This window comes from Gigantopelta aegis, chromosome 1, assembly GCF_016097555.1.
Source record: "Gigantopelta aegis isolate Gae_Host chromosome 1, Gae_host_genome, whole genome shotgun sequence".
In the NCBI taxonomy this organism is placed as follows: Eukaryota; Metazoa; Mollusca; class Gastropoda; order Neomphalida; family Peltospiridae; genus Gigantopelta; species Gigantopelta aegis.
The window spans coordinates 37,996,738-38,246,737 of record NC_054699.1 but is presented as its reverse complement, the minus strand read 5'-3'; the positions used below and the strand labels follow the sequence as shown (position 1 = coordinate 38,246,737).

At 38.8% G+C, this 250,000-nt stretch overlaps 6 protein-coding genes across 11 annotated transcripts in view; 3 read left to right on the top strand and 3 right to left on the bottom strand.

The window, feature by feature from the left end:
* LOC121374762 (transmembrane protein 164-like) overlaps window positions 1-12,226 on the bottom strand; it is a 64,372-nt gene extending 52,146 nt beyond the window's left edge. The window contains exon 1 of the mRNA XM_041501874.1: window positions 11,919-12,226. The gene's annotated coding sequence lies outside the window, so the exon portion shown is untranslated. The remainder of the gene's footprint in view (window positions 1-11,918) is intronic.
* Window positions 12,227-12,387: 161 nt separating this feature from the next.
* LOC121374772 (methylosome subunit pICln-like) lies at window positions 12,388-29,665 on the top strand. Its single transcript, XM_041501884.1, has 6 exons — window positions 12,388-12,585; window positions 15,427-15,563; window positions 18,565-18,657; window positions 23,959-24,045; window positions 26,322-26,444; window positions 27,484-29,665. The coding sequence occupies exons 1-6, from the start codon at window positions 12,467-12,469 to the stop codon at window positions 27,552-27,554; spliced, it is 630 nt and encodes a 209-aa protein (XP_041357818.1). The 5' UTR covers window positions 12,388-12,466; the 3' UTR covers window positions 27,555-29,665.
* Window positions 29,666-35,589: 5,924 nt separating this feature from the next.
* On the bottom strand, window positions 35,590-169,930 carry LOC121374746 (histone demethylase UTY-like). 2 transcript variants are annotated; one of them, XM_041501857.1, is made up of 30 exons: window positions 169,755-169,930; window positions 165,421-165,487; window positions 164,422-164,563; window positions 163,434-163,483; window positions 159,776-159,834; window positions 88,172-88,292; window positions 79,151-79,205; window positions 75,125-75,253; window positions 70,922-71,048; window positions 68,108-68,206; window positions 65,301-65,473; window positions 64,066-64,150; window positions 63,438-63,528; window positions 62,599-62,748; window positions 58,741-58,860; window positions 57,222-57,326; window positions 55,618-55,729; window positions 53,680-54,582; window positions 52,294-52,400; window positions 51,499-51,598; window positions 49,029-49,099; window positions 48,311-48,442; window positions 47,651-47,730; window positions 45,104-45,309; window positions 44,331-44,445; window positions 43,586-43,730; window positions 41,398-41,582; window positions 40,524-40,650; window positions 39,577-39,744; window positions 35,590-38,906 (listed from the first exon to the last, which is right to left on the bottom strand). In XM_041501857.1, exons 1-30 carry the CDS (start codon window positions 169,820-169,822, stop codon window positions 38,877-38,879), a joined length of 4,122 nt encoding a protein of 1,373 aa, XP_041357791.1. In that variant the 5' UTR covers window positions 169,823-169,930; the 3' UTR covers window positions 35,590-38,876. The 2 variants fall into 2 exon arrangements, with proteins under 2 accessions (XP_041357791.1, XP_041357798.1); XM_041501864.1 differs by lacking the exons at window positions 159,776-159,834; window positions 163,434-163,483; window positions 164,422-164,563; window positions 165,421-165,487; window positions 169,755-169,930 and adding an exon at window positions 111,261-111,349.
* Window positions 169,931-185,679: 15,749 nt separating this feature from the next.
* On the top strand, window positions 185,680-207,176 carry LOC121374730 (FUN14 domain-containing protein 1A-like). Of its 2 annotated transcripts, none has more exons than XM_041501841.1 (5): window positions 185,680-185,698; window positions 191,815-191,921; window positions 192,651-192,726; window positions 196,194-196,304; window positions 205,277-207,176. In XM_041501841.1, exons 2-5 carry the CDS (start codon window positions 191,824-191,826, stop codon window positions 205,364-205,366), a joined length of 375 nt encoding a protein of 124 aa, XP_041357775.1. In that variant the 5' UTR covers window positions 185,680-185,698; window positions 191,815-191,823; the 3' UTR covers window positions 205,367-207,176. The 2 variants fall into 2 exon arrangements, with proteins under 2 accessions (XP_041357775.1, XP_041357781.1); XM_041501847.1 differs by lacking the exon at window positions 185,680-185,698 and adding an exon at window positions 191,406-191,424.
* A 4,194-nt stretch (window positions 207,177-211,370) lies between these two features.
* On the top strand, window positions 211,371-223,543 carry LOC121374704 (FUN14 domain-containing protein 1-like). 4 transcript variants are annotated; one of them, XM_041501813.1, is made up of 6 exons: window positions 211,389-211,403; window positions 212,757-212,788; window positions 213,868-214,019; window positions 217,866-217,941; window positions 221,649-221,768; window positions 222,301-223,543. In XM_041501813.1, exons 3-6 carry the CDS (start codon window positions 213,877-213,879, stop codon window positions 222,376-222,378), a joined length of 417 nt encoding a protein of 138 aa, XP_041357747.1. In that variant the 5' UTR covers window positions 211,389-211,403; window positions 212,757-212,788; window positions 213,868-213,876; the 3' UTR covers window positions 222,379-223,543. The 4 variants fall into 4 exon arrangements, with proteins under 4 accessions (XP_041357754.1, XP_041357747.1, XP_041357765.1 ...); XM_041501820.1 differs by lacking the exon at window positions 212,757-212,788 and having other exon boundaries at window positions 211,371-211,403; XM_041501831.1 differs by lacking the exons at window positions 211,389-211,403; window positions 212,757-212,788 and adding an exon at window positions 211,467-211,485.
* A 2,655-nt stretch (window positions 223,544-226,198) lies between these two features.
* On the bottom strand, window positions 226,199-231,184 carry LOC121367994. Its single transcript, XM_041492488.1, has 3 exons — window positions 230,454-231,184; window positions 228,268-228,482; window positions 226,199-226,897 (listed from the first exon to the last, which is right to left on the bottom strand). Exons 1-2 carry the CDS (start codon window positions 230,578-230,580, stop codon window positions 228,271-228,273), a joined length of 339 nt encoding a protein of 112 aa, XP_041348422.1. The 5' UTR covers window positions 230,581-231,184; the 3' UTR covers window positions 226,199-226,897; window positions 228,268-228,270.
* Window positions 231,185-250,000: the final 18,816 nt, after the last annotated feature.

The following is a 250,000-nucleotide window of genomic DNA, read 5'->3' as shown; positions in this document are numbered from 1 at the left end:
CTACGTGTGCCTCAATTGCAAGGGCTGTACTTGACATACATATACTGTAGGTCTACATTTAAGAATAAAACAAAATTTACACAAAAATATTTAAAATATTCAGGAGCAGTTTTCCCTGACCGTCATTCTACCACGTGGTAGGCCTACCGACTGACAAATATTAAAAACTCTAATTACACAAACCTAGCAAAATAAACTCATAAAATGCTGCAGAAAATACAACTGATATAAACATTGGGGAAAACCCCCAAAGCCATCAGGGTTTCAGCCAGAGGGTAAAATGGGTATGGCGCCATACCCAAATGTTTTGTCCGATTTTTTTCTTTAAAAATTAACCTTTTGACAAAATTAATTACTCTTATAATTATTGCATGACTTTTTTTAACCCTAACCCTAAACTTAACCCATTTTCTTTCTGGGAGAGGCTACCCATACCCCGATGACTGTGGTTGCATTCACTTCCATATATAACGCCATACCCAGAAATGTCTTTCTAGCAGAAACACGGTCTATGTACAGGTAAACTCGTTAAATTAAAAGATTATTACATGATATTATTTTTATAATCATGCATGTCATACACAATTTATTATAGTTTAATTTTGTAAATCCTGTAAAAGGTATGTGAATTAAAGCAGGATGAATTATTTATGTGTTGTAACGTAAGACGTACTACAGGCCGTAATGTAATATTGATTACCAGGTATATGGAGATCTATACAATAATAATTAAATGTCCGCTACATTCATTACAATATAACGTCATCCCATTGGTCCAGATTGACGTAGCAACGGGAGTTTGTTCCAATCTCAATGAACGAAAAAATTACGTTGTCAGGGAATGTCATATCTGATGATGTCATTTCATATATGGGCAAGTTGTCTTATTGAGTGCTATTATATATGGACCAAACATAATTCAAAATAAAGTATGACCGTTTAGTGTTATTATTAGCAAGTATAATTCAAATTTAATTATATAAGTATTGTCTGTTATTTATTTTACGTTCATTTGGGTATGAAAAAAAATTCATCTGCAAACTTATGTGAAAACGGCTTTGCCGATTCAGTTTGCACATGATTTTTTTTATTTATTGGTGAAGCTAAAATACAGAGAATAATAAATAAATAAAAATCTTATTCATATTTACTTTTTCTTAGCCAAACATAATATAATAAAATTAAGGCTTAAATGTATTATTTTATATGTATAAACTTTGAGTACTTAAACAGGTGTTTTAACAGTCACAAGCCAGGCTGTTTAAATTTATTTAAATATATGTGATGTCCGACTTGCACTCACACACAAGCATTATTTAAATCAACAGCTATCAATATGAAATGTTAACGTGCTGTAAATCATCACAAAATCTATCAACAGAGATTAATGCTAGTCCATATACATCGACTTTAGTTTAATATTCACATTGTATTTCCTCTGGTTGGGTTAACTTGTGATATTATATATATATGCATCTTATTTCATATAAACAAGCATTTTGAGAGTACTGCTAAAGCAATACACATCCCCTACCGGGGCCCCGACACTTTTTTGTATCTCCTAAATTCAAAGGCAATAACTCTGAAGTAAAGTGGTAAATCACCACGAAACTTCAACTTGATCTGTAAAGCTATATACAAATGATAAAGCCATATATACAAAATTTCATCTTGATATCTCCAGGCATTGCAAAAATCAGGAAAACAAATTTTCACATCTCCTAAGTTCAAGGCCATCACTCCCGTTAAAAATGGGTTAATCGCCATTTAAAGTTAAACTTGATCGGTAACAGTATGTGATAAACCTATACACAGCTCAATATTTAAAGGTCTTCTGAAAAAAAAGTCCGGATTTTTTTTTCCACATGTCCTAAGTTTAAGGGCCATAACTGCGTCAAAAATGGGCAAATTGCTATGAAAGTCACACTTGAGCTGTAACAGTATGTGATAAACCTATACACAAAATTTCGACTCAATATCTAAAAGGTCTTCGGTAAAAAAAAAGTCTCCTAAGTTCAAGGGACATAACTCCATCAAAAATAGGTAAATTGTCATGAAAGTCAAACTTGATCTGTAGATGGTGGAACTATACACAAAATTTCAGCTCAATATCTCAAAGCCTTCTGCAAAAAACCATCCGAAAAACATGTGGAACAGACAGACTGACGGAGATGAAACCTATATATAGTCCCCTCCGGTTGGACTGGTAGGCAATCTAATTAAAATTAGCTCCACTATTACATGTGGACCTAAAAGCAGCCAGTTGGAGCTCATGTCCACCAATCAAGACCTTACTTGCAGAATCATGTTTCGTGTAAATTACGAATGCCTTAAAACATGTTTTATTTTATAAAATAAATAATTTGTAATGTAAAAGTGAAGACTCATTTATTATTATTATTTTTTTAATAAATAAATAATTTGTAATGTAAAATTGAAGACTGGTAACCCATTCCGTACGTACTGGTATGGTTCGCTGTACTGCGGCCACTAAAATAGACTCGCCCGATATTTTTAGAATTTGTATACTCCCAAATAATGTTATAAAAGGTGAAGTGGGATTGGTCAATATTTAAATGATTATTTACAGATGAAATATTACCTGGACATTGGAGTCTATGCAGAGTTGATTAAAATTAGTTCTACTGATCTAAAAAAAAGCATTCCGAATGCCGCATTCGTAATTCACATGAAACATGTCGTATACCCTCAGGATAATTCGGAATGTTTTCAAATTATTTTCAAATCACTGGCATGATTCTGCAAGTATGGTTTTGATTGGGGGACATGAGCTCCAACTGGCTGCTGTTAGATCCACATGTAATAGTGGAGCTAATTTTAATTAGATTGGACTGGTAGGGGACTAATAATATGTATTAACATGGAACATTTTGATTTCAAAATCTCAATTAGCGATAGTTCTAGTCAATTAAAATAGACTAGCACCTAGCTACTGTTTACTGTTTTAAAATTGTGTAGCGATCTTACAATACTGAACAAAATGTTCCCTGAAGATGCAATTATTAGATGGTTTACAACACTGAAGGCAAATAGAAGCGTGAGAGAAAACACCCACCAAAAAACCTGTTGCACAGAAGAATTATGAAAAAGGTTTAGTACATAAAAAATATTCATCTAGTTTATTGTTTATATTTTCTCAAATAACAAAATGAATAAGACAAAATTATAATTCTCAAATCAGTAAATTAACGTACATATTTAATATTTGGTTACTTACATGTAAAAGATTAATATTTAAAGCAGTCTTCGTCATGAGTACAATATGAAGGAAAGCTGAAAATGACTATCTTGAAATGACACTAAACAAGCCAACACATGAAGGTTAATCACATAAAATTTACTGCATCGCAATCGATTTGCCAAACTCCTAAAAGTGTAAAGGGGAATAGTGCATGTAGTGATTATCACTTGCCTTTCCTAAAGAACACTGTAAGGAAAGGGTATTTTCAACATGCACCCTCCACCCACTCCACTACATGTATACATTATCTAATCAGCAACTATATTGTGTTTTAAGTTAGAAACCAGGCTGTTTAAATTTAAATTTAAATATATGTGACATCAGATTTGCACACACACATACACACACACACACGCACACACATACACACACTATTCAAATCAACAGCTATCAATGACATGTCAACATGCTGTAAATCATCACAACATCCACTAACAGTGACAATAACATGATATAACATGTACCAGTAATGGTGACAATAACATGATACCCTCACATGTACCACTAACAGTGCCAATAACATGATATCCTAACATGTACCAGTAATGGTAACAATAACATGATATACTCAAATGTACATCTAACAGTGACAATAACATGATATCCTAACATGCACCATTAACAGTGACAATAACATGATATCCTAACATGTACGGTTATATGGCGTCAGACATATGGTTAAGGACCACACAGATTTTGAGAGGAAACCCACTGTCACCACTACCTGGGCTACTCTTTCCGATTAGCAGAAAGGGATCTTTTATTTGCACTTCCCACAGGCAGGATAGCACAAACCATGGCTTTTGTTGAACCAGTTATGGATCACTGGTCGGTGCAAGTGGTTTACACCTACCCATTGAGCCTTAGGGAGCACTCACTCAGGGTTTGAAGTCGGTATCTGGATTAAAAATCCCATGTCTCGACTGGGATCCGAACCCAGTACCTACCAGCCTGTAGACCGATGACATAACCATGACGCCACCGAGGCCGGTGTACCACTAACAGTGACAATCACATGATATCCTAAGGGGCTGTCCATAATTTATAATTTTCAACATTTTCACAAGTGTACAAAGAGTACACCTTTGACCCCCCCTCCCCTCCAAAGTGTACATCCCCCAAATGAAAAATGTTGATCGACATTTTTCATTTCCAAAAAAAGTGTACATTGGCCCCTTAACCCCTCCCCTCCCCTACAGCCCCTAACATGTACCACTAACAGTGCCAATAACATGATATCCTGACATGTACCACTAACAGTGCCAATAACATGATATCCTAACGTACCACGAACTGTCACAAAAAAATTATATCCTGATATGTACCACTAACAGTGACAAAAACATGATATCCTGACATGTACCACTAACAGTGACAATAACATGATATCCTGACATGTGCCATTAATGGTGACAATAACATGATATCCTGACATGTACCATTAATGGTGACAATAACATGATGTCAGAATGCAACCACAGTCAACAAGGAGTAGGGAGGGGGCCTCCCCCAGAAGGAAAATGGGTTAATTTTAGGGTTAGGGTTTAGAATATCATACAGTAATGATAGTAACTTAAAAAAATAAAATCTGCAAAAACATAAATTTGGGTATTAATGGCGTCATACCCATTTTACCTTCTGGCAGAAACACTGAGCAGTATCAAACAACTGATCTCACTGTACGTACCTGACTGTGTAAGTTGTACGATGGATGATACTGGGCACATTTACCTGAGGTTTACAACTAGTTATAGTGTACACATACTGTATTAATCTGCTATCAGAGGTTTACAACTAGTTATAGTATACACATACTGTATTAATCTGCTATCAGAGGTTTACAACTAGTTATAGTACACACATACTGTATGAATCTGCTATCGGAGGTTTACAACTAGTTATAGTACACACATACTGTATGAATCTGCTATCGGAGGTTTACAACTAGTTATAGTACACACATACTGTATGAATCTGCTATCGGAGGTTTACAACTAGTTATAGTACACACATACTGTATGAATCTGCTATCGGAGGTTTACAACTAGTTATAGTACACACATATTGTATGAATCTGCTATCGGAGGTTTACAACTAGTTATAGTACACACATACTGTATGAATCTGCTATCGGAGGTTTACAACTAGTTATAGTGTACATACTGTATGAATCTGCTATCAGAGGTTCACAACTAGTTATAGTATACACATACTGTATGAATCTGCTATCGGAGGTTTACAACTAGTTATAGTACACACATACTGTATGAATCTGCTATCGGAGGTTTACAACTAGTTATAGTACACACATACTGTATGAATCTGCTATCGGAGGTTTACAACTAGTTATAGTACACACATATTGTATGAATCTGCTATCGGAGGTTTACAACTAGTTATAGTACACACATACTGTATGAATCTGCTATCGGAGGTTTACAACTAGTTATAGTGTACATACTGTATGAATCTGCTATCAGAGGTTCACAACTAGTTATAGTATACACATACTGTATGAATCTGCTATCAGAGGTTTACAACTAGTTATAGTATACACATACTGTATGAATCTGCTATCAGAGGTTTACAACTAGTTATAGTACACATACTGTATGAATCTGCTATCAGAGGTTTACAACTAGTTATAGTAAACATACTGTATGAATCTGCTATGAGAGGTTTACAACTAGTTATAGTACACACATACTGTATGAATCTGCTATGAGAGGTTCACAACTAGTTATAGTACACACATACTGTATGAATCTGCTATGAGAGGTTTACAACTAGTTATAGTATACACATACTGTATGAATGGTTTACAAATAGTTATAGTACACACATACTGTATAAATCTGCTATCAGAGGTTTACAACTAGTTATAGTACACACATACTGTATGAATCTGCTATGAGAGGTTTACAAATAGTTATAGTACACACATACTGTATGAATCTGCTATGAGAGGTTTACAACTAGTTATAGTATACACATACTGTATGAATCTGCTATGAGAGGTTTACAACTAGTTATAGTACACACATACTGTATGAATCTGCTATGAGAGGTTTACAAATAGTTATAGTACACACATACTGTATTAATCTGCTATCAGAGGTTTACAACTAGTTATAGTACACACATACTGTATGAATCTGCTATGAGAGGTTTACAACTAGTTATAGTATACACATACTGTATGAATCTGCTATGAGAGGTTTACAACTAGTTATAGTATACACATACTGTATGAATCTGCTATGAGAGGTTTACAACTAGTTATAGTACACACATACTGTATGAATCTGCTATGAGAGGTTTACAAATAGTTATAGTACACACATACTGTATTAATCTGCTATCAGAGGTTTACAACTAGTTATAGTATACATACTGTATGAATCTGCTATCAGAGGTATACAACTAGTTATAGTACACACGTACTGTATAAATCTGCTATCAGAGGTTTACAACTAGTTATAGTACACACATACTGTATGAATCTGCTATGAGAGGTTTACAACTAGTTATAGTACACACATACTGTATGAATCTGCTATCGGCCTATAGTCAGAGTGAAAGTCAATCACTCGACATATGTGCCAAAACACTACAGTTTTTGATTGAGTAACGGGATCTATGTCACAAACAGTATATAATACGGGTGAATCGGGATTTTGGGAGGTGTCCTATACATCCATATCACTGCCAGTAACTGTTTTAGTACAATAAAACCACAAATTATAAGCCACTGGATGCATCTGCATTATAAAAAACAAAACCTGTGCACGTTATTTAAGCTCTATAAACCTAATACTAGGGATAAGGCCGGAATTTTTTTTTACTTGTTTCCTATTACATGCTGGAAAAATATAGGGTAGGTAGGTAGGAAAAACATTTTATTTTGGAAAATAATTTTATTTATGGACATTACACAAAATAACCTCTGCATGTATAGAAATGCATTATGCAAACCAACAATACCATTCATCACAGTGTTTTCCCTAGAAATGAAGTAAGGCATGGTAAAGTGACGTTTTGGGGACATATTTTATGTGCAGTTTTAAATATAAGGTTGTTTTTTTCCCCCATTATACAATTTTCAAAAGGACAAAAACCGTATGGCCATTTTATTTTCTATATCTATTTCATAACTTAATTAAAAAAAGGAAATACGTAGTACTATCCACATAGGTGTGTTTAAAACCTTCTTTTTACATGGGCAACTTATAAATTTATAAAAGGCAAGGCATTTTGATTTTGAGGGCAACATGGTGCTAACCTATCTGTGGGAGAGTACATACAAAAGACCCCTTGCTGTTTAATAATAGGCAGGTTTACTCTCATACTAACACTTAACTTCTGTTCTGGTCCAGGACAGACTTGGTTTAACCTTAACTGGATAGAAACCAGTAAATAAGTTATAACAATTTCTTTTAATGAAAACTGACAAGAAGGGTTCTATATTTATTTGTCCAACAATAACATTTAAAAAATTTTTTATAAATATTATCTTTCCTAGTGTATCAAAGAAATGGTAGACTTACCAATTTTATAATTTGCAATGTTAGTTTTATTCTGTATGCATCCAGTATTAAAGTACACACTTGGTTGGAAGCAATCAATTGGTCCAATGAATAGAAATTGATTTTTATCTTTAATATCATCGGCTATTGGACTTCAAACACATGGTCATTCTGACACTGTTTTTAGAGGAAACCCGTGAAGTTCCCAGTGACCACTTACAAAAAATAACGAAATGCATCGAGATCTTACTGACATATTTAATCATTTGATTTGGCAGTAAATTCCATCAGTATCGGTAAACATACCTCCCCTAGTTTATCAGAAGGTCACTAAATTTCTACAAGGCCAGTTTGTCGCTGGAGTAAATCATTAAATATAGTTATTATTATTATTATTATTATTAATCGGAACACCTTGCTACGCTAGATGTAGAGTAAATTGGAAAAGATCGCATATATTCGTGAAAACAATTTTCCGACTCTTCACCCGATATCTCACGAAAGTTACCGAACTTCAGTTTGAAGGGAAATAACCCCATCAATCAATTGTTAGAAGAAAACATTTCGTGGCTAACAGGTCGCCAATAAAACTAAATTTGCGACAGTAAAACCACCGATATACGTCCGCAAATCGGGAAAAAAACCCACAGTAGGGTTATCCCCTAAATGACACCAAATTAGTACTTGTGATAGTTTTGGAATGTTTTCGTGGATATCGTTGTTATATTAAAAGAACATTTTTGGATATACAAAAAAAGTTTTAGGGTCGGCAGATTCAAATTAGGGTCGGTCGGGTAACCGGAAACAAACAATATTTTATGATATGCCTAACTAGCGATAACTCATTAAAAATAAAATAAAGTAGTGGTTAATTTTGCAGTCGTGTTTAACACATTTTATGAATAAGGGATTAAGTAGGAGAAAACAACTCTTAGGCTATGGGGTTTGTGGGGGTTATTTTTCACAAATCTGCACATCCTGGTACATTTGCCACTACTTTTAATTAATAACTGTTAATTAATATTCTTTTCCCCAACTCATGAAAAATATTAAAAACACCACCTGCAATATTATTGACAAAGATTTTTTTTTTTTTTTTTTTCATACACTTATATAATTATACTGTACAATAATTTTTAAAACACAGGAAACATGTTTTTAGACTGATTTTAAAATTCTTAATATCAATAAATTTTACCTACTTCGTGTTTATAATAAATACACATGAAAGCAGGTGAATGATTTATTTTGAAATTATGATATAATTATTGATAATTCTAATAATTTTAATTGCACCCATAACAATAAATATGCTGATACTTGGTTAACCATTGAAAATGGAACTGAACTTAGAATTCATTAAAAACAATGAGTGAACGACAATCTGACAACTTCCTAAGCATACTTAAGCAAAATACCAAGTGCACCGAATCACAGGACGCGTCAATACACCAGACACGGCTGTACATGTATATTATGATTCAAACTGGCACTCACCAAATTTACTAACTGTAAATTTTATGTAGGCCTAAATAATATTTTGTTGGAAAAATAACTGATTATGCAAGCTTTTAAATTTAAGTTGATAAATTTGCTATATCGTACCGTCATACAATTTCAATCGACATATGTTTTCGATACTTTTTTTGTAACTGCATGTATCTCGAGATTATGCGAGATATTACGTCACTATCAGCCTAAACATAAACAACAAAGTGTCTTTTACCTCACAATATTAAAAATGCTTCAAGTCAAGCTGCCAACTTTATGTTTTAATTATAATAACATAAATAGTGTGCATGTTATCAGTTTTTCGTAATGCAATATTTTGGTACTAATGAAATGCCTCACATAGCGAAATCCAGGTATCACAAATCCCTGCAAAGTTATCGTCTGCAACACTGACATCTGACCTGCCAAAGTTCGACGATATACCACGTGATCATTACACTGAACAATAAAATTTATGGAAGGCTGGTTGGGTTACCTCTTATGTCATTCACAGCAAGGATCTTTTTGGTAATTTCTGGTGGGGGCATGTTTACATGTGCATTTACAGGCATCGAAATAAGTCGAGAACGGTCGTTCAGGTTACCGGGAGGTTACCACATGTAAGAAAAGTTGAGAACGGTGTTTCGTTCTCGACAAAAATTTCAACGTAACGGTAGTTTCGTTTCTGAACGTATACCAGGCTATGCATTCCGGACTTCCGCATTTCATTTTCTCGTAAGGAATTGCATCGATGTTCGCACGCACTTGCATTCCGCGTTTAAGCAGCGTCCACTAGATGGATTTACTTCCGCGTTTCGTTTTCTCATACGAAATTGCACCAATGTTCGTGCACACTTGTGCAATTGCAAGCAATTATAGTCATTCCGTGTTTAAGCAGTGCCCACTACATAAATTTACTTCCGGAGTTCGTTTCTCGTACCAATGTTTGCGCGCACCGATACAATTTTAGAACGTCCACGTTTTAGCCTTAAAGTAGTAGTAGGAACAGAAAATCAATTCTAACTTTCATGTAGTTGTGGTAACCTATAGGTTACCAGGCTATATTTTGTGGTAACCTGTAAATGGGTTACCAAACACAATGCTTATTTCGATGCCTGATTTACATTTACTACAAATAAAGGTGGTTTGGTGGAATTAGATTTTTTTTAAATATATAGTTAGCCTATGATGAAAACATAATGTAAATCTGTTTTAAGTGAACACTGTCTATTGGTCTGAAGATTATTCAATATTTTTTTACAAGCAGGGCGCAATACTGTGAGTGAAACACTCGCCTGTGCGAGTGAAATTCTGTTATGGCGATTTAAATTTGCAAAACACTAGCCTTTTGGCGAGTATATTATTTTTTCAGAATGAAGCTGTCACTGGAACATTTATTTCACTAATCAGTCAGACGACACATATACTAATGATCGAAACTGTAAACATACACTTCCACATTTTGCCCTGTTTGCGGATATCACACTCGGAGCTCTCCGGCCGACTTGCCGATCGAGGTGTTCGGAAAGCCTTGTGACACATCGGGGTTTTCCGATTGTAAATGAGTTTTCACAAAGCATTGGACCAATTGCTTCGCAGCCAATTTGTTTGCACCTAAAGTTAAGCTAAATGTTACATGGCGGGAATATGCTAAATAAATTTTTAAAAAACGTTTGAGAAAGTTGTTGGTAACGATAGCATATCGTGAACAAAAATAAATAAATAAATAAAATACGTCCTAGTTTCGGTAACTGTAGCCGTCGGTATACTTGTCGGAATCGCGTAACCCAATTAAAAAACGGTTTACAAAGGAAAGTAAAACAAAATAGGATGAGGTTGGTGTTTAAAGTTCTTTAATTATGTTATTATAATTATCCATACTAATAAATGTACTTCATATGTTGCCTGGCGAGTAACAATCTCTAGTTGGCTAGTATTTTTTTTCATTCACTAGCCAGTTGGCGAGTAAATATAAAGTGCAGCTTTGCGCCCTGACAAGTTACAAACATTATATGATTTTATTTTCAAAAGAAGATTTTGATGTAAATTATTGCATGGAGTATAGACCCTTCACTGCCATAAAAAGGACAAAAATAGACAGCCAATGAAACTATCGAAAACATATGACGTTTGTGAAAATATAGTGGAAACAACTGTACGACTTAGCAGCTAGTGTTTTTGGAGGAAAATTTGGTGTTCATGGGAAATTATCACTGTTTTTCACAATAAACTAATGTGACTTGAGAAAGGTAAAGTAGTATTGTATGTACGAAGTATTGTTTTTATTATATTTTAATTTTTTGCTTATCGTATGGAAAACATATGACGCAAGGATATATTGTCCTCTAGCCCAAAACTAACCTGGTTATTGCTATAGACCGGTATGCTGCTTGTTGTCCTGCAATATATCTGATGGGTTTTTTTTTTAACAATGTTTAAAAAGAAAACAATTAAGTCCACAAACTTCAACAGTGTTCAAAAGGAAGGGGGAGGGTTCTGGGGAATTGGAGGTCTATGGCTCCATCAATCATTATCCACAAACCAGTTCAAGCCTATAGCCCTATCATGCCTATGGCCTGGTTAGATTATTAAATTATGTGAAAAACAATACACCTAAAGAACGCTAACATCAAACATACCTTCATACGAATATTCGTCTCTGAATCATTCGATGTCTTTTGTCCATATCGTTCGTTCAGCTGAACCCTCTTTCTATATTTAGCACTTTTACTTCACTGACACTGACAGTCTCGTCTGCGCGAGGCAAACCAGTAGAGCTTTAACATGTAAACAAACCGGAATCAATGTGGCAGACGCCTCAGAAACACTTGCATCAAATGTGCATATAAATAAAACTCGAAATTATTACAATCAGCATTCTGGTATTGACAAAAAGAAGGAATAAACCATTAAAATAATTTAACAGATTTGCAGAACCACAAAGCAAAATGTCACACAGTTACTTCCGGTTTATAGCGACGGCGAATCTGTTGGAACCAAAAATAAAAATATATCGCATCATTTGATTGGATAATAGAAAAACACTTACTTCCGGCTGTTTCGGAATAAATATTACTTGAAACATCATTGGTTAGAATTATTAAATTACCAAAACGTGGTTCGTGCGAATTGTTGTGAATTCTTTTTAGCTTCTGTTTGTACATCAAATAGAAAGACAGTGAAAACCATGATTGTTTTGACAAGTTTTTCACCTCCTACAGAAGGAGTCAGATTCAAAGAAGAAAACACTGTTGCCAACATTGATGGCAATTCAATAGGAAATGGTTCATTGTTTATAGCAGAAAGGCAAACACTATTTTAATTTTTTTTATGTTCACATGCATTGTAGTTATTAAAGTAGCTTGAGTCACCCCATCCCTTCCCTTATTGGAAAGAGTTCAACCTGTACCCCTCTATATCAAAGGCTCTAAAGACTAACCCTAACCCTAACCCTGTACGTAACGCTTCCCTAACCATTGAAAGGGGGGGGGGGGGGGGGGGGGGGGGGGGGGGTACAGGTCGAACTCATGCCAACACCAACAAGATACCCCAAGACTCCATAAATATTTTTTAAAATGAATAAAAATGTAGGCCTACTATTTTATCAAATACTTAGTGGAAAATGAAGTAAAGGATTAAGGAATTAATTTTAAGCCTTAAAGGGACATTCCTGAGTTTGCTGCAATTTTTTAAGATGTTATTGACTAACAGACTTTTTAACAATTGTAATTACATATCAAATATATTTTTCTGCATAATATATTAGTGGCTGTATATTAAACGTGTTTCTAATCGTTCTAATATTGTACTAGGTTAAATTTCATTTTATTTCCTAAAATATATTTTTTGGTACGTATGAAATTATTTGAATACAAAATCCAGTTTGGGCTTCTTACAAATATTAAGATGACCAGAAACACATTGAATATACAGACAATGATATTCTAAACAAGAAAATATATTTAATATATAAGTTTAATCGTAGAAATATTTTATTAGTCGGAAACATCTTACAATGTAGCAAACTCAGGAATGTCTCTTTAATGACAACTGATTGCTAATCGACTATTTACCCCCAAGACACCGCAATCTGTGTGTGTGTCTGTATATATACATTTTAATGCTAGGGGAGGGGTATATGGGGTATCGTGTATGTTTTTCGGGTATCGTGTGTATCTTGTGGTAAATAGGCGGTATCTTGCGATGTCTTGGGGTAAATAGTCGATTATCTCCCTTAGCAATCAGCGGTCATTAATTCTTTTACTTCATTTTCCACTAACTATTTTATAAAATAGTACATTTTAATTCATTGTTTAAAATATTTATGGAGTCTTTGGGGTGTTTTGGTGTGTCTTGGTTGTGTTTTGGGGTGTCGATCTTGGGGTGTCTTGGGGTAAATAGTCAGACGAGGATAAGGCTAGAGGAAACTCTATGTAATACTTAGGCTATCGTCAGCAACTAAATGGTTGCAAGCTACTGTCTGAAATACACATATTTTCTGAAATCTGATGTCACAGAACTTTAGTTTGATTATTCTGAGTCCAGTTTTGACATAAAACTTACATGTTGTTAACCAATACCATTACTACCAATGCTACACAAAGAAAGCCGACACCCTTTGAGAAACAAACCTGTGCTGTACGTTCTTGTGGTGACGTAGAGCAAAGTGTTTCTTCATGTAGTTAGCGTAGTATTTTATTTATTACAAACCAACTGCAAACAATCTGCAATGCAGATGCAAGCAGATGTCGGGACCTATTACATGTTATTTTTTCTACGAATTGGGTCAGCATGTGATCTACTATAGTACTGTCGGAAATAGAATAAAAATGATTTTCGTCGATTATTTCTTACATATTAAACAGACAAGTAAATATTTTGTAAATATCTATTTAATAATAGTCTACTTAATTTAGCATTTACTTGTTTTGGCTCTCATTGATGTGCAAGGTGGTGTTTACTCTTGAAATTAAAAGAAAGATGTTGGTAAACAGGTGATTTGTGCACTTTATTGGAACAGACTATAAAAAATTGTGGTCAACATGCATTGTCAAGTTCATTACTGTTACAATATGTGAAGGACTGTTTCTGATGATGGTTTATCCCTATCCCTCTCCAAAACAAAATATTTGTAGACATTTATAAGTAACTTTTGAGCAAACCTGTCAAGAACCATTCTAAGTTTGTGATCTATTATACTGGTATTAAAGGTGCTATCTCAAAGTTGCATAATGACAGCTATTGCAAATCATGTTTTTATTAAATTTTGCTTTAACATTTAAAGACTACACCTTTAATAACTATATGCCCATAAATGATTATAGGAAATAATTTTATTTACTATAGAAGAAAATACATTTTTATTGGAGAATTTTTATCACAAACAGATGCTCACATATAATTTCTAATATAGCACCGTTAAGTGGTTGCAAGATTGTGTAAATTTCAAATGCACTTATATTGAATTTATATTCACTAAATATGCTGGTCATAATTAATAATTTATGATGCAATTCAAAATAATCAGTTAACTTGCAGTTTTAGATTAAAAGTTTGTTTAAGGATAAATAAAATTGACATACATCATCAAAATGTGTTATAGTCTGTTCCAATAAAGGTAACAAATCTCCTTTTCACTGACATTTTTATTTCAATTTCAAGAGTAAACACCACCTTGTACATCAATGAGAGCCCAAACAAGTAAATGCTAAATTAGGTAGAGTATCATTAAATAGGTATTTACAAACTATTTACATGTCAGTTTAATATAAAAGAAATAATTTACAAAAATCATTTTTATTCTATTTCCGACACTACTTTAGTTAGATACTGAATGATTGTTATGACATGAGTCATATCTTACTACACTGGTGTGTAATAAATATTGTCACTGCTTTACTAAATGGTGGGAAACATTTTGATAGTTGCTCAGTACGGTAAATCGATATTAACATAATACTGATACTGGATGGTATATACGGTATACCGCCCAGCTCAACATGCCTCAGTTATATTACATATATGTCACTGCTGTACATTATCACATGGTATAATAGTAACAATGTATATTTACACACACATGTACATGAATACATACATATTTGTAACAAGTGTGTGATCCATTGTTATTGTATTTGTGTTTTTCAGTCATTTATCGTGGCTAGGTGAGGGAGGCCAGGGTTTCTCACTAGAATACCCGGCTATTAGTCTACACGCTTTGTCACGTGACCCAAACACGTTTCCAAGCCCGTGTCTGTACTTGATGATCGATGCAAAACTCATAGGTAATTATACATGCATGTATGTATGCACATATATAGAGAGTTTGTCTTCAGGAGTGGTTAGGCCTTAAAAAAATGTGTATAAATGTTATAACAAAAATTCAGGTTTCATCCTTGATAAAAATAAGGTACATGTAGGTTGGTAAGAATTTGTTTAATTTATAAAATGTTTTTTTTAAACCAATCAAAAGGAGAAACCATAATCGGCCGAGGTGTTCTGAATCTAGTTTGCTGATTGCAAAAAATCTGGGATCATGATTTTAATTTTGTTTTAGAAAAATACATAAAAATACATAAAATTAGGTTAGGTCAGGAAACTGGAAACACTCATATATAATTTTTTAGGCCTTATGACAGTATAATCTGAGAGGTTCAATGTGTAACACCCCTTCTGTCAGTTTTTAAAAATCTAGAATTCATTATGAAAGGGCATTCTACATAATTTGAGCCAGTGCACAGCAACTGGTATATCAAAGCCATGGTACGTACGGTCCTGTCTGTGGGATGGTGCATATAAAAGATCTCTTGCTGCTAATCCAAAAGAGTAACCCATGAAGTGGCAACAGCAGGTGTTGAATGCGTCGTTAAACTTAAATAAAACATTATTTCTTTCCTTCTACATAATTTGGGGTGGGAAGTAGTACAATGGTAAAGCGCTCTCTTAATATGCAGTTGGTTTGGAATCTATCCCTGTCGGTGGGCCCATTGAGCTATTTGTCATTCCAGCTAGTGCACCACAACTGGTATATCAAAGGCAGTGGTATATGCTATCCTGTCTGTGGAATGGTGCATATAAAAGATCCCTTGCTTTTAATGGAAAAATGTAGCGGGTTTTCTCTCTAAGACTATATGTCAAAATTACCGAATGTTTGGCATCCAAACCGCCGATGATTAATAAATCAGTGTGCTCTAGTGGTGTCGTTAAACAAAAACAAACAAACTGAACTACATGTACATATTTTTGTCTGTGGCTTTGACAGCTACATGTAGCTCTACCACTTGCCACAATTCATTTATATGTAGTAATGCAGGGATTTATCTAGTTGTTGTGTGAGTCCATTCCTGAAAGAAAGTGGCACCGAAAATTTGAAATTTCCATGCAAAAAAAACTCCCAATATATATATATATATATATATATATAATTATTTATTACACCCCATGTGATATAGTGATTTCCCCAGAGATTAGGCAAGGCATTGTAGACCAAACACTTTTGGGGCATTTTCACCATTTTTGGGGCACTTGTTTTTCATTAAAAATACACAAAAATTAATTGAAATTTAATGTAATTTATGTGCTTACTTTAATAAATGAATGGCAAAAGATATTAAATGCATATTTTATTAATTAATAATAAGTTTTTTGGTGTTTTATAAAGGCAATTTTAGAATTAATCAGAAAAAGGCTTGTTTAATTTCAGGGCAGCATGGTGCTGATAAAGGCAAGATGGTGCTAGACTATTGAGGCATGGTGCTGCACCATGCTAAAACAAGCTAGGGAAAACACTAAATGTTAGCAGCATAATTGAACAAAATATATATTTTAGTAATTTTGTTAGGCCTTGAATGTGTTTATAATATTTTTTTGTGTAAACGTCATTGGCAGATGTAAGGCGTACAAATGTAGTAACCACAACATTTTGCTAAATGATGTCATTTGGTAAGCGATGTCATTTTCCTGGTCTTTAGTCTGTGAATTCTCATGTCTTATTTAGTTATTTTGGGAGTCATTCTGTGCAATTTTTGTTTATTAATGTACAGTGTGTTAAATAAAATACTATACTCGTTCCCGTGCAAGACTGTTTATATTACAACTTGTGTGTTTTTAATTGTGCACCACTCGCTTTGACTCGTGATGTCGATTGAAAACACACATTGTTGTAATATAAACGGTCTCACACGGGAACTCGTTCAGTATTCTCTATGTCTGTTATAATAAATTAATTTAACAGTGAACTGAAAACATCTCCAAAGTATGATTTACTGGCACTAATTTCCCCAACCCCATCAAACATGGGACCCTGGCAAATTATCATGGATAAATTCCTCGGATTGATATTTTGGTTGGGAAATAACTGCCATTGATTTATGCAGGTTTTGAAGTTTAGTAATTAATTTTGTAAATGTTTCTACTCACCCAGAGATAACCCTGACTTTGGTTTGAAAAATATGCTGCATGGAAAGGTCTGGGTGAGCATTGATTTCAATTTACTATTAAAGTTCAAGCATGCTGTCCTGGGCACACACCTTAGCTATCAGGGACTGGCGTCGTGGTTAGCCATCGGTCTACAGGCTGGTAGGTACTGGGTTCGGATCCCAGTCGAGGCATGGGATTTTTAATCCAGATACCGACTCCAAACCCTGAGTGAGTGCTCCGCAAGGCTCAATGGGTAGGTGTAAACCACTTGCACCGACCAGTGATCCATAACTGGTTCAACAAAGGCCATGGTTTGTGCTATCCTGCCTGTGGGAAGCGCAAATAAAAGATCCCTTGCTGCCTGTCATAAAAGAGTAGCCTATGTGGCAACAGCGGGTTTCCTCTCCAAATCTGTGTGGTCCTTAACCATATGTCTGACGCCATATAACCGTAAATAAAATGTGTTGAGTGCGTCGTTAAATAAAACATTTCTTTCTTTCAGCTATCAGGGCTTCTGTCCAGGACAGTGGGTAACTTGTTAATTGTTACCCATTGAGTCATTAAAACTTGCTATGGGTGGGAGCCAGTTCTGGACTGCAAACCCAGTACCCACCAGCCTTATGTCCGATAGCTTAACCACAACGCCACCGAGGCCAGTTCTGGGTGAGCAGAAAATTTCACCAAATAATCTGTTAAATTTAAAATATTGCAAAAACCCAGTTATTTTCTAACTAAATATCCATTATTACATGAAGTTCTCTCACCTAGCTGAGCTAGTCCCGGGTGGTGGCAGCCCTAAGTCTAGCTAATCTGAATATCAAGGGCTATAGCTAATCACTGACTACAATCTTCCATTATTTGTTTCAGAACAAGAAGACAAAGTCAGCAATTCGTCAGACTCTGACGAGGATGAGAATCCAGTCTGCGAAGTGCGCTTCATCCCGAGCAATTCAGATGTTTGTATGTACCAGTCTTACCAATATATCTGGTAGATAGATAAGTGTTATCAATATACCTTGTAGATAGACAAGTCTTACCAATATATCTGGTAGATGGACAAATGTTATCAATATACTTTGTACATAGACAAGTGTTATAAATTTACCATTATACTCTGTAGAGAAGATATCAGACAAGTGTTATAAATATACTTGTATCTAGGTAGACATGTGTTACCAATATACTTTGTAGATAGACAAGTGTTGCCAATATACTTTGTAGATAGACAAGTGTTGCCAATATACCCTGTAGATAGACAAGTGTTACCAGTATACCCTGTAGATAGACAAGTGTTGCCAATATACCCTGTAGATAGACAAGTGTTGCCAATATACCTTGTAGATAGACAAGTGTTACCATTATACCCTGTATATAGACAAGTGTTACCAGTATACTTTGTAGATAGACAAGTGTTACCAGTATACCTTGTAGATAGACAAGTGTTACCAGTATACCCTGTAGATAGACAAGTGTTACCAGTATACCCTGTAGATAGACAAGTGTTACCAGTATACCCTGTAGATAGACAAGTGTTGCCAATATACTTTGTAGATAGACAAGTGTTGCCAATATACCCTGTAGATAGACAAGTGTTACCATTATACCCTGTCGATAGACAAGTGTTACCATTATACCCTGTCGATAGACAAGTGTTACCAGCATACCTTGTAGATAGACAAGTGTTATAAATTTACCAATATACTTTGTACATAGACAATTGTTATAAATTTACCATTATACTCTGTAGAGAAGATATCAAGACAAGTGTTACAAATATACTTGTATCTAGGTAGACATGTGTTACCAATATACTTTGTAGATAGACAAGTGTTTCCAATATACTTTGTAGATAGACAAGTGTTTCCAATATACTTTGTAGATAGACATGTGTTTCCAATATAACTTGTAGATAGACAAGTGTTATACATTTACCAATATACCTTGTAGAGAAGATATTAAGTCAAGTGTTACGAAAATACTTGTAGATAGACAAGTGTTACCAATATACCTGGCAGATAGACAAGTGTTTACCAATATACCTTGTAGATAAACACGTCTTACCAATATACCTTGTAGATAGACAAGTGTTGCCAATATACCCTGTAGATAGACAAGTGTTGCCAATATACCCTGTAGATAGACAAGTGTTACCAATATACCTGGCAGATAGACAAGTGTTACTATATACCTGGCAGATAGACAAGTGTTACCAATATACCTTGTAGATAGACAAGTGTTGCCAATATACCTTGTAGATAGACAAGTGTTGCCAATATACCTGGCAGATAGACAAGTGTTGCCAATATACCTGGCAGATAGACAAGTGTTGCCAATATACCTGGCAGATAGACAAATGTTGCCAATATACCTTGTAGATAGACAAGTGTTGCCAATATACCTGGCAGATAGACAAGTGTTGCCAATATACCTTGTAGATAGACAAGTGTTGCCAATATACCTGGCAGATAGACAAGTGTTGCCAATATACCTTGTAGATAGACAAGTGTTGCCAGTATACCTTGTAGATAGACAAGTGTTGCCAGTAGACCTTGTAGATAGACAAGTGTTACCAGTAGACCTTGTAGATGACAAGTGTTACCAGTAGACCTTGTAGATGACAAGTGTTACCAGTAGACCTTGTAGATAGACAAGTGTTACCAGTATACCTTGTAGATAGACAAGTGTTACCAGGAGACCTTGCAGATAGACAAGTGTTACCAGCAGACCTTGCAGATAGACAAGTGTTACCAGCAGACCTTGCAGATAGACAAGTGTTACCAGTAGACCTTGCAGATAGACAAGTGTTACCAGTAGACCTTGTAGATAGACAAGTGTTACCAGTAGACCTTGTAGATAGACAAGTGTTACCAGTAGATCTTGTAGATAGACAAGTGTTACCAGTAGCCCTTGTAGATGACAAGTGTTACCAGTAGCCCTTGTAGATGACAAGTGTTACCAGTAGACCTTGTAGATGACAAGTGTTACCAGTAGACCTTGTAGATAGACAAGTGTTACCAGTAGACCTTGTAGATAGACAAGTGTTACCAGTAGACCTTGTAGATAGACAAGTGTTACCAGTAGACCTTGCAGATAGACAAGTGTTACCAGTAGCCCTTGTAGATGACAAGTGTTACCAGTAGCCCTTGTAGATGACAAGTGTTACCAGTAGACCTTGTAGATAGACAAGTGTTACCAGTAGACCTTGTAGATAGACAAGTGTTACCAGTAGACCTTGTAGATAGACAAGTGTTACCAGTAGACCTTGTAGATAGACAAGTGTTACCAGTAGCCCTTGCAGATAGACAAGTGTTACCAGTAGCCCTTGTAGATGACAAGTGTTACCAGTAGACCTTGTAGATAGACAGGTGTTACCAGTAGACCTTGTAGATAGACAAGTGTTACCAGTAGACCTTGTAGATAGACAAGTGTTACCAGTAGCCCTTGTAGATGACAAGTGTTACCAGTAGACCTTGCAGATAGACAAGTGTTACCAGTAGACCTTGCAGATAGACAAGTGTTACCAGTAGACCTTGTAGATGACAAGTGTTACCAGTATACCCTGTAGATAGACAAGTGTTACCAGTATACCCTGTAGATAGACAAGTGTTGCCAATATACTTTGTAGATAGACAAGTGTTGCCAATATACCCTGTAGATAGACAAGTGTTACCATTATACCCTGTCGATAGACAAGTGTTACCATTATACCCTGTCGATAGACAAGTGTTACCAGCATACCTTGTAGATAGACAAGTGTTATAAATTTACCAATATACTTTGTACATAGACAATTGTTATAAATTTACCATTATACTCTGTAGAGAAGATATCAAGACAAGTGTTACAAATATACTTGTATCTAGGTAGACATGTGTTACCAATATACTTTGTAGATAGACAAGTGTTTCCAATATACTTTGTAGATAGACAAGTGTTTCCAATATACTTTGTAGATAGACATGTGTTTCCAATATAACTTGTAGATAGACAAGTGTTATACATTTACCAATATACCTTGTAGAGAAGATATTAAGTCAAGTGTTACGAAAATACTTGTAGATAGACAAGTGTTACCAATATACCTGGCAGATAGACAAGTGTTTACCAATATACCTTGTAGATAAACACGTCTTACCAATATACCTTGTAGATAGACAAGTGTTGCCAATATACCCTGTAGATAGACAAGTGTTGCCAATATACCCTGTAGATAGACAAGTGTTACCAATATACCTGGCAGATAGACAAGTGTTACTATATACCTGGCAGATAGACAAGTGTTACCAATATACCTTGTAGATAGACAAGTGTTGCCAATATACCTTGTAGATAGACAAGTGTTGCCAATATACCTGGCAGATAGACAAGTGTTGCCAATATACCTGGCAGATAGACAAGTGTTGCCAATATACCTGGCAGATAGACAAATGTTGCCAATATACCTTGTAGATAGACAAGTGTTGCCAATATACCTGGCAGATAGACAAGTGTTGCCAATATACCTTGTAGATAGACAAGTGTTGCCAATATACCTGGCAGATAGACAAGTGTTGCCAATATACCTTGTAGATAGACAAGTGTTGCCAGTATACCTTGTAGATAGACAAGTGTTGCCAGTAGACCTTGTAGATAGACAAGTGTTACCAGTAGACCTTGTAGATGACAAGTGTTACCAGTAGACCTTGTAGATGACAAGTGTTACCAGTAGACCTTGTAGATAGACAAGTGTTACCAGTATACCTTGTAGATAGACAAGTGTTACCAGGAGACCTTGCAGATAGACAAGTGTTACCAGCAGACCTTGCAGATAGACAAGTGTTACCAGCAGACCTTGCAGATAGACAAGTGTTACCAGTAGACCTTGCAGATAGACAAGTGTTACCAGTAGACCTTGTAGATAGACAAGTGTTACCAGTAGACCTTGTAGATAGACAAGTGTTACCAGTAGATCTTGTAGATAGACAAGTGTTACCAGTAGCCCTTGTAGATGACAAGTGTTACCAGTAGCCCTTGTAGATGACAAGTGTTACCAGTAGACCTTGTAGATGACAAGTGTTACCAGTAGACCTTGTAGATAGACAAGTGTTACCAGTAGACCTTGTAGATAGACAAGTGTTACCAGTAGACCTTGTAGATAGACAAGTGTTACCAGTAGACCTTGCAGATAGACAAGTGTTACCAGTAGCCCTTGTAGATGACAAGTGTTACCAGTAGCCCTTGTAGATGACAAGTGTTACCAGTAGACCTTGTAGATAGACAAGTGTTACCAGTAGACCTTGTAGATAGACAAGTGTTACCAGTAGACCTTGTAGATAGACAAGTGTTACCAGTAGACCTTGTAGATAGACAAGTGTTACCAGTAGCCCTTGCAGATAGACAAGTGTTACCAGTAGCCCTTGTAGATGACAAGTGTTACCAGTAGACCTTGTAGATAGACAGGTGTTACCAGTAGACCTTGTAGATAGACAAGTGTTACCAGTAGACCTTGTAGATAGACAAGTGTTACCAGTAGCCCTTGTAGATGACAAGTGTTACCAGTAGACCTTGCAGATAGACAAGTGTTACCAGTAGACCTTGCAGATAGACAAGTGTTACCAGTAGACCTTGTAGATGACAAGTGTTACCAGTAGACCTTGTAGATGACAAGTGTTACCAGTAGCCCTTGTAGATGACAAGTGTTACCAGTAGCCCTTGCAGATAGACAAGTGTTGCCAGTAGACCTGGCAGATAGACAAGTGTTGCCAGTAGACCTTGCAGATAGACAAGTGTTGCCAGTAGACCTTGCAGATAGACAAGTGTTGCCAGTAGACCTTGTAGATAGACAAGTGTTACCAGTAGACCTTGTAGATAGACAAGTGTTACCAGTAGACCTTGTAGATAGACAAGGGGTGGGATGAAGCCCAGTGGTAAATGCTCGCTCGATGCACGGTCGGTCTGGGATCGATCCCCATCCGATAGCTAATGATAAATAAATCAATGTGCTTTATTGGTGTCTGTAAAAAAAAACCTTCAACTGTGAGCATTTATTCTCATTTCTTGTGATTGGTTCTTTTGCAGTGGGAGATATATTACATGTATTTTGATTGGTTGTTTTGCAGTGGGAGATATATTACATGTATTTTAATTGGTTGTTTTGCAGTGGGAGATATATTACATGTATTTTGATTGGTTGTTTTGCAGTGGGAGAGATGTTACATGTATTTTGATTGGTTGTTTTGTTTGGGAGAGATGTTACATGTATTTTGATTGGTTGTTTTGCAGTGGGAGAGATGTTTCAGTCTATGAACGAGTGCCAGGCTCTTCACCCGGACCAGGAAGACGTGGACTCGGATTCTGGAGGGGATGGAGGTAACTCTTGACACGCCACTGCTGTCATGTGTAGCTTCATGTAGCTTGTGAGGTGGGATGTTGCCCATTGATGCACAGTCTGTTTAGGATCAATCTCCATCGGTTGGCCGCTGGGCCATTTCTCCTGTTTATGCATGTCTTAATAACTTGTGTATGCTGCTTCTCTTTCTTTAATAACCACATGGTTTAACAAAACAGAGTTAATAAAAGTCAGCACAATAAAAATAAAAAAGCATGTGTAATATAACGTGTAATGACGTAATTTTGGTAAGCGACGTCACAACATGATGTTGCTTCCCCAGTCCTAGCTCAGACTGTGCTTGTGAAATATGACATCATTTCGTCATCTCCTTCTAGTTTTGATAGGGTCCTTGTTATTCATTACGAAAATTAGCAATAATAATATGGATAATAAATTAATTATTACACTCGTGTGTGAGTCATACTGATTTTACGAAACTCGTTTCAGGATTCATGTATTACCCCCACTCTCAGTCGGGCAAACCGGCGTCATGGTTAGGCCATTGGTCTACAAGCTGATAGGTACTGGGTTCAGATCCCAGTCGAGGCATGCGATTTTTAATCCAGATACCGACTCCAAACCCTGATTGAGTGCTCTGCATGGCTCAGTGGGTAGGTGTAAACCACTTGCACCGACCAGTGATCCATAACTGGTTCAACAAAGGCCATGGTTTATGCTATCCTGCCTGTGGGAAGTGCAAATAAAAGATCCCTTGCTGCTAATCGGAAAGAGTAGCTCATGTAGTGGCGACAGCGGGTTTCCAAATCTCCAAATCTGTGTGGTCCTTAAACATATGTCTGACGCCATATAACCGTAAATAAAATGTGTGGAGTGCATCGTTAAATAAAACATTTCTTTCTTTCTTGCTTTCTTTTGGTCGGGCAATACAAGAATCCTGACCCACGTTTCGTGATTTCAGTAAGACACACAAGCTTATACAATAATCTCTTATAAGTTTCACAGCCAATAGACACCAAATGTTCACACAATGATCTTAAAGCCACAGATGCTTTACACTGGATACATGTGTCAGCCTTGGTTAGATCGAGGGTTAAACTTACACGTAATGCTAATTATTGATTAACCTTCTGACTACTTCAGGCGTGATATCTCGCATGTAGTCATACAAGTCAAAATACTGTACACTGCATGCAGTGCATTGACTAATTCATATTTTCCGCTATTTTGATTATGTGACTGGCCGGAAGTTATAAAACAACACAAGAGATAGCTTTGATTGAGACTCAAAATGGCTACTTTACTTTTTTTCTTCTTTTTTTTTGTTGTGAGAATACCTCAAACTTTTGAGTAGAAAAAGTGGTTTTTGGCGATTATTTTCAACGTTTTTAAAAAAACAAATTCTTTTTTGTTATAACATGGATCATGGATCTGTCAAACCTAAAATCATACAAAAAACTCCAGTGAGCAGGTTTGACTGCCCTGAATAGATTGAGGTTTTTTTAATATCGTCCTGTCTATTGAAAAGTGTATGTAAAAGATCTCTTGCTGTTTTACCATCAGGAATAGCCCTTGTTGTGGCAGCTGTTTTCCTCTCTATTTTTCAACTAGAGGGGGGCGGGACGTAGTCCAGTGATAAAGTGCGCGCTTGATGTGCGGTCAATTTGGGATCGATCCCTATCGGTGGGGCCCATTGGGCAATTTTTCGTTCCAGCCATTGCACCACGACTGGTATTTCAAAGGCCATGGTATAATGTGTTATACTCTGTGTGGGATCCATTTCTACTATAATGGAAAAATGTAGCAGGTTTCCTCTTTAAGACTGTATGTCAAACTTACCAAATGCTCGACATTCCATAGGTGATGATTAATAAATCAATATGCTCTAGTGGTATCGTGAAACAAAACAGACCTCTTCAACCAGATATCGAATAACAATGTTAGACACCAAGTAGCTATAGTTAAAAACAGACCTCTTCAACGAGACATCGAATAACAATGTTAGACACCAAGTAGCTATAGTTAAAAACAGACCTCTTCAACGAGATATCGAATAACAATGTTAGACACCAAGTAGCTATAGTTAAAAACAGACCTCTTCAACGAGATATCGAATAACAATGTTAGACACCAAGTAGCTATAGTTAAAAACAGACCTCTTCAACGAGATATCGAATAACAATGTTAGACACCAAGTAGCTATAGTTAAAAATGTGCAGACTTGTTAAATAGTCCACTTGTTTGTTTTAACTTGTGTTGTGTACTGACTGACTGTGTTGTGTTTTGTCTTGTTCAGATAATTTCTACCAGGGTGAGGATGGGTTTGAGAACCTGACGCCGGAGGGTCGCGCCACATTACAGCACCTCGAGAGCGTCATCAGAATCGGGGACAGCCGGTCACCTCCAACTCGACCAAACGGTATTATAGCTGTCATGAATTACACTCACTGACACGTGTGACTCTTTTGCTTTTATAATTCCAGTCAGTGCATCACAACCAGACAAAGGCCATGGTATGTGCTTTCCTGTCTGTGGGTCTTAGTAAGCACAGCTGCCAACTTTCACTGGAGTTATCTATCTTAATCATGTGAATGCTAGAACATAGTAGAATAACCATCAAACACGTTCAGTGTATGTTTTGGACTTGTATATCAAAGGCCGTGATATGTGCTGTCCTGTCTGTGGGAAAGTGCATGTAAGAGACCCTTTGTAGCCAATATAAAATATAGCAGGTTTCCTCCAAGACTTGATGTTGATCAACTTACTAAATGTTTGACATCCAGTTACTGATGATAAAAAAATCTATTTAATGGTGTCTTTAAAACCAAAACTGAACTTTCACCTTTAAATTATAAATGTTGGCAGATCCAGTGAGTTTATGGCCGTCTTGACGTGTATAGATATTACACATAGATAAACAAAAGGGTACGTACCTCGGACTACTGGATCAATGGCATTGATGTTAATTCTCAAATCAGCTTTGCTTTTCCAAATATAGTGTCTGCGTGATTTAACTTTATCTCTGATTTGGCAAGAATCATAAGAGACACTGAAATTAACTGAGGGGTGGGATGTAGCCAAGTGGTAAAGCATTCGTTTGATGCACGGTTGGTCTGGGATCGATCCCTGTCGTTGGGCTCATTGGGCTGTTTCTTGCTCCAGCCAGTGCACCACGACTGGTATATCAGAGGCCGTGGTATGTGTTATCCTGTCTATGGGATGGTGCATATAAAAGATCCCTTGCTGTTCATTAAAAAGAGTAGCCCATGAAGTGACGACAGCGGGTTTCCTCTCTCAATATCTGTGTGGTCCTTAACCATATGTCCGACACCATATAATCGTACATAAAATGTGTTGAGTGCGTCGTTAAATAAAACATTTCCTGAAATTAATTGACGTATAATTAATTAAATGAAGTGTTCATGTTACTTTGATTTGTCCTCACTTGCATTTTTCAGAAAACCACGTGAATGGGGAAGAAATAATGGACACTGAACAGTTTGAAGATGCCGATATGGATCAGAGATAAGCTGGATTCTGGGTCGTTTCACTAAAATAAAGGCATACAGACAGACAGACAGACAGACAGACAGACATTTATGCTGCCTTGTGTTGTTCAGAGTCGGATGACAATATAATGTGCTGCTGGACTTTACCTTTTTAATCGCTGAATCCAACACGAACATTTGTTGATAACAACAGTACTATGTTTGAAAGAGTTTTCTTACACACCCATGCGATAACTTTTTAAAGACATACGACTGGCTGCTTCTAGGTGATGACCAGGTCACCAGTGCCATACCAACCAATGATTAAAAAAAGAATAATCGAATCAATCACTCGGTGACGTACAGGATAACCTGAAATTGACTTCTCTGTTATGCACAAGTTAACTATAAGTGCAAGGGTCATAAATAGGTTTTCATTGGAAAAGGCATTTAAATTTATTTTAAAACTTTTTCAGGATATGTAAGCAACAGAATACAACATTCGTGTCCATTAGATGCCATTTATCTTGCCACTTGTTTGTTAAAACATATCCAACTCGCTTTTGCTTATTAGATATGTTTTAAAGCACAGCTGGTATCTAACGGCCACTCATGTAATATTCTCTGTATATCACTTGTTTTAGTTCACAAACCACTGTGTGTCGAAGACATGGACTGACTTCAAAAGGTGATACTGTAAATCGGGAAATGTTAGCGAGTGTGAAACGTTAGCGAATTTTAGCGAGGCCATACAAGATACTAATATTTTGTGACGCTAAATTTAAAGAGATTTACAAGAGATCGTCCCAAAAAGGTTTATGTGACTGAATTGTCTGATTTACTAAACACACAACAATGTGTCAAAATAGATCAAAAATATTATTTATCCTGATCCTACAGCTTGAGCGTTTTCTTTTTTCAATTTCTGATATGCAGGGCACAATATGTCACGAGAACCATTGTTCTGTTCGCGTGTTGGTTACGCGACTTTAAAATTACAAGAACCACCAGTTGGTTATGTGGTGAACAATTACATTCTAAAATTAAAAGTACCATATATTGGTAATGAAAGTGAAAATCAGTTTGTTTTTAAATCCATTTGAACCACCAATGTAACAGAACCGTAGTTCACGTGTTTTAGGATTAGATAGGCCCAACTCATCCGTTGTATGAGAACTATATTCACGTACCCGAACAAACGGTTACCTAAGTAAAACTCACGTGAACTGACTTCCGGTTACCTAAGATTTTGAAATGTTGTCCCCAGATATGACAACTTCAGTAAAGTTTGATATCGCTAATATGTCACTTGGATTTCGCTAAATTTTAAGATCGCTCATATTTTATGATTTACAGCATACTGTTTATCAAAGAAAAGAAAGAAAAGTTTTGTAATTGCAGTGACTTAGTATTCTGCTGGTTTTTAAGTCTAACATCTCCTCTGAAAGGACCTGTTCAGGTAACATATATTTTTTTAATATCGCATTTCTGGAATCACCACACAATTTTTAAAGATTAAACAGTAGTTATTAATCAACCTTTAATGGACTAGAAATGTCACTAAATACTTTTTTTTAAAGTCTGCTCATGTATTTTAACTTAAAATTTGATGGGAAGAAAATAAGGGAGTACATGGTTAACCTCCTGATACTGTGGATGAGGCTTCTGGTAGTAGACCATTAATCTTTTTGTGTTCTTTGTTTCTTTCTGTCGGTATATAACGTAAGTTTCATATGTGAATGGATAAACATTAGTAGTATTTTACTGGTTTTGGACTGGTCAGTGTTGTCTAAAATTATGAACAAATTTCCAGTGTTTACTATCATTGTTCTCAATCATTGCTTCTCACTGATCATAATTGTTTTGTCAATGAAATACAATTCATATCACTATGTTGTTGATGAAACAGTTCAATTTATTATCATGTTAGTGGACACAACCAGCTATCAATCCATCAAGATATAGATGTATGTGTATAGGAGGGGTGCTTCAGGAGGTTGTTCCCCCTCCCTCCCGTGCTCCTAGTACAGTCCTGAGTTTACAACCATTGTAAAAACATTTCCAACCAATAGAGCCTTTTTGGTGACGTAACATACAAATTAAATACATTTTCTTATTTAAATTATCAGTGTCTGTATTTACAAAGTGTTTGTAGTTGTCCTAATGCTTGTAGTAGCCCAAAGCTGATTTTACTTCCCAATAATTTTGCAGGTATGAAAAAATATATCTCACAAATTAAAATAAAAACTAAGTGCAAACACAATTGATATACAGACACTGGTATTCCTAACAAGAACATGTATTTAGTATGAAATAGTAGTCACTAACAAGACTCTGGTATCGCATAGCAGGTTTTGGGTCACCCGATGTTGTGAAAGGATTGTATTGTAGTGGTCTGTATTATCAAAACTCACAAGATTCTTGCAAGCAGAACAATTTTTCATCAGATGTTTCGAATAAATTTGTTTTTGTACAAAGTGTCGGGGTTTTTTTTTAAAGTATAGCTTTGTACTTCAAGTTCTGCTGACAATAAACACAATTGATTTCACACAATGAGGATTTCAGCCCACTGTGGGATCCCAGGAAATGAGGAAGCAGACCGGCTAGCCAAGCTAGGGGCAAAACAAATTCCACAGAGGTAGCTTCTCCGAAAAGAAACCCCTGATCAGGTCGGCCAGTAAGCCTAGGACTGTAAAGGATGATTATCACCTCAGCCGAGTGGATCAAGTAACACTGTTAAGACTCTGTACAGGCCACCGCAGACTAAATGCTCACATGTTCAAAATGTTCAAGCTAGCACCTTAACCAACTTGCAGCTGTGGAAGGAATGTTTTAACGACATACTCAACACATTTTAATTAGTTATATGGCCATATGTTTAAAGAGACATTCCTGAGTTTGCTGCAATTTTTAAGATGTTATCGACTAACACTTATTAACGATCGTTAATTACATATCAAATATATTTTTCTGCATAAAATGTTAGTGGCTGCATATTAAACGTGTTTCTGATCGTTCTAATAATTGTACTAGGTTAAATGTAATTTTATTTCCTAAAATATAATTTTTTCGTACGTACGAAATTATTTGAAGACAAAATCCAGTATCGGTTTCTTAGAAATATTAAGATGACCAGAAACACATTGAATATACAGACGCTGCTATTCTAAACAAGAAAATATATTAAACAAGAAAATATATTTAATATGTATGTTTAATTGTAGAAATATTTTATTAGTCGGAAACATCTTACAATGCAGCAAACTCGGGAATGTCCCTTTAAGCACCACACAGATATTGAGAGAGGAAACTTGCTGTTGCCACTTAATGGACTACTACAGGATAGCACATACCACGGCTTATGTTACACCAGTTGTGTAGCACTGGCTGGAACGAAAAATAGCCCAATGAGTCCACCAATGGGGATCGATCCATGTGGACTCCAAAACGAAACAGTGGAGAATATTGTACAGCAGTACCCAACCTATTGAGGTTTGAGACGATCTGAGAGGCCTTTTGAAACAACCATACAAATCAAACTATGGTGACACACACACAAGAACTGGAAAAGACCGCTCATTTCATTTTACACACTGGACTACTGGTGTAGCTTGTGAAAGAAAAAAACCACCACCACCACCATATAATGGCACGAGTTTCCATTGTCCTGTCGTCTTCTATACAAGCAATCTTCAGACGAACTGGGTTTGATCTCAATGTTGCTCGCTAATTGGTTTTTTTTTCTCCAGTTTTAATCTCGGCAGGCCCAAACTGAAACAATACACAGCCAATCTGATTAAAATTAGCTCTACTGGTCTACCAGTAGATCTAACAGCATTGTGTGGATTCCCATGTCCAGGTGACATTCCATCCATAAATAACAATTTAAATATCAACCAATTACACTTCGCCTTTTATAGTGTTACTCTGGAGCATACAAATTCTTAAAATATCTGGCAAAGACTGCAATAAGCGAACTTGTTGGTCAATTTCAACATTGAAAAAACAGGGGGAAAAGTGCAGTAATAAATTCTGGATTGTATACTGGTATAAACAGATTTTATGGCTGTACCATCAGGGTCTTTTTTTTGGTCTTGAAACAAATTTTATATAAATTATATTGAAATTAGTTTCCAGCGTACTTCGTAAATTCAACCAAATCATTTCGTATACCATGGACATAATCGTGAATGTTTTCAAATTCTTTTCAGATCACTGGCATGATTTTGCAAGTAAGGTTTTGATTGGTCGAATGAAAGGTCAACTGGACATGAGCTCCAATGGGCTGCTGTTGGATCCACATGTAATAGTGGAGCCAATTTTAATTAGATTGAAGGCCAGCTGGCGGGAAAACACTGAACGTATCAACAAGTTTTTAAATGAAATACAGTGGCATGATTGGACATCCATGTATAGTGGACTGGCCTCGGTGGCATCGTGGTTATGCCATCGGTCTACAGGCTGGTAGGTACTGGGTTCGGATTCCAGTCGAGGCATGGGATTTTTAATCCAGATACAGACTCCAAACCCGGAGTGCTCTGCAAGGCTCAATGGGTAGGTGTAAACCACTTGCACCCATAACTAGTTCAACAAAGGCCATGGTTTGTGCTATCCTGCCTGTGGGAAGCGCAAATAAAAGAAACCTTGCTGCCTGTCGTACAAGAGTAGCCTATGTGGCGACAGGGTTTCCTCTAAAAAAAAAGTGTCAGAATGACCGTATGTTTGACGTCCAATAGCCAATGATAAGATAAAAAATCAATGTGCTCTAGTGGCGTCATTAAATAAAACAAACTTTACTTTACTTTCCATGAATAGTGCTGGAATAAAGATAAAAAATTATCAGTGTCGGGTACTTTGGTCCGGGTTTAGTTTAACTGTAGTCATGCGTTACCATGGTGATGTATGGACCATCCAAACAGCAGTCTCCTTGATCACATCAAACCACAATACAACTTCTGATGTTTATTGTTTTTTTTACCAAAAATAAAACGGTTTTCTGAGAAAGATAAATTTATTGAACACAATAAATAAGACATAAGACGATGATGACTGAGTACAGTGATAGACAAGAGAATGAAACATGATATTTCAAACAGATCGAAACCTACATGTTCTGTTTGAGAAATCTACATGCTGTTTATGAGAAATCTACATGCTGTTTGTCAGAAATCTACATGTTGTTTATGAGAAATTTACATGCTGTTTATGAGAAAATCTACCAACATATGTACACTGTCTGTCACAATACAGCCAGACACATATGGGAGGGTTTCAAATAATTATACAGCATCTGCAAGCCAAACGAAAACCACACACCCATGGTCCCCATTAACATACGCTAAACCTGTCAGCATGAAACATGGTTCTATCCCAGTTGACTGACAGACCAATAAGAAACAAGATGAGAACTTGTGTCGAATCCGACCCACAAATATAAAGCTGTCTTAGATTGGTCAGGTTGGGAAGTTTGGTAAAAAAAATATCTGGATGGGTACTGAAGGGCTTCTATTTCTTCTTTTTTTTGGTACAATTTTATGCATGGTGGGAGATCAGGTGTGGGGGAGGGTTCTTTCAACAGGCTGCAGGACAGGTGGGCACCCATCAAATAAATTCTTATTTCTTGAATGCAAAAATATTTTCTTCATAACAAGTGTTTCCCTTTTTTCCCCACCATAGTCTTTTTTATTATTATTATTTTGTTAATGCTAGTTAGTAGGTAATAAAAAAAATATGCCTCCCACAACTTGTAAAACGTTCTGGAATAGTCCTTGTAAAATTAAACAGAAATAGGCATTTATACAGACCCACATACATGGTCTGTTTACCTATCCTCTTCAAGTAGTCATCTATATTGGCATATGGCTTGTTTGCCCGAGCCGTGTTCAGGAATCCGAGTGAACGCGATGACTTGTGAGACTGGTTTTTTGTGCCCAACGTTTAATGAATATGACAGGACAGACAATGATGGAAACCAGTCGAAACATTCGAGAACACGCGCCCTCCTGAACACGCCACGGCTCCCTTCACTTCTCAAATAAATATTGTTTATATCAAATTTAAACAAAACAAAGTACCGATAACAGAACGCACATTAGCTAGCCGAGAGATCTGTTCACAAACTATCAATAAGATAACAAGGTACTCGTATATACAAACGGATGCTAGGGATCTAAACCATGCCGACAAACGCAGATTTCAATTACAGGTACAACAAAACTATGTACAAACTAGGTAACACATTACCGTACGGCCATATACAAAATAATCAACTAATTATTCAAGAACATACATGTATGCATGTCAGCAAGTTTTTGTAAAATAAAAAGTGTAAATTTGTTAAATATATATATAATTATTTATATGTAAGCAACACAAGAAAATGTTGCTATAAAAAAAGTGAACAATATGATTTCGATGTTACAAGACTTGCAAGTATGTGTTATTATGATGACAAGTTGATGTTTCTTTCCTGGTACAAAAAACATGTTATAAAAATGATTTATTCAGTCACATCTTATAATGCTTTCCTTCAATATTATTTTGGTCACAAATCCCGTAAGCTTGGATTCAAGCACGCTGTGCTGGGCATAAACCTCAGCTATCTGTCCAGGACAGTGAGTCAGTTGTTAGTGACAGAAGAGCTAGGGTGTTAAAACTCGCACTGGGTGGAAGCAGTACCGGGCTGCGAACCCAGTACCTACTAGAGCTGCAACGATTCACTCATGTATTCGGTGCACCGAATACAGGCTATCCACGATACGTATTCGTTACCCAAAGAACTGAATATATTTGTGTTTTTTAAATAACTTTATTATTATTATTAATTATATAACTTTAGAAAGACCACAGTTTGCAAGCTGTATGTACACACAGAAGTATTTTAAGCAGTCTGTTTTGTTTTTTCGTCTGGTTAATTTTCTTTTTATTATAATTTAGTTTTTATAACTGACATTTAATTTTTTAATTTTCAACCTCTAACACTCCAAAGTTTAATGTTAAACACATCCTACTATTTAAATACTATTTTTTACTTTTGTTCACCGGTGTCTTGCTTCATTCAGCAAGTCAGTAGTACAGTATTGGTAAATTCACTGTAATTATTGGTATTCGTGAATATTTATTCATATTCGAGAACCCATATTCGTGATACGTATCGTATTCGCCACTTGGTGTATTCGTTGCAGCTCTAGTACCTACCAGCCTTATGTCCAATGGCTTAACAACACCACCACCAAGGCCGGTGTTGTACTGCAATAACAGTTGCCAGACCTCAGCTTTAAGGGGAGGTAACACTGGCTCTCCATCACTCCACTAACACTACAAGAGAATAATGCTTAGCTCCCCTTAGCATGTGAATTAAAAAAAACCCAAAGTACTACAAATGGATTAAATATTAATGCTCAATAAGATAATATATTAAAATGGTTATCCTTAATCTACGGTAGGGGAGCAAGTAACCACTCCCCTCAATTTTTGTCATGGGGAAATCTGAGCTACTTATTCTCTAAAAACTAAGATTTTGATTTTAATGGACAAAAAAATTATAATCAGGAACTCTTTGAATGGTGCTGGTGAACTGCAGTTTTCGGTAACATGGAGTGTTATATCGTCTCGGGTATAAAATTGGTAACTTTTTTATAAAGTAAACTCATTACAAAGAGTCAATAAGGTAACGGAGCTACAAGTACCCTGTATTGTTGATATACTGATAAAAGTGTGAAATATGTTTGTTCCAAGCTCAAGGGATTTCCCTTGATTTAACTGCATCCAGAGCACAGTGTTTACAACTGTGTGAATAATGCTCCTCAACAGGACCGCACAAACCTTAGTCCGGTGGGCCCATTGGTCTATTTCTCGTTCCAGCCATAGCACCACGACTGGCATATCAAAGCCTGTGGTATGTGATATCCTGTCTATGGGATGGTGCATATAAAAGATCGCTTGCTACCAATGGAAAATGTAACAGGTTTCCTCTCTAAGACTATACGTCAAAACTTACCAAATGTCTTACATCCAATAGCTAATGATTACTATATCAATGTGCTCTAGTGGTGTCGTTGAACAAAACAAAGTAACCTTTTTCAATAATTTATGATAAACACAGGTTTTCTTTCACATCGTACACAAATCTAAACTAAGTGTCATGGTCGCCTTTGGTGAGTTGACTTGACATATTTTGCAGATCAGACTTTTTCATGAGTAAATGTTAATACATTTGTTGTTGTGTGAACATATTATACAAGAAAAATAATTAACTGTTTATCTGCCTATTATGTAGTGTCGAAAAAGTCTTGTTCCTTTGTTCATTTTTTTCTATTTTCTAAATGTTCTATTGTACACCTGTCAATGAAAATGTTAAATCTGTCTGAGCAAACAAATTCTCCCCAAGTCTGTTTTAAGATGCACAAGGGGACTAACACTAAGTAACATTAAATACGACTAAATCCAACAAATATTCGCATCTTCCTTATCGTTACCGCACTACACCGAATCTCATTTACAGGTGTATTTTCAGTCACTCAGTCTGACTAGGCTATTAGTAGTTTGAATACATGGTGTGTCATCAATGTTCTAACTAAACCGCTCTAGGTAACGCGGTTGGACTTCAACAAGTACATGAAAACCCTGAGATGGTATAATTCTTTTTCTTCTATGCTCTATTATGGATAAATTCTGCAAAAAATAGAATATAAATGTATCACATCAATAAATATCGCTGCCGCCCATTAGCTGAAATTATGATAGGAGCAACCTGCCAGTCAGTCGACCAACTGTTGACAAATTAAAATGTGTGAGAGAACAGAGAATACAAAAATTCTCAGCTGATGAGATATCCTGCTAACAGATTTTCGGAGCTATCTTAGCGCTACGACATCATAAAACTGCGGTAAGCTATGGACATCACTACAACAGATGCCATAGTCCAAGACTGTTTTACGATATTGTAAAACTACAGGGAACATTTTGTTCAGTATCACTCCGCAATTCGCTACGCAAGTATCAGAGATCGTTACACAATTTTAAAACATTAAACAATAGTTTCTAACCAATTTTTAACTGACCAGAAATATCGCTAATCAAGATTTTGAAAATAAAATGTTCTCTGTGCTAAGTTAGCTTTGAAAATCTGGGCATTGGCTCTTCACCACAAGGCTCCCGTTTCAAAACAAGACAGCACATACCACATCTTTTGATGTACATTTATGTATGTATCACGGAGCATTGGTATGGTTTTGAAAACTTGTGTGCCCCGATATTTGTATACGTTCAGATACTTAAAACAAGTGTAGTCGAAGTTACAAGCCTGTGTTTCTCTTACACGTACGAACGTGTTAACTGTCGTAACATTTACAATGACTGAACACCTCCGTTTAAGATAAACAGGCTTTGTAAAGTCGGCTCATTGTTTTGGGACATCTCAATTTGTCAGACAGTTCTCTATAACCAGCCATCAAATAAATTAGATGCTTTCAAAATGAATGAAGGATATGGCAGTGTAATTGCATAGATATTACAGGTGGACCCAAAAAAACAAACCCAATAACATTTCCATAACACCATTTCTCGTGATGACCTTCTTGAATGAGGCGGGTCGACTAATCAGGGACTAGTTTTACAAAAAGCCGTCAGACTAATTTTGCATGTAAACGTAAATCTCCATATAAGTACTAACAGTACAAATAAAAAAAATTCAGATATATAAAAAGCATTTTGTTTGGTCTTTACTGTGATCTGTCATTCGTATTGACATTCTTTTACATCAAATAAATTTCAATTTCACCTCAACAGTTATTCTTGTCAGGTGTTGGTTGCACAACATTAAATTCATGCAAACCACCATTTGGTTACATAATGAACCTTTGCTCAATTCAAGATGGAGGTAACTGATTCAGCAATTCACTGGATACACAAATATAATTCAATTAACCAAACAATTGGTTACTAGGCAAAAATCATGGAGCAGACTTCCATTTATCTAAATGTTTTAAATATAAACATTTTTCTTGTTTTGAAACCATTAATTAACAAGAAAGTAGTTTGGAAATGTGTTATAGAATTTGTTTTTGGTCCACCTATTGTTGTAAACGATTCTTTCTTTCTTGCAAAATCCGGCATCCTGTCTATTCCACTGCATCAACTTGCCAACTTCGGATTTTAGCAGCAATTTATCCTAAAACTTGTACAGTTCGTTATGATGTGACTGTCTGTGATAAACTGCACTTTCTAAAACATGTCTTTAATACCAACTTACTGCTTGTTCAGCAAGCTTCTTGATAACTCTTAAATCTTTATATCAACATCAGAGCTAAACTGAAGTTTTTACAGCAGACCTCACCTAGAGACAAATTATTTAAGTAAAAAAACAAAACAAAAATGTTTTTCCCCAATAACATATCTATCATTACAAGAAATTATTTCACCATATCAAAATAAAAGTTGCCGATTGTTTTTAAAATGAGCAATTGGCAGATTAGTCGATGTTACAGCTAGTCCTGCTCAATGAATCCTGTTTCAACTGCAACCCATAACACATGCATTCAGTTCTTGCTCTAATGTCAGCTCATCTTTAACTGCAGAACGGGGGCCTAATTCACAAAGCCGCTTAGGCTTGCTTGAGCAACATTACATCGTGTTTGCAAGTTATTTTGCATTTAATTGCGAAATGGCAGTTGCGAGAGTTTAGTGAATTAAGCCCCAGGTCTTACTAATTTCCTGTCTGAACAGCAAATAAACTTGTAAACCTGTACAAAACATCTGTCTGTCATTACTACATATACTCTAGCAGGTCTTACTAATTTCCTGTTTGAACTGCAAATAAACTGGTACGTTTACCTGTACAAATCATCTGTCTGTCATATATATACATTTACTCCAGAAGGTCTTACTAATCTCCTGTGTGAACAGCAAACAACCGACCAGTCTGTACAATTTTTAACTTGTCTTCAAAGTCTTCCTGTAACCTGCTGTTTCTATGAGCAGGTAATACATTTTCCACCATTCACAGACGAACGTCAGACACAACAAGCACAACAACATCATTTTGTTTCTTTCTACACGTAACATACGCCAAGGAACATGAAATGAGATCAACATTCAGATTTAATGTGGGTCGTCAGACGACCACCAATGAAACGTCGATTGTCATGGACAACGACCAATGAAACAATGTCCATTTTCACACCACGCCCACAAGGTTCGAGATATTATTACGGCAAGCAACACTGGCCTGCCATTACGCCACATTACTCAGATGACACATTACTCAGTTGACGAAAAGCCACGAACAGCAAATGCAAACGTCTTCCACTGTGATATATAACATGACACGAACTGTCAGTATTGTGAAGAGCTAACCACATGGCTTATCCCATAGTGATGGGTGCTGGATGTGGCTGAAAATGAAACAAATATATATAAACATTCAATTTATATATATATATATATATATATATATATATAGAGATAGAGATAGAGATAGAGATAGAGATAGAGATAGAGATAGAGATAGAGATAGAGATAGAGAGAGAGAGAGAGAGCAGAGGGTGTTTCGGTATCGTCAATATCATATATTAGGAATAATAATACATTATTTGTATTCCTAATATATAATATTCATGATACCAAAACACACAAGGGTCATAATCTCTTTATCATATAATCGCTTAAAGACCATACAAATAATTAAAGTGAAAATCTACTCCGACCATGCCTAGGGGCAACTCTTTTCATTTTAAAATTTAAACAATGTTTTTTGGGGAAGGGATGGTTTTTTTGTGGTAGGATGGTTATTTGTTTTAAAAATTGTATGATGGACTTTAATTTTGCGGCGTGGACATCAGTTTTATTGCATCAGGGACATCAGTTGTATGTAGTCAGAGACACATGCTTAAGTACCACACAAATAATTAAAGAAAAAAACATGCTCTGACCATGCCAGGGGCAAATCTTTTCATATAAAACTAAAATATTAACAAATTTATTTTTTGGGTGGGTGTGATTGTTTGTTTTGTATGATGAATATTCATTTGCAAACTGGTGTAGTTTGATTGGGTGACGCCTCACCGAGTGGAGCTGGAGTTTGTCGTAGAGTTCGAGCAGGTCCTCCATAGTGTACTGCTGCAGGACGATGATCCCCGCCAGACTCGGGCTCATCTTCAACGCACAGTCCTGACAGTGCACAATGAACTTCTTTTCCCGCTCCATCACAAACAGAATGTTGAACACTTCAACCTGAACAAAACACAAATAACATCCATCACTAACAGAATGTTGAACACTTCAACCTGAACAAAACAAAAACAACATCCATCACAAACAGAATGTTGAACACTTCAACCTGAACAAAACAAAAACAACATCCATCACAAACAGAATGTTGAACACTTCAACCTGAACAAAACACAATGACGTAATAATATCAGAAACATTTTCTTTCATTTGTCCTAATTTCAAACAAGTGTCAATTGCATTGCTTAAATAATGATCGTAAAGACTGCTTCAATATGTATGTTTCTTTTATTTAACAACACCACTAGAGCACATTGATTAATTAATAATCGACTATTGTATGTCAAACATTTGGTAAATCTGACAGTCGTAAGAGGAAATGTTTTATTTAACGACACACTCAACACATTTTATTTACGGTTATATGGCATCAGACATATGGTTAAGGACCACACAGATTTTGAGAGGAAACCCGCTGTCGCCACTACATGGGCTACTCTTTCCGATTAGCAGCAAGGGATCTTTTATTTGCGCTTCCCACAGGCAGGATAGCACAAACCATGGCCTTTGTTGAACCAGTTACGGATCACTGGTCGGAGCAAGTGGTTTACACCTACCCATTGAGCCTTGCGGAGCATTCACTCAGGGTTTGGAGTTGGTATCTGGATTAAAAATCACATGCCTCGACTGGGATCCGAACCCAGTACCTACCAGCCTGTAGACCGATGGCCATTTGAATAAAACAGTGTTGAATTAGTTTTAAGAAACTGTTCATTCCATACCTCACAGTCATCACAATAGTGGGCGGGTTCGTCTCTTCCTCGGCCGTGCCACTTCATTTCAATCGACAATTCCTCCAGGAAGTCCATCGTCATTTGAAGATTGTGAATACATCGCATCAAGAAAAACCTGAAAATATCACATTTGAAGATAGTGAATACATTGCATCAAGAAAAACCTGAAAATATTACATTTGAAGATTGTGAATAAATTGCATCAAGAAAAACCTGAAAATATTACAACATTTGAAGACTGAATACACTGCATGAAGAAAAACCTGAAAATATTACAACATTTGAAACTTGTGAATACATTGTATCAAGGAAAACCTGAAAATAGCATCATTAATAATGGTGTATACATTGCATCAAGAAAAAACCCAGAAAACATTTCTGCCTGCTAATGTAACTAAAATGTATACATGTCCAACAGAAAACAAAAGATTCAAAGACAATTTCTGGTATTAAACACTACAGCACACAAACAACACTGACTGCATCATAGAGAACCAGGATCTCAATGAATTATTTCACCTGATGGTTCTGTCAGTATCAACTGAGGAGTGTTCTGGAGGCCAAGAGCGCTTTGCAGCCATCCATTAGACTGGGTTTTTTGCACCCAAACATTAAATAAATATATGATGGCAACCAGTCAACTATCTGTCAGTAAACATGCCACTGCGATAAGTTTACTATTTCTAGTATCCATTTAATACAATCAAATTCCATTAAAAGAGTGATTAAAACTATATTTTACAAATTAAAGAAGTATTTAAGCTTGTAAATGTATGTAGTTACAGATGTGTACAGATGCATCGATGTATAGTGGCACCCCTAGTATCTCTTACTGTTTAACCACCCGTCACATGGAACTCACTTGAGCGCCTCAAACAGCTTTGGCTCTGGAATACTAAGATTGCGCGCCAGGTTCCAGGAGAGATGCTTGAGCGGCACAATCGACTTGTAACTCTGGAGTTTGTTCCACTCGTAGCGGTCAGACGCCAACTGGAACTGCTTGAACGTCATCGGGCCGACGTTCCACGCTATGTTGTTACACCAACCCTGTCAAACAGAGATCTTAAAATGTCAAACTCTATAATTAAATACACTAATTCATGTTGCTACACCAACGCTGTCAAGCAGATCTTAAAATTAACTCTTATAACTAAATATACTAACTCATTAAAATGTATGATTCAACACATCTAAGAGTTGCACAAATGTTTTCCACCATTGTTGCAACACCACTGAAAAACTGTTTGCTACTGAAGCTACAAAATCATCAGCCATAAATACTGTAAAGCCCGTTGCCACCATTGTCGCAACACCACTGAAAAACTGTTTGCCACTGAAGCTACAAAATCATCAGCCATAAATACTGTAAAGCCCGTTGCCACCATTACAGCAACACCACTGAAAAACTGTTTACCACTGAAGCTACAAAATCATCAGCCATAAATACTGTAAAGCCCGTTGCCACCATTGTCGCAACACCACTGAAAAACTGTTTGCCACTGAAGCTACAAAATCATCAGCCATAAATACTGTAAAGCCCGTTGCCACCATTGTCGCAACACCACTGAAAAACTGTTTGCCACTGAAGCTACAAAATCATCAGCCATAAATACTGTAAAGCCCGTTGCCACCATTACAGCAACACCACTGAAAAACTGTTTGCTACTGAAGCTACAAAATCATCAGCCATAAATACTGTAAAGCCCGTTGCCACCATTGTCGCAACACCACTGAAAAACTGTTTGCCACTGAAGCTACAAAATCATCAGCCATAAATACTGTAAAGCCTGTTGCCACCATTACAGCAACACCACTGAAAAACTGTTTACCACTGAAGCTACAAAATCATCAGCCATAAATACTGTAAAGCCCGTTGCCACCATTGTCGCAACACCACTGAAAAACTGTTTGCCACTGAAGCTACAAAATCATCAGCCATAAATACTGTAAAGCCCGTTGCCACCATTGTCGCAACACCACTGAAAAACTGTTTGCCACTGAAGCTACAAAATCATCAGCCATAAATACTGTAAAGCCCGTTGCCACCATTACAGCAACACCACTGAAAAAACTGTTTGCCACTGAAGCTACAAAATCATCAGCCATAAATACTGTAAAGCCCGTTGCCACCATTACAGCAACACCACTGAAAAACTGTTTGCCACTGAAGCTACAAAATCATCAGCCATAAATACTGTAAAGCCCGTTGCCACCAATACAGCAACACCACTGAAAAACTGTTTGCCACTGAAGCTACAAAATCATCAGCCATAAATACTGTAAAGCCCGTTGCCACCATTGTCGCAACACCACTGAAAAACTGTTTGCCACTGAAGCTACAAAATCATCAGCCATAAATACTGTAAAGCCCGTTGCCACCATTGTCGCAACACCACTGAAAAACTGTTTGCCACTGAAGCTACAAAATCATCAGCCATAAATACTGTAAAGCCCGTTGCCACCATTACAGCAACACCACTGAAAAACTGTTTGCCACTGAAGCTACAAAATCATCAGCCATAAATACTGTAAAGCCCGTTGCCAAACCAAAAGGATAAATTTTTGATGATAATCGATCATTACACTGGTAGAACCAAAAGGATCAATTTTCGATTATAATCGATCCTTACACTGGTAGAACCAAAAGGATCAATTTTCTATTATAATCGATCATTACACTGGTAGAACCAAAAGGATAAATTTTGGATGATAATCAATCCTTACATTGGTAGAATCAAAAGGATCAATTTTGGATTATAAACAATCCTTATATTGGTAGAACCAAAAGGATAAATTTTTGCGATTATAATCAATCCTTACATTGATAGAACCAAAAGGATCAATTTTGGATTATAAACAATCCTTACATTGGTAGAACCAAAAGGATCAATTTTTGCGATTATAATCAATCCTTACATTGGTAGAACCAAAAGGATCAATTTTGGATTATAATCAATCCTTACATTGGTAGAAACAAAAGGATCAATTTTCGATGATAATCGATCACTGTAACACGACTAGCATGGATTGTGTGAAGTGAGACAACTCACGATGGCCTGGACCCAGTGCACACAGCCGATGCCGATCCAGACAACGTCGCCGGGTTTCTGGATGAATCGGTAAACGGGGACGTCCTCCTCGTACAGGTCTTCCAGCACCGGCCACCACGAACCGCGCAGGTAGTTCACGCTGTTTCTGAAAACAGTAATTATACTACCATTACACTAGTTGCTTCTGGGGCTGGTTGTTCAGAAACGTTAGTGAGTGTAATCAGTAGTTAAAAGAAATGGTTAAAACCAAGGGCTGAATCAAAACAGATAATAATTGAAGAAAACAGTAATTATACTACCATTACACTAGTTGCTTCTGGGGCTGGTTGTTCAGAAATGTTAGTGAGTGTAATCAGTAGTTAACAGAAATGTTTAAAACCAAAGGGCTGAATCAAAACAGATAATAACTGCAGAAATAATGTTCGAACTTGATTTACAAAAAACTAAGGTATCCATAAATAACCAAATAGAGAGTTTATTTTGCTTCTGCGCAAAAATAAGAAAAATGAAAATAGTAGTCGCCAAAATATTCTGAACCTAATCCGATTTTAAAAATGAAATCACACAACAGACGTCCAGACTCCGACTTGTTTAGTGTCATTGCTCATTTGGTACCTTAGATATGGGCAGAAAATAAAAGAGTGAAAAGCAAAATTCTTTAACAACCTTAACCTCTAGGACTATCCGGCATTTACTTATACATCGTCTAGTCAAGATGTAAGAGCACATTCTATTGGTTACGTACTTCTCACAGAGGTTGTGTATGACGCCCCAGTATTGGTCGGGCACGGCGAACCACTCGCAGTCACCGGGGCCGATGTTGATGTTGACAGAGCAGTAGTTGTTGTTCTCTTGATGTCCTGCAATCAAACAAAAACAACACTCGTCAAATGAAGGAAAGGAATGCTTGCTTAATGACAACTGGCTAATTTGACACTTGGTCAAATAAAATCTGCAAAAAGCTAAACTTAAAAAAACATTAAAAGTAAAAAAAAATTTTTTAATTTACCAAAGGAAGGAAGGAAATGTTTTATTTAACGATGCACTCAACACATTTTATTAAGAGTTAAGAGTTTAATCTGATGTGTTGGGAATCTGTGTGAGAATCGTCAAGTGATTTCAATATTTAAAACTGTCTCGGGCTAACAAACCTGGTTTAATGACACCCCAGCATGAAAAATACATCAGCTATTGGGTATCAAACTACGTTATTAAGTATGAAGCCAAAGCAAGGGTGCAAAAATTGACTTGTCGACACCCCAGCATGAAAAATACATCGGCTATTGGGTGTCAAACTATGTTATTATGTACGAAGCCAAAGCAAGGGTGCGAAAAATGACTGTTACCAACACCCCAGCATGAAAAATACATCGGCTATTGAGTGTTGGCTATGTTATGGGTGCGAAAATTGACTGTCGTCGACCTTAAAGAGTCTTGAGTGTAAACCTTTAACAAGTCTGGAGCCCTAATACCTTGGTCCCACTAAGGCGAGTAGTACTAGCAGTGTGTGGTGCGTACCTGGCGTGCGTGAGCCCGGCACCTTCATGTAGAGCTGGACGGTGTTCATGCCGAGGATGGTGTGGCCGACGTGACTCAGCATGTTGCAGGCCGACACGAGGCGCAGGAACGCAGGCAGCTTTGTCAACTCCTCCAGCTGCGGCTTCCAGCGACGCTCGTCGGACAGATCCAGGTTCGTGCCAAACTTTATCGTCTTTAGCTTCTTACTGGAAGATAATTCACACACAGTCAGTTATATATACATCTGGAGTTCGTGCTAAACTTTATCGTTTTTAGCTTCTTACTGGAAGATAATTCACACACGGTCAGTTATATATACAGTTATATATACAGTGTTCTCGCTGGGTGAAAATTAAAGGAGGGCGGCCACGCAGCACCACACCCTTCAAAAAAAACTAAAATGAAACACCCCCCCCAAAAAAAAAAGGGGGGGGGGGGAAGAGCTTGGTGGTTACCATGTTGTGTGTTGATAGACTTTGTGGAAAGACATACTCCTTATTTTGATTACAAAAAGTGTATACGAAATACAAGCAGACTCGTCTTTTAATTGAACCGAAGATGTTATCGGTCTGATATTCACTGGCAGTTCCGGTTTTGCTGAATCGATCAAAGTTTAATATTATTATTTTAATAAAGATTTCAAGATATAAGAAAAACAAAAAAGACATTTGTGTGATCCCCTAATGTCGAAAACATTTTTTGTTATTCCCATCTTCATCGAATGAATCAATCACTGTGATAAGTTTCGTTTTTGTAGTGCCGGTGTATATATTATTTGGCACCCAAGATGAATGATTTTAATACTAAACACTACCACTTCCGTTGATTTTATAAGTGGTGATATCCTCCCAAAATGAAAAGTTTACAATATGTTATAAGAACTGCTGAATAAACAGAATGACAGAAAGTAAAAATCATCAGTTACAATCAATTATATCTGTAACTGAGGACAAAATATCAGACGACAGTTAGTCGAAACAAAAGATAGAGCGACCATTCTGATATCGTGACAAATTTGGCACCAAATAAGTGGGGTTTTCTTTCAGTCGAAGATTGCCGAATCCATAAAAAAATTAAATGTTTCCATTGCTCAAATAAAATATAACTTTTATTGTTTGTATTAAAAATACAAATGGATACAGGTATGGGACAAAATAGAGGCTGTTAAAAATACTATTAAATTACGTAACGGTAACTGTTGTAAATGTTTCGTCAATTGCTTTTTCGTACACAACGCAGCTTGTTTCCTTTGATGTCCAGTGTGCAGACTGATCATTGTTTTTTTTGTGTGGAAAAAAAGTGTGCATTTGGAAATAGCGGAGATAGGTGCTGGAAAATATAATAGGGTGCTGAAAAATAAAGAGGGGGGCAGAAAAATAAAGGAGGGCGGAGAACGTGAAAGGAGGGCGGCAAAATGCAATAGCAGGGCGGGCCGCCCCGCTTAAATGGAGCAGAGAGAACACTGACATACATGTGGGGTTTGTGCCCAATTTTATCGTCTTTAGCTTCTTACTGGAAGATAATTCAGTCAGTTATATATACATCTGGTTTGTGCCCAATTTTATCGTCTTTAGCTTCTTACTGGAAGATAATTCAGTCAGTTATATATACATCTGGTTTGTGCCAAACTTTATCGTCTTTAGCTTCTTACTGGAAGATAATTCACACACAGTCAGTTATATATACATCTGGGGTTCGTGCCAAACTTTATCGTCTTTAGCTTCTTACTGGAAGATAATTCACACACAGTCAGTTATATATACATCTGGGGTTCGTGCCAAACTTTATCGTCTTTAGCTTCTTACTGGAAGGTAATTCACACAGTCAGTTATATATACATCTGGGGTTCGTGCCAAACTTTATCGTCTTTAGCTTCTTACTGGAAGATAATTCACACACAGTCAGTTATATATACATCTGGGGTTCGTGCCAAACTTTATCGTCTTTAGCTTCTTACTGGAAGATAATTCACACACAGTCAGTTATATATACATCTGGGGTTCGTGCCAAACTTTATCGTCTTTAGCTTCTTACTGGAAGGTAATTCACACACAGTCAGTTATATATACATCTGGGGTTCGTGCCAAACTTTATCGTCTTTAGCTTCTTACTGGAAGATAATTCACACACAGTCAGTTATATATACATCTGGGGTTCGTGCCAAACTTTATCGTCTTTAGCTTCTTACTGGAAGGTAATTCACACAGTCAGTTATATATACATATGGGGTTCGTGCCAAACTTTATTGTCTTTAGCTTCTTACTGGAAGGAAATTCACACAGTCAGTTATATATACATCTGGGGTTCATGCCAAACTTGATCATCTTTTAACTTTTTACTAGAAAATTAATTCATATACTGTGCTTTAAGTTCATGTACCTTATGTGTATCCAGTCTCTTTGGCAATAAAAAATTATGTTACGTTACATTATATTATCAATATATACATGTTTTCACTGGTGCTTAATGTACAAATAAAAATGGATTGCATGTTTTATTTGTTAACATGTAATCATCACATATCAAATCCCTGCAGTGAACACTCACACTTTAGACGAGGAAGATGAGTTCGAGTCGCTGTCAGAATCTTTGGGATGATGATGACCTTTGGCTTTTTCATGTTCCTCCTGGGGGGAAAATATAATCAAGTTATTAATAATTTTTACTGCAATAATTACATTCCCCCCCCCCCCCCCCCTCCCAAATATTAGCAACAAGCCTAAGTTTATCTTCCTGTTTACCTGTACAGTGATGGAGCACAACAACTTTTCATTTAAAACTCACTGACTCCGTTTTTGTGTGCGTTTGACATAAAAATACATTTTAAACTAAATTACAAAGTTAAAATTTGTTTAACTACACCACTAGAGTACACTGATTTATTAATCATCGGCTACTGAATGTCAAACATTTAGTAATTGTGACATATAGTCTTAGAGAGGAAACGTGCTACATTTTTCCCATTAGTAGCAAGGGATCTATTATATGCATCATCCCACAGACAGGATAGGACATACCATGGCCTTTAATATACCAGTTGTGGTGCACTAGCTGGAAAAAGAAAAAACCCAATCAGTCGAATGGATCCACCCAGGTGGTTCGATCCTGTCATGCAAGCACCTCAATCGAGCACTCAACCGACTGAGCTAAGACAGAGAGACAGACTGGTAGGGGACTGAAAGCGGCCTCATCGCCATGGTTACTGACCCGCAGCGACTCCTGGAAGGAAGCTGCCTGGTACTGCGCGTACTTGGCGACACTCGTGTGGCTGCGGCTACTGTCACAGTGCCACACCTTGTTGCCCCACGCGTCCACGTTCTCATCCGGGGACTGCTGCTTCTAGAGAAATAAAAACAAAATTACATTAATATACACCTCCAAAAATTACATTAATAAACACCTCCAAAAATTACCGTAATAAACACAGCCAAAAATTACATTAATAAACACAGCCAAAAATTACGTTAATAAACACTACCAAAAATTACATTAATAAACACCGCCAAAAATTACATTAATTTACACAGCCAAAAATTACATTAATAAACGCCGCCAAAAATTACATTAATAAACACCACCAAAAATTACATTAATAAATGCCGCCAAAAATTACATTAATAAATACCACCCAAAATTAATAAATATAAGCAAAACCATAATTAAAAAAAAAAAGACACCCCTTACCCAAATAAAAATAAGTACATGCGTAGTTTTCTAAAATTTTTTTAGACGTACCACAGATTTTGATTAACCAGTCAAGAGGTCACTGGAAGGGGAGATAATTCCTCTTTTGTGAACAACACTGTCAGTTTAATTAGTTAAGTGAAAAGTGCCTACTTTATTGAAAGAAAAAACAAGCAAACATCTTTTGTTAATAAAATAATTAAAGAATAATATTTAAACATGGACTTTTAACTGATTGTACCTGCGTTCTAACTTCCACTGGGTGGTCGGGGTTTGCTTCTACCAACGTTTTTGTTGAAAACAGACCCAGATCTGGAATAAAAATGTTTAACAAGTGTAACTACCAAGCTGTGTCTAATCTAGAGTAACATGAATTAATGAAGCACAAAGAAAATCTGGCTACTGGGTGTCGGACAAAAGTATATGAATTCCTGAAAAATCTGAAGGTTGTTCATATGTGACAAATACTCTTTTCTTTTGTAATTTCATGTCATAACAATCACTCAATATCTAACTAGTGTAATATCGGCGTGACGAGGATCACTTACCGAGTCAATCTGTAAACAAATAACGTGTAGTAGGTCTCGTCATCTGCTTAATTCTGTGTTGCGGCTTGTTTGCAGTTGGTTTGTAATAAATAAAATACTAAACTAGCTTGCCTGTCATACCATGTTGGTATCGGACTCGCTTTCACTCGTCAAAATACCAAAATTGTTCATTCATTTCATAAAAATGGTATGACAGGCAAGCTTATTTAGTATTCTATATATATATATATTAACATTTATGTAGTTTACTGTGTATACTATCTACTAACTAGTGATGGAAATCAGTTGGAATTTCATCATCGATCATCGGTTATAACCGGTTTACACCAACCTATCAACTTTCAACTACACAATCAACTTAAATTATTATAACAACACAAGAGTTCATCGGGAAGGACGCTACAAATCGCTATTTTTACATTTAATACCTATTATCTGTTACACATGAAAACCAACCCAAGTCCTAGCATATTAGGAACAATTACAGTTGACATTTATATCGAGTATAGAGTTTCATAATCGACTGTCACGTCGGCAGAGTCCAACTAATCACGGATTGATTATACTCAATCACTGTAACATCACTGGTGCATACATAGAGAATACTACACGAGTGGCCGTTACATACCATTTATCTTACACCGAGTTGTTTTAAAATGTATCAAATGAAATTGAGCTTGATACATTTTTAAACAACGTTGTGAGATAAATGGTATCTAACAGACACGAATGTATTATTCTATTTCTTAGATATCCTCAAAAACCAGGTTTTAAGCAAATTTTAACATCTTTTTCAACTAAAAGTTATTTACAGCCATTGCACTTGTAGCTAACTTACGTGTCACAAACCCATGATTGGCAGGTTAACTATATATCACAGTGTAATCTATTTCCGCAGTGTTGTTTTTCATTGGATGCATGGCACTGGTGACCTGGGCCCATTTCACGAAGCGATCTTAGCCCTAAGATCAACTGAAGTGCATAAGGTAGCTGTGCGCTTAAGGTAATCTTAGGGCTAAGATCGTTTAGTGAAATGGGGCTCTGGTCATCACCTAGGAGCAGCCAGTCGTATGTCTTGCAATTGTTAACACCTGTACGTGTATTAAAAACCCATGTGTTATCAAAAATAACGCATGGTGTTCTAAGAAAACTCTACAACCGTGTCTGGTGTATCGGCGTGTCCGGTGATTCGGCGCACTTGGTATTTTGCTTAAGTATGCTTAGGAAGTTGTCATGTTGTCGGAGTTTTTAACAAATTAAAGTTCAATTCCTTTTTCAATGGTTAATCAAGTATCAACATATTTATTGTTAAGGGTGCAATTTTTTTTTTTTTAGAATTATCAATAATTATATAATAATTTCAAAATAAATCATTCACCTGTTTTCGTGTTTATAAACGCGAAGTAGGTCAGCCTTATTGATATTAAGAATGTTAAAACCAGTCTAAAAACACCTTTCCCGCATTTTAAAAATTATAGTAAACAGTATAAATGTAATTATGTTTGTTCGGTTATTTTTTATTTAAACCGAAAAAGAAAACACAGACAAATGCAAAACAAAACGAATATTTTACACCTTAATTGACAGTCATTCCAGTTCACAAACGTCACATTGGTATAAAAAATAAAAGCGAAATAAGATCCACGTGTGTGCACAATCTACCCAAGAAAAATATAATCCATGTAGGCATCTTAGCCATGCATGACACTGAACATGTATGCATCTGCAGTACTGTGCCACTCAAGAAAACGATTCTGAAACTGATCATGAGATGGGTCATATGTGATCGTTCATTTTCATAGTAATATTTTTAACAAGACAAAACAAAAAAGTACTAAAATAATTCTGGGACAATAGTGTAGCATTTAGGGGCTAAAAGTGAGGTCATGGGCTGTTTATAAATAGCGGGGTCTACGATCCACATCTACTGCGCCGAATCACCGGACATGCAAATCGTTTTGGATACAAGGGGGTGCCTATATTTATGCACCATTTTAAAATGTTTATTTACTACAGACATAAAACATTTTGTAGTGTATTTCAAATTATGCACTTCTTCATTGGTGAGAAACGCATTTTATTAAATATTTCACAATGTTCACATAGAAAATGGTCCTTGAAAGCTTAGGTGCGCCGATACACCGGACAGCACTGTATACATACCTAACTTGAGTGCCCCGGCTAACCCTCGGATGACGACGACAGGCTGCGAGTGGCAGTACTGCATCAACTCGGGAGAAAACGCATCTCTCTTGCTCTCCAGCTGTAGAATACAGTAAATAAAAACATTACAGCAGGTCTGTGACAAATACACACATGGAAAACTATAATACCATTACCGTAATACCGTTACCGTGATACCGTTACCATAATACCGTCACCGCGATACCGTCACCGCGATACCGTCACCGCAATACCGTCACCGCAATACCGTCACCGCAATACCGTCACCGCAATACCGTTACCATAATACCAACATTGTTATTTTGTCATTTAATTATGAAATATTTATGCCAAAATGAACTTTTAATTTACGTTTGATGAATTACTCTGCTAATTGAATAAAAGAATGAATAAATTAATAAATGTTTAACGACACCCCAGCACGAAAGATACATCGGCTGTTGGGTGTCAAACTAAACTGTATCAAAGAGATACATTGATTTCTTTTCTCGTCCCCATGCTTATATCCAATTACAACGAACAAGATTTACATTTTTTAGGTAACATAATTTTTACCTATCTAACCAACTGCACTGAACTTGTATCTTACTAACAGTTTCTCTAGCTAATACTGTGAGTGTTTAGCAAGGTAAAATATTTTATTGTAAATCATTAAGAAGCAGTTTCTTTGATACTTGGTGAAGTGACTTTCTGAACGTGTAAGCTTCAATACAGAACTGGTCTGCCTCAACCACCAAAATGTAATAAGCCAAACTAATGGCGTTAAATACGTACGTATACACTCGGAGTCGGTGGGTTCAAGCTCTCTTTTGGAAGCGGGGGATATGGAGGGTGTGGAGGGCGTGGCACTGGAAGCAGATCACAGAAAACACCGCTTCGACCTGCAGAAAAAAACCCATGCATTAATCTTCCCTTTCGCTTTTGTTTGTTACAACAGTATTAAAACAATTCGTAAGCTAGATGGTATCTAAGGACACATGAATATAGTATTCTCTATTTATCCTATAACGTACCCATGATATCCATGTCATAAACCCATGTGATAATTTAGTGTATTAACCTGGTTAATAATGGTATGCACATTTGCAAGTTCTTTAAGTAATGTGTTGCTGTGGATGGGTCATTTGTTTACAAGCCAACAAGACTTGTATACCTGAGCTTAACGTTTTCAAAGATTTAGTTAAAACGTGCGATGTCAAACTAATTTGTGCTAATCGTGATGATGTCATATTACTGATTGCAGTGATTTTAGTACTATGATTTACTAAAAATTGAATTAAAATGTTATTTTAGAAGTGTTATAGGATAAATACAATTCGCTACTTGTTTTGTTTTTTTAATATGTAAAATATCAACCTTGTCTAGTTAATCAGTATTAGTCTCGGCAGAGCCTCGACAAATACCAATTAACATGGACTCTTGTTGATATTTTCCATATTAAAAAGCACTTGTGACAAAACCTCTTATGTATCACATGGTGATGTCCCACGAATTTAAAGACATCTAACTGCCCGCTCCCTGGCGAGAACTCATAAGATACATTAGCAGTTTCTGGCACTCGTTCTCTTATAGATGGACTAGAGTGTCAGAAAAACAATCTACAAAAGAAAAGAGTGCCAGAAATATTTTCTAGTGCAATGATTCTTATAATTTTAGTATAATTATAAAATTCACTGCATTTTTATTTTTGTACCGTGACATCGCTCTTTCTCCGAGTTGATATGTTGCCCATCACTAAAAGGAATGCATGCAGCGTTACATGTTACATGACGTCAGATACTACCTCTGCTTAGCGAATGACGTAATCAACAGGTAGCAATGGCCGTCTACCTCCTAAACGATGAGACCAAATGACCAATGAAAAGAGCACATTAGGAGATATTGCTAGACGGTTTTTCACCAATTCACAGATTTTATTTCGAGTTGGCGAAATAATTTTACTACATTTTATTATAAAATAACTGGCTTTCTGCCAGTTTTGAAGTTTAATAGATAATTAGGCGAAACTTTGTGTTCACCCAGAGCTAGCCCCGAATAGTCTGATGGATGGGCCCACCGACAGGGATCGATCTTAGACACCATCACGTGAGAACTATATCCCAGCCCCAAGAACAAAGTAATCTGGCTGATGTGGTTTGCGACACCAAACGGGCAACATACCTCTTCCTTTACAAGCAGCTATGATGTCCACGCCTGACATGGTGATTGACAGCTGCGGGACTTGCTTCACTTCCTGCTGCTGCTGGACGGGCTCCGACTTCTCCGTCTTCAGGAGGCACACGTACTCCTTTATCCCGCCACTTTCACTTTCACTCTTCACCACAGAGTCCTGTGATTTCGAACCATCGGCCTGAGCGTTAGATTGAGCCACCTTGGAATGTACGCATAAAGCACTGTTGGGAGAGGTTGCATTACCAGCAGAAGAAGACGATGACGAAAAAGTTGATGTCGCCGTTGTCATGACGTTATTGGCACCAGACGTACTGTTGCTAGGCAACAAACCAGAAGTCGATACGACGGTGCCAGCAGATGAGTTTGGCGATGTCTGCTGTGAGGTTCGACCGACAGACGTGGCCGTTGTCTTCTTGCCAGCGCCCGGCTCATTGCTGAATTGAGCGAGGAGGTCCTCCGCGATCGAGGTAGCCATGTCCTGGTGCGAAAACAGCGCCGAGAGGTCAGAGTCGGTAACTGTGGCAACACCGCCACCACTGCCCCCAAGACCGTGCAGGTCCCGCGGCAACACCGAGTCCGAGATGGAGGGCGACAGACGCGAGCACATGCCCTGCCCCAGCATCGGCGGGAGCGCAGTGACACCCCCCACGCCAGACAGTGGGGGGTGCGAAGATGGCGGTGGTGGCAATGCCCGGCCAATGCCGTAACCCTGAGATGACTGAGAGGAGTTCCCTGGAATGTTGGCGGGCGGAGGGTGGCTGGCCGGGGATAAAGGCACTGCGCCCGGCACACCGAATCGCTCGCCCACGCTCTTCATACCCTGGTCCGGCTGACCCATGCTGGGCAGTTGACCTCCATGTAACCCGGGCAACCCAGAAGCATTCGTTCCACCTGTGTGTGGGGGGAAAACAGAACAATAAAGATAAGCAACATCGTTAAAATTCGACAAAGTGAAAAAAAATCAAATCAAATAGCTCCATTTCTTTTCGATTAACCATTCCAGGGATTTACCTTGTTTTTCTGAAATGGGGTTCCCTTGGACTCACCTTTCTTTTCTGGGGGTCCCAACCTGAAAACAAAGGGTCCCAAAACCACACAAATGATAGAGAGCTGCAGACAACAAATAACGTGTATACTATATATGTTTCATTAAAGTAAATTTAACAAGCTGTGTTGTTGTTTTTCCTTTCGGGAAATCAATGTCGGTATTTATTGTTTATTCTTTCAAAATCAACATTTCACTTTGATCTGTATAATTATTTGAACCATTTCCTGCAAGCTAAATGACACTCACAATACCATGCGTTGTTTATGAATCATGCTACTTGTTTGTTAATGCAAATCAGAACATTTAACCAATTTGTTTTATTCGCCCGGGAATTTCCGATTGTGTTCGGCCTGTTGACGAGAAGTTCCAAATGATCGCAAATCCGCGATCTCTTTCCGGAAATTACCAACTTTACACGATTAAGCGCAGCAAAGGATAAAGATGCAGTGTTCCCAGAGATTAAAACTTTTTGTTTTCGATATGGGGAATCCCCATTTGAATACGCAGTTTATAGGTAGAAAAGAAATAGTGTGTTACACAGAATGATCGATCTTTGATAGTGGACAGGATTACTGAAAATGTCAGATATCTTATGCGTCCCACGGGACGCAGTATCTCTATTTTTGCAGGTCCAGTTAGGTTTTAGTGCGTCCTATACGCAAGTTTTGTGCGTCCGGTAAATCCCTGCCATTCCAAATTATGCACCAAATTACCTCATGAAAACTGCAATTTTAGAAAAAAACGTTGATTTGACCTACGGGACATTCAAAATTCACTAACACCATAAGTACCCGTGCCCGCTACCGACCCTGGCTGGGCTGCTGGTGCTATCTTGCACTTACCAGCATAATGTTTCAATACAATCATACTATTATTACCTGGCACTGCAGCTCCACCTACTGGTGAATGAAGTGGCGATGGCGGAATGCCATGCAGAGGTCGGGCCATGTGACCAGGCTGCTGCAATCCCATTGGTGGGACGTGAGATCCCTAGAAAGAGAATCCGTGAGAAATACAAAACCATGATTATAGGGTAGTGAAGGGACTGAACAATCTCTAACCGTTATGAAATGCATTTTATTAAATAACACTCAGTGCAATATACTCTATGCACATACAGTAGAATATTACTGGGTTGAACTCTGAAGGGTCGAATATACTGCAACACTCGAACCAAAACCGAAGTCGCGAGTTACACGTCGTTGACCGAATGGTTAGGTCGAACACTTTCTCGAGTAAAGACGGGTTTCGAGCCAACGGGATTCAACTGTATAGGTTGATACGGAAATGTTATTAGTAATGTAGTAGTAAAGTTGAGTCCTTTTTCATTTTAAAACCAGATGGGAAAAAAATCATACTATATTACCAGTAGCTTATATTATGCTTTGAATGCGAGACACAAAAAATAAATAAATTAGATTGAAAAGTTTATCAAAATTAAATTTTTTAAAGTAAATTATTTTAAATTTGGAAGATGGAAGGAATTTATATATTTTAAAACTGAATACACTAATATGCTGCTAAATCAATGCATGTCCCCTGCAGTCAATAAGTTCAAGGCCCTAACTCTGTCAAAAAGATAAATTCCATTTGTGACAGAGTTATGGCCCTTGGATAACCTGACTATCTCAAATGTAGGACAGACAGAGAGACAGAGAGACAGAGACAGACACTAAAACTTTAGTTCCATTCAGTTGGACTAACAAGCTGAATAAAAGAGGTTGCACATACCAACTTTAGCACATTAGTATCGTAAACCATGGGATTTGATTTGGTGGTGAACACCCCAAACTAATTCCTAATTATAAACAAATTAATTGGAGCTAAATTAATACACATCCGCTACCAGCCTGCAAGTTCAAGGTCGCTTTGGGATCGATCCCCGTCACTGGGCTCAATGGGCTATTTCTCGTTCCAGCCAGTGTACCACGACTGGTATACCAAAGGCTGTGGTTTGTGCTATCCTGTCTGTGGAATGGTGCATATAAAAAGATACCTTGCTATTAATAGAAAAATGTAGCAGGTTTCCTCTCTAAGACTATGTCAAAATTACTAAATGTTTGACATCCAATAACCTAAGATTAATAAATCAATGTGCTTTAGTGATGTCTTTAAACAAAATAAAGTTTAATAAACCGTTTTTTGCCCAGTGGCAAGTGAAATGTTTGACAAATTTTAACTTGAGTCTTGGTGCCAATCGGTCGATTCTCTCATTCTCAAGTAGCCCAGAGGTACAGCGCTCGCTTGATGTGCAGTCAGTTTAGGATCAATCCCTGTCCATGGCCCCATTGGGCTATTTCTCGTTTCAGCCAGTGCTCCACAACTGGTGTAACAAAGCCCGTGGTATGTACTGTCCTGTCTGTGGGATGGTGCACATAAAAGATCCCTTGCTGCTAATTGAAAAATCGATGCCATATAACCGTAAATAAAATGTGTTGAGTGTGAAAACATTTCCTTCCTTCCTTCCTCTCATTCTCCTCACCTGTTGATGTTGCTGCTGCTGCTGCATCTTGAGGTGTTGCTGTTGGAGGTAATACTGTTGCTGAAGCTGCTTGAAAAGCTGCTGTTGTTGGGGATTCAGGTTAGCCTAAAACAAACAGGATCAGTTTGAACATAGACAATCCAATTAATGATAAATATAGAACATTAAACGAGCTTGCCTGTCATACCATACTTATGAAATGAGTGAACCGTTTTGGTATCTGAGAAGAAAGCGAGTCAGATACCAACACTTTTCAAGAATTTCATAGAAATGGTATGACAGGCAAGCCAGGTTAGTATTTTATTTATTACAAACCAATTGCAAACAAGCCGCAATGGAGAAGTAAGCAGATGTCGAGACCTACTACATGTTATTTTTCTATGAATTGCGTCAGAATGTGAAACACGTCATACGTAAACAACGTCATGGTGAGCAACGAGACGTTAATAATGTACAATTTAGATTTTGGCATGAAACTTGCATTAATTTTTGGTTAATGGGGTGTTGAAATTCACAGTAATGACAGAAGTGGTGATCAGACCAGCAAAGATTGAACCGAGTTGACTAATTGTGATGATGACATTTTATACATAGGGCTTCATACACAATAGGCCCAGATATAACAGCCTATCTTAACACAAGTTCAATTCATGGTCATATTTTGTAATGGTACACTTTTAAATTACACTAGTTTGTACAAACACGATTAGATACATTAATAATCTCTGAACAAAATATTTTCAACAGCAATTTTGCACTTAATGTTTTCTAGCGTTAAAAAAAAGACGAACATTTTATATTATAGGATATTAAACAAGCTTTCATTTCGTATGATGTTTATGTCCCAAGTGAAATAATTTTCAGTTGTCATGAGTTTTAGTGAGTGACAATGAAAATTATTTCACGAGGTAGCGAGTTTAATATCCTATTTATTACCCAGAATTGATCTTAATTTGTATCACTCAAACTGTTTGGTTGAATTGTTGCTGTAAGGTTGTAGTGCGCCAATCAATGACGTCATCATGTGATGTCGAAGTGTTTCGTCCCACTTGGCGTCTAGTGGGACGTATCACTTTATGTACTGAGGTATTTTTAACCGAGTAATAATTACCATTATTAACTCAGTTCATAATGTTTTGCTGTCAATGGATCATTTGTTTACAGCCAACAAGACTTGTATACCTGAGCGTAAAGTTTTGATAAGATTTAGTTAAAATGTATGACGTCAAACTATATTTATATTAATCGTGATGACATCATATTATCGGTGAGGTGACTTCAGAACTTTGACTTACTAACAATTGAATTCAAATGTTATTTTAGAAGTGCTATAGAATAAGTAGAATTCGCTACTTGCATTTCTTAATATATAAAATATCAACCTCGTCTAGTTAATCAGTATTTGTCTCGGCAAAGCCTTGACAAATACCGATTAACGTAGATTCAGTTGATATTTTCCATATTAAATATCCACTCGTGAGGAATATCCTCTAAATATATTGTCTGCTGGCAATGTTACCTGATTTTGTCTGAGAAGCTGAAGTAGAATCAGTTGGTCCTGTGTGAGAAACTGTGGAGCCGGCTGCTGAGGCACCGGTTGGGGTGGGGGGGTAAGCATAACAGGGCCTTCTGTCGATGCCTGAAAATAGGTTGAAAAATAAATACATGTATACACTTTTTTCTTTCTTTTCTAACAAATAATGAAATGTAAAACCCAAATCACATTAGACGATGCGACTCAATTGGATAGTCACATTGCGTCATGAGTCATGACCTGTTTCACACTCTACGACAGCCGTTCGAATGAATAAATGAATGTTTAACGACACCCCAGCACAAAAATACACATCGACTATTGGGCATCATAAAAGATAAGTATATGGAAATATTACTTATACTATTATGTAAAACCACAGTGTAATGTTTGGTTGTGTCAAGTGCCATTGGGCCGACTAAAAATCAGTTGCAGACGACTCGTTTTTCAAAACACCACACGTGACTAATTTGACAGTTGAGTTGCGTCGCGTCTTATAATGTGATCTAGGCTTAATAAACACATACAACTTGGAAGTGAAATTTGGCAGTCTAAGACCGAATTTGTCGTTGGTCGTTCAACTATGATTCTTGCTTCAAATTTGGTTTCAGGTAGGATCAAGTGAACTTCGCATTTCATGTTAATGATTCAGTTCTGATCTCCACTCAAACTGAATGGTTATGTATGTGAAATCATATTTTGTAAATAAAGAGTTTATCAGAGTTTAAACTTCTCATATTTGAACCATTTAGACTGAAAAAACAACAAACTGCATTGAACAATTTAGCACAACTACCATGTAACACAAGTATATCACTATCATTTCTTCACTTTACTTTTAACTTTATTAACGTGCCTATATCCAAGAGGTTCAGGCACATCCATCCCACGACCAGTCTCTGACATGGCCAGGGGTCGGGTGTCGTACAGAACTTAAATTTATGGAGATAATTTTGACTTAAGCATAATAAAACATATAATATATCCCTTTATAAACATTAACGCCAATTTTAGATGGGCTATCTAAATTAATTTAAAAAAGAAATCATTCCACTCTTTTGTTTTTTTATTACATTTTTAATTGCCCAGGAAGATTAGGCAGAAAAGGTTGGGCCTTGGCCATAGAATTGTTTTTACAATTTCTTCCCTATGAGCTCTAATAATTCAGAAGAATGAGTTATGTCCCCTGATGCTAGCTGGGAAATAAGACGACAGTCGATCTCGGTTTCCAAGACATTTTAGTGACTCAAAAGTGGAACTACTTTTCGTGGTTGGGCAGAACATAAACACAGAATGCATTATAGTAATTATCAATAGTGAGAATTAGAAATCATTTGTCTAACACACCGATATGTTGGTCAGCCTGTAATACACCTATAACGCTAACAGTAACAGATGTGTTCTGTTCCACATGTCAATCTAACATCAAAGAGCAGTCTCTAAAAGTGGCCGACAACTCGATAAAGGCCGTGGTATGTGCTATCCTGTCTGTAGAAAAGTTGAGATCCCTTGATGATAATGAAAAAATGTAGCCGGTTTCCTCTTGTGACGAGTCAGAATTACCAAATGTTTGACATCCAATAGTCGATGATTAATTAATTAATCAATATGCTCTAGTGGTGTCGTTAAACAAAACAAACATCTTTTTCTAAATGTGGCCGATACATTTTATTAAATTGTTAATCTTAAAAATATACTTTACCATTTTCATCATCACAATTTCCATGCTATTTACCAAGCTTTACGTAAACTAACTGTGAAGACACACTCCTTCCCACTAGTGTCGCCAGTTTCTTACTGTGAAAAACTCAACTTTTCAAAGTAATGTTGCATTTTCCCACTCTCCCGATAATGACAGTTCAATGGTGGAAAGTGACCCAACTGGGTTACCTATGACAACGGTCAAAAGTCGCAATCTTGTCTGAGCGAGCAAAAACCAAGCCAAAAGGTGCATCAGTAGTTTAAGGTTTGTTTTGTTCAACGGCCTGTACATTTGGTACAATGAATAGTAAACAATAATACCAAAACAAGCATTCTGAAAACACTAGTAGAAGCAAAACATGTTTTGTATTGCCTAAGTTCAAGGGCCATAACTCTGCTGTCAAAACCCGCTAATTTGCCAAGTAAGTCAAACTTGATTTATAACCGTACACGATGAAACTAGGTTGCCATGTAAGTCAAACTTGATTTATAACCGTACACGATGAAACTAGGTTGCCATGTAAGTCAAACTTGATCTATAACCGTACACGATGAAACTAGGTTGCCATGTAAGTCAAACTTGATCTATAACCGTACACGATGAAACTAGGTTGCCATGTAAGTCAAACTTGATCTATAACCGTACACGATGAAACTAGGTTGCCATGTAAGTCAAACTTGATCTATAACCGTACACGATGAAACTAGGTTGCCATGTAAGTCAAACTTGATCTATAACCGTACACGATGAAACTAGGTTGCCATGTAAGTCAAACTTGATCTATAACCGTACACGATGAAACTAGGTTGCCATGTAAGTCAAACTTGATCTATAACCGTACACGATGAAACTATGTTGAAAATGTTAGCTCAATATTTCGAGGCATTGCGAAAAAACAAAAACAAGTCTTGAAATAAAAAAGTATGGAAAACTATAGGTGGGACAGACGGACAGACAGACAGACAGCAGAAAAAACCTAGTTACATATCTAAACACAGACCTACAGACATAAAACTTAACACAAGGCTACATGTGTAAACACAGACCTACACACACAAAACTTAACCCAAGGCTACATGTCTAAACGCAGACCTAAACACATCAAAACTTAACACAAGGCTACATGTCTAAACACAACCTACACACACAAAACTTAAACCAATGCTACATGTCTAAACACAGAACTTCACATAAATTTTACACAAGGCTACAAGATCACTTTAAAAAAAACAAAAAAAACAAAACAAATGCAATTCAACTAACATAAAGATAGCTATTTCAAGAAATAATGAGCTCTATATTGAAAAAACCCACCAAGTTTTTTATTTGGGAAAAAAAAGGAAGACAGAAAAAACAACACTCTCCATAAACATTCTCCCACCCACATATTTCTGTATGATTGTTAATTTAATGTCATAGGCCTTGCCCCCCCCCCCCCCCCCCCCCCAGCTGAAAAACAATTTTGGCTAAAGCATTTTCAATATGGCTAATAAAAATTCCATGTGGCTAATATTTTGGCTACAGGTATTTTTGATCCAGGGTGAGCCCTGCACAAGGCTACATGTGTAAACACAGAACTTGACATACATTTAACACAAGGCTACATGTGTAAACACAGAACTTGACATACATTTTACACAAGGCTACATGTCGAAACACAGAACTTCACAAACATTTTACACAAGGCTGCATGTCGAAACACAGAACTTCACATACATTTTACACATGGCTACATGTGTAAACACAGAACTTCACATACATTTTACACAAGGCTACATGTGTAAACACAGAACTTCACATACATTTTACACAAGGCTACATGTGTAAACACAGAACTTCACATACATTTTACACAAGGCTACATGTGTAAACACAGAACTTCACATACATTTTACACAAGGCTACATGTGTAAACAGAGAAACATACAAGAACGTTATCACAAAGCAGCAACTGTAGTAAACCAATGGATGAATTTCTTCTAAAAACATAAAGGACAAGCTTAATTCGGTACACACTTTTCATAATTTCAATTTTAACTCCACCAAACATTCACCGAAACTGCTGACACTATTTTTTGTTGTGCTATTATTAAACACAACACAGTGAAAATTAAAAAGAATTAAATATAAAAATGTTTTACCCGTTTTCTGCCTTTCAATTTCTTCTTCTTATCTTCATCCATGCTGTCAACGTCTGGTCCAAAGCTTGGTGTGAGACCCGTCTGCGACGGAGGGCCAGCGGCTACGTTTTGTGATGCCGGCACATCGTGAGGCCGATCCGAGGTATGAAACTAGCAAACAACAACCGTAGCAGTTAGAGGAGGTCTCTAGCAACAACTGCATAGTAACGTCACAGTCAAACAGTTTGCATTTATTTAACACGTCAAATTACACACACATATTTTTAAAACAAGCATTCTGAGCGTACTGCGAAAGCATACATCCCTTACAAGGCCCAATTTTGTTTCTGTATTACCTAAATTCAAGTGCCATAACTCTGCCAAAACTGGGGATATCACCATAGAAGTCAAAACTTAATCTGTAACAGTACATAATAAAACTATACACAAAATTTCAGCTTAATATCTCGAGGCATTCCAAAAATAATGTGCAGAATTTATTTCCTAAGTTCAAGAGCCATATTTCTGTCAAAAATGGAAAAAGTCTGTTTATTTTGTTTAACGACACCACTAGAGCACACTGATTTATTAATCATTGGCTACTGGATGTCAAACATTTGGTAATTTAGACATATAGTTTTAGAGAGGAAACCTACTACATTTTTCTATTATATGCACCATCCCACAGACAGGATAACCCATATGATATATATATACAATCGTGGGGCACTGGATGGAGCGAGAAGCAGGCCAGTGGACCCACCGACCAACCACACATCAAGCGAGTGCTTTAAAACTGGGCTATGTCTCGTCCCCTCAAAACGTACCATGAAAGTCAAACATGATCTGCGTTTAGTTACCTGTGGGCCGACCCCAGAGTTCTGTCTTGACGTGAGTTCGGCAGGGATGGGTAGTCGCCAGGCTTCCTCGATGCTAGGCAGGGTGCGGGGTCTACAGAAGAGAAAAGACATTTTATACAACGCTGACTACTCGGCATTTTAACAAAAATAGTATTTGAACCTTAAAGAAAGAAAAAAGAAAGAAATGTTTTATTTAACGATGCACTCAACACATTTTATTTACGGTTATATGGTGTCAGACATGGTTAAGGACCACACAGATTTTGAGAGGAAACCCGCCGTTGCCACTACATGGGCTACTCTTTCCGATTAGCAGCAAGGGATCTTTTATTTGCGCTTCCCACAGGCAGGATAGCACAAACCATGGCCTTTGTTCAACCAGTTATGGATCACTGGTCGGTGCAAGTGGTTTACACCTACCCATTGAGCCTTGCGGAGCACTCACTCAGGGTTTGGAGTCGGTATCTGGATTAAAAATCCCATGCCTCGACTGGGATCCGAACCCAGTACCTACCAGCCTGTAGACCGATGGCCTAACCACGATGCCACCGAGGCCGGTACTTGAACCGTAACTGCATATAAGCAAGAAAATAAGTTGAAATGAAACAAAATAAAATAACCCACTTACTTGTTTTGGAAGTGTTGCATGGGTATGTTGCTTAAATTCTGCTGCAAAAATTTTATCTTGGAAGCTAGACTGGAATTGATATGAGCTGAAAAGAGAGAGAGAGAATAAATTAGTGTTTGTTCACAGTATCAGTAAAGGTGTGCTGTATTGACAGTTTTTAAAACCAAGTTCTCACAACATTTAATCTACTTGATGGTCCAACAAAATATTACTTGAAAATACACGCCTCTATAATTTGAACAATTGTGTTACCAGTAAAGGCCTTTTCCCCAGGTCACTCAAATGAAATGTTTGTTCTGTTTGACATCACTAGATCACACTGAAGAAGTTTGTTTTGTTTAACGACACCATTAGAGCACATTAATTTATTAATCGTCGGCTATTGGATGTCAAACATTTGGTAATTTTGACATATAGTCTTAAGAGAGGAAACCCCCTACGTTTTTCATTAGTAGCAAGGGATCTTTTGTATGCGCCATCCCAAACACAATAGCACATACCATGGCCTTCGATATACCAGTCGTGGTGCACTGGTTGGAACGAAGAATAGCCCAATGGGTCCACAACGGGGATCGATCGCATACTGACAGTACATCAAGAGAGTGCTTTACTACTGGGCTACGTCCCACCCGCCCATCCCCAAGGTTACTAATTTTATTTTTAGTAACCTATTACAAAAATATATTACGTGAACAGTGACATAGTTATTAAATAAACATACAGAGCTCAAACTTAATGACAGTACCGATGGCAATTGCCATCATTGTCATGCAACCTACGACAAGAGATATTTATTTCTAGTAGCATTAAGATAGCAGGCAATTGCATCACTAAGCTGGTTGCGAAACCTACGACACAAGACAACTCACCTTTATTTCTAGTAGCATTAAGATAGCAGGAAAGCGTGTCGACTCACCTTTATTTCTAGTAGCATTAAGATAGCAGGAAAGTGTGTCGCTAGGCTGGTTGTAAAACATACGACACGTGACGACTCACCTTTATTTCTAGTAGCATTAAGATAGCAGGTAAGCGCGTCGCTAGGTTGGTTGCAAAACCTATGACACGAGACGACTCACCTTTATTTCTAGTAGCATTAAGATAGCAGGTAAGAGCGTCGCTAGGCTGGTTGCAAAACATACGACACGTGATGACTCACCTTTATTCTAGTAGCATTAAGATAGCAGGCAAGCGTGTCTCTAGGTTGGTTGCAAAACCTACGACACGAGACGACTCACCTTTATTTCTAGTAGCATTAAGGTAGCAGGTAAGCGCGTCGCTAGGCTGGTTGCAAGTCTCGTAGAGGATGCCAAGGTCCGTCCAGGCCGCAGAGTGTGATTTGTCCAACTGAACTGCACATATGTAGGCCTGCAGAGCATCCATCGGCTGGGACTGCTGCTGATAAAGTACTCTGAAATCACAACCGTACATTAATATTCACAGATCACAACAATTACTCTGAAATCACAACCGTACAGCATTAACACTCACAGATCACAAACATTACTCTGAAATCACAACTGTACAGCGATAAAACTCACAGATCACAAACATTACTTTGAAATCACAATCGTACAACATTAACACTGACAGATCACAAACGTTACTCTGAAATCACAACCATATGTTAACACTGACAGATCACAAATGTTACTCTGAAATCACAACCGTACATTAACATTCACAGATCACAAACATTACTGTGAAATCACAACTGTACAGCGTTAACATTCACAGATCACAAACGTTTCTCTGAAATCACAACCGTACAGTGTCAACATTCACAGATCACAAATGTTACTCTGAAATCACAACAGTACAATGTTAACATTCAGTTATTAGGTGAAAGGTTCATACAGATACAGGTGTGCTCAATCTGATGGCAATACACATTTATAAACAAACATTAAAGAAAATAAAAGTAATAAAACCTGAAAACTATACACCATATTCAAAGAATTTTTTTTTTTTTTTTTTAAACTATTTCGGTTTGTAAAAATATTTTATTCCAAAATAAGCTAAAAAAAAACAACAAAAAAACCCCACATATTCCTACACACTTTAATTTGAGCAGTGGAAGTATTTTTAAATGGCGTACATTTTACGATGCTATATAATCTTCTTCCTCCTCCTTAACAAACAACTGTTCTTCCAAAATTAATATTTTAACATTGTCACCAAGAATCAATATTCACGTATTCAACTATAAAATGAAATCATATTTACAGCCGACTACATGTAAGTCATTTCTTCCACAGACCAAGAAACAGATTTGAGCAAACGTAATCTATTTACAATAGTGATATTATGAGAGCAGTTTTAAAATGCCCTATATGTGTCAACACTATATATTTATACGAGTTCTACTATTAATATCACATTTATTTCTGGCTTTGTCAATTCATCAAAATGGACAAATTAAAAAAAAGAAGGGAATTGCACAATATACAAAGGATGTAAGGACTGTTACATAAAAGAACATGGGTGGGTGGGTGAAGTGTTTTATAACACTCCTGCACCCTGTTTAATCAGTGGCCAGCAAGCGTCAAACTGATCATTCTGACACTTGCCTGAGAATTAAAGAGAAAAAACCTGCTACGTACCACAGCACTGGCTGCTTTTAGCAATTATTTGAAATAGCAGCACACAAAACACACACACCACAAATACACAAAACACACACACCACACACACACACACACACACACACACACACAAAACATACACACACACACACACACTCACAAAACACACACAAATCACATACACACAAATCACATACACACACTCACTCTCACACACAAAACACAGACATTCACACACACACACTCACACAAACACACACACACACTCACACAAACACACACACACACACACAAACACAAACACACACACAGAGACATATATATTCACATATCACAAAAATACAGACACGCAGTGAAACCTGTCTAAATCAGACCCTGATTTAAATATGTAAATCAGACAAATATTATGTCCCCAGCATGATTCGGTTCAGTCAGGTTTCACTGTATATACATATGTAAATCAGACAAATATTATGTCCCCAGCATGATTCGGTTCAGTCAGGTTTCACTGTATATACATTTAATAAATGAAATGACATTTTACACACTGATATAAATAGCGGTTCTTCATTTCTCAAGTGCAAGATAACACTCGAGTCCCTATTATGAACCTTTATTTCATGTGAAAATAATTGTTTTATCATCCACCTTAAAATATTATAACAGCGCACCTTCCGCTGGTTGTTTAAAAAGCTGTTGGTTTAACCCCAGCCGACACCAATGTTTGAATATCATTATTTTTATTCCACTGCCCCCTTTTCTTTTACTCCTTTCAATTCCATCTCATTCCTTCCCGATCTGGCAGCTTCTCCTAGCTTTCAGCTCCTTCCGCTGTCCACCTCCACATCCCAGTCCTCGTCTCTCCAACTGCGACAGGTGCTTGTCTCTTGTGGTTATTTGTGCCACACACCTGTCATTCCCCATCAGCTTTTAGCTGTGGGGTTAGTCTCACCACTTCGGAGAGTGTTCAGTAGTTACTTCCTAGTGGCAGAGGACGAGGATACCAGGTGGGTGCAGGGAAGTACACAGAGACTGCACCCGTGGAGGAAGTTGAGACAGGTAGGCGATGGTGTTTGAATATCAGTACACCGATTCAGTGATTCTTTAATGTGTGACATTCAAAACTTCTTTCTGTCAATATGTACAAGCCTTACTTCAGGATTTTTCCCATGGAATGCAAATCACTGGCCTGGAGCTTACGAGGAGAGTGATTTATTAAATTTTCAAATGTGAATTAGAACTGAAATGGTAATTTAATATACAAACATATTTGTATTGTTTCTGTGTGACTTGAGAAGGAACATGGTACGTACCCTATCGAGCACCAAGTATCAGCGCTATTTGTGTGTGAGTGGAGATTGGCCGAGAGAAGGAAAACGGTATGTATCCTATAGAGCACCAAGTATCAGTGTTATTTATGTGCGAGTGAAGATTGGCCGAGAGAAGAAAACGATACATACCCTATCGAGCACCAAGTATCAGCATTAGCCTCCGACTTGTCAATCGACTGACGATACGACAAGAAAGCATCGTGCACTTTTCCTAGGCTCGAGTAACATCTGAAAACAAACAGTTATCGGTTATTGATGTCAAACACTAGGTAATTTTGGCATATAGTCTTAGAGGAAAGCAGCTAAATTTTTCCATTTGTAGCAAGGGATCTTTGATATGTATCATCCATTAACCTTTCTAATATGAACAAAAAATATATATCCTTTATGTACATTGTAAACTGTATTATTTCTAATACATGAATTTGTAGTTATAAAAATGTGGGTTTTTTCAGTCATAGATTTACGACGAAGGCAGAGGATGGTCACTTTTTGCACCCTTGTTTTGGCTTCGTACACAATAAAAATAAGATATCCAACTGTAATATTTTTATATGATATATTTGACAAAAGGTACTCTTTTTTTTTTTCCATCTTTTAAAACTTAATACTTTGTCCAGAATTGTGACCTGTAAACAGCGTTGTCTGCTTGTTATAGAATTTTGACAGCAGTTTTTATTTTAATGTGGTGAAGCACTGTAATACAGCTAATAGTGAATTTGAATGATGTCAGTATTTCAATAATGTCACTTGGCATCTCCTTACAAAAACATTAAACTGGGTACATGTTTCCATTTTAAGAATGCTGGAAAAATAAATTGCAATGCAAAATTGCTTTTGAAAATTATTTGTTGGAACATTACTAATTAATGCACCTGAATATGTTTGAAGAAAATCTGGTGATTGTACTATTTACGAAATATAAATTTTAAATGAAATTACGATAGGATATGTTATATTTATTGTGTACAAAGCCAAAAAAAACAGTGTGAAGAAAATCTAGTGATTAAAAAATTGTACTATTTACGAAATATGAATTTTAAGTGAAATTACGGTAGGATGTTATATTTATTGTGTACAAAGCCAAAACAAGGGTGCGAAGAAAATGACCGTCATCGACCTTACATACAAAACTACATGTACACGTAAGAATACCATGTTTTGTGGAATTGGTCTTAGGTTGTTCCATCGTTCACTGACATGGCCGTGTGCATTTACTGACACGACTGTGTGCGTTCACTGACACGGCTGTGTGCGTTCACTGACTCCACCGTGTACGACCGTTATTGTAAATCAACAAAGATGGTTCTGTGTCCTAAGAAACCAGTGCTTAGGTCACTGCCTGGGTGGCACTGGCCTCACGGAGATTTTTCAAATGTAGGTCAACAATACAGGTTAAGATTCAACAGGACAGTGACTTGGGCTTGACTCAGGAAATAAACTAAAAAGTTTGTTTTGTTTAACAACACCACTAGAGAACATTGATTATTAATCATCAGCTATTGGATGTCAAACATATGGTAATTTTGACATATAGTCTCAGAGAGGAAACCTGCTACATTTTTCCATTAGTAGCAAGGAATCTTTTATATGCACCATTCCAGACAGGATAGCACATGCCACGGCCTACGAAGAAGTAAAATATGGCCTGCTGTTAAATATTGGGGTTTCTTCAAAAGCAAACCAATAAAAAGATGGCCTGATAAAAAAAAAAAAAAAAATTAGCCCATCAGGATTTCTGCTAAAAATATATTTTTGGGGTATGGCACTATGGATTTTGCACCCATAGTCGACGGGGTGTATGGGTGGGGGGCTTCCTCCAGAATGAACAGTTTCCAGCCATCTGTTATCTGAATTCCTTGGTTGGTAGCCTCACTCCTATGGCTAGTGATATTCAATGTTGGGCTAGTAAATAACCACTATTGCCATGCCTGACGGCTAGTGAATTTTTTTTGAGTCAAATGTTGCAGTTAAGTCTTATTTTCTAAATATCTGATTATTACTATTATTTAGTAAAATTGTATTAACTTAAAGTAAAGTGGGGCTAGTGAATTTTTAATTGTGGTCAGTAAATTAAAAAAAAATCCCTGATCCCATGGTTAGTGGATTAATTTTTTTTTCTAAATCTGCCACCATCGTTGTTTCTTTACACTCGAGTTGATATTCTTCCACATAAGATGAAAATATTTGGGAAAATGGCATCTGAGAATTATAAATCAAATAAAATGTTCCAATAAAATATATCCCGTTACTGTTACTGCAACAACAAAAATTGGGGATAACATTTTAGCCGATTTACCCTCAAGACAAGACAGGGAGAAGAAGAAGGAAATGTTTTATTTAACGATGCACTCAACACATTTTATTTACGGTTATATGGCGTCAGACATATGGTTAAGGACCACAAGAATATTGAGAGAGGAAACCCACTATCACCACTTCATGGGCTACTCTTTTCGATTAGCAGCAAGGGATATTTTATATGCACCATCCCACAGACAGGATAGTACATACCACGGCCTTTGTTACACCAGTTGTGGAGCACTGGCTTGAACGAGAAATAGACCAATGGATTCACCGACTAGGATCGATCCTATACTGACCGCGAGACAGGGAGAAGAAGAACAGACGATCGAACATGTCATCCAAGACTGCATAAACCTACAGCAGCTGAGGGAGATTACCTGGACAACTACAACAACTCTTCAGAAGAAGCTGTACGGCACAAAAAGTGATCTACAGAGAACAGTATCGTTCATAGTCACTGCTGGCCTCGACGTGTAGTCAACAAGCGAACAAAAAGAAGACGATGACAAAACAGGTTGAGTGGTGGGTTGGGGACAGCGTATGGAAAATTAACATCATCTCCTTACACTCTTATCCATTTCCCACCCATCACCGTCACCAGCACCCTCCCCTCCCTGGAATAGACCCTGCTCTCACCTGCCAAGAAGGTACCAGGTTTGTCCATTACTGGCATCAAGTTCCAAAGACTTTTGTAGAAACTGGACTGCCCGTGCTTCCCGTATTTGCTTGTCTCCTAGCTGATTTGTTGTGTGGTATAACCAGCCTGTAGAAATATAAAACACACCAATACAGTAATGGATGGATAAATTGAACAAAAAAGATTTATTTCAAAGAATACATGAAAATTTGTTTATCAAGTTATAAAGTGTGCAAAACATGAAATCTTCCTTCTTTTTGTTGAGAGAGAGAGAGAGAGAGAGAGAGAGAGAGAGAGAGAGAGAGAGAGAGAGAGAGAGAGAGAGAGAGAGAGAGAGAGAGAGAGAGAGAGAGAGAGAGAGAGAGAGAGAGAGAGAGAGAGAGAGAGAGAGAGAGAGACAGACAGACAGATGGAGGGAGGGTGAGAGGGAGAGAGGGAGAGAGGGAGGGAGGAATATTATATACATTATGCCATAGACAGTACTGTACAATGGCTGGGATGGAGGAAGCAACCACATTTACCTGTACCAACAAGGTGTGTACCACATTGTACTTGTAGTAAATATATAAAACCATGTTAACTGTACAAAGTGTATACTACTTGTATTAAGTAAATAGAACAGAACCGCATCAGACCAATGCAAAAATTCACCATGAGTCTGATTGTTTGCAAACACTAAACCAGGTCACAATGTGTACTTTTACACTGAAGGAACAAACAAAACATTGATCACAAACCCAACTCATCCATCTACACACATGTATATCACAGAGACAAGACTGACAAAAAAAACCCACACTATTACTAAAACACTCTGATTTATGGGTACACAAATGATCTGAAACACTACACACTGTCAAAGAAGATCTGGGTCAAGTCAACAAGAAGTTGCCTTCAAGACATTTAGATACAGTACAACTAGCCTCAGTACACACACAGACTTGGTGTACTGAGTTGTAGAGGGAGCCAGGCCTGTACATGCATTGTTAGATAAGCACTGTTATCTGGGTCGATTGTTATTGATCGGTGATCATCAAGGAAGTAGGGCTGTCTGGCCTACATATTCGTATTGCACATGGACGTATATTTAATTAATCCCCACCCCCCACCCAACTGAAAGAGGATGACCAGTATGGGGCATCAGTCAGTAGATATAGGGCGGTCTGAAGTGATGTCAAGTGATGTCAAGTAATCATTAATTCTAACACAGAAAGAAGTTCTTCAAAGTCCAGCCATTATGTTTGGCAGGCATTGCATGAACTTAGCAATTTTTTCGTTTTTTTCATTATTGAATTATTTTTTTTTCCCCTCACAAACTGGATGGAATTTACTTTTAAAAACATTAAAATATTAGCAGGCTGCCTGCCAGAAAATAATATGAAAATGTTTTTGTGAAGTGAAAGCTAAATGCTCTTTCCTTCTTCCTACCTATCAAGGGGGCAGAGTGTAACCCAGTGGTAAAGCACTTGCTTGATGCGTGGTTGGTTTGGGATCGATCCCCGTCGATGGGCCCACTGGGCTATTTCTCATTCCAGCCAGTACACCACGACTGGTATATATCAAAGGCAGTGTGGTGTGCTATCCTATCTGTACATGGTGCATAAAATAGATCCCTTGCTACTAATGGAAAAATGTAGCGGGTTTCCTCTTTAATTAACACTATATGTTAAAATCATCAAATGTTTGACATCCAATAGTTGATGATCATTAAATCAGTGTGCTCTAGTGGTGTCGTGAAACAAAACAAGCTTTTAACTGTACTTCCTGTTTCAAGCCCAAGCCACTATCCTGCTTAATCTTAACCTGTATTGTTCACCTACATCTGAAAAATCTCTGTGAGGCCAGTGCCACCCAGACGGTGAATTAAGCACTGGTTTAATTCTTAGGGCGCAGAACAAAACAAACTAACTTTACATGCAGGGCTAGCTCTGGCACTCGCCAAATTCGACAGTTGCGAATCTTGAAAGCGAATTTTATCTTAATTTGCGAAATAATTTCAGGTAATAATTGACATTTTAAAGAAAATATCTGTTGATTTCTGAAATTTTTGAAGTTTAATAGACAATTTGGCTAAATATTTTGTTCACCCAGAGCTAGCCCTGTGTAACATGTATTCTCCGAAAGTCGATCCTATGATGGGAACTGCATTACATATATTATATTCCCTATGGCTGTTGTTCAGAAAGAAACAAAGAAAGAAGTGTTTTATTTAACGACGCACTCAACACATTTTATTTACGGTTATATGGTGTCAGACATATGGTTAAGGACCACACAGATTTTGAGAGGAAACCCGCTGTCGCCACTGCATGGGCTACTCTTCCGATTAGCAGCAAGGGATCTTTTATTTGCGCTTCCCACAGGCAGGATAGCACAAACCATGACCTTTGTTGAACCAGTTATGGACTACTGGTCGGTGCAAGTGGTTTACACCTACCCATTGAGCCTTGCGGAGCACTCACTCAGGGTTTGGAGTCGGTATCTAGATTAACAATCCCATGCCTCGACTGGGATCCGAACCCAGTACCTACCAGCCTGTAGACCGATGGCCTGCCACGGCGCCACTGAGGCCGGTTTGTTCAGAAAGATGCAGATGACATAAGAAATGTGTTATGACAATCTCGGTGTGACATTGGACACCTCAACAAGTTGGTGAAAATAACAGCCTCACCTTCACATCAGATTTCACTGAAAATACTACATCAAATAACAGAATCCCAACTTGCACACCCTCCAACCCTCCTCCCCCCCCCCCCCCACCCCATTAAACTAACTTTGTTTATCTAGAGTTACTAACAGTCAAATGCTATCAACATCCCTCATGACATGAAATATTATAATTTTCATCCACAAAATACATGCACATATATACTAAATATATTTTCAGTCACAGAAATAAATAGTAAGCCATTTTTTCTGTTTCCAAGTGTACGTTTCTCTAAATGATCGGATTATATTTCATTCTGTCAACACTTCAGGTCATAGGATTTCAAATTTCATGGGAAACACTTTTTTGATTTCCTGCATTCAGTTAGCGAGTATACTACAGAATACCGTTACTGGGATGTGAACCCGGTACCAGCTGCAAGACAAAAAGTATGCAGTGAGTGAGTATATTACAAAATACCGTTACCGGCGTGAACCCAGTATCAGCCGTAAGACAAAAAGCATGCAGTGAGCGAATATACTACAGAATACCGTTACAGGGACGTGAACCCGATACTAGCTGTAAGACAAAAAGCATGCAGTGAGCGAGTATACTACAGAATACCGTTACCGGGGCGTGAACCCGGTACCAGCCGTAAGACAAAAAGCATGCAGTGAGTGAGTATACTACAGAATACCGTTACCGGGACGTGAACCCAGTACAAGCTGTAAGACAAAGAGCATGCAGTGAGCGAGTATACTACAGAATACAGAATACCGTTACCGGGACGTGAACCCAGTACCAGCTGTAAGACAAAAAGCATGCAGCGAGCGAGTATACTACAGAATACCGTTACCGGGACGTGAACCCAGTACCAGCTGTAAGACAAAAAGCATGCAGTGAGTGAGTATACTATACAATACCGTTACCTGGGCGTGAACCCAGTACCAGTCATAAGACAAAAAGCATGCAGTGAGTGAGTATAGTACAGACTACCGTTACCGGGACGTGAACCCAGTACTAGCTGTAAGACAAAAAGCATGCAGTGAGCGAGTATACTACAGAATACCATTAACGGGACGTGAACCCAGTACCAGCCGTAAGACAAAAAGCATGCAGTGAGCGAGTATACTACAGAATACCGTTATCGGGGCGTGAACCCGGTACCAGCCGTAAGACAAAAAGCATGCAGTGAGTGAGTATACTACAGAATACTGTTACCGGGACGTGAACCCAGTACCAGCTATAAGACAAAAAGCATGCAGTGAGCGAGTATACTACAGAATACCGTTACCGGGACGTGAACCCAGTACCAGCTGTAAGACAAAAAGCATGCAGTGAGCGAGTATACTACAGAATACTGTTACCTGGGCGTGAACCCAGTACCAGCTGTAAGACAAACAGCATGCAGTGAGCGAGTATACTACAGAATACCGTTACCGGGGAGTGAACCCAGTACCAGTCGTATGACAAAAAGCACGCAGTGAGTGAGTATACTACAGAATACCGTTATCGGGACGTGAACCTGGTACCAGCTATACGTCATTGTACTCACCGAGCTGCCTGAAGGCTGTGGCCTTGACTGTAGCCTGCGAGTCCTCGACTTCTCCAAACTCTTCGTACGCCTCCTGGGCCTGCTTGTACCGCCCTTGTACTTCCAGCAGGTGCGCAATGTGCAGCTTTACTGAAACAGGGAGAAAACTCACATGAAAGTGGGTATATAACAATTTTTTTTATTGTACTCTTCCAAAAAAGTAGGGGAACTCTTAATAAAAAATTTACAATTGCTAAAAGTATACAGTATATTAGCTGTGGGGAATGGTTATATGATAATAGTGAATTAATTGGGCAAACATTACAACCGGTAGTTCAGTATTAGTTTTTTTCCCCAGTAAATCAGTAATTCAAAAAATAAAAATGACAAGCAAAACAGTAACAACTGTATGATCAACAGAATGAAAAAGATTGACAGAAATAATGTTCCAGTGATTAATGGACCTTCCTGGAAATGGTCAAAATCGAGAATGACACCCCATGCATATGTAAGGAGGGGGTGGGGGGGGGGGGGGAGGCCCAACTGCGTGATGCATGTGCAAACTATGGAATGTGTTTCAGAGTGTCGATAAACAGACTTAACATTCTTTACTAGGTTATTTGTGGTCCAAACGTATGTTCGGTCTAATAGTTGATATTAACATTAATATTTCAGGTTCCCTTACTTCTTTTGAAGAGTATATATATATTTTTTAAATCCATAGAAATTATTATTCGATCTTGTTTCATACTGATTTTACAAAACGAGTGTCAGGATTCTTATACTGCCCGAGTGCTGCCAATGGTAATATATGAATCCTGACACGAGTTCGATATACCAGTACGACTTGCACACAAGTGCAATAATTTCTTTATTATCCATATTATTTTAATTTTGTTTGTGTTTTTTTGTTTAAAAAAATCCCCTCAAAACAAGGACAGTCTCGAAATGTTTCAACCACCACTAGAAGGAGACGAGGAAATGACATCATATTTCACATGCACAGTCTGAACTAGGATTGGGGAAGTAACGTCATGCTATGACGTCGCTTCCCAAAATTACGTCATTACACTTGTTATTACACGTGTGCTTCATATGGACTTAGTAACTGGGTTATGTTGAACCATGTGGATAATAAATATTTAAATTTAACAGAAAGGTCAGGAAGACTTGCTTAACAACACCTCAGCAGGTTTCAAACTACAGCTTGGGGTGTAGGCTGAAGCACAGCTCCAAATATTAGCAATTTGTAGTTTTTTGCTAAAAAATTAATTTTAAAATCTGTCGCCCAACTCAAGCTTCAATTAGACAAACAGCAAACCTTGTGGTACATTGATAAAGAAACAATTTTCGAATGAGCTTTTTGGCAAATTAGGTAATGAAATATATTCATCAAATTCAAGTTTAATACGTATTTGGTGTACAACAGATGAAGGTTTGTTTTGTTTAATGACACCACTAGAGCACATTGATTTATTATTCATTGGCTATTGAATGTCAAACATTTAGTAATTTTGAGATATAGTCTTAATGAGAAAACCTGCTACATTTTTCCATTAGTAGCAAGGGATTTTTCATAAAAAAAGAAAGTTCGTTTGCTTAACAACACCACTAGAGCATATAGATTTATTAATCATCGGCTATTGGATGTCAAACATATGATCAATGTGACAGTCATTTTTCTATTACTAGCAAGGGATATTTTATATGCACCATCCCACAGATAGGATAGCACATACCACAGCCTTTGATATACCAGCTGTACTCAACAGATGATTATTTTGACTTTATAGCTGACAAAGAAGACAATCCATCCTATTCATACCGATTAAGCAGCAAGGGATCTTTAAACTGAACTTTCCCACAGACAGAACAGTACATACCATAGCCTTTGAAATGGCAGCTGTGGGGCACTGGTTGGTACGATAAAGATTCAAGTCCACTGAGGGTGATTGGAGCCTATGACCCATCGCACCTCAGGCGAGTTTTCTACACCTTGGTACAGTGAAATCCCTCTAGACTGGACACCCAAGCACAAAAGTCCAGTCTTAAGGTATGTGTTCTGTTTAGACAGGTTTTGTTCTATACCAATATTTTAAAAAGTGAAAAAAATCCAGTTTACAGAGGGTCCGGTTTTGAGAGGGTTTCACTGTATTTAAAATCACAGATTTTCTTTTGTAATAAAATGTGTCCTTTTATGGCACACCTACACAAATCACTGACACCTACACAAATTATTCACAGTCACACACACAGTCACACACAAACTCACACACAAACTCACACACCCACACACTTTTGCCGACAATGAAGCAAGCTCTACAATTTTACATTTATTGATTTTCAGTGTTAAATGAACGACTACGTTACAAGTACACGTATTACCTGCAACAAAAGACAAGTGCCAGCAACCTGCATCAATAACGATGCCAATTAGGAAAAGGCCCCTTAATTTATTACAATCTTTTGTGGCGACCATTTCTCATAGAATAACTCCCTCCTGTGTTAAGTGTGTTAAAGATTTTCAAAGCAGAATCAGCAGTTGTTAATAATTTTTGATACAAACTTACTGGCCCCTAGGGGATTTAGGACCATGGTATTTAACACATGGTCCACCATCTGGGTGAATTTAATGTTTTTTTTGTTGTTTTTTTTAAAAACCCACTGATGAAGTGAAAAATTCAGCATTTCATAAGAACGTCCATTCAGATGAACATTACTGTTTTCAGTGCTCCCTGACTGCATGGTGAATCAAAAGCAATGGTATGTGTTGCCCTGACTGGAAAAGTCTTTTAAAAGACCACAATTTAAAGGCAGGGTTGGATGACTGGTAACCTAGTAAAGATAAGATTGTTTTATTTAACGACAGCACTAGAGTACTCTGATTAATTAATCATCGGCTACTGATATGAAACACCGGATATTTCTGACATGTAGTCTTGTGCTAGGCTCCGACTACCAACTACCAACTTTGTGCTGTCACCACTTCTATGACTGTCCAGTTGCTAGTCTGAGCGCTCTTATTACTCGATTCTCGTCGTATCATTAGCTAATCGGAGTGCACCTGTTGTAAGTCAGGAGTTGGGAAAATTACTATTGGATGTCAAACATATGGTCATTTTGACACAGTCATAGAGAAGAAAACTGCTATATTTTTCCATTAGTACCAAGGGATATTTTTTATATGCACCATCCCACAGATAGGATAGCACATACCAGGGCCTTTGATATACCAGTCGTGGTGCACTGGCTGGAACGAGAAATAACCCAATGGGCCCACCGACGAGGATCGATCCTAGACCGACAGCCCATCAAGCGTGTGCTTTACCACTGGACTACGTCCAGCCCCCCCCCAACATTAGCGGAAACCAACATTTGTTTTTCATTAGCAGCAAGGGATCTTTTATATATATATATATATACACTGTCCACAGGCAGGGGAACACATATCTTTGATATACCAGTCGTGGGGTACTGGTTGGGGTGGGTAAGGGGTTAGAATTATAAAATTTATTTGGTGATTTATTTTTATGATTCCACAATATAGACATTTTGGGATTCTATCCAATAATCTTATGCTTCCAACACAATCTGGGAATCTTGCTGAATTCACAGCCTATACTCCAACGGGTCCACCAAGAGGGTTCGATCTTATGATTTTAGCACCTCAGACAAGCACTTTACCAATTGAGCCAGATCCCGCCCCCAACCACTCATCAAAATCATTCTATTTACTGGCATAGCCAGGAGTTTATATTGGGGAAGGGGGGCAGTGCAACCCATATTGGGGATGGTCAACCCACACTATGTAAATGTGTGTGTGTGTGTGTGTATGTATGATTTTATAAAATTTAATACAGTAAAAACAAAAAGGTTTTATTGGGAGGGGCATGGACCCTGTGCCATCCTCCCACAACCCTCGGTATGCCACTGCTACTATTTACGGAAATATATTTTAAATTACATGCATGGCGTGTGCTACAATGGCTTGCTCTGAATGTGCATGTAAAACCCTATGACCTAATTACATGCATGAAAATCACTTACTTTCTGCTTTTGTTTGCGAGCACTTGTTCGAGTCCGACTGGGCCAACTGGAAATGCTGAAACAAAAACAAAAAGTATTTATTTAAAGATCCTGGTCACAAGATAATTTAAGCATAATTTGTCATGACCAAAGTGACAAGGACTGGGATGTGGAGTTGAACGGTTCTGTAAGAGCTGCTGCAAGAGAAGAAATGAGATGGAATTTAACAAAGACCAAATAAAGGATGAGAAAGAAGCTGACAAGAAACACACGCAAGTAAACATCGCATGGTGACACGCACGTATCAAGTACACAAAGTTTTACAATGATCACTTTTACTGAATTTTACAGACAAATTAAATAAAAATGTATAACCTCACATATTTTTGAATTCCAAATTTGTTTTACTTCCTGATTCCAGCTTGGATGGCATCCTCAACGTTTTAATTAAGTTTTGACATGGACCTATTTAAAGTTGAAGCACACATGTCCTGGACACTGACCGAGAGGATTGTTTATTACCCTCCTGGTGAAGATATAGCAGTGTCTTACAAATTTCGTACGCACCACCAGGTGCGTATTACAAACTGTATTTTGATTTGTCAACAGAGAACAGAGTCAAGTTCGATTGGTTGGACAGCGACCTTATTAGCATAACGGGACTATTTTTTTCATTCTTAATTAATGTCAAGGTCAGTAACATCCCACAACTTTTACTATAAATGTCATTCACCGATTCTGCAATGTCATTCATTAAAAGTTTATGTAACATGGTCCGCGCGAGAAATATTTTTAAATAAAAAATAAAAATAAAATAATTAAACATATTTATTTTATTTATTATGTCGATTTTTGGTCTACAAATTGTTATTGTTATTGTCAGTTGTGATTTGTGAATTCATCATTATTAAGGTCGACGACAGTCACTTTTTGGACCCTTGTTTTGGCTTCGTACACAATAAATGAAACATATCCAACGTTAATTTTTTCATATGATATATTTGACAAAAGGTACTTTTTTATTTTTTTAAAACTTAAACTTAATATTTTTTGTAGAATTATGAAAAATTAAAATATACCGACCTGTAAACAGCGTTGTTTGCTTGTTGTAGAAATTTAACAGGGGTCAAGGTTGGTAGACCAGTTTTTATTTTAATGTGGTGAAGCATTGTAATAATATAGCTAATTTGAATTTGAATGATGTCAGAATTCCAATGACGTCACTTTGCACTCCTTACAATAACCATAAATTGGGTACATGACGTTTCCGTTTTAAGAATGCTGGAAAAAATCCAATGCAAAATTCCAATTGATTTTTTTTTTTTTTTTTAACATTACTGAAGCACCTGAATGTGTTTGAAGAAAATCCTGTGATTAAAAAATTGTACATTTTACGAAATATGGATTTCAAGTGAAATTACGGTAAGATATGCTATATTTATTGTGTACAAAGCCACAACAAGGGCGCGAAAAGTGACTGTCGTCGACCTTAAAGTTATAACTTTAGTTTTCCCATGAACTCAGCTGCTTTTGCAAGCTACACGGTTTTAACTGCAAAAACACTTGTTATTCTCTTATTGGTTGGATTTTTGGTCAACAAATTGTTATTGTCAGTTGTGATTTGTGAATTCATCATTATTAGCATAACCAGTGGGGTAACGGGAACATTTGTTTCTTGGGGGCGTTTTGTTAAAATATGGAATTATGCATTAGTTTTACCCATTTTTCACCCAATATGAAAATAAACATATATTTATGCATGTACCTTACAGCTTTCTTTAAATTAAAAAAAGAAACCCGATGGAAATTTATGGGGAAGTACGTCTACACCACTCCCCTGAAAACGTCACTGAGAAGTAGCGGAAGTACAACGAACTATTTCTCAATGTGGCGGTACGTAGTCGTGCACCGGCTAGTTATGCAAATCAACATCCGATCTTGAAATACAAAATTGATTGATTGATTTATTTATTTTTCATAATTTGCGTGATTTAAAGGAGGGTAATAAATAAAATACCACACTTGTTTTCGCTAGATATCGTTTTTACGAAACTCGTGAACTTCCCAAACGTATCTGACCTCACTTTCGTTTGGGAAGTTCACTCGTTTCGTAAAAATGATATCTAGCGAAAACTCGTATAGTATTCTATATTTATGAAACAGGATGAACACCTGTCAGTGCCATACAGGCCATTCACCCGAGGACAAATCTCATGTGTCTAGTAGACTTATATATATGTATGTATGTGTCTGTGGAATGGTGCATATAAAAGATCCCTATAGCTACTAATGGAAAAACACGGCAGGTGTCTTCTCTAAGAGTTTTGACATCCAACAGCCGATGATTAATAAATCAATGTGCTCTAGTGGTGTCGTTAAACTAAACAAACTTTAAACTTACAAATGTACATTGTAACCTGCATATAGCACAGACTGAAATGCTGTTATACACAAAAACAACACATACACTGACACATATAGACATATAGATATACACAAAAGCCACACACACACACACACACACACACACACACACACACACACACACACACACACACACACACACACACAGTCTTAGAGTTAGACATACAAAAACAATGCAGGCAAGCAGGCAGGCACACACACACACACACACACACACAGACATACAAAAACAACACACATACAAACACATACCCACACAACACAACACACGTCACACTCTCACACATGTAGACATACAAAAACACAACACACATACACACACCCCCACACACAACCCTCCTTTTTTTTTTTCCCCTCCCCTTTCCTTTCCCCCTCTTTTTTTCTTTCCCTCACACAAACATACAGAAAATGCTACTTTGCGAGATTGAGAGTAGAGTATGTCCACCCTCAGAAAATCTGAAGATCGATATATAGATTTTGACTTGGTATTAAATATACCTGTACAGCAGTTTGTGAAAACCACACAAAGACAGCCTGCCTTTGCTTTTTACATAACTGCCAGTCCCTTGAGAATAATAGCTCTCAAGTCTTGGGAAGTGGGTGACCCCAATGTCTAAAATTAGGGCAGAATCTCTGGTTGCGTAACACTTAATTGACCAAACTGGATTCTAATCTGGTGGACTGGGCAAGTCTAATACTGTCTGTAATTAGGGATGCAGGATATCAGGTAATGTAACAATTAACAGACCAACCTGTTTATAGTTACACGGAGCGCTGATGTTTTTGGTTTATTACTGAACTGTAGATAGCTAGATTAAATTCATCTGCTTGCAACTCTGAAGGCAAGGTTTAATAAGCCACTTTAGTATCCACATGGTTCAACATAACTGAGTTAATAATAATCATACGAAGCACACGTGTAATAAGTGTAATCACGTAATTTGGGAAAGCGACGTCATAACATAATGACGTTTTCTCCAGTCCTAGTTCACTTTCCAAGTGAAATATGACGTCATTTTGTCGTCACCTTCTAGTTGTGGTTGAAAATTTTTGAAACGGTCCTTGTTATTCATAAAAAACCCAAAAACATTTATAATATGGATAATAAAGAAATTATTACACTCGAGTATGTGTCGTACTGATTTTATGAAACTTGTGTCAGGATTTATGTATTACCCTCGCTCTCACTCTGGCAATGTAATGTATATGTATATGTGTGTATATGTATATGTATTTATTTATTTATTACCCATATGGTCTACAATAAACGGTCACTTAAATATCGTATTTTCCCACTTTATCTTTATAGCCTGGGCTATAATAATACATTGAAAACTGTTATTATCCACATGGTTCAACATAACTGAGTTAATAATAATCATACGAAGCACACGTGTAATAACAAGTGCAATGACGTAATTTTGGGAAGCTATATCATAACATGATGTTGCTTCTCCAGTCCTAACTCACTGTGCATTTGAAATATGACATCATTTCGTTGTCTCCAGTGTTTCTGGCTGAAAGAACTTTTTGGGTATAGCGCTATGGAATTGGATGCAACCAGACAAAAAATGGGTTAACTTTAGGGTTAAGGTTAAGAAAATATTACAGTAATAATAGAGTAATTAATTTTGTCAAAAAGTTCACTTAAAAAAATCTACAAAACATTTTGGGTATGGCACCTCTGGCAGAAACCCTGGTCTCCTAGTTGTGGATGAAACGTTTTGAGTTGGGTCTTGGTATTCATAAAGAAAACAACAATAATAATATGGATAATAAAGTAATTATTACACTGCAATGATACGATCAAAACCGTATTGCGATATATTGCGATAGAAGAAACTGTATTGCAATATGTGTTACAATATAGTTGATATTAATTAAATTTAATATTTATGTTTTGGGTTTTTTTAATGAAAGCAGAAGGCTTCAGCTGTCAGACTAAATGTTTTAGGCCATATTTTTATTTTTTAACACAATACTAGTCTACTAGAACACCGGTGTGACAGTGTCAAACTATTTATAAATTGTCACATTCAGAAATCCTTACTATTGGGCTTTTCTGTTGCTGCTCGCTTGACACGGAAATGTACGTATTGAGTCGCAATGTTTTGGCAGATCGACCGAATCAAAGGTTATTGGCCGAGGTGTTTTGAACAATCGATCGAAGTATTCCGAGTTCAGGGAAAAACAGTGAAGTGTGATTCTCACTTGTTAGTTTATTTCTTTGAAGATGATAACCGTAGCTGTATTCCAACGTAAATGAACAATGAATAATAATGTGTAACAAAATATTTATTTGTAATTATCGTTGACTGGTTATTTTTATTGGACTTTTAACACATTTTGTTTAGAAGTCAGAACCCAGTACAACCGACTATCACTTCGTATGCCAACAAGTAAGCCGACTATGCTTGACATGATTGTTACGTTTCCTGTCATCACCAATTAATAAAATGATGTTTTGTTTGTTTGTTTGTTTGCCTATTTCAAGTCAAACAAGATACAAGGAAAAAATAGCGTGTAAAAATCGTGATATGCAAAACTATACCGCTGTTTGTATCGAACTGATCAATTATCGCAGTATACCAGTTTATCATTGCAGCACTAGTGTGAGGCGTGCTAATTTTAAGAAACTCGTGTCAGGATTCATGTATTAAACTCGTTATCGCTCAGGCAATACAAAAATCCCGACACTCGTTTTGTAAAATCAGTACGACACACAAGTTCGTATAATGATCTCTATTCAATCTAGTTATTGGGGATACTGGATTCAGAATGAAAAAGTTTGTTTGGTTTAATTTCAGTGCAGTTTGAGAGGCAGGGGTTTCCCCAGGGTCGTTAGGCGTAGCGGCCCGACACGCCTTGGTCCGTAAAGTAAGCGCTTTGACGGCATGGAAGCGCCTTAAATCAATTGCCGCTACGCCTTGATTTGAAGTCCTTTAGAAAAACAGTTATGAGCGTGGCAGTCGACTACCTTTTGCAAACAACTTGTGTACCAGTATATCAAGCACACCCAATTACTATGACAGGTAAAACACATCCTAAATACCTAACAATGGACCAGTCGTCTGCTCACAACTGGTGTTTAGTAATTTTACCACATCTACTGGGACCGCTAATCCGTCAGGAAGGCGCTTATGCGTAACGGGATTCCCGTGCCGAGCAATCAAGCTTCAAGGCCGATCAAAGAAGATGCCCATTAACAGAATCAACTGTACCATTTAACTGAATAAACGATAGGTAAAGTACAGTTAAGTTGGCAATCAATCATTTCTATCCTCACATCCTCTATTCCCAAAACTCCCATACACTGAAAACATCCAAGGTTCGCGCTGTCGGTAGCCAAAATAGCCATTGGCTAATTAAAAAAAAAAAAAAAAAATGGCTAATACAATTTGCAAGTGGCTAAAATTTTGGCTAAACAATTTTCTATCTTCTGATGTGAACAAACGGTTACATAATCTATCCGACAGCTCAAACATTATAATAATACCAAATATTCAATTAGCGTAATAGCGATCTCGCGACCGGTAACGAGAAAATCCAGAATACAGCGTACGTGTTATAATGTTTATTTTAATAATCACTGTTATTAATTTTAACGGCATGCACGCGACAGCAATGTGACGGTAATTCAATGTCTGGAAGATCTGTAACTTGTTATTTTAACTTTGTAAAGTCTTTGAAACAAAGTAATAAAAACAAACCGACAATGTGTGTCAATTTGAATATACATGCCAGTTCAGGGCCGAAAGACATGTAAACTATCCCAAGAGCTGAGTTCAGCCAGATCGAGCGAAAACAAAACATTCGCTACACTGGTTTGTGCGCTTCACATTAAACCAAATGGACACGACAGACACCAATCAAATAGTTCGTGAACGTTAGGAAGAATGTTCGTTGGCTGAACCGAGGAAAGCTCTCGACGCAAATATACGTCACACTTCAGAGTCAGCTGACACCCACGTGTCAGGAGGCTTCGTTGCGGACATTGAACAATACGATTTGTAGAAAAACAATAGTTGTTTGCATTAATGAATACCTAACGGCAGTTTTATATATTTTCTTTGTCTTTGTTAATTTTGTACCTATGGTTGAGAGATCGCGATCGCGGAAAATGAACATGCAGTATTTATACAAATTGCAGTTAAACGTACACTGAATTAGTTTACAATAATCATATTTGTTAGTTAATGTTAGATATATATTTGTAAGACTGTGAGGTGATATTTAATAAGTTAGCTGGATTTTAAAAAGACTGTAAATTTTAATTTTATGAACGTTTTTTTTTTTTAAATAAATGGAATATAATGTGAAGTCGGCATTCGTAGCCTTGGTATTTTACAAGCAGAAATCACAAGAGGCATTTAACACGATGCTGAAATCAACAGCAACAACATGGCACAAATTATGAAATTGTTGGGGGTGGGGAATTGATGGGTTACTAAAAATATAAGCGCCTAAAAAAAATCCTGGGGAAAGGCCTGGAGGGGGACAGATGATTTTCGAATTAGCTTCTTGGTGAATTAGTAATAAAATATATTCACCAAAATTCACCTTTAATTCACATTTTACGATATGGCGAGCGACAGCACAGTGCCAGGGATAGACAAGCCTGAAAATTGACTGAATTATAGAAGGAAGAAATGTTTTATTTGAAGACCACTTAACACATTTTTATTTATGCTTATAATAGATGTATGTACGGTTGTTAGACGTTAAGGACCTTAAAGAGACCTCCTTATTTAAAACATGTGCTGGGGTGTATTTAAACAAACATTCCTCTCTTTGATCCTGTCTACGTGCCACATGTCTTGTGGTCGGGGAGGGGGGGGGGGGGGTCTTCCCATTCTCTGACAGTGTTTGCTGCTGTTGTCACCTTAAACATGTCAGTAGGTTCAAAGTTTTGTCTGCTGTGTGTGTGCTGTCTGCTAGCATTAACAGACGCTGGCACCGTGCCAGACAGACTAAGTCCACTGGCTCCTGGCAGACGACACTGTCAACACACACACTGTCAACACACACACGTACATACACAGACACACACACACACACACACACACACACAGACACACAGTGACAGACACACACACACAGACAGACACACACACACACACACACACACACACACACACAGAAAGACACACACACGTGCATGCACACACACACACAGACATGTGCGCCCACACAAACACAGACACAGACAGACACACACACAGACAGACACACACACACACACACACACAAACACACACACACACACCAAAGAGTGGGACAACAATCAGAGCTAATTTACAACAGGGGCGGGATACTGCCCTGTGGTATAGTGCTCGCCTGTGGATGATGTAGGATCAACCCCTCCCCCAATCAGTGGGCCTATGGGCTTATTTCTCATTCCAGCCAGTGCAATCTTTAACCACCCCCACCCAACTCCCGGGTAAGGACACACACGTTTTTAAAACAAATTTTAAAAACAAAATGTTCCCCGATGGCACACACAAAAAAATCCCAGGGTGGGACGTAGTCCAGTAGTAAAGCGCTCGCCTGATATGTGGTTGATCTAGGATCAATCCCTGAAGGTGGACCCATTGGGCTATTTCTCGTTCCAGCCAGTGCAAAATTTACCCCCCCCCCCCCCTGCCCCCAACCCCCTCCTGGGTAAAGACATAACCCAGTGACAATGCGCTCACCATCGGTGACCCTATTGTTCCAGCCACAATTAGCTGATATAACAAAGGCTGTGGTGTGTACTATCCTATCAGTGGGATGATGCTAGAGCATACGTTGTAAAACATTTCCATCACCGACATACTTTGGAGAACACTTTTCAGACTTGTGATTGGTTGCTCCACGGTTATAACCCAATCGTCACAGCCATACCATTGAATGAAATAAGCAAGTGCCATAAATACGCCCGAGTTGGCAAAGACATTTAAATTAATTTTGAAACTGGTTTTTGAGGATATGAAAGAAGTAAAATACTATATTCTACAAGTTCTTCATAAAAACTCATTTTGTTTGTTAGATACATTTTTAAACTTGTAACATAAATGGCATTCAACAGCCATTCATGTAGTATACTCTGTATCTTAAGTAAGTTTTGTTTAATGACACCACTAGAACACACTGATTTATTATTCATCGGCTATTGGATGTCAAGCATTTCGTAATTTTAACAAATAGTCTTAGAGAGAAAACCTGCTACATTTTTCTATTAGTAGCAAGAGATCTTTTATATGCATCATCCCACAGACCACGGCCTTGGATCTACCAGTCGTGGTGCACTGGGTGGAATGAAAAATAGCCCACTGACAAGGATCGATCCCAGACTGACTGCACATCAGGCGGATGCTTTACCATTGGGCCGCGTCCCGTCCCCTCTCTGTATCTGATGTTGACAACTACATGTATGTTATGTTAACACTACCAAAAACAACATGATTCATCAAATTTAAATTTTACTGTCAATCGCACCGTCATGGGGAGGGGTCCTGGGTGTGTGTGTGTGTGTGCGTGTGTGATGTCAATCGCCCAGATAATGGTGGAGTCAGCTGCTATTCTGACAAGGCTGTTCAAACTAAAGGTAAAGTGAAATACTATAGTACGTGTACCAACCTTCAAACTTGCTTCATAGTTCTTGATGACCTTGAACATTAATCCTAGCCGAATGTGGACTTCATTGGACCGTTTGAAGCCTGGGTCAATGTACAGAACCTGCTGAAATGCCTTCACCGCCCTGAAATGATGATAATGATATATTAATTTATTTATTTTTTAATCAATCATCGAACATGTCAACACTAAGTCTCTTTTGTGAATGATAATGGGTGGAATGTAGCCCAGTGGTAAAGCACTCGCTTGATGCACGGTCGGTCTAGGGTCAGAGGACACTTCAAGTACTATACTCAAGATGGAGGGGAGGGGTCCTGTGGGGGGGTTTGTGCATGTGTGATAAGTCGTTGATTGGTCATTAAAACAGCTAAAAATATGATCAGGGCTCGCTCTGCCTATAGAGCCAAATAAGCAAGGGATCTTTTATATATGCACCATCCCAAAGACAGGATAGCACATGCCATGGCCTTTGATACACCAGTCGTGGTGCACTGACTGCAATGAGAATTAACCCAATGGGCCCACCGATGAGAATCGATCCTAACCTGACCACGTATCAAGCGATCGCTTTACCACTGGGCCACGTCTTTCTTCTCCTAATCCCAACCACATTAACAAAAGGACTAATCATTTTTACATACTGGGATAAACATGTCACATCAACAAAAATAACTCGATACAAAAGAATGGGTGTGTACACACAAAAAGAACACAGACGGAACAATTTTCGAGGTCTCACATCACCTTTTTACATTTACTCATCCTGAACGTATTAAAATCTTTTTAAAATTATGTTTTTTTCATAACCCATGATCCATGTAGTCTGCCTGTCTGTCATTATGATGAAGGTTTTTCAGCTCTATAGAATAGCCCTGGGCTTCTCCAGTTTCACCGTGAAATCCCAGACTACAATGTACTTGTATCATCCATCTTGTATTACCAATATCTTCAGCCCTGGCTGCTATAGCACAAAGGACACTGTCTGCCTCTGGTTTCCTATAAGAAAGTGAGTGCTCGGCAAATTGTGTGCCACATCTGACAAGTCCACTTCAAAGGAAAGGGGATAGGATTTAGCTCAGTTGGTGAGCGCTCGCCTGAGGTGCTTGCGTCACAGGATCGAACCACCTTTGTGGATCCATTCAACTCCCCAATTGTTTTTTTCTCATTTAAACCAATACACCAAAACTGGCCAAAGACCATGGTATGTACTTTCCTGTCTGTGGGAAAGTGCACAATAAAAGATTCCTTGAGATTCAAGCACGCTGTCCTGGGCACACACCTCAGCTATCTGGACTGTCCAAGACAATGGCCGGCCTAGTTCTGCCACTTGCCAAATGTGAATTTTAAGAACAATTTGAAAATTTTATTTTAATGCGGCGAACAAATTTCAGATAATAATTGGTATTTTGTTGGAAAATAACCGTGATTTAGCATTTTTCAAGATAATTTGGCAAAATGTTTAGCTCATCCACCTCCACTGAGTCGTTAAAACTGCGAACCCAGTACCTACCAGCCTTATGTCCCATGGCTTAACCACAACACTACCGAAGCCGGTTAAAAAACAAAACTCCGAATGGAGACCTATTTATGTAGTTTGTAAGCAGTTTATGTGACCGGCCTCGGTACAGTAGTGGTTAAGCCATTGATTGGACTTAAGGCTGGTAGGTACCGAGTTTGCCTCCTGGTACTGACCCTAACCCAGAGCAACTGTATAGCGATCTCTAAAACTTGTGTAGCGAATCGCGACGCGATACTGAACAAAATGTTCACTGCATTCCTGTCCAAAGTTTGGTTCATTTGTGAAATCCATCGATGGTGCTGACGTGCAAGTTCTGGAGAGATTTGTGGTCGACATCTCTCACAGGTCCAGCACCATGCGTCCCAACTGTAAATGGGGCAAGGATTCACCTATCTGCCAGATAGCAGATACCACATGACTTGATACCACCAACTTGACATACCAAGTGTGCTTGTTATCACTTAAAAACTGCACCACTAAAACACAGTAATTAATTCTTCATTGGCCGTAACGATTGTGAAACATTTGATGATTATGTACGTTTCCCCTATGTTCTCAATGATGCATTAATTCTGGGTTGGAGCATACATTGAGAAAGTTTGTTTTGTTTAACGACACCACTGGAGCACACTGATTAATTAATCATCGGCTATTGGATGTCAAACATTTGGTAATTCTGACACATACAGTCATCAGAGGAAACCCGCTACAGTTTTCCTAATGCAGCAAGGGATCTTTTAAATGCACTATCCAAAAGACAGGATAGCACATACCAGGGCCTTTGATGTACGAGATGTGGTGCACTTGTTGCAATGAGAAAAATGGAGCACTCAACCGAGTGAGCAAATTAAATCCTGCTTCCCAGATCAGACATTGAGATGCGAACACATGTAGAATCTACTTGTACCCGACTTAACTAAACATTATAACCATTATAGCCATGGTATGTGCTGTCCTGTCTGTGGAGAAAGTGCATATAAAAAATCCCTTGCTACTAATGGAAAAACAATGAAGCAGATTTCCTATTTAAGACTTATATGACAGAATTACCAAATATTTGACATTTAATAGTCAATGAAAAATAAATCAATGTGCTCTAGTGGAGTGGTTAAACAAAACAATATTTAATGTTCTTGTTGTAAAGTGCTATATTCTTGTAGCTTTTATCAGTTAAATGTTAACATAATCACCAGAGAGAATTTATTTGGTGTCCTGGAACCCCAAGACAGGGCTACTGATGTAGGTCTGTTTGATAATCTCTGTACATGGATGTGTAATGTAGGCCACGTTTGTGTGTCAGTGGTCCAACCCTTCTCCTTGGCTGAATCGGGCTGACTCAGGTAACCATCAAAGTAACCGGACGACAAGTCCAGACATGTATACAAAAACGTCAGTAAAGCGTCACTAAAATTACGGAATGGAATGTACAACACAGCACATTCTTTGACAAGTGGTAACAAAGTTAAGTTTGCTTAACGAGTCCACTAGAGTTAAAAATTTGTTTTGTTTAACGACACCACTGGAGCACAGTGATTTATTGATCATCGGCTATTGGATGTCAAACATTTTGTCATTCCAACTATAGTCTTAGAGAAGAAACCCACTACATTTTTCCATTAGTAGCAAGGTATCTTTTATATGCACCATAGACAGGATAGCACATATCACAGCCTTTGATGTGCTAGTCGTGGTGAACTGGCTGAATGAAAAACAGCCTACTGGCCCACTGACAGGGATCGATCCTAGACAGACTTCGCATCAAACGAGCGCTTTACCACTGGGCTACATCCCAGAATGTACGACACAGCACATTCTTACAAGTGGTTACAAAATTTACAGTTTGTTTAACAAACTTTAAGAACTCCACTAGAGAAAAAACACCAATGTATTAATCATCTGCTATTGGATGTCAAATATTCAATAACTCTGACTCGTCAGATAAAACTTGCTATATTTTCCCCATCAGCAGAAAGCAGGTTGTGAATTTAGCACGATTCCATGCATCCACAAATCTTAGATTTTGGGTCAGAATTGTACCATTGTAAGACGGAATCCAAAGATATATATATTAAATCATGTTTATGAATCTGGTGGAATCCTATAAAAAATCCCCACATTCAGAAAGAAAGAAATGTTTTATTTAACGACGCACTCAACACATTGTATTTACAAGTTATATGGCGTCAGACATATGGTTAAGAACCACACAAATATTGAGAGAGGAAACCTGCTGTCGCCACTTCATGGACTACTCTTTTCGATTAGCAGCAAGGGATCTTTTATATGCACCATCCCACAGACAGGGTAGTACATACCACATCCTTTGATATACCAGTCGTGGTGCACTGACTGGAACGAGAAATAGCCTAATAGGCCCACTGACAGGGTTCAATCTCACACCTACCATGCATCGAGTGAGCGCTGTACCACTGGCCTACGTCTCGCCCCCCCCAACATTTGATGCCTGGCAAGTGATCTTTCATAATATGCATGTACCCACACAGGACAACACATACCACAGCCTTTGATATATACTAGTCATGGGACAATATATGGGTCCACCGAGTTTTGATTCTACGACCCAAGCATCTTAGGCGAGCACTCTACCAACTGAGCTAAATCCCCCGGTCCATGAATGTACAACATAGCACGTCCTGTCCATGAATGTACAACATAGCACATCCTGTCCATGAATGTACAACATAGCACGTCCTGTCCATGAATGTACAACATAGCACGTCCTGTCCATGAATGTACAACATAGCACGTCCTGTCCATGAATGTACAACATAGCACGTCCTGTCCATGAATGTACAACATAGCACGTCCTGTCCATGAATGTACAACATAGCACATCCTGTAATTAATAGTTACAAAGTTTCAATAGTGTGGGATTGGATGTCAGTAATGGGTGACTCAATGTCAGCAGTAAGTTTAAGGCAGACAGTTAACTTCCTAACACTATCTATCTATCTATATTATAATATATATATATATATATATATATATATATATATATATATATATATATATATATATATATATATATATATATATATATATATATATATATATATGGACAAGGGTTTACTTTGCCGTCACTATTTTATATATGATCCATTTTTTTTCCCCATCTATAATATACTGTTACAGTGAAACCAAACCCTGAACAAACCGGACTCCTCCTGTCTAAACCGATCAAGTTTCATGGTCTCAAATTTTCAAAATTCTAAACACGACCCTCTAAGCACGGATCCTATATAAAGGGGACATACCAAGTCCTCAGCATGATCCGGTTTATACAGGGTTCACTGTGTATGATCATCAAAACATGATCGTACATAACAAAAATACTTGCATCATAGTGATGAATGTACAATCATAAACATGTGTCATGTGCTTTTTTTAAATTATTATTAATATCAAGGTGTCTTTCAGATCAACATTTTAACAATTTAAAGTCACAAGTAGTTCACAAATCAATTGAGATACCCAAGCAGCATTCACAAAGACTGGGATTAACGGATTACCAAGGCGTACGACAAGCAGGTGAACACGTATAACGGTGAATGACGAACACTGGGAATAAAGGTTGCAGTGACCTTTCTCTTCTTCCTTATTCCCTGTGTACCGGCAGCGGTGGTGTCGTGGTTAAACCATCGGACATACGGCTGGTTATAGGTACGGGGTTCGTAGCCCGGTACCGGCTCCCACTCGGAGCGAGTTTTAACAAATCAACGGGTAGGTGTAAGACCTTTCTCTCTCACTAACAACTAGCTAACCCACTGTCCTAGACAGACAGCCCAGATAGCGGAGGTGTGTGTGCCCATGACAGCATGCTTGAACCTTAATTGGATATAAGCGCGAAAATAAGTTGAAATGAAATAATTCCCAGTGTTTTCCTGATTATGTAACTAATGTATTTAAGGTTAACGTAACCTTCTTTGTCCATTAAGACCCCACCAACACATGGCTTTGTCATTCATTCATTCACTCTTCACTACCTGTACAGGGCTTCGTTATTCGTACATGGAAATCTGGAATAAAATTAATTATTTAACTAAACCAGTTTAAGCTACATGTACTCGTAACATTCATTCATTTTAATTCATTCATTTCAACTTGATTTTCATGCTCACAAACTTGTATACAAACAAGTGTAAAACGTGCTGTCTTGGGCACACACCTCCATTATCTGGGCTATTATGACAATGGGTTTATTATATTCATGGTTACACGTAGTTATTAAGAGAGAAGTCAGTGTAGAGGCTTAACACATCCATAATCAATGGATGTTAAACCTCTGGCTGGCACTCAGAACCAGGCTGTAAACTCAGAACCTGTACCTGGGCTACCAACCTTAAATACATCGTGTGTTAACCACAACATCAAAAAGGCCAAAGTGAACCCAGTACCTACTGTTACCTGGGCTACCAACCGTATATATTATCAACCACTATACCATAAAGGCCAGTACGGAGATGTGAACCCAGTACCTACTGTTACCTGGGCTACCAACCGTATATATTATCAACCACTATACCATAATGGCCAGTACGGGGATGTGAACACAGTACCCACTGTTACCTGGGCTACCAACCGTATATATTATCAACCACTATACCATAAAGGCCAGTACGGGGATGTGAACCCAGTACCCACTGTTACGTGGGCTACCAACCGTATATATTATCAACCACTATACAAAAGGCCACTATACCATAAAGGCCAGTATATATTATCAACCACTATACCATAAAGGCCAGTACGGGGATGTGAACCCAGTACCCACTGTTACCTGGGCTACCAACCGTATATATTATCAACCACTATACCATAAAGGCCAGTACGGGGATGTGAACCCAGTACCCACTGTTACCTGGGCTACCAACCGTATATATTATCAACCACTATACCATAAAGGCCAGTACGAGGATGCGAATCCAATACCCACTGTTACGTGGGCTACCAACCGTATATATTATCAACCACTATACCATAAAGGCCAGTACGGGGATGTGAACCCAGTACCCACTGTTACCTGGGCTACCAACCGTATATATTATCAACCACTATACCATAAAGGCCAGTACGAGGATGCGAATCCAATACCTACCAGCCTTAAATTTACTGATTTAACCACTACTACACGATAAAGTCCAGAACCAGGATGTGAACCCAGTACCTACCAGCCTTAAATATAAAGGTTTAACCTAACCACCACATCATTGAGGCCAGTATTTGTAACATTCCAGATTTAATATAATGAAAGAAGAAAAAAAAAAAGAAAAAAAAAAAGACCCCCCCCCCCCCCCCCCCCCAAAAAAAATACAATATTAAATATACTAGGTCAAATAAAAGAATTTTTTTACCTTTATACAGGTAGTATGTAAATGTTGCTTCCCATCATGGCTAAATCCTACTCTCGAAACAACAAAACGTAAGTTCCGTCTGTGAACAAAGAGTGACCTACATCGATCTCGTCCTTTATACTCGACCCACTCCCACAGATGAGCGTGTAGTAAATAGTATGAGAGCACACACCTACTGGATGACACGAGGGAAAAGCCAATAGTATCGGCCGCCTCTTGGCGGCACCGCACTTGGTGATCGTCACGGCAATAACCGCCTACAGGATTTCTCTGTCCAGGCATGAATGGACTATTTACATGCAGTCTGTGTGTGTGTCTGTATGCCTTGGTGTTGGCCTGATTTACATGCAGTGTGTCTGTCTGTCTGCCTTGATGTTGGCCTGATTTACAAGCAGTGTGTCTGTTTGTCTGTCCATCTGTCTGCCAGAGTGTTGGCCTAATTTACATGCAGTGTGTCTGTCTGTCTGTCTGCCAGGGTGTTGGCCTGAATTACAAACAGTGTGTTTGTCTGCCAGGGTGTTGGCCTAATTTACAAGCAGTGTGTGTCTGTCTGTCTGCCAGGGTTTTGGCCTGATTTACAAGCAGTGTGTCTGTCTGTCTGTCTGTCTGTCTGCCAGGGTGCCGGCCTAATTTACATGCAGTGTGTTTGTCTGTTTGTCCATCTGTCAGGGTGCTGCACAACAGCACATGACTGAGGACAAAAGATGGCACATGTGAATCAGTGAAAATGTGGTCATTACTATTTATAGACAGAAATAAGGATAGGTGAACAAAAAGAAAACGACAAAAGAAAGAAAGAAAAAGAGAGCCTGTAATCCATTGTACATGTATGTATTTTTAACCAGTGGGAATTCAACACTATTTTGAGTCTACAAGGCGTAAGATTATGAGACTGAAATCAATCCCAGTATAGCGAGATCTACACCGGCTGCCTCGTCTATTCATCGTCTCCATGTACCATTTGATATGAACAGATATTTATTATTACTCTCATGTAAAACCGTTTATAAATGCTTCAAGTATTCTAGCCACTCTTCTGTCTGCCAGCCAGTCTCTTTGTGTCCGTCCATCCATCTGTCCGTCAACCTCTTAGTGTATCCATCCATCCATCTGTCTGTCTGTCAGCCTCTTAGTGTATCCATCCATCCATCTGTCTGTCTGTCTGTCTGTCTGTCTGTCAGCCTCTTAGTGTATCCATCCATCCATCCGTCTGTCTCTCAGCCTCTTAGTGTGTCTATCCATCTGTCTGTCTGTCAGTGTGTCCATCCTTATTTGAATGTATTTTGGTGGGGGGGGGGGGGGGGAGGGGAAATAAAATGATTTGATGTTATGTTTGATGTATATATACATAATAAAGAGGCCAAACAAGCTAGCGCTATTTGATGTTACTCTTGACGTATGTACCTAATAAAGAGGCCACACGAGCCATAGCACTATCTGACGTCAACATCATCTTGTTAGATAAACATGTTTTCGATCACGTATTTCGTAACAATTCTTACAGCTGTTGTCTTTAGAACATCACTAACCAAAGGCCACACATATTGATCGTAATGTCTTTGTAACCCAGGCAATTGCACCGTCTTCACCTGCCATTTTACAGGAAAACAAAAAAACACTTATAAACCAACCTCCTCGCAGAAAACACACCCACAGATAAAAACATGTTTTTTCCCTAGTTTGGGGTTAGGTGGTGGTGGGGTGGGGTGGGGTGGGGTGGGGTGGAATGGGGTTAATTTAACTGTGGTTACTATGGTCACTTACAATGTAGTGCACATATCTCCCCCACCCCATCCCAATCAGTACTCCTCACCCCATCCCCATCAGAGTCAGTACTCCATTACATAATATACTAAAGGTTGCGTCATGTCCAATTCTACATACAGGAAAGTGCATACAAAGAGGCAAAGATAAATTTACTACAACAAATTAAATGTTACCACATACAGATAGATTTAAGTTTGTTTGTGGGTTCCATAGGGAGAGGTATGGTACATGCAGGCACATTATGAGGCACAATACATACATACATGTGAAAGAGAAGATGAATCGGAAACAAATCACATAACGAAAAATAAACAAAGCGCAAATGAATGTTGAACTGGAGCCCACTTGTACATCTATGTAAATATTTCAGCAATGTACGTGTCTGTCCCTCACACACAGCTAACATATACCACTATATACCAGCATGCAGAACGTGTGTAAACTTGCCTATCACATGACCAATAAGCAGATAAAGAGTTTGTTTTGTTTAATGACACCACTAGAGCACATTAATTTATTAATCATCAGCTACTGGATGTCAAACATTTGGTAATTTTGACATATAGTCTTAGAGAGGAAACCTGCTACATTTTTTTCATTAGTTTTATATGCACCATCCCACAGACAGGATAGCATATACTACGGTCTTTGATCATCCTAAATAGACCAGACATCAAGGGTGCTCTTTATCACTAGGTTATGTCCCGCTCCCTAGGCCATGTCCCGCTCCCTAGGTTATGTCCCGCCCACTAGGCTATGTCCTTCCCCCTAGGTTATGGCCCGCCCACTAGGCTATGCCCCACCCACTAGGCTATGTCCCACCCCCTAGGTTATGCCCCGCCCACTAGGCTATGTCCCGCCCACTAGGCTATGTCCCAGTCTGTTAACAAAATAAAACTGATATAAATTAACAAGCAGCCTATCAACACACCCAGGCAGTACATCAATACAAATTGTGACACCTCAAATTTAATCTACCTACAAACCAATTGGGGGTGTGGCAGATAGCATTTATTAGAAACTAATTTTTTTTAAAAAAAATTGCAGTTAATTTTTGGGATTAACCTGCACCGGTTCCAACCTCTAGTGAATTCTGTATAACAACTGTGTACTATATAAAAGTGTATTTATTTATTCACAATGGTTAACAGTATAAAAAATTGTACAAATAAGCATTGTGACATATTACTTACTACAAATCAGAGGCAGAGGTACAGCTTTTTTCACTCCATAAATATTTTATGGTGCCCTTTGAACTTTGACACAAAACTTTCTTACAATGCGACCGTTATCAAACAGAGAGGAATATTTTGTGTCCGTTTCTCCAACGCCGCGTGGGTGAGACTGACACACATCAATTTCCTCGATCACAAAGGTGGAGTGGTGAAAAGCAAGGTCACGGTGATGAGTTATGAAAAGGAGGTTTTGTCGTTTACTACCGGTTTACCTCTTTAAGTGGCTTAAATTGAATATACTGTCTAAAATCACGCAACAGAAATATTTTATCTATGAGGTGATAAATAATACAATACATCTGGTATGCATGTTATTTCTATTATAGCAATCGCCTCGGGGAAAATCATTACCTTTCAAATACATATAGAATGAGTTTCACATACCGAGATACTGTGGTTTTCAGTAAAGTAATACCATTACCAATGAATGAATGAATGAATGTTTAACGACACCCCAGCACGAAAAATACATCGGCTATTGGGTGTCAAACTATGGTAATGGAACCAAATAAGGTGATGATTAACATCAACAGAAATATTCAAGATACAAACAAAAACAGTGTAAAGTAAAGAACTGTGCAAAAATACAAATACAAATATCACAGATAGATACTGACTTTTACTCTAAACTTCAATTTGTGCTGTATTGGCCATTCTCAAAGAGATTGTGACACTCCTGCACCACGGTGAGGTTACAGCACACGCAGGGGGGGGGGGGGGGGGGGGGGGGGGGGGGGGGGGGGGGGGGGGGGAGAGAATGGGGGGGGGGGGGGGGGGGGGGGGTGGGGGGACAAGGGGGGTGGGGGGGGGGGGAAGAGAGATCAAATAAATACAGAAAAAACGTATTTTAAACACTGTCCTGGTATATGATTCTGTAATATTTACATGTAAGAATTGTTGAACTATGTATCACCATGGTAACAAGAATTGTGGCTAATATGTGAAAAAATTGACACATATACATAAGAAAATTGCTTTTACTTTCAAAATATATAATATTAATATCATTCTGCTCTGAATATGTCTAGAAATTTTGTTCCGTTTTAAAACGTATCTTACTTTATCCACAAACGTAGATATTTATTATCCACTTAGTTCAAGATACAAAGGGAAATATAATCAACATGATACACGTGTGACATATCAATTCCATGTGTGACATACCAATTGATTCCAAGTGTGACATACTAATGTTTCCACATGTGACATATCGATTCCACGTGTGATATATCAATGATTCCACATGTGACATAATGATTCCACGTGTGATATATCAATTCCACGTGTGACATCGATTGTGACATACCAATGATTCCACGTGTGACATACCGATGATTCCATGTGTGACATATCGATTCCACATGCATTACGATGCTCTCAGGATGAATGACACATTGACCTCATTTGACGTGACCTAGGGTCAGGATCTACGTCTAGTTCAGTCACTAAAGAAGTCGCCTCAGATACTTGGATTATAGGATCAAGCCTCCTTAATGGACATATTGATTCTCCCCCCCCCCATCTCACCCAATGCCCCCCACCCCGCAATTGGTAAATCAAAGGCAGAGGTGTATGCAGTCCTGTCTGTGAGAAGTGCATATAAACAAAAAAATTCATGCTGCTAATGGAAAAATGTTTTCATCCAACAGCTGATAATTAAAAAATCAATGAGTTGTAGTTGTATCGTTAAACAAAACAAGTTGGGATGGAGAAAACCACCAATTGGAGAATGGGTCGACCAGATAAGCACTCTATCAACTTAGCTAGACAACACCCTTCTATTATCTACCTGTACAGTACAAGCCCTCTATATTTGATAACCACGCAACAAAGAAATAAAAGTCTGTGTTATGGAGTGCGGTGTATTTGATTTATAAATGTCGTGTTCTGTACTGAAACTTAAAAAGGGACTGTGAAAACTGTCTGGTTTTGAGGAAATTCCAGTTTATAGGGCAGGAACATTTTGTTTTCAAAATCTTGATTAGTGATATTTCTATAGGCAACTGAAAATTGATTAGCAAACTATTGTTTAATCTTTTAAAATTGTGTAGCCATTTCTGAAATTTTAGTAGTAAATCTTGATGCAATAATAAACAAAATGTTCCCTAAATGGGTTTAATTGTATTAGGCTTTAGTTAATGCCCCCCCCCCCCACCCCCCAAAACTAGTAAAAAAAAAACTCAATTCAACTCTGACCTAGCCCCTTTAAAATATGTGGTGGTCATCTGATGACCTACCTCAACAGGTATGACACCTGTCAGGCAGGTCTGCACAGGTGATCTGCGACATCACACTGTTACCTGTTCACCCCTGATCCCCCCACCCCTCCCCCTCGAGACAGGTGCTAAGCCGACTAATCTCCTCTATGTTTGACTGGACATGTACCACACTTCACACCTCCACTGATGATGTGTGCCGCACCAGTCAATCTGCCCCAGATTTCTCTCTTACACAGGCAGCCTTCCAAAATCACACAGCCTTCCTCCATTACAGGTCCACTCGGACCTGATAGCTATTTCCTCCTCCCACTTCCATGTTCTTCCTGCATCAACCAGGAAGTGGTCGCACACACAGTTGTTTACTGACATTTTCACACTTTTCAAGTGTATTTTGAGACTGCCCTATTTTGTCATTGTGGTAGAATTCAAGAGTCATGCTGTTATATAATTTATTAGATGTGGTTGGGGTGTAGGAGTTACAGTTTGTTTTGTTTAACGACACCACTAGAGCACATTGGGCAGGCGAGTATTCCAATGGTAATTAAAGCACTCACTTTATGCATGGTCGATCTAGAATCGATCCCCGTTGGTGGGCTATTTCTCATTCCAGCCAGTGCACCAAGGTCATATATATACAGCTTCTTTTATATGCACCATCCGACCAACAGGATAGCACATACCACAGCCTGTGATATACCAGTTGCGGTGCACATTTCAGTGGTTTTGAGGCGAAATGTTTGAGTCAGAATGTCTGTACTTATTTTTGGACACAATGTTTATCATCTTCACTTTGGTGCACTACAAATCTCTTGTTAATTCATGGAGCGGGACGTAGCCCAGTGGTAAAATGTTTGCTTGATGCATGGTCGGTCTAGGATCGATCCCCGTCGGTGGACCCATTGGGCTATTTTTTGTTCCAGCCAGTGCTCCACAACTGGTGTAACAAAGGCCGTGGTATGTACTATCCAATCTGTGAGATGGTGCATATAAAAGATCCCTTGCTGCTAATCGAAAAGAGTAGGCCATGAAGTGGCGACAACGGGTTTCCTCTCTCAATATCTGTGTGGTCCTTAACCATATGCCTGATGCAAAATAAACTGTAAATAAAATGAGTTGAGTACGTCGTTAAATAAAACATTTCCTTCCTTCCTGTTAGTTCACTGGCTAATATAATACGTTTACCACAAAAAGAATTTTCAAAATGGAACCTTGGTCTATGTACTTGGTAATTTGTTGACTGACAAGTTAAAGTTTGTTTTGCATAACAACACTACTAGAGTACACTGTTTTATCAATCATCGGCTATTGGATGTCAAACACTTGGTAATTCTGACAGTCTTAGAGATGAAATGAGTAGCAATGAGTCTTTTATATGCACCATCCCACAGACAGGATAACATACCACAGCCTTTGATATACCAGTCGTGGTGCACTGGCCTTTAATGAGAAATAGCCCAATGGGCCCACAGATGGGGATCGACCCTAGACTGACCGTGCATCAAGCAAGCGCTTTCAATATGACAAATATATCTGTATATCAACACAACACGCCTTACAAGGAAAGTAAAGCATGTTTAATGACACCACAGCACATTTTAACCTATGGTTATCTTATGTCTAACATGGTTATCTTATGTCTAACATGGTTATCTTATGTCTAACATGGTTATTTTATGTGTAACATGGTTATCTTATGTCTAACATGGTTATCTTATGTCTATTATCGTTATTTTATGTGTAACATGGTTATTTTATGTCTAACGTGGTAATTTCAACATTTGATCAACAGACAAAGAGAGAAAGAAATGTTTTATTTAACGATGCACTCAACACATTTTATTTATGGTTATATGGCATCAGACATATGGTTATGGACCACAAAGATTTTGAGAGGAAACCCGCTGTCGCCACTACATGGGCTACTCTTTCCGATTAGCAGGAAGGGATCTTTTATTTGCGCTTCCCACAGGCAGGATAGCACAAACCATGGCCTTTGTTCAACCAGTTATGGATCACTGATCGGTGCAAGTGGTTTACACCTACCCATTAAGCCTTGCGGAGCACTCACTCAGGGTTTGGAGTCGGTATCTGGATTAAAAATCCCATGCCTCGACTAGGATCCGAACCCAGTACCTACCAGCCTGTAGACTGATGGCCTAACCACGCCGCCACAAAGAGAGAAACTCTCTGCCACCACTTACAAAACTCCTGCCGACACCGCAGTAAGAGATGTTTGATATACACTGTATCTCATAGGCAGGATAGTACATACCACAAGGCATTGAATGGGATGGGAAAAACACACGTCAGCTGAAGGCAATTGATCCTGTCAACACCATGAATCAAAGAAAGAAAGAATGACAGAAATGAATGAATGAATGAATGAATGAATGAATGAACAAATGAATGTTAAAAGACCACAACACCAAAAAATACATCAGCTATTTGGTGTCAAACATACATAATATTATCTACCTGTTCCTTTCGATATTTTTTAATTAACTTGAATTACCTATCATATAGATGTTTTGTTTTGTTTTTTTTTAAAAAAATAACAACAAAGATCTCTTGCCAACTGGAGCACAAACTATATATATATAGGTGTGAGAAGCCCAGACTCAACCACTTTCCACAGTATCATGTACGTTCCGGGAAAGACCCACTCAGAAGAAAGCCATCTGTTAGAAGCGGTTTAGTCATCATTTCCCCAACACCGTAGTCAAAACAAAACCACTTAGATCTATTACCGAGTGTAAGTGCAAAAGCAGAAACCAGGCAAAGCAGACCATGCACCCCCTGGAATAAGGGAAGACTTTCCTGAATGATAAATTACACTTGCACAGCTGTTGCCTTTGTGCGTGTAAATTTCAAGAAATTTCCGATGAGAAAACATGAGGTATGTGCAACCAGAAAAGCAAGGCGGTTTTAATAGCAAAAACAGATCGTATCACTTCACAGAAAGAAAGAAAGAAAGAAAGAAAGAAAGAAAAAAAAAAAAAACTGCCACTAGTCACTGCCAAACTACCATTAATAATTTGGTTATTATACATATTTCTTAATTAATTTTTTTGTTCATCCCATCATTTGTAAAAAAAATCAATTGCTACAGCCTCTGAATAGATTAATTCTAATATAATTCTATTCTATTATTTAGATACCAAATCAAGAGCTTCACTTTTTACCTAACCCGTTATAGCTTGATGTGCTGGTCTCTCAATACATTTTGTTAGGCAGAGAAAATTCAGACAACTAATTAAGACAAGGTGCTGCTTGAACGCCAGAGCTCTGCTTCTCCTCCGTTGTTCATTATGCACCCTGAGACAAAGGCCCTGCATAAATCGCCAGGCCTGTCTCACAGCAACCTCTTTAAAGTGTACAAGGTCGCCCATTAAACTGGTAGTGAAATGGAGGTGTTAAAATGTCCCCTGTGATTAATGAAAGGTGGCACACAGCATGCCTGTTTGGATGGGTCGGTGTAACCGTGTCACAGTGACACACAATTAACTGTTCATTTCACAGTACAAAGGTTGCACTGCACCAATCACTTTCATATGCATTTCAACATGTACAATTTCTATGCAAGCAGAGCTCGAAACTGCCAGTTGACAGGTGGTCTCCCCCCCCCCCCCCCCCCAGTAACGGTGTAATTGTCACATATACAGTGAAACCCCTCTAAACCCTTGGAACCGATAAGATATCCGGTATAGAGTGGGATCCGGTTTATAGAAGTTAAGTTATGTTCTGATTTTTAAAAAGCGACTCTGTAAAACGTCCGGTTTTGAGGGAATTCCAGTTTACAGAGGGTCCGGTCTTGAGAGGTTTCACTGTGTATGTGTGTGGTGTGTCTGTCTGTCTGTCTGTCTGTCTGTCTGTCTGTATCTATCTATCTGTATCTATCTGTATCTATCTATCTATCTATCTATGTATGTGTATATAATTTTTAAACACGTAGATCTACTACCACATAAGCTATATCTAAATAGCAGCAAGAGATCTTTTTACATGTGCTCCTACTTCCTTTCCTTCTATAATAAAAAAAGATTACATATCACTGTAAAATTATTACACACTGCCTGCAATATACTGGCTGATATGTGAAATGTCCTAAAGGATCCACCAACAGAAAATGATCCTATGCCATCACATCTCATGAGGTCGTTCCAAGCACGGAATATATATCGGTACAATTAATTCCCAGTGTAGTTTTATTCCATGCAAGCCGGCATTGATTTGCTGGTTATGCACCAATGCAACCCCACATGTATGGCATGGAAGTCCATCTATCAGGCAGACGTGCGTGCTATAAATAACTGAAGCTACAGTGAACACTAATCTAAATGCTAGGAGGAGGTAGACTTGTAACAGGTCCCTGATAAACAAAGGAAGGAATATTATATATGAACACTGATCTAAATGCTAGGAGGAGGTAGACTTGTAACAGGTCCCTGATAAACAAAGGAAGGAATATTATATATGAACACTGATCTAAATGCTAGCAGGAGGTAGACTTGTAACAGGTCCCTGATAAACAAAGGAAGGAATATTATATATGAACACTGATCTAAATGCTAGGAGGAGGTAGACTTGTAACAGGTCCCTGATAAACAAAGGAAGGAATATTATATATGAACACTGATCTAAATGCTAGCAGGCGGTAGACTTGTAACAGGTCCCTGATAAACAAAGGAAGGAATATTATATATGAACACTGATCTAAATGCTAGCAGGCGGTAGACTAGTAACAGGTCCCTGATAAACAAAGGAAGGAATATTATATATGAACACTGATCTAAATGCTAGGAGGAGGTAGACTTGTAACAGGTCCCTGATAAACAAAGGAAGGAATATTATATATGAACACTGATCTAAATGCTAGGAGGAGGTACAATTGTAACAGGTCCCTGATAAACAAAGGAAGGAATATTATATATGAACACTGATCTAAATGCTAGCAGGCGGTAGACTAGTAACAGGTCCCTGATAAACAAAGGAAGGAATATTATATATGAAACACTGATCTAAATGCTAGGAGGAGGTAGACTTGTAACAGGTCCCTGATAAACAAAGGAAGGAATATATATATGATGAACACTGATCTAAATGCTAGGAGGAGGTAGACTTGTAACAGGTCCCTGATAAACAAAGGAAGGAATATTATATATGAACACTGATCTAAATGCTAGGAGGAGGTAGACTTGTAACAGGTCCCTGATAAACAAAGGAAGGAATATTATATATGAACACTGATCTAAATGCTAGCAGGCGGTAGACTTGTAACAGGTCCCTGATAAACAAAGGAAGGAATATTATATATGAACACTGATCTAAATGCTAGGAGGAGGTAGACTTGTAACAGGTCCCTGATAAACAAAGGAAGGAATATTATATATGAACACTGATCTAAATGCTAGGAGGCGGTAGACTTGCAACAGGTCCCTGATAAACAAAGGAAGGAATATTATATATGAACACTGATCTAAATGCTAGCAGGCGGTAGACTTGCAAAATGTCCCTGATAAACAAAGGAAGGAAATGTTTTACTTAATAACGCACTCAACACATTTTATTTATGGTTATATGGCGTGGGACATATGGGTAAGGACCACACATATATCAGGCATGTGATTGAAACATTAAAAAAAAAGCTGAAAATGATAAATGCGTGCCGAAGGCACGTAATCGAGTGCAGAATTTTTTAAAAAGCGGAATTCCGCCAATTAGCGGAAGAATCACATGTCCGATATATTGACAGAGGAAACCTGCTGTCGCCACTGCATGGGCTACTCTTTTCGATTAGCGGCAAGGGATCTTTTATATGCAGGGCTACCTCTGGCAGTCGCCAAATTCACCAACTGCGAATTTTGAAAACAACAAACACATTTTATTTTGAGCTGGCGAAATAATTTTACTACATTTTATTATAAAATAACTGGTTTTCTGACAGTTTTGAAGTTTAATATATAATTTGGCAAAACTTTGTGTTCACCCAGAGCTAGCCCTGATATGCACCATCCCACAGACAGGATAACACATACAATAGTTTTTTATATACCAGTTGTGGTGCACTGGCTGGAGCGAGAAATAGACCAACCTCTTCTCTCTTACTAACCACTAACAATTAACACTAACAACAATTAACCCTCTGTCCTGGACAGACAGCCCAGATAGTCGAACTGTGTCTGCCCCCAGGACAGCATGCTTGGACCATAATTGGATTATAAGCACGGAAATAAATTGAAATGAAATACACTGCAGTTATGTAAAGAAAGATGAAATCACATTTAATAACACATCAACCCCCCCCCCCCCCCCCCCCCTCCAAAAAAAAAAAAATGTACCTGAGCATGGCGCACGTACATCTAAGAGGTAGAATGAATTTTTTTTAATTTAACGACACACTCAACACATTTTATTTATGGTTATATGGCATATGGTTATGGACCACACAGATATTGAGAGAGGACACCCACTGTCGCCACTTAATGGGCTACTCTTTTCGATTAGCACCAAGGGATTTTTTTATATGCACGATCCCACTGACAGGATAGTACATACCATGGCCTTGTTACACCAGTTACGGAGCACTGGCTGGATCAAGAAATGGCCCAATTTGTCCACCAACGGGGATTGATCCTAGACCGACCATATCAAGCGAACACTCTACCACTGGGCTATGTCCTGCCCATACATGTAAGAGATTATGGTGTATTTGAAAAGAAACATGTACGAAGCACACAGCCAACTATTTGGAGCGTGCACATACTTTAGTACATGTATCTGTGTAGAACAGGTATGTTTACTATCACCTGCAGAGCAGTCTGTGTGTATCTGGCCATGCAGTGTATGCCTGGTATGTAGATGCAGCAACACGTCTGGCTGTGGGGTGGTGGGTAGGGGTGAGATATCCACATATCAAACAGCTGGAGCAGAACAAAGGTAGGTGTTCTAGTTACATGTAAAGAACGTCCTAGACGCTGCTAGAATCTGAACGAGCACTGCAGTGGTCAAGTTGGTCTGTTCTAGTGACATGTAAAGAACGTCCTGGAACACTGGTAGAATCAGAATGAGCACTGCAGTGGTCAAGTCAGTCTGTTCTAGTGACATGTAAAGAACATCCTGGAACACTGGTAGAATCAGAACGAGCACTGCAGTGGTCAAGTCGGTTGGTTCTAGTGACATGTAAAGAACATCCTGGAACACTGGTAGAATCAGAACGAGCACTGCAGTGGTCAAGTTGGTCTGTTCTAGTGACATGTAAAGAACGTCCTAGACGCTGCTAGAATCAGAAGGAACATTGCAGTGGTAAAGTCAGTCTGTTCTAGTGACATGTAAAGAACGTCTTGGAACACTGGTAGAATCAGAATGAGCACTGCAGTGTGAGTCGGTCTGTTCTAGTGACATGTAAAGAACATCCTGGAACACTGGTAGAATCAGAATGAGCATTGAAAAAAATATCGCACATTTAATTTTTTTTTTTAAACAGACTGCAGTAAGTCATAAACTTTAGCGTCATGAAATATTAGTGTCTTATATGTTGTGTGGCCTCGCTAAATTCACTAAATGATTATGCTCACTAGCATTTCCTGATTGAAAATAATATATATTAAGGAACCTGTCTGGGTCTGCATTTGCATGCTTAAAAATAAAACTCAGGTGTGACAGATGGCGACTATTGCATGTTAGTAAAATCAATAGCAGTGCCACAAACTGACATAACATGACATGGTAAAAATTAGATTATCATAGCAGGCAGCAAAGTCAGTGTGGTGGAAATGAGATAGCAGGGCAGCAAACAGACGTCAGGTTGGAGAAATGATATAGCATGGCAGCAAACAGACATCAGGTTGGAGAAATGAGATAGCAGGGAAGCAAACAGACATCAGGTTGGAGAAATGATATAGCATGGCAGCAAACAGACATCAGGTTGGAGAAATGAGATAGCAGGGAGGCAAACAGACGTCAGGTTGGAGAAATGAGATAGCAGGGCAGCAAACAGATGTCAGGTTGGAGAAATGAGATAGCAGGGAAGCAGACGTCAGGTTGGGAAAATGAGATAGCAGGGCAGCAAATTGAGATGTCAGGTTAGGGAAAATGAAATGGCAGGGCAGCAAATTTTGATGTCTGGGTGGGAAAATGAGATAGCAGGGCAGCAAATTGAGATGTCAGGTTAGGGAAAATGAAATGGCAGGGCAGCAAATTGAGATGTCAGGGTGGGAAAATGAGATAGCAGGGCAGCAAACTGAGATGTCAGGGTGGGAAAATGAGATAGCAGGGCAGCAAATTGAGATGTCAGGGTAGGGAAAATGAGATAGCAGGGAAGCAAATTGAGATGTCAGGGTGGGAAAATGTGATAGCAGGGAAGCAAACTGAGATGTCATGGTGGGGGAATGAGATTATCACAACAACCTGCAAATTGAGATGTCACGGTGGGGGAATGAGATAGCAGGGAAGCAAATTGAGATTATCACAAGCAGCTGCAAATTGAGATGTCAGGGTAGGGAAAATGAGATAGCAGGGAAGCAAATTGAGATGTCAGGGTGGGAAAATGAGATAGCAGGGAAGCAAACTGAGATGTCACGGTGGGGGAATGAGATTATCACAACAACCTGCAAATTGAGATGTCACGGTGGGGGAATGAGATAGCAGGGAAGCAAATTGAGATTATCACAAGCAGCTGCAAATTGAGATGTCAGGGTAGGGAAAATGAGATAGCAGGACAGCAAATTGAGATGCCAGGGTGGGAAAATGAAATAGCAGGGAAGCAAACTGAGATGTCAGGGTGGTGGAAATGAGATTATCACAACAGGCTGCTAATTGAGACGTCAGACGTGGGGAAATGACAATATCACTAAATTAGCTAAATCCTGTTCCACAACAACAACTGCCAGCTTCAGTGATGTATGGCATAGCAAGACTACGGGTTTGTTTATGTTTCTAGCTGGGCCTGGCTGTGCAAGTTTAAGCTGTACAGAAGTCAGCCTCAAAGCGCGCTGAGCACTGTAAAACAAGCCACTGTCTTGGCGAACACTGACAGTAAATCAATGGCTGCATGTGGACAGACAACTCCAAGTGGCAGCACACTTCCACCTAGCCTGTGTTTTCCAGCGATGGCCATTCAGCAGGGACAATAGGCCGTGTGTGTGTGTGTGTGTGTGTGTGTGTGTGTGAGTGTGAGTGTGAGTGTGAGTGTGAGTGTGAGTGTGAGTTTGTGAGTTTGTGAGTTGTGTGTGTGTGGTGTGTGTGTGGTGTGTGTGCGTGTGTGTGTGTGTGTGGAGAGAGAAGTGTGCAAGGGTGGAGAAGAACAGGTAGATTTGGGGTAGCACGAGTTGGAATACACAAGTATAGGAGAGTGTGCAAATAGGGCTAGACAGACAGAAGGCAAGAATGGGGACGTTTGTTTAACAACACCACTAGAGTACATTGATTTATTAATTATCAGCTATTTGGATGTCAAACATTTGGTAATTCTGACATATATTCTTAGAGAGGAAACACGATACAATTTTTTGTTGTTGTCATTAGCAGTAAGGTATCTTTTATATGCACCATCCCAGAGTCATAATAACACATACTACGGCCTTTGATATACCAGTCATGGTGCACTGGCTGGAACGAGAAATAGCTCAATGGGCCCACCGACGAGGATCGATACCAGACCAACCGCACATCAAGCTAACACTTTACCACTGGGCTGCAGTGGGAGAGTGAGTAGATGTAAGTGGGTGACGGTGGGGATAGAGAGGTGGGCAAGGGTGGGGTTGGAGAGATGGGTATGGGTGGGGAGAGGTGTGTGAGGGTGGGGATGGAGAGGTGGGCAAGGGTGGGGTTGGAAAGATGGGTAGGGGTGGGGATGGAGAGATGTGTGAAGGTGGGGATGGAAAGGTAGGTAACAGTGGGGTTGGAGAGGTGTGTGACAGTGGCGATGGAGAGGTGGGCAAGGGTGGTGATGGAGAGGGGTGCGAGGGTGGGGATGGAGAGGTGGGCAAGGGTGGGAATGGAGAGGTGTGTGAGGGTGGTGATGGAAAGGTGGGCAAGGGTGGGGATGGAGAGGAGTGCAAGGGTGGGAATGGAGAAATGTGTGAGGGTGGGGATGGAGAGGTGGGCAAGGGTGGGGATGAAGAGGTGTGCATGGAGAAATGTGTGAGGATGGAGAGGTGGGCAAGGGTTGGGATGGAGAAATGTGTGAGAGTGGGGATGGAGAAATGTGTGAGGGTGGGGATGGAGAGGTGTATGAGGGTGGGGATGGAGAAATGTGTGAGGGTGGGGATGGAGAAATGTGTGAGGGTGGGGATGGAGAGGTGTGTGAGGGTGGGGATGGTGTGAAAGTGTGGTTAGGTAAGTGGATACAGGTAGGGACAGACACATAGGTTAGGGTGGAAATGGAAATGGAGAAGTGTATGGGGTAGAGAAGTGTGTGAGAGTGAGGGTGGAAAACTGGGCGAGTTAGGTGCATTTAAGTCAGTGACAAAGGGGATGAAATAGGGTGGGAGAAAAGTGAAGGATAAAAGTGGGTGGTGAAAATGGAGAGATAAGAGAGTATGGAGAAAATTGGGAGGATGGTTGATATAAATGCCATGCGACACCCCGTTTTCTTGCAGATACATTTAATATGCGGTCCCATACTTTTAATATGGTTGTACTATTGCAAATTGTCTCAGTACAAACTGACTTGTAGCAAGCAGCCACCTGTCTGAACAGGAAGTGATCTGCTCAATACAGGTTGTGCTGCACAGGTAAACACACCAGTCCTAACCAACTGTTTATTGATCCACCTTATATATCATATAGAAAACACATTCCTTCCATCAACAAACCTTGCAGCAATCTACCCTGGGATATAATGGTGTTTATTTTGACACTGTCACCCACTGAACATGTAAACAAAAACACCGCCAGGACCAGTACTGCCTGTACTGCAGTCTCAGATAGAGGAGATCCAAGCATATGTAAACACTGATCACACACTGTCAACGCACTAACCTCCGTTAAACCTGCACCGCCGAGTCCATACCACACTGCATATACTCCCTCTCTCGGCTACTTCTCCCTCAACCCCTCTCCTCCCCTCCGTCCGTCCTTCCTTCCTTCCTTTCGTCCTGCCGTCCTTCCTTCCTGCACAAACACCATCTACACTCCCACCCAACAGCCCTCAATCCATGGACGACCTTGCAGAGCTGTCCCACAATTCACTCGGACCTGGTTCTGTATGCTTAAGCCATCTGACATTGGGGATCAATACAGCAGTGGCTGATCTGTCGGCACATATTTCCAGGGGAGTCCCCGCCAGTTTCCGTGGCGATGCATGCTGCTGCATGTTGAGTGTAATTAAAAACACTGCCACAGCTTTCATTCAGTCATTTTAACTTAAATTTAAAACAATGCCACAGCTTTCATTCAGTCATTTTAACTTAAATTTAAAATACAGCCACAGCTTTCATTCAGTCATTTTAAATTAAATTAAAAATACAGCCACAGCTTTCATTCAGTCATTTTAACTTAAATTTAAAACAATGCCACAGCTTTCATTCAGTCATTTTAACTTAAATTTAAAACAATGCCACAGCTTTCATTCAGTCATTTTAACTTAAATTTAAAACTTATATCAGAGGTGAAAATGGCACATAATTTTTTTCTCCAGAAAACCTGCTTATATATCAGAGGTGCAAATGGCACACAATTTTTTTTCCAGAAAACCCTTCATACTTGGGTCTTGAAAAAAAAAAGGGGGCATGGTAGGGGGTAGGGAAATAGGTGGGGGTGGGGGGTAGGGGAATGGTTGGGGGGCAGGGTGGTGTTTATTTTGACACTAACCATCCCCCACCCTCCACCTGTCTGGTGGTGTGACTGCCGCTGACATACTATATATACAAGAATCAGGCCGTCTCCAGTTACACGTTTTCAACGGGAGGAAATAATTAGTCTAAAGAAAGCATTGATTTCTGGTTTCTTTTTCATGGGGAGACTGCTCAGACTTGCAGATCAATGAAATGAAATAATATCACACTGAAACCGGCTACACACTGAAATAAACTACAACCATACTGGATGTGCAAAATAGTATGAAATAAACTACATATACATGTGTGTGTATATGTATACATGTATATATATATATATACTGTCGTTGAAGTGGAGACTAAACCTGGACTCATCAGTGAACATCACTCGACCCCACTGAACACGTTGCCACCGCAGATGAAGCGTGCACCAGTGACGTCTGGCCGTTCTGTGACGTGGTAGGAGTGGTGGTTGAACAGCCTGGCGATGGCAGCGTAGATTATTGGCTCTCAGACAATTGCGTATGGTTTGATCAGACACTCGAGTTCCAGTCGCAGTCCGCAGACTGTCACGTAATCGGCGTGCAGTGGTTGTGCGTTGACGTAGAGCCATATTGGTGATCTAGCGGTCCTCTCTATTTGTAGTGCTTCGGGGTCTTCCCGAACGTGGACGATTTCGAACAGAATTCGTTGCTTGGTACCATTGCCACAGTCGGCCAACGACACTCTGACTGACACCAAGTCTCAGAGCAACATTTCTTTGCGTATTGCCATCCTGAAGCCAAGCAATAGCCCTTCCTCGATCTTCGATAGTCAGTTGAAGTCGTACCATTGTCGAATTTGGAGTGTGCACCGTACACGAACGCAAGCTCCAATTATACGGAAATTCAGCATTGGGAACATGGAATACACGTGCAAAGCGTGCAAATGAAGCGCTTTGTGAAAAAGCAAGTTATGGGCACTTAGCAGACCTTTCGCTTTCACCCTAATTTACATGCAAATGTAAGCATGTTTTCGCCATTAGAACTAGTCGACAGTGTCAATGACAGTGGATTTTAATTTATTTATGGGTTGCTTAGACCCACTTTCGTCAAAATGGAACAATACCATGCGTGACATTATGGTCTAGCTAATATAACTGACATTCAGAAAATAATGTCGAAAATATCGTCTGACCCTTAAATTCTTTTGAGTAGTATACATATATACATACATACAGACAGACAGACAGACAGACAGAAGTTTACTGAAGTCTCACCTCAGTACCTCAGTTATAAAACACATAATCTCTAAATACAATGAGGCTTTGTAGTACTGAATACTGACATAACCCATTTATGGGGTATGCAAAACAACATTTCTGGTGACCTGTATTGTTTTTGAATAACCCGTTACATGTGAGCATGTAAATAATGTTCTCAAATGATTGTGCTAACGTAAAATTAGATTTCAGATCATTTGCACGAGCGAGCGACACGTGAGCTATTTAAACACTAATCCCGGCAGTTGACAGAGGCCTCATTTAATGTAATCTAAAACAACACTGAACCACAACAAAACGAAGGGTTCCACAAATCCACTAGCCCTTGGTAGTGAAGTTTTGGTCTGGCCTAGTGGAAATTATCAACTAGCTGTATTACTGTAACACATAGGCAGGGATTGCATCAAAGCTGAGACGATAAACATTGTGCCCAAAATACACGTATGCCCAATGTAATCCCACCCATTAAATCGGGGCACTAGCAAAGGCCTCTATAAAGGACATAGTGACTTTTAAAAAACATTTGTCAAACAGGAGTTTTTAGACACTATGCTACAGGTGTGTGTACATGTATGTATATATATATATACATCACTAATAAATGATTGGCCAACTGACTGAATGTTTAATGGCACCCCAGCACGAACACTAAAAGCCAACAGAAAAGACTCGCTGAAGAGTAGCTGATCACAATTCTACAGTGACAACAGATGGCAGGGCCATGCAGCTGAGCTAGGGAAGCTGAGGTTAACAAACAAAGACAGTGTACAATAACACTTCAACACAAAGAACACCCGTTAGAAAAAAAACAACCCACATGCTCTGTGTACTGATGCAGCTGCTATCTTTAATACACATGTATGTTGTATATATGTTGTGTGTGTGTGTGTGTGTGGTGTGTGTGTGTGTGTATCAGTGTGTGTGACCTGTGTGTGTATCAGTGTGTGTGTGTGTGTGCATGTGTGTGTGTGTGTGCGTGCATGTGTGCATGTGTGTGTGTGTGCATGTGTGCATGTGTACCTGCTAGTTTGCATGTTCAATGATGTTGTCATAGCAGAAAGGCTCCATTATTACACATTAAATTGTCCTGTGATTTCTAAAAAAGAATACTGGTGAAGGTTTCTGCCAGAGTAAAACAAGTATGGTGCCATGCATAACAAAATGTTTTTTCAGATTTTTATATTTTTTTATTTATCCTTTTGACAAAATTAATGACTCATTATCAACTAAACCCATTTTCTTTCTGGGGGAGGACCTCAAATCCCCTGTTGACTGGTTGCATTCAACTCCATAGTGTCATGCATACCCAAAGATTTCTTTCTGGTAGAAACACTGCTGGTAGGTATGTATATATATATATATATATATATATATATATATATATATGTTGTTTGCATATATATTTGTTTGCATATATATATATATATATATATATATATGTTGTAGGAATGTTGTTTGACAGCATGTCGGCATATACTAAACTAAGGCTATTTGGTGTCTGACATAGTTAATATGGTTTCAAACAATATATATATATATATTGTTTGAAACCATATTAACTATGTCAGACACCAAATAGCCTTAGTTTAGTATATGCCGACGTGCTGTCAAACAACATTCCTTTCCTTTCTACTATTTCCAGCAGACCGCCCTCAGCTATAATTTGTATCAGCAATCATCATGAATGAAACACCACTCCCATATATATACACACACACACACCCACATTCTTGGCAGAAGGAAGATTTTAAAACAGTCCCGACAAAGGATCTGTACGCAGGTAAACAGTGGGGACACCTTGGGCCATGTGTACAGTATGTATATACCTGCGAACCCGTGCAGACACAGGTGCGAGTAGGTACACAACAGCAGCGCCACCTGGCGGTGAGCAGCCTATGAGAGCTGGGATTGTCTCACAGGCAAGTGGTCTCTCCCACATGTACAGACAGTGGATAGGCTGTCACAGTGAAAGTCTGGCTCATCAATACACCGCTCACTCTCTCAGAGTGTATTGCATCGTGATACGTGACCCGGTTCACATATAACACTTGAGCATGGAGTCTCCGTACATAGTAACACGTACAGCACATTCCATGTGGTCCGCTACGGGGAAACAGTAAGCTTAGCATGTTGGCACACACACACACACCAGATATACACACGCACATGCATACAATTATATACAAAAACAATATATGTAGACCCATACATAATGGATGCATGCACACACGCAGAGGCACACACACACACAGATGTATGCCACACAGATGTATGCCACACACATGTGAACACACAAACAATGTGTGCACAAAATGCAACAAACACATACTGCAAGTATTTTCCAAATTTGTATTACGGTACATGTAATACATGTAGTTCTAATAACAAACATACATGAGCGTGTACATACATACACAAACACTTTCATGATAAAGTGAAAGGGGTTATTCCCTCACACTGTCAGTAACATTTTGAACGGATTTTCAGTTTAACCTGCAGGCTTCAAGTTTGGTCCGAGTTACAAACAATTTGTGCCCAAAAACACAGTTCCTGGTATTTCTTTCATGAAATGAGACACACCAGCATGCCCTGTTTTAAAATGCTTCATGTCTTCGATACATGTACAAAGTGATTCCACCCTGTTTTAAAATGCTTCATGTCTTCGATACATGTACAAAGTGATTCCACCCTGTTTTAAAATGCTTCATGTCTTCGATACATGTACAAAGTGATTCCACCCTGTTTTAAAATGCTTCATGTCTTCGATACATGTACAAAGTGATTCCACCCTGTTTTAAAATGCTTCATGTCTTCGATACATGTACAAAGTGATTCCACCCTGTTTTAAAATGCTTCATGTCTTCGATACATGTACAAAGTGATTCCACACAGACACAATCCACCTGCTGCAGTATTTATAGACAAAGGAATGTGGATCTATTAAGCATGCATAGCTCAATGGTAAAACATCCGCTTGATGCACGATCAGTGTAGGATCGATCCCCTTCGGTGGGCCCACTGGGCTATTTTTCTTTCATCCAGTGCACAGAGACTCACTGGTATATCAAAGGCCATGGTATGTGTTATCCTGTCTGTGGTATGGTGCATATAAAAGATCCCTTGCTCATCAAGGAAAAAAAAATGTAGCGAGTTTCTTCTCTAAGACTATGTCAAAATTACCAAATATTTGACATCCAATACGTGATTATTAATAAATCAATTTGCTCTAGTGGTGTCGGTTAAACAAGAATTTTTTTTTTATGTGAGCTGGAACATTGATAAAAACTGCATGTGTGGTCTTTTCATACTTGCATGTGTGGTCTTTTCATACTAATGAAGTTAAAGTATGTTTTGTTTAACAACACAACTAGAGCAAATTGATTTATTAATTATCCGCTATTGGATACATGTCAAACATTTGGTAATTTCAAAATATAGTCTTAGAGAGGAAACTCGCTACATTTTTTCATTATTTGCAAGGGATCTTATATGCACCATCCCACAGACAGAATAGCACATACCACAGGCTTTGCTATACCAGACATAGTGCACTGGCTGGAATGAGAAATAGCTTAATGGGCTACATCCCACCCCTGGAACGAGAAATAATGGGCTACATCCCGCCCCTGGAACTAGAAATAGTGTAACGGGCTACATCCGACCCTTGGAACGAGAAATAGTGTAATGGGCTACATCCCACCCCTGGAACAAGAAATAGTGTAACGGGCTAAATCCCACCCTTGGAACGAGAAATAGTGTAATGGGCTACATCCCACCCTTGCAACGAGAAATAGTGTAATGGGCTACATCCCGCCCCTGGAACAAGAAATAGCTTAATGGGCTACATCCCACCCCTGTAATGAGAAATAATGGGCTACATCCCACCCTTGGAACGAGGAATAGCTTAATGGGCTACATCCCACCCCTGGAACAAAAAATAGCTTAATGGGCTACATCCCGCCCCTGGAACAAGAAATAGCTTAATGGGCTACATCCCGCCCCTGGAACAAGAAATAGTGTAATGGGCTACATCCCACCCTTGGAACAAGAAATAGCTTAATGGGATACATCCCACCCCTGGAACGAGAAATAGCTTAATGGGCTACATCCCACCCCTGGAACGAGAAATAGCTTAATGGGCTACATCCCACCCCTGGAACGAGAAATAGCTTAATGGGCTACATCCCCACCCCTGGAATGAGAAATAGCTTAATGGGCTACATCCCATCCCTGGAACGAGAAATAGCTTAATGGGCTATATCGCACCCCTGGAACGAGAAATAGCTTAATGGGCTACATCGCACCCCTCGAACGAAAATAGTGTAATGGGCTACATCCCACCCCTGGAACGAGAAATAGTGTAATGGGCTACATCCCACCCCTGGAACGAGAAATAGCTTAATGGCTACATACCACCCCTGGAACGAGAAATAGCTTAATGGGCTACATCCCTCCCCTGGAACGAGAAATAGATGAGAAATAGCTTAATGGGCTACATCCCGCCCCTGGAACAAGAAATAGCTTAATGGGCTACATCCCACCCCTGGAACAAAAAATAGCTTAATGGGCTACATCCCGCCCCTGGAACAAGAAATAGCTTAATGGGCTACATCCCGCCCCTGGAACAAGAAATAGTGTAATGGGCTACATCCCACCCCTGGAACAAGAAATAGCTTAATGGGCTACATCCCACCCCTGGAACGAGAAATAGCTTAATGGGCTACATCCCACCCCTGGAACGAGAAATAGCTTAATGGGCTACATCCCCACCCTTGGAACAAGAAATAGCTTAATGGGCTACATCCCACCCCTGTAATGAGAAATAATGGGCTACATCCCACCCTTGGAACGAGGAATAGCTTAATGGGCTACATCCCACCCCTGGAACAAAAAATAGCTTAATGGGCTACATCCCGCCCCTGGAACAAGAAATAGCTTAATGGGCTACATCCCGCCCCTGGAACAAGAAATAGTGTAATGGGCTACATCCCACCCTTGGAACAAGAAATAGCTTAATGGGCTACATCCCACCCCTGGAACGAGAAATAGCTTAATGGGCTACATCCCACCCCTGGAACGAGAAATAGCTTAATGGGCTACATCCCACCCCTGGAACGAGAAATAGCTTAATGGGCTACATCCCCACCCCTGGAATGAGAAATAGCTTAATGGGCTACATCCCATCCCTGGAACGAGAAATAGCTTAATGGCTACATACCACCCCTGGAACGAGAAATAGCTTAATGGGCTACATCCCACCCCTGGAACGAGAAATAGATGAGAAATAGCTTAATGGGCTACATCCCGCCCCTGGAACAAGAAATAGCTTAATGGGCTACATCCCACCCCTGTAATGAGAAATAATGGGCTACATCCCACCCTTGGAACGAGGAATAGCTTAATGGGCTACATCCCACCCCTGGAACAAAAAATAGCTTAATGGGCTACATCCCGCCCCTGGAACAAGAAATAGCTTAATGGGCTACATCCCGCCCCTGGAACAAGAAATAGTGTAATGGGCTACATCCCACCCTTGGAACAAGAAATAGCTTAATGGGCTACATCCCACCCCTGGAACGAGAAATAGCTTAATGGGCTACATCCCACCCCTGGAACGAGAAATAGCTTAATGGGCTACATCCCACGCCTGGAACGAGAAATAGCTTAATGGGCTACATCCCCACCCCTGGAATGAGAAATAGCTTAATGGGCTACATCCCATCCCTGGAACGAGAAATAGCTTAATGGGCTATATCGCACCCCTGGAACGAGAAATAGCTTAATGGGCTACATCGCACCCCTCGAACGAAAATAGTGTAATGGGCTACATCGCACCCCTGGAACGAGAAATAGTGTAATGGGCTACATCCCACCCCTGGAACGAGAAATAGCTTAATGGCTACATACCACCCCTGGAACGAGAAATAGCTTAATGGGCTATATCCCACCCCTGGAACGAGAAATAGATGAGAAATAGCTTAATGGGCTACATCCCGCCCCTGGAACAAGAAATAGCTTAATGGGCTACATCCCACCCCTGGAACAAAAAATAGCTTAATGGGCTACATCCCGCCCCTGGAACAAGAAATAGCTTAATGGGCTACATCCCGCCCCTGGAACAAGAAATAGTGTAATGGGCTACATCCCACCCCTGGAACAAGAAATAGCTTAATGGGCTACATCCCACCCCTGGAACGAGAAATAGCTTAATGGGCTACATCCCACCCCTGGAACGAGAAATAGCTTAATGGGCTACATCCCCACCCTTGGAACAAGAAATAGCTTAATGGGCTACATCCCACCCCTGTAATGAGAAATAATGGGCTACATCCCACCCTTGGAACGAGGAATAGCTTAATGGGCTACATCCCACCCCTGGAACAAAAAATAGCTTAATGGGCTACATCCCGCCCCTGGAACAAGAAATAGCTTAATGGGCTACATCCCGCCCCTGGAACAAGAAATAGTGTAATAGGCTACATCCCACCCTTGGAACGAGAAATAGCTTAATGGGCTACATCCCACCCCTGGAACGAGAAATAGCTTAATGGGCTACATCCCACCCCTGGAACGAGAAATAGCTTAATGGGCTACATCCCACCCCTGGAACGAGAAATAGCTTAATGGGCTACATCCCCACCCTTGGAATGAGAAATAGCTTAATGGGCTACATCCCATCCCTGGAACGAGAAATAGCTTAATGGGCTATATCGCACCCCTGGAACGAGAAATAGCTTAATGGGCTACATCGCACCCCTCGAACGAAAATAGTGTAATGGGCTACATCCCACCCCTGGAATGAGAAATAGCTTAATGGGCTACATCCCATCCCTGGAACGAGAAATAGCTTAATGGGCTATATCGCACCCCTGGAACGAGAAATAGCTTAATGGGCTACATCGCACCCCTCGAACGAAAATAGTGTAATGGGCTACATCCCACCCCTGGAACGAGAAATAGTGTAATGGGCTACATCCCACCCCTGGAACGAGAAATAGCTTAATGGCTACATACCACCCCTGGAACGAGAAATAGCTTAATGGGCTACATCCCACCCCTGGAACGAGAAATAGATGAGAAATAGCTTAATGGGCTACATCCCGCCCCTGGAACAAGAAATAGCTTAATGGGCTACATCCCACCCCTGGAACAAGAAATAGCTTAATGGGCTACATCCCACCCCTGGAACGAGAAATAGCTTAATGGGCTACATCCCACCCCTGGAACAAGAAATAGCTTAATGGGCTACATCCCACCCCTGGAACGAGAAATAGCTTAATGGGCTACATCCCACCCCTGGAACGAGAAATAGCTTAATGGGCTACATCCCCACCCTTGGAACAAGAAATAGCTTAATGGGCTACATCCCACCCCTGTAATGAGAAATAATGGGCTACATCCCACCCTTGGAACGAGGAATAGCTTAATGGGCTACATCCCACCCCTGGAACAAAAACTAGCTTAATGGGCTACATCCCGCCCCTGGAACAAGAAATAGCTTAATGGGCTACATCCCGCCCCTGGAACAAGAAATAGTGTAATAGGCTACATCCCACCCTTGGAACGAGAAATAGCTTAATGGGCTACATCCCACCCCTGGAACGAGAAATAGCTTAATGGGCTACATCCCACCCCTGGAACGAGAAATAGCTTAATGGGCTACATCCCACCCCTGGAACGAGAAATAGCTTAATGGGCTACATCCCACCCCTGGAACGAGAAATAGCTTAATGGGCTACATCCCCACCCTTGGAACAAGAAATAGCTTAATGGGCTACATCCCACCCCTGTAATGAGAAATAATGGGCTACATCCCACCCTTGGAACGAGGAATAGCTTAATGGGCTACATCCCACCCCTGGAACAAAAAATAGCTTAATGGGCTACATCCCGCCCCTGGAACAAGAAATAGCTTAATGGGCTACATCCCGCCCCTGGAACAAGAAATAGTGTAATAGGCTACATCCCACCCTTGGAACGAGAAATAGCTTAATGGGCTACATCCCACCCCTGGAACGAGAAATAGCTTAATGGGCTACATCCCACCCCTGGAACGAGAAATAGCTTAATGGGCTACATCCCACCCCTGGAACGAGAAATAGCTTAATGGGCTACATCCCCACCCTTGGAATGAGAAATAGCTTAATGGGCTACATCCCATCCCTGGAACGAGAAATAGCTTAATGGGCTATATCGCACCCCTGGAACGAGAAATAGCTTAATGGGCTACATCGCACCCCTCGAACGAAAATAGTGTAATGGGCTACATCCCACCCCTGGAATGAGAAATAGCTTAATGGGCTACATCCCATCCCTGGAACGAGAAATAGCTTAATGGGCTATATCGCACCCCTGGAACGAGAAATAGCTTAATGGGCTACATCGCACCCCTCGAACGAAAATAGTGTAATGGGCTACATCCCACCCCTGGAACGAGAAATAGTGTAATGGGCTACATCCCACCCCTGGAACGAGAAATAGCTTAATGGCTACATACCACCCCTGGAACGAGAAATAGCTTAATGGGCTACATCCCACCCCTGGAACGAGAAATAGATGAGAAATAGCTTAATGGGCTACATCCCGCCCCTGGAACAAGAAATAGCTTAATGGGCTACATCCCACCCCTGGAACAAGAAATAGCTTAATGGGCTACATCCCACCCCTGGAACGAGAAATAGCTTAATGGGCTACATCCCACCCCTGGAACAAGAAATAGCTTAATGGGCTACATCCCACCCCTGGAACGAGAAATAGCTTAATGGGCTACATCCCACCCCTGGAACGAGAAATAGCTTAATGGGCTACATCCCCACCCTTGGAACAAGAAATAGCTTAATGGGCTACATCCCACCCCTGTAATGAGAAATAATGGGCTACATCCCACCCTTGGAACGAGGAATAGCTTAATGGGCTACATCCCACCCCTGGAACAAAAAATAGCTTAATGGGCTACATCCCGCCCCTGGAACAAGAAATAGCTTAATGGGCTACATCCCGCCCCTGGAACAAGAAATAGTGTAATAGGCTACATCCCACCCTTGGAACGAGAAATAGCTTAATGGGCTACATCCCACCCCTGGAACGAGAAATAGCTTAATGGGCTACATCCCACCCCTGGAACGAGAAATAGCTTAATGGGCTACATCCCACCCCTGGAACGAGAAATAGCTTAATGGGCTACATCCCCACCCCTGGAATGAGAAATAGCTTAATGGGCTACATCCCCACCCCTGGAATGAGAAATAGCTTAATGGGCTACATCCCACCCCTGGAACGAGAAATAGCTTAATGGGCTACATCCCCACCCTTGGAACAAGAAATAGCTTAATGGGCTACATCCCACCCCTGTAATGAGAAATAATGGGCTACATCCCACCCTTGGAACGAGGAATAGCTTAATGGGCTACATCCCACCCCTGGAACAAAAAATAGCTTAATGGGCTACATCCCGCCCCTGGAACAAGAAATAGCTTAATGGGCTACATCCCGCCCCTGGAACAAGAAATAGTGTAATAGGCTACATCCCACCCTTGGAACGAGAAATAGCTTAATGGGCTACATCCCACCCCTGGAACGAGAAATAGCTTAATGGGCTACATCCCACCCCTGGAACGAGAAATAGCTTAATGGGCTACATCCCACCCCTGGAACGAGAAATAGCTTAATGGGCTACATCCCCACCCTTGGAATGAGAAATAGCTTAATGGGCTACATCCCATCCCTGGAACGAGAAATAGCTTAATGGGCTATATCGCACCCCTGGAACGAGAAATAGCTTAATGGGCTACATCGCACCCCTCGAACGAAAATAGTGTAATGGGCTACATCCCACCCCTGGAATGAGAAATAGCTTAATGGGCTACATCCCATCCCTGGAACGAGAAATAGCTTAATGGGCTATATCGCACCCCTGGAACGAGAAATAGCTTAATGGGCTACATCGCACCCCTCGAACGAAAATAGTGTAATGGGCTACATCCCACCCCTGGAACGAGAAATAGTGTAATGGGCTACATCCCACCCCTGGAACGAGAAATAGCTTAATGGCTACATACCACCCCTGGAACGAGAAATAGCTTAATGGGCTACATCCCACCCCTGGAACGAGAAATAGATGAGAAATAGCTTAATGGGCTACATCCCGCCCCTGGAACAAGAAATAGCTTAATGGGCTACATCCCACCCCTGGAACAAGAAATAGCTTAATGGGCTACATCCCACCCCTGGAACGAGAAATAGCTTAATGGGCTACATCCCACCCCTGGAACAAGAAATAGCTTAATGGGCTACATCCCACCCCTGGAACGAGAAATAGCTTAATGGGCTACATCCCACCCCTGGAACGAGAAATAGCTTAATGGGCTACATCCCCACCCTTGGAACAAGAAATAGCTTAATGGGCTACATCCCACCCCTGTAATGAGAAATAATGGGCTACATCCCACCCTTGGAACGAGGAATAGCTTAATGGGCTACATCCCACCCCTGGAACAAAAAATAGCTTAATGGGCTACATCCCGCCCCTGGAACAAGAAATAGCTTAATGGGCTACATCCCGCCCCTGGAACAAGAAATAGTGTAATAGGCTACATCCCACCCTTGGAACGAGAAATAGCTTAATGGGCTACATCCCACCCCTGGAACGAGAAATAGCTTAATGGGCTACATCCCACCCCTGGAACGAGAAATAGCTTAATGGGCTACATCCCACCCCTGGAACGAGAAATAGCTTAATGGGCTACATCCCACCCCTGGAATGAGAAATAGCTTAATGGGCTACATCCCATCCCTGGAACGAGAAATAGCTTAATGGGCTATATCGCACCCCTGGAACGAGAAATAGCTTAATGGGCTACATCGCACCCCTCGAACGAAAATAGTGTAATGGGCTACATCCCACCCCTGGAATGAGAAATAGCTTAATGGGCTACATCCCATCCCTGGAACGAGAAATAGCTTAATGGGCTATATCGCACCCCTGGAACGAGAAATAGCTTAATGGGCTACATCGCACCCCTCGAACGAAAATAGTGTAATGGGCTACATCCCACCCCTGGAACGAGAAATAGTGTAATGGGCTACATCCCACCCCTGGAACGAGAAATAGCTTAATGGCTACATACCACCCCTGGAACGAGAAATAGCTTAATGGGCTACATCCCACCCCTGGAACGAGAAATAGATGAGAAATAGCTTAATGGGCTACATCCCGCCCCTGGAACAAGAAATAGCTTAATGGGCTACATCCCACCCCTGTAATGAGAAATAATGGGCTACATCCCACCCTTGGAACGAGGAATAGCTTAATGGGCTACATCCCACCCCTGGAACAAAAAATAGCTTAATGGGCTACATCCCGCCCCTGGAACAAGAAATAGCTTAATGGGCTACATCCCGCCCCTGGAACAAGAAATAGTGTAATGGGCTACATCCCACCCCTGGAACAAGAAATAGCTTAATGGGCTACATCCCACCCCTGGAACGAGAAATAGCTTAATGGGCTACATCCCACCCCTGGAACGAGAAATAGCTTAATGGGCTACATCCCCACCCTTGGAACGAGAAATAGCTTAATGGGCTACATCCCACCCCTGGAACGAGAAATAGTTTAATGGGCTACATCCCACCCCTGGAACGAGAAATAGTGTAATGGGCTACATCCCACCCCTGGAACGAGAAATAGCGTAATGGGCTACATCCCACCCCTGGAAGGAGAAATAGCTTAATGGGCTACATCCCACCCCTGGAACGAGAAATAGCTTAATGGGCTACATCGCACCCCTGGAACGAAAAATAGCTTAATGGGCTACATCCCACCCCTGGAACAAGAAATAGCTTAATGGGCTACATCCCACCCCTGTAATGAGAAATAATGGGCTACATCCCACCCCTGGAACGAGAAATAGCTTAATGGGCTACATCGCACCCCTGGAACGAGAAATAGTGTAATGGGCTACATCCCACCCCTGGAACGAGAAATAGCTTAATGGGCTACATCCCGCCCCATGAACAAGAAATAGCTTAATGGGCTACATCCCACCCCTGGAACGAGAAATAGCTTAATGGGCTACATCCCGCCCCATGAACAAGAAATAGTGTAATGGGCTATATCCCACCCCTGGAACAAGAAATAGTGTATTGGGCTACATCCCACCCCTGGAACAAGAAATAGTGTAATGGGCTACATCCCGCCCCATGAACAAGAAATAGTGTAATGGGCTACATCCCGCCCCATGAACAAGAAATAGTGTAATGGGCTACATCCCACCCCTGGAACAAGAAATAGCTTAATGAGTTACATCCCACCCCTGGAACCAGAAATAGCTTAATGGGCTACATCCCACCCCATGAACAAGAAATAGTGTAATGGGCTACATCCCACCCCTGGAACAAGAAATAGTGTAATGGGCTACATCCCACCCCTGGAACAAGAAATAGTGTAATGGGCTACATCCCGCCCCATGAACAAGAAATAGCTTAATGGGCTACATCCCGCCCCTGGAACAAGAAATAGCTTAATGGGCTACATCCCACCCCTGGAACGAGAAATAGCTTAATGGGCTACATCCCACCCCTGGAACAAGAAATAGTGTAATGGGCTACATCCCACCCCTGGAACAAGAAATAGCTTAATGAGCTACATCCCACCCCTGGAACCAGAAATAGCTTAATGGGCTACATCCCACCCCATGAACAAGAAATAGTGTAATGGGCTACATCCCACCCCTGGAACAAGAAATAGTGTAATGGGCTACATCCCACCCCTGGAACAAGAAATAGTGTAATGGGCTACATCCCGCCCCATGAACAAGAAATAGCTTAATGGGCTACATCGCACCCCTGGAACGAAAAATAGCTTAATGGGCTACATCCCGCCCCTGGAACAAGAAATAGCTTAATGGGCTACATCCCACCCCTGTAATGAGAAATAATGGGCTACATCCCACCCCTGGAACGAGAAATAGCTTAATGGGCTACATCGCACCCCTGGAACGAGAAATAGTGTAATGGGCTACATCCCACCCCTGGAACGAGAAATAGCTTAATGGGCTACATCCCGCCCCATGAACAAGAAATAGCTTAATGGGCTACATCCCACCCCTGGAACGAGAAATAGCTTAATGGGCTACATCCCGCCCCATGAACAAGAAATAGTGTAATGGGCTACATCCCACCCCTGGAACAAGAAATAGTGTATTGGGCTACATCCCACCCCTGGAACAAGAAATAGTGTAATGGGCTACATCCCGCCCCATGAACAAGAAATAGTGTAATGGGCTACATCCCGCCCCATGAACAAGAAATAGTGTAATGGGCTACATCCCACCCCTGGAACAAGAAATAGCTTAATGAGTTACATCCCACCCCTGGAACCAGAAATAGCTTAATGGGCTACATCCCACCCCATGAACAAGAAATAGTGTAATGGGCTACATCCCACCCCTGGAACAAGAAATAGTGTAATGGGCTACATCCCACCCCTGGAACAAGAAATAGTGTAATGGGCTACATCCCGCCCCATGAACAAGAAATAGCTTAATGGGCTACATCCCGCCCCTGGAACAAGAAATAGCTTAATGGGCTACATCCCACCCCTGGAACGAGAAATAGCTTAATGGGCTACATCCCACCCCATGAACAAGAAATAGTGTAATGGGCTACATCCCACCCCTGGAACAAGAAATAGTGTAATGGGCTACATCCCACCCCTGGAACAAGAAATAGCTTAATGAGCTACATCCCACCCCTGGAACCAGAAATAGCTTAATGGGCTACATCCCACCCCATGAACAAGAAATAGTGTAATGGGCTACATCCCACCCCTGGAACAAGAAATAGTGTAATGGGCTACATCCCACCCCTGGAACAAGAAATAGTGTAATGGGCTACATCCCGCCCCATGAACAAGAAATAGCTTAATGGGCTACATCCCGCCCCTGGAACAAGAAATAGCTTAATGGGCTACATCCCACCCCTGGAACGAGAAATAGCTTAATGGGCTACATCCCACCCCTGGAACAAGAAATAGTGTAATGGGCTACATCCCACCCCTGGAACAAGAAATAGCTTAATGAGCTACATCCCACCCCTGGAACCAGAAATAGCTTAATGGGCTACATCCCACCCCATGAACAAGAAATAGTGTAATGGGCTACATCCCACCCCTGGAACAAGAAATAGTGTAATGGGCTACATCCCACCCCTGGAACAAGAAATAGTGTAATGGGCTACATCCCGCCCCATGAACAAGAAATAGCTTAATGGGCTACATCCCGCCCCTGGAACAAGAAATAGCTTAATGGGCCCACTGACAGGGATTGATACAAGACTGACTATGCATCAGTCGAGTGCTTTACCACTGGGCTACGTCCTGCCTCTAACACTAGAAATAGCTTAATGGGCTACATCCCATCCCTGGAATGAGAAATAGCTTAATGGGCTACATCCCGCCCCTGGAACAAGAAATAGCTTAATGGGCTACATCCCGCCCCTGGAACAAGAAATAGCTTAATGGGCTACATCCCGCCCCTGGAACAAGAAATAGCTTAATGGGCTACATCCCACCCCTGGAACAAGAAATAGCTTAATGGGCCCACTGACAGGGATTGATACAAGACTGACTATGCATCAGTCGAGTGCTTTACCACTGGGCTACGTCCTGCCTCTAACACTAGAAATAGCTTAATGGGCTACATCCCATCCCTGGAATGAGAAATAGTGTAATGGGCTACATCCCACCCCTGGAACAAGAAATAGCTTAATGGGCCCACTGACAGGGATTGATACAAGACTGACTATGCATCAGTCGAGTGCTTTACCACTGGGCTACGTCCTGCCTCTAACACTAGAAATAGCTTAATGGATCCACCGACAGGGATCGATCCCAGACCGACCGTGCATAAGGTGGGCGCTTTTCCACTGGGCTATGTCCCGTCTCTTCCATCACTTTGTAGTACTAGTAGTTTGGGTTATTTTTATTCTTTATCACCCTGCCAGATGTACTCTACATATAAATAGTTGGGTTTTTCTTGGAAATCAGAGAACGAGATGTACAATGTGCGTAGGCCGAGAAGAAACTACCATCGACAAACTGTGACAAACAGAAACACAGGCGGTCAGTGAACTCCGCCACGTACAAAACAAACAGTCTCAGACAGTAAACATGGCCATCACAAACAAAGACTATAAGCAGATTCAATCCAGTGTCGCCAACACAGACCACAACAAACACACCACATGTACACCCACTGTCCTTAATAGATTTGATAGATTTGATAGATGGGGTTGGGGGGTGGGGGTGGGGGTGGGGGTGGTACAGTGTTCGCTCGATGCACGGTCAGTGTGGGATCGATCCCCGTCGGTGGACCCATTGGACTATTTCTCGTTGCAGCCAGTGCACCACGACTGGTATATCAAAGGTCGTGGTATGTACTATTATGTCTGTGGAATGGTGCATATAAAAGATCCCTTGCTGCTAATCGGAAAGAGTAGTTCATGAAGTGGCGACAGCGGGTTTCCTCTCTCAATATCTGTGTCGTCCTTAACTATATGTTTGACGCCATATAACTGTAAATAAAATGTGTTAAGTGCACTATTAATAAAACATGTCTTTCTTTGATAGAGGGGGGGGGGGAGATTTAACTGTTGAGTGCACTATTAATAAAACATGTCTTTCTTTGATGGGGGGGGGGGGGTAGATTTAACTCAGTTAGCTGAGTGCTTGCTTGAGGTACTTGCTTCGCAACTGATTGGGTTTTTTCTCGTTCCAACCAGTGTGCACACCATAACTGGATAAAGGCTGTGGTATGTGCTTTCCTGTCATACGAAAGATCCCTTGCTGCATTAAGAAAAATGTAGTGGGTTGCTTCTGTTGACTACGTGTCAGAATTACCAAATGTTTGACATTCCATAACCGATGTGCTCCAGTGGTGTCGTTAAAGAAAACAAACATTGTTTTAACACACTACATGTACACCCACTATCCTGAACAAACAGCCCAGCACCTGTGAGGTGTGTGCCCAGGAAAGCATGCTTGAATCTTAAATGTATACAAGCACGAAGTCACCAAAGACTGACAGTATCAAAAAGTGACGTTTTTTTTTTACCACAGGTGACTGCTTAATACAGGTCAGATTGTACTATATTAGATGACTGGAGAATACAAATATGGCCTCCTAACACAGGTTGACTGCTTAATACAGGTCAGATTGTACTGGAGAATACAAATATGGCCTCCAAAACAGGTGACTGCTTAATACAGGTCAGATTGTACTATATTAGATGACTGGAGAATACAAATATGGCCTCCTAACACAGGTGACTGCTTAATACAGGTCAGATTGTACTATATTAGATGACTGGAGAATACAAATATGGCCTCCTAACACAGGTGACTGCTTAATACAGGTCAGATTGTACTATATTAGATGACTGGAGAATACAAATATGGCCTCCTAACACAGGTGGTTGCTTGAAATAAGCCAATTACAATAAAATGTGCCATCTGTTTTTACAATTTGCAGATGGCAGTTAGCCTTATGGTTTGTTTGTTTGTTTACCTTAAAGACACCACTAGAGCACATTGATTAATTAATCATCGGCTTTTGGATGTCAAACATCTGGTAATTTTGACATATAGTCTTAGAGAATATTAGTAGCAAGGGATCTTTTATATGTACCATCCCAGACAGGATAGCACATACCACAACCTTTGATATACCAGGCTAGAATGAGAAATAGCCCAATACATGGGCCCACTGACGGGGATCGATCCCAAACTGACTGGGCTGCATCATACCCCTACCCTTATGGACCCACTAGGTCAAGGAGAGGTCTGGTATTTCCAAGGATGCAGGAATTCTGAAAACGGGACATCCTGTACACCTGCAGGCTGATTCCTGTTTCAAAGTACGATGTGTTTCACCACTGGTTTATATCAAAGACTGGGATTCTTTTCCATCAGTAGCAAGGTATTTTTATTATGCACCATCCAACAGACAGGATAGCACATACCATGACCTCTGGTATACCAGTCGTGGTGCACTGGCTCTAACGAGAAATAGCCCCACAGGCCCACCGCCAGGGCTGTATATATTGTAAGTGTGTTACATGCTAAACATGTGGTGACCCAGTGACCCAGTTAGAGGTACTCAATTTGGCACAGATCCTCTTGGTTGTAATCACTACACAACTATGTGAAGAATGTCACAAAACGGTAATCATCCATGCATGCAGCAATTTCACACAACATCACTTTGTTTATGTTCGACAGTCATCAACCATGTAATTTAGGGGAAATATATATATCTTTTTTCTCACCACACCCCCTCGCAACTACAGGTATGCACATTCACACGCTAAGAGATAAGTAAATATTTCATATTGGACAATATATACACATGTTTAGAATCGCTGCATGTTTACAAATGCACACATTTCTTTGATATTAAACAGGATAATAAACAGGATATTAAACAGGATACCACCTTCATGCACATTTACGTCCACTGAAAACAATTTTGGGTTTTTTCCCTAGGACATAAACATATGAATATATGATTGATTGATTGATTGATTGATTGATTGAATGTTTAATGACACACCAGGGTGAAAAACTATGGGGTGTCAAACCAAGGTATAAATTTGATATAAATTGTCAGCTCATTACACATTCTATATAATGTAGATTTTGTTTAAATGTAATCTTGAGCATAAACATAAAAAGAAATCTATGTCTACATGCATTTTTGGAGGAATGTCATTGATCAATGCAACATATCCCGATGAATGTACCATGGACTACGTACAGTAAACGTCCATCTCACGATACTAGGAAATAATTTTTAATTTCACAACCCATAGTAGCTTTATCTATCGCACATTTCACATCAAATGATCTAATGACAATGAAAATGAAAGGAACTTCATGGATGCTTAGATTTAAAACAGAAACCATATCTGAGCATATTTAAAACTTAGCAAAGAAAACGGTTTTAGTTAACAATTCACACAGCACATTTTCAATGACGATTATATATGGCGGTTATATACGGGGGTCGTAAAGAGTAGCCTCTCTCAAAAGCAAATTTTATCAAACTAATATAATCAAGTTGCTGTATACTTTACAAAATGTGCTGAGATGTCGTTAAACAAACATTTCTTTCCTTTAAACAACAAGCTATACTTACCATACACGTAACAATGTAATTACATTTCAAGAATAGCATTTTGTTATTTAGGATTATCTTCTAACATCCCACGCTTGCACTATAATACTGAATAATAATCTCTACCGTGTACTATACATTGTAGACGTCAATTCCAGGATTATAGGTACCAGGCTGCAACCTAATATGATTCTGTGCTTCCACGAATCCTACATTTCGAGTCAGAAGCATAAGATTTTAAGTTTAAATTCCCCCCAAAAGAGTTATAGTTTGTTTTGTTTAACGACACCATTAGAGCACATTGATTTATTATCATCAGCTACTGGATGTCAAACGTTTGGTAATTTTGACATATATACAGATCATGTATAGCATGGGACACTTTCAAGGCACAATATTTCACGAGAACCACTGTTCTGTTCACGTGTCAGTTACGCAACTTAAAAATCACGAGAACCGGCAATCAGTTATGTGGTGAAAAATTATATTCTACAATTAAAAGTACCATATATGAGTAATGAAAGTGAAAATCAATTTATGTTTTTAAATACATTCGAACCACCACTGGTAGCATAGAACCATAGTTCAGGTGTTTTACGATTATAGGTAGGCGAACACGTTGGTTACGAGAACTATATTCACGTAAACGAACTATCGGTTACCAAAGTAAAACTCGTGTGAACTAACTTCCGGTTACCTAAGATTTTGAAATATCGTCCCCTGACTTAACCAGACAGGACAGCACATACAACAACAAAACAATCTAATAATGGATCCACCGAGGTGATTCGATCCTATGATGCAAGCACCTGACTCGGCACTTCATTCTACTGACTGAGCTATAGATCCTTGCCCCATGGAATTTCATATATATATATTAAAACATTTTTATAATTCTGGTCTAATTATATGAAGAATTGGGGTGGGGGGTGGGGGGGGGGGGTGTTATTAAAGTTGCGTAATGTGCAAACAATGAATCCTTGGTTTTCTCTGATGACAAGCCAGTGCACCACGACTGGTATATCAAAGATCCTTTGCTACTACCTAATGAAATTTTTTTAGCAGGTTTCCTCTCTCTATATATAAAGACTAAATTATGTCAAAATTACCAAACCTCTGACATCCAATAGCCAATGATTAATAAATCAATGTGCTCTAGTTGTGTTGTTAAACAAACTTTCTTTGATGATATTATGCAATATATATGTACATACACAGCCATTGCTGAATATAATAACATGCTAAAAATATGGTGGTACAAATGTTATTAATAACTATGAACATCATTCCCTAAGGATGTTGTATTTACATATTGTACATGTTGTACGTGTGGGTACTGGAAGCACAAGAACCGCCTACATAACCCAATGAGTTGTACGTGTCTTCACACAGTGTGTGTGTCTTCACACAGTGATGAGTCCTACATCTCATCCACCGGTTTACACTCCCATCTTTAATTAGCTTCTACAGACAAACGGACAAAGAGAAAACTGTCACAAAGGAGGCAGCATGTGCAAAATGACATTTAATCACCAAAAGGAAAAAGAAAAAAAAAAAAAAAAAATCCCCACCAAAAAAAATAACTGCCTGACATGAACTGCAAACAGCCAGAGGTTTTGCCTAGGCCTGGGCTAAAAATAGCACGCCTTTGTCCCTTGGTTCAATGTAAAGTTCATTGGGTCAGTGTCCTGTTTCCATGCCTATAAAGAGTCAATAGTACAGCCATATACAGTTTGTTTCAGCTCTGGAAGTGAGAAATAAAGACCAAATCTTACCTGACTGAGGTAGGAGGCCGACAGGCAATGGGTAAATCCGCACTGTATCCAAGAAGTTTCTTTGTTTTGCTTTAGTCAGCAGAAGGCATGTGCAAAACATGCACAGACAATCTCCACTGTGGTTCAGCCAAACAGGCCAAGTCAGAGCTCACAGGAGGGGTCAAGCTTCCATATAAAGCACAGAGGTCGCGGAGCATGCCCAGTGCGAGGCAGGGCTGGTCAAGCCGCTTTTGACAGACCAATGAGGTCGGGGAAGGGTTTGTTGTGTGTGGGGGCGGAGAATGATAGCCCAAAAATGTCATCAATGCTTCCTGCTTTTGTGGTATATAATATAATATATATTCCATGTGTCATATCCTGTTTTTATGTAGAGAAACCTATATCTGGATGTAACTGTGTGTGTGTGTGTGTGTGTGCGTGCGCGCGTGCATGTGTGTACGTGCGTGTGTGTCTGTATGTCTGTGAGTGAGTGAGTGTGTCTGTGTGTGTGTGTGTGAACATAATAATATACATGTACATAAATAAGTTCCTATATTCCTATATTCGTATCAAGGCACATATGCAAGGGGGGGGGGGGGGGAATTTGGGAGTCGAAACCTCGGTCGCCACAGCCTAGACCCATCTTTACAATTTCTTGCATATGTCCATGTGCATAGATGGAAGGATGGATGGATGGATGGATGATGGATGGGTGGGTTTGGATTTTGGGTAGAATGATGATGGATGGATAGATGAATGAATGATGAATGCATGAATGATTGATGAATGATGTGTGGATGAATGATGGATGGTTGATAGATGAATGATGGATGGATGGGTGGGTGGGTCTATGGATGGATGGATGGAGAATGACAGTGAGAGAGAAAAACAATGAGTAAGAAGTATGGAAGGAAGGAAGGAAATATTTTATTTAACGACGGACTCAACACATTTTATCTACAGTTATATGGCGTAAGACATATGGATAAAGACCACACGGATATAGAGAAAGGAAACCAGCTGTCACCAATTCACGGGCTACTCTTTTCGATTATCAGCAATGGATCTTTTATATACATCATACCACAGACAGGATATTACATACCACCGCCTTCGTTAAACCAGTTGTGGAACACTGGCTAGAATGAGAAATAGCTCAATGGGGTGAGAGAGAAAGACAATGAGTAAGAAGTATAGAGAATAAGGTTGGACCGGTCGAACTTGATGGGGCAGGCAGAACGTGTCACTCACAATAAACAACATACTTTCTGATCATCAAATTCACAGGGAGCTCTTCTTTTCCATCTTATTCCTCACACTGTTCCAGATATGTCAAGAATTCTTCATTTTTATAAGTCATAATATAAATCTTAGAATCCATATTTGTCTCAAATCTTCCACATTGGTGGGGGGGGGGGGGGGGGGGGCGGGGGGAGATATGTAGCCCAGTGGTAAAGCTCACACCTGATACAGTCGGTCTAGGATTGATCCTCATCAGTGGGCCCATTGGGCTATTTCTCGTTCCAGTCAGTGCACCACGACTGGTATATCAAAGGCCATGGTATGAGCTATCCTGTCTGTGGGATGGTGCATATAAAAGATCCCTTGCTACTAATAGAAAATGTAGCAGGTTTCCTCTCTAAGACAGTGTTATATGTCAAAATTACCAAATATTTGACATGCAATAGTCAATGATTAATAAATCGATGTGCTCTAGTGGTGTTGTTAAACAAAACAACCTTTAAAACAAAACAAATAATTTTGGCCCACTATTTATAAAAGAAATAACAGCAGGCCATATTTTACTTCCTATTTCGAGTCTTGCCTACTGGAGTACACCTTCTGTGCTGTACAATGTACATGTACATATACACAGGCATGTCTGTAGTGGAGGCCTCCTGTGTAGCTAGATTCTCACGAACATGACTGATCTGACTGCCAGCCACCAATACACAGACACACACAGATCAATACGTTCACCAATCTGTGTCAGTCACACGCATACTTACAGAACTAGGCTTCACCCAACTCAGTTCCACTTGACATGTATGCTGCATCACGTACCACAGAACTAGGCTTCACCCAACCCAGTTCCACTTGACATGTACGCTGCATCATGTACCACAGAACTAGGCTTCACCCAACCCAGTTCCACTCAATAGGTACCACAGAACTAGGCTTCACCCAACCCAGTTTCACTCAGTACGTACGCTGCATCACATACCACAGAACTAGGCTTCACCTAACCCAGTTCCACTCAACATGTACCACAGAACTAGGTTTCACCATTCCAGTTCCACTTCACACTACTCGATACATACGCTGCATCACATACCCTATCTAGTGGTAGTGTTAAAGTCATTGAACCCAGTTCCACTCAACATGTACCCTATCTCACGGTTAGTGTTAAAGTCAATGAACCCAGTTCCACTCAACACGTACCCTATCTCATGGTTAGTGTTAAAGTCACTGAACCCAGTTCCACTCAACATGTACCCTATCTCACGGTTAGTGTTAAAGTCAATGAACCCAATTCCACTCAACACGTACCGTATCTTATGGTGAGTGTTAAAAGTCTATGAACCCAGTTCCACAAACACGTACTCTATCTCATGGTTAGTGTTAAAGTCACTGAACCCATTTCCACTCAATATGTACCCTATCTCACGGCAAGTGTTAAAGTCACTGAACACAGCTCCACTATATAGGTACCCTATCTCATGGTGAGTGTTAAAGTCAAGGAACCCAGTTCCACTCAACATGTACTTTACATCACGTACCCTATCTCATGGTAAGTGTTAAAGTCAAGGAACCCAGTTCCACTCAACATGTACTCTATCTCATGGTTAGTGTTAAAGTCACTGAACACAGCTCGACTCAATACGTACCCTATCTCATGGTGAGTGTTAAAGTCACTGAACCCAGTTCCACTCAACACGTACTCTACAACACGTACCCTATCTCACTATGAGTGTTAAAGTCACTGAACCCAGTTCCACTCAACACGTACTCTACATCACGTATCCTATCTCACTGTCAGTGTTAAAGTCACTGAACCCAGTTCCACTCAACACGTACTCTACATCACGTACCCTATCTCACTGTGAGTGTCAAAGTCACTGAACCCAGTTCCACTCAACACGTACTCTACATCACGTACCCTATCTCACTGTGAGTGTTAAAGTCACTAAATCCAGTTCCACTCAACACGTACTCTACATCACGTACCCTATCTCACTGTGAGTATTAAAGTCAACCCAGTTCCACTTAACACGTACTCTACATCACGTACCCTATCTCACTGTGAATGTTAAAGTCACTGAACCCAGTTCCACTCAACACATACTCTCTATCACGTACCCCATCTCACTGTGAGTGTTAAAGTCACTGAACCCAGTAGCGGGTTTCCTCTGATGACTACGAGTAAGAATTATCAAATGTCTGACAACCATTAGCCGATCATTAATAAATCAATGTGCGTTGTTAAACAAAAAAACTTTAATTTGTCCTGGAAAATACTTTTTTGAAGCACCTAAAAATAGTCATATCTCACACTCACTATTGAAAGGAAAGGAATATATATTTATTTGTTTAACGCCACAACTAGAGGACATTGATTTATTAATCATCAGTTATTGTATACATGTCAAACAACTGTAATTCTGAGTCTTCGGAGAAAACCTGCTACCATTTGTTTTCATTAGCAGCATGGGATTTTTGTATATGAACTCGCCCACATACAGATACAGAACAGCACATATCACAGTCTTTTATATACCAGACATGGGGAACTGGCTGGGACAGAACAACACCCAATGGCAGTGCTCAGAGATTTTTAAAAATGTACTAGCCACGATTAAAAATTCACTAGCCCTACTTTACTTTAAGTTAATACAATTTTACTAAATAGTAATAATCAGATATGTCACCTAAATTGGGAGATAGAGATTAAAAACACAAGCACTGGAGGTTTTGGGTGGGGGCAGGATATTCATATTTACAAAATAGACTTAACTGCGACATATCACCTTTTTTTTCACTAGCCGTCAGGCATGGCAAATAGTAGTTATTTACTAGCCCAACATTGAATATCACTAGCCATGGGAGTGGGGCTACCATAATCTAGAAGCCCTGCCAATGGGCCCACCGAGGAAGTTCAATCCCACGACCCTCTGGTGATCACTCTACCCACTGAGCTAATCCGGACCCTTTACATGTTTAATGACACCTCGGCCCTCTGGTGATCACTCTACCCACTGAGCTAAATCTGGCCCCTTTACACGTTTAAAGACACCTCGACCCTCTGGTGATCACTCTACCCACTGAGCTAAATCCGGCCCCTTTACACATTTAAAGACACCTCGGCCCTCTAGTGATCACTCTACCCACTGAGCTAAATCCGGCCCCTTTACACGTTTTAAGGCACCTCGGCCCTCTAGTGATCACTCTATCCACTGAGCTAAATCCGGCCCCTTTACACGTTTAAAGACACCTCGACCCTCTGGTAACCACTCTACCCACTGAGCTAAATCCGGCCCCATTACACATTTTAAGACACCTCGGCCCTCTAGTGATCACTCTACCCACTGAGCTAAATCCGGCCCCTTTACACGTTTAAAGACACCTTGACCATCCGATGATCACTCTACCCACTGAGCTAATCCGGCCCCTTTACACGTTTTAAGACACCTCGGCCCTCTGGTGATCACTCTATCCACAGAGCTAATTCCGGGCCCTTTACACGTTTAAAGACACCTCGACCCTCTGGTGATCACTCTACCCACTGAGCTAAATCCGGCCCCTATACACGTTTTAAGACACCTCGGCCCTCTAGTGATCACTCTACCCACTGAGCTAAATCCGGCCCCTTTAAACGTTTAAAGACACCTCGACCATCCGATGATCACTCTACCCACTGAGCTAATCCGGCCCCTTTACACGTTTTAAGACACCTCGGCCCTCTAGTGATCACTCTACCCACTGAGCTAAATCCGGCCCCTTTACACGTTTAAAGACACCTCGACCCTCTGGTGATCACTCTACCCACTGAGCTAAATCCAGCCCCTTTACACGTTTAAAGACACCTCGACCATCCGATGATCACTCTACCCACTGAGCTAATCCGGCCCCTTTACACGTTTAAAGACACCTCGCCCCTCTGGTGATCACTCTATCCACTGAGCTAAATCCGGCCCCTTTGTACGTTTAAAGATGCCTCGACCCTCTGGTGATCACTCTACCCACCGAGCTAAATCCGGCCCCTTTACACGTTTAAAGGGTGATCACTCTACCCACTGAGCTAAATCCGGCCCCTTTATACGTTTAAAGACACCTCGACCATCCGACGATCACTCTACCCACTTAGCTAATCTGGCCCCTTTACACGTTTAAAGACACCTTGACCCTCTAGTGATCACTCTACCCACTGAGCTAATCCGGCCCCTTTACACGTTTAAAGACACCTTGACCCTCTGGTAATCACTCTACCCACTGAGCTAAATCCGGCCCCTTTACACGTTTTAAGACACCTCGGCCCTCGAGTGATCACTCTACCCACTGAGCTAAATCCGGCCCCTTTACACGTTTAAAGACACCTCGCCCCTCTAGTGATCACTCTATCCACTGAGCTAAATCCGGCCCCTTTGTACGTTTAAAGATGCCTCGACCCTCTGGTGATCACCCTAACCACTGAGCTAAATCCGGCCCCTTTACACGTTTAAAGGGTGATCACTCTACCCACTCAGCTAAATCCGGCCCCTTTACACGTTTAAAGACACCTCGACCATCCGATGATCACTCTACCCACTGAGCTAATCCGGCCCCTTTACACATTTAAAGACACCTTGACCCTCTGGTAATCACTCTACCCACTGAGCTAAATCCGGCCCCATTACACGTTTTAAGACACCTCGGCCCTCTAGCGATCACTCTACCCACTGAGCTAAATCCGGCCCCTTTACACGTTTAAAGACACCTCGGCCCTCTAGTGATCACTCTATCCACTGAGCTAAATCCAGCCCCTTTGTACATTTAAAGATGCCTCAACCCTATGGTGATCACTCTACCCACTGAGCTAAATCCGGCCCCTTTACACGTTTAAAGACACCTCGACCATCCGATGATCACTCTACCCACTGAGCTAATCCGGCCCCTTTACACGTTTAAAGACACCTTGACCCTCTGGTGATCACTCTACCCACTGAGCTAAATCCGGCCCCTTTACACGTTTTAAGACACCTCGACCCTCTGGTAATCACTCTACCCACTGAGCTAAATCCGGCCCCTTTACACGTTTAAAGACACCTCGACCATCCGATGATCACTCTACCCACTGAGCTAATCCGGCCCCTTTACACGTTTAAAGACACCTTGACCCTCTGGTGATCACTCTACCCACTGAGCTAAATCCGGCCCCTTTACACGTTTTAAGACACCTCGACCCTCTGGTGATCACTCTACCCACTGAGCTAAATCCGGCCCCTTTACACGTTTAAAGACACCTTGACCATCCGATGATCACTCTACCCACTGAGCTAATCCGGCCCCTTTACACGTTTTAAGACACCTCGGCCCTCTAGTGATCACTCTACCCACTGAGCTAAATCCGGCCCCTTTACACGTTTAAAGACACCTCGGCCCTCTAGTGATCACTCTACCCACTGAGCTAATCCGGCCCCTTTACACGTTTTAAGACACCTCGACCCTCTAGTGATCACTCTATCCACTGAGCTAAATCCGGCCCCTTTAAACGTTTAAAGACACCTCGACCCTCTGGTGATCACTCTACCCACTGAGCTAAATCCGGCCCCTTTACACGTTTTAAGACACCTCGGCCCTCTAGTGATCACTCTACCCACTGAGCTAAATCCGGCCCCTTTACACATTTAAAGACACCTCGACCATCCGATGATCACTCTACCCACTGAGCTAATCCGGCCCCTTTACATGTTTTAAGACACCTCGGCCCTCTAGTGATCACTCTACCCACTGAGCTAAATCCGGCCCCTTTACACGTTTAAAGACACCTCGACCATCCGATGATCACTCTACCCACTGAGCTAAATCCGGCCCCTTTACACGTTTAAAGACACCTCGGCCCTCTAGTGATCACTCTACCCACTGAGCTAATCCGGCCCCTTTACACGTTTTAAGACACCTCGACCCTCTAGTGATCACTCTACCCACTGAGCTAAATCCGGCCCCTTTACACGTTTAAAGACACCTCGACCATCCGATGATCACTCTACCCACTGAGCTAATCCGGCCCCTTTACACGTTTAAAGACACCTTGACCCTCTGGTGATCACTCTACCCACTGAGCTAAATCCGGCCCCTATACACGTTTTAAGACACCTCGGCCCTCTAGTGATCACTCTACCCACTGAGCTAAATCCGGCCCCTTTAAACGTTTAAAGACACCTCGACCATCCGATGATCACTCTACCCACTGAGCTAATCCGGCCCCTTTACACGTTTTAAGACACCTCGGCCCTCTAGTGATCACTCTACCCACTGAGCTAAATCCGGCCCCTTTACACGTTTAAAGACACCTCGACCCTCTGGTGATCACTCTACCCACTGAGCTAAATCCGGCCCCTTTACACGTTTAAAGACACCTCGACCATCCGATGATCACTCTACCCACTGAGCTAATCCGGCCCCTTTACACGTTTAAAGACACCTCGCCCCTCTAGTGATCACTCTATCCACTGAGCTAAATCCGGCCCCTTTGTACGTTTAAAGATGCCTCGACCCTCTGGTGATCACTCTACCCACCGAGCTAAATCCGGCCCCTTTACACGTTTAAAGGGTGATCACTCTACCCACTGAGCTAAATCCGGCCCCTTTATACGTTTAAAGACACCTCGACCATCCGACGATCACTCTACCCACTTAGCTAATCTGGCCCCTTTACACGTTTAAAGACACCTTGACCCTCTAGTGATCACTCTACCCACTGAGCTAATCCGGCCCCTTTACACGTTTAAAGACACCTTGACCCTCTGGTAATCACTCTACCCACTGAGCTAAATCCGGCCCCTTTACACGTTTTAAGACACCTCGGCCCTCGAGTGATCACTCTACCCACTGAGCTAAATCCGGCCCCTTTACACGTTTAAAGACACCTCGCCCCTCTAGTGATCACTCTATCCACTGAGCTAAATCCGGCCCCTTTGTACGTTTAAAGATGCCTCGACCCTCTGGTGATCACCCTAACCACTGAGCTAAATCCGGCCCCTTTACACGTTTAAAGGGTGATCACTCTACCCACTCAGCTAAATCCGGCCCCTTTACACGTTTAAAGACACCTCGACCATCCGATGATCACTCTACCCACTGAGCTAATCCGGCCCCTTTACACATTTAAAGACACCTTGACCCTCTGGTAATCACTCTACCCACTGAGCTAAATCCGGCCCCATTACACGTTTTAAGACACCTCGGCCCTCTAGCGATCACTCTACCCACTGAGCTAAATCCGGCCCCTTTACACGTTTAAAGACACCTCGACCCTCTAGTGATCACTCTATCCACTGAGCTAAATCCAGCCCCTTTGTACATTTAAAGATGCCTCAACCCTCTGGTGATCACTCTACCCACTGAGCTAAATCCGGCCCCTTTACACGTTTAAAGACACCTCGACCATCCGATGATCACTCTACCCACTGAGCTAATCCGGCCCCTTTACACGTTTAAAGACACCTTGACCCTCTGGTGATCACTCTACCCACTGAGCTAAATCCGGCCCCTTTACACGTTTTAAGACACCTCGACCCTCTGGTGATCACTCTACCCACTGAGCTAAATCCGGCCCCTTTACACGTTTAAAGACACCTCGACCATCCGATGATCACTCTACCCACTGAGCTAATCCGGCCCCTTTACACGTTTAAAGACACCTTGACCCTCTGGTGATCACTCTACCCACTGAGCTAAATCCGGCCCCTTTACACGTTTTAAGACACCTCGACCCTCTGGTGATCACTCTACCCACTGAGCTAAATCCGGCCCCTTTACACGTTTAAAGACACCTTGACCATCCGATGATCACTCTACCCACTGAGCTAATCCGGCCCCTTTACACGTTTTAAGACACCTCGGCCCTCTAGTGATCACTCTACCCACTGAGCTAAATCCGGCCCCTTTACACGTTTAAAGACACCTCGGCCCTCTAGTGATCACTCTACCCACTGAGCTAATCCGGCCCCTTTACACGTTTTAAGACACCTCGACCCTCTAGTGATCACTCTATCCACTGAGCTAAATCCGGCCCCTTTAAACGTTTAAAGACACCTCGACCCTCTGGTGATCACTCTACCCACTGAGCTAAATCCGGCCCCTTTACACGTTTTAAGACACCTCGGCCCTCTAGTGATCACTCTACCCACTGAGCTAAATCCGGCCCCTTTACACATTTAAAGACACCTCGACCATCCGATGATCACTCTACCCACTGAGCTAATCCGGCCCCTTTACATGTTTTAAGACACCTCGGCCCTCTAGTGATCACTCTACCCACTGAGCTAAATCCGGCCCCTTTACACGTTTAAAGACACCTCGACCATCCGATGATCACTCTACCCACTGAGCTAAATCCGGCCCCTTTACACGTTTAAAGACACCTCGGCCCTCTAGTGATCACTCTACCCACTGAGCTAATCCGGCCCCTTTACACGTTTTAAGACACCTCGACCCTCTAGTGATCACTCTATCCACTGAGCTAAATCCGGCCCCTTTAAACGTTTAAAGACACCTCGACCCTCTGGTGATCACTCTACCCACCGAGCTAAATCCGGCCCCTTTACACGTTTTAAGACACCTCGGCCCTCTAGTGATCACTCTACCCACTGAGCTAAATCAGGCCCCTTTACACATTTAAAGACACCTCGACCATCCGATGATCACTCTACCCACTGAGCTAATCCGGCCCCTTTACACGTTTTAAGACACCTCGGCCCTCTAGTGATCACTCTACCCACTGAGCTAAATCCGGCCCCTTTACACGTTTAAAGACACCTCGACCATCCGATGATCACTCTACCCACTGAGCTAAATCCGGCCCCTTTACACGTTTTAAGACACCTCGGCCCTCTAGTGATCACTCTACCCACTGAGCTAAATCCGGCCCCTATACACGTTTTAAGACACCTCGGCCCTCTAGTGATCACTCTACCCACTGAGCTAAATCTGGCCCCTTTACACGTTTAAAGACACCTCGACCATCCGATGATCACTCTACCCACTGAGCTAATCCGGCCCCTTTACACGTTTTTAAGACACCTCAGCCCTCTAGTGATCACTCTACCCACTGAGCTAAATCCGGCCCCTTTACACGTTTAAAGACACCTTGACCATCCGATGATCACTCTACCCACTGAGCTAAATCCGGCCCCTTTACACGTTTAAAGACACCTCGACCATCCGATGATCACTCTATCCACTGAGCTAAATCCGGCCCCTTTACACGTTTAAAGACACCTTGACCATCCGATGATCACTCTACCCACTGAGCTAAATCCGGCCCCTTCTCACGTTTAAAGACACCTTGACCATCCGATGATCACTCTACCCACTGAGCTAAATCCGGCCCCTTTACACATTTAAAGACACCTCGACCATCCGATGATCACTCTACCCACTGAGCTAATCCGGCCCCTTTACACGTTTTAAGACACCTCGGCCCTCTAGTGATCACTCTACCCACTGAGCTAAATCCGGCCCCTTTACACGTTTAAAGACACCTCGACCATCCGATGATCACTCTACCCACTGAGCTAAATCCGGCCCCTTTACACGTTTTAAGACACCTCGGCCCTCTAGTGATCACTCTACCCACTGAGCTAAATCCGGCCCCTATACACGTTTTAAGACACCTCGGCCCTCTAGTGATCACTCTACCCACTGAGCTAAATCTGGCCCCTTTACACGTTTAAAGACACCTCGACCATCCGATGATCACTCTACCCACTGAGCTAATCCGGCCCCTTTACACGTTTTAAGACACCTCAGCCCTCTAGTGATCACTCTACCCACTGAGCTAAATCCGGCCCCTTTACACGTTTAAAGACACCTTGACCATCCGATGATCACTCTACCCACTGAGCTAAATCCGGCCCCTTTACACGTTTAAAGACACCTCGACCATCCGATGATCACTCTATCCACTGAGCTAAATCCGGCCCCTTTACACGTTTAAAGACACCTTGACCATCCGATGATCACTCTACCCACTGAGCTAAATCCGGCCCCTTCTCACGTTTAAAGACACCTTGACCATCCGATGATCACTCTACCCACTGAGCTAATCCGGCCACTTTACACGTTTAAAGACACCTTGACCCTCTGGTAATCACCAGTGTTCTCGCTGGGTGAAAATTAAAGGAGGGCGGCCGCGCAACCCCGCACTCTTCAAAAATAAAGCAAGAAAAGAAAAAAAGGGGGGGGGGGGGGACAGCTTGGTTACTGTGTTGTGTATTGGTAGACTTTGTGGAAAGACACTCATTTTGCCTACATAAAAGTGCAAAAAGGTTATACAAAATACAAACAGACTCGTCTTTTAATTGAACCGAAGATGTTATCAGTCTGACATTCACGGGCAGTTCTGGTTTTGCTAAATCGATCAAAGTTTTAATATTATTATTTTAATAAAGATTTCAAGATATAAGAAAAACAATAAAGATGTTTGTAAAGTGTCGGATACATTTTTTATTTCCATCTTCATTGAATGAATCGATTGCTGTGATAAAATATTATTGCCAGCTGATAAAAAGTAGTTTCGTTTTGTAAAAGTGGTGTATATATTATTTAGCACCCAAGATAAATGATTTTAATGATAAACACTACCATTTCCGTTGTTTTTATAAGCAGTGATATCCCCCCAAAATTAAAAATTTACAATATTTTATAAAGAACTGCTGAATAAACAGAATGACAGAAATTAAAAATCATCAGTTGCAACCAATTATATCTGCAATTGAGGATAAAATATCAGACGATAATTAGTGGAAACAAAAGACAGAATGACCGTTCTGATCACGTGACAAATTTGGCACCAAATAAGTGGGGGGTTTTCAATCGGAGATTGCCGAATCCGCAAAAAAATGAAAATGTTTTCATTGCTCAACTAAAATATAACTTTTATTGTGTGTATTAAACATACAAATGGATACAGGTATGGGACAAAATAGAGGCTGTTAAATTACGTTACAGTAACTGTCGTAAATGTTTCGTCAATTGCTTTTTCGTACACAACGCGGCTTGTTTCCTTTGATGTCCAGTGTGCAGACTGATCGGTTTTTTGTGTATGGAAAAAAAGTGTACATTTGGAAATATAGTAGGGTGCTGTAAAATAAAGAGGGTCCCAGAAAATAAAGGAGGGCGGCAAAATGTAATAGCGGGGCAGGCCGCCCCGCTTAAATGGAGCAGCGAGAACACTGATCACTCTACCCACTGAGCTAAATCCGGCCCCATTACACGTTTAAAGACGCCTCAGCACATTTTAAATTATGGCAACATGCAGTTATATCAACAATTGGTCAATAGAAAAAAAGGTTTGTTTGTTTTGTTTAACGACACTAGAGCACAATGATTCATTAATCATCGACTACTGGATGTTAAACATTTGTTAATTTTGACATCTAGTCTTACAGAAGAAACCCACTACATTTTTCCATTATTAGCAAGGGATCTTTAATATGCACCATCCCACAGACAGGATAGTACATACCATGGCCACATGGTGCACTGGCTAGATAGATGGTCAACAGAGTGATACTAGTTACCAAAAAAGCAGTAAGTGATTTTTAAAAACATTTTGCCCAGGACGGGGCGGAACAGTACATACATGTATCAGTCATGGAGCAGCTGGTTGGGATGGGAAAAAACATACCATTGAGCTACATCCCTCACCACCCGACACTTGCTATCAATAGTTTGCTATGTAACTGAATTACAGCTTACTTAGACATCAGCTAGAGAATACTCAACGAGCTACGAGGCAAAACCGTTCATCTTAAACATCAATTCACGAGTGCAAGATAAACAGTATTGCTGAGTAGCGAGTTGCGTATTCTATTTATTACCCATTATCAATATTTATCATTTTATGGGAGATTTTCAAACGATACTGTTATGGAAAACAAGTTTGCAAGTTGAGAACAACAGACAGCGTTACATCATAGCTGTGACGTACGTATCACTGATGACATAAGTTGTTGACATGGATAAAAAAAATAGTTACGGTTATTTGTTGTTGATTAAGTTGTGACGTCAAAGTGGATAATGAAGCACAATTATGACATCAAAATGTATCAAGGGGAAGACATTTGGGGGTGTGGGGTGTGGGGGGGGGGGGGGGGGGGGGTTCTTTCTTTGCCCAGAGAAATATCTTCCCCACCTCCACTTCTCTAGATTGAACAATAAAATGACCAAGATCTATCCAGAAAAATTTGAAAAATTCGACAGTAAACCCATCCGAACCAGGACTCTTTTATCATTTTTCATATTTTTAAGACACGTTAATACTTCCGAGTGTATTATTTCCCCCTCTAATGTTTGCAAGTTGAGAACAACAGACAGCATTACATCATAGCTGTGACGTACGTATCACTGATGACATAAGTTGTTGACATGGATAAAAAAAATAGTTACGGTTATTTGTTGTTGATTAATTGTTGTTGTTTAACAGTTGTGACGTCAAAGCCGATAATGGAGTACTGATTATGACATCAAAACGTATCAAGGGGAAGACATGGGTGTGTGTGTGTGTGTGTGTGTTTCTTTCCCTAGGGAAATATCTTCCCCACCTCCACTTCTCTTTGCCCATATGGGTAATACTAAAAAATATTCTAATTTGTTTGTGTATTTAGCTACATGCAGCTGTTTAAGGAACTATCATTAGTTTGTTACCAATGACTAACAGATCCTTTTTTAACAACTAAAAATAATTAAATTTCCATTATTTATTACGACATAACGTCATCCCACTGGTCAAGCCATAGCAACAGGAGTTTATTCATTTCTCAATGATCGTAAATATAACGTTGTCGGGGAACGCCATACCCGGTGACGTCTCTTTCTATTGGTACTTTATCTTATTGAGGTCTATTATTTAGAACCATAAAATGATTCAAAATAAAATATGTATATTTTAATGTCATTATTACTATGTTTTAAATTTCATTATAACAATTGTCTGCTATTTCTGTTACATTCATCTGGTTATGAACCCAAAGCAAGGCCCTTCATGCATAAGTTTGCAGATGATTTTTTTTTTCTTACCCTGATGAACGTATAAGAAATAACAGACAATTCTTAATTACATATTAAATATACAATACACAGAAGAAGAAAAAATTATACCATGGAGAATGAAAAAGTTACCAGGCACTAATCAGTATAGTAGAAATATTTGGATTTCTAAATCTGACATCTTTGTTGTGACCTACATGTATAGATTATTGATCATGTCTATTTCATGGCATTAAACCAGAATACAAATTAAGAATGCTCTTGCTCCAATATATAGAGGCTATTTCAAATTATATATATAGGCTATATTAAATTAAGAAGCAATGAGTGAAAATATGGTTTTCACAAATCATGAGTTGACATAAAAATTGTATTCGAAAAAACACCATGAAATGTACCATTTATTATATACATATTTCCTAATTTTTGTCAATATCTTTCGCTTTTAGTTAATATATTTCGCTTATCCTATCGAAAACATGTAATGCCATGATATACTTTTTAAGATAGAATTTTGTCAGCAAAATGTACTTAACCTGACTGTTACCGTATGGCACTGTACAGCATGGTTTTGTGCAAAGACAACAACTTTATTTATAAACACTGACAACAGATCACTACAATAAAACTGAAAGTACATGTATCATCGGTTAATCACATGTTTTGCTGCCATATTAATACATGTAAGGAGGATAACTCTGGAAAGTACACTGGTTTTTGTACCAAATGATATGTGTCCCTATTGCTCTAGTGAACTGCAGAGATCAATCTATTTTAAGGGAGCGCTCAGTAATATTCATGTAGTTAATCACCGACAAAACATTGTTTGAACAACCATTAATGCCAGTGACCAGATTTCAAAATAAACTCAGGCCACATGTAGTTAGTATTGTTTATATTTTTGCTATTAGTGATGACTGTTATTTTAACTAAATGGACTGTTGTCTTGGCATGTGAGTGAGATCGCATGCCTTTTCAAATAACCAAAACCATTATAATGCCAAAAAAAAAAAGTTATAAAACAATAAATGTGTCAAATTAACATATTTGAGTATAAATACAGGGCATACTTCAACAATAAAACTTGTAAAATAATCCCCAAAATGGTAATATTTTTGGGTGAAATTTTTCACTCTCTTATAAGTCGACCCCCCAAGTTAGAAAATAATTTTTGGATGAAATTTTTTTGACTTATAGGCAAAAATATACGGTACATTGTGTCATCATTATTTAGCTTCATATTTAATTCGTTAACAGCAACATGCAGTTATATCAACAATTGGTCAATAGAAAAAAAGGTTTGTTTGTTTTGTTTAACGACACTAGAGCACAATGATTCATTAATCATCGACTACTGGATGTTAAACATTTGTTAATTTTGACATCTAGTCTTACAGAAGAAACCCACTACATTTTTCCATTATTAGCAAGGGATCTTTAATATGCACCATCCCACAGACAGGATAGTACATACCATGGCCACATGGTGCACTGGCTAGATAGATGGTCAACAGAGTGATACTAGTTACCAAAAAAGCAGTAAGTGATTTTTAAAAACATTTTGCCCAGGACGGGGCGGAACAGTACATACATGTATCAGTCATGGAGCAGCTGGTTGGGATGGGAAAAAACATACCACTGAGCTACATCCCTCACCACCCCACACTTGCTATCAATAGTTTGCTATGTAATTGAATTACAGCTTACTTAGACATCAGCTAGAGAATACTCACGAGCTACGAGGCAAAACCGTTTATCCTGAACATCAATTCACTCGTGCAAGATAAACAGTACTGACGAGTTTATCTTGCACGAGTGAATTGATGTTCAAGATAAACTGTACTGCCGAACTGGACCAAATGCAGATAACGATAATTTTTATCAATATATTTTAGATTGTATTGAAGAATTCCAAAATGAAAAATATATAATTTGTGGAGATTTTAATTTAGTACTAAATCAAGATCTGGATACAAAAAACTATAAACACGTAAATCATCCAAAATGCCGGAAAAAATTTATCGAAAACATGGAAGCATTTGATTTAAAAGACCCATTTAGAGAATTATACCCTAATCTCCGTAGATATACATGGAAGAAGAAAACACCTTTAAAACAAGCTAGATTGGATTTCTTCTTAATATCCAATAATCTTATGTTAATGGTGGAAAAAGTAACAATTGAAAATAGTTACCGTTTGGATCATGCAGGAGTAGTTTTAAGGATAAACATAAGTCAAATAGTAAGAGGTAAAGGGCTGTGGAATTCAATAACTCTTTGCTTTTAAACAAAGAATATGTTAAATTAGTTAAAGAAACCATTATAAAAGTAACCCGCCAATATGCTGTACCAGTGTATAATTTGGACAATATAGATTCAATATCCAAAGATAGAAGAAATACACCTTATGATAAATAATCAACTCTTCTTAGAAACATTACTTATGGAAATAAGAGGCGAAAGTATATCTTTTTCTGTATATAAGAAGAAAAAAAGTACCGAATTAGAACAAAATATATGCGATGAAATTAAATCTTTAGAGGAGAATGAAAATACAATTGACTGGGAAAAAATCGAAAGTAAAAAGTCTGAATTATTAGAATTGCGAAAAGAAAAACTCAAAGGTCATTATATTAGGTCACGGTCAAAGTGGATAGAAGAGGGCGAAAAGCCAACTAAGTATTTCTGCAATTTAGAATCTCGGAATTATTTTAGCAAATTAATATCAAAAATTAAGTTGGACAGTGAAACAGAGGTTACGGATCAGAAAGATATCTTAAAAGAAACAAAGACGTTTTACCAAAATCTTTACTCTGCACCATCTTGGCAAAATGGTGATGACATTATTGAAAAACTATCTCACTTTAGTTTCAATAAACTAACTGATGAAGAAGCTGAAGAATTAGAAGGTGAAATAAAATATTCTGAAGTTTTAGCATTTCTTAAAACAATGAAAAATGACAAGAGCCCCGGATCGGATGGATTTACAGCCGCATTCTTTAAATTCTTTTGTATCGATATAGGACATTATGTAGTTAGATCTATTAATTATAGCTATACCATTAAAGAAATGTCTTATGTACAAAAGCTAGGCATTATAACATGTATCCCAAAACCAAATAAACCAAAAGAATTCTTACAAAATTGGCGAATTTTAACTCTTTTAAACTGTACTTATAAAATGGCATCGGGGTGTATTGCAAACAGAATTAAAAGTGTTTTGGACAAATTGATAGATCAAGACCAAACTGGTTTCATAAATGGAAGATATATTGGAGAAAATATTAGATTAATTTATGACATCATGTCATACACTGAAGAACAGGATATTCCTGGATTGCTGTTATTAATCGACTTTGAAAAAGCCTTCGATTCTTTATCTTGGTCCTTTATATATAAAGTGTTAGATATATTTAATTTCAAATCATCTATTAAAAACTGGATAAAAACGTTTTACAATAACTCCCTCTCTAGTGTCATACAAAATGGATTTTTATCTGAATCTTTTAAATTAGAAAGAGGTTGTAGACAAGGTGATCCTTTATCACCGTATATATTTATTTTATGTGCTGAAATACTTGCAATTATAATAAGAAACTCGAGTAATATCAATGGTATCAGTATAGATGGTGAACAATATTTAATTTCACAATATGCAGATTATACACGTTTCATTCTTGATGGTTCTCCAGAGTTCCTGTACAATACACTTTCGGTTTTAGACTACTATGCATATATATCAGGCCTAAAAATAAACTTTTCCAAATCTAAAGTTATTTGGATAGGAACGAAAAAGTTTTCTAAGGATGTATTCCATCATACGAGATGGAAGTTAGAATGGGGTCAAACTCATTTTAACCTGCTTGGTATCAACTTTTCAGTGAACATGGAACATATAATCGAACTGAATTATGATTAAAAAATATCAGAAGTACACAAATTTATGAGAGTATGGTCTTGCAGAAGATTGACAGTTTTAGGAAGAATATCAGTATTGAAAACGTTAATAATGCCAAAGTTAACTCACCTATTAATAGCTTTACCGAATTCAAATAAATTCTGATAAAACATATAAATACATTATTTTTTTAATTTATCTGGCAGAGTAAAACTGAAAAATTGAAACGAAATTTAATAACGCAAGATTATGAAAGGGGTGGTATTAAAATGATAAACATAAATAATTTTATAACAGCATTGAAATGGACATGGATTCAAAGAATGTTTTAAATAACTCAAAGTGGATCACTTTGTTTAAGTCAGTTACAAACATATTGTTAACAGACATGATTAAACAAGGTGATTATTTCCTAACGCGCAAAATAGAACATATTCGCAATAGGTTTTGGAGAGAAACACTGTCCAGCTGGATAGATATACAAAAAGTTCAAAACCCACAAAGTGTGGATGATATATGGAAATATAATTAAAGAAAAAAGAATTTTTTTCAAAATGGTGGCTTTTGTTTTGATCTTTTCAAAAAAAAATTGGTTTTCGGCAAGTATTTTCGCTTGACAACAATGGCGGCACGTCGCTGTCATTTTCAGGGATCGATAGCTGATTGTGACAGCTAATTTGATAATAAATTTGATCGTTTTACCAACAACGAAAATTACCAAATATTGCAATATGAATTGTAGTTCGGGTTTAAAAAAATATTCTGGTCAGAAAACCACTGTTATAGGCAATAATGGACATAAATACTGGCCACAAATGCCCGTAAGTAAACGCAACTTTTTCGATTTTTTGCCTAATTTTAATCACCATTAGCCGATCTAAAATAATAAAAATTACAAAAAAAGACACGAAAATAATACTTATTGATTCATATATGAACTTTATTTCATGTATTTATAAAACATTTAAGTGAATATATGTGAGTAAAAATTATAAACTTGTACCCACTCAACGTGGTTTTTGTTAAAAATTAATCCAGTAGTCTAAAGGTTAAATTCACAAACTGTCATTCCAAAAGCACAATTGAAATATGCAAATGAAGGATACATGTATGATACAAAGAAATGGGAAAAGTATTATGTTATTCCTTTTCGATGTATAAAAGACACAACATTATCATGGTTTCAGTATAGAATAGTACACAGAATCTTAACTACTAATACATTTTTGTATATGATACATTACGTGGATTCTAATGCTTGCGACTTCTGCAAAGCTTCATGTGAAACGTTACATCTTTTCTTTGACTGTAACAAGGTTAACCACATTTGGGAATCAATACGAGAATGGATATTGACTGAAACAGGAATTGACATTATTTTTAGTCAAGATATTATGTTTGGTATGATCAATAACGAAAAATAGCAACTTTGTAAATTGGTTGATTATCAACATTAAATATTATATCTACTGTATGAAAGTACAGAAACAAATATTAAATATCAATGGAGTTAAAAACATTTTGCGAAACAAGTTTGAAATAGAAAGATTTATTTCATATAAGAATTGCAATTACGAAATTTTTAATCAACAATGGACACCAACCATGGCTTAATCTCTTTGACTGAAACATATTTCCTAACAATAGCTTGTTTCGAATTCCAGGTCTTTTTCGTTTCGCGCTAGTATAGATTTACCCCACCCCCCCCAATACATTTATTTATTTATGTATTTTATTTATTTGTTTATTTATTTATTTTTTGTTTTGTTTTGTTTGTTTGTTTGCTTATTTATTTATTTATCAATTTATTATTATTATGTGTTTTAACCATTTATATCTTCTTTCTTCTTCTCCTATATTTCCCAGTCCTTTCCATTATATGTGTCATAGCAATTTGTTTAGTTTTTTAACCAATCTTTAATTTATACAGAAACATTACAAATGCATTTATGTATCAAATTGTTATATATGACTTTATAACATTATTATACAATAAATTAGATGTATGTACTTGTATATAAATTATATTACTTTGATGTAAGGCCATGAATTCAAGGCTCCCGAACCTTGACATGGTCAGAATGGACTGGGGAAAATAAATATTTAAAAAACAAAAAAAAAAAAAAAAAAAAAAAAAAAAAAAAAACAAACAAACACAAACAAAAAAACAACACAAAAAAACAAACAGTACTGCTGAGTAGTGAGTTGGGTATTCTATTTATTACCCATTATCAATCTTTATCATTTTATGGAAGATTTTCAAACGATACTGTTATTGAAAACAAGTTTGCAAGTTTTTTTTGGTTTTTTTTAAAGATTTATTGCCCCCAGAACATAGACAGTGAACAGGTTGGGGAGCCGTGGTCACTGCCTTACAAAGTACATATTTAAACAATAGTATCTAAACAAAATATGCTATTGAAATATGTTAATGCTTTCTGTGGTATTTATAAGACGGAAAGGGAGAGAGAAAAAGAGAGAGAGAGCGAGAGCGAGAGAGAGAGAGAGGGTGCAACAGCAGTAGATAAGTATAAAGAAGTTGTGGGGATATTGAGAGAGTATTAGAGAATGACATTTTAATTAGTACTCTATTTCCAAGTGAACTTTCAAAGCATTATTTTTAATTAAAATATTCTTTCAAAGTGTGTTTTATAGGGTGTCCATTGCTTATGAAATGCTTCATAGTTGCAATTTTTGTAATAAATATATTTTTCTATTTCAAAATTATTTTGTAGAATATTTTTCGCGGCATTGACATGTAAATTTCTTTTTTGTATTTTCATACTGTAAATATAATATTTTATGTTGATAGTCAGCCAATTTACAAAATCACCTTTTTCGTTGTTGATCATGCCTAACATAACATTGTCTCTGCTTAGAGTGATATTAATTCCAGTTTCATTTCTTATCCATTCTTCTATTGCTTCCCACAGAGAATGTACTAAACTACATTCAAATAGAAGGTGTTGTATGGTTTCAGGTGATTTGTTGCAAAAACTACAGGCATTGGAATCAATATAATTAATCATATTTAGAAATTTTTTAGTTGTAAGAATTCGGTGTATGATTTTATACTGAAACCAAGATAATGTTGTGCTTTTGACAGATCTAAAGGGTAGAATGTAATATTTTTCCCAATCATATATATCATAGATATATCCTTCTTTAGAATATTTTATTTGTAATTTTGGAATGGTGGTTACTCAAACCATATATATGTTTGCAACCTTTCTGATCTTTGAACAAAACCTTTAAGTTATATGGAAGAACAGGATTTTGTAATGCTATAAAAACGTCTTCATTTAAATTATCTAGGTTGTAAATGAATGATTTTATAGCACTGACCAATGAAGCATATTCCAGAAAATTGGTAATTATGTCGTATTTCTCTATGAACTGTTCATATGTTAGAAAGTCTCCTTGTTCTTTCAACAAATCGTTAATAAAGACAATACCTTTTGAAATATATCGTTTTAGTATAAATGGCTTTTTATCTGTACATATTTTACTGTTGAACCAAATATTGATCTGGAGAATATCATCTACGTTTACTGGAATTTGTTTTTCTTGTATCCTCAACCAACTAACCAATGTGTCTCTCCAAAATGTATTTTTTATTGAACTTTTTTTACAGTATAGAAAATGGTCGCCATATATAATTAAATCACGCATTGATATATTTGTAGAAGCTTAGAACAAAATGGTCCATTTTGGGTTATTTAAAAATATCCGTCGGATCCACGAACTTTTCAAAGCGGTCATAAAATTATTTATGTTTATCATTTTGATGCCACCATTTTTATAGTCTTGCGTTATTAAGTTTCTTTTAAGTTGTTCACGGCCGCTATTCCAAATAAATTGGAAAAATAATGTATTTATATGTTTTAGCAAACGTTCGCTTGGATTTGGTAATGTTTTCAGTAGGTATGTTAGATTAGGAACTATTAACGTTTTCAGGACTGTAATTCTTCCTAAAACAGTAAGTTTTCTGATAGACCATAGCTTCATTAATTTTTGTATTTCAATAATCTTGGGATTATAATTTAAATCAATAATTTCTTCTAGGTTAATGGAAAAGTTAATACCGAGAAGGTTAAACTGTGTACTGCCCCATTCTAGTTTCCATCGAGTGTGATGGTAAACTTCATTTGAAAATTTCTTACTACCTATCCAAATAGCTTTTGATTTGGTGTTAATTTTTAGGCCAGATATTTGTGCATAATAATCTAGGATAGATAGAACACCCTCAGGAGAGCCGTCTAAAATAAAACTTGTGTCGTCTGCATACTGCGATATTAAATATTTTTCACCATCTATAGTGATACCTTTTATATTATTGGAGTTTTTAACTATGATAGCGAGGATTTCAGCACATAAAATAAATATATAAGGAGACAAAGGATCGCCTTGTCTACAGCCCCTTTCTAGTTTAAATGGCTCTGAAAGAAATCCATTCTGAATTACTCTAGATCCCGAGTTACTATATAGTGTTTTAATCCAGGCTTTCATTGATGTTTTGAAGTTAAAAATGTCTAAGGCTTTATTGATAAATGACCAAGATATTGAATCAAAAGCTTTTTCGAAATCGATTAATAATAGTAAACCAGGGATATCTTGTTCTTCGGTATAATGCATAATATCATAAATTAATCTAATGTTTTCACCAATGTACCTTCCTTTAATAAAGCCTGTTTGGTCTGAGTCTATTATTTTATCAAGAACCCTTTTTATTCGATTTGCAATACAACCTGAAGCCAGTTTATATGTACAGTTTAGTAGAGTTATTGGTCGCCAGTTTTTTTTAGAAATTCTTTAGGTTTGTTTGGTTTTGGGATACATGTTATGATTCCTAATTTTTGAACATTAGACATTTCGTTCTTAGCATAACTGTAATTGATAGATTGAACAATAAAATTACCAAGATCTATCCAGAAAAATTTGAAAAATTCGACAGTAAACCCATCCGAACCAGGACTCTTTATCATTTTTCATATTTTTAAGACACGTTAATACTTCCGAGTGTATTATTTCCCCCTCTAATGTTTGCAAGTTGAGAACAACAGACAGCGTTACATCATAGCTGTGACGTACGTATCACTGATGACATAAGTTGTTGACACGGATAAAAAAAATAGTTACGGTTATTTGTTGTTGATTAATTGTTGTTTAACAGTTGTGACGTCAAAGCCGATAATGAAGTACTGATTATGACATCAAAATGTATCAAGGGGAAGACATGGGTGTGTGTGTTTCTTTCCCTAGGGAAATATCTTCCCCACCTCCACTTCTCTTTGCCCATATGGGTAATAATAAAAAAATATTATCTTTTTTGTGTGTATTTAGCTACATGCAGCTGTTTAAGGAACTATCAATAGTTTGTTACCAATGACTAACAGATCCTTTTTTAACAACTAAAAATAATTAAATTTCCATTATTTATTACGACATAACGTCATCCCACTGGTCAAGCCATAGCAACAGGAGTTTATTCATTTCTTGATGATCTTAAATATAACGTTGTCGGGGAACGTCATACCTGGTGACGTTTCTTTCTATTGGTACTTTATTTTATTGGGCTCTAGTATTTAGAACCATAAAATGATTCAAAATAAAATATGTATATTTTAGTGTCATTATTACTATGTTTTAAATTTTATTATAACAATTGTCTGCTATTTCTGTTACATTCATCTGGTTATGAACCCCCAAATTCTTCTGCAAACTTATGTGTGAAGGGCTTTGCCGATTCACACTTTGCGGATGATTTTGTTTTTCCTACCCTGATGAACATAAAAGAAATAACAGACAATTCTTAATTACATATTAAAGATATTATCCTCTTCAAAGTGTTTGTTGTCGTCCTAATGTTTGTAGTAACTCAAACCAGAATTACATATGAAAAAAATGCAGGCTGTGAATTTAGCACTTGTGATTCAATCTCTGATTTTGGGTCGAAGTGTAGAATTATGAGATGGAATACACAAAAATCTACCTGGGTCCTGTTTTACGAAGCGATCTTAGTGCTAAGATCCTCTTAAGTGCGTATGATAGTTATGCACTTAAGATCACCTTACTGCTAAGATCACATCACAAAATGGGGCCCTGGTACATAGTAAATCATGTGGGTGATTCTGGCGGAATCCTGAAACAAATCCCCAAATTCAAGGCTTGCATTGTATTATGAAGTAAGAAGAAACGTGACAGCTACAGACATTAGCATACAACCGCAAACACACTGGATTAACACACACTGGTATTCTAAACAAGAAAATGTATTTAATATCTAAATTTAGCCACCAAAAAGCTCTGTTAAGCTCTATCCTAACCGGACGCAAGCGATTATTTTAGAAATCATTGATTTCCACTGCCGCATCCTAACTGCATGTGCGTGACCCGACATATGTCGCGTTGCACGTGTGCAGTTAGGATACTGCAACTGAAATCAATGATTTCTAAAATAATAGCTCAAGGCCGGTTAGGATACAGCTTTAGTCGGAAACAGATACAACTGTTGCAAACTCCGTGTAAGTATTCTTCAGCAACAGTTTATGCCCCCAGAAAGAGTTAGCTCTTCAAAGAGACAAGGTTCGAATTTCATCACAGCACTAACAGCAATTGCCATAGTCACCCTCCTTACTTGCCCAACTCCTGCAATTAAGATATGTCAATGGCCAAAAAAAAACCATGCCTTGAAACAAAAATTCTAATACAATACACAGCAAAAAAAAATTATGCCATGGAGAATGAAAAAGTTAAGGATGAAAGAAAAAAACAGATATACTCATCACCAGGCACTGATCAGTAGAGTAAAAATAACTGGATTTCTAAATCTGACATCTTGATTGTGACCTACATGTATAGATTATTGATCATGTCTATTTCATGGCATTAAACCAGTATACAAATTAAGAATGCTCTTGCTCCAATATATAGAGGCTATTTCAAATTATATATATAGGCTATATTAAATTGAGAAGCAATGAGTGAAAATATGGTTTTCACACATCACAAGTTGACATAAAAATTGTATTAGAAAAAACACCATGAAATGTACTATTTATTATATACATCTTTCCTAATTTTTGACAATATCTTTCGCTTTTAGTTAATATATTTTGCTTATCCTATCGAAAACACGTAATGCCATGATATATTTCTTCCGATATAATTTTTTCAGCAAAACATACTTAACCATAGACTTTTTAAAAGAAATTTGAACAAAAATTATCTTTATTTAATTAACATTTATTTAATAATACTGCTGTGCAAACATACCTGACAGAGCGATCCTCAAAAAAAAAAACCCTCCTAAAAAAACATATCCAATCAAATGCTGTTAAATTCTTACATTTATACTCAATGACAGTACATTGTGTCATCATTATTTAGCTTCATATTTAATTCGTTTTAGATATTTTATTGTAATTACACTTCATATCCTTTTTCAAATAGGTACAGTTGTTTAAATTACATTTTTTATTTTTCAAATACGATCAGATGCATTGGTAATCATCAAATATAAATATGAAGAAATGAGACAAAGGGAGATAATTTAATTATGAACTTACACAAAAAATTAAATATGATTTCTATATTTTCACTGTACCTAAAATACAGTGAAAATATGACTTTTCACCGGATATCACTTTTATGGTTTCTGTAGATCTATATATTTCATTGCTATGTATATAATAAATATATATATATATTTTTTGTACAATGTTTGATAATTCTCAACTCAACACATTTAATTTTTTTGCTCCACCGAAAAAAATCCCTCAGTTAACCAGTGACTATGACCGACATTTTACTGCATTTTCAGAAACACAAGTTACATGGAACAAATCCAGAGATGAATGTGCAGTGTTTCTGTCAGAAAGAAATTCGTGGGTATGGCGCTATGGAAATGAATGCAACCAGTCAACAGGGTCTCCCACAGAAAGAAAATGGATTAGGTTTAGGGTTAGGGTTAAGAAAATCATACATTAATGATCATTAATTTTGTCAAAACGTTAATTTTAAACTTTAAAAAAAATCTGCAAAGAAATTTGGGTATGGCACCATACCTGTTTTACCCTCCGGCAGAAATCCTGAAGTGGAATACGAAAAAAAAGAAGATGGTGGTCTGGTACTGAGATTGGCCCTAGGGTTAGGGCTGCACATTGGTATAACATGGAGGTCTGCCATTCAGAATGTCTACAAGTATCAGCCAAAACCATATTTTAAGTTGTAAACGAAGAATGTGGAAAACAGCAGACAAACAGCAGAAAGCCAGAATCATGGTACCGATGGTTTAAAATGCAGAATTCTGGCTCAATCTAAAAAAATGTTCCTGTCTGAAAATCTGATGCCATTCCGGTAAAAATAAAATGTTGTAGTACTCACCAGTTGTAGGCGTTGTAGTGGAAATAGACCAGGCCAAGTCCATAGAGGAACGGCGAATTCTGAAAAATATGAATTACCAAATATTACGGAGTGTTAATACCACTTCTAGACTGATCACCGATAGCACATTTGAAGGAAGGAATGTTTTAATTAGCAATGCACTCAACACATTTTATTTACGGTTAAATGGCACCGGACTTATGGTTATGGACAATGCTGATATTGAGGGAGGAAACCTGCTGTAACCACTTCATGGGCTACTCTTTTCAATTAACAGCAAGTGATCTTTTATAAGCACAATCCCACAGACAGGATAGTACATACCACAGCCTTTGTTACACAAGTTGTGAAGCACTGGCTCGAACGAGAAATAGCCCAATGGGTCCATCGACGCGGGTCGATCCTGGACAGACAGCGCATCAAGTGAATGCTTTACCACTGGGCTACCCACCCGCCTCTTGAATTTAAAGGCTAGCTTAACCAACAGTACAGCAAGTTTTATGTATCAAGCAGATGTCAGTAAATATAAAAAATCAATAAAGCTCTATTAAACTGAAAAAAAGAGAAAAACGTTTTCATGATACTATATTCAAAACAAGAAATATGAACGATGTATGTATGTATATACATATGTAGCAGCCCTACTAAGTTTAAAACTACAAACCCTGGTATATTGGCAGTGATAGAAATAAGCTGAATTTTTCACTAATCCACCGGAAAAATAAGTCTAGAAATGTACTTGTCCACCAATATTTTCACTTGTCCAAATAAATGTTATGTTTTATTCAAGTACAAGGACCACATTTTTAATTACTCAAAATTAAACTGTATTGAACATTTTTACTTGTCCACTGGACAAACATTGAGGTACATTTTACTTGTCCGAGCAGATTTTCACTTGTCAGGACAAACGGACAAGTGCTTATTTCGAACACTGATTGGTAACATTTAAACATTTGGAATAGACCTTCCTGTAGTGTTGGAATTTCATCATCGATCATCAATCATAATTGGTATGCACCAAACGATCAACTTTCGATTACACAGTCGGTTAGAATTATATATGGAAATAAGAAGGATTTGAATACCATTCACCTAGGCCTAAGAAAAAATAATGTGTGTTTCCAGTTTCCTGACTTACAGGGAACAATTTATTTTCAAAATCTAGACTAGCGATATTTTTAGTCAACTAAAAATTGATTAGCAACTACTGTTTAATTTTCTGAAATTGTGTAGCAATCTCTGAAACTTGCGATGCGATACTAACATGTTCCCTGGCCCACCCTAATTTTATTTAGTGACCTTGATAATTTATGAAGCAAAAAAAATAAATATATATATGTAAATAATTGTTTTTAAATCATGATCCCTCATTATCTGCAATTAGCAAACTAGATTCGGAACACCTCAGCTGATTATGGTTTCTCGGCTTCATTCGATTAAAAAAAAAAAATCCTACATACCCTATTTTTTAAAGGATGAAACCTGGAACACATATCAGGGTTTCTGCCAGAGGGTAAAATGGGTATGGCGCCATAGCCAAAATGTTTTGCAATTTTTTTCTTTTAAGTTAACCTTTTGACAAAATTAATTACTCTATATCATTACTGTATGATTTTCTTAACCCTAACCCTAAACATAACCCATTTTCTTTCTTGGGGAGGCCTTCCATACCCCCTGTTGACTGTGGTTGCATTCAATTCCATAGCACCATACCCAAACATTTCTTTCTGTCGTTGTCACTTGTGTAGACATTACAAACTTAGAACTAATTTTACATTTAACAACTATTTAATATCTGTTTTCCTTATGTAATCAGGAAAATAAACCACAAGCCCAATATATTAAAAATACATCAACGGCATCACCTGAACTGGAGGAACAATTACAGTTTCTATTTTCCCACATAATAGATTGTTAATGTCCGTAATTGATCACCACATTGATAAAGACAACCAGATCCATTTTCAATTATAATGGGTAATTGGAAGACCACTACCTTCCTGTAATGTGTCATTCTTTGATTTCATTTAGTAACTATCTGCAATAGATTTTCTACCTGTGTATCATCTTCAAACAGGATTTCAGACACTTTAACAACTCTGAACATCCTAACTTTTGCTATCTGGATCAGCTTCGGGTAAGAGTTAAAGTTTGTTTTGTTTAACGACACCACTAGAGCACATTGATTTATTAATCAACAGCTATTGGATGGGAACCATTTTGTAATTTTGACATATAGTCTTAGAGTGAAAACCCACTACATTTTTCCATTATAAGCAAGGGATCTTTTATATGCATCATCACACAGACAGGATAGCACATACCATAGTCTTTGATATACCAGTCGTGGTGCAATGGCCAGAATGAGAAATAGTGCAATGGGCCCTCCGACTGGGATCGACCTCACACCGACTGCACATCAAGCAAATGCTTTGCCATTGTCGTATATCTCGCCTCTTCGGGTAAGAGATTTACACAAAAGAAAAATATCCTAACGTGTTCGTATTTCGCATTAACAACCTATAGAATGAATGAATGTTTAACGACACCTCAGCACGAAAAATACATCGGCTATTGGGTGTTAAACTATGGTAAATGCAAAAACAATGTGATGATCAACATCAATATAAAAATTCAAGAGTTAAATTAAAACACAGTGTAAAGAACTGTGCAAAAATACAAATATCACAGATATATCAAATTAAAATTTAGAATAAAAGTCAGTATCTCGAAGAAATTGCAATAAAAGTTCTGGATGGAATCGAAATCCATCACAGTTCTTTGTCCAAATATATCCTTTCGAGTTTCTTTAAAAGATAAGTACACTCCACCAAAATGTGGTGCAACTGTCAGAGTACACTGACAGTGCTCACACTGAGGTGGAGGATCTGTCTTCAAAATAAATGAATGGGTTAAGTAAGTATGACCAATGCGAGCACGACACCAGACTATTTCATCCTTCCTGCACTGTCTATAGGAGGACTGCCACTCTCCCAAGACTGGCTTGATAGCATGAATAACCGCACCGTCCCAATCATGTTGCCAAGTTGAAAAGATAAATTTGTTTAATCAGTATACGGCACACCAACCCTGGCATGAGGCAAATCCAAAGCAGACTTGGCAGCAGAATCTGCCTTTTCATTACCCCTAATGCCAACATGGCTTGGCACCTAACAAAATACAATATGTTTACTGGCACTGGATAAAAAGACACACTTTCGTATCACCATCCCAATTAAGGGATGTTCCAGCTTCATATTGCGCAAAGCTTGGAGACATGAAAGTGAGTCGGTAAAAATAATAAATTTGGATGCACTAGAATCCTTTATTTCTTCCAAGGCTTTAATGACTGCCTAAATTTCAGTACTAAAGACCGATGCTTAGTCAGGCAATCTCATGGAAAGTATTAAACAACCAATATTACAGGATGAGGTGTGAGACCGCCATATTTACTAAATGATACTTGTCTCTATAAACCTATTCAATTATGCAATATAATTTGTATTGGTTTAATGCTAAAAGGTTCTGTGCAACAGAATAATATGCAAATAACCAATTTATGCTATAAACCAATATGCAATTAAGTGGATTCGACTGTATATTACAGGATGAGGTGCGAGACTGCCGCTTTACTATTTACTAAATGACTACTGACCTTCCACGAGTCATGCTGCAGGTTGTAGAACTTCTGATAGGCTGACAGAGCTGCGGGAGAGGAAAACAGCGAAACAAGCAGTGAAAATGGAACATTTGATATTGAAGTTTATAACAACCGTTTCTCTCTTGTTTTGATGCTTTTGTTAATGTACACACACACACAAAATCAATAAGTTTATACTAAATTTGTGATTGCTATCAATTACACTTGTAAACAAAATGTTTGAAAATTTTATAATTACTTTTAAACAATCATAATTACAAACACAACTCAAATAATTCGAAATACAAATATAATGTTCAGTTTCTTTCATACTAATTACAAACACAACTCAAATAGTTAAAAAAGACAAAAAGACAAAAAAAGACCTTGTGTTGTGTTCAGAACAGATAAAACCCCCAAAAACCTGCGGCACCCAATGAGATTTAAATTTCTAATTATCTTGACTACCCAACTAAAACACCTTTAAAAAACTCAAAACAGAGTAAAATGTAAATAATGTAAGCATTAAGATCTTATTGAGTAAAATATTGAACTTCTAATAAACCATTAAAATCAATAGCCTACGGTACATCAGTACCAAAGTGTTTTCTAAAAAGATATTTAATTTAAAATCAACATTGTCAAAATTTGAACAAGTTTATTCATAGGCCTACTAGGAACAAATTAACCAACACATGTATGCAATAATCAATTAACATATCCCATGGTATGAAGAGAAACCAAACCAAACAGAAATCCCATCAAAGGGAGATAATTTAAAAAAAAAACTTGCTTTGATGGCAGTACAGTAGTTAAGCAAGTCATTATGGTTAAGACTGGTAGGTACTGAGTGAAATGTAATGAGAGCGTACTGGGTTCATAAAATTTAAAGCTTTTTCCATGACATTCCAGGCTTTTTCCAGAACATTGCAGGCCAGGATTTTAAAATGACAAAATGTCCAGGACATTTGAGGATTTGCAGGTTGCGTAGGAACCATGTTACCTTTTGGATAATCTTCCAGCAGCAGGTGCAGGTGTCCGAGATGGCAGTAGACGGCGGGGTCTAGTTGCTTCCCTTTGACGTCATCGTCTTCCCCCGTCTCTTTAGCATGCTCCTTTAACAGCTGCTCATAGTACTTCACACCCTGACATCAAAAACAAATAAATACAATCTCTAGTTTAGTAAATCTGTAAAAACAACACAATTAGAGTACATTAATTTATTAATCATTGACTACTGGATGTAAACTGTAAATCTGACATAGTTTTAGAGAGGAAACCCACTACATTTTTCCATTAGTACAGCAAGGGATCTTTTACAGTGTATATGCACCATCCCAAAGAAAGGATAACACATACTACGGCCTTTGATATACCAGTCGTAGTGTACTGGCTGGAATGAGATATAGTCCAATGGGCCCACTGATGGGGATCGACCCCAGACTGACCGCGCTTCAGGCGAGCACTTTACCACTGGACTACGTACGACTATTTTTATTTGATAATGTTTGTAGCTGTTTGCCGTATCATACATAATATACATGTACAGGAAATGCATTTGATTCTAAAAAGAGAGATTACAGCTACTTTTATGTTTTTATCTTAGGTTACACATTTAAAAATTTGTTAAAAGGGTTAAGCTGTCATTTACTAAATCGCCAAACGCAATTTAAAATTGAATTTGGAGATTATATGGCATTTTAAATATGCCAACAAACTTCATTTGAAAACCATGTCATTTATAAGTGTATAGCTAGATTATTTAGCACCATGTAAATAGTTTTTTTAATTTGCCAAATTGCTATTAAATTTATGATGTCCAGATTAAACCCTAAGTAAGTCTAGGCCTGGTGTATCATTATCTAGTAAATTAGCCATACATAATTAAATGAATAAGGTTTCACTAAAAACTATTTTTTTTACTACAAATGTATTTAAAGCTACAAATGTACACATTTGATATATATATTAAAAAAAAAAAAAAATTCAATTTGTAACAAACCTTTTCCAAAACTATTTTTTTCGGAGCATCTTGTGCAATGTCCAACTTTAAAAACCCGAACAGCTGGCTGAAAAAAGAAAATAATCTGGGTATGCACTTGGAATTTTTTTTTGACTGGCCAATCAGACCACTCACAGCAACACTTTGACTCACCCTTACAACTTTTGAATGGCCTGCGACTGAATTTCGTAAAAAAACAAAAATTACTTAATTGCACTTTAAAAACATGTTATATCATATCATACAAACAATAATAACAACACAAAAGAAGGAAACAGAACTTGTTTTAGTTTTATTACAAACTGTTGTAATTAAAATATAATTATTATGTTGTCACGGGACCCACACAATCAAACATCTGGAATGTTTTACCAAGGCTCGGTCTTGGAATGAATAAGGTGCTTTTATGGCTGTATGACAAAAAATGAAAAAATACACTAAGCTGACAGCAATCTAAGTTGACATCGTTCGTGGTGACGATTGGGTGTTTGGTGTAGTAGACTCGGTATATTCCGTAAGAAACGAAAACGTTCAACACAATGTAACTTCGGAAAACCTCAGGCTCGTAAACAAAATCTTTCTGCGAAACATAGCGTAGCGGAATGTGACGATTTGTTCTGATTGTAAATAAATGGATTTAGTAGTAAAGATGGACATGGCCGATGTGTTCCGATTGAACCTACGAATACATTTACGTGTTCGAGGTTTTCCTAATACATAATCAAAACCGGCCGAGGCATTCCGAATGGTTTTAGACTGTTCCATATACTGGGGACGTGGTCGCTACAAATCTTCTGATCAAGTTAGACAAATTGTTAATAATTTTGTGGGTCCAGCTAAAACCCTGATTCATGCTAACTTATTAAATTTAAGTTTATATTCAATGGAGGGTTCAGATTGTGGGTACAAACCTCAGCTATCTGAGCCGTCTGTTGAAGACAGTGGTTATCTTTTATGTGTAGCTGCTAATGGCTAGTGAAAGAAGAGTCAGTGTAGTGGCCTCCACGAGTCCAAGCTGTTGGACTAGAGTACTTGAGGGTCAAACTTGACCCAGACCCGAGTACCCGACACTTACACTAGATGATGATGAGATTAAGGAATAAAGTAAAATAGCATTATGCATCTTAATTCCATAAATGCCAAATCACTGCATTGTCTTGCATTCCACATAGTCAACTTTTCTTTTCCATCTATGTGTCTTATCTCTACAGGGCTGCAGAAAGTACTCGCCCGCTCGCCAAATGCAAATAAAAATTTATACGGATGATTTAAAAAATGGAACTACCTGCCTGACAGTCTATCTGTCTTTTTGATTTTGTTTGATATGTGATGTTGATTACTTACCAAGTGCTGTTAATAATGTTTTGTCAATATATCTATATATTTCATTTGAAGGGAAGACCCTGTATATTATAATATTGTTAATAAAATATTGTTCTGTAGAAATTCTGGCAGGCTAGTATAATTTAGTTGGTCCTGGTCCAGCGGCCTAGTTAAATATTTTCCATTTCTGTACCCCTGCCCTATAATGTAACCGGTGGCAAGCATATGGAAAAATGACGTTAAAAATATAATTAAATGAGATTGCACTTCCTTGTATGGGTACTAGAGTCCTGTGAATGGACACGAGTCTGCATGTTAAACACTATTAATGTCTAGGCCGAGATAAGACTCCAGAACCTTTGACACAATTCATTGGTCATGTCAAAGCTGAGACTTAAGAATTTGTCATCCATGGCAATTTTGTTAAAAACGGTTGTGGATGAAATGGCTCACTGACGGCAATTGTACAATTTTGAGCCTGCATATGGCAATTTTAAGAAATAAACAAGATTGAAAAGTAGGGATTTAAAAAAAATTTAAATGTAAATTTAGGGCAATAAAAAACAAAGAACAGCAACATTTTGTTTTCACACTGAGGTCTGATAAACACTCCTAAAATAAGTAGTTATGTGATCAGACAGTGTTAGAAACGAACGTATGTCATGTATTTGTTTAGAACTACACGTATTTAGTGTGTACTTGGCAAACTAGTACCATCGACATCCCAAACTGTGTTCAGTTAACAACAAAAACAAGAATACAATATAAAGGGAAAGAACTACATGTATTTAGTGTGTACTAGGCAAACAAGTATAATCGACATCCCAAACTGTGTTCAGTTAACAACAAAAACAAGAATACGATATAAAGGGAAGGAACTACATCATGTACATGTATTTAGTGTGTACTAGGCAAACTAGTACCATCGACATCCCAAACTGTGTTCAGTTAACAACAAAAACAAGAATACGATATAAAGGGAAGGAACTACATTATGTACATGTATTTAGTGTGTACTAGCCAAACTAGTACCATCGACATCCCAAACTGTGTTCAGTTAACAACAAAAACAAGAATACGATATAAAGGGAAGGAACTACAGTGTACGAGACTAACGGTATCCCGATATCCCGGGGATACCAGAATTTAATTTTGGATACCAGACTTCAAGAACCCAGTATCCCACCGGGATACCATATAATGTATTTTTTTGTTTTATTAATCCTGCGTTATTATTTTTTGCTGAAACAATGAAAGTCGTCATTCACTGGTGAAGTTAATTAACAGTATTTTCGAGCTCGTACCCAGTCCAATGCTATGTCGTAACAATATCTCCCCCAACTCGTACCCAGTCTAATGCTACACTGGAGAAATAGCGATGTAGCAATAGACTGAGAACTACTACGTCGCTATTGTTTTTGTTGGATGTTTTCCCCCTTCAAATTTTATTTGGGGTATTGATTCCAAATCTGCAGAAATTGATACAGGTAGGTTTATCATTAGTAATGTCAGAAACACTTGTAGATTACTGCTAGAAATTAATTTGTCAGCATTACTCAAAAATAGATGCAGCAAATTGTTTTGCCGATTCCTTTTGATTGTGAATTTCACGAATTCCGTGATGTCGATTGCGGCTTAATGAGAACAGTGCCGCCCAAGTTTGTTACGATGTTATTTATGAATTTCATTTTTAAGTGGGATACTAAATTCTCAGGTGGGATACCAGATTTTGAAATATTAGTATCCAACTTGGATACAGCCCCAATTTTTTAATCTCGAACACTGAACTACATGTATTTAGTGTGTACTAGGCAAACTAGTACCATCGACATCCCAAACTGTGTTCAGTTAACAACAAAAACAAGAATACAATATAAAGGGAAAGAACTACATGTATTTAGTGTGTACTAGGCAAACAAGTATAATCGACATCCCAAACTGTGTTCAGTTAACAACAAAAACAAGAATACGATATAAAGGGAAAGAACTACATGTATTTAGTGTGTACTAGGCAAACAAGTATAATCGACATCCCAAACTGTGTTCAGTTAACAACAAAAACAAGAATACGATATAAAGGAAAGGAGTGTTCAGGCCTCTGAAAATTGTAAGAGCGATGGTTTTGTTCACACATCGCTCGCATATGTACATAATTTTGCGGAACCTTTTTTTCCCCGCACATTGAATTTATGACATCATTTACAATGTAACATGGTCATAATGGGTTATGTAAAAATTAAATGTTTATGCGGAACCCATAAATGGTTTACACAAAGTTTTAATTCTCAGAGGCCTGCCTGGTATTCCACATTTTTCAGTTATGGTACGTGAAATAAAATACATTCCAATGATGCCCCTTTCAATAATGTTCTGGTTAAATATGTAGCTGCCGACGGGTTTCTTTTTGTAGTGTGTGTATTAGTGATTAATATGTCAAATATCTGTTATCAGCAAAATCGAAAATGATCAACGTATAATGATATTAAGGGTTATTGTTTTATTAGACTAATATAGACTGGGAAACTTTGGCTACACGGTCGGCAACAATTCTGTGTTACTGCTATAGTTATCCAACAGCAGAGAGTGATCATAACCATTCAAAAGTTGGCAAGACTTTTGAATGTTCCAGCATTCAGTTCATTCAGGCTTAGATTTAGGATTAGTGATAGTATTAACATGCATGATGGAATGTTCAGATGTATTTCCCAGGTACGACCTTCCTCTGGCACATATAAAGAACATTATAAATACTTGTCATATATAGAGTTAGGGTTAGGGAGACTTCCGAATGTTCCAGCATGCATGCTAATACTATCACTAACCTCAACCCTAAACCTAAGCCTGAATGAACTGAATGCTGGAACATTCAGTAGTTTTGCCAAGTCCTTCCCTTTCCCCAAAAGTCTGTCTAGCTCTCAAACGGCTAGTTTTGATCATGACCAATTTTATATTTTGACTATTTCAAGCAACCCTTAAAGGGCCCCAGCTCAGACACAGTAATGATGCGTTACCTATCAAAACCTGCAAGCTGCTGTTTTTCATCATCAGAGAGACTGGCGCTGATATTTTCAGTTGCCATGTTTTGAATGCTTTCTGCTTGCTAATTATATTATAAATACGTTGATTTGTTATTTAGTTTTATCAAAAATAAAAAGGGGTTTTGACCAACGCAAATTCATTTCCCACCAGTTCCGGCCGAACGCAACAGATCGACCAATCAAAAATAAGCTCTTTAGGAAACGCACCTATTACTGTTGCGGTAGCATAATCCCTTGGCTAAGCCTCAGTTTTTCTAAAAACCTAGCTAATTAAGCTAGCGAAAACGGAATCTGGCCAAGGGATATAAACGAAAACGGAACCAAATATATGAACGAAAGAACGAACAATGGAATTCTCTTTTGAAAGTACCAAAAGTGAACTATTAATACGAATTTAAAGATACATCTGAAATAAATTAATAAATTAGGTTGAATGCGTTTCTAATTTATTAAATCATAGTAATTTCGTACCGAATGTTGTGAAAGGTTATTTCGTGTCATGATATTTCGTACTAAAGTCATTTTGTACCACAGTCATTTGGTACCAGTCCACAATCAATTCGTGTCATAGTCGTTGTAAACTTTCCTACAGTCTGTAACGTATGGTATAAGGAAAAGTTGCTAACTGGCAGTTGTGCATAACTCAAAATACTTAGAAAAATAAAGTTTAGTATTGTTTCTTTATTTTCTTTATAGCTTTTATATAAGTATTGATAGAGAAACCTTCATTAAGAAGTTTGAAAGCATTTTCTGCTAGGGCTATGAATCCGTGAGTAAACATGTGTGAAATTTCATAGGTTTGTCAGTTTCATTTACATTTTTGGGGTCATTCAAATATTATATAACGTTTAAGGGGTGGAGATGGAGGTAAAAACGTGAAACTCACGTAGGTCTATCATCTCCCATCTCCACCTTGTACTGCATCGTTTTCCAGTGTAAAATACAAATACATTTACGCTTAAAATAATAAACTCGTAGCCTATACTTTCAGGTGCGGGACGTAGCCCAGTGGTAAAGCTTTCACTGGATGCGCGGTCGGTTTGGGATCGATCCACATCGGTGGGCCCATTGGGCTATTTCTCGTTCCAGCCAGTGCACCACGACTGGTATATCAAAGACTGTGGTATGTGCTATCCTGTCTGTGGGATGGTGCATATAAAAGATCCCTTGCTGCTAATGGAAAAGAGTAGTTCATGAAGACTTAGTGGCGACAGCGGGTTTCCTGTCTCAATATCTTTTGTGGTCCTTAATCATATATCCGACGCCATATAACCGTAAATAAAATGTGTTGAGTGCGTCGTTAAATAAAACATTTCCTTCCATCCTATGCTTTCACTACATGTATCTTACCAATTCCATAAAGTCGGACATGCATTTCGCACGACTTAACAAAGAACCACATAAACACAGAAACGTAGACTAACCAGTATTCCACATATGGCGTAACAAAGGCCGTGGTTTGTACTATCCTGTCTGTCTGTTGGATGGTGTATAAATAAATACACTTTTATTAAATATACTCTTGTTATGCAGAATATGCAATAGGTTACAATCATCGCGGGGTATCCCATATTCTATGTTTATTTTCAGAATTGTAGGTATATGGTTTTAGACTGAGTACCATATATATATATATATATATATATATATATATACATACACTCTGTCAAAAAAGAAACGCATAGGTGATAGGGAAAGAAGAAAAGTGTTTGATTTTACAAAATATCGGGGTTTTTTTTAACAATGTTGCTGAATGACCATGTTTGTTAATGTTCCTAGAATGGGGCAGCATGCCCAAATGCACCCTAAAACAAATTTAACGCACATTGTGGCACGTTGTGCGACAATTGCAGGAAATCGGCGTGAAATGGTCAGATTTTGGCGAATGCACGTGAAACTCGGGGAAAAGATTGAGGGTAGTGATGGGTATTTAAAGCTGTAATGCTCGCAATGATGCCTCATTTTCATTTCGACATAGACGAGTTACAAGATGCCAAGACTAAGCCTGTCGAATGGAAACATTGCAATAGACCGCCTCCAGTTAGATGAATCGCAGTCAGACAGTCGCACGCCACATGAACGTCCATCAGAGCACCATTTCACGTCTCTGGGACAGGTACCAGCAGTTTCAATCAGCTGAAGACCGGCCCAGAAGTGGAAGACCTCGCATAACAACTGCAGCACAAGATCGCTACATCCGGGTTCTGCACTTGCGTCACCGAACTGCCATAGCAACGAACACTGGTGGACGCATACCTGGTTTGAGAAGGGTGTCTGCACAAACCATTCGGAACTGACTCCAAGAAGCTGGTTTACGGGCTAGGAGACCATATGTTGGCCCCGTTCTGCGACGTGAACATCGACATTTACGTGTTCGCTGGTGCACGAATGTACAGGGGTAGAACTTGGGAAACTGGCGGCGAGTATGGTTTAGCGACGAGTCATGATTCCTTCTACAGCGACGTGATGGACGACAACGTGTTTACAGACGCCGCAATGAACGTTTTGCCAACAACTGCGTCGCCCAAGTTGACAAATTCGGTGGAGTGAGTGTCATGATGTGGGGAGCCATCTCATACGCCGGCAGAAGTGAACTTGTGTTCGTACAAGGCAACCTGACAGCTGTACGCTACCGGGATGGCATTCTTCGCCGTCACATGCTTCCATATTGGATCGACAGAGAGAACTCCTTCAGCAGGACATTGCCAGGCCGCATACGGCACGTGTAACAATGGATTTCCTACATAATGAGAACATTAATGTGCTGTCATGGCCATCAAGATCGCCAGATCTCAACCCCATTGAACATCTATGGGACGAACTGGACATACGTGTACGCCAGCATGACCCGGAGCCTCAGACGCTTCCGCAACTGTCACATGCATTGCAGGAAGGATGGGCTAGGATTCCACGTGCCAGGATTCAAAGACTCATTCAGTCTATGCCAAGGAGATGTCGCGCAGTGATTTCTGCTGCTGGTGACCACACAAGGTACTGATTTCAGCGCCCTCGTGTGACGCTATTTGGTGACGAAAACGCCCCCACTGCCGTCAGTCTATAGCAAGAACATTGTAACATACTCATGTCAAATGTGACTGTGATACGATCATAAATAACGAAATTATGCCACTTTGTATTAAAGAGATAATTCCATGAATATTTCACCTATGCGTTTCTTTTTTGACAGAGTATATATATATATATATATATATATATATATATATATATATATATATATATATATATATATATATATATATATATGGATGGATGGATGGAGCGTTACATAGGAAATTGTTCCTAAGCTACCCTGTGTTTGTTATTTGTGGGTTGAATATGCGCCATTGAACACATCTTCATCATATAACGGGGCGTCACTTTAAGACAGATTCTTGAGCCAACCTAGGTTCTTCATATTTCCTTAGACCATACAGTAGATCATGGATCTGTAGAATTTCATAAACGTTCTATATTAAGTTCCAGAATTGTGTGCCGGTAAACGAGTGTTGTGTAGTTATACTGTGTATTATGTATTTTTAAACGGGACGTTACCTCGGAAAGTGCCCCTGAGCCACCCTGTATTTCTTATTTGTGGGTTGGGTGTGCACCACTGAACACGTGCTTATCATATGATAAACATTCTATATTTAGTTTTAGAATTGTGAGTAGATTGATTTTGCACTGCATACCTTATGTATGGATGGGGCGTAACCTTGGAAGTTGCCCCTGAGCCACCCCGTGTTTGCTATATATGGGTTGAATGTTCACTACTGGGCCGAATTTACAAAGCCTGTTTATGACGTACACTCGTGTAACTACAAACATTTACAATGCTTAAACACCTGTTTATGACGTACACTCGTGTAAGTACAAACATTTACAACGCTTAAACACCTGTTTATGACGTACACTCGTGTAAGTACAAACATTTACAACGCTTAAACACCTGTTTATGACGTACACTCGTGTAAGTACAAACATTTACAACGCTTAAACACCTGTTTACGTACACTCGTGTAAGTACAAACATTTACAACGTACACTCGTGTAAGTACAAACATTTACAACGCTTAAACACCTGTTTATGACGTACACTCGTGTAAGTACAAACATTTACAACGCTTAAACACCTGTTTATGACGTACATTCGTGTAACTACAAACAGTTACAACGCTTAAACACCTGTTTATGACGTGCACTCGTGTAACTACAAACATTTACAATGCTTAAACACCTGCGTTTAAGAAAAACAGGGGTCGTAAATTCGGTTCTCTATGTTTAGTTTCAGAATTGTGTGTCCGTTTATTTCCCATTACAATTAAAGGGACATTCCTGAGTTTGTTGCATTGTAAGATGTTTCCGACTAATAAAATATTTCTACGATTAAACTTACATATTAAATATATTTTCTTGTTTAGAATATCAGTATCTGTATATTCAATATGTTTCTGGTCGTCATAATATTTGTAAGAAGCTCAAACTGGATTCTGTCTTCAAAAATTTCCGTACGTACGAAAAAATCATATTTTAGGAAATAAAATAAAAATTAACCTAGTAAAAATATTAGAACGATCAGAAACATGTTTAATATACAGCCACTAATATTTTATGCAGAAAAATGTATTTGATATGTAATTACAATCATTAAAAAGGTTCTGTTAGTCGATAACATATTAAAAGTTGCAGCAAACTCGGGAATGTCCCTTTAAGAGTGTTTAGACTGCATTATTTCTGAGCCACTCGATACTGAATTCGTTATATGTTCAATATCATATACTTGTATTTGAACTGTAGATTTTAAACACTGCTAATTGCAAATATATTCAATACTGAATGTTGAATGTTGTTCTGTCAGAGCAATATTCAATATTGAACGCTGAACGTTGAATATCGAATTAACTTCCCCTTCCCAGGAAAAAGTAACTTTATGAGGATGGTATCAGAGGCGGATCCATAGCCGGTTTATCCTAGTAGCACATGGAGCACGTACCACCGTCCCCGCGCTTCAGTGGGCCCCGCGGTGATGTGTACATTTATTTTCCCCAGGTCATTTTTCCCCTCTCCCCGAGGGGGTCACTATTATTTGTGCTGTTATTTCCCTTTCAAATGATTACGTTTTAATTATTGAAGTCAGTGTCGCATCATCGTGTTTTACTTCAATGATTACTAATGCCTCTGATCGTATTTTAAAAAAGAGAAGTAATTTAAACTATACCTATACAATATTTAATACTGATTAAGTACGAAGCTAAATAATGATAACACATTGTCTTGTCGTTGAGTGTAGGTTGAAGCTAAATGAGTTCGATTCATGTTTTGTTTTTGTGGGTGGTTATTTTTTGTTGTTGTTTTTTTAGGATCACTTTGTCAGGTATGTTTGAACAGCAGTATTTTTAAATAATTATTAATTCAATAATTAAATAAAGAACAGTTTTTATTCATATTTCTTTTACGTGTTTTTAATGTATTAAGCAAAAGATATTCAAAAAGCAAAAAATAATGTTAAAAACGAGAAAAGATATATAAAATTATTTGGGAAAATATGGTTTTCACACATCACTCGTCGACATAAAAATCGTATTCAAAAACCCCGATAAAATGGCCTCTATATATTTGATAAATAGAGAATAATACATGAGTGGCCGTTAGATACCATTTATCTTACAACGAGTTGTTTTAAAATGTATCTAACGAGCGAAAGCAAGTTTGATACGTTTTTAAACAACGAGTTGTGAGATAAATGGTATCTAACGGACACGAATGTATTATTCTATTTCTTACATATCCTCAAAAACCAGGTTTTAAGCAAATTTTAACATCTTTATCGACTAAATTATATTTACAGCCCTTTGCACTTGTAGCTGACTTACACGTCACAGACACATGATTGTCAAGTTAACTATACGTCGCACTGTAATCGATTTCCATCGTGCTTTTTTTTATTGGATGTATAGCATTGGTGACCTGGTCATCACCTAGGAGCAGCCAGTCGTATGTCTTGATTTTGTAAACACACGTACGTGTGTAAACAACTATGTGTTATGAAAAATAAAGCATGGTGTTCTCACCAACGAGTAAGAAAACTGTTTCCACAGAAAGCACCTTAAGATAAAATTTCACAAGAAGACGCAGTCGTCAGTATCCTCTCACAATTCGCTTCGTGAAGATGTCTTGAACGGTTTTGAAGTTGTGCTACGAAAACAGTTCATTCGGTCATTTCAATTATTTGTTTGCATAGTAACGGAAAGAAATTCCAAAATTAAAAGTCCTTTCTTCAGAAAAAACCAAATCGTCTCTTGTTTGGTTCACGTCATATCGTCTCGGTAGACACAAGACGTGACGATTCCCACTGGACAAGTAGGTTTAAAGTAGAAACAACCATAGGTATAATTATATGGTGTATACTACCAAATCTTCTCTTGTTTGGTTCACGTGATATTGTCTCGGTAGACACCAGACGTGACGATTCCCACTGGACAAGTAGGTTTAAAGTAAAAACAATAATAGGTATAATTATATGTTTTAAGATTCTAGTGAGAACATCAACAACGTAATTGTGTTTGCAACTATTTTATTTAAAAACCAAAAAAAAACACACCCCCAAAACCCCCCAGAAAACCAAACAAACCCACAATATTAAAGCGACATACCCTAGTTTTTAACACTAAGGCATATTTTTCACTATTAGAGCCGTTTATGATCACTGAAATCAAACATTACTTATATTTTATTGTTTAGATTATCCATTTCCGTACAACCGAGTGTTTCTGGTCGTCCTGGTGTTTCTAATACCGCAAAATATATGTTTCATATTTTTAAAAACGCACATGCGTCTGAGAAGTAATGGTTATGGAGTCGCATTTTAGTCTATGTGTAAGGGTATTTCAACGTCACACACTCTTGCTTCACTCTGTTGTATCTAAATTTGTTACAAGTTTGTAAATTAACCAAACTTAGAGTCAATTTGTATGCGTTGAAACTGGTGTGTAGATGAAACATATGCCGTAGTGTTTAAAACTAGGGTCTATCCCTTTAACTATATTACTGCAAACTTCAAGCATCTGTAAAGCCGATCACTTCTGGGCTCAACGTAAATAACAATATCATAAAAAAAACCCCACAAAACAATATTAATAATATACACCGTATCAATTGCCAAATGTGCACAGTAACAAAGGGACATCAGTTATAAACATATAAGATTTTTCACCCTACACCGATATTAGGTTGTGCCATACTTAATAATATCCCATACTCGACAGTGTTACGTTAGTTCAAAACACTATATGTAATACATCAACCAAACTATGACGCATACATATGAATACCACAACCCCTCCCTCAAAGCAGAAATCGAAGAAATCGGAACTTTTGGGGGTTAATTTTCGATATAACCGAATGTTTATACAACACCCCCTAGTTTCGCACAGAATGTAGTACAGGTATTCTATACGTTTCAAGCACAACACTACTTGACAGTATTAAAATTAAAATAATTTATTGTCCAGTTAAATTATTGTTTTGACAACCAACACTGTCCTATTTATCAACAGTGACAGGACTGATGGTATTAACGGCTCTATTTAAAGTGACAGACCCTAGTTTTTTTTAACACTAAGGCATATTTTTCACTATTAAGAGGCGTTTATGAGCCGTTTATGATAACTGAAATCAAACATTACTTATATTTTATTGGTTAGATTATCCATTTCCGTACAGCCGAAGTGTTTCTAGTCATTCTGGTGTTTCTAACACCGCAACATGCATTTTTCATATTTTTAAAAACGCACGTGCGTCTGACAAGTAGCGGTTATGTAGTCGCGGTTTCGTTTATGTTTAAGGGTATTTCAAAGTCAAAGACTCTTGTTTCACTCTGTTGCATCCAAATTTGTTACAAGTTTGTAAATTAACCAAACTTAGTGTCAATTTGTACGGGATGAAACTAGAGTCTAGTTGAAAAATATGCCTTTGTGTTTAAAAACTAGGATCTGTCCCTTTAACTATATTACTGTAAACTTTAAAGAAGAGGACAATTAAGGCATTTGGCCTGGTATGCATATTCAACGATATATAATGCACATTATTGCTTAATATCAACACGTATAATCGTATAGTTAATTAATAAAACGGTTAAATGTGACGACTATTATATATAACGGGCGCAGCCATTTTGTACCATCTCAGTGAGTACGCCCTCTGGCGAGCTGGTGGTTACGTAATACTTAAAGGGACACACACTAGTTACGGCTAGTTGTTAACCATTACGGCGTTGTTTTTCGCAATTAAACCCATTTTTTTCACAAATAAAATTGCACTTTACTTACCGTTTATTATTTAGAATATACATTTCCATTCACCTGAAGTGTTTTTTGGTAATCCTGGTTTTTGTAATACCACAAAATGCATTTTTCGTATTTCATAAATCGCACGCACGTCTGAGAAAAAACCGTTGAGCAGACAAGGTCTAATCTATTTTTAGAGGGGATATTTCCATTTCAATGTCACAGACGTTGGTATATCACGTGGCCGTTATCATTTTGGTTCGGTTTGTTTTCTCGTGCACGGTTCGCGCAATCAACATCCGATTTGTTGTTGTTCATTTGTGAGATTTTTCTTCACAGTTCGTGAACATTTTCAGTAACAATAAAGTTCAGACAAGTAACTGTCTCAATACAAAACGTTACAAACCCTTAAAACCAATAATTTTGCTAAGTCTTACGATATCTGGAGAGGGGATACAACCAGGACAGAACAGTTGGAACATGTCCAGGAGGTGAAAGAAACGCACCCCAAGTCTGTGAAATTTGTCGTGACGTAGGCATTGTTGTGCTTCGAGCGACATCTACCGGTGACATCAGAATACAAACTTTCAAAATTATTTTAAGCAATTGGGACATGGGGATTCCCATGGTATTTATCGATATAAAACCTGCTTTTTCACTCCATTTGATAAAAACGTGATCTAAGTGTGTTACAGGTTTGTAGATTAACCAAATTATAATTTATTTTCGCTGGATGGAACTAGGGTGTGCGGCTTTAACGCGTAACGTCAGGAATGAGCCTTAGAACTAGAGAAACACAATCTACCTGGTTTTTGCGGGATGATAAATAGTCATACATTGCAATGTTCTGTAATAATACACATCCCAGTAAGCCAACAGTAAGTATATCCAGCACTATATATATTATTTTTCAATACAAAATAAAATACCATTGTCAAAGTGGCTACACAACAGGTCGAAATAATTAACAATGTTTTTCCCATGCATTAACCTACGTACTGAAATGATACACGGAGTGTTTTCTTAGTTAATTGGTATATGCTGTTAGTTGCTTCTACCTGTGATTTCTGATTGGCAGGTGTGTATTTGATTGGTAACCAGACGAGCCAATTAATTGACGCTGTATAGACACAGAAATACATACCGGTATTGTGGAATATTACCTGTCGCCCCTAAAATTGTAATGGACATGGTTTATTACTGTAAATAGTTCTGTAAAACTATTGATTAAGTAGACTTTTCCATCTACAACCACAGAACTGACCAATTACGTAGTCCCAGAGAAAAGAAAATTATCACTTGGGTATCGTGGGTTGTCGTTTTTGCTCCAACGTAGCATATCAATAGGCGTAATAGTGTACATTATTTGGTTTAGTCATTCGAAAACTAATATAATAATTATTCTAATCCAACCCCAACCCATAAAGTGTTGTTTGATCTGACCATTAAATGATCGTCATTTAGTTTGAACTAGTTTCAGTATACTAGTAACTAATCTCTTCGAACGTGTGTGTGTGTGGGGGGGGGGGGGGGGGGGGGGGGGTAGCCCAGTGGTAAAGCGCTCGCTTGATGCGCGTTCAGTTTAGGATCGATCCCCGTCGGTGGCCCCACTGGGCTATTTCTCGTTCCTGCCAGTGCTCCACAACTGGTGTAACAAAGGCCGTGGTATGTACCATCCTGTCTGTGGGATGGTGCATATAAAAGATTATTTGTTGCTAATCGAAAAGAGTAGCCCATGAAGTGGCGACAGCGGGTTTCGTCCCTCAATACATGTGTCTTCCTTAACCATATGTCTGACGCCATATAACCGTAAATAAAATGTGTTGAGTGTGTCGTTAAATAAAACATTTCCTTCCTTCCTTCGAACGTGCGGGTCCTACTAAAATAGGCTGGCAATGTTTGTGTAGGACTAGAGTAGCCAATGATGCTTCCCGTTATATCCAGGCACGGCGGATTCTCAATCGTAAATATTATTGGTAGTAAGTCTTAAGTTAGAGATGAATTTTACATGTAGAAGGCAAGAAATTGCATTTCAGGATATCTAGTTTTTAAAAGTTTACGGGGGAGCATGCCCCGAACTCCCTAGAAACTTTGCTTTGCGCCCAGGATCTGTCAGTCCACCCCCAATGTCTACTTGCTTCCGCCGTGTCTGATATATTGGAGCTTGGAAAGTAATCCCATTATATTTGTGTACTAATTTACCTTAAGGGTGAGGGGTTGTAGTGCTGGGGAATTTGTTTGATGGTATGCACCCTATACAAACCTTAAATGTGAAGAATTACATTGTGAAACAATTACGCCAAAAACCATCTTTGTAAAATGTAACCAACGTATTTACACTCGAACAGGTCGTTAAAACATCACTCTCGTCAAAAAGACTCAATTATGATAGTTCGCCGTGAGCTATTCGAAAATTACAATGTTCATAGAAATGATTCTATTTTATTATTGTTTTTTATTGTCGTTTTGCTTGTGTTTTTACATTTCTTTAGACAAGTCTAGTTGAATTTGGCTACAGAATTGAAACAAACAAAGTGTAACAGGCGATATCACCAAAGTTCAAAATCTCCTATATGTTTTTTTAATATGGGCCTATTCCCCCAGGTTCTTTTGATTTAGGTATGAATTAACAACTATCAACTGGCTATCACAGAAGAACAAGGATGAACATTTAACAGTGATTGTATTACAGAAGAAAATCACAAACAAAGTGCGCTTTCACAAATAAATATAGAACATTCTAAATAAAATACAACCAGAAATCCTTAAAACCCAATTGGTCTAGCGTTAAGAATGTTATAGGAAAGTTCGAATTCCATCAAGGCGTTGGTGTTGGCGGCCATGTTGTTTTTTGCATTTTAAAAAAATTACCCAAAAGTGAAAAGGTACCCTACAGATTTTCATTTAGGATATATGTATGAACAAATAAATGAAAATATTAACTTGTTATACCACATTTCAATGTTTAGGTTCAGTTTGCACTGTCCACTTCTCGACTATTCTGAACTTTGGTGAAATCGTCTGATACACAAAAAAAGATAACAACAAGAATTCTGCAAAGTTAAATGAGTCGCCTACCAAAAACGTATTCGGTGTCATTGACAGGCGCAGCAATAAGATGGTAGAGTCTCAATGCATGCTAGAAAATAATTAAACTTTAAACAAAAATAAATTTTAATTTAATTTTCTTTTTCACATGCATAAAAAAAATATTGATCTAAGACTCTTAGTTTGTGAGAAATGTAGCCAAACTTGAAACTTTAACATTGAACTAAATGCAAAACTAAAGGCAGTACAAAACACTTCTTATACGAAACTGTGTACAAGACTATGTTTACTACATCCGAGTTTTAACCAATATCGGATACATTTATGTTTTTACAGACGTTGACAAAGATTGCGTAATTCATCTTAAATAAACAATATAAATATATATATTGTAGCTGACAAACGTTTTGTTTATTATTATTTTTTAATTTTACATTAGTTTTGAGATTTTACATTAATTACTTGTAAGAATTGATAACAATGTTATATTTCCCATTATTTGGACTGTTAACAAAATAGGTTACCAATGTTTGGCATTTATTTTTTCTAATATTTATTTTCCTCAGATACGTAAGCAAGTGTATGCTCCCTTACCTATCGTTTCTCCAGCACAACATGTAAATCTCGGTAAAACAAAATCATGAAAACTATAGTGCATTTCTTTAAGTGATTATTCTCATTAAAAACTATGTATATAATAGTAATTATAAAGATTACACATAAAAGTAAAGTTACATCTAAATAAGCTAAACCATGTCCAGCGAATGGTTCTACAAGCCATCATAACGAAATAATAAGAAACCGTATCAAATATCTGTATACCCCCATCTCTGTGTAGTTCAAACAACACAATGATGTAAAATCTGAATAATACACTGTAAATACCTATTTGTGACACATTACTGACATCCAGCATCTACTAGCTTGGTGGACTGGGCATTAGTATACTAGGTATTCCAAGACTTCAGTAATCATTAGAAACCTTTCTGCATTATCGTTGCGTCATCAGTTAGCATAGGGCGCGACGTAATTCAGTAGTGGAGCGTTCGCTTGATGTGCAATCAGTCTAGGATCCAACCCCGTCTGGTTACCTTCCATAGCCTGCATATATAATTTTACTATTACCCTGTTCAATTATTTAGACCCAAAGTTTTTTGCAAATGTTACGTTTATTTTCTATTCGATATTTGTTTTCTTTGCATTTACATGAAAACAAACCCAAACCCCGACAGGTTTTATATACAAATCATCATATAAAATGCACGAAGTTGACTTAGTTCCACTTTTTAAAAATCTCTGTGTCGTTTGAATGCACGTTATTTCGCCTATAAATAACTACGGTCATTTGCATATCAAAACATTGGGATCTGAGGCTACGTGAAGGCCATTATAGCTTGTTTCATGAAATCAAGGTTATTATTGTTTTGCAGTGTGTAACAGCATTGTCTAATCTTTCCGTTAAACATAGATGTAAACAAACAGAACATGTAACCCTTTGTTGTAGGAGCATTATATTTAATAAATTTAGCTAATGTATTATGTATTTTTATTTTATTATATCAATTATATATTCGCATACCATACCTAACCTAACACAACTGAGGTGTAGCACAGTAATAAACACAAATCACCTCACACACCGCAGGAATGTGCTTTCCAAATTTATAAATAAATTTAATGCAGGGCCGGACCCAGAAGACCGGGGGGGGGGGGATAAAATGTCAAAGGCCACCAACATCAAATAATAATAAACATGTTATTTAATTTGCCTCTAAATTGGGAACTCATACGTATATATATATATATAGTATTTAGGGTGGTGCTAGGGGCTGGGGTTTGGGGGTGGGGTGTTACATTTGTAATGCGAAAAACCAAAGGGCTATTGTTCGGACTCGTATGGGTTCAACCACTTTTTCATCCCGCAGACACAGCCCTGAATGTTCAAAATACGATAGCATTGCTTGGTCAATAACATCATTATTTCGATATTTATGACTGCACGTGCTATTGTAGCAATGTGTAAACCACGTAAAATACAAGTTAGGTAGGGTATATAAATTCATTGAAAATGTATTAGTCGACATTCTTGTTATTGTTATTTGAGGAAAAATATGGGTAAATCGAAAAACACTTCAGTTGATGTAAAATCGTGTATTAAGAACGTTTTCGATTATTTTAAAGATGAATATCAGCGCGGTAGACCTAGGTATGCTTCTTATCGAATTGTCGATCGAGTTTCCGCTGCACTTAAAGTTTCGGTTTCAACAGTAAAAAGAACTGTGAAAAATCTAAGCTCTACGAATCCAAGCACAGAAATCACTGTTAAAAAACGCGACCGAAAACTCATCGATTTATTTGATAAAGATGTTATTAGACGACGAGTATAGAGATTTTATAGAGAGGGCGAATTACCTACATTACATAAGATTAACGTGGCTTTAAGGGAGGAATGTGGAATCAACATATCCATATCAACTTTACGAAGAACACTCCATGACCTCGATTTTAAATACCAACATATGTCTACAACCGGAAAAGTGATTTTTGAGGACGCCAATATATCAGACAGGAGACTGTCCTATCTCCATGAAATATCCAGTTTACGAGAACAGGGGTATTTAATAGTGTATCAAGATGAGACCTGGGTGAATGTCAACCACACAACATCCCACCACTGGACAGATATCCACCCGGGCACAAGTACCGCCAATCACCTGCCGAAATCAGACGCTGCTGATCGAGTTCCTAAACTCTGTTCGGTGACTGGAAAGGGAAAAAGACTTATTATTTGTCATGCTGGCTGTGATAAATATGGATTGATAGATGGCTGTGAATTGATCTTTGAGGCTAAAAAAACAGACGGAGACTATCACGGTGAGATGAATCATGACAATTTCATCAAATGGTTTGAAGAACAACTTATGCCTTCTCTACCAGAACCTTCTGTTATCGTCATGGATAACGCAAGCTACCACAACAAATTAACTGAGATTACACGATGTGCTGCACTAAACGCTAAAAAGGAAGAAATTCAGTCGTGGCTACGAAACAAAAATATACCTTTTGAGAGTAACATGACAAAGCCAGTTCTTTATGAACTTGTGAAAAGTAACAAATGTGCAAAGGAGTATTACTTTAATGTATGCATGAACTCTTTAACACCAAAAACAATTTATTTCAATATCATTCACTATCTAACAACCTAACAACCTATAAACTAATCGACTAGAAATGCATATAGACTACACATACATACGAGAGAAATGTTTATTTAACGACACACTCAACGCATTTGATATACGTTTATGTGGCGTCAGACAAAACGGTTAAGGAGCATTATGACAGTGAGAAAGAAACTCGCTACCGCCACATGGGATAAGGGACGTTTTATATGCACCATCCCATAGACAGGATAGCACATACCACAGCCTTTATACATCAGTTGTAGTGCACAGGCTGGAACTAGACACAACCCAATGGGTCCACCATGTGGGATCGATCAGTCGACCTACCATGAGCGAACGCTTTACCTCTGAGCTACGTCCCGCTCCATATACAAAAGAAGCCTTAAGTGGGGTTGGGGTTGTGCAGAGGGTCACACCTCCACCAATCGCATGCATACCATATTCTTTTCTCTCTCTCCCTATAACCATATAACCATAGATTAAAATATGTTGAGTGCGTCGTTACATAAATGACGTCTCTCTCTCTCTCTCTCTCTCTCTCTCTCTCTCTCTCTCTCTCTCTCTCTCTCTCTCTCTCTCTCTCCCTTCAGCGCGCGCGCTTGTGTATTCCACAATTTAATTATAATATTTGATACATATTTTTTTTTCAAACTGAGGTTTTGTCACTTGAACTCCCCACCTGAATCCGCGCCTGCTTCATGTTTTACAGATATTTTCTTAAATATAGGTCATACTACGATTTGTGCGGATAGGACGGTAGAACCGAACATTAGTTTGAAACGCACTATAGAATGATGCTTTTGATATGCAAATGACCTTAGTTATTTATAGGCGAAATAACGTGCATTCAAACGACACAGAGATTTTTAAAAAGTGGAATTAAGTCAACTTCGTGCATTTTATATGATGATTTGTATATAAAACCTGTCGGGGTTTGGGTTTGTTTTCATGTAAATGCAAAGAAAACAAATATCGAATAGGAAATAAACGTAACATTTGCAAAAAACTTTGGGTCTAAATAATTGAACAGGATAATAGTTAGTAATATAATACATTACTAACAAAGAAACAACATGACACCCCCAAACCCCCCGCCCCAAACAAAACCCCAACCCCAACCAAACAAACATTAATTTGCTGGTGCATTAACAAACCCAACTCTTAGGTGCACTTGCCGATTTTTCTTTATTGCACAAAATAACACCTCCTGGCAACTCTCCCCCCCCCCCCCCCCCCCCCCCAGTCTGTGCTGAGGTGGCTTGCAATTCCATCTAACAAGATGATCTTGTGTGTGTTTTAGGTGATGTTTCTTTAAAGTTTGTGTCTTTTTTTTCACCAATAGAAATTGTGCACAGCGTCTACATGCCTGTAGCCAGCATTTCGAGTGGGAGGGTTCGACTAGGTATTTTAGGTATTTGCTGGGGTCTTTTGGACATGAAGTTGCGTGGGCATGCCTCCCCGGAAGATTTTAAATCTTTGAAAGCATAAAACACGTTTTCCTGGCATTTTAAAACAACGATTTTCGACTATTTTGTAGATTGTGTTTTTGTTATTAACATTTATAGACTTGTACTGATAACAAAACATATTTTCAGTAATTCTATGCGCCGACGTTGTAAAGATCAAACAATGCAGTGCATGAAATAAACATGTTGATTACCGTAAATGATAGCCCGAGTACTAAACGTCGTCCCACATATTTAGCACAGCGCGTCGGCAGCAAAAAAACAAAAAATCACTTCCACTGAATTACCATACATACCCCCACTACTAGGCACTAGAGCAGCGTGTCAACGTTAGTTTTTTTTTCCAGATTGTTCCAATAGCGATTTTTACTGCTTGTTCTTCCGACGCACACAAAAACCCCCAGTTTATGATGTCATAATGTTGTAATATTTTAGGTCTTCCACAAAAACCCCCACATGTTGACACCACAATCTAATTAAAATTAGCTCCACTATTACATGTGGATCTAACAGCAGCCATTTGGAGCTCATGTCTACAAATCAAAACCTTACTTGCAGAATCATGCCAGTGATTTGAAAATAATTTGAAAACATTCCGAATTATCCTGAGGGTAAACGACATGTTTCATGTGAATTACGAATGCCTTATTTAGACCAGTAGAACTACATGTAATTTTAATCAGATTGCTAACAACACTGCGTAATCTCCAATGTCCAGGTAACATTTCGTCTGTAAATAATAATTTAAATATTGACCAATCACACTTCGCCTTTTATAACGTTATTTGGGAGCATACAAATTCTTAAAATATCTGGCGAGTCTATTTTAGTGGCCGCAGTACAGCGAACCATACCAATATGTACGGGATGGGTTATCAGTCTTCAATTTTACATTAAAATTTATTTATTTATTTATTAAAAACCCCCCAACTAAATCAGTCTTCAGTTTTACATTACAAATTATTTATTTTATTACAAAGTAGCCCAATGGGCCCACCGACGGGAATCGATCCTAGATCGAACGCGCATCAAGCGAGTACTGTACCACTGAACTACGCCCCGCCCCCATAATAAGACGAGTGCCCGACAATCACCAAAGCGACGGAGAGTGGTACACACGCCAGGCAGGCATACCAGTTGTAGATCAAATACGTTTACACATCGATAAAACGTGAATATAATGTTGTTTCCATTGCCGGATTTATAAGGGGGCAATGGGGGCCCCCAGACTAAGGACTTCCTTTATAAAAAAATTTTAATAATTATAAAATTAGTTCATTTTTTTTTTATTTGTCATGTAATTTAATTTCTATGTTGAGGGGCCCCCGAACCTAAAGTGCCCCGGGCTCCCCAAAGTCTACATCCGGCCCTGATTCTCTCTCTCTTTTGTTTTTTTAATGTATAATGAACCAAAACATTCATCATAGCAATATTATAAATGTATTAAGCGCCAGGCCATTGTCATATATGTGTGCATGTGCATGTGTTTGCGAGTATCTTTAACTCACAAATAAATAGCACATTTCCATAACTTTCAGATTTATTATATGTTATTTCTAGAACGTTAATTAAAACACACATACGCACGCACACGCACGCACACACGCACGAGCGCGCGCACACACTAGCGCATACACACACACATACACACGCACACACACACAATATAGTATATTTAAGGTACGGGAAACATAATGCCATATCACTGAACGTTTTTATGGTAGCTACAGCTGTGCGGTATTGAACTTTGAGGTTCGATATCGGTATTTTTGTGGTGATTTACCTCGGTATCGGTACGGTATTCGGTATTGACACGATACCAATATCGAACGCTATTTTCGATATACTCGGCTTTAAATGCATGCCTGTGTTATGGCTCACCCGCTAAATTCATCTAAATACAATTAAATTCCAAACAAGGCTCTCGTCTGATTTATACCAACCCATTTTGCATTCGTCAGATATATTAGTGCTTTCCTGGAAATATTTTTCAATACCGAAATTTCGGTAGTTTGAAATTTGCTTGGTACGGTAAATCGGTATTGACATAATACCGATACCGCACGGTATATACGATATACCACCCAGCTCTAATGGTAGCATTATATATTACCACACACAATGAAGATAATAACATGAAGTAATCATTGCTGTGCATTGCTACATGATTGGTTGATCAATTAGGTCGGCAGAAGTCAAAGGTCATATAAATGAGTAAATACTTGAAAGGTATGGAGTGAACATCTTGGTTCAAATAGATTCCACATTATAACGTTTCTGTAAGATTTTTTTTTTTTTTTTTTTTCACAGGAACTTGACTGCTAGATATGGCAAAGCAAGGGAAAAGCACCGGCGTAGGAAGCGTGGGCGGGGGGTAGGGAGGGGGGGGGGGCACGTGAAGAAATCCAGTGAAAGTCATAATCAGATACACATTGCACCATCGATAATCGGCTATAATCGGTTGCTAGTAACTCAATCTAATTAAAATTAGCTCAACTATTACATGTGGATCTAACACCAGCCAGTTAGAGCTCATGTCCACCAATCAAAACGTTACTTGCAGAATCATGCCAGTGATTTGAAAATAATTTGAAAATATTCCGAATTATCCTGAGGGTATACGATATGTTTCATGTGAATTACGAATGCCTTATTTAGACCAGTAGAACTAATTTTAAAGGGACACACCCTAGTTACGGCTATTTGTTAACCATTACGGCGTTGTTTTTCGCTATTAAACCCCATTTTTCACAAATAAAATTGCACTTTACTTACATTTTATTATTTAGAATACACATTTCCATTCACCTGAAGTGCTTTTTGGTAATCCTGATGTTTGTAAAACCACGAAATGCATTTTTTTGCATTTTTTCAGAAGACGTGCTGTCGAGAAAAAAACGTTAAGCAAGCGAGGTCCAATCTATTTTTTAGAGGGAATCTTCCTGTGTAAACGTCACAGATGTTGGTATACCACGTGACCGTTATCATTTTGGTTCGGTTTGTTTTCTCGTGCACGGTTCGCGCAATCAACATCCGATTTGTTGTTGTTAATTTGTGAAATTTTTCTTCACAGTTCGTGAACATTTTCAGTAACAGTAAAGTTCAGACAAGTAAGTGTCTCAATACAAAACGTTACAAACCCTTAAAACCAATAATTTTGCTAAGTCTTACGATATCTGGAGAGGAGATACAACCAGGACAGAACAGTTGGAACATGTCCAGGAGAGGTGAAAAGAACGCACCCCAAGTCTGTGCGCACTCTGTGAAATTTGTCGTGAGGTAGGCATTGTTGTGCTTCGAGCGACATCTACCGGTGACATCAGAATACTAACTTTCAAAAATATATCAAGCAATTGGGACATGGTGATTCCCATGGTATTTATCGATATAAAACCTGCTTTTTCACTCCATTTGATAAAAACGTGATCTAAGTGTGTTACAGGTTTGTAGATTAACCAAATTATAATTTATTTTCGCTGGATGGAACTAGGGTGTGCGGCTTTAATCGGATTGCTAACAACACTGGGGAACTGGGAAACTCTATTAACGTGCCCCTATCCACAAGGGTTCAGGCACGCCCGCCCCGGATTCAGCCTCTGACTTCGCCAGTGACCGACTCCGGGGCGGGAGGGGGGTGGGGGGATGGGGGTATGGAAGAGAGATGTAGGGGGTAATTTTTAATGATGTGGTATGACCACTTACAAAAAATGCAAAAGAAATAAAACAATTTGGGGTCTACCATTATCTTATGTCTTCTGTTATATATTAATTATAATAGCACCAGAAAACCTAAATCATTCTATTCTTTTATTATATAGTTAGTAGGTGCGTAATAAATAACTTTCTGATCGGGCGGTTCAGAAAAAAACAAAAATATTATATAATTAATTTAATCAATTATTTTAGTTATTAATTATTTAAATTAGCCCTGGAGGATCAAGGATTCGCAAAGGGGGGAACCCCGCGCCACTGCCAGTCCGGCGCTCCAACAGGCGGGTGGCCCATTCCGGTCAGTCCGGATTTCCACGGGGGGGGGGGGGGGGGCGTTCCCGGCCTCCTAACAGGCTTCCCTATCGCACCCAAAAAGCACCCTACCACGGCGTCCCCCCCATCCCGCCCCCCCCCCCCCCCCGGTTATCCATGCAACACAGGTGGGCCATACTTAGAATGAAATGAATGATATATGATGATGAATATGAAGAAAGGTCCGCGAGCCGCCGTCCGGGGTGGTGGAGAAACGTATATGTTGAGGTTGTTGTTGTAGCATTTCGTGTTGAGGTTGATCCGATTATTGGTGTGAGGTGTCCTCGCTGTTCTCCCCAAGCATTCGTGAGCTCTACACCCGATAGGGTGCGTCACCTATACGGATGACAAACGTCATTGCTATATAAACCTCGATGTCACCCAAGAAACCACTCATTCGTTAAGTGGGTGGCGCCGAGTACCGGTCAAGGTGTTTTTTTGTTTTGTTTGTATATATACAATAGTGACCGATCAAATTAATACCGTTTAAAACCTGTTTAATTAAAAATAAGAGCATGTAAATTAAAATAATACTAAGTTAAAAATGCTAAGAGGAAAATTAACCACTAATTAATACATTTATTATAACAATTAATTAAAAATATAATCAATATACCATATATAATTAAAAACTAAAACACATAACAACCCCAGCCATATATTCCGCCTGTGGCGGGCGGCACAGACACTGCCAGGTGTATGCGCCGCCAAGCCACGGCGAAAAAACAAACATTCACGCAACCGCTCTCACACTAGGTTCAGAAACTTAGTTTTGGCCGGCTAAACGCACGGACCGAATAGAAGACATGTAATTGGAGACCGAGCTCCGATTGGTCAGAACTCGATCCCCCTCAGCCAATAGCCCCAACACCCAATAGACAATCATTTAAGTAAAAAGAACAGTAAAGGATAGACGTACTAGCAGGAACAAGAGAGCAAAAATAGAAATTGGGGTGGAGGAAAAGAAATCAATATTAACTTTAGATGAGAGAAATTAATAGGAAGGGCCGCGCAAGGCGACATCCCAAGGCATCACACGGCAAGACCCGGCTCTCCGGATATCACCGAATGGCACCTCGGGAGCGCCCGTGAGCGGTCGTCGTAGTCTCCAATCACACTTCGCCTTTTATACCGTTATTTGGGAGCATACAAATTCTAAAAATATCGGGCGAGTCTATTTTAGTGGCCGTAGTACAGCGAACCATACCAATACGTACAGGATGAGTTATCAGTCTTCAATTTTACATTACAAATTATTTATTTATTAAAAAAACTAAAAACTAAATCAGTCTTCAGTTTTACATTACAAATTATTTATTTTATAAAATAAAACATGTTTTAAGGCATTCGTAATTCACACAAAACATGTATACCCTCAGGATAATTTTGGAATGTCATGTCATGTCATAGGGTTTTACGTGCACATTCAGAACAAGCATTTTGGAATGTTTTCAAATTATTTTTAAATCACTGGCATGATTCTGCAAGTAAGGTTTTGATTGGTGGACATGAGCTCCAACTGGCTGGTGTTAGATCCACATGTAATAGTGGAGCTAATTTTAATTAGATTGGTAGCAAATGGTCAGCTTTCGATTAGACAATCAGTTAGAATTATACGAACAGAAGACGGATTGGAATTGTAAGGACCATGCACCTCTGGTCGTGTTCATCATACATAATTATTATGGTCAATGTTACCGTTAATAACTATTTAATATCTTTTTTTCTTTTCTTTATGCACACCTGAAAACATACCCAAACTCCAACATATTTACATAAATTTTATCATGTAAACTGGAGGAACGGTTACAGTTAACGTTTTATCACACAATCGATTGTGGATTTTTATAATCGAACATAACATCGGTAGAGGCAAACGGATCAATATTCGATTATAAATCGATCATTGGAACATCGTTGATTCACTCGAAATATCTTCCAAACTATTGAATATTTCTGACTGGAGAATTGCAACTACTTAGCACATTAGTGTCACGTCAGCAGTAATTGTGTTTATTTCGTCTTCCAGTGAGCAAACATGGCTGACCGTACCGGGGACTGGCTTGGGGATATACTTGGTGACGTCACCAAGCAGTCGGCAGCCACGCAAGCCATCATTGGGGGTGCGGCTGGCTGGTAAGTCACGCAAGGAACTTTCTGTTTTCAAAATCGTCATTAGCAATATTTCTAGTCAGTTGAAAATTGATTAATAACTACTGTTTAATGTTTTAAAATTGTTCCATTAGTAGCAAGGGATCAGTTATAGTTTGTTTTGTTTAACGACACCATTAGAGAAGATTGATGTATTACTCATCAGCTATTGGAAGTCGAACATTTGGTAACTCTGACATATATAGTCTTAGACAGGAAACATGCTACGTTTGACATCCAATAGCCGATGATTAATTGATCAATGTGCTCTACTGGTGTCGTTAAACAAAAGAAACAAACTTCGTTGCAGTTAGAGCACAACCAACCATGCCTGGTATATCAAAAGCTTTGGTATATGCTATCCTGTCTGTGGGATGGCACATATACAAGATCACTTGCTACTAATGGAAAAATGAAGCTGTTTTTTTCTCTAAGACTGTCAAAATTAAATGTTTGACATCTAATAGCCGATGATAAATAACTTGATGTGCTCTAGTGGTGTCCTTAAACAAACTAAACTTTAACTTTATTAATCTTTCCAGTCAGGGCGTAACGATGCCTGGTGTATCAAAGACTGTGGCATGTGCTGTTCTGTCTGTGGGATGGTGCATATAAAAAATGTAGCAGGATTCTATTCTAAGATTATATATCAAAATGACCAAATGTTTGACATCCAATAGCTGATGATTAACTTTATCTTGTTCTTGTTTTCAGGGGAGCTGGTTTTTTGCTGGTCAGGTTTGGAACAATGGCAGCTTTATCATTTGGCATGTCAATCTTGTTACTACAGGTATTTGTATAGTCAATTACGATCGGTAATATGAGGTGAGCAATAAAACACACACCCCGCTCTCCAGGAGAGGAATCAACATTTTACAGGCAACAAGAAGAAGTTTGTTTTGTTTAACGACACCACTAGAGCACATTGATTAATCAATCATCGGCTATTGGATGTTAAACATGTGGTACTTATGACTCGTAGTCAACAGAGGAAACCTGCTACATTTTTCCTAATTCAGCAAGGGATCTTTTATGTGCACTTTTCCACAGACAGGAAAGCATATACCACGGCCATTGTCCAGTTGTGGTGCACTGGCTGGAATGAAAAAAAACCCAATCAACTGAATGGATCCATCGAGGTGGTTCGATCCTGCGACGCAAGCACCTCAAGCGAGCACTCAACCGACTAAATCCTGCCTCCTCTACAGGCAACAAGTTGAGTATAGGATAGCACATACATAAAGTTAAATGACAATCACCAAACTTCGAGTAACAACAATAAAGATAGCCCATCTGTCTATTCTGCGCCCAAATACCCCAACCTTATATTAGGCTGCGAAAATTTTGTTTTATAATCGTTTAAATGTACATAAGTGCAATAGTATACATGTACGATATTCGAGGTGGTCGCAACAGACAAGTTTGCAAGAGACCCATGTTTTTATGCTTCAATAACTTCAAGCGTCATGTTGACCCCCCCCCCCTGCTCAAGGCGAATTTTTTTTTCATATCCCGATTTTTAATGTAATTTCTTTCCAAAAAAAGGTGGTCAGAAAGCAGCTCGGCTAGCCAGCAGAAAACACTTGAGACTAGCCCTAGAAGGGGTCAATTTTTCAAAATTTTCGGGGCCCTGCCACGGGCTTCGCGCCTGTGGGGCTCGCAGTATTGGGCTTTGCCAGACACCCTGACCCCCCCCCCCCTGCAAAATTTCCTGCGCACGCCCCTGAACAGATGGATGTATCAAATACTGAAGTTGTCATGTGGAATGTGAAGGGCTCGCTGTGTATACGGTTATCAATAGGTCTCGGAGAATTGAAATTCTACGTGACCGATAAATGGGTTACGCATAAATAAATTCAGGTAACCCATTTTGCTTCCCACTCCACGCAGTGAAATTTGATCTTGCTTCTAGTCGTAACATTTACTATGCAGTGTACCTATCTGTCCAGTCATAACATTGTAATGTTTAGTATCCCTATCTGTCCAGTCATAACATTGTAATGTTTAGTATACCTATCTGTCCAGTCATAACATTGTAATGTTTAGTATCCCTATCTGTCCAGTCATAACATTGTCATGTTTAGTATCCCTATCTGTCCAGTCATAACACTGTCATGTTTAGTATCCCTATCTGTCCAGTCATAACACTGTAATGTTTAGTATCCCTATCTGTCCAGTCATAACATTGTCATGTTTAGTATACCTATCAGTCCAGTCATAACATTGTAATGTTTAGTATCCCTACCTGTCCAGTCATAACACTGTCATGTTTAGTATCCCTATCTGTCCAGTCATATCACTGTCATGTTTAGTATCCCTATCTGTCCAGTCATAACATTATAATTTTTAGTATCCCTACCTGTCCAGTCATAACACTGTCATGTTTAGTATCCCTATCTGTCCAGTCATAACACTGTCATGTTTAGTATCCCTATCTGTCCAGTCATAACATTATAATTTTTAGTATCCCTACCTGTCCAGTCATAACATTGTAATGTTTAGTATACCTCTCCATCCAGTCATAACATTCTAATGTTTAGTATCCCTATCCGTCCTGTCATAACATTGTAATGTTTAGTATACCTACCTGTCCAGTCATAACATTCTAATGTTTAGTATCCCTATCCGTCCTGTCATAACATTGTAATGTTTAGTATACCTATCTGTCCAGTCATAACATTGTAATGTTTAGTATACCTATCCATCCAGTCATAACATTGTAATGTTTAGTATCCCTATCCGTCCTGTCATAACATTGTAATGTTTAGTATCCCTATCTGTCCAGTCATAACATTGTAATGTTTAGTATCCCTATCCATCCCTATCCGTCCTGTCATAACATTGTAATGTTTAGTATCCCTACCTGTCCAGTCATAACATTGTAATGTTTAGTATCCCTATCTGTCCAGTCATAACATTGTAATGTTTAGTATCCCTACCTGTCCAGTCATAACATTGTAATGTTTAGTATCCCTACCTGTCCAGTCATAACATTGTAATGTTTAGTATCCCTACCTGTCCAGTCATAACATTGTAATGTTTAGTATCCCTATCCGTCCAGTCATAACATTGTAATGTTTAGTATCCCTATCCGTCCAGTCATAACATTGTAATGTTTAGTATCCCTATCCGTCCTGTCATAACATTGTAATGTTTAGTATCCCTATCCGTCCAGTCATAACATTGTAATGTTTAGTATCCCTATCCGTCCTGTCATAACATTGTAATGTTTAGTATCCCTATCTGTCCAGTCATAACATTGTAATGTTTAGTATCCCTATCCATCCCTATCCGTCCTGTCATAACATTGTAATGTTTAGTATCCCTACCTGTCCAGTCATAACATTGTAATGTTTAGTATCCCTATCTGTCCAGTCATAACATTGTAATGTTTAGTATCCCTACCTGTCCAGTCATAACAATGTTTAGTATCCCTACCTGTCCAGTCATAACATTGTAATGTTTAGTATCCCTACCTGTCCAGTCATAACATTGTAATGTTTAGTATCCCTATCCGTCCAGTCATAACATTGTAATGTTTAGTATCCCTATCCGTCCAGTCATAACATTGTAATGTTTAGTATCCCTATCCGTCCTGTCATAACATTGTAATGTTTAGTATCCCTATCCGTCCAGTCATAACATTGTAATGTTTAGTATCCCTATCCGTCCAGTCATAACATTGTAATGTTTAGTATCCCTATCCGTCCAGTCATAACATTGTAATGTTTAGTATCCCTATCCGTCCTGTCATAACATTGTAATGTTTAGTATCCCTATCAGTCCAGTCATAACATTGTAATGTTTAGTATCCCTATCCGTCCTGTCATAACATTGTAATGTTTAGTATCCCTATCCGTCCTGTCATAACATTGTAATGTTTAGTATCCCTATCCGTCCTGTCATAACATTGTAATGTTTAGTATCCCTATCCGTCCTGTCATAACATTGTAATGTTTAGTATCCCTATCTGTCCAGTCATAACATTGTAGTGTTTAGTATCCCTATCCGTCCTGTCATAACATTCTAATGTTTAGTATACCTCTCCATCCAGTCATAACATTCTAATGTTTAGTATCCCTATCCGTCCTGTCATAACATTGTAATGTTTAGTATCACCCACCTGTCCAGTCATAACATTGCACTGTCTATAGATTTAATATTAAATAGTATGAATAAAAACAATGGTAAAAAAAAAAAAAAAAAGTATAGCAAACAGTATTGTTTTATGTATTCGTCTTTTGTTTTGTTTTGTAGTTTGCCCAGCACCAAGGATATATTAACATAACCTGGCCTCCTGTGGACGACAACATGTATGATAATTTGAGATCACAAATACAAAATGAATACCGGCGACAGTACTCTGGGGTAGGTGTTTACAGTTTGTGTGTAGAGTAAGGTTCATACAGGTCATGGGGAAGTCTGGAAAGTCATAGTAGGTGTTTACAGTTGGTGTGTAGAGTAAGGTTCATACAGGTCATGGGGAAGTCTGGAAAGTCATAGTAGGTGTTTACAGTTGGTGTGTAGAGTAAGGTTCATACAGGTCATGGGGAAGTCTGGAAAGTCATAGTAGGTGTTTACAGTTGGTGTGTAGAGTATGGTTCATACAGGTCATGGGGAAGTCTGGAAAGTCATAGTAGGTGTTTACAGTTGGTGTGTAGAGTAAGGTTCATACAGGTCATGGGGAAGTCTGGAAAGTCATAGTAGGTGTTTACAGTTGGTGTGTAGAGTATGGTTCATACAGGTCATGGGGAAGTCTGGAAAGTCATAGCAGGTGTTTACAGTTCGTGTGTAGAGTAAGGTTCATACAGGTCATGGGGAAGTCTGGAAAGTCATAGTAGGTGTTTACAGTTCGTGTGTAGAGTATGGTTCATACAGGTCACGGGGAAGTCTGGAAAGTCATAGTAGGTGTTTACAGTTCGTGTGTAGAGTATGGTTTACAGTTTATGTGTAGAGTATGGTTCATACAGGTCATGGGGAAGTCTGGAAAGTCATAGTATGTGTTTACAGTTTATGTGTAGAGTAAGGTTCATACAGGTCGTGGGGAATTCTGGAAAGTCGTAGTAGGTGTTTACAGTTTGTGTGTAGAGTAAGGTTCATACAGGTCATTGGGAAGTCTGGAAAGTCATAGTAGGTGTTTACAGTTTGTGTGTAGAGTATGGTTTACTTTGTGTGTAGAGTAAGGTTCATACAGGTCATGGGGAAGTCTGGAAAGTCATAGTAGGTGTTTACAGTTTGTGTGTAGAGTATGGTTTACAGTTTGTGTGTAGAGTAAGGTTCATACAGGTCATGGGGAAGTCTGGAAAGTCGTAGTAGGTGTTTACAGTTTGTGTGTAAAGTATGGTTCATACAGGTCACGGGGAAGTCTGGAAAGTCATAGTAGGTGTTTACAGTTTGTGTGTAGAGTATGGTTTACAGTTTATGTGTAGAGTATGGTTTACAGTTTGTGTGTAGAGTATGGTTTACAGTTTGTGTGTAGAGTATGGTTCATACAGGTCACGGGGAAGTCTGGAAAGTCATAGTAGGTGTTTACAGTTTATGTGTAGAGTATGGTTCATACAGGTCACGGGGAAGTCTGGAAAGTCATAGTAGGTGTTTACAGTTTGTGTGTAGAGTATGGTTCATACAGGTCATGGGGAAGTCTAGAAAGTCATAGTAGGTGTTTACAGTTTGTGTGTAGAGTATGGTTCATACAGGTCATGGGGAAGTCTAGAAAGTCATAGTAGGTGTTTACAGTTTGTGTGTAGAGTATGGTTCATACAGGTCATGGGGAAGTCTGGAAAGTCATAGTAGGTGTTTACAGTTTCTATGTAGAGTATGGTTCATACAGGTCACGGGGAAGTGTGGAAAGTCATAGTAGGTGTTTACAGTTTGTGTGTAGAGTATGGTTCATACAGGTCATGGGGAAGTCTGGAAAGTCGTAGTAGGTGTTTACAGTTTGTGTGTAGAGTATGGTTCATACAGGTCACGGGGAAGTCTGGAAAGTCATAGTAGGTGTTTACAGTTTGTGTGTAGAGTATGGTTTACAGTTTATATGTAGAGTATGGTTCATACAGGTCATGGGGAAGTCTGGAAAGTCATAGTAGGTGTTTACAGTTGGTGTGTAGAGTAAGGTTCATACAGGTCATGGGGAAGTCTGGAAAGTCATAGTAGGTGTTTACAGTTGGTGTGTAGAGTATGGTTCATACAGGTCATGGGGAAGTCTGGAAAGTCATAGTAGGTGTTTACAGTTGGTGTGTAGAGTATGGTTCATACAGGTCATGGGGAAGTCTGGAAAGTCATAGTAGGTGTTTACAGTTCGTGTGTAGAGCATGGTTCATACAGGTCATGGGGAAGTCTGGAAAGTCATAGTAGGTGTTTACAGTTTATGTGTAGAGTAAGGTTCATACAGGTCGTGGGGAATTCTGGAAAGTCATAGTAGGTGTTTACAGTTTGTGTGTAGAGTAAGGTTCATACAGGTCATGGGGAAGTCTGGAAAGTCATAGTAGGTGTTTACAGTTTGTGTGTAGAGTATGGTTTACTTTGTGTGTAGAGTAAGGTTCATACAGGTCATGGGGAAGTCTGGAAAGTCGTAGTAGGTGTTTACAGTTTGTGTGTAGAGTATGGTTCATACAGGTCACGGGGAAGTCTGGAAAGTCATAGTAGGTGTTTACAGTTTGTGTGTAGAGTATGGTTTACAGTTTATGTGTAGAGTATGGTTTACAGTTTGTGTGTAGAGTATGGTTTACAGTTTGTGTGTAGAGTATGGTTCATACAGGTCACGGGGAAGTCTGGAAAGTCATAGTAGGTGTTTACAGTTTATGTGTAGAGTATGGTTCATACAGGTCACGGGGAAGTCTGGAAAGTCATAGTAGGTGTTTACAGTTTGTGTGTAGAGTATGGTTCATACAGGTCATGGGGAAGTCTAGAAAGTCATAGTAGGTGTTTACAGTTTGTGTGTAGAGTATGGTTCATACAGGTCATGGGGAAGTCTAGAAAGTCATAGTAGGTGTTTACAGTTTGTGTGTAGAGTATGGTTCATACAGGTCATGGGGAAGTCTGGAAAGTCATAGTAGGTGTTTACAGTTTGTGTGTAGAGTATGGTTCATACATACATGGGGAAGTCTGGACATAGTAGGTGTTTACAGTGTGGAAGTAGTCATAGTAGGTGTTTACAGTTTGTGTGTAGAGTATGGTTCATACAGGTCATGGGGAAGTCTGGAAAGTCGTAGTAGGTGTTTACAGTTTGTGTGTAGAGTATGGTTCATACAGGTCACGGGGAAGTCTGGAAAGTCATAGTAGGTGTTTACAGTTTGTGTGTAGAGTATGGTTTACAGTTTATATGTAGAGTATGGTTCATACAGGTCATGGGGAAGTCTGGAAAGTCATAGTAGGTGTTTACAGTTGGTGTGTAGAGTAAGGTTCATACAGGTCATGGGGAAGTCTGGAAAGTCATAGTAGGTGTTTACAGTTGGTGTGTAGAGTATGGTTCATACAGGTCATGGGGAAGTCTGGAAAGTCATAGTAGGTGTTTACAGTTGGTGTGTAGAGTATGGTTCATACAGGTCATGGGGAAGTCTGGAAAGTCATAGTAGGTGTTTACAGTTCGTGTGTAGAGTATGGTTCATACAGGTCATGGGGAAGTCTGGAAAGTCATAGTATGTGTTTACAGTTTATGTGTAGAGTAAGGTTCATACAGGTCGTGGGGAATTCTGGAAAGTCATAGTAGGTGTTTACAGTTTGTGTGTAGAGTAAGGTTCATACAGGTCATGGGGAAGTCTGGAAAGTCATAGTAGGTGTTTACAGTTTGTGTGTAGAGTATGGTTTACTTTGTGTGTAGAGTAAGGTTCATACAGGTCATGGGGAAGTCTGGAAAGTCGTAGTAGGTGTTTACAGTTTGTGTGTAGAGTATGGTTCATACAGGTCACGGGGAAGTCTGGAAAGTCATAGTAGGTGTTTACAGTTTGTGTGTAGAGTATGGTTTACAGTTTATGTGTAGAGTATGGTTTACAGTTTGTGTGTAGAGTATGGTTTACAGTTTGTGTGTAGAGTATGGTTCATACAGGTCACGGGGAAGTCTGGAAAGTCATAGTAGGTGTTTACAGTTTATGTGTAGAGTATGGTTCATACAGGTCACGGGGAAGTCTGGAAAGTCATAGTAGGTGTTTACAGTTTGTGTGTAGAGTATGGTTCATACAGGTCACGGGGAAGTCTAGAAAGTCATAGTAGGTGTTTACAGTTTGTGTGTAGAGTATGGTTCATACAGGTCACGGGGAAGTCTAGAAAGTCATAGTAGGTGTTTACAGTTTGTGTGTAGAGTATGGTTCATACAGGTCATGGGGAAGTCTGGAAAGTCATAGTAGGTGTTTACAGTTTGTGTGTAGAGTATGGTTCATACAGGTCATGGGGAAGTCTGGAAAGTCATAGTAGGTGTTTACAGTTTGTGTGTAGAGTATGGTTCATACAGGTCACGGGGAAGTGTGGAAAGTCATAGTAGGTGTTTACAGTTTGTGTGTAGAGTATGGTTCATACAGGTCATGGGGAAGTCTGGAAAGTCGTAGTAGGTGTTTACAGTTTGTGTGTAGAGTATGGTTCATACAGGTCACGGGGAAGTCTGGAAAGTCATAGTAGGTGTTTACAGTTTGTGTGTAGAGTATGGTTTACAGTTTATATGTAGAGTATGGTTCATACAGGTCATGGGGAAGTCTGGAAAGTCATAGTAGGTGTTTACAGTTGGTGTGTAGAGTACGGTTCATACAGGTCATGGGGAAGTCTGGAAAGTCATAGTAGGTGTTTACAGTTGGTGTGTAGAGTATGGTTCATACAGGTCATGGGGAAGTCTGGAAAGTCATAGTAGGTGTTTACAGTTGGTGTGTAGAGTATGGTTCATACAGGTCATGGGGAAGTCTGGAAAGTCATAGTAGGTGTTTACAGTTCGTGTGTAGAGTATGGTTCATACAGGTCATGGGGAAGTCTGGAAAGTCATAGTATGTGTTTACAGTTTATGTGTAGAGTAAGGTTCATACAGGTCGTGGGGAATTCTGGAAAGTCATAGTAGGTGTTTACAGTTTGTGTGTAGAGTAAGGTTCATACAGGTCATGGGGAAGTCTGGAAAGTCATAGTAGGTGTTTACAGTTTGTGTGTAGAGTATGGTTTACTTTGTGTGTAGAGTAAGGTTCATACAGGTCATGGGGAAGTCTGGAAAGTCGTAGTAGGTGTTTACAGTTTGTGTGTAGAGTATGGTTCATACAGGTCACGGGGAAGTCTGGAAAGTCATAGTAGGTGTTTACAGTTTGTGTGTAGAGTATGGTTTACAGTTTGTGTGTAGAGTATGGTTTACAGTTTGTGTGTAGAGTATGGTTCATACAGGTCACGGGGAAGTCTGGAAAGTCATAGTAGGTGTTTACAGTTTATGTGTAGAGTATGGTTCATACAGGTCATGGGGAAGTCTGGAAAGTCATAGTAGGTGTTTACAGTTTGTGTGTAGAGTATGGTTCATACAGGTCACGGGGAAGTCTGGAAAGTCATAGTAGGTGTTTACAGTTTGTGTGTAGAGTATGGTTCATACAGGTCACGGGGAAGTCTGGAAAGTCATAGTAGGTGTTTACAGTTTGTGTGTAGAGTATGGTTTACAGTTTATGTGTAGAGTATGGTTCATACAGGTCATGGGGAAGTCTGGAAAGTGGTAGTAGGTGTTTACAGTTTGTGTGTAGAGTAAGGTTCATACAGGTCGTGGGGAATTCTGGAAAGTGGTAGTAGGTGTTTACAGTTTGTGTGTAGAGTAAGGTCCATACAGGCCATGGGGAAGTCTGGAACGTCATAGAATTTGTACATTAGGGAATAACCCTGCTACGTTTTCATAAATTCTTTGACGGAGCCAATAAAACGAGAATTACCTTGTCCAACAGGCTTCAAGAGGAACTAACGAACTCGTCCAGTATCAACACAATGTCAGATAACACAGATTACACTCTGTGATTAGTACGCCAGTTGTAAAACGCTCGTTTGATGCGCAGTCAGTTTGGGATCGATCCCTGTCAGTGGGCTCATTGGGTTAATTCTCGTTCCAGTCTGTACACCACGACTGGTATATCAAATGCTGTGGTATGTGTTATCCTGTCTGTGGGATGGTGCATACAAAAGATCCCTTGCTATTAATGGAAAAATGTACCGGGTTTCCTCTCTTAAGACTATGCCAAAATTATCAAATGTTTAACATCCAATAGCCGATGATTAATAAATCAATGTGCTCTAGTCGCGTCGTTAAACAAAACAAACTTCTTCTCTGTAATTGTGCCAGTTGACACAGAAATCTGGATTTTACACAAATACCAATTTGGACTAAGTCCACTACTTTAGTAAAGGTTTAAAGGTCTACATTGATCAAAAACGTAATTCACTATTGTTTGACATCTACGTATATCTTTTACAATATATATGATGTATCAATAAAATAAATTTTAAAAAACTTACCCGTTTTTAATATATTCGTGTTTTTCCCATCGCTTGCCAAAAAGCCTCTGAACTCCGAAAGTTCAGTCACGTGACCCCATGACGCAACAACAGGCATAACATGAAAGGCGATTCGCAGCCTTTCAGACATTTTACATGGAAGTGGAACACGTGTATTTTTAAAAAGCGAAAATGTTATTCTATTGAATTGAATTGTATGTTTGGAATATTATTTTGAAGATATCTTTCAAATGTGAAACATGGTGAACCATTGTTCGGTGTATGGATGTACACAAGTTGCAGTTAAAGGCAAAAGAAGTTTGCATATTTTCCCGAAAGACAAACCGACAATGTTTGCACGGAAGCAGTTCTTAAACCGAACACGTGCGTATTGGAAAGGACCGTCAAGATGGGATTCGACTTGCAATGACCACATCACACCTGGGGATTACTACAATTATCTAAGATAGTCGATGGGAATAGCACCAAAACTTTTGTTAAAAAACTTGTCTATTCCAAGCCTGTATCCCCCCTGTTCAGCCTATTTGGAGCCCGGAGCCCGAACAATATTTTTCCTACATATATATTTTTTAACATATATAAATGCATCGTGTTGAGGTGTATCTTTGTGCCAAATATGAACAATGCAGGGCCGTACCCTCCGGGGGGGCAGGGGGGGGGGCAGCTGCCCCCCCCCTGAGAATCTTGTCCTTTTTTTTTTTTTATATATCTCCAGTAATAGCATAGAAATGTTTAATCTTTATAGTATGTTAAAAATTATTTATAAAATTTAGTGCCCCCCCATGGATTTTGGTCAGGGTACGGCCCTGCAATGTACACCTCGGCATTAACATTCGGGCTTTGTTTTTGTCTACGGGAAACGTCCGGGCTCCGGGCTGCAAATAGGCTGACCGCATTTGGCTCGACGGATCATCATCGGTGTACTACGGTTCTAACTGATAGGGAAGTACGCCTAACGGATTTTCTCCTTCTTCCTCACCAATCGAGATAGCATTAGAATAAATAGACAAATGCGACAAGTCCAAAATGTCCAAACTAACGTCCGATAAGAATGAGCTGTTTTCCGAAGAATCATTACATGCTGTCGCCATGCTAACCTACTAATGAATGAGTGGAATTCACCTTATGCTACGTCACAGGTCAGATGCGGGTCAAATCGACTGGATCAGTGTTTTATCCCCGTGCGTTTTACAAAAAATCGCTTTATTAATAAGTGGGGTGGTATTTTTGTTTTTTTATTGTTAATAATGTAATCTTTAGGTATTTTTTTTTATATACCATGATTGTGGACCTTTAAAGTTTTGTTTTGTTTAAGGACACCACTAGAGCACATTGATTTATTAATCATCGGCTATTGGATGTCAAAAATTTGGTAATTTTGAAATATAGTCTTAGAGAAGAAACCAATTACATTGTTCCATTAGTAGCAAGGGATCCCATTAACAGGATAGCACATACCACAGTCTTTGATATACCATTTGTGGTGCTCTGGCTGGAACGAGAAAAACCCAATGGGCCCACCAATGGTGATTGATGCCAGACCGACCGTTCATCAGGCTAGCGTTTTATTACTGGGCTATTAAAGAATTAAATTGAAGCAATAAAACAGTTATAATAAGTTATATAATCAAAGATCTTTTAGTTCAGTTAAAAAAAAAAATGCCATAGAATCCTAATATGATTACATCGTTGCCACTGATCCTTTTTTTTTTTGGCACTGTTCCCATTATTTAGAAATAGTTTGAGCGTTTGGTTATTTCCACTTGTCAGTTTACTTCCATTCTACCAACGTGGACTTCAAAAACACACAGTAGTCTGAACACTTGATTATTTCCCCATAAACGTTTACTTCCATCTGTGAAACGTGAAGTTCAAAAGCCATACAGTCCATGTTCAGAAACACTGACTGGGGTGTGTTTCAACAAAGAAATCCTCTTTTAAAATAGTTGAAATATGTGGTCATTACTTTTATTACAAAACATATTGTATGTTCAAGTTGGTTGTCCCTCTAGAGAGGAGGCACTACATAGAGATTCATGGAGGCAACCACTGTTTTGCCAAATGCCCATTCCACTCTACAGAATGGAAACAAAAGAAGAAGTAATAAACACACAAACATATATAAATAATAATAATAATAAATAAATAATAATTAGTGTCGGGTTTCTGAAAAGACAGTTGTTTCAGGTCTGGATCAGTAGATGAAATAAAATACACACCTGGTAATTAATTAACCACCTGGTTTTGACAGTGTGTCATATACTTCAAAAGTAATTGAACATTTCGTGGATGCAAAATACTGAAATCATGCCATTGTATTGCATTTAGAAGTGTTGTGACGGATGGACGGTCAGTTAAAAAAGAGAAACAAGCGTATGGTCATATAATTATTTTGTAACTTGTATCGTTGATTATCTACTGCTGAAATTATTATCCTACATTGTCCATTGTATTGTAGTTGATCATTATATTCCAACTTATACAGGTACTCAAGTCATGTGAACGGACTTGAGTCTTGCTAGACTCGACCCGTACCCGAGTACTCGTGGAGACCCAATACGCCATCTTGGTAAATACCCAGTAAATATAGAATACGTAAAAAATATTAAAATCAAAAGTCTGTCGGTTACGGACATCTACTTCTAGACACATTTTTGCCTGCAGTACAACTCAGGTGGTGCTGTATTAATTTCCAGGTGTGTCTTGACCACGGATACGGGGTTTTGTCGTTAATGTTCCTTGGTAGAAGACAATTCACCAGTAATCTATGTCATAAGTATATTAAGAAGAGATAATTAATATCAATATTAAAAAACAAACAAAAAACCCAGTTAATTTAGTTTTTATATTTCTTTTTACCGACATATTTGTATCTTGTTGTTTTTTAGGTACAGAGGTTTGCACAAAATAACATTGTTTTGGCGACAGCATTCGGTGGTGGATTTTTCTTTGGAGTGTCATACTTTAGTGGCATCTGAGTACATGGTATTTCGCCCACACACTTTTAGCAGCCAGGAATGATCCTAGCCACGTTGAACCGAAGACTTCCAGAAGCGTGAACTAGTTGAGTAACAAGGAATCCAAAATTCATTACTACCAATCTTAGATGATCCACGGAGTAGGTTATTCAACAGTGTGGTCATTCAGCCATTTCTCTCTCATCTCTGGAACACACTATTCGTTTCGTCTGTGAAGTTAACTGTGTACATGTCGCATGTCGGTGAACACGAATTTAATGTTTCAGTCACAATAGCCTCTTACAATATAGACCTCATGTGATTTTCTGTCACCTGTAACGAAGTTGTCATACAGTCCATGTATACCCTTTCTCATAAGCGTACGAGGCGGGGGCGGTGGGGGGGGGGGGGGGGGGGGAGGGTGCAACTGCTTCCTAGTCCTGGAGCAAAAATGATACACATACCTGTTTACCATGTATTTCTATCATTCCACCCTCAATATTAGTTGTAATCCATATAAAAATGTGTAGTGATTCGTCTGCAACCCTATGCAACTGTTATGCTAATATGAAGAAATGATGTTATCCAGATTCGGGCATTTTCGTTTAATTCGGGCAAAAGCCAGCCTGCCCCATTACACAATTAGGAGCCCGTACGCCTATGTGCTTTCTTGCATTATTAATAAACTGTTATACATTACTTGGTTTATAATGCATTATTAATTCTGTAAACTTCATATGCATAACTGTATATGAAGTTTATTAACATGCATACTAGACCAAGTTATGTTCAAAAGAAACTACTTCATCTGTTTTCAGTCCTAGATTACTAAGTGTCTGTATTTTAGCGGAGGTAACACAGTAAAGCCAAAAAGCCTCACGGTAGTAACTGACGATTGTATTTACCATTCGTTACAGGTCATAGATCGGTACGTGTAGTCAGTCGTCACAATATATAATATATAGCTATGTCACACCACTGTTCTCTTTGTGTATATGTGGTTGCTCATAATTGAAAGGTATTTTATATTTTATCATTCAGTTGAACGCCATATATACTTGTGCTGGATTTTTTTTGTTTTTTTAATTAATTAATTTATTTATTGTATATATTTTTTGTATATGAAAACGAGATGTGATATTCTCGCATTTTCAGCTGTTTATATTGCAACAATGTTACACTTGTTCTTGAGGGGTTTTTTTACTTGTTTATTTATTTATTTATTTATTTATTTATTGTATATAAAACGAGATGTGATAATCCCCCATTTTAAGCTGTTTTTATTAGTACAATGAATTTATAGATATTTCCATTGAATTATAATCCTTGTTTTGTTTTGTGTATATAAAAAAGAAATACGATAGGCTCCCATTTTAACCTGTTTATATTGGTACAATGAATTTATACATATTTTGGTTGAATTCTAATCCTTGTTTTTTTGTGTATATAAAAAAAGAAAGAAATGTGATAGTCTCCCATTTTGAGCTGTTTATGTCGGAACTATGAATGTATAGATTTTAATTATTTATATTTTTGAACTTGTTTCTTTTGTATGTTCCTCCATTTATAGATCTGCTTGCAGTGTGCACACGAAACTAACTAGTCCGGTCACAATCAAAATAGTATTATCTAAAAACTCATTGATTGTGCCCAAGATTTAGGATAGCATAAATCGAAAATGTGACAAAACTGTCCCATTTATATATCTTCCAATATTCATTACTATGTCATGTAAATATATGTTACTTAGCTTGTGTACAATATTTTAACTCATGTTTTTGCTAAATAATTGTGTGTTCTGATGTACATGTGAATAAAAATCAAAGTGTTATGCTTATTTGTAACTTATTACCACGACTGTTACATCAAAGGTGATGGTACTATCTAATGAAGTGAATATATAAGATCTATGATGGCAGGGGATCAACATTCCTATTGCCCAACACCCATGCCGAGTGGAATTTGCATATGCCCGATGACAAAGTGACTGGTGTAACAGCTACAATTTATATTTTGATTTTGTTAAAACTTCCAATAAATCCCAAAACACACCATATAATCTCTGGACCAGACTAGGTTACCAGTACTTTCTACGTCAATTTCGGACTAATCTGGGGATGAGGTGGGGGTGGGTGGGGTGACTAAATGTCATAAGTGTTTTTCCAATTGGTGACCATCCCAGTGATACATTCTGATATGATGGACATTTGGACCAAAAGTTTCAAGGTCAAATAAAGATGATCATTCGGGAATACATAATTGCAGTGGTTGCAAAACATGGCGTCGCGCGTCGCATGCGATGTTTACTACCCTCATTTCCGACGTCTTATTTTCGCCACAGTTGCTCAGACTCCAGTTTATATTTTCTTGGTTCTTGTCTGAATGTATAGTTCGGCTTCTATGGGTTAATTTCTTCAGGAAAACTTGGAGTTTCTTACGAATACAGTGTCCATTACTGCTCATTGCCTGTTTTTAAAATATATTTTGTTTTGATTCATGAGCACAGTAGACCAAGTGATTTTCTGCGATCGCGGCAAACAGACGGAATTCCCATTGTGAAACGGAATTTACATTTGGAAACGGAATTACAATTTTCCGCAAAGTTAATTTTTTTTAATACTATTTTACTATTACCACACTCTGTAAACTGACGATTGACACGTGCGCAGTACTATTGGCAAACGCTAGACGACTATGCGCTTCACGGTAAACCAAATGGTGACATTGGGAACCAATCAAATACTTCGCGAACGTTAGTGAAACGTTTGCTGGCTGAACTTGGGGCTGGTTTACTGCTTAGTCTGTTGCGCCTGCGCAGATGGGACAGGGTTTTTTCCAGGAGTAAGTTTAGCCACCGGTTTGTCGCTAACGCTTGTCTTGGAAGACAGATTTTTACGCTACACATTAAACCGAATGACCATTTCTGGAAACACCCGTCAAAATGTGTTTGCAAACGTTTAGCAAAAAACGGCTAGCTGAACGTTGCAATGTTACTTTATTTCCGCTGTGTCATTCGCATACTTCAATTTGCAGACGACGTTAGACTGCCACAAAGATGAAAAAATAAATGTTTACGTTTTGTGAACCCTAACTGCAGTGCACTTAATTGTTAGACAATCATGCTTTATGTCTAGTTATTATAATTGTAGCCTTTGCTTTGATTTTTCGCTACTAATATGTAGGGTTACTTTGATTTAATGACAAATAGCGACGTCATATTAATTTTATTATTATTTGTCACAACTTGTGTTAGTTCAATTGTTAATTGCATATTGTAGTCTGAAATGGAAATGAAACGGAATTTACAAAAACATGAAACGGAAAATAGCTTGTTTTTAAAACGGAAAAACCACTCCGTCATACTTGTTCTATTCTTGGGCCAACAATTTCACCAACTATATGCATTACAAGTGGACTACAGTGCACAAATCTGTGGTAACAAACTCCGGCCCATGGAACACCCCCCCCGTGCATGCCCCATGTCTGTAGCTCTCGATAAACCCCCAACTCCTACTCTGTCAGTTTCAACGCCTACTAGTACTTCGTTTTGCAACCGCTGAATTGTATGTTGTACATCACCCAAATGAGTTCCACTTTACATTTCTTACACCAAACTAGCTCATATTATACAACATGTATTCTAGAGAGCTTTTTATTGTACATATATTGGTATTGCTGCAGGATTTTTTAAATTTCAGGTACCGATAAAGAACTTGTATTAAAGAGGTGATACTAGTGGTCTTAAGTGTGTGGGTTTGTTTCGTTTTAGAAAAATTACATTTCCACAATCAAGGATAGTTCTTTCCCACTGACAGTTCTAAATCTGTTCCCGTTATATCCAGTGAGTAGCCTACATCAGTATAAATATTGAAGCCATTTGTTAAATAAAAGACGCTTTGTATAAACTGTTAGTCAAGTAGGCGAAAGACCCATAAAACTGCTTTTGTAACTTGTTTTGTTACAAATGGGTACCCATGATTAATGCTGTTTATACAACGTAAGGTTTACGGTTAATGTAGGTACCCACACGATTTTAAATGTTAAGGGTGTTTCCGGTCAAAATAAGGAAAACTCCTCTTTTTACGTCTTTTTATTTTCGTTATTTTATTTTCTTCTTTTTTTATAATCTTCGAGACTAGGGCTACTTAAGGATTAATCTTGATTAATTTGATTATAATGATAAAGCATATTACAATTCATATACTACTTATGGGGAATCCTGATAAAACTAATATCATGGGTGAACCAGTTTCGGTGAGCATAAGTATTCGGTTCTAAAGCATATCAATATTTATAAACAAACAATTGTTATACAAATAGATACCTTTTTATTAGTATTTCTTCCCTTCAAATGAGCACTAAACTGGCTTCTATGTACACAAAAGATCACCGCACGTGCGTCAAACATTGTAGCATTCACCGGCAGTGAATATCGTTATGGCCCGATCACACTGGCCCGAATGCCATTCCGTTTGTTTTCCGAATAGGAATTTGGGTGTTCGGGGAGCGAACGAATCATATTCGGGAAGCATTCGGTGTGTTCTAGGAGCATACTGGCTGTTCGGCTCCGTACGGATGCATACAGAACGGCATTCGGTAGCTCCAAAAATTTGTTGTGCATGTTCAAAATAATTTTCATCGACCATCCGAATGTGGCGTCCATGTGTATTCGGGAAGTATTTGGGAAGCATTCTAGGAGCATACGGCATGTACGGAAAACGTTCGGGAAGTATGCGTCTAGTTCTTGGTGCATTCGGAATGAAAATTTGGAGGTGCTGGGTTCCGTATGCTTTCCGAACACCCCGAATGGACCTAGAACATGACGAATGCTTTCCGAACGTTTTCAGTATCCTTTCTGGATTTTTTTCATTTATGCCGCCGAATGTATAACGAATAGCCAGAACCCTTCCAGTATTCTTTCAGAACATTTTCCGAACTGCTCGTACACTTCCAGAATGCACAGTATGTTCCGTATGCTTTCCGAACACCCCGAATGGACATAGAACATGACGAACCCTTTCCGAACGCTTTCCGAACCCTTTCCGAACCCTTGCGGAAAGCATGCGGAAAGAGTTCGGTCCATTCTAGGTCGATTCGCCGTGTTCTGAAAGCATTCGGAAAGCATATGGAAAGCGTTCGAAAAGGAAACCTTTCGAAGTCAACATGCGGGAAGTATTCGGTCTATTCTGAAAGCATTCTGAAACCATACTGAAAACATTCGGAAAACAAACGGAAAGCATTCGGTGATACATTGGGGAAAACACATTCGGAGGGACATTCGGCCAGTTTAAAAAATCACACCACTTTCGTATACGGAAATCGAACGGAAGCTCATTCGGGCCAGTGTTATCGCTACATGGGCTACTCTTCCGATTGGCAGCAAGGGATCTTTTATTTGCGCTTCCGCGCCCATAACAGGCGTGCGCTACAACAGCTTGCTCTGAATGTAATGAGAGCGTACATAACTGTCCAAATGTCCGTCTAGCTCATACAGTCAGAGTACTCGGGCTAACCCCTGGGTTGATCAGTCTCCCTATGGGCAACCTAGGGAGACATCTCAACACCAACTAAGCTAAAGGTCCTAGTAACGAGCTACTCTCGGCAAACTAAGTTAAACAAATTATATAGCTCCCCCTTTTTTTTTCATTTGGCGGACCGATCAAAAACGCGCCAAATTTTCTTCATTAAAAATGCTAATTTTTGCCCTTTGCCTTTGGATTATTCCAAATTCCACAGCACCCAAACCAACCATCCGACTGCTACCGACCCCGGTCGGGCTGCTGGTGCCCTCTTGCACATGCCAGTGCAGGCAGTCCCCCTCCCCCAACCTTTCTTGTCCTGGACAGAGGAACCGGCCGAGGTCGGCACCTGTGTCCATGACAGGCGTGCGCTAAAACAGCTTGTTCTGAATGTGCAACGTTAATCCCTATACCATACTGAGCAGATTGCACATTAATTTTTTCTGATATAAAATAAAGCTGGGTCTCCTTTTTGAAAGGAGGAAAAACTAAATCGACTTTTACAACTTCCGTTTCCGGTCAAGTAGATGAGAAATCTTGTAAGGTGACATCATGATCATGTTATTAAACTAAAAGTTTATTAACAGTTTAAAACTTTAACATAGTTTCAGTGGAAAACAGGTATCGGGGTAATGGTGGGCGGGGTTGTCTTTTTTTTTTAAGCTCATCTGTTGACATAGGCTGCAGCCAGGGCTCGAATTTAACCTAAGGTTGACGACTGTCACTCTTCGCAACTTTGACAGTCAATGAGTCACTTTTCGCACCCTAGTTTTCGCTTCGTACACAGTAAATAAAACTTATATAACGGTAATTTTTTTTATATGATACATTTGACAAAGGTACTTTTTATTTTTTTGGTCTTTTAAAATTTAAACTTAAAGCGGCTATGTCTGGAATATTTTTAGTATTTAAATATTTAGAACAAAAAATCCCATTACATTTGGTGCATATAAGACGCCGCACTCCGAATTGGTTTCACTACACTGGCTTTTCCAAGTTAAAAATAAACCCACTATTTTGAAAATGGGACACTTTTGCCGGGCTCCCTCTGGGCTAAAAATAGTACAGTTCGGCTATTGTTGCATTACAAAAACCGAGCGGATTCTAGCAGCCAATTCCTAGCAGCCAATTACGCTAGCAGGAAATTTCAGCAGACCCTCATGGCGACGATCTAAACACCGGACTCATACGCCTTTCGATTGTTACCTGTATTTGACACACTTTTATACACACTGTTATACTAATTTTTAATTATTCACTACAACTTAAGAATTTTAGAGTTTTAAAGAGTATCTTTATATAATAACAACACAAAAACAAAATAACAACCAAGACTCATTTTCACAGTCTTATTGTTACTAATATCCGTATAAATACAACTTAACCGTTTTATTAAGCACTTTTATAATATCTGAAGTATCACTTTAAAAATCCGTCTGTACTACGGTAATATAGGATGTCCAACTAGTATCGTATAGCCCACACCACAACACACATTATAAAAGGCGTAATGGTCCGGTGTTTAGAACGTCGCCATGCGTGTCTGCTGAAATTGGCTGCTAGCGTAATTGGCTGCTAGGAAGTGGCTGCTAGAATGCGCTCAGTATTACAAAATGGCGAGAATTGTTCTAACTGGCTAGTAAGCATTTGATGATATGCGTTAATGACGACAACTTGCGAGTGAATTAAAAGTGCAGTTATGCTTGTATTTGAACTTAGAACTTGACTGTATACGATTGAAACCAGACATTGCAGCTTTAATATTATTCAGAATTAGAAAAACAAACAAACATGCCGACCTGTAAACAACGTTATGATTATCGGTATGAAGTCAACATTAGTACAAAACACCTGCAATTTTTCACTATCTGCTATTTTGCTTTTTTTTGCAGAATACTCTTCAAAAGGTGTGGAAGCCTCCTAAGTATGTGATGTAATTAATCTGATGTCAAGATGAGTGCGTTATACCTTAGTGCATGTCATGATGCTGCGTCATATCAACCTACCCCTCTTGAAAAGTATTCCATAAACAAGCAAATTGGCAGACGGCAGTAAAACTGCATCTATTTTGCCCTATGTGATCTCAGCGAAGTCGATATCAGTGACATTGTTACAGTCTAGTACATGTGGAATCTGTGTCACTGTAATGGCTGTTTCACGATTTGTGTCTGGACACAGTAGGGGAGTAATTTATCATAGTTGTTAACAATTTGGTTGAGACTAGTTATTTATTTCTGAGCCGATTGTTTTCTAAATTGCCAAGATATACTATCTTTTTAATTTTCAAAACTCTTACTTTTCTTCTTACTTCAAACCAAACTGAAATTATTTAGAAAAAACTATTTTGTAGAACAATGGGATGGACTATTGAGGTCGACGACAGTCACATTTTGCACCCTTGTTTTGGCCTTGTACACAATAAATATAGTATATTTTAATGTAATTTCATTTCAAATCCATATTTCTTAAAAAGATACAATTTTTAATCAAAAGATGTTTTTAAACACATTTTGGTACATTAGTAATAGTAATATTCAAACAAAACATTTTCAATAGTAATCATTATTTTGAATTGGAATTTTTCCAGCCTTCTGAAAACGGAAACGTCGTGTATTCAGTTTATTGTTATTGTAAGGAGATGTAAAGTGATGTCATTTGAATACTAACATCATTTAAATTCAAAATTAGTTGTATTATTACAATGCTTCACCACATTAAAATAAAAACAGGTCCACTAACCTTGACACCTGTCAAAATTATATAACGAGCAGACAACGTATGCTTTTTACAGGTCGGTATGTTTTTATTTTTCATAGTTATGGACAATATTATGGTTTAGCTTTATAAGATGAAAGAAATAAAAAAGATATCGCATAAAAAAATTACAATTGGATATGTTTTATTTATTATGTACGAAGCCAAAGCAAAGGTGCAAAAAGTGACTATTGTCGACCTTAGTAACGTGTCGACAGTACATATAATTATGTTTATTTTGTCTTTTAGTAAATAAACATGGCCGATCCTTCTGAAGACTATGAAATTCTTGATCTAGCCCGCTACAGCAATGGTAAAAAGGACTGGGTGGAGAAGATATTCGGTGACGTCACAAAGCAGTCAGCTGCCAAGCAAGTCGTCATAGGGGGAGTGGCTGGCTGGTGAGTGTTGGTGGTGTTATGAGTATGCAACGTTTCTGCCAGAAAGAAATTGTTGGGTATGGCGCTATGGAATTGAATGCAACCGCAGCCAACAAAGGGTATGGGGGGGGGGGGTGGGGCAGGGCTCTCCCAGAAAAAAATGGGTACAGGTTAGTTTTAAGAAAATCATACAGTACTGATAAGTCATTAATTTTGTCAAAAATGAAATCTGCAAAAAAATTGGATATGGCGCCATACCCGTTTTACCTTCTTGCAGAAAACTTGGTATGACCTTGATTGTAGATTCAAACAATCAGAATTTCTTTCACACCCGATGACGAGTAGCCCATATCGAGCTCACGCTGTCCACTGCCAAATTAGACAATTCCTAAGTGACTTCAACATTTAGTCTTTGGCTAATACAATATTCCTTAAATTAACTATGTTTTAATATTTTCTAGGAAATACTATCATATAGCTGGAATATTCAGTTGATAACATTTGATAGGCACTTCCATGGTGTTGATCTGGCAACCACAGCCATAACATTCCATGAAATAAGCAAAATTGATTGATCTGAGACCTGTTTATACACATTTTGGTTGGAAAATACATTTAAATGTCATTTCAATCTGTTTTTTAAGGATATGTAAGAACAGAATACTACATGCATGTTTCGGTTAGATACCATTTATCTTATAACTCATTTAAAAACTTTCCAACTCACCTTTGCTCATTCAATACGATTTGAAACAGCTCATTTTAAGTTACATAGTATCTATCAGGGAACATTTTGTTCAGTATCGCGTCACGTTTCTCTACACAAGTTTCAGAGATTGCTACACAATTTTAAAACATTAAACAGTAACTGCTAAAAAAAATTCAATAGACTAGATATATCGCTAATCAAGATTTTTAAAACAGTGTTCCCTGCCACTCATGTAGTACTCTCTGTTTATCATATATATTATGTAGCACATCTAGTGTAATCTAAGTATGTGGATATTTTTCAGATCACATACTTTCAGAATTTGATAACTTTGCAAATTAGATGTAAATTAATTGAAGTCACGGCACTTCGTTTATTGACATTTAAGCAAACGTACTACTAACTAGGGTGACACTCCACGTACTACTAACTAGGGTGACACTCCACGTACTACTAACTAGGGTGACACTCCACATACTACTAACTAGGGTGACACTCCACGTACTACTAACTAGGGTGACACTCCACGTACTACTATACTAACTAGGGTGACACTCCACGTACTACTAACTAGGGTGACACTCCACGTACTACGAACTAGGGTGACACTCCACGTACTACTAACTAGGGTGACACTCCACGTACTACTAACTAGGGTGACACTCCACGTACTACTAACTAGGGTGACACTCCACGTACTACTAACTAGGGTGACACTCCACGTACTACTAACTAGGGTGACACTCCACGTACTACTAACTAGGGTGACATATGCATTCATAGGCACCAGGGGCGGGATGTAGCCCAGTGGTAAAGTGCTCGCTTGATGCCCGGTCAGTTTGGGATCGATCCCCGTCGGTGGGCTCATTGAGTTATTTCTCGTTCCAGGCAGTGCATCACGACTGGTATATCAAATGCTGTGGTATGTGCTATCCTGTCTGTGGGATGGTGCATATCAAAGATCCCTTGATACTAATGGAAAAATGTAGCGGGTTTTCTGTCTAAGACAATGTCTAAATTGCCAAATGTTTGACATTTAATAGGCGATGATTAATAAATCAATGTGCTCTAGTGGTGTTGTTAAACAAAACAAACTTTCATAGGCATCAAACAAAAACATTTCAGTAGCAACTTTACATTGATAGTTTTGAAAACAAAAAACTAATTTCTAATGTAAGAATATCCAAAATGACATTATTTAAGTTTGACGTCATTTCTATTAAAAAAGACACCACATTTTGATACATCATTTCAATAGCACGTAATGGCTGACTGGAATTAAAGTTGCATATACAGTTTACAGAAACACATATTAATCTTGAGATTATATGATAAAGAGATTATTACCCTCGTGTGTTTCGGTATCATCACTGTTATATATTAGGAATAAAAATAATGTTATGATAATACATGTATATGATATTGACGATACTGAAGCACACTCTGGCAATAAACTCTATGTATCAAGTGGTTAGAATCAGATGTGATAGGGAATATTCAATAATATTATCCCTTGTGGTGAACCTCTGAGTACAGTGTTCGAGATAAACACTATCCCGGTCCCGGGGATACCACAATTGAAATAATGTTTGTTTTTTTAATCCTGCGTATTTTATTTTTCGCTGAAACAGTGAAAGTCGTCATTTACTGGTGAAGTTAAGTAACAATGTCGTCCAAGTTTGTTACAATGTTATTTATCAATTTCATTTAAGTGGGATACTAAATTTGAAATGTTATTATCCAACTGGGATACTGCCCAAAATGTTAAATCTCGAATGCTGGAGTATAGTCAGCTCACTGGTTCATATGTTTGTGTGAGGCGCGACAGGTCATGGGGTTATTTCCCCTTGTCAACCTTGATGGACCCAATGTTTTGTACAGTTAAGCTATTTTGTCCATAGTTATAGGCCCAGTGGTAAAAAGCACAAGCCAAGGTCATCAAGCCACCATATTGTAAACATCCTATGGTCCATGATTCAATCTAATTAAAATTAGCTCCACTATTACATGTGGATCTAAAGACAGCCAGTTGGAGCTCATGTCCACCAATCAAAACCTTACTTGCAGAATCCTGCCAGTGATTTAAAAATAATTTGAAAACATTCCGAATTATCCTGAGGGTATACGACATGTTTCGTGTGAATTACGAATGCCTTAAAACATGTTTTATTTATAAAATAAATAATTTGTAATGTAAAACTGAAGACTGATTTAGTTTTTTTAAATTTTATAAATAAATAAATAATTTTTAATGTAAACTTGAAGACTGATAACCCACCCCGTACGTATTGGTATGGTTCGCTGTACTGCGGCCACTAAAATAGACTCGCCCGATATTTTTAGAATTTGTATGCTCCCAAATAACGTTATAAAAGGCGAAGTGTGATTGGTCAATATTTAAATTATTATTAACAGACGAAATGTTACCTGGACATTGGGGACTACGCAGTGTTGTTAGTTTTAAATCACTGGCAGGATTCTGCAAGTAAGGTTTTGATTGGTGGCTGTCTTTAGATCCACATGTAATAGTGGAGCTAATTTTAATTAGATTGGTCCATGATTCATATATCAAAACGTGATGCAGAAGCATGCTAAGGGAGATAACTTAATCTCAAGACGTTCCTTTTATCAGACTGACTCCTGGCCTGGAGTAACATGGGTGGGGTAGTAGAGAAAAAACCTGATATCAACTTTTGCATTTAGCTCTGACAGGAGCGAGATGTAGCCCAGTTGTAAAGCGCTCGCTTGAAGTCTGGGATCAATGCCCATCGGTGGTCCCATTGGGCTGTTTTTCGTTCCAGCCAGTGCACTACGGCTGGTATACCACAGGCTGTGGTATGCTTAATCCTACCTGTGGGTTGGTGCATATAAAAGAACCCTTGCTGCTAAAGAAAAATGTAGCGGGTTTCCTCTCTAAAGACTATATGTCAAAATTACCAAATGTTTGACATCCAGTAGGCAATGATTAACAAATCAATGTGCTCTAGTGGTGACATTAAACAAAACAAATTTTCTTTTTTAGCTCTAACATTACGTTTTAGCATTTGGGTTCATTTTTCTCAATTACATTAAACCTGAATGCTACCAATTATTTCTGTATTCATCAAGTCAGTGTATGCTAATCGAGATATTTAATTCTGTGGGTTTCTTCTTTCAAGGGGAGCTGGTTTCTTGTTCATCAAGGTTGGGAAAATGGCTGCTGCTTCTTTGGGCACAACAATCTTGTTACTACAGGTAATTGTATATACAGTGACAAAATTGTAATGCAGTCGTAACATTGTAATGTAATCTTATTATTGTAATGTAGTAATAACATTGTAATGTAGTCTTAACATTGTAATGTAGCCGTAATATTATAATACAGTCATAACATTTAATGTAGTCGGAATATTGTAATGTAGTCATACCATTGTAATGTAATGTAGTCATAACATTGTAATGCAGTCATAACATTGTAATGCAGTCATAACATTGTAATGCAGTCATAATATTATAATGCAGTCATAATATTGTAATGTAGTCATAACATTGTAATGTAGTCTTAACATTGTAATGTAGCCGTAATATTATAATACAGTCATAACATTTAATGTAGTTGGAATATTGTAATGTAGTCATAACATTGTAATGTAATGTAGTCATAACATTGTAATGCAGTCATAACATTGTAATGCAGTCATAATATTATAATGCAGTTGTAATATTGTAATGTAGTCTTAACATTGTAATGCAGTCATAACATTGTAATGTAGTCGTAATATTATAGAATATTATAATGCAGTCATAACATTGTAATGTAGTCGTAATAATATAATGCAGTCATAATATTATCATGCAGTCATATGACTGTATTGCTTTCATAACACTGTAATGTAGTCGTAACATGGTAATGCAGTCGTACTATTGTATGCAGTCGTAATATTGTAATGTAGTCGTAACATTGTAATGCAGTCGTAATATTGTAATGTAGTCGTAAGATTGTAATGAAGTCGTAATATTGTAATGTAGTCGTAACATTGTAATGTATTCATAACATTGTAATGCAGTTATAACATTGTAATGCAGTCATAATATTATAATACAGTCATAACATTGTAATGCAGTCATAACATTATAATGCAGTCATAACATTGTAATGTAATCATAACATTGTAATGTAGTCGTAATATTGTAATGCGATCATAACATTGTCATGCAGTCGTAATATTGTAATGCAGTCGTAATATTGTAATGCGATCATAACATTGTAATGCAGTCGTAATATTGTAATGCGATCATAACATTGTAATGCAGTCGTAATATTGTAATGCAGTCGTAATATTGTAATGCGATCATAACATTGTAATGCAGTCGTAATATTGTAATGCGGTCGTAATATTGTAATGCAGTCGTAATATTGTAATGCAGTCGTAATCGTAATATTGTAATGCGATCATAACATTGTAATGCAGTCATAATATTGTAATGCAGTCATAATATTGTAATGCAGTCGTAATATATAATACAGTCATAACATTGTAATGCAGTCGTAATATTATAATGCAGTCATAATATTGTAATGCAGTCATAACATTGTAATGCAGCCCATGACTGGTATATATAAAAAAAAGCTGTGGTATGTGCTAAACTGTCTGTGGGATGGTGCATATAAAAGATCCCTTGCTACTAATGAATAAATGTAGCAGGTTTTCTATCTACAGTGTATATGGCAGAATTACCAAACGTTTGACATCCAAGAGCCAATGATTAACAAATCAATGTGTTCTAATGGTGTCATTAAAAAGTCCAAAAAACATTGTAATGTAGCAATATAAAGTTAAAGTTTGTTTTGTTTAATGACACAACTAGAGCACATTGATTTATTAATTATCAGCTGTTGGATGTCAAACATTTGGTAATTTTTACAGTCGTAAAGAGGAAACCCCACTACATTAGTTATAAGGGATCTTTTATATGCACCATCCCACAGACAGGATGGTACATACCACAGCCTTTGGCAATGATATATCAGTTGTGGTGCACTGGCCGGGACGAGAAACAGCCCAATGAGCCCACCGATGGGGATCGATCCAAAACCGACTGTGCATCAAGCAAGCCCTTTATCACTGGGCTACGCCCCCCCCCCCCCCCCCCCCCCCACAATATAAAGTCTTACTTAAAATGGATATGTTATTAACGACAATTTCTTTTAGGAATATTGGTTGTAGGAGATGATAAAATAAATTAAAACATTTCAGATAAGCCATCCCCACCACCTATTAGAAAATAGGGTGTCACCTATTGTTACTGCCACTATTAACTGTTCATCAGCCTAGCCAGTGCACCACAACTGGTATATCAACGGTCGTGGTATGTACTACCCTGTCTGTGGGGGATGGTGCATATAAAAGATCCCTTGCTGCTAATCGAAAAGAGTAGCCCATGAAGTGGCGACAACGGGTTTCCTCTCTCAATATCTGTGTGGTCCTTAACCATATGTCCGATGCCATATACCTGTAAATAAAAATGTGTTGAATGCGTCGTTAAATAAAACATTTCCTTCCTTCTGTTCATCAGCCACGCAGTCTGAAGTGATAAACCACTGGACCAAAGGCAGTCTTTTCTAGGGAAGTTGAGCAATCATTCATGCTCTCCTCCATACTCACCTGAAAAGTTTTAGGAGAGCAAGAAATAGATCACCTTGCAATAAAATTTCAAGGCTTAAAGGGACATTCTTGACTTTGCTGCACTGTAAGATGTTTCCGACTTATAAAATATTTCTACAATTAAACTTACATATTAAATATATTTTCTTGTTTAGAATATCAGTGTCTGTATATTCATTGTGTTTCTGGTCGTCTTAATATTTGTAAGAAACCCAAACGGGTTTTGTCTTCAAATAATTTTGTACGTACGAAAAGCAATATTTTAAGAAATAAAATGAAGATTAACCTAGTACAAATATTAGAACGATCAGAAACACGTTTAATATACAGCTACTAATATTTTATGCAGAAAAATATATTTGATATGTAATTACAATAATTAAAAAGTCTGTTAGTCGATAACATCTTAAAAATTGCAGCAAACTCAGGAATGTCTCTTTAACATTGATAGATCGCAAGAGTCAGTTGTTACTCAAATTACACAATAATAATCAGTTTCACAAACAGCTTTTACTTTCTGCCTTAAATCAGTGTACAACTGTGCAGCTTAAGACATTAGTGCCAGTTAAATGTATTATGTTATCAATATTAAATTAGATGTAAACAATTAAGACAAAATAATTTCAGTTTACATAAAATGAGAATGAAGTCTATCAATGTGGTCTAGACCTGTCTTAATTTATAGCATTTGCTTTCAGATTAAAATGTCACACACAGAGATTGCTTCTTATTCCACAAAATTAATAAAATAGAATTTTGATTACACAGTTATAATAATAAAAATACATTGATATTTTCGGACAATATTAAACACTGGACTTGGCTAACCACAATTCTGTTACATGTAAGCAGGGCTTCTAAAAATTTTATAAAATCTGCTAGCCATGGGATCAGTGATTTAATTTTTTTACTAACCACGATTTAAAATTTACGAGCCAGATTAAGTTAATACTGTTTTACTAAATAATAATAATAATCAGATATGTCACCTAAAGAGGGTATGTGCTATCCTGTCTGTGGGATGGTGCATATAAAAGATCCCTTGCTACTAATTGAAAAATGTACCGCGTTTCCTCTCTGTAACTGTGTAAAAATGACCATATGTTTGACATCCAATAGCCAGTGATTAATAAATCATTGTGCTCTAGTGGTGTCGTTAAATAAAACAAACTTCTTGTATATTTGCATGGCTGCTGTGCTGCTGTTAGCCGATTCAGATACATGGGTTACTCGAATTACGATGCAATGATCTCTACAGTATTGGTTTCTGGATTGATCTTGTGTTTCGTTTTGTAGATCGCCCAGCACCAGGGATATATTAAAATCAACTGGACGCTGGTCGAGAAGAATCTCAATAAAGCCAAGTCGGAAATGCGAAGTGAAGCGAAGAAACGCTACCCGGGAATCTTTGCAAATGTAGGTTTTTGCTGTCCTACATGTATATGTATCGCAGGGTTCACAGGGCTCACCCTGTATATTGTCAAATTAACCAGTTGATAATTTCTACACAAAATGGCTACAGAATTTAGACTTTGCCTAATAAAATATTTCTCAAATTAACTACATTTTAATGATTTCTGTTTTTTCAAAGGAAATACTCTACATTTCCAAAAATTGGCTAAACCAAAATTTGTTACAGTGTGAGCTCTGGTTCATACAGGTCATGGAAAATCATGGATTTTGCAAATTAGGGGACAACCCCAGCAATTGTTTTAAACCCAACCCAACCCCCCCGCCCCAACCCCCCACCCCCACCCCCCCACCCCTGTTATCCACCAACATATTGGGTGACACATTCCTATACAAAAGCATAGTAAAACAACCGCCATCGGATGTATGTTATATCAGAATACATATTAAGAATAGATATTTAATATCAATATATATATATATTTTTAATGTGTTTTAATATTTCTTTTCACCAACATATTTTTGTCTTGTTTTTCAGATGCAGAAGTTTATGCAAAATAACATTGTTTTGGCCACTGCATTTGCTGGTGGTTTCTTCTTTGGTGTGGCATTTTGAGGCTTTTCTCCATACCTGGTATTTCGTCCACACTCTTTAGTAGCCAGGAATGATCTTAGCCAATGACATGTTGAACGGAAGACTTCTAGAAGTGTGACCTAGTTGAATAACGAGGAATCCTCCACTTCTAATCTTAGGATATCTCCCAGAGTAACTTATTTAACGACGTGCTGCCTCAAACATTTACTTTGTTTGTAAGAGAGGTTGGGAAGTTACGTGTGTACATGTCGTATGTCAGTGCACAGTGTTAGATTTTATATCTATACTATCCTGTAGCCTTTGGGCCTCATGTAATGGTCTATCACTTGTAAAAAATGTACAACAAAATTGATGTACACAAAAAAAGTATTATACAGTTGTATTAAATACATGTTTAACTCGGTTTATTATCCTTAGTTAATGAACGTCATACACATGAAGATAAAGGTAATGATCCATACAAGACTAAGCAGTTTGTTAGTGCCAAAAAGCCAAACCTAAGTACAGGACATAGATCATTTAGAAGTCTGTTGTCACTATAACACGAAGTATCTGTGTGTATGCGTGGTTCGACATTAGGGTCTTCTAGATTTTTCCTTGATTTCTATGTCATACTTGGGCGCTTTTTTTTTGTATATCAAAATAAGATGTGATAGTCTCCCATTTTAAAATGTTTATATTGGAATTATGAATTTGTAGATATTTTTTTGTATTATTATTTTTTTTTACTTGTTTCTTTTGTAAGGCCTACTTTCTATTAACATGATTCCTCTCACTTATTGGGGTGGGGTGGGGACATTGCCCCCTGATCCCCCCCCCCCCCCCTCGCTAAGCCACTGATTCCGCATACGATTTGCCATGCATGTTTTTTTTTTGTTACAGAAATTCGCTTTTTCGTTTTACAAACAGTTTACTGTACAGAATCTGACATTGTCAAGTCTACTTTTAAGCCAAAGTAAATACAATGCACTACACGTTATGAGGTCACCATGCTAAAAATATTTGCGAGCATAAAAATCACTCTTTGGTCAACAGTTACTTTGTTTTTCAGAGGCGAGACGGGATCAATCCCCGTTGGTGGGATCATTGGGCTATTTCTCGTTCAGCCAGTGCATCACGACTGATATATCAAAGGCCATGGTATGTACTATCCTGTCTGTGGGATGGTGCATATAAAAGATACCTTGCTGCTAATCGAAAAGAGTAGCCCATGAAGTGGCGACAGCGGGTTTCCCCTCTCATTATCTGTGTGGTCCATAACCATATATCTGATGCCATATAACCGTAAATGAAATGTGTTGAGTGTGTCGTTAAATAAAACATTTCTTTCTTTGTTTTTCAGCAGGCTGATTGCCTGCTCTCAGAATCACAGTGTATATGCACTATCAAAACTTTGGGGAGGGATTTAGCTCAGTTGGTTGAGCACTTGCCTGTGGTGATTGCGTCACAGGATCGAACCACCTCATTGGATCCGTTCAGTTGATTGGTTTTTTCTCGTTCCAACCAGTGCACCACAACTGGTCAAAGGATGTGGTATGTGTTAGCGGGTTTCCTCTGATGACTACGAGTCATAATTACCAAATCTTTAACATCTAATATCCGATGATTAATGTGCTCTAGTGGTGTCAGTAGACAAAACAAACTTTTTTTCTTTTTTTGGTATCCAAAGTTGGTAAAAAGTCGGGTCAATGGAAAGTGGGCCCAAGTTGGGTGCGGTTTTTTTTTTTTTTTTTTTTTTTTTCTATTCTATTCCTCTGTGGGCATCAGGTCCTCCATTTGTAGATGTGCTAGCAGTGTGCACCGTTGAGCACACACAGATCACTAGTCAGGCAACAATCGAATTAGTATTAGCATACCGGAGCCAAGAACTCATTGATTGTGCCCAAGATTTAGCATAGCATTAAACAAAAATGTGACAAAACTTGTCCCTTTTTGTGTCTTCCAGAATTCAATATCATGTCATGTAAATATATGTTACAAGCTTGTGTGCAATATTTAACTGACGTTTTTGCTAAATAATTGTATGTTCTTAAGAACATGTGAATAAAATCAAAGTATATATTAATGTGTTATGTTTGAGTTTAACTTATTACCTGCGTCCATCTCTCTGTCGGGGGCGGAGCGTACATGTAAGCCAGTGCGAGAGCGCTGGTTTAGGACCCGTTATGGCCAGTGCACCATGACTAGTATATCAAAGGCCGTGGTATTTGCTATCCTGTCTGTGGAATGGTGCTTATAAATTTGCCATTAGTAGCAAGGTATCTTTTGTATGCAACATCCCACAGACAGGATAACATACCACGGCCTTAGATATACCAATCGTGGTGCACTGGCTGGAGCGAGAAATAGCCCGTTGGGCCCACCGATGGGGATCGATCCTATACCGACCGCGTATCAAGAGTGCGCTTTACCACCAGACGCAACAGTCGGACCGCACGCACGCGTCTCATCCAGTCTATATGAGCATTAAGGCACTGCCACACGAGACGAGTGCTTCGTACGAGAATAGCCGACGGTGATAAAACAACATTGCAATTTCATCGGTTGCTATGCATTCGGTTTGTCTTCTCGCACGAGGCGTCGCTACGTCCCGCCCCTTCCCTTCCCAATCAAGGGCTGACTTACTGCGTTGGGTCAATTTGGGGGCTCCGTCGGCAGAACACTCGTCAGGTTCTTGGGTTGCTGGATCGAACCCACTGTGTAGACCTATTGGGGTTTTCCCTATCCCAATCAGTGCCTCACATCGGGTGTATGAAAGGCTGTTTAAGGTGTTTTCAAAAATGCGACTCTTTCATTGATGTTTACACTATAGCGGGTTTCCTATGAACACTGTTTCCCCATTGGGCTATTTCTCGTTCCGGCCAGTGCAAAGGCCATGGCATGTGCTATCCTGTCTGAGATAGTACATGTAAAAGATCTCTAATTGTTACTAATGGAAAAACAAGTTTTCTCTATGACTCAGAATTACCATATGTTTGACATCCAGTAGCCGATGATTAAATAATCAATGTGCTCTAGTGGTGTCGCTAAACAAAAGAAATTTCTGAAGACTCAGAATTATTAAATGTTTGACATCCATTAACCTATGTTTAAAGAAGCAGTTTAAAAGTTGCATAATGAACAAACTAAAATAAAAAAAATAAAAAATAAAAATGAAACGTAAATATATCTTGAACTGCATGTCCACAAAGCAATTACATCGAAATAACTTTTAATAAAACACCAGGGGCTCATTTCACTAAACATCGTAAGTTTACGTCTGCTACTAGCAGTTATAACGGTCGTGCGTTTACACGTGTTCGGCATCAATTTCACGCAGAAAATTACATCATTACGGAAGCTGGAGTATTTTAAGGAGAAAAGAAAATGAAATATGTGTTCTTCTAACTATATTCGTTGTACTATAATAGTAATAAGAATTGTGGTTTAGTCGTAGATTTACGTTTACGTGCAAAACTAGGCTTACGATGTTTTGTGAAATTGGGCCCTGGTTTTGTTGTCATTGTACCAAGTTTCAGTGAAATAGAATATGTTTGACTTGTGTACACATTTCACGTCAGCTACTTCAAATACAATTTTCTGCGAGTATCACAAACTAAGCATCCCAACACTATTGTAAGGAATTAAAGGCATATTGCCACGGATGTAAGGACCTTATTTCACTAAAAGTGGATAATAAATAAAAATTACATTAATTTTTGAAAACCGAATCTGACTATCGCATCACCTTAACTGAACCATGATGGAGTGAAATCCATGTCAACTCTCGACAATTTTTTTATTATGGACCATTGCCATAATTAAAATATTTTTACAAAATATTATTAATAAGTAAATTATGGTGACTACGTAGATGGTTGAATAAAATATGTTTATGAACAAATCAATTAAAAAAAATTCAGGTAGTACTTTGTTAGGTCATTTAACAGGTCAGTGGTCTGTGACAATATGCCTTTAATCGTTTTACCTCCAAAATAAATTGTTTCCATAATTATTACTGTGCAATATGTTAAGTCAGGTGAAACATAAAACGTTTAAATAATAAATGTATACAAATTAAAAAGAAAAACCTTGCCAAACAAAAACAACAACAATAAACAACTATAATAACTGGTATTGTTTAATGTTAAGAATTAAGCCATACACAAAAACTAAGAAGAAATTGAAAATACGAGACGCGGATTTCGTAAGCAAGCATTCTATAAACTTGTATCCTACTCGGGACGGTGAATATCGAATGAGTGTAGACGTTTTATTGTTGAATCAATGACAATAATCATATGTTATATTAATAAAACATTATACAAGTATGTTGTGTTATTTTCATCGGTTAAGTAAATGTCAAATCTTTACATTTCAGTCGTCTGACTGTAGTAAGTATAACGTACACTAGCCTAGTCTGGCGCCTGTGAAGATCACTGTTATTTTTTTTAATACTGTTATTTTTTATTTCCGTTATATTTGATTATGTCACAACGTTTTAGAGCAACGTTGTTTGGTGTTTCTTTTCTCCAACAAAGGCAAAACGTCTTTTTGTTTCCTGAAATAAAGAAAACATTTTGTTACACTTTTGGACTAAATCATAAGCGTCGGAGGCTAAAACAAATTTATGTTTTCAAACTAGCAAAAATGGGGACAGGCCGACATAACTGCAATCATCGTGTGATGGGATGGGGTGGTGTTGGAGCAGTTTCTCTCCCGAAAAACAGGAGCTTAAAAGTGCCTTTTTAATTATCTGTTTAGATAGTCTTACCGTGCTCGTATTTTTACTGCCCAGCCAGCATGTGTGCCACATCCCTTCCCCCAAATTCTGCATTGGTACCTGCCTGAGCGAAATTTAGCTCAGTCGGTTGAGTACTCGCTCGAGGTGTTACTAGCGTCGCAGGATCGAACCACCTCGGTGGATCCATTAATCTGATTGTTTTTTTTCTCTCTCATTCCAACCAGTGTACCACAACTGGTCAAAGGCTGTGGTGTGTGCTTTCCTGTCTGTGGGAAAGTGGATATAAAAGATCCCTTGCTGCTTTAGGGAAAATGTAGTGGGTTTCCTCTGATTACTACGAGTCACAATTACCAAATGTTTGACAACAGTCAATGATTAATTAATCAATGTGTTCTAATGGTGTCGTTAAACAACACAATCTTCTTCTCTTTTTTTGGTACCTGCTTGAGCAGCCAGATGTACACATTGTCATCTCATAAGGTTCAACTATATTCTGATCTTCAGACGGATTTAGAGGAAGTCTACTCAATAGAAATATTCATGAAAATAACACAAACAACAACAACAACAACAACAACAAAAAACCCAACAACCCCGAAACAATTTGCCTCGAAAGTTGCACAGTTAGCATAAGCGTACTGGACAAGGAACAACTGCACCCCCAGTGCTGGAGCAAAACCTCAAATTCGGGCAAAAATAATATAGTTATTCAGGCAAAATGTGCTTTTTACCATATATTTCCATCATTCGACCCTCAAAATTAGTTGTAACCCATGTATATACAAATGCATAGTGATTCGTTTGCAACCCCTATATAGCTGTTTGGTAGTAATGCTAATATGAATAAATTTTATTATCCCGATTCGGGCATTTTCTGACCACACACACCAGTGGTGGATCCAGAAAATCCATTTAGGGGGGCCCCAATGACATGAGATAGAATGCCAATGGAACTTTGCGGGAGGTTTGGAGGGGATCGTAAAAAAATTAAAATTAATATATAATAAAATTATAATTGTCGAAAAATTTAGGGGGGGGTGGGTCCCTGGGGCCTCCCTAGATCCGCCTCTGCACACACACCCACCCCCTATAAAAATGGGAGCCCGAACGATAATTAGACCTCTCCCAGGGCCACCACTACAGTTATCTTGATCCGCTTCAAGAAACCAAATTCAGTATTAATTTACCTCTTAATTTGTGTTAATGATGAAGTATTGCGTTCTTGGCGAGTCCTTCAGCTGGTTCGACACGGAGTTGAAGTCGAATTTCTCCGAGAGCAGACGACAATCGTCTGGCTTTGTCCAGAAGAAGCTGACACACGCTGCCAGGCCAGAACACTGCACGGCACATTCCTCGCGGTTCAGTTTCCTCTCGAGTAGTGCGTCCTTTTCAACAATTCTATCTGGAATTGGAAATAGATAAAGTCGACAATCTTTCTTTACGTTTTGACTTTATTTGTTCGTGATGGCCGAAACGCCAAGAAAGAAAGAGAGAGAGAGAGAGAGAGAGAGAGAGAGAGAGAGAGAGAGAGAGAGAGAGAGAGAAGAGAGAGAGTGTCTGTGTTTCTCTCTCTCTCTCTCTCTCTCTCTCTCTCTCTCTCTCTCTCTCTCTCTCTCTCTCCTCTCTCTCTCTCTCTCTCTCTCTCTCTCTCTATATATATATATATATATATATATATATATATATATATATACAGTATAACCTCGATTTAACGCCAACCAATGTTCCAAAATAATTTTGGCGTTATATCGAGTTGGCAGTATAGTGAGGGTGCCTTGGGTTTACTACCAAACTTAATTTTTTTTAAATTGCTGAATGTCAAGAATATGACATATATGGGCTCCGGTTCAGCGTCGGACTCTTCTTCCAGGTCATCAGTCGTTTCGTCGTGAATCTGTTTAACACTTTCAAAAATCTGCTCGTCGCTGATATTAGCAAATGTCTCTGTTTCGTTGTCAATGTTGACAAACTCATCAACATCCATTCTCAGCTTTTCGTTGATTGAAAGTTGGCCCGTGACGTTACCAACCAAATCTCGCAACGCTGTCGTTTCATTGGCTGGTGCTTGGTGCAAGTCCCGAGGAACGACCCTGTGTGAATCCAACAATCCAACATGAATGAAAACGGTACTTTAAAGAAAGTTGGCGGTATGCGAGGTTGGCGTTAAATCGGGGGGCAATAAATCGAGGGTACACTGTATATATATATATATATATATATATCTATATCTAATGTAATTACCAGAGTGTTTTCGGTATCGTCAATATTATATATTGGGAATACATTTTTTTAATTCCTAATATATATTGACGATACCGAAACACACGAGGGTAATAATCTCTTTATAACAAGGCTAATATGAAAACCCCCATTTAATAACATAATAATACATGTGTATACAATGTACAATATATAATGTTTATATAATATATGTGTATATGTGTGTGTGTGTGTGTGTGTGTGTGTGTGTGTGTATGTGTGTGTGTGTGTGTGTGTGTGTGTGTGTGTGTCGCCCCCACCGCCCCCACTTTTTAGCATCTTCCTACGCCATTGTACAGTGTATTGATAAATCATCCTTTTTACAGGACATAATTTACAGGGGTGACATTAGCCCGAGTATTCTGACGCTAAGAGAGCTAGACAAACATTTAGACAGCCCACCCACCCACCCCAAACCCCCCCCAAAAACCCCCAACGAAAAACCCCAACAAACACCCCCCCCCCCAAAAAAAAAAAAAAAAAAAAAAAAAAAAAAAGAAATTAAATTAAAAAACCCTCCCCAAAACACAAAACAAAAAATCAGAGAGAAAGGTCGACTTCTGGTCAGACCAAAGCTCCAGAATTGATGCCCCCCACTTTGTAGCAGCAGCGAAGTAAAAAAAAGTAAAGTTTGTTTTATTTAACAACGCCACTAGAGCACTACTTTTTATAAACAAATGAAACACTATACAAATTAAATCCGCAGTAAAAAAACAGAGGAAAAAAGTGAGATTCTCAGGGGCCAACTGCCCCCCTCACCCCCCCCCCACCTCCCTCACCCCCCACCTCCCTCACCCCCCCCGGAGGGTACGGCCCTGACTTCGGAAATACTGTTTTATTTTTGCTGTGTAATAATCGGTCATAAAGTAAAACAAATGGTAAATTACAGATTTCCTAGTCTGTTATTAAATAGATGGGACTTTGTTAAACGCAGCCCTGAAGAAAGACCACGTCATCCCGTAATCCAAATAAACCTTTCGTTCGACCAATGAAAACACCGTTGATATAAATCTCGTTGAGATTCTGTGGAGAACGGGAGGTCACCAGCAGGACACGAACTTGCATCGGTCCTACTCGGAATTACTAGCGGAGACACACAAATCGCAGTGCTTACTCGTAAAGCGCGGATCTTTCGTGTAGAGGACTCCGTGAGACTGGCTGACACCGTCCTCGGCAGCACAGGACAGGATCACGAAACAGAAAATTGAGCCGAGCAGGGCTTTGCTAATTCCAACAGCCATGTTAAAAGTGCTGAGTTAACAAGTCTGTCTACAGATCTGAAAATACAGAGGACATGTTCAGTTTGATCACAGGGCTAGAACAAGACCAAAGGTCAAAGTTGTGGACAGGTTGGCTATTTGCCCTGGGTTTCGATCTCAAAGAGGACTTCAGATTTAAACACAGCGAAAGGGTAGAAGTAGCAGATAATAGATCTGAATCCAATAGACTGTTGTGTTCGTTTTAATATCGGTTTTCTTTTCATTCGTAGGCTAGATTTGGGGAGCAGCACATCTGGGCCCGGTAACACAAAACACTCGTAACACTTACGTCAGACGTACACCATACCTAATGTGTGGCGTACGTCTGACGTAAGTGTTACGAGTGCTTTGTGTAACCGGGCCCAGAAGTGTTAGTAAATACGTCTTGCTTATTACTTGCGCGTCACATCACGTGAGGTCATACTCCGCTCTACTCTTCACTCCACACAGCACCACCCCACTCCACAGCACAGCATACCACTCAGTTCCACTGAACACCTCGATATTACTAACTCCACATCTGACGACCACCCACTCCACTCCACACCACGGCATACCATTTAGTTCCATTGAACACCTCGCTATTACCAACTCCACATCTGACGACCACCCACTCCTCTCCACACCACGTAACTACTGACTTCAATACACCACTCCACAATTTACTCCACTCCACACCACTAGCGGCACGACTCACCCACTCCCACTCCACACCACTACCCACTCCACTCACTGCCCACTGAACACCTCGCTACCCAACTCCACATCTGACTTCACTGCATCCCAGTCCACCCACTCCATACCACTTAGTTCCACTGAACACCTCGCTATTACCAACTCCACATCTGACGACCACCCACTCCTCTCCACACCACGTAACTACTGACTTCAATACACCACTCCACAATTTACTCCACTCCACACCACTAGCGGCACTACTCACCCAGCCCACTCCACACCACTACCCACTCCACACCACTGCCCACTCCATACCTCTACCCAATCCATACCACTTCACTGCACACCTCTACCCACTCCATACCAATTCACTGCACACATCTACCCACTCCATACCACTTCACTGAACACCTCTACCCACTCCATACCACTTCACTGCACACATCTACCCACTCCATACCAATTCACTGCACACCTCTACCCACTCCATACCACTTCACTACACACCACTACCAACTCCATACCACTTCTCCCCAGACCATTCACTCCATACCACTTCACTTCACAACACTCCACTCCATAATACTATCCACTCCTATGCACGCACATCCCATTATGCAGGGGTGGGTGGGGTGGAGTAGGGGGAGGGAGGGGGGGAGCTGTAGCTCAGTGTTAGAGGCACAATGTTGTGACTCTGGATGTTCTCCCGTCCCAACCAGCGCCCCACGACCATGGCATGCACTATGTACTATCATGGCTATTGTTTCATAAGCTGCAGGTTTCCTCTCTTTCGTTCTCTCGATCAAGTGTAGAAATGACCTTATTTTAGACATCACAAAGCAGTAGTTTAAAAATGTGCTAAGGAAGAAGAAAGAAATGTTTTATTTAATGACGCACTCAACACATTTTATTTACGGTCATATGGCGTCAGACATATGGTTAAGGACCACACAGATATTGAGGGAGGAAACCCGCTGTCGCCACTTCATGGGCTACTCTTTTCGATTAGCAGCAAGGGATCTTTTATATGCACCATCCCATAGACATGATAACACATACCACGGCCTTTGATGTACCATTCGTGGTGGTGCACTGGCTGGAGCGAGAAATAGCCCAATGGGCCAACTGACGGGGATAGATCCCAAACCGACCGCGTCTCGTCCATTTGCTAAAGTGTCGTTAAACAAAAAAAGAGAGAGAATCTCTTCTTTGCTTTCCTTCCCCAATGTGTATGGGCCTGGTACAGTAACGCAAAGAGATAGCTGTTTGTAACAAGAATGTTAAGAATGAAACTTTAGAAGGATTCTTGCTGCAATGACATCAATTATTTCTGGCGATGCCCAGACCCCATCAATAATAAATGCAATCAATGGCAACAGCTCCGGGCCAACGTGTACGTATCACTACAGCTCAACAAGTGAAATGTATGTCAAATGAAAGAGCTCTCGCTTGAGTTATGGCTTGTTTAACGACACCACTAGAGCACATTGGTTTATGTATCATCGGCTATTGGGTAGAGCTCTTGCATGAGTTATGGCTTGTGTTGTTCTGTTTAACGATACCACTAGAGCACATTGATTTATTAATCATCGGCTATTGGATGTCAAACATTTGGTAACTGTTTGAGGAACATTTAGAAGAAACCTGCTACATTTTTAAGAACAGAAACGATTTCATTTAAGATCTTGGAGACAGTAACATCTGTGCTCGAAATTAAGTTTAGTTACCAGGATAAAAAAATCAATATGTAAACGATATGGTCAATAAACGTTTGCTTCGTGTAGATATACGATCTAGGAATACTCGTATTTTATTAAAGGGACATTCCTGAGTTTGCTGCATTGTAAGATATTTCCGACTAATAAAATATTTCTACGATTAAACTTACATATTAGATATATTTTCTTGTTTATAATATACAGCCACTAATATTTTATGCAAATTTTTTTTAATACGTAATTACAATCGTTAAAAAGTCTCTGTTAGTTGATCACATCTTACAAATTGCAGCAAACTCTGGAATGTCCCTTTAACGTTACACACTTTAAAGCTATTTGTCTAAGAGTTTGTTTGTTTTGTTTTATTTAACGACACCACTTGAGCACATTGATTATTTAATTGGCTATTAGATGCCAAACATTTGGTAATTCTGACAAAAAGTCTTAGAGAGGAAACCAGCTACTTTTTTCCAATAGTAGCAAGGAGCTTTTTATATGCACCGTCCAAGAGATGCGTCCTTCTTCTTCTTGTAATGGATTCACCTTTTTCGCACAATACACGTACTTGTATATACACCTAATTCGACAGTCACATTTCATTGCGATGTCCACCCAAAGTTATTGTATTTCAGAAAAACAGTGTGTTCGCATAAAACCTAGATGGTAAATGACATATATTTAAAGGAAGTCGAAAGACAATAAGTCACGGGGAAAAAAAGCTGACCATCCATTCTAAATAATACAAAAATAATAGAAACTGTAGCAAATAGGAAAATGTGAACATCTGATCAACATAGGTTTGCACGTTGGCGTAGCTGAGATATTGTATTAAAGACCACCCACATTGAGCGTGGGATGTCGATGGGCAACACTATAATGTTAGTCGTAGTATTGTGAGACAGGCAAATACAAAAGATAATGGGGGGGGGGGGGGGAGGGGAGAAAAAGCCATGCAATTGGTGGAGGCCATGGCCCCTATGCCCTATCTCTCACCAAGTTGTGGTTATTTGACAAATACGTTAATATTGGTTTTCTAACTACCTCCTAGTGAGACGGCAAGTCTTTACACCCCCCACCCCCCACCCCCCCCCCCCACCCCCGCGCCAACAATTACACCTCTTTTCCCCCAGCGCATTTTCAGAATATTTCGCCCCAAAATACGACTCATAGACAGTATGGTCTCTCCCCCACCCCATATAAAATCCTGGTTACGCCAATGCCCATAGCTCATTGCAGTCATGTCATGTGGGATAGCAATATATATATTTGGCTTACATCTGTAAATGCTTCACGCTTGATTAGTCTGCTGGCGATTGTGTGTAATTGATTAATCACAGATAGTCATTTGTTGAGATGGCTTGTCTTCCTACAGAACGGGAATGCTAAATGCACTTACATTCGGTGTTTTATTGTGTTTTATTCTTCACATGGAATATTTGCCTTGTATGAAAAATGTGCAACTTTAGACAAAGACTGTTTACCAGAGATCTCAATGTACGTTTTATAAACAGTCGAGTTGAAATCGAATCTATATTCACTGCTGTTAATAATGGTTTGAAATATCACAACGTTATAAAATACAACACATTTGTGAAGAACAAGGTTTTATAAAGTAATAAGTGTTAACTTCAATTTTCGGAAAATGTCGAATATATACGGAATAAAACGAAATAACCCGAGAATGCCGGCCAGAAAAGGGGATCCCACAAATGAACAAAATGTTACAGACGTGGAGTCATCCATATTACGGAGAGAAGGATCTTTTGAAATGTCCTTAATGGGATATGAAAAGTCACTGGTTTCTAATCTATTGTGGTATGGACATATGCTTCAACAGAATTCCTTATCGTACCAGTCAGAGATTGAACGTAACGTTTTATCGTTTAATCAGGAAAAGGATCGCAATTTTCTAGAGTACAGAACGTCAATGGATATCAGAGTAGCACGGTATGCAGAAACGAAACGAGAAAGTGAAGACAATCAAGTACGGACCACATCGTCAACCAATCGAATAGATTCGTACGACTTCGAAGAAGAAACTACGGAAAAGTCCGAACCCGATGACACGTCAGAACGCCATGAGATATTCGTGTAGTTTATAAAACGATTTGAGAAAATCGCGAAACGTTTTATTTCGAGGAGCTAGACGATTCGTACGGATTTGGTGTCGTGCTGGAGCAAAGCCTCATATTCGGGCCAAAATGATAGAGATATTCGGGCCAAAATGATAGAGATATTCGGGCCAACATGATAGAGATATTCGGGCAAAATGTACTAACCTGAGACTTTTTCTACCATGTATTTATATCATTCTACCTGTAAAATTAGTTGTATATTCCATGTGGAAATGTGTAGTGTTTCGTTTCCAACCCTATATAGCTGTTTGGCAGTAAATGCTATTATGAATAAATGTTGTTATCCAGATTCGGGCATTTTTGTTTAATTCGGGCAAAAAACAGCTTGCTATAAATAAATACCAATGTAACACAATTCATGTTGTGAATCGGTTGCAATTTAAGGGCGGGACGTAGCCCAGTGGTAAGGCGCTCGCTCGATGCGCGGTCGGTGTGAGATCGATCCCCGTCGGGGGGGCCCATTGGGCTTTTTCTCGTTCCAGCCGTGGTATGTGCTATCCTGTCTGCGGGATGGTGCATATAGAAGATCCCTTGCTGCTAATCGAAAAGAGTAGAGAAGTGGCGACAGCGGGTTTCTCTCTCAACATCTGTGTGGTCTTTAACCATATGTCTGACGCCATATAACCGTAAAATAATGTGTTGAGTGCGTCGTTAAAAAACCCATTTCTTTCTTTCCCTTGCTGCTAATCGAAAAGAGTAGAGAAGTGGCGACAGCGGGTTTCCTCTCTCAATATCTGTGTGGTCCTTAACCATATGTCCGACGCCATATAACCGTAAATAAAATGTATTGGGTGCGTCGTTAAATAAAACATTTCTTCGGTTGGAATTTGATCATCGATCATCGGCTTTCATGAAATGATCAATCTTGGACTAACCAATCGGACATAACTATAAAATCCCTTTCCACCTTGATGGGTGGGATTTAACTCAGTCGACTGAGTGCTCGCTGGAGGTGCTTGCGTCGCAGGATCGAACCGTCTCGGTGGATCCAGTCAGCTGATTGGTTTGTTTTCTCTCGTTTCAACCAGTACACCACATCTGGTCAAAGGCCATGATATGTGCTTTCCTGTATGTGGAAAAATAAAAGATCCCTTGCTGCATTAGAAACAATGTAACGGGTTACCTCTGGTTAACCAAATATTTGACATCCAATAGCCGATGATTAATATTACAATGTGCTCTAGTGGTATCGTGTTGTAATTTCATCATCGATTATCGGCTTTGATCAACTGATCAATTTTCAACTAACCATTTGCTATCTCATTCATATATATACAAAACGAATATTAATAAGATACATGTATTTGTTGATACGTAATCGCCATGGTTTATAGTCCTTAGCTGTTACGCTGGGGGCAACAATTAAAATCCATACTGTCCGTGATTGCTGTAATTTAGTTTCACACTAATTGGTCCAATTGCTAGCCCCTAATTAACTAAATATTAGGTTCATTCATTCTTTACTGACTTTGAGCTAAAAAGCTCATAAGTTACAAGAAGAAAATATATAAATATATAAATACACAAATACACAGGTGAACAATGGTGACACATAATGAAATAATGTACAATGGAAAGTAAGTAAACAATAAATAAATAATAATTTTTATAAATAAATAAATAAATAAATAAATAAATAAATGAGATAACTACATAGTGTTGTTTCTTAACTGGATAGCTTGATACAGATTGTTGCATAAATGACAGGTTACAGAATAACAATTATTTGAATCGTGCATACACAGCTAAATATATAAATTGAACTTTGTGAATGTTGCACTATGACAGTATTATGTGTACCTAAAGAACAAAGATGTTAAATAGCTATTAGAGGTAAAGTTAGTCACTTGTAGGATCTAGATCCTGGTGAACATGACTCGAAGCCTTCTTATGTTCATACGTACATATCTAATCGATTGTGAAATTCGAAAGTTGATTGGTTGGTGTCAACCGATTATAATCGATGATCGATGATGAAAGCGATTCCCAACACTAATCACCCTCGTGCCATGTAACACGTTGTGACGCCAAGATCACACCCGTCTCGGAAATTACGTGTCGCGTGTAAACACCCTACCCCTCCTCCAGCTTTCCCAGTGGTAAAGCGCTCGCTTGAAGCGCCGACGGTCTAGGATCGATCCCCGTCGGTGGGCCCATTGGGCTATTTCTCGTTCCAGCCAGTGCACCATGATTGGTATAATCAAAGGCTGTGGTATGTGCTGTCCTGTCTGTAGGATGGTGCATATAAAAGATCCCTTGCTACTAATGCAAAAAAAGTAGCAGGTTTCCTCTCTAATACAATATGTGAAAATTACCAAATGTTTGACATTCAATAGACGATGATTAATAAATCGATGTGCTCTAGTGGTGTCGTTAAACAAAACAAACTTTCATTTTCTTATCCGGCCTCTTGGCAGATGTGTATTATAATTGAGACATACTGGCGGGGGGGGGGGGGGGGGGTGGGGGAGGGAGTCCGAGAGACAGCTACAGTCAGATAAAAATTAAACGATAGAGCCAGGACAAAGGTGAGCAACACAAAACACCCATAATAGTATTTGCTAATGTTCTCATATGTTATAATGTGCATATACATTAAGTAAAATACTGAAACAGGAACCTAACATGTATGCACTTTTAATTAAAATTCCAAAAGATGAAATACAAACTGAAAAAATATATACTGTATAAATAGAGAATAATATATGAGTAGCCGTTAAATACCATTTATCTCACAACGAGTTGTTTTAAAATGTATCAAACGAGCGAAAGCGAGTTTGATACGGTTTTTGTTTTAAAAACGAGTTGTCAGATAAATGATTGTCATTTTAACTATACGTCTCAGTGTAATCTATTTCCACCGTGTTGTTTTTCATTGGATGCATGACACTGGTGACCTGGTCATCACCTAGGAGCAGCCAGTCGTATGTCTTGAAATTGTTAACACAGGTACGTGTGTAAACAGCCCATGTGTTATAAAAATAACGTATGATGTTCTTACCAACGGGTGTGTAAAGAAAAGCTGTCAACTCAAAGAATATAAACCGGCCTCGGTGGCGTCGTGGTTAGGCCATCGGTCTACAGGCTGGTAGGTACTGGGTTCGGATCCCAGTCGAGGCATGGGATTTTTAATCTAGATACCGACTCCAAACCCTGAGTGAGTGCTCGGCAAGGCTCAATGGGTAGGTGTAAACCACTTGCACCGACCAGTGATCCATAACTATTTCAACAAAGGCCATGGTTTGTGCTATCCTGCCTGTGGGAAGCGCAAATAAAAGATCCCTTGCTGCTAATCGGAAAGAGTAGCCCATGTAGTGGCGACAGCGGGTTTCCTCTCAAAATCTGTGTGGTCCTTAACCATATGTCTGACGTCATATAATCGTAAATAAAATGTGTTGAGTGCGTCGTTAAATAAAACATTTCTTTCTTTCTCTTTAAGTTGGATAGAATTCCCCGAATGGATCTACTGAATCGTATACCTCTACATTTTCCTAATGTAACTTAAAGAGATACACATGGAGAAACAAGGTAGGTTATCTTATTTCTAATAATTTACTGGTACAGGTCGAAAAAGTAACAATTGATAATAGTCATAGGTCTGATCAAGCCGGAGTAATTTTAAGTCTAAAACAAAATAATATTATTAAAGGTACAGGTTTAAGGAAATTTTACATTTCTCTGCTACACGATACAAAATATTTTAATACCGTAAAAAACATTTTAGAAAATATAAAAATCATTATAATGTCCCTTTATACAATGCAGAGAAAATACGACACAATCCCTAATGATACAATTCAATTTACCATTAATGTTCAGTTGTTCTTGGAAACACTTTTAATGGAAATATGAGGAAAAACTACATCTTATTCAGCAGCCAAGAACAGGGGAAAAAAATGACGTGGAAAGAAAACTTTCCAGCAGAATGGAATATATTTTACAATATACCTTTTAAATGCGTTAAAATACAACGTTATGTTGGTTAGAATAGAATATAAAATTCTACACAGATTTCTCGCTACTAACACTTTTCTATATATACAAGACATTATATTAATTCAAATAAATGTACTTTTTGTAATTGTATGCCAGAGACAATTAAACATCTATTTTATGATTGATGTTATGTTAAAGAATTTTGGAAATATATTACAAACTGGATATTCAGTACTATAGAAGAGTGCATAATTATAGATAAATATATTGCCATTTTGGGTCTGCATAAGAAAACAAATACATATGCAATAAACTGGTTAATTATTGACATAAAATATTATATTTATACAATGAAAATACAAAAACAAAAATTAAACTTCTCTGCCTTAAAAACTATAATCAAAGAAAAGTTGGAAACTGAAAAATATATCTTATTTAAAAAAGGTAATTATGAAGATTCTACGAAACAATGGGCGCAGTGGTATAATTTATTTCAAACATCATAAACGCTTATTAAATCTATAAAATATTGAGATATATTAACTCTAAAATACTTTCATCGCACTTTCTGTTCTTTCACACACCTTTCCATAACACTATTGTTTTAATCAATGTTAAATCCGTAAATAAAAAAAATCCTTCTTCTTTCCTTTCTGGCCTCAGATAATAAAAAATAAAACAAACAAAACAAAACAAATCACAACATGAACATCATCAACAATATACATAAGCTGTTTTGTTTATATCTATTCGTGTGTATATATTTTGCCATTTATATGTATGTATATAAAACTAGAGAGAGAGAGAGAGAGAGAGAGAGAAAGAAATGTTTTACTTAACGACGCACTCAACACATTTTATATACTCTTTTCGATTAGCATGTCATGTCATATGGTTTTACGTGCACATTCAGAACAAGATGTTGTAGCGCACGCCTGTCGGCTCCTCCGTCCATGACAGGAAAGGTGGGGGGGGGGGGGGGGGGGGGGAGAGGAGGGACCGCCTGCACTGGCAGGTGCAAGGGAGCACCAGCGGCCCGATCAAATCGGTAGCAGGCGGGTGGGGGTGATGGTGGTGCTATGGAATTTGAATGGAGCAGTTAAATGCCAAAGAGAAAAGGGTGCGCAATTTTGATTGAGGGAATTTGGCGCAATTTTGAACGGTCGGTCGAAAGGTAAATGGCCGAGCTAATATAGGTTTTGATATTAGTGAATCGAGAGTTGCTCGTTAATTTTAGACCTCTAAGACGCTGTGGTGTCTCCCTAGGTTGCCCTAGCAGCGAGGGATCTTTTATATGCACCATCCCACAGACAGGGTAGTACATACCACGTCCTTTGATATAGCAGTCGTGGTGCACTGGCTGGAACGAAAAATAGCCGAAATGGCCCACCGACGGGGATCGATCCCAAACCGACCGCGCATCGAGCGAGCGCTTTTACCACTGGGCTACATCCCGCCCCGACAGAGAGTGAGAGAGAGACAGAGAGGAAAGGAAGGAAATGTTTTATTTAACGACGCACTCAACACATTTTATTTACAGTTATATGGCGTCAAACGTATTGTTAAGGACCACACAGATATGGAGGGAGGAAACCCGCTGCCGCCACTTCATGGGCTACTCTTTTCGATTAGCAGCAAGGGATCTTTTATATGCACCATCCCACAGGATAGTACATACCACAGCCTTTGTTACACCAGCTGTGGAACACTGGCTGGAACGAGAAATAGCCCAATGGGACCACCGACGGGGATCGATCCTAAACCGACTGCGCATCAAGCGAGCGCTTTACCACTGGGCTACTTCCCGCCCCTAGACAGAGAGAGAGAGAGAGAGAGAGAGAGAGAGAGAGAGAGAGAGAGAGAGAGAGAGAGAGAGAGAGAGAGAGAGGGAGAGAGAGAGAGAGACAAAAACAAAAAAGGGACAGAGACATAGAAGCGTACAGCCACAGAGACTGACAGACAAAAAGAAAGAGAGAAAGACAAAAAGACAAAAGACAGAAAGTTCGAGACAGAGACAGATAGAAAGAGATACAGAGAGAGACAGAGTGAGAGAAGAAACAGAGACCTAGAGGCATACAGCCATAGAGACAGACAGCCACACAGAGAGAGGTAGAGCGAAAGAGACAGAGACCTAGAGGCATATAGCCGCAGAGAGAAAGGAAGAGAGAGAGAGAGAGAGAGAGAGAGAGAGAGAGAGAGAGAGAGAGAGAGAGAGAGAGAGAGAGAGAGAGAGAGAGAGTAAACAAACAAACACAGATATAGCAAATCTAACACTGTACATATATATTTATATAACGTACCTCCAAATGGGAAATTCGATCAGATTCGTCTTGCGTGCATTCAAATTGACAGCCTAGTGATACATACTATAGTTTGAAGTTACTAAAATACGTACTTATATGTATAAATTATATATGAACTGTTTATCGATTTCGTAAAAAAACGTTGCATAGATGAGAACATTCTTAACTGTTTTATATAGAAATTTAGAACAATCGTCTTAATTGATAAAAAAACAAACGGCATGGGACAATTTGTGAGGCCAGAAAGGATTTATTTATCGCCTGTGCCAGTGCGTTAACATCTATGTATGTAACAGTCAACCTCGACATACATACAATATATAGATATTCATACATCAATACATACTAGCCAGTGGATGCCTGGATAGCTCAGAGCGCATCGTGGTTAGTATCGCAATTTGCGGGCGATTCGGTGCCACAGGTTCGAATCCCAGCAACGGGATTGGACAATTTGTGAGGCCAGAAAGGATTTAATTATCCCCTGTGCCAGTGCGTTAATATCTATCTATGTATGTAACAGTCAACCTCGACATACATACAATATATAGATAGTCATACATCAATACATACTAGCCAGTGCCAGGTCTGCCCACTGTTTCATGCACGTAAGCGGGGTCGACTGCGTAGATTGTAGGCACCATGCATGTGGTTGAGTTAAAGAGCATCCTTTTTATGGATGCCTCGATAGTTCAGAGCGCATTGTGGTTAGTCTCGCAATTTGCTGGCGATTCGGTGCCACAGGTTCGAGTCCCAGCAACGGCATGGGACAATTTGTGAGGCCAGAAAAGATTTAATTATCCCCTGTGCCAGTGCGTTAATATCAATGTATGTAACAGTCAACCTCGACATACATATAATATATAGATATTCATACATCAATACATACATACATACAAACATACATACATATAGAATGGCTGCGCCCGTTGAATATAACAGCCGTCACATGTTTACCGTTTTTAATAAATTAAATATACCAATATACACTATTGATATTAAGTAATAATGTGCATTAAATATCGTTTAATATGCACACCAGACAAAACACCTTGCCCAGTCATTCTACTACTTGGAGGAAACATTTAGGGACAGACGGATGGGACTGGCATAAATAGTAGGTTACTATAGTTAGTGTAAAAGTGGAATTTCGTACAGCATGCCAAAAACAAAAACAACAACCTAAAAAAAATAATTGCGGCCCATAAAATTTGGCTATTTGGCGCCTAAGTCGGCCTGAGCATTAATAATACGGCTGTGTGTGTGTGTGTGTGTGTGTGTGTGTGTTGTGTGGTTTTTTTGTGTGTTTTTTTTGTGTTGTTGTTTGTTTTGTTTTTGTTTGTTTGTTTGTTTGTTTACTCTCTCTCTCTGTCTCTCTCTCTCTGTCTCTGTCTGTCTCTCTCTGTCTCTCTCTCTCTTTTCCTTTCTCTCTCTCTGTCTCTGCGGCTATATGCCTCTAGGTCCCCGTCTCTTTCTCTCTATCTCTCTCTGTGTGGCTGTCTCTCTCTGTCACTGTCTCTCTATCTTTGTCTCTCTCTCTCTCTCTCTCTCTGTCTTTCTGTCTGTCTCTGTGGCTGTACCGGCCTCGATGGCGTCGTGGCAGGCCATCGGTCTACAGGCTGGTAAGTACTGGGTTCGGATCCCAGTCGAGGCATGGGATTTTTAATCCAGATACCGACTCCAAACCCTGAGTGAGTGTTCCGCAAGGCTCAATGGGTAGGTGTAAACCACTTGCACCGACCAGTGATCCATAACTGGTTCAACAAAGGCCATGGTTTATGCTATCCTGCCTGTGGGAAGCGCAAATAAAAGATCCCTTGCTGCCTGTCGAAAAAAGAGTAGCCTATGTGGCGACAGCTGGTTTCCTCTTCAAAAGTGTCAAAATGACCATATGTTTGACGTCCAATAGCCGATGATAAGATACAAAATCAATGTGCTCTAGTGGCGTCGTTAAATAAAACAGTGTCAGAATGACCATATGTTTGACGTCCAATAGCCGGTGATAAGATACAAAATCAATGTGCTCTAGTGGCGTCGTTAAATAAAACAGTGTCAGAATGACCATATGTTTGACGTCCAATAGCCGATGATAAGATACAAAATCAATGTGCTCTAGTGGCGTCGTTAAATAAAACAGTGTCAGAATGACCATATGTTTGACGTCCAATAGCCGATGATAAGATACAAAATCAATGTGCTCTAGCGGCGTCGTTAAATAAAACAGTGTCAGAATGACCATATGTTTGACGTCCAATAGCCGATGATAAGATACAAAATCAATGTGCTCTAGTGGCGTCGTTAAATAAAACAAACTTTACTTTTTTACTGTGGCTGTATGCCTCATGGATGATTAAATAAAATAACACTGGATATATTGTAATTATTTTTGTTTTATTCCAATATATAATAACACGTGGTTTTATGTTAGTATGTGGAGCAAACTACCTGAAACAGTTGGTTTGAAATCATGATTACAAAATCCTACAGATAAAAGGAACTTACTCCTAACCTCAGCCCCTATATGTTATCTACATTTAGACAGGCCTGTTGGAACGATATTTAAAGTGGTGGTGGTGGCGGTGGGGGGGGGGGGGGGGGGGAGGGGGGAGGGTGCAGTCTTTAGTGATGGATACAAGCCAGATTTTCATCTTTATATCATCTTTATTTATATAGAGTTGGGGAATTTACAACATATATTTTCGTCCACAAGTGGGGAAGGGGGAGCAAGCATCTAGGCCCCCTCTTCCCAGTTCCTATTTGCCTGATGTCATTTATATTAATATGTACAAAGACTACAAAATGATATCATCGATTAGGATATATTTGTTGTAAAGTTATTGTCAGTATGTGACAACATTATAAGATTTTCCTACATTTCTGTGTTTCTGTGCCGGGCTGGGGACAGTTTTGGCAGCCGGGTAACACGTTTGCTTAATGATTAAAAATACATACGTTAACCAAACACATTACAACTTAGAGAATAGCTAGTGTGTCTTCCATTAAAAAAAAAAATTGTATTATTATTATTATTATTACTATTACTATTAGAACCTTGCTACTGAGGGAAACATATAGCAGGTTTCCTCTCTAAGGCTATATATCAGAATTATCAAATATTTGACATCGAATAGCCGATGATTAATAAATCAATGTGCTCTAGTGGAGTCGTTAAAGAAAGCGCACTTTAACTGTTTTCAGTACTATGGAAACTAGTGCCACTATGTTTATCCTGTGTCCAAACAATAACTGCGTTTCTGGAAAGGTAAACAGCAACACTGTCGGCATCATGCGTTCAACATTATATCTCAAACGAGGGTCGGCATCATATTATACGTTCAACATTATCTCTCAAACGAGGGTCGGCATCATACCATTATGCGTTCAACATTAGGCCTATCTCTCAAACGAGGGTCGGCATCATATCATTATGCGTTCAACATTATCTCTCAAACGAGGGTCGGCATCATACCATTATGCGTTCAACATTATCTCTCAAACGAGGGTCGGCATCATACCATGCGTTCAACATTATCTCTCAAACGAGGGTCGGCATCATATCTTTATGCGTTCAACATTATATCTCAAACGAGGGTCGGCATCATATTATACGTTCAACATTATCTCTCAAACGAGGGTCGGCATCATACCATTATGCGTTCAACATTATCTCTCAAACGAGGGTCGGCATCATACCATTATGCGTTCAACATTAGGCCTATCTCTCAAACGAGGGTCGGCATCATACCATTATGCGTTCAACATTATCTCTCAAACGAGGGTCGGCATCATACCATGCGTTCAACATTATCTCTCAAACGAGGGTCGGCATCATATCTTTATGCGTTCAACATTATATCTCAAACGAGGGTCGGCATCATATTATACGTTCAACATTATCTCTCAAACGAGGGTCGGCATCATACCATTATGCGTTCAACATTAGGCTTATCTCTCAAAGAGAGTCGGCATCATATCATTATGCGTTCAACATTATCTCTCAAACGAGGGTCGGCATCATACCATTATGCGTTCAACATTATCTCTCACACGAGGGTCGGCATTATACCATTATGCGTTCAACATTAGGCTTATCTCTCAAAGAGAGTCGGCATCATATCAATATGCGTTCAACATTATCTCTCAAACGAGGGTCGGCATCATACCATTATGCGTTCAACATTATCTCTCAAACAAGGGTCGGCATCATATCATTATGCGTTCAAAATTATCGCTCAAACGAGGGTCGGCATCATACCATTATGCGTTCAACATTATCTCTCAAACAAGGGTCGGCATCATATCATTATGCGTTCAACATTATCTCTCAAACGAGGGTCGGCATCATATCAATATGCGTTCAACATTATCTCTCAAACGAGGACCACTTGTGGACCTGGGCCCTGTTCCACGAAGCGATCTTAGCCCTAGGATTACCTTAAGAGCATACATGTAGCTACCGTATGCACTTAAGTTGACCTTAGGGCTAAGAACGCTTCGTGAAACGGGGCCCTGGTATACAAGCGTACATTTCTATAAGTGACGCAGTGACCACGTCCAATGACATCAGTTCCGTGTTGGTTTTTCGTTTTGAAAACAAGTGATACAAGACAGACCAAGCAGCCCTCCTCGGTTTGAATTCTTTAATAGCAGTGCAAGATTATCAGTGTATGAATTGAATTTTTCAGATATGTTTTATTGTTGTGGCTTATTGTTCAAAGACCAAGGTGCGATACTTGACATCGTGCGCACCCCCCCCCCCCCCCTCCCCCAACAACATATGTTCCGAACTGGACCAACGACATCCACCGGCCTCGGTGGTGTCGTTGTTAGGCCATCGACCATGAGGCTGGTAGGTATAGGGTTCGCAGCCCGGCTGCAACCAAAGCGAGTTTTAGTGACTCAGTCAATAGGTGTAAGATAACCACACCCTCTTCTTTCTCACTAACCACTAACCCTCTGCCCTGGACAGACAGCCCACATAACTGATGTGTGTGTTCCCAGGACAGCGTGATTTAACCTTAGTTGAATATAAACACGAAAATTAGTAAAAAGAAAGAAAGCGACATTCTCTTCAAAGGAATTTTTTTATGACCATTAAATGTCTTTGTTTAAAGTGCAATCTGTTTTACTCATGCTTTGTACTACATACTTCTCCATTTAGATATGACAGTATTAATGCTTTCTGGCTGAAACCCAAACGATTATCAATGCTGGTTTAGCAGCATGTTTGATCATTCATGTTTTCAATCATGTTGTGAAATCAACGACCGGCGTTATGCCATTAATTGCGATTTTTAGTGACCATAAAGCAACAAACGTAGTATTAAACAATTTTAAATGTACTTCTAGAACATGCGACAGAGTAATATGTCTTTACAATAAAGGTAATTTCGAAAATCTTAATAAATTACGAATACACCATGGCAATTAATATTTGAAAAGTCAGAAACGGTTTATAATGCATGCGATAATTTAGAAACTGTAATCAAACATCACATGAAAAATGGTATACGGCATTGTAGTTACCATTCGGTATAGTTTGATAGCAAACTACCAAAATAATTACGATTCAGAGTCAAGATTTAGAAAAAAAGCGCGCTAAAATCAAAACGACCAAGCGGATGAACGTGAAAACAAAAATCAAAGAAATAAAGTTAATGTTATGAATAAACAGCTAAAGAAGAATTTGCTAATTCTCTAGAGGAAAAACTAAGAACACTTTGTAGTGAAAATAAAACCACGTACTGGCAATACATGAAATTTATATTAAAAACATCGATACCACAAACCATTATACCACCACTTAAAGATGCAACATCAGATGTGCCTGTATCATATAATGATTTAAAAAAGCCGTAACGCTAAATAACTATTTTCTATCAATTTCATCAGTTGATGACGAAAATATTGTACTTCCGAGATTTGGACAAAGTTGTTGGGAATCTTGACAAAAACTACTGCTGAAATAATAGACATTATTTAAAAATTAGCACCAAATAAAGCAAGTGGCCCAGACGAAATAGGCCATAAACTACTAAAACGTATTGCCAATTCCATGGGACAATTTGTGAGGCCAGAAAGGATTTAATTATCCCCTGCGCCAGTGCGTTACTATCTATGTATGTAATAGTCAACTTCAACATACATACAATATATAGATATTCATACATAAATACATACTTGCCAGTGCCAGGTCTGCCCACTGTTTCATGTACGGAAGCGGGATCCACCGCGTAAATTGTAGGCCCCATGCATGTGGTTGAGTTAAAGAACATCCTTTTTATGGATGCCTCAGTAGGTCAGAGTGCATCGTGGTTAGTCTGCAATTTGCGGGCGATTCGGTGCCACAGGTGGGACAATTTGTGAGGTCAGAAAGGATTTAATTATCCCCTGTGCCAGTGCGTTACTATCTATGTATGTAACAGTCAACCTCGACATACATACATTATATAGATAGTCATACTTAAATTTGACATTTGACGTAATGACGTCATTTTCTGAGGGGTTTAGTTTAAAATTCTTCACTATGCTACGCAATTTTATGCAGTTTGCAGAGGCGGACCCCACCTAATAACTTTATTATATATTAATTTTCATTTTTTGCGATCCCCTACAAACCTCCCCCAAAGTTCCCTTGACAATTCCGCCTCATGTCATTAGGCCCCCCCCCCCCCCCCCCAATGGAATTTCTGGATCAGCCACTGGTTTTTAAAAAACATGACAAACATATTTTATATAATTACAAAGACAAGAGCTTTGGCAGAGGGTGGGTTACGGAAGTCGAACGCTCCTCTTGATCAAGCAAATGTTCTCTTTCGCTGAATACTTTTCCGGGGAAGCATGTCTTAACCCTTCACACATTTCGCTAGCCACAGTTTAGCCACCCTCCTTCCACCACCACCATCTTCTAAAATGTATGCACAAGAGTCTGGACACACCACAGTTAGTTGAAATTCACATAAATCAGTTTCCAGCGTCCTTTTCATGACCTGGTTTACGTAATGACGTCCCATCTGGCGTACTGACGTCATTATCTGAGGTTTATCGAAGGGTAACATGCAGGGTTTTTTCAACGTCGTCCAATCAGAATTGAGGAAATGTTATAAACGCGGTAATTTTAGGTTGAGAGATCGAAATATATATATGTCCCCCCCCCGCCCTCTCTCTCTCTCTCTCTCTCTCTCTCTCTCTCTCTCTCTCTCTCTCTCTCTCTCTCTCTCTCGATAAATATAGATATATACATATACATATACATATAAACTGACGATCAAAAGAAAGTATACCAATTATTTTTATTATAAATAAACACAATACACGTTCATGGAAGGTTAGATAGGTTCCAGTATTGTTCGTTATAATGCAATCAATGACGAATAGTCGCACATTGCTGCGTTTGGGCGATGCCGCACGTGCAAAATGAGTTTATTCATCACATCACACTGCTGAAGAGAGAGAGAGAGAGAGAGAGAGAGAGAGAGAGAGAGAGAGAGAGAGAGAGAGAGAGAGAGAGAGAGAGAGAGAGAGAGAGAGAGAGAGAGCTATTGCTATGGTGCAGGTAGGTGCGAGTTATGCCCATGTGGCAAGAATACTGAATTGCACAAAATTGATGATCACCAGGTTGATACAGCGTTACAGGGTGACTGGCAGGACTGCAGACAGACCACGAAGTGGAAGACCCCGCGTCACAACAGCCAACGAGGACCGCCATCTCCGCATCTTACACTTACGTAACAGATTCCTCACTGTGACGTCATCTGCAGCGACTGGCCATGGACATGTCATCAGTCGTCACACTGTACGTCGTCGACTACGACAGCATGGTATCAGGGCCTATCGACCATTCAGAGGGATGACATTGACGAGGCAACATCGACTTCGACGTTTACGTTGGGCACGTCAGTTTCAACGTTGGCAACATCGGAACTGGCAACGTGTACTCTTTTCTGATGAGAGCAGGTTCCAGTTATTCAGAGCTGATGGTAGGACTCGGATATACCGACGGGCAGGAGAGAGAACAGCTCCGTGCTGTGTTCAGGAGACTGAACCGTTTGGTGGTGGATCTGTGATGGTTTGGGGCGGTATCTGTGGCCAACAGCGGACAGACCTTATTGTCATTGACGGAAATCTTAACGCACACCGTTACATCCATATTTTACGTCCCGTCCTGTTACCGTTCTTGCAACACCATCCTAGACTCTTGTTTCAACAGGACAATGCCAGACCTCACACAGCTCATGTGGTGCAACAGTTCTTCGCCGCAAACAAAGTCAATGTTTTGCCATGGCCAGCCCATTCACCTGACCTGTCACCAATAGAACATTTGTGGGATCATCTTGGCCAGCGAATTCGACATCGTCCTAACCCTCCACTGAACAGGGAGCAGTTGGTACAGGCACTGAGGCAGGAGTGGAGGGCAATACCTGATGTTGTCATTAGGTGCTTAACAAACTGTCCGACGTCGGGTCCATGCTTGCATACTTGCACATGCTAGACATACACGCTATTGAAACATGTTCTTTGTAGTCAAATTTATTCACCTTCGTTATGAGTGGTCCTTTATGAAATCGCACATTTCACCCCTAGTGCTGTTGTGCACTGTGATATTATCATTTTGTGGGTTTTTTATTGAGTATAC

Coding starts and splice junctions, on each gene's coding strand:
- LOC121374772 (XM_041501884.1), top strand. CDS start 12,467: ATGATTGTTTTGACAAGTTTTTCACCTCCTACAGAAGGAGTCAGATTC. Junction 12,586..15,426: donor TCATTGTTTATAGCAGAAAG/GCAAACACTATT, acceptor TGTGTTTTTCAG/TCATTTATCGTGGCTAGGTG. Junction 26,445..27,483: donor ACCTCCAACTCGACCAAACG/GTATTATAGCTG, acceptor TGCATTTTTCAG/AAAACCACGTGAATGGGGAA.
- LOC121374746 (XM_041501857.1), bottom strand. CDS start 169,822: ATGGCAACTGAAAATATCAGCGCCAGTCTCTCTGATGATGAAAAACAG. Junction 54,583..55,617: donor AGGTGGAGCTGCAGTGCCAG/GTAATAATAGTA, acceptor CCCCACACACAG/GTGGAACGAATGCTTCTGGG. Junction 43,731..44,330: donor ATACACAACCTCTGTGAGAA/GTACGTAACCAA, acceptor TACTGTTTTCAG/AAACAGCGTGAACTACCTGC.
- LOC121374730 (XM_041501841.1), top strand. CDS start 191,824: ATGGCTGACCGTACCGGGGACTGGCTTGGGGATATACTTGGTGACGTC. Junction 191,922..192,650: donor ATTGGGGGTGCGGCTGGCTG/GTAAGTCACGCA, acceptor TCTTGTTTTCAG/GGGAGCTGGTTTTTTGCTGG. Junction 192,727..196,193: donor TGTCAATCTTGTTACTACAG/GTATTTGTATAG, acceptor TTTGTTTTGTAG/TTTGCCCAGCACCAAGGATA.
- LOC121374704 (XM_041501820.1), top strand. CDS start 213,877: ATGGCCGATCCTTCTGAAGACTATGAAATTCTTGATCTAGCCCGCTAC. Junction 214,020..217,865: donor ATAGGGGGAGTGGCTGGCTG/GTGAGTGTTGGT, acceptor TCTTCTTTCAAG/GGGAGCTGGTTTCTTGTTCA. Junction 221,769..222,300: donor ACCCGGGAATCTTTGCAAAT/GTAGGTTTTTGC, acceptor CTTGTTTTTCAG/ATGCAGAAGTTTATGCAAAA.
- LOC121367994 (XM_041492488.1), bottom strand. CDS start 230,580: ATGGCTGTTGGAATTAGCAAAGCCCTGCTCGGCTCAATTTTCTGTTTC. Junction 228,483..230,453: donor GAAAGATCCGCGCTTTACGA/GTAAGCACTGCG, acceptor TTCCAATTCCAG/ATAGAATTGTTGAAAAGGAC.